This window comes from Homo sapiens, chromosome 4 (assembly GCF_000001405.40).
Source record: "Homo sapiens chromosome 4, GRCh38.p14 Primary Assembly".
Classification (NCBI taxonomy): Eukaryota; Metazoa; Chordata; class Mammalia; order Primates; family Hominidae; genus Homo; species Homo sapiens.
In genome coordinates, this window is record NC_000004.12 from 186,830,733 (window position 1) to 187,119,090 (window position 288,358).

General features: G+C 40.4%; 4 long non-coding RNA genes and 1 pseudogene across 11 annotated transcripts, besides 8 other annotated features; 3 read left to right on the top strand and 2 right to left on the bottom strand.

Moving 5' to 3' along the window:
- Nucleotides 1–7,663: 7,663 nt before the first annotated feature.
- Nucleotides 7,664–10,086, bottom strand: LOC124900877 (uncharacterized). Its single transcript, XR_007058506.1, has 2 exons — nt 10,010–10,086; nt 7,664–8,531 (listed from the first exon to the last, which is right to left on the bottom strand). It is a non-coding gene; the product is annotated as an uncharacterized LOC124900877 (long non-coding RNA).
- LOC102723906 (uncharacterized) lies at nt 9,930–230,484 on the top strand. 8 transcript variants are annotated; one of them, XR_939594.3, is made up of 5 exons: nt 9,930–10,257; nt 189,089–189,153; nt 227,194–228,516; nt 228,600–228,758; nt 229,302–230,484. It is a non-coding gene; the product is annotated as an uncharacterized LOC102723906 (long non-coding RNA). The 8 variants fall into 8 exon arrangements; XR_939593.3 differs by having other exon boundaries at nt 227,194–227,330; nt 228,384–228,758; XR_007058502.1 differs by having other exon boundaries at nt 227,194–229,531; nt 229,845–230,484.
- Nucleotides 58,535–62,251, top strand: LOC105377599 (uncharacterized). The gene is made up of 3 exons (XR_939596.2): nt 58,535–60,636; nt 61,539–61,729; nt 62,048–62,251. It is a non-coding gene; the product is annotated as an uncharacterized LOC105377599 (long non-coding RNA).
- On the top strand, nt 70,007–70,109 carry MRPS36P2 (mitochondrial ribosomal protein S36 pseudogene 2; annotated as a pseudogene).
- Nucleotides 89,458–90,657: an enhancer, noted in NCBI's record as "MED14-independent group 3 enhancer chr4:187841344-187842543 (GRCh37/hg19 assembly coordinates)". NCBI's record gives its function as "activates an origin of replication core promoter dependent on BRD2, BRD4, P300/CBP and CDK7 cofactors, and independent of MED14, by STARR-seq in HCT116 cells {active_cell/tissue: HCT116}" and the evidence as "EXISTENCE:reporter gene assay evidence [ECO:0000049][PMID:35650434]".
- Nucleotides 104,039–105,238: an enhancer, noted in NCBI's record as "BRD4-independent group 4 enhancer chr4:187855925-187857124 (GRCh37/hg19 assembly coordinates)". NCBI's record gives its function as "activates an origin of replication core promoter dependent on BRD2, P300/CBP, MED14 and CDK7 cofactors, and independent of BRD4, by STARR-seq in HCT116 cells {active_cell/tissue: HCT116}" and the evidence as "EXISTENCE:reporter gene assay evidence [ECO:0000049][PMID:35650434]".
- Nucleotides 115,921–116,708: an enhancer, noted in NCBI's record as "H3K4me1 hESC enhancer chr4:187867807-187868594 (GRCh37/hg19 assembly coordinates)". NCBI's record gives its function as "activates a minimal SCP1, AML or CMV promoter by ChIP-STARR-seq in naive H9 embryonic stem cells {active_cell/tissue: H9 hESC(naive)}" and the evidence as "EXISTENCE:reporter gene assay evidence [ECO:0000049][PMID:30033119]".
- Nucleotides 128,301–129,500: an enhancer, noted in NCBI's record as "CDK7 strongly-dependent group 2 enhancer chr4:187880187-187881386 (GRCh37/hg19 assembly coordinates)". NCBI's record gives its function as "activates an origin of replication core promoter dependent on BRD2, BRD4, P300/CBP, MED14 and CDK7 cofactors, with strong dependence on CDK7, by STARR-seq in HCT116 cells {active_cell/tissue: HCT116}" and the evidence as "EXISTENCE:reporter gene assay evidence [ECO:0000049][PMID:35650434]".
- Nucleotides 133,223–134,422: an enhancer, noted in NCBI's record as "MED14-independent group 3 enhancer chr4:187885109-187886308 (GRCh37/hg19 assembly coordinates)". NCBI's record gives its function as "activates an origin of replication core promoter dependent on BRD2, BRD4, P300/CBP and CDK7 cofactors, and independent of MED14, by STARR-seq in HCT116 cells {active_cell/tissue: HCT116}" and the evidence as "EXISTENCE:reporter gene assay evidence [ECO:0000049][PMID:35650434]".
- Nucleotides 148,758–165,706, bottom strand: LOC124900876 (uncharacterized). Its single transcript, XR_007058505.1, has 2 exons — nt 165,524–165,706; nt 148,758–149,000 (listed from the first exon to the last, which is right to left on the bottom strand). It is a non-coding gene; the product is annotated as an uncharacterized LOC124900876 (long non-coding RNA).
- Nucleotides 229,497–230,004: an enhancer, noted in NCBI's record as "H3K4me1 hESC enhancer chr4:187981383-187981890 (GRCh37/hg19 assembly coordinates)". NCBI's record gives its function as "activates a minimal SCP1, AML or CMV promoter by ChIP-STARR-seq in primed H9 embryonic stem cells {active_cell/tissue: H9 hESC(primed)}" and the evidence as "EXISTENCE:reporter gene assay evidence [ECO:0000049][PMID:30033119]".
- Nucleotides 230,005–230,512: an enhancer, noted in NCBI's record as "H3K4me1 hESC enhancer chr4:187981891-187982398 (GRCh37/hg19 assembly coordinates)". NCBI's record gives its function as "activates a minimal SCP1, AML or CMV promoter by ChIP-STARR-seq in primed H9 embryonic stem cells {active_cell/tissue: H9 hESC(primed)}" and the evidence as "EXISTENCE:reporter gene assay evidence [ECO:0000049][PMID:30033119]".
- Nucleotides 232,994–233,494: an enhancer, noted in NCBI's record as "H3K4me1 hESC enhancer chr4:187984880-187985380 (GRCh37/hg19 assembly coordinates)". NCBI's record gives its function as "activates a minimal SCP1, AML or CMV promoter by ChIP-STARR-seq in primed H9 embryonic stem cells {active_cell/tissue: H9 hESC(primed)}" and the evidence as "EXISTENCE:reporter gene assay evidence [ECO:0000049][PMID:30033119]".

A 288,358-nucleotide genomic window follows, 5' to 3' on the forward strand; every position in this document is an offset into this window, starting at 1 on the left:
ACCTCAGTGAATTATAATTCAATCTGTATGCAGGACAAAATGACATTGGAGCCATCTGCATAGGACATCTCTTGCATTTGACTTCCTATCCTTTTAGCCCATCATTTGCTCTAACCACTGTTGCTGCAATGAGCTTTACACAGGTTCTCTGCAGCAATTTGGCCTCACTGCACTGCGTATATCTCACTTTCTTCCTTGGAGCCTTTCTGTCACCAGAGCCTGGGGTATTTGCATTCAAGTATGTCTAACTGGGGAGATGGAGTCAGTGGCTAAAAAGGTCTGCTTTCTGTGCCTCAAGTGCAGGACACACAGCTCCTCTAAGATGTCAGCTGTCAAGGCCCAACTGGCATCAGCTGTAACCAGCTGAAACCTGCATCCCTGTGTTAGCTCTTTCCTTGTTCCTATTTTCCTTTCTGTGCTCTTCCTTACCTGTTTCCTAGGATCGATTCCACAAATAAAGCACATGCATACAGCTTTCTGTTTGGTACCAGAATTGACTTAGAATTCAGATCTTCAGGATGAGGATCAGGAGCTGGATCATTCACAGGCCAGAGAGTGATAAGAGCACCACTGCTGTCGGCAAGTCAGGGAAGCCCTTCCATGCCGGAGCAGCACAGTTACTCTCAGTGAAAGCCACAGGCTCAGGCTGGCCAACTGTCACATCAAGGAATGCTGGGAAAGCAAAAGTCCCCAGGGCAGTGTTTATAGAGACTTTTATATCCAGTGGTGCTAGAAAAATCCATGATGAACCCCTCAAGGGAGGGTTACAGCATAGCCTACTAGAGGTCTGGAACAAGACCATGTATTCTGCAGCAAAGAAAAGGTAACTGTTGGGAGGGTAGCTATTGCAGTGTTGCTGGGCCCTACTAGAGACTGAGCACCTGATCATGGGACATCATGACTGGGGTGATGTCCATGGTGAGCTGGATATTATCAGTCCAGGTGGATGCAGCAGCAATGTCTCTTGTGATGGAAATGGTACATTTCTGATGAGCCTCAAGTAGGCTCAGGAGCCACAGGTGAGACACATTTAGTATGTGACTCAGAATCCTTTGTTCTCTATGTTATAACTCCTTTGTTATAGCTATGGTCTCATGGGGGCTCCCTATGACCAATCGGCAGAGGAAGAACAAAATTAGGCCTGGGTCCCAGGTGGATCAGCTCAGTATCTTGGTGCTAGCCATAAGTAGACTGCAGCCGTACTGCCGCTCACTTAGGGATGGCCTTACAGAACCACGATGAAGGAAGATCCTCCCAGTGGACAAAACTGCAAGCAGCATACCGGAATGCTAGTATTATACGGAGCTTTAGGGTAAATATGGGCTTCAGGGCAGTGTTAAATAGCTTGGCCAGTTGGTCAAGGGCTTAGAAGGAGCAAAATTAGAAAACTGGAAATAAGGAAATCCAAGGAAGAGGGATATCGATCCATAAATGGGAGTGGGCACAAAATGTGTCCGTCTTTGTGTCCTAAGATAATTCCCATCACAGAACATCAACACAGAAGAGCCTTGAATAGCCTGTTGGGCATCATGACTGATCATGCAGGCAAGACAGCCACAGGCCTTGACTACCCCATTCTTGTGCAATGGGACTATGAGTAGTGTGGCCATTGTGGTGGGAAGGGGGACTATGCATGGCCCCAGGCTGACCTAGCTGCTGCCAGTACTCAGTGCCCAACCTGCCAGCAACAGACGCTAATGCTGCGAACCCTGTGAGGAGAGGCCAGCCACTTGGTTGAAGTGTGATCATCGAACCCTCTACTCTGGCAGGGATAAACATTCTTCTTTACCAGAAATGATGGAAACTCTGGGTTTGGGTTTTCCTTGTTTGCCTGCAGTGTCTCTCCCAGAGCCACCATCTTAGGGTGGCATTTCAGAATGCCTGGTTTACCAGTATTGGTTTTTGCAACAGTGCTTCAGATCTAAGGACCCCCATCTGCTTTTGTTTTTTTGCAAAGAAACGCAACAGTGGGTATGTAACCTTGAGGTCCCCTGGATCATGTACAAACACAACCCAGGAGCACCTGGCCTCATAGAAGGAGAAGAAAATGACTTATTAAAGACTTATGTAAGGTACCAGTTTGAGAACACACTCTACAGGATTGGGTTGCTGTCTTCAGGGTGAAGTTGTATTTATTGAAGCAACAATCAATATATGGTACTTTGTCTAACAGAATACACAGGTTCAGGAAACAAGGAATAGAAATAAGATTGGCTCCATCACTCCCAGTGACTCATTTGCAGAATTAGTACTTCTTATTCTTGTCAGCTTATTGCTCTACTGGATTAGAGGTCCTGGTTCCTAGGGTAAGGGTGGAGATGCATTTCTGGATGATATGATAAGAATACCACTGAACTTGAAACCATGACCACTGCCAGGTCATTTTGAATAGTTCATGATAGTGGATCATCAGATAAAGACGGGAGTTTTGTGTTTGTTACCATAGAGAGTCAGAGTTGCTGCTACATAACAAAGGCAGGAAGATACATGTCTGGAAGCCAGGAAATTCAATGAGATGTCTCCATACTTCCATGCCCTCAATAACTATAAATGCCCAACAATGGTAAGGCAACTAAATACTCCGATTCTTAGAGATGAAGGTCTGGGTTACTTCACCAGGTCATCAGCTTAGACCTGCTGAACTGGTAGCCAAGAATGAGGATATTGAGAATGAGTCCTGGAGGACGGATCAGTTGGAGTAGTGGGTCAGAAGTTTCTTCCACTCTTCCTCCCATATTCTTCCTGTATTAAGTCTGTGGAAGAGACTGTGGTCAGCTCATACCCTGAAGGTTCTTGGCAGACAAGTTTTAATGGAAAGCCTGAGTGGGTCTGGGGAGTGCAAGGAGAGGATTGTGTCTGGCCATTCTTGTGCCCTCACATTCTCTTGGCCCATGGTTCATTCCAGTCATTTGTGTAGCAACCAACTTTGGATAGGGAGAAACTGACAGCTCCTTCTCTTGGGCACACTCTATATCCTGGATAGCATCTGATGACAAATAAATAAATAGGTCTATGTGTGTGCAATCGGAGTCCAGGTGGCAGGTGACTGGAGGGAAAGTGGAGAGAAAACTCGTCATCATCACGTTTCCTGATGTGCGTAAAAAATTCAGGGTAATAAACCAGGTCATATAAGCAATTTTAACTTTGAAATAGCCAATAATAAAAAGAAAAATATTTGTCAAAACAGGTTTTGTTCTTTGCCAATTCTAAGATATTAGCAGGAAGAAATAGCCTAAAACATTTTTCTAGAGATAGTATACCCATAGAGTATTCTGTTTGTCTTATTAGGGGTTAAATTTGTTTGTCAGGGAGTTTATATATTTAGAACTATTCTTTTGGCCTTTTGAGCACTACTCTGACAATATTTGCTTCTCAAAGCAAAAAAATCTCAGTGTCTTCTTTTGCCTCTTGCCTAAAAACTCAGCAATTAATTCATTTTAGGATGAATTATTCTTGAAAGAAATGATAATTCCAAAGTTAGCTGGGGACATTTTGCCCCTTAAAATATAGATAAAATTGACATAATTCCTCCTTTCCAGAGAACACTGAAAGGGCAAGGCCATCTCTAAGATTTCTGAAAATTCCTTTGGTTATATATTCTCATATTCCCTCCACTCCTCATTCTGTCTCCACTAAATGACTTCATTCAGGATCGTTTCACTGTTGTGCCCTTTGCTTTTGAGGTTCCTGCTGACCCAAACATGGAGCTCAGCACTTTTCTTTCATCTACGCCCAAACTCTTTTCAATATATGTGTGTGTAGAAGATCTTATTGAAGGCTGAGTATACCGCTACAGCAATTAAAAAGCTAAAGGTTCTATCCTAGGCATTCCTCTGGAAGTCTCCTGTTTGATTTTCTATCCCAGGCTAATGTTACATGGCTTGTGTTCCTGTGGTAATACTGTGTGGCTTTCCTCTCCTCCTGCTCACACCCTTCCATCTCTCTGACTTCCAATTCTTTATTTTAAGGCAAAGCATGTTGATTGTCTAATATGTTAAGCATTTGATGAAAAATTGGCTATTTTACCTAATTTACAAAAAGAGATTACAAAGTAAACATAAGACATGCAAAAGAAAGACGGAAGGTGTGTGTGTGCATGGGGGGCAGGTGTGAGGGGTGGGGAGAGAGAGAGAGAGAGAGAGAGATTATTATGATTGGCAAAGATAAAAACAGTAGAAGACATCCAGTATTAGTATGGAAACCAAATCAAAAACAAATCCAGAAATTTTTTTAAACGTTGAAGGCTGCATATGAGAATAAGAAAAATACTCATTAAAATTTTATTTTTGACTATTTAACTTCAAATATTCAACTCGGTTGATTAAAAAAAATAGAATTACATCATTGAATTGATCTAATCAACCAGTTTTCCCTAGCGTGATGCTCACAAAGTCTTATTACCCAATTCAGTTATCTGTTTCAAAGATGAGGTGGCAAAGAGGATAATCCAGGTAGTAATAGCAAACTTCTTACCAACTAACCTAGTCGGCTTAGGTGAAAGAAGCATTTTCTTCAATTATCCAGAGAATGATCTTTTCCATTTTCTTGCATGGGTATGCAGAGTTTGAAGAATTTTGACTTTTAGATAGATTTTATAAAGTGACTCTTTAAGTAAACTTATATACCGTGTAGTCAAGTGTTAACTCGTGGACAGAACTGAGAGCCAGAACTTGCTTCAAATCTCAGCTCGGACACCTATAAGCTGAGCTGTGAAGCAAGCTGTTTATGTAAACCTGTTTCTTCTTCTGTAACATGAGGATAATAAACATAGCTATACCCCACAGAATTGTGAAAATAAACAGGTAATGCATGAAAACCCCTCAGCAGAGTAGCTGGAACTTATTTTAACTATTTTTTTAAATTGCCCCATTTATGTACGCCACAGCTGAACTCAAGAAAAACAATGATCACTGAATTTGTACTATGAATGTCCCCAGAAATATAACTTAATAAACTACTTAAATACCAGTCTTTGAAATTATGTCAACAGAGACTAAATTCAAATATTTAGGCATTTATTCTATTTTTAAAAGGCATAAATACTCACAGTGTTATAATCATTTCTCCATTTATTTTTCTTTTTATTCAAAATGACTAGCTAGCTTATATGCATATTTTAAAGTATCTGAATAGCTCAGGAAAAACAAAATTTGCATAACAAACCAAATTGTGCACCTTTAAAAGCAACTGTACAAAAAATATTTATCAGAAAAAAGTTTATTTAAATGCACTAAAAGTTCTTTGGCTTCTTTATTGGATATTAAAAATTTTATTTTTGAAAATACAATTAATTTACCATTATGTATAAGAAATGAAGCGTATCTTTTGTTCCAAATTTTATTCATACTTTTAACATATATAAAAAGAATTAGCTGCTTTTAATTCTTAGAGGTACAATGTTTGAATAAATGTTTGTTACACTGGCAACTGAAGACGTTTAGAGATTTTGTATGTATAAAATTTAGAGAAATTATAGATCAAAGTTAAGTGAATGATCAAACTTTTAAAATGAACAAATAAAAGTAGGCCAAGGATGAATGGAACAAAATGTGTTAGAAAAGTATTACCACCAGATCCCTAGATAATATATGAATGTAGGATATATTTGATTGTATAATTCTAAACATAAATTACATTAAATTATCTTAATCATTTATCTTCCTAGAATTTTGCAGGCAATTTAAAAATATCGAATTATTTACACTATGCTCCCTAAAGCAGAGATAAATTAATGGTCAAACTTTGGGAAACTAATTTTGTTCTGAGGCTGATGATCTCATATAAATAATAGTTTATAAGTGTATCAGTTTAGAGAGTTTGCCTTTGTAATCTATTAAAGAACACATTTTAGATAAATGTAAATGGAGATTATGGTTGCATATTATTAAGTTTCCTGACAAACACTAAGAATCTATGATAAAAATCATTTCCAGTGAATTCAAATATTATTTCCTTGAAGAACTGAATCCTTATGATAAAATTAGCACCTCCTCTTTCTCTTCCTCCCTCTCTTTTCTCTTCCTCCCTCTTTTTTCTTTTCTACCTTTCTTTTCCTATTTTATGTCTCCTTCCAAAAAGATTCAAGTCATTTGCTCTATACTAAATGCTCTTGGAAAAAGTGAACTTTTGCTATCCATTGTGTTAGACAGCCATTATTTGCTAAAGCAATTGGAAGGATTTTATATGCAAATAATTGATAAACACTGGTTTACCCCATCAATGGAAAAAAAAATCAAAACTGTTGTTCAAATAAATGAATTTTATTGTAATTATTAGCGTTCTTGTTTGCTAATAATGCTAATTGATGTGAAGTCACTCAATTCCTCACTACAATGAAATACTGAAGAAATAAAATGTCCTGGGAAGATGTGTCTGCATAAATATTATAAAGGAGGGGGAAAGAACAGGTTGGGGCATTAGAGCAAAGCCTAGGTTCTCACCTTGACCGTGGTGTTCTCTCACTGAATGACCTTGAGCAACTCACCTACCTTGCCTGGGCTCCAGGTTCATGATCTGTTAAGTATGGAGGTAGGAATTCATTTTCTTTTATTATTATTATTATTATTATTATTATTATTATACTTTAAGTTTTAGGGTACATGTGCACAACGTGCAGGTTTGTTACATATGTATACATGTGCCATGCTGGTGTGCTGCACCCATTAACTCGTCATTTAGCATTAGGTATATCTCCTAATGCTATACCTCCCCGCTCCCCCAACCCCACAACAGTCCCCAGAGTGTGATGTTCCCCTTCCTGTGTCCATGTGTTCTCATTGTTCAATTCCCACCTATGAGTGAGAACATGCGGTGTTTGGTTTTTTGTCCCTGTGGTAGTTTACTGAGAATGATGATTTCCAATTTCATCCATGTCCCTACAAAGGACATGAACTCATCATTTTTTATGGCTGCATAGTATTCCATGGTGTATATGTGCATTTTCAAGCTGTAAAGATGTCATACAGAGGCAGCCTAACTACTGAAAGGAGGCTTCACTCTGGCATGTGAAACCTCAAGTAACTCACTGGGCTATTTCCTGTAAGAACTGCTAACGAGGAGCCAAAGTGTCTCAACGAGTTCCACCTCAAAACTCTGTTCTTGCAGGCTCTTATCTTTACACATTCATGAAAGGCACTAGGCTAAAGGAAGAGATTCAGGGAAGCAGAAAATGAGAAAATGGCGGCACAAGGAGCATGGTTAACCTGTCAACCGAATAACTTACTGTTGGACAATTGGAAATGTGCTATCCACTGCAGCTAATTGCATTCTAATTGGTTGTAGTTAGAAATTTTTTACTTAAAAAAAAAATTTCCAAGTTGATTTATAAGAACTGTGTATTAGGACCTATGCCTTATGTATTTTTTGTTTTAAAATCCATTGTATGTAAGGATTATTTGGGGATAATTTTTTCTTATTTATTTGTATTACATTAATTCGTTTGCAATACATTAATTCATTAAATCTTCTCAGAGGTAGCATGAGACCTTTTGTGTGTTTGCGAAAATACATTTTTTTTGTGTAATGGCACGTAAGTAAATTAAAAATTAGTAACACAAACCAAATGGAAAAGTACATCAAATGCAGGATTTGTGATTTCAGAGCATACACTTAGGAATCTATGTTTTGTTATTTAACGAGTATTAAAACATAAATTACAAGTACATTGTGGTTTCAGAATAACACTGTATTTGACTTGATGACATAGCGATCTGTTCACATAACAGCATATAGTGCAGTGCTTGACATGTAGTTGGTGAATGAATGAATGATTGAAAAAATGAATGAATGATAGGAAGTCCATTTATATCAGAGTCATCCTAGTAGCTAAATTAATGACTGACTATAAAATGTCAAATTCCCCATTACAGTGCAATGATTACCAACCATTTTACCACCACAGATCCTGAGATTTGAAAAGTTTTGTCTACTAAACATGATATATTTATTTGATAGCAATTTCTTTTTCTCATTTTTAATAAAAGTGACATGGAATAATAGTACTGACAGAATTGATCACACAATAGCTTCATATTTCTCCTATTAAGGTAACAGTACAGTGTGGTTAAGGACATGGATTTGCAGCAAAGAGCATGGGCTCTTAACCGGATTACCTTGGTTAGAACCCCAGTTCATTAGCTGTGTGGACTTACACATAAGTTCTTACAAACTGCTCTGTATCTCAATTTCCTCATTCTAAGAGGAGGATAATACGTGTGCCAAATTCATGATTTTTTTAATGAATCCATGAAAAGCACCTAGAACAGGGCCTAGGACATAGTAAGCACTCAAAAAATGTTGGTGATTCCACGCTATGAGTGCTAACATGGATTATTCCCAAAGCTCACTGGAGCACCATGAAGTCAGGATTGTGCCCAAATTACAGATGAGAAAACAGACCTACTGAGATTAAAATTGCTTAATGTAACAGATTGGCTCAAGTCTAGAGCTAAATCTTGCTCCTTTTCTCTTTCTCTCCCTCTCTTCTTCCTTTTTCCCTTCTCTTCTCTTTTCTCTCTAACAGAAATCTTGATCTGCAAGAGATAAGCGGTGTTGCCACATTACATTAATACAATCCCAGGCAGAATCAATGCTTGACATTTCAATTAGCTTGTGCAACTTTATTGAAAGTGAACTTATGATTTCTGTTTAACTCTTGGAAATACTGAAAATGGCTGAAAGAGCTCCATTTCTTTCAGAATAGGAGCAGTGATATAAGGGAGCCTCCAGTTGGCTCTTTCATAATTCTTAACACTTCAATTTGTGGTAAGTCATTTAAATGTTGCCATAAATAGGATTTAAAGGGGGGGCGGAAAGTATTGTCTATTTTTTAAATGGCAAATTCTTGATTTTATGCTTTTTCACGTATTAAGAAAACAGATATTTTCAGAAGTTAATACAAATGACTTGCAATACAACGATCAGAAATTTTTTGCCAATGATGACTCATTTCATAAAAACCCAGAACATTTATTCTTTCTGTTCCTGTTTCAGAAGAAATAGCGTAAGCACCATGGCCACTGCTAGTCCTAACATTAACACTGAAGTTTATAATCCATGTTTTGCCTTTTCTGGCTGTGGCTGTTAGTATCTGGCTGGAGGGGCTCCAGGGCCACACACAGACGGCGTTCATGTATGACAGTGTCTTTTACGGAGTGGGGTAAAGAGGGCCACACTCTGAAAAACAGAGAGGTGGGAGAGAGGGAGGGAAGCCACAGAACACCCCCATGACCCCAGCCACCCACGGAACTGGGAGAGGGAGAGTCACCGCTTGGCTGAAGGCTGAGGAAAGCAGAGACGGAATAATGGATGACTATGAAATTAAAATAGGGTGACTTGAATAAGACATATACGACTTTTTTTTTTTTTTTTTAAACAGTGGAACCTACTTCTTCATGTCTCTAACTTTCCTGAGTGGGAGTTTATCAACCCTGTCCTTACAACTCACTACTTGTTCCGGGATGTAGGAAAACACCCTTTACCTTGAGGCCCTTCCCAATCTATCCAAGTCCACTGTCGAAATTCCTTACCCACCACCCTCCTGCCAGGAGACACTGTGATGCCCATTTCCCCAGGACCCTTCCTTCTGGACTGCTTTCTCTCCTACTGCTGTCTCTCGACCCCGCTCCATCTCCCTCCCCATCCTCCTCCCTCCCCCTCCTTCTCCTCCTTCAATGAGCTTGTGCAACTTTATTGAAAGTTCTCCCCTCCCACTCTGCCTCCTTCTCCCCTCCCCAGTCCTCTCCACTTTCCATCTCCCACCCCTCGCCTTCCTCCCGCCTCCTTCTCCTCCCCACTCCCTCTCCTTCTCTCCTCCTTCTCCCTCCCCCCTTCCCCTCCTTCTCCTCCCTCTCCCTCCTCTTCTTTCCCCCTTCTTCCCCCTCCCGCTCCTCTCCCTCCCTCTCCTTCTCCCCCTCCTCCTCCCTCCCTCTTCTCCCTTCCTCCCCCGACTCCTTCTCTCCTCCCTTCTTTCTCCCCTCCCCATCACCGCTCTTTTTGGTGTGTTGCTCACTTTCTCCTCAGTTTGTCCAAACACTTTCAGTTTTCACTTTCAGGAAGTGTTGAGGTCCACACCCAACTCAGGCTCTCCATCCCTGAGGGGAAGCACGTGGCTGTCCCCTTTCGGTGGATTTCAAGCATCCCTGGCGCAGGTGCAGCGGCCTTGCCCTGGGCTCACCAGCAGCCTTTGGGGTCCCAGTTGGCAGGCAGCCCTGTTCCCTGGGGGTCCCTGCCGGAGCTGCTGGTCCCTGGAGCTACCCCGTGAGTACTTTTCTGTCTTGGAATAGGATGTTCAAGTGCACAGGTCACGGGTAAGGACGGAGGCATAGATTAATCCGGCCCCTCACTGCCCCGAGGAACCCAGGATCTGGCACGGTCCTCGGCATGCTCATGCTGCAGTGAATGAGCGAGTGAGAGTGAACTGACAGGCGCGGGGAGGAAGAGGCTGAAGCACGCTTCACTTGCCCGCAGTTTTGTGAGGGCGGGGTCTGTAGGCCGGAAAGGAATTCTTCACCCCGGAAGTGAATGCTTGTCGCATGCATTAAATAGCCTGATTTGGCTGTCCCTTTCCCCACCGGTTTTGCTGCAGTCATTCTTTGGCGATAAAAATTTTAGAAATGTGTTTTCTGAAATTTTTCTTTTTTTTATATACTTTAAGTTCTAGGGTACATGTGCACAACGTGCAGGTTTGTTACATATGTATACATGTGCCATGTTGTGTGCTGCACCCATTAACTCGCCATTTACATTAGGTATATCTCCTAATGCTATCCCTCCCCCCTCCCCCCACCCCACAACAGGCCCCGGTGTGTGATGTTCCCCTTCCTGTGTCCATGTGTTCTCATTGTTCAATTCCCACCTATGAGTGAGAACATGCAGTGTTTGGTTCCTTGTTCTTGTGATAGTTTGCTGAGGATGATGGTTTCCAGCTTCATCCATGTCCCTACAAAGGACATAAACTCATCATTTTTTATAGCTGCATAGTATTCCATGGTGTATATGTGCCAAATTTTCTTAATCCAGTCTATCATTGTTGGACATTTGGGTTGGTTCCAAGTCTTTGCTATTGTGAATAGTGCCACAATAAAAATACGTGTGCATGTGTCTTTATAGCAGCATGATTTATAATCCTTTGGGTATATACCCAGTAATGGGATGGCTGGGTCAAATGGTATTTCTAGTTCTAGATCCCTGAGGAATCGCCACACTGACTTCCACAATGGTTGAACTAGTTTACAGTCCCACCAACAGTGTAAAAGTGTTCCTATTTCTCCACATCCTCTCCAGCACCTGTTGTTTCCTGACTTTTTAATGATCGCCATTCTAACTGGTGTGAGATGGTATCTCATTGTGGTTTTGATTTGCATTTCTCTGATGGCCAGTGATGATGAGCATTTTTTCATGTGTTTTTTGGCTGCATAAATGTCTTCTTTTGAGAAGTGTCTGTTCATATCCTTCACCTACTTGTTGATGGGGTTGTTTGTTTTTTTCTTGTAAATTTGTTTGAGTTCATTGTAGATTCTGGATATTAGCCCTTTGTCTGAGTAGATTGCAAAAATTTTCTCCCATTCTGTAGGTTGCTTGTTCACTCTGATGGTAGTTTCTTTTGCTGTGCAGAAGCTCTTTGGTTTAATTAGATCCGATTTGTCAATTTTGGCTTTTGTTGCCATTGCTTTTGGTGTTTTAGACATGAAGTCCTTGCCCATGCCTATGTCCTGAATGGTATTGCCTAGGTTTTTTTCTAGGGTTTTTATGGTTTTAAGTCTAACATGTAAGTCTTTAATCCAACTTGAATTAATTTTTGTATAAGGTTTAAGGAAGGGATCCAGTTTCAGCTTTCTACATATGGCTAGCCAGTTTTCCCAGCACCATTTATTAAATAGGGAATTCTTTCCCCATTGCTTGTTTTTGTCAGGTTTGTCAAAGATCAGATGGTTGTAGATATGTGGCATTATTTCTGAGGGCTCTGTTCTGTTCCATTGGTCTATATCTCTGTTTTGGTACCAGTACCATGCTGTTTTGGTTACTGTAGCCTTGTAGTATAGTTTGAAGTCAGGTAGCATGATGCCTCCAGCTTTGTTCTTTTGGCTTAGGATTGACTTGGCAATGCGGGCTCTTTTTTGGTTCCATATGAACTTTAAAGTAGTATTTTCCAATTCTGTGAAGAAAGTCATTGGTAGCTTGATGGGGATGGCATTGAATCTATAAATTACCTTGGGCAGTATGGCCATTTTCATGATATTGATTCTTCTTACCCATGAGCATGGAATGTTCTTCCATCTGTTTGTATCCTCTTTTATTTTATCGAGCAGTGGTTTGTAGTTCTACTTGAAGAGGTCCTTCACGTCCCTTGTAAGTTGGATTCCTAGGTATTTTATTCTCTTTGAAGCAATTGTGAATGGGAGTTCACTCATGATTTGGCTGTCTGTTTGTCTGTTATTGGTGTATAAGAATGCTTGTGATTTTTGCATGAAATGTGTGTTTTTTACAGAGCCTTAGGGTCTGTGGAGTAAATGTACCACATGAAACTACTAAATAAATCAAAATGGTAACACAGCTTTATGGAGTATTTTTATGGTGATCAGTTCATTTTGTCCAAGTTATATATGAGTTTGGAGGTGGATCTGTAAACTCCCCCCTCCAACTTTTTTCAGAAAAAGAATTTTTTTCCTTATAGAAGTAGTACATGTTCATGGTAAAATCAAACAAAGAAACGAGAATAAATCGAATGAGACAGAGGAAGAGAGATGAAAAGTAAAATTCCTCTTCCAGCCTCATTCCCCAGAGCAGCAGTTCTCAACTGGGGAGGATTTTGCCTCCTAGGGGATGTTTGGCAATGTCTGGAGATATCTGGTCATCTGTGGGGAACCGCCGCTACTGCATCTAGTGAATGGCCCAGGGTTGCTGCAGAATAGCCCACCACGCACAGGACAATCTCCCACAGCAAAGCATTATCCGGACCAGAGTGATCATAGTGCCTCTACTGCAGACCCCTGGCCCAAAGTGACTACGATGGTTTCTGGAAGACCAGAAACTTTAAAATATGTATGTGTAGTTTTTCCACTTTTTTTTTTTTTTGCACACAAATGGACTTTTTATCCTCTGTAATTGGAAATGGGCTTTTTTTTTTCACTTAATGTTTCAATGTCTTGGTTATTTTTTGGTTATTTTTTACATATTGATGCATACAATTTACTTAATTATTATTATTATTTTAGAGACAGGGTCTTGCTTTGTGACCCAGGATGGAGTGCTCCTAGCTCACTGCGGCCTCAAACTCCTGGCCTCAAGTAGTCCTTCCCCTCGTCTCAGCTTCCCAAAGTGTTGAGATTACAGGCGTGAGCCACTGTGCCTGGCCACAGCCTAATCGTTTTTAACTGTTAATTAGTTTTCAGTTGGCTCATATATCATAACATACGTAGCCTTCAAAGATAGCTAATTTTGTTGTCTCTAACTTCTCATTGTGATAACCAAGCCTGCTGGGAAGGGGTTACTGAAAGAGAAACTGCACAAAGGGCTGGATTCTTCCTTGGCACTTTTGTTTTTGTTGCTTTACTTTTGCTCAAAATCTGACTGAGAGGCTAAATTCACAATGGGAGGTCGATTCTGTTTCTTTCTTACAAATCCCAGTTCCCTCTTGATTGTATCACTCAGGAGCCTGGGAATAGGAGGGAGGAGCGCCGGTTTTCTGTGCTGTGCCACTGTGGACTGTATCCTGCAGACATTTCTAATGCCGAGCTCACTAGCCAGGAAGTCATGTCAGCTGTGGAAATGTTCAGCTTAGGAGCTCACCATATCTGAATCGAATCCAAAACTTTTTAAGGACCTGGATTAAGTAAACTATGCTAGGGATTCAGGCTGTCCCTTAGCTTAATAAAGAATGGACCACTTCAAAGCCAACCCTTCATTGTCTAAGTTTTTTTCCTTTTTTCCCCTCTGTGTGAGTTCAGTCTGTTGACATCTTTTGCTGTTTTTCTATGTCGACTTTCATTTTGGGTTGGAAAAGTGAGGCTCATGCATTTTATACGGCAGTTATCAGAAGTACATCTGATTCAAAACCACACAGTGTTGCTATTGATTGTATAGCGATGTTGGCATGGATCATTTAAGGTAAATGTTATTTTCATGACCCCAAAGAGGAGGCTGTCACAGAGAAATATTATGTAATAATTTCCACCTTGCAAGAATGCAATGACCCCAAGAATAACACATTTTAATTCTTAAACTATGTGGAATTATCTATTTCAGCTCACTTCAAGCAGCATGGAATTTAGTTTTATTTCAAATTAGTGTCTGCTACTTGTGTGAAAACCTGTCAAAGTTTATAGCCTGGGAAACTGCTTTAAAGTAAAAATGAATGCTTTAAGTCTCAACATTCCTTTGTTAAAATGTAAAAATGCAATGGGGAAACTGCTTTCTATTGCTCATTCTTTTAAATATTTGGAGCTCTCTCATTATGCCTTGACCTGTTACAGCAGGCAGCACCCTCCACATAAACAACTTCCTCCTTTTTCCACAGAGATAAAAATGAGTCATGCTGGTCACCACTCTTGTAAGGCCTCCCATGTAGACAGGGTTATTTTTAATGCCCCTCGTGGAACCTGTGGAGTCTCGTGGATGGTGGTGATGAGCGGGCCAAGAGTGGCTGCCTCCCTGATGTCCCTGCCATGTGTCCCACACAGGCTGTGGCATGGGAGACAAAAGGCCACGCTGAAGTCCACAGGGCTCTAAGGCAGCCCCTGCCTCCTCCGCCTGTGATTTGCTAGTGACTGTGAGTCATTCACTCATTTCTTCCATCTGATAAAGCTAGTGGACATGAAGGGGAAATGGCAAAGTTTTCTTATCATCTTAGGAGCCAGAAGCCAAGTCTACTTTCAACTGCTTCTCTGTTAAGTCCTCCGTCAGGGAGCACTTATGAGGGCTCAGCGTTTGGAAGAGAAAGTGCCCGATTGTGTAGACACCACAGCAAAGGGGGAAGAAGGGAGTTAACACAAGGAAAACCTGTTAGAGAAGAGAAGGAATGTGTTAGATGTTTTTCTCACCTGTCACGCTCTATTTCCTTACCTTTGAACAATTTCATGTGTTATACCTCATGGCAGACCTTAAAAGGCAGGTTGTTCAGTGATGTCTAAGAAAGAACTATGTTTTTAAAATTCCTTTCCCTGGGGATTAAAAGTTTAGGAAGATTCTCAACTCAAGACACACCAAAAGCTCATTCGACCACATCCCCACCCCCCTACCTCCCCACCATGTCTTTTGTACATTTTTTTTTTCCTTTTAGAGACAGGATGTCACTCTGCTGCCTAGGCTGGAGTATAGTGGTGGGATCATAGCTCACTGCAAGCTCGACCTCCTGGATTCAAGTGAACTTACTGCCTTGACCTCCCAAGTAGCTGGGACTACAGGCGTGCACCACCATGCTCGGCTAATTTTTAAAATGTTTATGGAGATGGGGTCTTGCTCTGTTGCTCAGGCTTGTCTCAAACTCCTGGCCTCAGATGATCCTCCTGCTTTTGGGTCCCAAAGTGCTGGGATTGCAGATGTGGCCCACCACGCCCAGCCTGAACATCGTCTTTCTTAGGTGACTTCCTCCACATAGTTATTTGTGAATTGTAATATTGTGTGGCAATATTATCCAAAAAGTATTTGTTTTTATTGTATTTTGCAATCCCTAGGACATATTAAATAGCTCAAGTGATGGGATGTTCTTCTTAAAATTCGATCTCATAGTCTAAAATGGTGACTTGCACATGAGTTAGCCTCATTAAGTCCTGGACGAATGGCAAATGCTATAATTTCCTGTCTCACTTCTGGATATCACAGTGTCATCTTAAAAAAAAAAAAAAAAAAAGGACAATCTCTTCATTCTCCACTTGAGTGCTAAGGGAACTGAGTTCTTAACAAAACAAACAGAAAATCATTTCTTTGTGCAATTCAGGCCTTTTAAGTTTACATGCCTAGAGAGTTGTGTAAAAATAGTGCAGGGCTGAATCTTCCAGTGAAGTTATTTTTTCTAACGGAACAATTTCTGAAAATTGGGACTGAAATTATAGTTTGCACATTGTAATGCACTGAACTTCCCTTCTACTTTCCTCTAAATAGCATTGTACTGTATCCAATTGCAGGGATGGGATAAAATTACCACGGAAGATTTCAGAGTCTCATTCTTAAACCAAAATGTTGCCCATTACACGTGGAAACTCTGAATGGGGAAGGGTCAGAAACAAAGGTGACATTAGATGAGTGAATGCTCTGTGGGTTGTGACTTTTACTAATGGAAAGGAACAAATTTTCCATTTTGTATATGTGTATACATTGGAAATACGTATACATATGCTATTACATGCATGTATATAAATCTACTTATTGTTTAAGTTGACCTGCATATGTTTTAATTTTGCTGCTAAAAGCTGTGTCATAAGGATATATTCCTACAACCCTTTTAAAATTAAAAGCTATTCAGCCAAAGGGAACTTAAAAAGAAATTACTTTTTTTTTTTGCCAGAAGCAGATCAAAATTTCCATTGTCAGGAACCAGTTATGATTTATAAACATAATTACCAGTGATGTCCTGGGAAGAGAACCTAGGGGAAATGAAATTTGTCTTATTTTTTTAAATGGCCCGCAATTTATTATCCACTCCCTGAAACTATTAGCAACTTGTTTTTCCTTAATGTGCAAATGTCCCCATGCCCCAAATTTCTCCATAACAATTTCTCCCTGATGCTAATTCTAAGATTTCACATATCTTCTTGCCTATTTGCTGAAAGGAGCTGGTGTGAGTATATGCTGTCTCTCTGAATGCCACAGATCTCTCATACTTGGCTCACATTTTGTGTGCTTTCATAACAATCTACCTGTTGGTATTCCTCACCTCTAGATGTACTGATATGGTTATATACACACTTTTCAAAGTTAACATCGCCAATTGTTAATGGGCCAGCCTGCCCTCAGGGGCTTCCTGGTCAGATGCCCATCCTTCAGTGGCATTTCTGCCAGAAGAGCGCATATTCTGAATATAATTAGGAAGGAACTTCAGACAGACCCAATCTGAGGGACATTCTACAAAATACCTGGCCTTTACTCTTAAAAAATAACAGCGGCATTATTCACAATAGCAAAGACTTGGAACCAACCCAAATGTCCAACAATGATAGACTGGATTAAGAAAATGTGGCACATATACACCATGGAATACTATGCAGCCATAAAAAATGATGAGTTCATGTCCTTTTTGGGACATGGATGAAATTGGAAATCATCATTCTCAGTAAGAATAAAAAACCAAACACTGCATATTCTCACTCATAGGTGGGAATTGAACAATGAGATCACATGGACACAGGAAGGGGAATATCACACTCTGGGGACTGTTGTGGGGTGGGGGGAGGGGGGAGGGATAGCATTGGGAGATATACCTAATGCTAGATGATGAGTTAGTGGGTGCAGCGCACCAGCATGGCACATGTATACATATGTAACTAACCTGCACAATGTGCACATGTACCCTAAAACTTAAAGTATAATAAAAAAAATAAAATAACAGCGTGAAGCACCAAGAAAGGCCACCTAACCATTCCGGATGAAAGAAGACTGAAGAGGCATGACCTGACTCGCATGCAATGTGTGAACCTGGCTCGGATCCTGGACTTGGAGGAAAAAGCTATTAAAGGATATTATTGGGACAATTGGAAAAATTCAAATATGTATCATAGATAAGATCAATGTCAATATTAATAAGATAGTGTCCATGTTAAATTTTCTGATATTAATAATTGTACTGTGGTTACAGAAGAGAATGTCCTTGTTCTTAGAAAATATGTCCTGAAGTAATTTAAGGGGAAAGGGGCATGATGCTTGTAACTTCATCTCATATGATTCAGAACATCTATCATCTATCTATCTATCTATCTATCTATCTATCTATCTATCTATCTATCTATATCATCTATCTATCTACCTATCTATCATCTATCTATCAAATGAGAGAGAGAGAGAGAGACAGAGGGGAGTGGGAGAGAGATATTGATTCATGAAGATGGAGCAAATGGTAGCAATAGTAAGCCTGTGTAAAGTGTACAGTAGACTTCATAATAGTTTTGCACCTTTTGGTAAGTTTGAAATTATATCAAAATGAAAACTTACTAAAATAAATAATAAATATGTACTTTACTTAATTATATTCTTTAACTTTCTTGGGGAATGATTTATGGCTTAATGTTGTAGGGAATAATAATCTTTATATATATTTTTTTTCTAATTCTATTCTTGGAGTCCAAATCTCATACCAGAACAGCATCAGCTTTTCCAAAACGTCCTGCTATAATTAATGAGGAATCTGGTGCAGGGTTAATTTTGAATGAAAAATATTTGGGTTGAATGATAGCACCAGATGACGGAAGCACTAATGTGATTCCATGCAGGCAGAACACATCCAGCTGTGGAGGCCTGGGGGAGAAAAATTTGAAAAGAAAAAGTTTTATAAAATTTGTGCAGCCTGGAAAATAAGGGATACTAATCACTGTTAAATAATTTTGGAGGCAAAACTAATTATTAGTAAAATCATTGAAATCAAAATGAGAATACAAGTATAAGAAATGTTAAAATTTATTTAATTCTTTTAGCTGCAGTCTTTTGTGCTATTCTTTAGCCTTTCTGACTTTTACTTTCAGCAATGTAATTCTCATTGTATTTCACTTATGGCAAAGATCTAAGTCTGAACTTTTTGACCCATTAGGGTGTGATGACTAGGAATATATCTGTGTGTGTGAAAGAGAGGTTTAAAAGACATTAGGCCAGCACAGTGGCTGACATCTCTAATCCCAGCATTTTAGGAGGTCGAGGTGGGTGGATCACCTGAGGTCAGGAGTTCGAGACCAGCCTGGCCAACATGGTGAAACTCCATCTCTTCTAAAAATACAAAAATTTAGCCAGGCATGGTGGTGGGCGCCTGTAATCCCAGCTACTTGGGAGGCTGAGGCAGGAGAATTGCTTGAACTCAGGAGGTAGAGGTTGCAGTGAGCTGAGATTGCACCATTGCACTTCAGCCTGGGCAACAAGAGCAAAACTCCATCTCAAAAAAAATACATAAATAAAAATAAAAATCAGGAAATTATGTGTGTGTCTGTGTGTATGTGTGCAATTGATTTTTTTTTTTAATTTAGGAAGTATGTTGAACTATATACAAGGCATTGCACTAGATCCTAATGGAGTCTAAGGATACAAATACTAATAATATAAGATCTGTATTTTGTAGGAATGTAAAGTTTGAAGTTATGAGTGGAGGGAACAGGCAGTTAAATAGGTTATGAGAAGATTAAGATTCTGTGTAGGGCAGTAATGCTGTAATGAGCATGCAATACAAGGGGCACTTGGAAATGAGTGGTTATTAGGGAAAACTTTAAGGAGAGTTTTAGGCATAAAGAATAGCAAAGAGAAGACAAATAAGTGAGAGAGAAGAGGTCAAGCATCTTCTTAACTTCTACTTTCCTGACTCCTCCAAGGAGGTATAATCAAGGGATTTTGGATTACTGTATCTGTAATTTGAGTTCTAAGCTGTTAGCAGTAAAATTTCTGACAGTCACTCTCATCATGTCCTTTCTGAGGTCTGGGCAGACTTATCCCAGAGTTTTTCTGGGTCTGCTATATGGTATAGGTATGACCTCTGAAGCCACTTAACTTAAGCTTTTCTACCTCATGACATCCATACCTGCTGCCCTGCTGGGGTTCCTGGGAGGTCCTCTGAGACCAGTTCAGCCACTGAATTGAGGAACCATCTCTTCTTTATTACAAATAACTTTTAATGAATCTGATCATCATCCTGGTATTCTCCAAAGGAACCAAGCACTAAGATGCTGCAATATACTTTGCCCATGGAGGTCACCATTTAGAAGGTGCTCTGTCATTATCTCTTTAACATTGCCTCTTCAACTACTCTCCTTTTTGGAACTCTGGTTGAAAATATGGTAGACCTTTCTGCTTTATTCTTCAGGTCTCTTAAACTCTTTTTGATATTTTTCTCTTTTATTTCATTAGCTGAATTCAGGATAGTTTCTTTGGATCTATCTTCTAGTTTACCAATTGTCTCTTCAACTGTATCTATTTTATTTAATCTGTTCACTGAGTTTTTTAATTTCTAAAACGTCTATTTGATTTTTTTAAAAATATGCTTTTTTTTAAATACTCTCATGTTACTGGCTCAGTTTTCAAGTTTCTTTTTAATTTCTTTATGGTTAGAAACATAATTATGTTATATTCTGGATCAAAAAATTCCAATATCTGAAGTTTTTGTGGTTCTTTTCTGCTTTCTGTTGTTTTGGTTGACTCTACTGTATGTTTTCATGTGTCCTTGATGTTTTGTGACCTTTTTTAGTGGGGGATGATATTCTTTTTAACTATGAAAATTCATTAGCATCTAGATTGAAGTAATGTTCCTCTGAAGAGAGTTTGCATTTGCTTTTTTCAGTCATCTTATGCACACAAACTCTTCAGCTAGATTGTTTAAAATAAAATTCTCTGCTTTAAGGTTTCTGAATTACATAGGTAGGTGAATTTGAACTTCAATGGTGTCAGCTCTGAAGATCTCTTCTGCATTTCTCTGAGGTTGAAAGAGGCAAATTTTTGTGCTGTCTACTTCTGTGAAGTGGGCATATTTTTCATTTGTCCTAAGGCTGAGAGTATGTAGATCTTTGATGTCCCAGCAGCATGTAGAGTATCCTTCTATTTACTTTCCCACCTTGGGCACATATTTATCTCTTGTCCTTCACACCTGCTGCAGTTGTTATGGTGGAAACTCAATGTCTTCAGGGCTCAGCACAAGTCCTAGAGGGAAAGCCGGCATTGGCACATGCTTAACTTTTGAATTTCTGCTTTCACTTCACTTTTGATCTCTGTGGGTTTTATATATATATTTTTTGCCAGCTCAGCAATGCAATTCTTTTCTTAATTCAAAATTTTAGTCATTTTTGTTGGCAGATTCTTCCAGAATATCTGGTCTATAATAGTGCCAGAAACAAAAGTTGACTCTAAGCTTTCCAGCAGTCAATGAGAAGAGAGATATCTACTCAATTGCATAGTCGCAAGGGCCAGGAGAAAAATGACTCTCAGTTGCTTTGGAGGGATGCAACAAGTTTTGGCACTGAGGTCAGACTGGGATATTTCTCAGCAGCCATTCCAGCATACACTGTAGTCTCTGCTATTGCCTGGATGGCACAATAGAGCCAAGCAGCTGCTTCACCAGGCTTCATAACCAACACCCTTTGAGATTGTCAAAGCAGGGTGGTATTTGAGAATGAAGAAGATCCTGGAAGACAAATTACTCTTTTCACTTTGTGTTTTATACATGTAAGATGGGTCACAAAGCTAGGTAGCTTTTCCAAGACGCTTCCAAATTCTCATGCCTTCAGCTTTCTTAGGCATGCCCAGACAGATTGGAATCTTTTATAACCCAGGCACAGAAGGTAATTCTTCACTTAGGCAGCACAGAGTTGTCCTCTAAATGACATAGGTGGAATGAGTCTACTATAATGTAGTAAAACTGAGTCAGCATCTTTCACACCCTTTTTATGGCACAGTCCAACCACCGTAAAAACATGTCTCTAGATAAGTTGAAATCAAAGATCAAAATGTTTTGCAGTTAGAGGATACCTTCTGTAATGATTAACCATTATACATTTAGTATCATGTTCTAGTTATATTTTAGTTTGATTTGCTAGTAAACGAGCTTGTAGAGTGAAAGAATACTTACTTGGTTACATGGAACTACTAAAATTAAAGAGATTAACACTTATTAAATACATCAAAAAGTCTTAAGAGTTTTCAATGAAACTTGTCTAGAAGACATGTTTTCTATAACAGTGAACGGATTATACGGCACATGGAATCCTAGATTTTTCTTTCAACCTAAATCAAAATGTGTGGAAATATTAATAAAAAACCTATTTGTAAGGCTGTGCTACGTGAATCATATTCCGAGAACAGCACTAAAAACATGGTTATTTAAAGTTTTAAACCTGGGAGAGTTGAGAGGAAGAAAAACTTTTATATTATGAAATAAGAAAAGTTTAGTGAATTGGTAAGACCAATTACCAAGAAAGGATTTCTGGGAGGCTGGGGGAATAAACTTTAGTCAAAAGAGAAATGACTACCTTGCAATTTCAGCTGGATTTTAGTAAAGAAACAAAGGGTTGAAAGCAATTGTGTGAGTTCTCTTATCCTGTATAGTGAAAAGAGAACTAACATTCTTAGAAGGCATTTTCTGTCATTTCTCAGAAATAATAAAAAGTACTATGAGGACTTCCTGAAGTGAATTGGAAAGACAGAAATCGACCATCCCTTATTGGTTGGGACCCATGCTGAAGAAATGCCTTTCAAAACAAATTGGTGATTCTGGCCACATTGTGAGTTTAGCAAAAACTCTTGCCTAATTCTGAAACTTTTGGGTTCAGTGAACTAACTAAGTTAATACTCTCTGTGTTAATTTTTAACCCACCTATTGTTTTCTCTTTCATATAGCATATGTGATAATAGCAACTGTAAAGGCATAGTTGCATCTTTGTTTTTAATGGTTTCTATAGTTGTTTTCTGGTTTCTAACCAGGTTCCCCCCTCCTAGACAAGTTTTCCCCAATGACATAAAGGCTATAGATTCCAATGTGTGCTTTGTAAGCAGGAAATGACTGTTTTTAGGTTCAGAATTTTTTTCCCCTCACAAATAAGAAACCCTGTTTGTCAGCTAGAAGAACTCTGTTCCCAAGCACTAGAATCTAGTGTGAATATTCAAACAAGTGAACACATCTAAATCTGTAATTTTGTTAGCATTTTGAGAAAGAGCTTGAAGCTCTTTTCATTTCCTTTCTCATTTCAGTCAGTTGGAATTGAATTAGTCCCAATAATATTCTCACACTGGTTCCTCACTGGCCTTTTTTACGTGAATGTGGAAAACACATAAAGAAATGTTGGTCTATCCAAAGAAACTTTAGACAATGAAAGGAGAATAATTACTCACTTTTAAGGGTAGGAATGACACTGAGTTTGGAACCTAAGTGTTTACATTTTTTAAAGGGGCAATGGAGGTGACTATTGATACTAAAAAGCCCTGGTCTGTTAGTTTCACTATTAAATGACAAGACAATTTTTAAATTGATGAAGTAAAGTAATGTGAAATCCCTCAGTTTGAATTTTCATGCAAGTTATAAAATTTCATTGGGTGGTAGTTTATTTTCCACATTATAAAATTTAATTTAAATCACTTTTCCCACAAAGCTTTGGGTGTAAATCATCAAGATTTGCCTAATTTATTTTCCATTTCAACATTATATTCTCCAAATTCATGACTTCACATTACACGCATGATTTTAGATTTCTCAGAAAATGTTGAAAGGAACCCATCACATAGACAACACAATATTCAAATGACCACTCATGCATTGGTTCAGGTGTAAATGATCTTTCAGTGCTGACTGATTGGTTTAAAGGTTTTAATAAATGAAAACTTACAAAGAATCCATAAGTTCCATCCCTTTTTTTGGGTTGATCCTCCCCACATTGTGGAAATCTTTTCTTTAGGGCATGTAGTTTCATCAGGAGTAGACAGTCTGCAGTGATTGGGGGAAGCTATGGTTTTTGTTTGTTCAGCATCATTTCCCATCCTGTTCCTTCTACTCCTGCCCCATTCCTAGTGGTCCAGATGGTGATGTCAGTCACAATGACCTGTCCTCACTTCATCGGTGAGTATGTGGCCAAGCCTAGCTGCTGGAGTGCCAAGTGTTGATTCAGGAATGTGCATATGACCCCAGAAAGATAAATTGTTGTCTTCCCTGAGAGATTGTCATAGGGCTTCTAATGGGTGGGGGAAGTCTAATTCCACGGTGGCTGCTAGGCCGGACAAATGTGCACCTGGAGCTGATTGAGGTCATTCTATCTGACACAAACACACAGAAAGAGCTTGCCTATAGTTTAGCAAGCAGAAATAAGCATAGCTGAAAGGTGGAGAAGAAAAGAAGCAGAGCTCTGTGTATATTGTTTACCTCTGGGTCCGTCCATGTTTAAAGATATATTCAGCTCTGGACTTCCCAATTGCATAGTCACTATAGTCCCCCTTTCCTTAAGCCAGTTTGAGTTGAGTTTTTAACATGTCCAAGCAATAAGGATCTCAACTAATGCAGACTCTATTGCAGAACTTCTTGCGAGTCCTGACCATAATTCTGCTAAGTTCTTTCTCTTGCTCTTTCACTTTTTCTTGTTTTTTCTTTAGTATTACCAACGATCGATAGACATTCTGAAGTTTTTATGCTAATATGAACAAATTCCCCAGAAGAGAAAGTGATTTCATACTGCAATTCAAACATAAATTCCCTGCTGAGAACTACTGAGGTGCTCGTAGTTACCCACGGCCTTGTGTAATAACTTTGGGCATAATGCTTTCATTTACAGTTACTGTTGTGTAGAATTGAGAGCACCCTGGGAGTTAACCTGTAGGACAATGTAAAGAGGAGCATATATTCTTTCAAGGGATTTGTAGCTGTCATTTCATTTTTTGAGAGTTATCAATGGAGGTATTGTTGCAAACAGCTGTACTGTGAAGGCATTTAAGCCAGTTATTACTGCCTGTGGTGTCTGCACTCACAATGCTGCAAATACTGAAATTATGATTTACAGAGGTGAAAAATGTAAGTTTTGTAAGATCTAGCTGTATAACTGGCTTTGTCTCTTCATGTGATTGGACAGATTCTTTTGTAATGATGAGTCTCAATCTGCTTGTAATTCTAATGAATTCAAAAGCTTTGGCTAGAATATATCATAACAGATACTAATACATTAATTTAGACAGCAATATGGTAACACAAATGTTATTTTTAATGTTTTTAATTACAGGTGCTCCTTGACTTATGATAAGGTTATATTTTGATAAACCCATTGTAAAATGAAAATATCATAAATTGAGAATGCATTTAATACATTTAACCTATGGAACATTATCGCTTAGCTTACTTAAATGTGCACAGAACACTTACGTTAGCCTATAGTTGGGCAAACTCATCTAACACGAAGCCTGTTTTATAACAAAGTGTTGAATATCTCATGTAGTTTATTGGACACTGTACTGAAAACAGAATGGTTGTATAGTTACTTGAGGTATGCTTTCTCACCATTCGAAAAGTTGAAAAGTTTTAAGTTGAAACTTTGTTGAGGACTATCTGTATGTCCCGATAACATTATGTTAAACCTGTATTACGCAGAATACAATTTGAAGACCCAGAATATAGTGAAATAATTTCTAAATGTGAAATATCTTAGATGTCAATAAATTTGGTTGAATGGAGCTGAAATGATACATGTCAGAATTGGAAAAATAATCTTAAGTTTTCTGGAAGAACTCTTTGATATATTGTCCAATAACTCTTTTCCTAACAATACAATGACCATCTTTAATATGTTAAGGTCTATTTTCACATCCAATTCAGGACTAATCTCTGCTAAAGTTCCTTCTTTTCTCACCTTACCCAAATCAAGTAACCCTTTACCTAGATGAAACTCTCCATTTGGCCAAGATTGATATAGGAATCAGTAATTAGGTTGTCCTTAGTGCTTCATGACTTATGATAGTAGATCATGCACCATTGCAACATCTTTTGATTCTTGTGCCAATTAAAAGCAATTCTCAGAATATTTGCCAAAGAGTAGCCAAAAGAATATTTCTGCATTAGTTTACAAGTTAACAGAAGATATGGTCTCTATCCAATTTGTGTGCACAGCATTTTCCAGATATGATTGTGTCATTTAATCAGTCTATTTAACTTAAAAGAATTTTAAAGATTATAGATCTTCTAGGATGATTTTATAGGTTATCTAAGAAAATACTCTGATTTCACAGGTGTGTCAGTTAGGATGCTTTGGGTTGCATGTGACAGAAAATGGATTCCAAGTTCCTTAAGTAAAAATGGAAATGTGGAGGTTCACGACACTGAATGTTGCAGGTTATGAGTTAGACTTTATCCAGGGTTCAGTCTCTGTGACTGGGCCTAGGTTTATCTCTCTAGTTCTTGCTCCTGCTTCCTCCATGAGGGCTAAATTCTCAAAGTTCCCAGAATGGGGACAAGCAGCTCCTACCCACATGCTTCCCAGCACTTCTACTGGGAAAAGAGTCTGCCTCCTGACACCTCAAGCAAAACCCCAGAAGTGAGTTCTCCTGGCCCTGGTTGGACTGACTTGGGTCATGTGCCACTCTTTCTTTTGAATTAATCTCTGTGATTGATGTGATCAGATTTACCGACTGGCTTAAGGCAGCCACTTCCAAACCTGGAGCTGAGGGCAGGATCAATCCCATGCCAACTGCATTGCAAAAGACATTCAGGTTGCAGTTTATGGTAATGGATGCTGGGGAGGCAACAGCAAATGCTAAGACAATGAAATCTGAGAATCGGAGGGCCTTGGCCCTATCACACAGAAATTAGCAAAGCCTCATCTAGAACCTAATTCAACGTTATTTTCATCTGTCAACAAAGGGCCATGAACTACTATTAATACACAAATTCATGCTGTCAGCACTGTGTGATTGTAGAGGAGTGGAGACGATGGGGCTATCCAGGGCAATCTTGATCAATGTATGGTCTGGTGCTGACTGTAAAAGACATCTGAGATGTCTGATAAAAATGCAGATTCCTGGGCCCCATCCTGGATTTGCTGAAGTAGAATCCATGGGGGTGGGGCCCAGGAATTTGCATTTTAAGCTTGTTTTCTAGACAGATGTCTTCCTGCAGATTAAAATTTGAGAACCATGGTTATGTGACCCATAAATTGTTGTGGTGAACAAACATTTTAAAACCTCTTACCATGGCTGCATCTGGGAGTGTATTTGGAAATATTTTCTATAAAATTTCTTTATATTGACTTTCCAGTTAAGACTGTAACTACTTCTAACCTATAATCTGGTCATCGCCTCTGTAAAGGGGATTATGCAGTCTTGCTGAATTCATTGGGTGAGCAGAAAAATCTGCAGAAGAGACTGATGGGCAAAGTTGAAAACTACCTTTGTTCTGCACTCTGAAGGAATATCACCAAGTGTACAAATGGTGAAGTTAGTACAAGTGGGGAAAACATAAATATATTTACTATGACAAATGGCATCAAATAAAGCATGCTATTACCCATTTATATATATTATTTACCTTTCAGAACTCTTAAATTGTTTTTCAAAGATGATTGATACATTAAGAGTTTGCTCAATCTGCAGTACTTGGACAGTAAAAGCAGGATGTTGACAGCAGCTATTGAAAATCATTTCCATGCTGACTGTGGCTTATAATAAGAAATACAACATTCACTGTGCTGCTTTGTCTGATCCTTGTTTTTGTCTGACAGCACAAATCTTGAGACAAATTTTCCACCTGCCTCCTAGAAACAACCTAAAGGGTACTTGTCTCCCATGTAGCTCTCTGTGAAAGTCCAAGATGGCTTTTGTTGTCTTATTAGCAGAATTTCTTGGAGACTGATGGGGTTGGGGGGTGATTGTCAATTTTGCTTTTAAATAGCAAACTGTTTGTGGAAGAACAGTGAAATTAAGAGTACTACCAGAGTAAATCTGATGTTTTTCCATTGCATTTCTTGCGATGCTATAGGATTTATGAGATGTATTATTGAACCATTGTCTACTTAGGGAGTTGAATTAATTTTTTATGTGCTGCCCGAGGAGAAAATAGTGTAAACAGAGTGGTGAGATAAAATTTTACATACAACAGTGATTTGAAATAAATATCAGTAGAACATAATCCAAAATAATAATAGATAATTACTGAGTTTTCACAAACCCTAAGTATTCAGTATTGCTGAGTGTGTTAAAATATGTTCTAAGCAATTTACAGGTAGTAATTTATGTAATCCCTAGAACTATCTGAGGAGGTAGATTTTGCTATTAAAATCAATTTACATATGAGGAAGCTGAGGCACACAGCAGTTAATACATTTACCTAAGTTCCCACACCTAGTAGGTAAAGGAATTGGAATTTGAAACCAGGCAGACTATATCCAGATCCATACTCTTAACCACCAAACTATAGATTTGGTTATGCATGATTGTAATGTATCATAATAAATCAGGAATTATATAAAAATTTCCCAATATCCTTTTTCAATGAGTTCTGTAGAGCAAAGGAGATAGTGTAAATTACACTACTAAATAGTATATGGCAGTATAAAGATTTTATGACTATGACTTGAAGCCATGCTCAATTGCTGATAAATACGGGATTTGGTTCAGCAGGCTTCTGGCATGCCGTAACAAGGACTAGGTAGATCTGAGCCATATCGGCCACCATTCTCTATAGTGACAATGTTCATCTGCCAGTAGCTCAAGAGGCCCTTTAAGTTGGTTTCACAAACACTAAATACTTGGGACGCTTGGGCATCTAGACTGGTGCCCTTTAAGTTTCACCACTGTTTAAATAAAATCAAGAAAATACATTTTTTATCAAGAGCCCAAGTCTCACTCTAAGGGACCCGGTCCCTCAGAAGCATCCCCTTAGGGTTGTAAAGAGCACATTGTTGGAAGATGAATGCTTCTGATTAAAGGAATCTCAAATCTAAAAAAATAAAAAACAAAAAAACTAGTGCACATGGATGTGTTTAAATCATGCAGAGTTTTCGTCTGATTATCTGAGACCAATGTAGCCAATCTGCATTGCAAGTTGATGGATGAGGCTTAGGAATTCATATATGGTGATTGGTATGGTTTGGCTGTGTCCCCACCCAAATCTCTTGTCATATTGTAATCCTCAGTGTTGAATGTGGGGCCTGGTGGGAGATGATTGGATCATAAGGGTGGTTTCTAATGGTTTAGCACCATCCACTAGTGCTGTCTTGTGACAGAGTTCTCACGAGATCTGGTTCTCTGAAAGTGTGTAGCACCTCCCCCTTCACACACACTCTGTCTCTCCTGCAGGCCTTGTGAAGAATTGCCTGCTTCCCCTTTGCATTCCACCATGATTGTTAAGTTTCCTGGGTCCTCCCTGGAAGCAGAAGCCTGTAGAGCCTGCAGAACCATGAGCTGATTAACCTCTTTTCTTCATAAATTACCCAGTCTCAGGTAGTTCCTTACAGCAGTTTGAGAACAGACTAATATAGTAATGAAATTATACGTGATCACCCTAGAACTACATAAGCCTCTGGCTGGCTTTCCTAGTGCTTTTTCTAACCAAAGGGCAGATGCTTTGTGATGACAGCAATGCAGTGTGGTTATGAGTGCTTGAAGCTGACGTTGCCTCTCAAGTACATTTTTAATAACAGTGATGAAAATGACAAGCTCAAAATTCATCCTTCATGGCAAATAATTATCTGCACTTTTTGTACATTCCCTTTCAGTCTTTGTTCTTTTACAGATGGAATTTTGTATGTTTGTAATCTTGCTGTATATATGATTTTGGATCCTGTTTTTTACTTAACATTTCCCATGCTGCTGTAATTTTTATAATTGTTGTTATCTTAATGGCTACCCAATAAACCATTGAGTTGATTATCACATTTTATGAAAATATTTATAATTGCTAAGCTTTTAGATTTTTCTACTTATTTGCCATAATAAACAACAGTACGTAGCTGGGTTTGGCACATGCACCAAGTCCTGCTCACAACTTATTTTTTTAAAATTAAAAAATTTTTTTTTTTGAGACAGAATTTCTCTCTTGTTGCCCAGGCTGGAGTGAAATGGTGCCATCTTGGCTCACTGCAACCTCCGCCTCCTGGGTTCAAGTGATTCTCCTGTCTCAGCCTCCTGAGTAGCTGGGATTACAGGCATGTGCCACCACACCCAGAAAATTTTGCATTTTTAGTAGAGATGGGGGTTTCTCCATGTTGGTCAGGCTGGTCTTGAACTCCCAACCTCAGGTGATCCGCCTGCCTCAGCCTCCCAAAGTACTGGGATTATAGGCGTGAGCCGCTGCGCCCAGCCCACACCTTATTTTTGTAAATAAAATTTCAATGGAACACATTCACACACACTTGTTTGTGTATGGTCTATGCTGCTTTCACATTACAACAGCAGAGCTGAGTGGGTACAACAGAAACCCTACGGCCTACAAAGCCGAAAATATTTATTATCTGGGCTTTTACAGAAAAAGTTTGCCCATTCCAAATTATTAACTTAGGACCCAAATTGATTTTGGATAATTTTGTTAAGATAAATTCTGATAATAGGGGTTCCTTGGCCCAAGTATGGTCTCAAAGCATATTTCCCAATGTTTTCTAATGCTGTCGTCTTGATTTATGATGCTACCAGCAACATATAGCTGTGCAACTTTCATCCAACTGTACCGTAAGTGGGTTTCATCACTTTAAGTTTTTCTTACTTTAATGACTATTGATAGTATATCATTGGTGTTTTTGTTTTCTTCAGTACAAAAAAGATATTTCTCTGTAGATTGATCAGTTGTTTTCTCTTGTATAAAATGTCTGTTCATGTTTCTTATATGCTAATCTACCAGAGTCTTATTGCTTCACTGGTTAATTTGTCTGAGCTTATGGATGATTTTCTGACTTACATTGAAAGAACCAGCAATAAGATATGTGGTCGATGGCTTACTGCACACAGATATGCATAAATCATGCAAGCATTATGTGATTGATTAAAGCAGATAGAGAAGTCAGGCTTATAATAATTATGAATGCCACCTTTTAAAGCTAGAATATCTGTGTTACTGATGTAAATAATACCAGTAGCTCTTTTATTACTCTCTAAATCTGTAAGCTGAACTCCTGCAAGGAAAATATGTCTTCTTTATGTAATGAAAATATTTGCTTATGTAGTATTAAATTTCTCATTTGTGTGTGACTCATTAAAGTAGACAACTAACTCAGCTCTAGTCCTAAATAAAAGAAACTTGTTACAATAATCCTTTTTTTTGTCAAGATGCAAAATGTTGATAAGCTTGAGTCTCTCCCACTCTGGCTGCAAAAATTAAAAAGGGCTACAACAAAATTATAGACTGGAAATTTGTGACCAAATACAGCACAGGATTCTTAGACTGCAAGGAAGACAGCTTCAGAGAAAGGAACAAGGAGAGTTTACTTATACTTGTTTATACCCCTAAGGAGGGCTTTTTTGTACATATTTGTTGGTAATATTTTGAAGATGTGAAGTCAATGCACTTTAATCCGCTTTGGTATCATGGTCCCTTCCAGCCTTCCACCTCTGAGGCTGAGCCATGAGGCCTCTTGCCCCAGGGGACAGTAGGACAGTTCTGCCTCCAGCAAAGGTGTGATGGATCAGCTTTACTCACAAAGCTGAATTTCTGGAGCACGCAGCAAGATCATGATTTTGAAAGCCAGGCTTTGGGAGAAGGAAATGTGTTTTCTAAGTTTCTTTAGCTTCCATGAATATAAAGTGTTGGCTAATTACTATATACAAATGTAGTTGGAACTCAGAGTTTAGAGATATGGAGAAATTAGAAGTATTTCCCTTTTCCTCTGAGATATGGAACAGCAAAATGAAAGGAAGACAAAGGGCAATGATATTGGGCATTACAGGGTAGGGTGCAACTTGGCCATCTGCAGCATGTTGTAGAGGAAATAGTGCCACAGTGATTGAAGGATGGCGTGGCGCAGGCCGAGCTCTTTGCTCCCATGCCTGCAGGGGTGTGCAGGGCTTCCAGCTGTTCTTTGATGCTTTGGAGAGAGACAAAGAGAGCCTAAGCAGAAGACAAATGGGGACTTTAGTGTCCAAAGCCCATGGTTAGGACCACAAAACCCAGTCTTGTATGCCAGCTTGACGCCAGATGATCAGATAGCACTCATTGCCCCTCTGTGTTCATCAGTCCAGAGAGCTGATCAAACCGTCAGATGGACAGAGGACTAGGAGGATCCCAGAGACTCGCTGCGCTCAGTCCTCTGCACACCCAGACCACCTCTTGGTGTTAGCCAAGTGCTGCGGCTCAGAGCACAGGCTCAGAAATCAGACTGCCCACGTTTGAAAGCTGGTTTCAACATGCTTCAGCTGCCTCATCTTGGTCAATTTACTCATTTTCCTCATTTCTCAAGTCAATGTAGGGTTGTCATGACAGTTTAAGATAATTTTTATAAAATGCTTAAAAGGTGCCTCACACACATTAACCCCCTAATATTCTCATTAATGTTGGTTGTCACTGGGGGCATTGACTTGAAAGAGACTGACTCACCAAAAGAGATTGCTAAAGCTAAAAGAGAGTGATGACATCTGTCACAATGAAGTTGATTTCACCCTGCTCAGTGGAAGATTAGGTTATAGGAAAATAAAGTGATCACATTTTCTTTATTCACCTGAGTACAGTGCTTGTGATGTGTGACTTCTGAACAGAAACAGGGCCAGGGACCCTCCCTACATCTCTTGAGCCCCTCTAGCCACTGTCTCTTCTTGACTCCTTAGTCAAGCTTTTAGAGTCATGCTGTCAAAGTCTCCATTTCCTCTCCTCCTCCCTGGCTCCCCCACTTCTCTACATTGCACCTGCTACCTGCCTTGTTACCCACCTAACCTGTGCTCCCGGGCTCTGCCACTGTCCTCCTCATCAATTTTCTAATCTTTTCTGTCTTCCTGATGTGGCCACTCTTCTTTTCTGCTTAGGCTCTGTGACATGGCTCTGTTTCTGCTCTTCTGTTCTAGGTGCTCCTTTTAGCCTCTTGTAGCCCTTCTCTTCCTTCTTGGTCCTTGAAATGTTGTTGTCTTCACAGTTCTTGGTTCTTGGTTCTCTATATTTTCCTTCTACCCCAACTCATGATATCAGCTGCTACCTGTGAAGGTAAACACATCTGAATCTTAAGTCCAGATGTTGTTTTGGAGTGTAAATGCCATAAATTTGTCTATGAAATGTTTCTTCTTCATGGGCGTCCCATGCATTCCTCAAAGTCAACATATCCCCAGCTGAACTCACCTTCTTCCTCCTCTACTCCCATTTTCAAAGTGCCCCAGCTGTGTGGCAAATGACACCCAAGCCAAACCAAAAAAGCTATCCAGAACACCCACCTCTCCTCCACCACCAGCTACCCCGTCAGCCACCGAGTTCTGTGGACCCTGCCTCTTCAGTACCTTTCCTATCAGCACCCTTCTCTGCAGATCCTCTGCCTCTGACTGCTTTTAAGCACTCATTGGTTCTTGCCTGGATTACTGCAAAACCCTTTGTCATAGGTGTCCTGAGTTGGGCCAACCTCCATTCCCCCATCAAAGAGATCTTAAAGAAAACAAAACAAAATGTAAAACAGAGCTTTTCTGCTTCTTATTTAAATTGTTTAATGGTTCCTTATGCCTTCCAGCTATGGGTTCTAAATCGGAGGTCTGAGTTTGTAGAAAAAGCTCTTGCTGAGGCCAGTGCTTCACCTGTGACTCTTGCCCATCACTACACCAGTCATGTGCCTCAGTGCTAACCTCCTACTCAGATGCTATTTTACACGTCTGGCTCTGTGCACATATTCACCCATGTTCTTAGAATGCTTTCCCCTAGCTAACCCCCATATATCTTTCAAAATTCAGATCAGTATTTCTGTAGGAAGATCTTTTGCATTGCCCTCGGGTCAATACCTGTCCCTGCCCCAAATAACTCCATTAGTTGGCTCTCCAGTGTTCTCCAAGATGAACTGTAATCTCCTTGAGGGCAGAGATTCCTAACTATTTCTTCAGTGCCTGGCAACTGGTAGAGAGCTAGCATTTATTGAATGAATGAAGAATGAATAAATGAATGAACATGGCTCAATGCAGATTAATGAGTCTCTGAAAAATCCAGTTATGTGACCTAGAAGACTGATGAGCCTTCACACTTCATAATGGGTGATTAGCAGTAGCTTAGATAGCAGTATAGCTGAATGCCAATGCTGCTGGCTTACGTAAACCTTTTTTTTATCTTTAGTGATTTTATTTTTACTATATAAACCTTTTCCTAAATAAGCAGAAGCAGAAACCCTCTCTAATGTTCCAGTAAATTTAATCTTCATAGATAAATACTTTTTAGTAATTAGCTGTTTCCTCTGCTATTATTAAGTGAATATGTAATAATCCTACAGGAATTACCGACTATGAAAACTGACTTTACATAAAGTATTGTCCAACCAGTACTAATTACATAAGTTAATCTAAAAATCTCAGATCAGTAGGATGTAGTCTGGGCACATTAAGAAATGTTTTTGTATCCATTGTTTGGGACATTTGGCTGCCTCGTAATTTTATATACCCTTTTCATTTTTCTCAAGCTCCAGGGATACAGCCTGATTTCATTTTTGGAAGTTGACACTTTATTTTTTACCTCCTGAGTTTCTTTTTGTCCTGTTGGCCAGGAGATGGAACATTTTTTTTTCCTCAATAGACTCCTTCCTTGACAGCCCAATAAATAAGTAGAGAAATCTTGCTCTTTTAAAACTTTACAGTCTTTTTTAAATGGTTTTCTAAGTTTTCTTTTTTTTTTTGTCTGGGAAATCATCTGAGACTTGGTGCCCTTAAATCTGTTTTTTAGCCTTCCTTTTGGATAGGGATCTCCGTTTCCCTCTGAGGTTTCAGAAATAAAAGTAAATTTCCTCATTGAGCCTTCCCCCAAATTTCTTCCCAAGACAGGCTGTGAAAAATCACCTCCTTCACCTTTATATATATAAGAAAATCTCTTTCACTTCATGACTTGGAAGTTTAGCCCTCAAATATGGTTCAGTTCTGTCTCTTATTTAATTTTTAAGGAAATGTATTTTCTGGGTAGAATCAAATTGTTTCTCAACCAAGGGAGCTACTGCCTAATTCCTGAGAATACTGTAGAACTGTTGAGGTGTTTTAGTTGTCCAGGAACTAATGGTTGCCTTCAGCATTTAAGAAGTGGACACCAGGATGATAAAACTCCCGCAATGCAGGGCATTGTCTTACACCAAAGAATGGTCCAGCCCAAAATACCAATGGGACCCTTGTTGAAAAACAGTGGAGACATAGCTGGTTCTGCTTTTAGGTGAGCTGATTCTTCATCTACTGCCTTTGCATTAATATCTGGATCTAATTCCACTCAAAGTTGTAAAACATTGGTGTGTGTTTTATGAGTTGGAAGTATTCTCTTCAAAATTTGTGTCGTTTTACCATTCTATTTATGTTATATTTTGATTAACATTCTTAACATTAATTTAGTTGACTTTGTCAATTACTTTTTCTTAACAGTTTCATGTAAGAAAGTCTTTTGTATCCTAATGTAGCAATATTCTCTTCTACTTTCTGCTAAAAGGTTTAGAAATTAGCCTTTTGGATTTAAGTCTTAAATACAATGAGAATTGATTTTTGTGAATGGTCTGAGTAAGAAATCCAAATTTCATTTTTTTCTTATAGAGATAACCAATTATTCAAGCATACTTTATTTTTTCCCCAGTTGTTTACACTATCATCTCTGTCAAATATGAAGTTTCCACACTTCATATTTGATACACTTCTGGGATCTGTTTTTCCTTCCACTGGTCGGTTTTTCTGTCTGTGTGCTAGTGCCACACTGTCTTTATTTTATAGCTTTATACATCTGGTTACCTGGTAAGGCAAGTACCCCTTATGTTATTCTTCTTTATAAATATCTAATCTAATTTTTTTTTTCTTGAGATGGAGTCTTGCCCCATCGCCCAGTCTGGAGTGCAGTGGCATGATCTAGACTCACTGCAACCTCTGCCTCCTGGGTTCAAGTGATTCTCATGCCTCAGCCTCCTGAGTAGCTGGGATTACCTGTGTGCACCACCAAACCTGGCTAATTTTTGTATTTTTCGTAGAGATGGGGTTTCAACATGTTGGCCAGGATGGTCTCAAACTCCTGACCTCAAGTAATCCACCTGCCTCAGCCTCCCAAAGTGCTGGGATTTCAGGCGTGACCATGCCCAGCCTAGAAATGTCTAATCTATTGTTGGCCCTTTGGCTTTCCATATAATATTAGACTGAGCTTGTAAAATTCATAGAAAAATTTGTTTCAGATTTCATTAGTATTGTTTGAAAATAATTAATGTATTTACAATATTGAGGCTTCTTGTTCATGAACATGGTAAATGTCTCCATATTTGATACCTCTTGTACACCATTTCAAATTGCCTCAGCCCTCCCTCTCATTCTAGCCATAGTTGTAGTGACCAATCCCAGGCCGACTTCAACCAGCTTCACACACTTGCAGACTGCCTGCCTGCCTTATCTCAAAATCATGTTATATCTTTTGCTTCTTTGGCTGGATCTTCTCTATTTAAGATGTCTGTGGAAAAACACTTAGAACATATAAGGGCACATCCTGGAGGATAGGATAATCAATACCCTGCTTAGCAACCCTTGATCATTAGAGAATGGGAATTAATAGATACATGCAACTGCTTTTATTCACAATGAAGGGAGGGGTCTGAGACACTCTTCATAAAGTTTCTCACATGAATCCATGGTAAAAAGCATCCAGTTGCCTGTAGCAATGGCCAACTCAGTAATGTGTCCTTGCATTGGCTCTCTCTTCCCTGTTTAACTTCTCTCAGCCCTCATTCCCTCCCATAAGATCAGACTCTCAATAAATGACCTTTACAAAAGGCTTTTCTCAGATTTCACCTTTGAGAGATGGAGAGACCCAGGCTAAGTCAGACTTCTTTTAATTATATTTTCTTTATTGGCTTTAAATATAGAGAAATAATTTTCTGTATATATCACTGAGATATATCTTCTGTCAGACTCATTTTATTGCTATTTCATACAGTTATTTTTTCAAAGTGTTTTCCATTAATTGCTGGTGTAGAGAAATGCATTTAATTACACATCCTGATCTTATAGCCGGCCTCTTGGCTAAACTCTTGTCATTTCTTAAATTTTTTTTTTTTTTTTGAGACAGCTTCTTGCTGTGTCACCCAGGCTAAAATGCAGTGGTGTGATCTTGGCTCACTGCAGCCTCAGTCTCCTGGACTCAAGTGATCTTCCTGCCTCAGCCACCCGAAGAGCTGAGACTACAGGTGCATGCCACCACGTCTGGTTAATTTTTGTATTTTTTGTAGAGACAGGGTTTTACTAAGATAGTAATTTTGTATGTTTTGTTGAGACAGGGTTTTACTGTGTTTCCCAGGCTAGTGTCAAACTCCTGGGCTCAAGTGACTTGCCTGCCTTGGCCTCCCTAAGTGCTGGGATTACAGGCATGAGCCACAGCACCCAGAGAAACTCTCTCATTTCTAATTAAATTTATCTGCAGATCTTCTTGGGAATTTTATCTAAACAGCCACATTTTCTGTAAATAATATTTTTCTTTATGCCATTATAATCATTATGTCTTTTATTTGTCTTATTTATCTGGCTACAATATTGAATAGGAGTGGTAAAAACTGATATCCATATCTTATTCCTGATTCTTGAAGGCTCCTAGCACTTTAGATATTAAAGAATGTTTTCTTTAGGACTTTGATAAATATTCTGTTTTAGATTGATAGGTTCCCTTCTGTTTGCATCTTGAAATTTTTTAAAACTGTGATTTAATATTAATTTATATCTAATACTTTTTCTGTTTCTATTAATATGATCTTAATTTGTTTAATGTGCTAATGATATTTATATATTTTATTCATTTAAATGGCTCTTGTATTTCTGGAATTAATCCAGCCTGGTCGTGGTATATTATTGTATTTATATAATCACTGGGGGTAATTTGCTGTTATTTTGCATAGGATAATTGCATTTATATTCATGAAAGAAACTGGCTTGTAGTTTTCTTTCTCTTTTTCTTACTGTTCTTGTGTCATTTTGGTAGCAATGCAATATTGGCTTCATAAAATAAGTTGGTTAGTAGTTTATAGTTGAAATATACTATATGAAAGGGGAAAGATCTTGAAAATTTGGTAGACTTTGATTGCAAAAGTATTTGGGGTCAATGTTTTCTTTGTTGGAAGACTTTTTAAAACAACTGATTTAATTTCTTTAATTGTTAGAGAAGTTTGGGGGCATCGTACATTTCCTCAAATACATTTTGTTAAAAAAAATTCTCTAGAAATTTATTCATTTTCATCAAAGTTATCCAATTTATTGGTACAAATATTTCTTTATTCTCTTGGAACTTTTGTTATGTCCCCATTTTCATTCTTAATTATTTTTGTGCTTTTTCATTTTTTCTTTATACTTGTGTTAGAACGTTCTTTGTTAGTTTTTGTAAGGACCAACTTTTGGCTTTGTTGATACATTCTGTTTCTTTTTAAAATACTTTTATTGAGTTATTCTTGTCTAATTCTGACCTCTTCCTTATATTTTCTTTGGGTTTCTTATCTTTTTTCCCTTAATTTTACAATTTGGGCATGTAGCTCATTAATCTTTAGCTGTTACACTTTTGTAATGTAATTTGAAGCTATAATTATTTTTCAACATACCATTTCTGCCATGTTCCACAAGGTTTAACATATATTTTTCCATCATTTTTCAATTCCAAGTATTTTTAAATCTCTATTCTGATTTTATCTTTGACATCTTAGTTATTCAGTAGTGTGTTTTACATTTGCCAACATAGCCTACTTTTCTTTGTATTTTGTTAGTTACATCTAATCAATTTGCAGTGACAGAATAAGCTCATAATATAAGCCAATTTTTTGAAAATTTTTGAGACATTATTTATAGTCAGTTATACAGTTAATTTTTTTTCCCATGGGAGATCAGAGTTTTATTATTATTCAAATCAGTCTTATACAATTATTTTTTACATGTGTTCATGTGTATTTGAGAAGAACACTTATTTTCTAACTTTGGCTTGCAGGGTTGGTTAATTGTGTTGTACAGTCTTTTATATGTTAATTATTTTTTGCTTGACCCATTAATAATGGAAATAAGTATATTGAAATGCCCCTCCTTATAGTATTGTCAATTTCATTCTGTAATTCTATTAAATTTTACTTTATGTCTTTTGAGACTATATTATTAGATGCATACATATTTATAATTATGATCCTAAGTGAATTAAAACTTTTTATGATTATATGTAATCATATAGTGACATTCTCTATCCCTAATAATGCTTTTTATCATAATGTCTGTTTTTCCTAATAACTACTTAAGCCTGTGTTAGTTTAGAATTTAAATGATATATCATTTTCTTCTCATATTTACAGATTTTTCAGGGCATTAAGTTTTTGGTATTTTTTTCCATGCAACCAAGCAATCTCTGACTTTTAACTGCCATGTTAAATTTATTTATGTTAAATTTATTTATATTCATTATTTTTATGGACATATTTTGACATTGCTAATTTTCTTTAAGTTTTAAAAATTTCCTGCTTTTAAATTATTTCTTGCTTGTTAAATCATCATTAACTGAGTTTTGTTTGAAAATTAAGCACTTCATTTCATTATTTTAGTAATTACTTCTGAAATATCATGCTTAATAAATTCATCCTTTTTAAAGACAGTACTAGAATCTTAGAAATATGTAACTCATATTATCCCATTGCAACTTAGTGCCATTTTGTCAAAATTTTAAGTTTATCTTTTTTAAAAGCTCATAAATGTGTAACATTATTTTATAGAGACAATATTTATTTATATTTATTCATATGCCAATTTTTTGCTTCCAAGTACTTTTTTAAAATCTCAGATCAGCTGGGCGTGGTGGCTCACGCCTGTAATCCCAGCACTTTGGGAGGCTGAGGGGGGCGGATCATCTGAAGTCAGGAGTTCAAGACCAGCCTGGCCAATGTGATGAAACCCCATCTCTACTAAAATACAAAAATTAGCCAGACATGGTGGCGGGCACCTGTAATCTCAGCTACTCAGGAGGCAGAGGCAGGAGAATTGCTTGAACCCAGGAGGCGGAGGTTACAGTGAGCTGAGATCGTGCCACTGCACTCCAGCCTGGGTGATAGAGCAAGACTCCATTAAAAAAAAAAAAAAATCTCAGATCATCCTTTTGGTGTCATTTTTCTTTTTCTTGTTAAAAATAATGTTTATTGTGTATATCTGAGGTTTACAACATTGTTTTAAAATTTAAAATCTTTTAAAATGGGATATATGTAGATAGTAAAACGATTACCACAGTGAAGCAAATGACCATATCTATTATCTTACATAGTTACTTTTTATGGTTTACAAGGGTAGCTAAAGTCTACTTATTTAACAAAAATCCCTAACAGCATACAATTCTATTAACTAGTCCTCATGTTGAACATTAGATCTCTAGACTCGTTTATCCTATATATCTGCTACTTTGTATCCTTTGATCTACATCTCCTCATTTCCTCCTGTATCCTTCACTCCTGGTAATGGTGGTATCATTCGCTATCTCTATATATTTGACCTTTTCCTTTTGTTTTTAGGTTCCACATATAACTGACATCATGCAGTTTGTATTTTGGTGCCTGGCTTATTTCACGTAGTGTAGTGTCCTCTAGGTGCCTCCGTGTCACGGCAAATGGCAGGATCTTTTTTTTTAAGGCTGAATAATATTCTGTTGTAAATATATCCCCTGGTTTTTTTATCCAGTCATTTGTCCAGGGATGCTAACGTTATTTCCGTATCTTAGCTATTGTGAATAATGCTGCAATGAACATGGATGGGAGTGCAGGCATCTTTTTGACAGGGTGATATCGTCTTCTTTGGGTATAGATTGAGAAGAGGGGTTGCTGGGTCATATGCTAGTACTATTTTAATTTCTTTAGGAACTCCATACTGTTTTCCATAATGGCTGCACCAATCTACATTTTTCACCAACAGTGTACTAGGGTTCCCTTTTCTCCACACCCTCAGCAACACTTACCTCCTGTCTTATTGATAATAGTCATCCTAATGGGTATGAGGTGACATCTCAATGTGGTTTTGATTTGTATTCGTTGATGATTAGTGAGGTTGAGTACCTTTTAGTGTACTTGTTTGGCCATTTTTATGTCTTCTTTAGAGAAATGTCTGCTTAGGTCTCATTTTTCTTTTTTTGAATGATCTCTTTTCATATTTATTTTAGCATAAATCTGTTTGTGGTAAAAATCTGTCCCCTTAAAAAATCTGAAATATTTTCATTTCACTTATTTTACTTAAAAATCCCTTTAATGTACAACTCATACATGGTAACATGTACAAATCTTAAGTATACAGCTAAATGAATTTTACATATAAAAATACATAAATATATATACTTTCACACACACACACACTCACACTCATTTAACCACCATCCAGATTAATATATAAAGCATTTCCAGCACCCTAGTAGGCTTCCTCTTCTGCCTCTCAGATAATATCCTCCAAAAATATTGTTTTGATCTCCATCTCCATATATTAGTTTATCAGCTTCACATTAATGGAATTGTACATGTATACCCTTTCCCTTATAGCCTCTTTAGACAACACTATCTCTTTGCAATTCATTCTTCTTGTTGCATGTAGCAGTAGTTCATCCTTTTTTCATGTTGTGCAATACTGCATCATATGACTATTCCATAATTTATTTATTCATCCTATTGCTGATGGGTTTGGACTATTATGATAAAGCTGGTAAGAACCTCCCTGTATATATCTTTTAGAGCAGGAGTCCTCAACCCCGGGGCCATGGACTGGAAGCAGTCCGTGGCCTGTTAGGATCCGGGCTGCACAGCAGGAGGTGAGTGGCGGGAGAGTGAGTGACGCTTCATCTGTATTTACAGCTGCTCCCCATCGCTTGCATTATGCCTGAGCTCTGCCTCCTGTCAGATTAGCAGTGGCATTAGTTTCTCATAGGAGCATGAACACTACTGTGAACTGTGCATGTGAAGGATCTGGGTTGCATGCGCCTTATGATAATCTAATGCCTGATGATCTGTCACTGTCACTCATCACCCCCAGATGGGACCATCTAGTTGCAGGAAGACAAACTCAGGGCTCCCAATGATTCCACATTATGATGAATTGTATAGTCATTATATATTACAATGTAATCATAATATACATAAAGTGAACAATAAAGTTAATGCGTTTGAATCATCTGATACCACACCCCCCACCCTGGTCTGTGGAAAAATTGTCTTTCATAAAACTGGTCCCTCATGCCAAAAAGGTTGGGGACTTCTGTTTTAGAGGACATCAGCCCTCATTCTATTTGGGTATACATTTGGGAGTGGAATTGCTGGTTCTTCTTATAAACATGTGTGTGTGTCTCTCTCTCTATATATATATGTATAAAGACACACAAACATATATGTGTGTGTGTGTATATATATATATATATATGTTTAGTTTTAGTAGCTAGTACTGCTAAATAGTACTTCAAAGTGGTTATACTAATTTATATTTATAGCAGCAATAAGTAAGAGTTTAAGTTGCCTTCCCATTCTTGCCAACACATGTCATTGTCTGTTTTTCTGATTGGGCATTCTAATAGGGGTATAGGGGAATCCTTGTGTATTTTCAAATTTGCATTCCCCTGATAACTAAGAATTGTTGAACATCTTTTGTTTTTGATTTTTTTTTTTTTTTGAAATGGGGTCTTGCTCTGTCAGCCAGGCTGGAGTGCAGTGGTGCAATCTCAGCTCACTGCAACCTCTGCCTCCCAGGTTCAAGCAATTCTCCTGCCTCAGCCTCCTAAGTAGCTGGAATTACAGGCACCCACATGAGCCACTGCACCTGTCTTTTTGTATTCTTCATGATCATTTTATATTCTTTTTTCTGAATTGCCTGTTCACATTTTTTGCTCATTTTAAATTGGGTTGTTTGTTTTTTATCATAGACTTATAGAATCACGAAGAATTACTTTCTTATTAAAATGTAAATTTTTAGGGTACACAATTCTAGAGTGAATTTTTTTTTTCTCCTTGCATATTCATGATCTTAAACCTTTGCCTTCTGGCTTTCAATTTTTCCTAATGAGAAGTTAGTTGTAAATCTAACTGCCATTCCTATGTGGGTAGTCAGCATTTTCTCTCTTATGCTTTTAAGCTCATCTGTTTAATTCTTAATGCTCCATAGTCTCTAGGTGTTAGCTTCCTTTTTACTCATTTTGATAGGCAAACACTGTGTTTTGTGAATCAGAGAGTTCTCTGCTAATTACTTTAAATATTGATCTCTTTCATTCTTTCTAGTCCTTGATTCAGTTCATTCAATTAGGTATGTATAGACTTTCTCATTCTATTCTTCCTGTATCTTAACATCTTTTTTACATCTTCTACTTTTTTGCATTCTTATTAATTTCTAAGGTTTTTTCACTCTACAGTCTACTGATCTTAATATGTCTATGTCTATCTGTTCTTCTATCTATCAGTTAAGCTTTTGACATCTTGTTTTTTATTTCTAAACTCCTTTTGGGATAATTTTACCAATATCCCTAGTAATTTTGATCTTGCTTATTGTTGTGATTTAAAACAATTTTTGAAAATTATGTCTTTAAAAATTCAATTCCCAAAGAATTTGAAAGTCTAAATTTGCCATGTCTGTTGATTTCAATGTGTTTTATTTTCCCATGTGTGTTTGTTGATCTTTGATTTTAGACTTAACGTTGGTTGATTTTAATCCAGGGAAACCTGGAAGCTTATATCGATATTGCTTTTGGCGGGAGAGAATTGTGCATACCAGAGGGAATTGTGCTGAGATTCAGTGGACATGATACATTCTGACTTTTCTAGAAAATAAATTCTCAAAATGTACAATGTGTATGGCTTCTTTCTTTCTCTTTTTTCTCAGCTAAATATTATTTAGACCCCTGCTGCATTCCACAGTTGCATCAGTCTTGTGTTCAGCTTTCCTACATTTCCTCAAGCCCAAGGCTCAGCCTGCTGGCCACAGATATGGAATGGACATCTGCCCTTGGATTACTGCTGCCCTTTTCTTCACCCACCATGGAATGCTCCACTTTCATTTCACTTTGAGGGGCTTGGGAGGCTCCTGGAGGTTTCTCTTACTTCATGTGAGTCCAGCAACAAATTATCTTTTTTTTTTTTTTTTTTTTTTTTTTTTGAGACGGAGTCTGGCTCTGTCGCCCAGGCTGGAGTGCAGTGGCGGGATCTCGGCTCACTGCAAGCTCCGCCTCCCGGGTTCACGCCATTCTCCTGCCTCAGCCTCCCAAGTAGCTGGGACTACAGGCGCCCGCCACTACGCCCGGCTAATTTTTTGTATTTTTAGTAGAGACGGGGTTTCACCGTTTTAGCCAGGATGGTCTCGATCTCCTGACCTCGTGATCCGCCCGCCTCGGCCTCCCAAAGTGCTGGGATTACAGGCGTGAGCCACCGCGCCCGGCCAACAAATTATCTTTTATGGAGAATCCTCCTTATTGCCAATAGGATAAGTCGTCCTATTTTCCCAGAGAGATTATGGAGAGGACATTCTTATAGTGCTCTATGGTTTAGAACAGTGCTCTATAAGCTCTTTGGGGTAACTTTGGTGGTGGTGGGGATGATATTGATTGTGAAGGAGGTGGATGATCTGGGAACATACGAGTAAGACTTCAGGCTCTTCCGCCCTGCTTCAACTAGCATTTTCCACTGTGGTCTGCTTATAGGATTTTAATGACAGATTGATTCTAAACCTTAAACATTTGTTCAAATCAAATGAATGATTTTATTATTCCCAGTTAAATGTATCCATTCTACACAGCCCTAAAGGTTCTCTGTTATGATTTAATGGCCTTTAATAATGTAGATTATTGGTGTCAAAATAATGTAAACACACAGAAATGAGAGTGGCAAAATCTAGCAATGGAAGAAAGAAGTCACTGCCTCATGGGAGAGACCATACCTAGAGGGGAGTTAAGACAGGGAATTGACCACAAAGAGTTAAAGATTTTTAGGTGAAAGACTTTGCTATTTAAAAGCCAATAGTAATAATAATAATATTAAAAATATCATAAACTGTGGTGATTCCCTCTTTAACTTTGGTTCATAGGAGATTCCTCATGCCATCTGATTCATTTATTCATGATATTACAGATATGTGTTAAAAATTGAAGCTTGTTCAAACACAGTTTTCTTGAAGCAGATCTGGCTACAAGTACATCGTTATGCTTGACTTTCATTCAATCCATTTTTATGAGTGTGTGCTAAGGAAAAACACATGCTGGCAATACAATTACATTAAAGTCAAGATTTGTATCCAAATATCACCATGTCTATAGGAGCTAAGCTTACTGTAATCATAGAAAAAAAGCTCTTGTGTAAGATCTGAAACTTTACTAACATATAAGATTACATTTTTGGTTATGGGTAGGAAAGCAGTGTGTTTACCACAAGTCAAATGCATTGTATAAAATTTCTAATCCAGTTTCATTTAATCCTTACAACAATGGAGTGATTTTTATAAACTTCATTTTTAAAAAGGAGCCTGAAAAAGGTCCAATGACTTGATTAAGGTTTATAAAGCTTGTATGTATGTATAAATGTGTTAATAAATTTATAGATATACATACTTGTCTGTATATACATACTGCTTTTTCTGGAAAATTCATTCTCCAATGTAGAATCTGTATGCTTTTTTCTTGTTCTTTTTTTTTTTTTTTCTTAAACAGTCTATTTATTTATTTGGTCATAACCACCAAGGAATATATGTGTCATTATAGTGGCCATGAATGAAATTTCATAGTAAATAGGCCTCTTTGCATCTGATTTGATAAATACTTATACTATCATTTATATAGTTTTTGTTCACAGAAATCTTATGAGGCCAGTGAGTATTGTCCTCTGAATGAAGAAAGCAGAATAGAATAGTTTGTCTAAAGTCACAGTAGAATCTTGGCTAAAATGACAGCCCCGAGGTCCTAATCAGCTCCTTGGGGAGCTTCAGAATCATCTCTGCTCCATACTGCAAGTATTTTGCACTAAATTGTGAGGTAAAACCAAGTTTTAACTTTATTTATATAAGCTAAACCTATCCTTCTGGATATAATAGTGGGATTTCTAACCCTGTTGGTGCTATTCCTAATAGCTCCAAAAAAGCCTTCTTAAGTCTTGGGCATACTCTAAATACTTTTTGAATACTCAGTCTTCTTCAGGACTGTCAAATACATTTTATTGACTGACTTGAGGAGCATACAGATAACAGAATGGCTGAGGAAGCATGAAAAATTCTTTTGAAAAGTAGGATAAAACCCTGCTATTTTTGCATATCATTTTTCTTTGTCCTGAATTTTACAGTTCTTTGATCTGTATATAAAATTGGAGAAATACATTGTAATTTTGGTGAGACCAACATTCGGATATGTACTGTTTTTGTTTTTTTACCATAGTTCATATTACTAGTTTTAGGTGCTCAGGTAAAGTGACAAAATGACAGAGTTTTCAGTTATGTCATAAAACTAAAATTGTCTTCATTTACAGTGATAATTATATATTAAATATTTAAACGTTAAAATTAAAATAATTACAAATTAAAAAAAACTCCTTAAAGGCCATACAGTTTTTTATAAACAAAAAAGAAGAGAGTAAGATGAGTGGAGAAGTCACTTGACCGGGGACAAGAAAAAACAATGCCTCGATTAAATCACTTAACTCATTTGGCCCTTTTTTATCTTGACAGAACAATGAGGGGAGTATGACGACAATGGCGTCTGAACTTTCCTGCTATTGTTTACAGCAGTGGAACCATGTATATAGATATTATAGGCCAGGAGCCTAGTAACAGAAGAGTTGCTTTCTTGGAAGAGTGTGTGTGTGTGCATGTGTATATGTGTGTATGTTTGTGTATATATATATGTGTGTGTGCGTGTGTACATGTGTATATGTATGTATATGTGTGTGCATGTGTACATGTGTATATATGTGTGTGTGCATGTGTGTGCATATATGTGTGTATAAGTGTGTGTGTATATATGTATGTTTATATGTGTGTATATGTGTGTGTATGTGTATATGTGTGTATGTATATGTGTGTATATGTATATGTGTGTGCTTGTGTACATGTGTATATATGTGTGTGTGTATGTGTATATATGTGTGTATGTGTGTGTATGTTTGTATATGTGTGTGTATGTGTGCATGTGTGTATGTGTATATATGTGTGTATGTGTGTGTATGTTTGTATATGTGTGTGTATGTGTGCATGTGTGTATATATGTGTGTGTGTATATGTGTGTGTGTGGGTGAGGGGGGAGTGGTAGCACGGCGTGAGCCTTGGTCTTGTCCATCCTTTTCTCCCTTGATGTCTCTTGCGATACTTCTGCAAAACTCTGTACTTCTAAGACTATAATCTGAAAATAATTATTTAGAGAATTTCTAAAATTCAGCTCTAAATAACGATATTTTATGATTTCTTCTTGGTTAGTTAAAGAAGACTCTTAGGCACTTGTATAGAGTTAATATAAGCTAGAGTTGCTCAGAGTATCTTGCTTAGAAACTAGCCATTGTGATTTCTTAATTATAACATTAGAGTTTTAAAAAAATATCCAACTATAAATCAAAGAAAACATCGAAGAATCTTGTATTTTTCCAAAAGAATTAACTCTTTAAAATCATAGTAGAAAGGTTGGGACAACATAAATTGACTTCTGAGTATAAATTAGGCTCACAGTAATTATTACAATCAATTAGATGGTTTATGAGACTACGGTAAATGATGGAGAAAGAATACATTCTACTTGGGAAAAAAATGGTAAATACATTTCCCAAGAAGAGAAAAAGAAATAATAATCAGTGCATGGAGAAAGTTATTTGTTATAGAATCAGGACAAATATGCCAAGAGAATGAAACCACAAAGATTATGCTATAAAATAGTGTCAGGCAAGCTGGCCTGGCAGCACACTGTGAAGGGTGCTGTGGAGAACATCTGCTTTCAGCAAAGAAAGCAAGTGTCATGGCACCAACAATTCCAGGCATGCTACCAAGAAGTCTCTTTGCTCAAGTGAATTCATGCTAGATGCACATTTCCAGTTGCTGCTGGAATTCTATGCAGCTTGTTGATTTGGTCAGCAAACGGATGGCATGACAGTTGGGATACAATCAGACTAATTTTTATCCACTGTGCATACTTAGGAAGGTGGATTACTCTACAGGCCTGAAGGGATGCTCCTGGCTGCATTTCAAAACTACACACAGCAGGTAGAGAATGGCTGTAAGACAGAGGCCAAATCCTGCAGGTCTGAACTTTAGTGCTGTCTCAAATGTCTTAAACACTGGTATTGGCTTTCTGGGACAATGGCTGGGAGGACGGAAATATTCATAAATGGAAGACAAATCTGTAATTCTTCCAAAGACTAAAGGAAAGGGTCATGGAGATGAGTAGCAAAAGAGAACTTTGCTGCAGAGAGATCAGGCGTGTCAATTGCTTAGTATGTTATGTGGCCACCTAGTAAGGGTTTATCAGATGTTAGCTACTATGTCGAATATGGTGTCTTTTTACTCAGGGTCTGTCTCACCTTCTTCTAGTGAGTTTTTCCTGTGCGGCAGAGACTTGAAAGAGAAAACCTACATTTTCTAAACTATCCTGCACCTGAGGTTCTGGATGCAAATTAGGTTTATATGAGTTAGCATATGCAAGATGTAGAAGGCAGCAGGAAGAAATCATCTTATTGCTTTTGGCCATTTTCTACTGGCAAATGGGTTTGTGGAGAGATGAGTTCTTTTCTGCAGCAGACTTTTAAAGCCTGTGGTGGGCTGACTGCATTGATGGGTCTAATGAATGTATCCTCATTTACCAATGTGACTTTCTGGCTCTTCACGTGGAGGAATGGAGTCTATTTTTCACCACTGATTCTGGCTGCATGACTTGCTTCAGTTAGTAGAACGCTGTGGAAAGATGGTGTGCCAGTTCCAAGCCTAGGCCTCAAGGAGACTTACACACTTCTGCTTTAGGACCTAGAATGCTGCCTTCACTGGGCACATGAAACAGGGGAGTCAGCAGCCCTCATAGATCAACTCATGCCTGGTCAACCTAGGAACGGACTTCCCGACCAGCCAGGGTGAGCAGAGCCACACTGCTGACTCACAGAGTGAGCCAAATGGAATGACTATTATTGTATGCCATTGATGCTTTGTTGATTTGGGTTATGCAGCATGATTGTGACAATAAAAAATGGATATGATGTCTGTTCTCCAAACCTGTGGGTGTCAAGAGGTACCTACATCAGAGGTGACTCTGAACTCCTCAAGCCAGTGTGCAGCCACCCCTTGTTGCCCTAGCTGTGGTAGTTTCCTGATCCCTGGATTACAGTTTTGGTAGTGTTTTTTGAACCCATAGATTTCAGCTTTGACATCCTGATTCCTCTCTCTTCAGAATTTGATAAAAGTAATACAGTAGTTCCAATACTGTGTCGAGTTTGCAGTATTTTGAGTGCTGTCACTGGAAGCTCAGGTTAGAATCTGCTCCTTCAGTCCTTTTGATGAGTTTTAAGTGCCCAATACCTATTATTAAATGCCTCTCTGCTTAACATACTGATATGGTTTGGCTCTGTGTCTCTACCCAAATCTCATCTCAAACTGTAATCTCCACGTGTCAAGGGAGGGACCTGGTGGGAGGTAGTTAAATCATGGGGGTGGTTTCCCCCATGCTGTTCTGGTGACAATGAGTGAGTTCCCATGAGATCTGATGGTTTAAAAGTGTGGCACTCCGCCCATCTCCTGCTGCCATGTAAGACGTGCCTTACTTCCCCTTCACCTTCCACCCTGATTGTAAGTTTCCTGAGGCCTCCCCAGCCATGTGGAATTGAGTCAATGAAACCTCTTTTCTTTATAAATTCCCCAGTCTCAGGTAGTTCTTTATAGCAGCGTGAAAATGGACTACTACACATTACCTATGATGGTTCTTGATACTTTCCTTGAACCCTGACTGATACAGATGTTATTATTACTATTGTTACTATTATTTTTCCTCTTTCCAAATCCATACTGAGCAGACATATTGCTAAGTTCCTTCTGGATGTAAGGGAAATGAAAAAGAATGCTACATGGTGCAGGGCACAGTTATTTAGTGATTCTTTTCATGTTGAACAGTGTTCTTTCTAAAATTATGTTTACAAAGTCACATAATAAAGTTTGGCCATTCATTCATTAATGTATTCATTTCCTACATAAGTGTTTAGAGCCTATGACATGCTAGGTATTGTTCTGGACACTGTTGTAGAAAAGACAGATACAGTTCTGACTTTTTAGCACATTAAGTCTTAGTGAACAAAGATTTTAAAAAAGTAAAATTTACAAACAAGATACTTTTACAGTGATATATAGTCTATAAAGAAAATAATTAGAGTAATGTGATAGAGAATGACGTGATGAATTATTTCAGAATGACTGGTTGGAAAATAGTCCACTGAAGTAGTGATACTGAGCTGGGACCTGAATGCAACAAGTTAGCCATTTGAAAATATAGAAGGAAGTAATTGTAGGTAAACGGAAGAAGAGTGCAAATATCCTAAGTGGGGAAGGAGCTGGGTGCACCTGAGAAACAGAAAGAAGGCAGAGTGGAGAGGGGAACAGAGTGAGGAAAGGGAAGACTAGTATGGTAAGATGCTTTTTAATGGCTTTCGAGAATTCAATGTAACTACAAAAATTTGAAGTTAACTTGCAGACTTCCTGCTTTCTAATTCTTATAGTTCCTTCTGATGGCCCAAAATGTCAATTAGTCATCAGAGGATGTTCAGGCCCATCCTCCCAAGGGCTCTGACTTTATTGCCTGTGTATTTTCTGAATCAAAATATAGTTTGATTCAATGATTGTAATGGTAAATGTTCTGTGAAATTAGGTTTTCTTGCAAATATGCTCTCCATTCCCTAAAATACCTCCCTTTCTTCTCCCTCAAGCTCATTTCTTCAGAGCGAGATTCCTATCTCTGCTAGGAAGAACAGATCCAAATGAAAGTCTTAAGAATTTGTATGTTTAACATTCTAGGGGAACAAATTGCACATTAAAAGATGACATTAACAAATCAGATGGACTATGCTATGTTTTTGAGGACCTGTATTTTCGAGACTTTCTTGGTGCCCTTGACTCCTTGGGACATAACTTACTTTATCTAACTTGCTTAAGCAAACCGAGGGGAAAGACCTGGCAGCTTCCCATTGCTCCTCAGAAAAACTGTATTTGACACTAGGTATTTAGTGTGTTAGTCTGGTACTCAAATGTGTATGCATTATGACTCACTTTAAGGCTCAATTAATGGTGTGTGGCTGAAATACCAAGTGCTGTAGACATACCCTTGCAGGGTGACTGTTCTTTCCCTGGTAGCTCCATTTGCTGTTTGAACAGCCTGTTACTAGGTTAGTTTTCTCTCTCGTGGTTTACTGGACAATTTTTTTCTTCTCAAAATGTCTTACTATCATGCAGCCTGTTGGTTTATCTGCTGCTATTATTTTGCATTTCACAAACTGTCCTCATCGATGCTGTGTGGGAATGTATTTAATTTCCTACCTGAGTGTCAGCCTACTGCTCCAGAGCTGCTTAGAACATTTTCTTTCATCTGTCTTCTTACCTTCCAGATCCAGCAGAGTTGAACCACAGGAATCCCATCTCAATATTGATGACTCACTCCCATCTGGAATCTCATTATTGGTTAGCTTGTCTGTCTATTTCATCTTCAGAACTGCTTGCTGGTAATATTAGTGGAGTGCTTTTGAATTGTTAGGACCTCACTTGTAGTGGGTTTCACTTCTTTTCAGTTTTAGGTCAAATATTTATAGATTGTTTTGTAGACTCTGTTCCAAGGGTCTCAGGGTCCTGATAGATGAGCTGGGTGTGCTGGGTTACTATTAATAGTGTTATTGCAATTACGTTTTTAGTGGATGATCAGAGAGTTTGTTATTAAGTAGCAGAATTTAGAGACAGGTGTGTTAGTAACAAAACTCTTAAATGTGGTTCTCCTGTTGTGATTTTCATGTCTCAGTCCTGTGTTGACTTTGCAAAATAGCATAATTGCTTTCATCTAGTTTTCTAAATGTGTTGGCATAGTGTCTAAATGTGGCCTGCACTACTCTCTGTATGACCAAGTTGGGAATGTCTGAGAATGCTTTTTATGTGAGAAGAGCTTCTTCTAGGAGTAGAGGAAGTAAAGTCTGCAATCAGCCACCAGCTTTCTAATTGCATCCCTGCATAATGTAGGCTGAATAAGCTGAAACAAACTCAGATAACTTAACTTTTTTTTTTTTTGTATTGAGGAATGAGTAAGACGTGATACCTTGACTCAATGTAACTTTTAGATCTCTTGCTAATCTGTTCCATAGCAGCCAGAATCCAGGTAAACCAAAGATATATTTTTAAAAAGGCAGATGAAAAAGCAACCTGAAGAATTCTTAAATTCATTACTTTCAAGATTTGAAACTTAACTTTAATAGAGACTTTGGACCATATAGAAGAAGTCCCTCTGTTGACTTACACAAATGCTGAAAGCCTGCAATGTACTCTAAGTATTCTCTGATAATCTAATTTTATATGATTTCCACATTTTTCCCACTTTTGTTTTGATCATGCCTTTCAAAAGTTTTGTTTTTGCTTCTGATAATTTTTTAATTTAAAGAACTTAGAATTGATACAGTTAATTGCCATATGTGCCTTTTCTTGATTCTGTTTTTCTCTGTACCATTAAGGAGTTGATGTTTATCACTTCATTATGTAAGCTTTTGTTTCAAATACATGAACTCATAAGCAATATGCATTATTATTTTGCATGTTCTTTAAAATTTTTATGTTTACATACAGTACCATGCTATATGCATAAATTTGCTTTTTAAAAAATAACCTTGTTTTTGAGATTTGTCCATGTTGATACATGTAGTTTTAATTTATTCATTTTAATTATCTTAATTGCCATAGAATATTTTATTATATTAATATACCGTAATTTATTAATTCATTTTTCTTTGACGGGCATTTAAGTATTAAAAAAATTTTTTTTTTGATTATTACAAAAGTTGCTGCACTGACTACTTGTAAACTTTATTCTTCTGCACATCTTGTGCACACCTGTAATACACCTAGAAGCAGATTGCTGAATTGTGGAGTTTTAACGTCTTTCACTAGCATTTCTGTCAATTTGCACTACCACCAGTTCCTTTTGATCAACCAGATCGCCAACACTGGCGTTGCAAATGTTAAGTGTTGCTGATCTGATAGATGTGAAATGGCATCTCATTTCTTGGCATAAATTTTCATTTCCCTGATTACCAATGAAGTTGAGTATCTTTTTACTTGTTTATTCAGTTGAGGTTTTCTCTTTTTTAATTGCCTGTTTATGTCTTGTCTGTTTTCCCTATTGGATTACTTGCCTTTTTCCTGTTAATTTGTAGGAATCTTTTATATATTATGATTATTAATCCTTTGTTAGTTTGTTGTGTTGAAAACATCTTCTCACAGACTGTGGCTTTCTATATATCTTTTGCTATGTAGAGCTTATTAAGGGTAATGTAGTCAAATTTATCCATCTTTTTCTTTATTGTGTGGATTTTATTGTGTGTTTCAAAAATCTTCCCTAAACAGTGTCACAAAGATATTCTTCTGTATTTTTCTGAAAAATTTAAATTTTGCTTTTCCTGGAATTATAAGGATTTAATTTTATATTATTTGCATATATGCCATTTTGCATATGTGTAGACAGTTGTACCAGCATCTTATATTGTATAGTGCATTTTTTTGCCTAACAATTTTCAGTTTCCCTCAGAGTATCTGGCTATCTGTCTATCTGTTTCAGGGCTCTCAATTATTATTATTATTTTTGTTCATCTTTTTACCAATATGATATCTTAATGCTAAAAAATAAATATCAATATCTCATAGGGCAAATCATCTACTTTGTTCTTCAAAATTGTTTCTGATTTTTTTTTGTCTTTCTGCTCTTCCATAAGTATTTTGCTGTTAGCTTATTACCACAAAAATATTTTTGGGATTTAGATTGTAATCTCACTTAATTTACAGAATAAATTAGAAGTAAATTGACATATTTGTGATATTGAATCTTTCCATCCATGAATGTGGTCTATCTTGCTATTTATTTAGGTCTTCTTTTATGTCTGCCAATAATATTTATAATTTTTTAATAAAGGTCTTCTATATCTAAAATCAGACTTATTCCTGATAACTTATACCTTCTTAAAAATATAATTTTGAGTGGAATATTTTTTCTAATACATTTTCTAACTGTTATATAGGAACTGTATTGATTTTTAAAATTCTGATCTTGTATTTAGTAACTTTTCACATTTGTCTTAATAACTTTATTTTGGTTTATATATATATATATATTTGTGTGCAAATAATAAATGCCTGTGTCTCTTCATTTGTGATTATTTTACCTCTTAAAATGTTCTTGTCAAGGACATTACCTAGGATAATGTTAAATATGAACAGAAATAGTAATCATCCTTGTTCTGGTTCTGATTATAATGGAAGTGCTTCTAAATTTTCGTCATTACATGCCTTCAATTTGTCTTTAAATGCAGTAATTGTTTTCAGAGATAAAGGCTACTGAAAGCAAATAAATTATTTGTATAGTAAACCATATTCGTAAAAATATTTTAGGAACTTACAGAATAGGAGAGCCTGTAGAATTGAAAACTGTGCCACTAAGAGTGTTCCAAATCCCACTGCAAGGTAAGTATGAAGAGACCAACAACCTCCCAAACTGGTACAGAAATTACTTCAAAGTGACAACATATGAGCTTCAGAAGATGCAGAAAGAAATCATATCTGAAATTCTCTTATCTGACTAGTGCAGAGCTTTTAGAGGGTCGGCCACCGCAGCTGCTCCCTGCCCCTACCCCTGGTCTCCACTCAGAGTGGCACTCACCGTGGGCTCCAGTCCATTCTAAAAACATTGCATAAACAAGCCTCATCAGAACCCTCCATCCTTTCATGCCCTAACATACCCCGGATTCCTTACTTAAGCTAATGTATGCTCTTTACTCCCAGACGTTCTGGGAGCTGCTCTCTCTACAGGGTACTCCTGCAGGTGCAATGCATGTTTCTCCTGTTAATCTATCATCAGTTAACTTGCAGGCCCCCAGTCGGCGGAACTAAGTTGGTAGTGGAGAAGTTTTTTTCCCAACAGTGAACACTTCACAGCTGCTGCTGCTGGGCACAGACATGGTGGCTTGCACTGCTGATATCCCCACGTAAGACACATTTTAAAAAATTTTTTATTTTTCAAAATTACATATTAAACATGTTTTTATTAATTTTTTTATAGAAGCAGGGAGTACAGGGGCAGGTTTCTCACATGCAGATACTGCATAGCGGTGGAGCCTGGGATTTGGCATCCCTGACATCTGAACAGTGAACATGGTACCCAGTAGTAAATGTTCAGCCCTCACCCCCTTCTATCAGCTCACCGTGTGTAGTCCCCGATGTCTGTTATTCCACACTGTGTCTCTGTGTGTACCCGCTGTTTAACTTCCACTTATAAATGAGAACATGCGGTATTGGACTCCCTGTTTCTGAGTTATTTCTCTTAGTGTAATGGCCTCCAGTTCTATCCATGTTGCTGCCAAAGACATGATTTCATTCTTTCTTATGGCTGAGTAGTATTCTTGGTGTACATACACCACATTTTCTGTATATGAAGACATTCATCTGTGGATGGACACTTAGGTGGGTTCCCTATCTTAGCTATTGTGAGCAGTGCTGTGAAAAACATGAGTGCAGAGATTTTGAATATAATGATTTCTTTTCCTTTAGGTAGATACCCAGTACCTGGTAGATACCCAGCAATGGGATTGCTGATCATAAAGTAGCTGTATTTTTAGTTCTTTGAGAAATCTCCATATTGTTTTCCATAAAAGTTGTACTAATTTACATTCCTGCCGGCAGTCGCAGGCACTTTAAAAACGACTGCCTTTGAAACCAGATGTAGCTGCAGCAATGACGTGCCCCTTGGCTGCACGTGCCCTTGGACACCCCCACCTTGCTCTGTGGATTCCGCATGGCCCTGCTTCTCAGGTCAGCAGCCCAGCAGGTTCAAGGTGCAGGAGTGGGTCTGTTGGGCTGGCAGAACCCGATTGTGTATCTATACTCCCCAGCTGCCAGGGAGTTTGAGGAGACAAGAGCTGGTCATTTTTCAGCTTCCATATTAGTTGGTGGGCTCCATCTCAAAAGGTGGATACTCCTTGAAAGAAAACACTTCAGATGCTGTAGCTGACAAGATGTAAACAGGCGATATAGGCTTTCAAAGCTGCCAGAGAGATGACTGTGGTGGCTCACATCTGTAATCCCGGCACTTTGGGAGGCCGAGGTGAATGGATCACTGAGGCTGAGACAAGCCTGGGCAAAATAACGAGATCCCATCTCTACAAAAAATTAAAAAATCTTAGCCGGGTATGTGGCCAACCTGTAGTCCAGTCCTCAGGAGGCTGAGGCAGGAGAATGGCTTGAGACCCAGGAATTTGAGGCTGCAGTGACCAATGATCTCACCACTGCACTCCAGCCTGGGTGAGAGCAAGGCCCAGTCTCAAAAAGGAAAGCAAAACAAAACAAACAAACACACAACCTGAAAGCTGCCAAACAGTTCTTTACCTGGACTCAGGGGAAGGGCAAATTTTCCTTTTCTTCTGGCTGGAAATTTAGGAATGCTTATTTTCATAGACCAGACACCATTCAGGCATTAAATCTGTGACACAGCATTCAGCTCTACACATAATTAATGTATTAAATGCCTGGCATATTAAGTGCAAACTTTACAAGTCACAACAAGATTGCCCTAACTGCCAAATTAGGGTGCTATGCCCAAACAATTTTTGCCTTAAACATCATTACCCATAATAATCTGTGGGATCTGAGCTCGGCTGGGTATCTGGCTGGTGATGTGTGAGGTCGAGTGGAACGCAGCTGCCTCCTCCTCAGCCCTGTTAGTTAAGCACCGCTAAGCAGTGGAAACCGGCGTTTGTGAGCTTGTCCAGTACAGGTACATGTTAATTTCACTTAGCCATTTATGAGTTAGAAGACACACAAGCTGTCCAATTAAAAACACCCTTTTGTACAGCCTCTTTTCAGACCCAAACCATACTTTCATACAAAGGAATGCATAAATATACATGATAATTGACTCTAATGACAGGAAAAGAATGTGATGAAACATTTCCTGATAAAATCTAGTCTCAGCATGCAAAGAGGATCAGGCCTCCTCTTCAGTCATTGTGATTTACAATATAAAGGGTGAAATTCTAAAGGGTGAAGATATTTTCTTCTAAATGGATAATATATGTATGTAGAAGAGCAGAGACCTTTGTGTTATCTGGACAAGTAAAAATTATAAATGCTCTCTAGCTGGAAAAGAAAAATTCCACTTGACAAGTCAGCCTTCCTTCATGGTCTTTTTCGTTTCTAGGTATCAAGTCAATTTTTCAATTCTTCGTACGATTTTTGTCATGCTCCTGATTATAAAGCAGTTAGGCTTAGGAAGCAGCATGAGAAGGGCATTGTTTCTGCGCTGTCTCCCATTGTTTTTTAGGGCATGCCTCTAGACACACTTCCCTATTCTATTATGAATCTGGCACTCTTCAGAGATATGGAATGCAATTATAATGGTCAAGGATCTCAGTGTGTGAAAATGAATCTTTAAAACTAGACACAATTGTTAGAACACAATTGCAAGGCCTTCGATAAACATTCCACGCATCTTAGAGGTGGAGGAAAGCACAGAGACTTCCTTGCGTATAATGCTACACATTAATAAAGCCCAATGTGACAGTTTTTGGATGGATAGTTTATCGGATTTCTTATCTTAAAGTTATTCAGTGCTGAGCTTCTCACAGAAATAGCTTTAGTCCTCTTAGGAAAAGAATTGAAAAGGTACGCAGGCAAATAGAACTCTGGGGTAATGAACAAATATTCCATCTGATTCAAAACAGGATTTTAGTGATTAGAATAATTGTCAACAAAACAAAGACCTTGATAGTACATTAAACAGCAAGCACCTGACAGATGGAGTGTTTATAATGCACATTATGTTGGAAGAACAGGCAAAGTCTCTTGTTTTACACATGGGTGCCTTTCCACCGTAATAATTAAAGTAGTTTTAGTAACCAATATGAAAATATTTTTAGCCAATTTAAATAATATGTATTTTCAAATAGTACAAATCATTTGCTGAAACAGACTTCCGAAACCAAATTATGGGATTAGTAGTTTATAACTTTGAATGTATAATCTTTTACAAATATCCATTCACGTCAAATATTCATTCTGGTACAAATTTAAGAACCAGATATGATATGTAAAATGGCCATCTATGGCCGCCCCCAGAAATTGTCTTATACTTTAAGCTACTTTTCTCACCTTTTTGCTCTAAACAACGCTGGCAAATGAACTTCCAGCTTTAGATGTGGCGAAGATGGGCTTTTTGGTCAGACACAGCAGACTCCAAGAAAGTGGACTGGGGGCCTGTAACCCCAGCTACTCCGGAGGCTGAGGCAGGAGAATGGTGTGAACCCGGGAGGCGGAGGTTGCAGTGAGCCGAGATCGCACCACCGGACTCCAGCCTGGGCGACAGAGACACCCCATCTCAAAAAAATACAAAAAATAAAGTGGCCCCGGGGCCCACGGTGCTGGGAATTGATGTGGTGGGAGAGTAAGACTCAGGCTGCCTCTCCGCGTTCTGGGGGACGCTGGAAGCGGAGGCTGTCCCTCGCCTTCCTGCCACTCCTCCCGCCTTCCTGCCACTCCTCCCGCCTTCCTGCCACTCCTCCCGCCTTCCTGCCACTCCTCCCGCCTTCCTGCCCTCCGCTGCCTGTGGCTCCTCACTTCCCCGGCCGTGCCGTCAGGGGCGCTCCAGAGCAGCCCCGGTGCCCACGTCTCATCGCAGCCCTCTGGCAGGACAGCGCGCGTCTAAACTAAGCCGAGGCGCACTTCGCTAAGGGGACCTCTCCGTTTGGACAATCCCGACGCCCGGCTCTACGTGAGGCGTTTTTCCCTCGTTCTCATTCATGGGCGGCGCTGGGCATTCTCTGCCATCCTTAGGGGTCCTCCACAGCATGCGGGAGGCCGGCGCCCCAGGGCTCTTTCACCCCCCGCTGCTCTCGTTCCTCCACGTGTTCTCCCGAGCGACCCACCCGCGTTCATGGTCCCAAACCCCCACCTAACCTCCAGCCAGCGCCCTTCTCCCGAGCTCCAGGCCCCTCCAGCTCCAGTGTGGGCATCGTCCCCTGGTTCTCCTCAAGTCCACTTACACTCAGCCTCTTCCAGGCGGAATTCCTCATCTCCCACACAACCCTTTGCCGCTCTGGTATCAGCTGGTGGCTTCTCCGTGGCCATGCAGAGAATAGAGACAGAACTTGAAACTGATGTGCACATGAGTGAGATTCTTCAGCAAGGTGACAGACAGGAGGGTAAAGAGGAAGTAGGATGAGCTCTTTGCTTTGAGTTTCTGTTTTCCAGGTCGGCTTGATTGGAAAGAGGGATGGCCGTGGTGAGAGTTGACAGTGTGCTGGTAGCCCTCGCAGCCCACGCTCGCTCTCGGCGCCTCCTCTGCCTGGGCTCCCACTTTGACGGCACTTGAGGAGCCCTCCAGCCCGCCGCCGCACTGTGGGAGCCCCTTGCTGGGCTGGCCGAGACCGGAGCCAGCTCCCTCAGCTTGCAGGGAGGTGTGGAGGGAGAGGCATGGGCGGGAACCAGGGCTTCGCGGGTGCCTGCGGGCCAGCACGAGTTCCGGGTGGGCGTGGGCTCAGCGGGCCTCACACTGGGAGCCGCAGGCCGGCTCGCAAGTCCCGGGCAGTGAGGAGCTTACTACCCGGGCCAGCAGCTGCGGAGGGTGTGCCGGGTCCCCCAGCAGTGCCGGCCCACCGGCTCTGTGCTGGATTTCTTGCCGTGCCTTAGCTGCCTCCCCTCGGGCAGGGCTGGGGACCTGCAGCCTGCCATGCCTGAGTCTCCCTCCGCACTGCCAGATGCTCCTGCCGGGCCTGAGTCTCCCCGACGAGCGCTGCCCCATGTTCCACGGCGCCCGATCCCATCCACTGCCCAAGGTCTGAGGAGTGCCAGCGCACGGCGACGGAGTGGCAGGCAGCTCCACCTGCGGCCCCGGTGTGAGATCCACTGGATGAAGCCAGCTGGACTCCTGAGTCTGGTGGGGACTTGGAGAATCTTTATGTCTAGCTGGGGGATTGTGAATGCACCAATCAGCACTCTGTATCTAGCTCAAGGTTTGTAAACACACCAATCAGCACCCTGTGTCTAGCTCAGGGTTTGTGAATGCACCAATCGACACTCTGTTTCTAGCTAATTTAGTGGGGCCGTGGAGAACTTTTGTGTCGAACTCAGGGATTGTAAACGCACCAATCAGCACTCTGTCAAAATGGACCAATCAGCTCTCTGTAAAACAGACCAATCGGCTCTCTGTAAAATGGACCAATCAGCAGGATGTGGGTGGGGCCAGATAAGAGAATAAAAGCAGGCTGCTCCGCGCTAGCACTAGCAAGTTGCTAGAGTGGCCTGCCACAGTGTAAGTTTTGTTCTTTAGCTCTTTGCAATAAATCTTGCTACTGCCCACTCTTTGGGTTTACACTGCATTTATGAGCTGTAACACTCATGGTGAAGATTTACAGGTTCAGTCCTGAAGCCAGCGAGACAAAGAACCCACTGGGAAGAACAAACAACTCCAGACGCCCCAACTTAAGAGCTGTTAACACCCGAAGATCTGCAGCTTCACTTTTGAGCCAGCGAGACCACGAACCCACCAGAAGGAAGAAACTCTGAACAGGCTGGAACGTCAGAAGGAACAAACTCAGGACATGCCACCTTTAAGAACTGTAACACTCACTGTGAGGGTCTGCGGCTTCATTCTTGAAGGCTGTGAGACCAAGAACCCACCAATTTCGGACACACTGGGACCACCCTCGCTGACTGGAGGTAATATTGGTTTTTGCTGTTGAAATTAATGACAAAAAGCGTGATTACCTTTGCACCAACCTAAATGTAAGTAGCCGAGGGCCAGTGTGGTGGTGCTGTGATGCCTTCTATGTCACAGGCTGTTTTTGTTTTTAATTTCTCCATCCTTATTAGTGCTTTTCCTTAAGGTCACCTCAGGTCCACAGACAAGGCTGCTGAGCCTCCAGCTATCCTGCCCATGTTCTATTTAAGAAAGAAGGGACAGGAGCAAAGATGTTTTCCAGCAATCTCATCCAATGCATTTGCTGACATTTCACTGGCCACCCCATCAGGAAGGAAAGCCAGACATTTTTTTTCTGCACCTAGAAATTTACAGGTTTTATTAGTTAAGAATATGGTTTAGTAGACTTTGGGTAGGAAACTAGCAGTCGCTGATGTGTGAGGGATTCTAAAAATAAGCTTGGACTTTTAAAAACATGTCTGATATGTTTGTGCCCTGTAGATCCATGTCACTTGGCAAAGTTCCTCCAGAGTTATCTAGAATTTTTCCTTTATTTCAATATCTCATCAATTGCTCCCGATCAGTTGCCAAACCTTGCCAGTTTCAAGTCCCAGAATGTAAACTAAATCTGTTTCCTCCTCTTCATTCCTGATACCACTTCCCTAGTTCAGGCCCTGCTGTTCCTCGCTAGGTCGCTGGCACCACCTCTTGACTGTGTCCTTTGAGTAGGGAGAGTAAAGCATGAACGGTGCCAGCTCTACAGCTGGAGCTTGGCTTTTCTTGGGGGGGGGGGGTAAATAAATTAAACAGAAAATGCTGGTAGTTCCTGTGGTGTATCTGAGCTATCTGTTTAAATAGCTGATTCGTTCATCATTAGGTGTCCAAGGACAGTGACTTGCCTTATTCTGCTCTTATTCTCCAGCACTTGAGGCAATCATTCCCAGATAGTGGAACCTCGAATGGCAGACACTGTGGTTCTCCTGCGGGGCTGAGAACTGTGAGGAGCAGAGCAGACTTCATGGAGCTCCACAAGTCACATACACAGGCGGCTGCTGGCTATTTCCGCTTTCTCATCTGGAATTGGCAGCGGACTAAGTGGGCCCTACTTATTAGGTTGGTGCAAAAGTAATCGCGATTCTTGCCATTAAAAGTAATGGCAAAAGCTGCGATTACTTTTGCACCAATCTTACTATATATATATTATTTTTTCAAATCTCAGTTTTATTCTCATTCCAGCATCCTAATGCTTTCCCTTTGGATTTTTTTTTCTAATCTTGAGAAGTTTGTGTTTTCAGTGTAGTAATAACAATAATAGTGTTCTTAGCACACGCGTTACGCCAAGGGCTTTTAAAAGATACTTTTCATAAACCAACTCACTTAATTCTCACAACAACTTTTGAAGTAGTCCACTTTCTAATCCTCATTTTACAGATAAGGAAACTGAGGCACACAAGGTCAGCTAACCTGCCCGAGGTCTCTAGCTAGTGACTGGAAGAGGTGTTCTCTGGATATTATTTGAATCTCAGTCTCGCTATATTTCTTCGTCATGACTGTAACTTTCCCCCTGTATTTCTAAATATTTTAATCTCTTGATCATATAGCATACGTTGATTTAATAAATCACTTTTACATGCATTATCGTATTTGGTATTCATCACAGCTCTCTGAGGTGGGTAAGGGAGATTTGGTTACTTCTTTCTGACAAATGAGAAAAATGATGCTCATAGACACTGTTAAGTTAGAAGCACAGGGCGTTAATTCTGGAAGTGTTTTAAAGATTACCCAATCCAGCCACTCAACTTTTAGGAAATTGAGCGTCAGAAAAATAAATGCCTTTCTCTAGTTCCCACAGCTGGCTGCAGTACCAATCACCTGCCTCTGAGTTCATTGCCAGCTGGGTGCTGTGGAACTTACCTTGACTTTGGAGTTAATTATCCAACTTCTCTGAGCTATAGTTTACCCTTTATAAAATGAGGGCATGATTATGCTTCATAAGACTGTTGTGAAACATAAATAAAGTTAATATGTGCTGGGCCTAACACAACCCAGATATCCATGAAAAGGGGTCAGGCTTTTTTTGCCCACTCCTCATTTTACCTTTTCTGTAACGCTGTCGTGAGGACATAAAATAAGTTGCTATTCTATAGCATGTATTTTATTCTATACCATGGGGCTAGGAAATAAAAACCCTGCCCATCCCCTGCTCTCTGATGTTTTTTTCTGAACTAGTTTCACGTGCCTCCTTTTACTTGCCATAATCTTTGGCTGCGGAAAACCTCCAGGCCCAATCAATCAGGTTGCTTCTACTCTCTCCAGGCTTTGTTTGCAGCCTGAACTCCAGGGTCCATCACGTCAATCGTACTGTTGCCACTGTTTTTGCACTCCCTTACCCGCTTTGCTCAGCAAAACTCCAGTCCCCCGTCAGTCCAAACACCCGATTTCCCCACCCGTGCACCAGTGCTGCTGCTGCAGGTGACACTGTGAACTTGCTACACGTTCTTGGGCTCACCCCAGCAGGGCCCTCCGTTCTGCAGAGCGATCATTTCCAGTTCTAGTCCTGTTTCCCTCACAGCTCTTTGAGATTTTCGTGTCATTCCTCAAACTCCAGACCTCACCACCTCACCTTATAGCAAGAGTGTTTGGTACCCTGCTGAGAAAAGCAGTCATCCTCATGGAAGATCGCTAACGTCAGCAGGGTGCTTTCTGTGGGGCAGACATTGGGGCAAGTCCACCATTTATGTCATTTCGTCCATCTTCACCAGAGTGCCAGGTAGTAGATATCGTTATGATTGTTCCATTTTAGAGGGGAAGCAGCTTAAGCTCAGAGAGGTTGTGTAACTTCTCCAAGGTGGAACAGCTGGGGGAAGAGAGCCACAAGCAGCTCATGGCTTGCCTCTAGAGCTGACCTATTAAGTATCAAACAACAAATTCCTCTATGTTCTCCCCTGTACACAACAAACTTATCTTCGTTAATTTTTAAAAATTAGGTTTAAAAAATTTTCTGATTTATTCATGCATACAATTTAAAGAGGCAAACAGGTATGAGGAAACAGCAGCCCCTGACCTTCTTATCCTTAACTTCCACTTCCCCAGAAGCAGCCACTTTTAACTGAATTTGTTTGGCACTTACATCCACGCTTGTAAATATCACGCTGATGCTGCCACTCACTGATATGTCCATTTGATCCCCTCTGTGGACTTCCCACGGGGGAGCATGAGGGTTTAGCTCTTCCACACAGCAACACCCCTTTCTCTCAACACAGACAACACATTTTCTGTCTGTCCCATCTTCCTATAAGTTGTACTCATTTATGTAAGATATAAATGCTAATCATGACTACGCACAGGTATGTTATCATTACTTTTCCTCTTCTGAACATTGGTGTGAGGCCTAAAATTAAGGCCCTGTGGTATATGCTGCCCTGACCTTTGGTGAAACCAGGAAGGCATCAAATGGTCTAACCTCAAGTTCCCCTCAAGCCTGCACCTGTGGATAAGGTCCCTTGGCTAAACACCCCTCCTTACTGAGCGGACCAGGCACAGTTCCTGCCTATTCCTGAGTAACAAGTTTCGGTTCCCTACCAGCCTGGAGTTTTATTCAGACAAGCCAATCACACCCTCCCATGGGGACCAGGGGTCACCTCACCCCCGTGGTACTACAAAGCCTGGCTCCCGCCGCCTGGTTGCTCACTCTGCTCCTGAGGGCCTGAGTGGTGGGCATCGCTCTTCTCCCCTGGGCTGTGAGCACTTGCTGTTAATCAACGGCCATCGATCTTACCTGGCCAGTGTCTGGCGTTGTGGGTCCAGCCATTCCTCCCTCAACGAAGAGGTGTATAGAAAGCGAGTAAAACACACGTCACTTTGTGTTTCTAGGGTTGATCCGAATCTGCTCGGTTTTCCAGTGTATACATCCTCTCCCAATCCCTTCAAACTTTAATGTCGAGTTCCTCTTCTTGGTGACTCTGACCTCTGGTCTAGCTTGGTGGGTCACTTACACCCACTCTGTGGCCATCACCTTTTGGAGATTTTGCCTGTCTGAAAATGTTGTTATTCTTACACTTACTTGATAGTTCGGCCAGGTCTGGAGTTACTGGTTGGAAATTATTTTTCTTTAGAATTTAGAAGCCATTTTCATGTCTTTTAGTTTCCAACATTGCTGTTGAGAAGTTCAAAGCCATTCAAATCCTTAATCCTTCATATGTGATCTGTTTTTCCTTTGCTATATGGAAAACATTCCCCTCACCGCCCCCCCCTTTATAAATTTACCAATGAAATGCACTAGTGTGGTTCTATTTTCATTCGTTGAACTTGAATGGGTCTTTCTAATCCAGAAATTCATCCTGGAGCTCTGGGACCATTTTCACGACTGAGTCAGTTGATGGTTTTCTCCACTCCATTTTCTTTTCCTGTTTCTACTTTCTGAAACTCATATGATATAGATATTGGCTTTCTTGAATAGTTCTCTAATTTTATTATCATTTTTCTTTTCTTTCCTTTTTTTTTTTTGTTTGAGATGGTGCCACCCAGGAGTGCAATGGCTGAATCTCGGCTCACTGCAACCTCTGCCTCCCGGGTTCAAGTGATTCTTCTGCCTCAGCCTCCCGAGTAGTTGGAACTACAGGCCCACGCCACCATGCTAATTTTTGGATTTTTAGTAGAGATGGGGTTTCACCATGTTGGCCAGGCTGGTCTTGAAATCCTGACCTCAGGTAATCCGTCCACCTTGGCCTCCCAAAGTGCTGGGATTACAGGCATCAGCCACTGCACCTGGCCTTTTTTTCCTATTTTCTGTTTTTAATCATCAGCTTTCTAGATTTCTTTACCTCATCTTCTAATCTTTCTACTGAATGTTTTATTTCTCCTGTTCTATTTTTAATTTGAAGGTTGGTTTTTGGTGCTCTTTTTGGTAAACTCTAGGCTTGTGGGTGGGGTTTTATTGATGGCGGGCTTCCCTGTGGGATGAGTTGGCTGAGCATTTTCTCGCAGATCCCCTACACTGGTTGGTCTCTTCCTGTAGGTGGGCCAGATGCCCCCAGGAGAGCTTCCAAACTCTTTCCTGAAGGCGGGCGCCACACTGCCAGCTGCCAGCACGCGGGGCTCCAGCAGGAAAGGAGATGTGTACTGATGACTTTGTATCCTTCCACACCGCCAAGTCAGCCACCACTCACTAGCTGGTTTTCAGTTTCTAAAACTGCGTTGCTGATGTTTGCATTCCTTTGGGATTTTTAATACTTTTTATGTATTATATATTGATATAACTATTAATTATGTATTAATATAACTTTACTGTTATTTAAATGGGATTTGGGAGGAATTGAGGCTAATGCAGTTTAGTTTTTGTCTGTTTATTTCTATTTCTACCTATTCTTTCATTTCCTCTCATTTTCGCTAATTTTTTTTCTAGTCTGAGGTTGTTACTTCATGCGATACTCGAACTCAGTGCCTTTGCATCTCCTCCCTGGTCTGTCTTGTGCTTTTGAATCTACACTACCTTTTCCTTTCAGCTATGAACACATTGCGATAATTCCATCTTAGACATTCGTTTGAACCCGCATCTTCCTCATTTTCTCTTTTGTATCTCTACTTCCTTTTGCAGCCGAGCTTTTAGAAAGTATCCCTGTCTCTGCTTCCTCTGAACTTATTCACCACTCTACCCATGGAAGGGGACTTCCTAGAAAGTCCCCAGATACCCCCACAGACACTTTCCTCTCTTGAGTTCACTCTACTGCTTAAGGCCATCTTGACTACATTCAGAATTCTCTTTTTCCCTTGTTTTTGTTATTATTAAAAGGAAGTTTATCTACACTGAAAGTAATGCATATTAATTATGTAAATTTGGAAAACAGAAACAATACAGGAAGGAAAGAGGAAATCCCATTCATACATGTACCAAACAGCGATAACTCCTGTTAAACTCAGGATGCATTTCCTTCCCAAGTTTTTGCTGAGAATATACTATTTGCGTAACTGGATAATTATCTATATGTACATGTGTTTGTATAGAGCGGCATGTTCTGATTTTATGGAAGGCTCCATATCCCCACATCCAATGATCTCAAGGATCACTCCACTTATATGTTCTCAAACTTAATATTTTTAAAGCGATTTTTCAGAAAATTGGTTGCTTTTAAGTTTCCCATCTGAACAATGAATCCTATCACTAGTCAACCAATTGACAAAGCCAGAAACCTGTGTCACATCTTCACCTTTTCCCTCTCCCTCACTTCTGCGATCTAACCAGTTGCAGCTCCTTTGAGTTTTTTATTTTATTCTATTTTTTGTTTTTTTGAGATGGAGTTTCACTCTTGTTGCCCACACTGGAATGTAATGGTGCAATATCGGCTCACCACAACCTCTGCCTTCCAGGTTCAAGCGGTTCTCCTGCCTCAGCCTCCCTAGTAGCTGGGATTATAGGCCCTTGCCACCACGCGCAGCTAATTTTTTTTTTTTTTTTTTTAGTAGAGACGGGGTTTCTCCATGTTGGTCAGGCTGGTCTCGAACTCCTGACCTCAGGTGATCCACCGGCCTTGGCCTCCCAAAGTGCTGGGATTACAGGCGTGAGCCACCGCACCTGGCCGGCTCCTTAGAATTTTAATTCACCTCTTCTAAGAACATCACTTCAGGTTATGGTTTCACACTTTTTGCCTGAAATATCGCATTAACCTCAGCGAAGACTTGGAACCAACCCAAATGTCCAACAATGATAGACTGGATTAAGAAAATGTGGCACATATTCACCATGGAATACTATGCAGCCATAAAAAATGATGAGTTCATGTCCTTTGTAGGGACATGGATGAAATTGGAAAACATCATTCTCAGTAAACTATCGCAAGAACAAAAAACCAAACACCGCATATTCTCACTCATAGGTGGGAATCGAACAATGAGATCACATGGACACAGGAAGGGGAATATCACACTCTGGGGACTGTTGTGGGGTGGGGGGAGGGGGGAGGGATAGCATTGGGAGAATTACCTAATGCTAGATGACGAGTTAGTGGGTGCAGTGCACCAGCATGGCACATGTATACATATGTAACTAACCTGCACAATGTGCACATGTACCCTAAAACTTAAAGTATAAAAAAAAAAAATCCTAGCAGCTAACCCTACCTCCTAGAACTATTCCTCAGAATGCTGGCAGAGCAATTGATGCTGCTCCCCAATGATGTCACTTGCTGAATCATGTCCTTTATTGAAAAATTCTTCAACATCTCCCCATAGCTTGCCGAATAAAGTTACGATTCCTTAGCCTGGGACTCAAGGCTTTCATGCGTCTTTCAGAGATGTCTGGCCTCTGTTCCTAGTTTTACTGGTTTCATCATCCCATACCTCTTTACTATGGGAACAATAGATCACGCCATTTCTTTCCTTCAAAACTTTCTTCATTCTCTTCTCTTTTTCCCTTTCTTATGTAGCTAATTTTTACACATTCTTCAAAATGTAGATGAGTGTCCTTTATTCAAAGAGGCCCTCTTTTATTTCCTAGTCTAATTTAGAAGCTTCTCCTAGCTGCTTCCATATCACCATCAGCTACCGTATCACTGAAATGATGATTTACTTTGATGTTCCTTCACTAATCTATCTATCAATCATCTATTATCTATCTATCCATCCATCCATCTTCAGAGTTGAGGCTGTGAGTTACTTGACATTGTATTTCTAATACCTAATCCAGGGTTTGATACAGGATAGACTCTCAGTGTTTACAGGAGGAATAGCTGCCCATTCTGAGTTTTTATGTGGATGCTCTATTTTCAAGGACAGTTCTTTTTTACTTTACACTTTTGTAATGAGTGTGTGAAGAGAGATTATTGCATAGGTGTGAGGGAGGAGGGAAAGAAATACAGAAGTTTATATAGGTCACCACAAAGGATTATTCCAAATTACCCTTTTGGGTTTCTCATAGCCGTTTTTAGGATAAGACTAGAATTAAACCAAAGTGTAAAAGTAGGAAGGGATGGGAAGTCCGCTCATTTGGAAGTCTAATCTAATGTAGTGCATGTTTCCACAGGGAAACTGTTGCAGAGGACAAGTGTCAGAAAAGTACTTTAATAGGTAATTGTTTGTGTTTGTGGTGCATTATTTTGCCAAATTACACAATATGGCAATAAGACAAAGTATATCATTTAAAATTATCCTGTTAAGGCCAGGTGCGGTGGCTCAGCCTATAATCTCAGCACCTTGGGAGGCCAAGGTGGGCAGATCGCTTGAGGTCAGGAGTTCGAGACCAGCCTGGCCAACATGGGGAAATCCCGTCTGTGCCAAAAAATAAATTTTGAAAATTTGCCAGGTGTGGTGGTGGGTGCCTGTAATTCCAGCTACTTGGAAGGCTGAGGCAGGGGGAACCCTTGAACCTGGGAGGTAGAGGTTTCAGTAAGCCGAGATGGTGCCACTGCATACCAGCCTGGGCAACAGGTGAGACCCTGTCTCAGAAAAAGAAAATTTTTAATGAAATAAAATAAAATTACCTTCTTAAAGCATATTGAATAGTAAAAATCATGTACAATAACACTACAAATAGTTGAGTTGTCATTGATTTTCCACGTAAAAGTTTTTTCTCTGTGTTTAATCATGTTTTTCTTTACAAGGTATCACTTGTTCTTTACCTTCTTGCGGTGTTTCTCTCTCAGTTCTTCAATAATAAAGCATCTCACAATGAGACCTGTGATTTCCTCAATTGAATTCCAAGTCCTCAGATATGGTATTGGAGCTTCTCAGCGATTTGATATATCCTAATCATGGTACCCTAATATTTTTTAGGCGGTGCAATATAATGTTGGAGATAGAAGGCTCCTAGATATCATGTAATGTAGAGACTCTGTAGCAGAAAGAAGTGGGCTTGAAGATGGGATAGTTAGTATCAAAAGCATATCATGGCCAGGCATGGTGGCTTACACCTGTAATCTTACCATTTTGGGAGGCTGAGGCAGGGGATTGCTTGACGTCAGGAGTTTGAGACCAGCCTGGCCAACATGGCAAAACGCTGTCTCTACTAAAAATACAAAAATTAGCTGGGTGTGGTGGTGGGTGCCTGTAATCGCAGATACTTGGGAGGCTAGGTGGGAGGATTGCTTAAGCCTGGGAGGTAGAGGTTGCAGTGAGCTGAGATCATGCCACTGCACTTCAGCCTGGGCGACAGAGCAAGACCCTGTCTCAAAAAAATGCATATTAGAAGGGGTGCCGATGGGAGCAAGAAGGTCTCTGCCAGTGGGGTCATTCAGGTCGTCAGGCCCCATACTCCCATTAATAAGGCTGCCTGAAAGAGAAGACAATCCTCAACCCAGTATGTCAGAGCTTTGAGATCTGTAGCTACTGTCTCACTCTTCTGCAGTTTCACACACTCTAAGGGACGTGAGTCATCAGATTTTCTGAGATATCAGGGTCTGGCAGACAATGCAGAATAATAAAAACATTACCCTAGAAATACAGAAGGAAACTCCTGTCTCAAGAAGAAATTGAACGTACTCAATGTGGAGGCCCAGAATCATCACTGGGACGGCTGTTTATCATCAGAGCCAATAATTTTTTTACAGTAAAGGACTTCCAAAATGACAAATGTGAAATTGTATGTCAAACAACTTTAATAAATGTTCTGTTAAAAAAATGTAGAAAAGATAAAAAGCATATCAGAAACTTTTCCAAAACATTTATCCCTGGCTTCTTGGTTTCCTCCCTCCTGAACTCTGAAATTCTTGTAAGTTTGGTGGCAGGCATGAGTGTTACACATACAGATACACATGCAAACAAAACAACTTTCCGGTGATCATAATATCCTCTACCTTTGCCTTTCTCTTTGAGTTCAGAACTATTGATTCAGTGTAGCTTTTGTTTTCAAGGAAACTATAGCTCAAAAAGTTCAAGTTTCACTGACTTGTCCTGGGTGATGGGGCTAGTTAATGGCAAAGCCAGTCCTGGAACCTCCGCCTCTCCTGCTGTTGGCAAAGCACTTCTGCTACACGCACTGCTTTCCTGGATGACTTTTAGAAACTGCCTCTTCAGCTTTGAAGAATCCAGAGAAATCTTTTTTCTCTTTTTTTTTTTTTTTTTGAGACAGAGTCTTGATCTGTTGCCAGGCTGGAGTGCAGTGGTGTGATCTCGGCTCACTGCAACCTCCACCTCCTGGGTTCAAGTGATTCTCCTGCCTCAGCCTCCCCAGTAGCTGGGACTACAGGCGCACGACCACGCCCAGGTAATTTTTGTATTTTTAGTAGAGATGGGGTTTCATCATGTTGGCCAGGAAGGTCTCAATCTCTTGACCTTGTGATCCGTCTGCCTCAGCCTCCCAAAGTGCTGGGTTTACAGACATGAGCCACCATGCCCGACCCCAGAGAAACCTTTAGCCTGACTCTTCAGATCTAGCAGCTCTAAGGACCATGACATCGTTCTGCTGGGGATGTTGTCCTGGCTTCTCCTCTCTCACTTTACTTCCAAAAGGCTTCCAGGACCAAGCAGCTATTGCAAGTTCCAGAGAATTATTTCTCCAAACCAGGACCTTATCCTATAGGTGTGAGAGCAAGGACTAGACAAGGAACCAGAGTAATGATGATTCTTCATTACACCTTCACATCTAAGCAGGCCTTAAAGGAAGGGACAAAGTTATCCTCAAAGGAATACACAGCTTGCCCAAATGCAGTTGGAGAACCAGGTGAGTGGTCCTCCCTGCCAACAAAGCAAAGTCTAGGCCTGCAAATCACTGCCACCAGGCGATAGAGAATGTAAACAATAATTCCGAGGCCTGACATAGCCAAGCGAGGTTGCTGCATTGCTCTGAAAGGCACAGATACTCTAGGGGGAAGGGGTTGCTTTGCATTTTGAGCACAATTTGGCCATGCAAGAATCTCCTTACCAAAATAAGCATCTTGAGCTTGCATTTTCTTTCTGGCAGGAAAAAGGCCTAGAACTTCCCAAGTGAACAAGCTACACCCACTTTTCAAATATTGTCACAAGTCATTGTAAAAATACTCTCTCATAAACGCTCTGGCTATAAGAGGAAAATAGAACCACACCAAACACCTCACCCCAATATTTCAGAGTCCCACATTGGGAGCAGTAAATAAGATTAGGGATTATAGCCTGCTCTGCGTTCATCTCTGTACAGAAATGTACTGCAGAAACCACACCCTTGTAAAAGGGAAAAGCAGGAGGAAGTGGACCCGTAAAAGCTAAGTAGTCAGAGGACATCCAGCTGGGGATAAAAGGCATTTTAGGACTGGCTCAGTGAAGTGCTGCAAACACAAGTTCACTGTAGAATAAATAGCCTGGGCTGTCTGGGCTGGAAGGTGGCAGCTGCATTTTATGTCCAGACTCGGGAGGCAGAGTTGAAACCTCACGTTCAACACTGGTCCCTGCCCCCAACACATAGGCACCAAGGCACATACATGCAGGATAAAATGTCTTCTCTTTGGATTAAAAAGTTAATAAAGCAATAGGTGATTGCCTAGAAGGGTGCATTCTAGAGTTTGCTCTAGCAAGCTAGGAAAACAACAGATGGTGGAAAGTTTGCTTCTCCTGCTTACAAACCACATGAAATGAGGCAGTGGAGTTGTCATTTAGCTTTTAGGAATTTAGCTTTTAGCTTTAGCATTTAGCTTTTAGTTTTGAGCAACTTGGATTCAATTCAAATGGTGCTTCAAGTTGTGTGATGTGTGTTATATCGGAGAGTATATTACTAGATTTTGTCCCATTTTTTAGCATTAGGATAGGCAACTCACCGGTTCCCGGGAACTGGCATGTGTGAGATGAGGAAGTAGAGGAGACCCTGAGGCCGTTGGTGGGCCTTACCTGCTGCCTTCTCTCCCTGCCAGGGTCAGGCCAGTCCTATTGCCTCTTCTCCTGGGGACTCCCACCCCTCTTCTCCTCCATCGCCATTCCAGAATACCACTGCCCACACTTGCTGCCTGAAAAGAAGAATGATCTGAAGTCCAGCTCTTTTCTCTCTAGTTCAACTTTACATCCATGTCATCCAACTTTCTACAGGAGCAAAGCTTTCCTGTGTGCAAAAGCTCTCCATCACTTTTCTTTATTTGTATAATACAATCCAAATTGGATCCGTCCTGCCTTGCCGGCCCCTTGCCCACTGCCTCATTGCCCAGGGATCTCTCAACCTCATCTCAATACACTCCCTTGCCTGGGCCCTGGCTTCTGCTTCATGAAACCCACTTTCCCCCAACCCATGTTGTTTATGGGAAGTCCTGCCCACTCCTGAAGCCTTTCCTCAGGTTCGTCTTTTCCAGAGGGACTTCCCTTATGCTTCACCATGCGCCGAGCCCTTCCCGCCCTGCTCTCCCTAGCGCTGTGTTGGTAGCTTTGCGACCGCACTGCCCATGGTTGGCTTCATGCCGTGCACATCTCTGAACCTCACTTCATGCCGTGAGCTCCTTGAACAGAGCAGAGAGGGAAGACTAGCATGAAGGGGTGATGGGGAGTCACGGCCTTAGGAGCAGGAGTCGGGAAGGTAACAATCACACAGAGATCTCTCATGTCACTACGCTGGTGTTATAATTCATGTCAGCCATGCACACGTACAATCCAGTATCTATAAGGCTTATACATATTCTTTAAAACCAAGGTTACATCTGCAATCACCATTCCATAGCATCTAGAAAGATGTAACGCCCGGCTATAAATAGGGTATACCCACAAAATATCATAGGACATTATTCAAAATCAGGATATTAAAAATTAAATCTGTTTAAAACACCTAGAAAACCCTTGAAAAACTTCTATGTAATCATTTACTTTTAATATTTGGGGAAAGAGCAGAAGAACATATGTCTGATCAAATTCACTACAACGGATTTTTTCACTTCCAGATTTACAGAATGCCTGTCACTTGCCTAAGTTCCTTGTTTAAAAAGAAAGAGACTTTTCTCCACACCACTTCTCAATATTTATTTATGCAAATGGGACATGAGTCACAAGCATGCAGAGATGAACCCTGATTTATGACAACATCAAGAAAATAGCTAAAAATATGTGTGTCTCAGGATGATTCAAAGTGCAATAGGGGAATTTCCAGTGATTTGGTAACAAATGTAGCAGCCCAACTCCCATTTATTTTTCCAGCAAATATTCCCAAGGAGCATGAAAAAATGACAGCTGCATAATCGCAACAGTTAATTTTTTCATGTTAGTTGATTCAACCTTTTTGTCAAAAAATGAGAGGAAGAATAAAGGAAAAGCAAGAGTGTAAATGGTAGATCAAATTCGCATATTAACAACTTTGGAAGTAAAAACTTCAATACTCTATCTGTAGCCAAATATTAATATTTTAGTCATTAAGCCTAATTGCGGAGAAGTTATACAATAAACAAGATGAGGCTATATTCTTGCTGAGGTATCTATGTGAAGGGTAGCACTCTAGAACTCTGGAGTTAAAAAGAACATGCAATATCCCTGAATTTGGCCTCCTACTTTGTTTGGGCAAGGATTGTCTCCAAAAACTGACCTCCGAGAAGTAGAATTTAGCCTGTTAAATACTTACAGTAATGGGTCACTCACTGCCTCTGTCTTGTTTTCGGGGCTGCTGTAACAAATTGCCACAAATTTAGTGGCATGAAAATCGCGATTTATCATCTCACAGTTCTGAAGGCCAGAAGCTCAAAGGTGTTTGGCCGGGCTGCACCCGCTACAGGGCCTGTAGTGGAGAATCCATTTGTTTCTAGTTTTTCGTGGCGTCTGGCTTCCTTAGCTAGTGCCACATTGCTCCAATCTCTGCTCCGTCTTCACATTATCTTATCCTCTGTGTGTCTCTTAAAAAGAGACTTGTTACTAAATTTAGGGATCACCCAGGTAATACAGAATGAGTTTCTCATCTCAAGATTTTTAACTTAATGACATCTACAAAGACCCCTTTTCTTTCTTTCCTTTCTTTTTTCTTTTCTTTCTTTTTTTCTGTCTTTATTTTTCTTTCTTTCTTTCTCTCTCTTTTCTTTCTCTCCTTCCTTTCTCTCTTTTCTTTCTTTCTCCTTCCTTCCCTCCTTTCTTTCCTTCTTTCCTTCTTTCTTTCTTCCTTCCTTTCTTTCTTCCTTCCTTCCTTCCTTCCTTCCTTCCTTCCTTTCTTTCTTTCTTTCTTTCTTTCTTTCTTTTTTTTTTTCTTTCTTTCTTTTTTGATGGAGTTTCACTCTTGTTGCTGAGCTTGGAGTGCAATGGTGTGATCTCAGCTCATGGCAACCTCTGCCTCCTGGGTTCAAGCGATTCTCCTGCCTCAGCCTCCCAAGTAGCTGGGACTATGGGCATGCGCCACCACGCCTGGCTAATTTTTGTATTTTTTTTTTTTTTTTAGTAGAGATGGGGTTTCTCCATGTTGGTCAGGCTGGTCTCGAATTCTCGACCTCAGGTGATCCACCCACCTCGGCCTCCCAAAGTGCTGGGATTACAGGTGTGAGCCACATCGCCCAGCCAAACACCCCTTTTCAAAATAAGGTCACATTCACAGGTTCTAGGGATCAGGACATGGACATATCTTTCTGGGGGCCACCATCTAGCCATTGCCACCTCCAAAGGCAAGACATACATTTTTGGCCAGATCTCATTAGGTGGCCTTGCATTGTTTTGAACAGTGTTTATGTATCTTTACTATTTTTGGGGTAGTTCCAAAGTAGGGCTCTGCCTCCTACTGGGAGCTGAAATGGACAGGCTCTTTTCCTCCCAGACTGTGGACTCTAGGGCACGAGCAGCACATGGCATAATCAGAGCCATTCATGCCCTCGCTGGGGCTGGGACTCTCAAGGGGTGCAGCAAAGCTCAAAGTGGGAGATTATTGTGGCAGCTGTTGTATATCCCCAGCATGAGCCTCGTCAGTGAGTCCAGTGGCAACGGTGCCCTTGGTAGTATTAGGAGCCAACCATGCCTGGACAGGGCTTTGCCCAGGCCTCGCCTAGTTGCTTGGTTGTCTGGTCTTCCCATAAGTGCTGTGAGCTATCATTTCCAATACTACGTTTTTCCGTGGACACTTCAACAACTTATGTTCTTGACAGCCAAGAACTGCTAAAATCTGTCTCTGTGTGTGCCAGCCTAATATCTCAATCCTTTCCCTAAAGCTGTGCAGAATATACCTACTTTGTTTTGCACATAAGAAAGCCCTCAAAAAGTCACGCAATCTACTGATTGATAGTATCCTAAAGATTGTCTTCTCTGGCCAGGCGTGGTGGCTCATGCCTGTAATCCCAGCACTTTGGGAGGCCGAGGTGGAAAGATCATGAGGTCAGGAGATCAAGACCATCCTGGCTAACATGGTGAAACCCTGTCTCTACTAAAAATACAAAAAATTAGCCAGGTGTGGTGGCACCTGCCTGTAATCCCAGCTACTTGGGAGGCTGAGGCAGGAGAATTGCTTGAACCCAGGAGGCAGAGGTTGCAGTGAGCTGAGATCGCACCACTGCACTCTAGCCTGGGCGACAGAGCGAGACTCCGTCTAAAAAAAAAAAAAAAGAGATTGTCTTCTCTGATATGACATTTTACCGCTGTCTACACTGAAGACCTATTTTACCGCTGTCTACACTGAAGACCTATTTTACCGCTGTCTACACTGAAGACCTATTTTACAGCTGTCTACACTGGAGTGGTCCAATGAGTTCTTGTGACGCAGGTCGGAGCTGGCCCTTGGGATTGCCAGGTCTTGGCACAGTGCCTTCACCGTGCTGCCATCGCCAAATCTTTACGATGCTCTCTTCCCTCCTCAAACTTCATCCCACACCTTTCTTCCAAGCCAAACATCTCTAGATTGGTTGCTCCTGATACAATTTTTAGACCATAGTAGTGCTGTTATATTTCATAATATCACATGATTTCATTATTGTGAGCAATTTTTATAGAAACTATCGGTGCTTTTTTTTTTTTTTTTGAGACGGAGTCTGGCTCTGTCGCCCAGGCTGGAGTGCAGTGGCGCGATCTCGGCTCACTACAAGCTCCACCTCCCAGGTTCCCACCATTCTCCTGCCTCAGCCTCCCGAGTAGCTGGGACTACCGGTGCCCTCCACCACGCCCGGCTAATTTTTTTGTATTTTTTTTAGTAGAGATGGGGTTTCACCTTGTTAGCCAGGATGGTGTCGATCTCCTGACCTCGTGATCCGCCCGCCTCGGCCTCCCAAAGTGCTGGGATTCCAGGCGTGAGCCACCGCGCCCGGCCGAAACTATCAGTGCTTTTAAGTCACAAAGCTACCCTTGGAGACCGGCTGTGAGGAAAAATCCTTCCTAAAAGTATCCTTAGGCTCGTTCCCACAGGCCTGTGCTCTGTGCCCGCCAAGCTCTTCTCCTTGTCTCCATGCATGGCCCCTGGCCTCACATACACCCCAATTTTTCTCACCTCCAGATCTCCAGTAGTTTGAATTTCTTCCCCTAAAACACCCTTCTGCCTTCTTTGGTCCCATAAACTATGTCTTACATACCATGCTAATCACTGTTCCTCTAATGTTGGTATTTCCTTCTAGACAAATACAACCATCCCTTCTTGCATGCCAGCCAATGCGTTTGCTTACAGCTGGCTTAGACCTTTGCAGTAGGCTACGTTTTTCCCGAAATTGACTTATTTGCAAACCCTGCCTTCTCAATAAAATCGTCGACTCCTGGAGGATAGGCAGGTGATCTTATTTTTTTTAGTGTGATGGTCCACAGGTATTTAACAGGCACAGCAGACATTTTAGTTTTTCCTATTTATGGGCAACCTGATAGTACATGACTTGTAAATATTTGTAATTTCAGTGAAGCAGGACTTTTCTAATGATAAAAGTTACATAAGCTCAGGAAAAATAAAAGTTCTCTAACTACCCCATCTTCCAATTCCACTTGTCCTTAATTTTACCACAACAAATGGTTTTATATATACCCTTTGAGGAATTTTGTTTTCAAATACAAGCATACTGTCTCTTTAAAAAAATGTGAACAGTTACATGCATTTAAATGCCTTCTAGGTATTGCCAGATTGCCCCTTGAAAAGGTCATAGGAGTTAAGAATTTGAACTTCCCATCTTCATGAGGCTTGTGATCCTCTGTTCCTTCTCAATTACACGGCATAAAATGTTCATTTATTTAACTCTTTGAGTGAAGGTTCTCAGAAAAGAAGTCAATGATGGGTGCTTTAATAGCAATGAAGAATGAAACAAAGATATCTAAAACAGTACTGGTTTTTGGTCAGAAAATAAAAGTTTTTTTGGTTGTGAGGGAGGTGGATACAATGTGATAATGTGTTTACAGATCGCGAAGACTTCCTGATAGGAATGTTAAAGGTCTTCTGATCATAAGTGAATAGAACTGAATTTAGTGACAAAGAGAAGCATGAACTGAAATGTTGCACCATGAATCATTGAAAAACTATTGATCCTTCCATTGAAATGTATATATCTATAATATTTACATGAAATGTGTTCTTTCTATGACTCAGTTTTGAGGTGAAGGCATAAGAATTTACAAATATACAGTGACACTTTACTTGTTTATAAACGAATGTAAAGTCTTCTAATATCTCACCCCTCTGAGAAAATAAATAGTGAATTTTTGATGTTTCTGGATTTTGTGACATGCTTTTAATGTCATATGAATATTTACCTATGTTGTAATCTAGAACTTCTATGATTTCATTTGTTTACATTTAAAATTCTGATGGATCTGGAAATCATTTGTTTGCTTCAGCATAAGGAAAGAAATGATTTTTCAGTTTGATGTTTTTCCAATGGATAATCAAATATACTATTTGCTAACTAATCCAATTATGTTCCTATTGTTTTATGTTGTCGCCAGTACCATACACTAAATTCCATATATCCTCTGGTATAATTTTTGACTTTATCTTTCTATTCCTGAGCTTGTGGCAAATTTTAAAATTACTATAGATTAATAAGAGCTTTATTATCAAGAAATGCTTGCTGATTTAAAAATACTCAATATAAAAGTGAATAAAGCTGACGTGAAAGCCTTCCATGTAATTCTGCTTCCTAGAGATGAACACTGCTCTCGGTTTGGTGGATATTTTTCTGGAATTCTTTCACACAATATGTATGTGTACACATGTATAATGCAAATGGAATCATATTATATCCTGATCTGTAATGTTTTTCACTCAACAATTTGTCATGTGTGTTTTCCAAGTCAATGCAGAGAGATACACAATATGCTTTTAGCTGAGTATGTCATTGTATAGCTATGCCTAAATTTAATTTACCCAATTTCTTATTGAAATCCCTCAGGATTTTCATAATATTTTACTATTCCCAACAACCTCGAAATCCTTCTTTTATATATTTTTGTGCTCTATATTTCTGCAGAATAAATTCTTAGAAATAAGGTCGTGTGATATTTCCAAATCATACTCCAAAAAGCTGAATTTGTTTGTGGTAGAGCAGTAGCGAGGAGCCCATTTAGCTCTCCAGTGTCCTGGAAATTTTTAGGAGACAGGGATAGAAAGAGGAGGTGAGGAAGAAATAAAGACTAAGAGCAGAGCCAAGGAGGTGGCCAAAAGTTTTTCTCATAGATAGGAAGAAAAAGAACAGATGGTGATAGGAGTGAAGGCAAGTTAGGTAACAAGAAAAAATGACCAACGTAACTACGGATGTCTCACCATAGAATTCGCATTTGGAGTCATTCAGTAATCATAGAACGAATACTTGTAATATTTATTGACGGAAAATATCTCTAAAAAGTAGTCACCTAATCACGGTCTGTTGTGAGGTTTTTTTTATTTTTCTCTATAACTGAGGGATTTGGGGTATCTAAAAAAGAGATTAATAGAAATCAAACGCATAATCATAAATATAGCAAAGGAAAAAATGCCCACTTCTCTGTATGTTAAAGGTAAAATTCTTTTTCCAATGTGTTTAAATAAAAGTAGTGTTCAGCATGAGGAAATGCTAGGATTAATATAATAATCTTTTATTATATAAGTGAGTGGTTACTTTAGAATTTGTATTTCATTTTCTAATGAACCAGTGACCACACAACATTGTGATTATGATAGAAAGTATTTGAATTAAGATTCAGTTATTCAATGTTGTATTAGCAATGACAGAGTTTTTCTACTTCTGTCTTTTTCTTCTTTTTAATAAAGTGTGATATCTCCAAGGAAGCTTAATCCAGATGTTTATGAAGCTAGCATGGCACTTCCTACAAATGCAAGGATTGTGAGTGACTCTGGGGCCTCTATTGCAAATTGTTCTAGGGAGAAATTTGCCTGTCCTGGTATCAAGCCCTGGCTGGAAGCCAGAGAGAGGGTTACAGAAAGAGATTAAGGTGTCAGTGCTGGAGGCAGAAGAGGCTATTGGGCAATTTGTTTGCCTGGTTCTACCGCACACCTGATTTACACCCAGCTTGTGAAAACCTTACCACAGGTAAAATGCCAATAGTTGTTCTACTAGAGTGGTCAACTTTTGACTGATTTATCTCCTACATTTTTCAAACCTTATGTAATGTCTTGTTTTTATAATAAACAGTTTTGGAATGTTTTCCTGTAATAGTTATTATGCAGGCACTAATAAAATGGTCAATATAATTTTATACATATTAAAACACATTAGTATTCTTTGAGATGAAGTACTAATAGCAATACCAGATAATATTGCCATTGATTTTTAAAAATTACTTGAACATTTAAAAAATTATCCAAATCCATAAACACAGAACAATCAATACAATCTAAATAACACCTATAGTGCAATTAGTTTATTGGAATGATAGTTTCAGTGGAAAGAAATAAAGCTTGTTTAGGCTGGTTTTTATTCTCTACACATTATGCATTGGTTATGTAAAAAGGCAGAGTTTTCTAGCTAAGAGCATTAGTTAACTATAAAATCATACTAATACATGGTGAAATGTTTCCCTCAAAGTCGTTTTGATGGATAGCTAATCCTATGGATGTTTCAGCAAAAGAATTAAAGAATTAAAGCTTAAAAGACTTCAGTATCAGATATTTTAATTCCTAAGAAACATCTTTACATCTTTTAAAGATCAAAATTCATTTTTAGAAAGATAATAAATGTTACAAGTAAACCTTGATCAATTAAAGAAAAAATAATTGAGAAAGTCAAGGCATTTTCAGTGTGTGTTTGTAATTTATGAGGGTCTCATGGGACTGATACACATCTATGGTTGCAGGAAGGAAAATCTGAGAATACAGACTTTTACTGCTTTTACTGTTCTAGATTAAAATATAGGTAAGTATTCATATGACATTAAAAGCACGTCACACAATCCAGAAACATAAAAAATTTACTATTTATTTTCTCAGAGGGGTGAGATATTAGAAAACGTTGCATTTGTCGTTGTTGTTGGTTTATGTTTTTTTTTTTTTTTGAGACAGAGTTTCACTGTTGTTGCCCAGGCTGGAGTGCAATAGCACGATCTTGGCTCACCGCAACCTCCGCCTCCTGGGTTCAAGCGATTCTCCTGATTCAGCCTCCCGAGTAGCTGGGATTACACGCATGTGCCAACACGCCTGGCTAATTTTGTATTTTTAGTAGAGATGGGGTTTCTCCGTGTTGATCAGTCTGGTTTCGAACCCCCAACCTCAGGTGATCAGCCCGCCTGGGCCTCTCAAAGTGTTGGGATTACAGGCATGAGCCACTTTGTTTCTAAACAAGTAAAGTGTCACTGTATATTTGTAAATTTGTAGCTAAGTGTTCTCACAGTGGTTCTCCCTCCTGCCTGCCCCCACTTCCCAAACCTCCTCCTCCTTTGTTCCTTCTCTCACTTTCTTCCTTCTTTCCTTCCATCTCTTTTCCTTCCTTTTTTCTCTTCTGCAAAACTTTTTTCCACCCAGCCAATGCCCCCTTCCTTGCCTCACCAGGTGAACTGTTGGTGTTCAGCCATTCAGATGCCATTCGAAACCCTACACTGCTGGAAAGAGTTCCTTGATGTCTCCTGCCTGGATTACTGGGTTGCACTCTTCGTCTGTGCTCCCCTAAGTGAGGCTTGTTACATTAATATCATGCTGTGATTGTCCCTTTTCTTGCCTACTTTTGCATCTTTACGGTCCAGTACACTGTTTACAACTAGTAGGAGTTGAACATTATTTTTAAACCAATATCAGCTAAATAAATAAGCAACCCAACTTTTTTCTTAGCTTAAGAAAGCAACAGAAGACATTTATTTTTTACTCATTACATGTTTACTGAGTGTGGGATTGCTATGTAAATCTTTCTATCAGCAATTGGCTAAGATTCTATAAAATATAATGAAACTACATATGTATTTAGGTTTTTGCTGACTTTTCTCCCCTCATCACAACTTAATTTGCCTTTTTCCTCAAGCCATAACTGTAAAACGCACAGAATATTCTACATCATTCTTTTGTGTTTTTGAAAAAAGATTCTGCTCTCTTTCTTTTATTGTATTATGTAATATTTTTGTTTGACCACGGACCCTGGGTGGCGGGTATTCTAAGGAGCTGAGGCCTGATCTAAGGCGAGTGTATTCTGAGATGGATGATTATAAACGTGTCCAAAACCAAGTGACTCATGTTTACACGGGTGGGAACTTGGGCTAATAGATGTTGGAGGTGGGAGAAAGGAAGGCAATGCTGTAGGTATGTTCTCCTTGACGTGTGAGTACCTCGAACGCTTTTATTGCCAAGATCGTGATGATTAGGGAGTTTAAAGGGAAATGTACAAAATGGTCAAAAACACTGTGTTAGGAACAGTCAGTGGGTTTTTTTTTTTTTTTTTTTTACTGTCTTTACTCAGTTTCATGACAACTGAAGTGCTGTGGTTGGGACAGGATGACATTTTCACTTAGAAAGAGGCTTGTAGACAATAATTACATTCAATACCACAATAGAAATGTTAGAGATTATTTTCTGTAGCTCATAAATAAAACCAGAAGTGTGACTTGGAGTCTCTAGTTTACCTCTGAGATTTCTGCACAGCGTACAGCATAGTTAGTGTGACCAAAGTTAGTTCACAGGATATGCCGACCAAGAGAAAGTCATGTCTAACTCTCCAAACTATCTTAAGGTCTTGTATCGAAAATGGCCTTGTGTCTTAAGCAGTGTCTGACTTTGGGAACAGGTACCTGAGGGGAGGTTAGAGAGAGCAGGCTACGACATGCCTTTAGAGCCCTCATCTGCAAGATGAAGACAATCAAGGACAGATATCAATTCATTTCAAAGAACTATTTCATGCACTGTGCTGCTTAAAGCACTATGTATTTGTCAGCGAGGTTTGACCAAACTACCTACATGAAAATATCACCAAATTATTCATCTGGTGTTTTCCTCTAAAGTTAATACAGTGAAATGATAAAGCAGTTTGGACTTGCCTACAGAAAAAGGATGGCAGAACGAACGTGATTATCTGGGGAATTCAGACCTCAAAACTACTTTTTAACAGAAATATCCACAAGCTACATATTTTTTTCTTTAAGAAATACCCTAGAAAGCACCCTCAGTTGTCAAGTTCCGTCTCCTTGTGGGACTCCTTATACCAAGAACTCCACGTGGAAGGGAACAAACAGGGTGTCTGATGTGAGATGAAATCTCCAGGGCCACACAAGGGGCCTCATATTGCCCCTGGCCTGCTCACTTGTTTTTCTTGTTTGTTGCTTGCATCAGGTGACTTTCTACAAACCACAGGGCTGTGTTTGCACCTGTACTTCCTGAGAAGCCCATGTTCATCTTTTGTAAAAGTGCTGGTGAATTATTTCCTTAAAAGTCTTCTGGGTGGGTGCAGTGGCTCACACCTGTCATCCAGCACTTTGAGGAGGCTGAGGTGGGATGATTGTTTGAGGTCAGGAGTTCGAGACCAGCCTGGGCAATATGATGAAACCTCATCTCTACTAAAAATACAAAAATTAGCCAGTGCGGTGGCACATGCCTGTAATCCCAGCTACTCGGGAGGCTGAGGTGGGAGGATTGCTTGAGCCTGGGGGGTTAAGGCTGCCGTGAGCTGAGATAGCGCCACTGCACTCTAGCCTAGGTGATAGAGTAAGACTCCGTCTCAACAAATAAAATAAATTAAAAATCAGCCAGGTGTGATGGTGTATGTCTGTAGTCCCAGCTACTAGGGAGGCCAAGATGAGAGAATCACTTGATCCCAGGAGTTTGAGGCTACAGTAAGCTGCAATGGCATCACTGCACTCCAGCTTGCGCGAAAGAGCAAGACTCTGTCTCAAGAAAAAAAAAAAAAGTTTTCTGTTAGGTTATCTTTTCCCTAATGTACACCATAAATATGTTTGCATGAACTGGAGGAAAATATGTGGGTACAGAAAAATAGGACAAAAGAGGAAAGAGCTGTTGCACTTCATATATCATGTATGACATGCTGTGAAGTGGAGGAAAGGACTGACCTGAAGAGTTTGAACTTAATGGGCACAAAATACAATTTCTGTTTATATTTTAAGAAGGTGTCTGCTCTATAATGGGTAATATGTATACTATCTAGTTTAGTACTCACTAATAGCTATGATGAAAACCGCCTTGGTTGACTTAACCTCTTTAAGTCTCAGTTTTTTCATCCAGAAACTGGGAATAACAATGACCTCATAGCATCACTGTGAGAAATTAGTGACACGCAGGACACAAACATCCTAATGAAGGAGCTGTTAGTTTATACTTTTAAGATGACACCTATTATAAAAATAAATATTTCTAACTATGTTAAACTCTCTAAATTAACTAAATTGCTTTTCAGCAGATTTCCCTGACATTGCAGGTATTTAGGAGATTGTTTAAAAGCTAGACACCAGTTTTGAGACATCTAGAGGACAGTGTTATATTTTGCAGCCAATTATGTTCATGCCATCAGTGCAAGGCAGATCTGAGGTCTTCCTTGGTAGGTGGGGCATGTTACTAGGATTTTCTTCTGCAAATTCTGATCCTACCTGCCAGAAATCTTTCATCTGCTGGCCTTTATTATGCTAGTAGAAGCTGTTGTTTACTCAAACCCACTGTCCTGCTGAACACTGGAAGTCTTTGCTGTGGCCGTCTTTGCTGCAGGGATACCTCAGTGTGCTTCTCTTCCACGCTCACATCTCTGGTCATCATTGGTAAATGTCCCTTGAACTTCGTTGTTACATGACTTCCTGTTGTAGGTGGCTTTATCTGTCTTGTTCACAGCACACACTCAGAAAAAAGTGGTATTTTCATTGAGTGCATGCACTTACGATGATGACCCTATTGAGAATACCTGACTTTCAAATTAGAGAATGTCTAGGAACTTGACTTAGGCAGGTCTCCAGGATCCAAGAAAGAGTGTTCGATCCTCTAATTCAGTGCTTTTCAAGGAGATTTTCAGCAGTTCCCTAGATGTGTTCTTTGGGATCTGAGAGTTCTCTACCAGCATTTTTCAATGTTTTTGTTTTGATGTTACCCTAAGCAAATTAGCAGAAGCATATTTTGCATGATCTTGATGGCCGCTTTATAACTGAGCCGCATTTCCAACCTGCTTCTGGGTTTGTGTTTAAAACTGACCTGGTGCTAACATGAGAGCATGTAGCTTTTGCTGTGCTGGGAAGCATGCTGGTTGCTTTTGAAGTGGCATGAAATAACAATAGCCATGAGGGTCCACCATTATCCTGATGGGAAATTCTTTTTGTAGTTGACGAGACAAAAGTAAACTCCTCTTTGGGATTAAAATTGGCAGTTAGAAGTACCTTCATTCTTAATGAGCTAGTAAGAAAATAATTCAAGTTGACCTAATTCGTAAAGAATGCCGTCACACCAAATGAAAGCCAGGCAGGTGTCATGGAGCATGAGGTTTCCATAGCAGGCTGAATATTCCAAGTTAAAGACAAAAGTAAGCAATGGCCAGAAATTTTGACTCATGCTCAGATTATCTATGGATTATATGAATGAACGATAACTAGCATTTATTCATTTCCCTCAGTGATTTGATGGTGAAATTGTTGCTGGACTAGACATTCTTTTTAATGTCTGCAAGAATTAAAAACTAATTTCAGATGTTATTTTCAAAATAGATTCCAACAGTAATTGAAATTGGTTTACATTTGCAGATTTCAATAATTCTACAATACTTTTCTTATCTTTTTAAAAGATAACTTAAAAGTTTTTTTAGATTATTTTTCTTTAGAAGTTTCTAGCATACTAAGTTTGAGAACTGCTGCTTGTGCCAAAGATAGGAATAAACCAACTAAAGGGGACCCTCTGTCCCTTACTTAATTTTGTGGTTTAAAATTGTGGAGCCTTCAGAAATATCTCTTTCTCTGTATTTCCTATTTTTTGGCATAGAATAATTCTTTTCTTAAAATAAAGACTTCTACAATAGGGAAAGAATGAGAGGATATCCCATATACTCTGGAGGAAGGATTTAGGGGATTAAACACAGACTTTTGAGAATAAATCGGCTATCAGTCCTCAGAGTAAGACCTATTTCCTAGCAAGTGTGAGCTGGGAAGAAGCCTGTCAGAGACCTTGTCACCTCCTGAAATAGCCCATGATCAGAGACACCCATCTGTGACTTTATATCATCATACAGTAAGTTGCTGATAGCAAAGCTTGAATTAGAGCTGCCTGTAATTTAGTCATAGCTATCAAATTTACTTCTGGTAATAATTTTGTAAATTTTATTGTTATCTTGTATTTTACAGTTATCTCTGAAGTAATTTATGTCTAATAGCATAATTTTAACGTAATTAATTACATGGGAATTTAAAGATTCATAGTAAAACAATTTACAGTAGTTTTAACAATCTGTTCCAATTTTTAGCCCTTATATTTTATCGTGAATAAAATATGAACATGTCTATGAACATGTCCATACTTTTTAATAAGAAAACGACCTTTAACTTTGTATCATGGTGGAATTTGTAAAAGCTATTGATAGTTTTGTTCAGACAGAAATTTAAGAATTATAGTAAATAGTTATGATTTGGTTGGATTAAAAATTCTGTAAGATCTGATCTTAGAATCTTAATCTTGCCAATGATGAAGATTCTAAGTGATGGTGAGGAGTTGTCTGGGAATAGCTGTATGTCATAACAAGCTAAGTTTGTTTATAAAGCATGGTAGAGCTCAAAGGGAAAGCTTTTATGAAATCTGGCTCTAGCACTTTTTGTCAAAATAAATCAATGAACACAGAAGAAATGAAAGGATCCCTCTGTGTGGTATACTTCCTGCATCATTTGCTTTGCTTTTCCTATTTTTCTCTTTTCTTCTTTCAACTTTTCTATGCATTCTGCTGCCCCAAAGTGCCACCTTTGTGTGCTTTTATGAATAATTTGTCCTCTTTCCAAAGCAGGTAGAAGACTCTCATGTATTCAAAATATTTTAATTGAGTATCAAAGTATTTATTGAGTATACTCAATATATTGAGTAACACATAATAGACACTCAATATCTATTGAGTTATGAGCATCCATGTGTTAGAAAGTACAGACATCAACTAAAGAACCCATAGTTCATAGTTCCTGTCTTCAAGGAGCTCAGCGTATCATGAGAGAAAGAGGCACATAAGAGACCCATTGCATGTGGCAGAGAGGTGGCAACTCTGAGCTCTATCTATGGGAGCACCAAGGACAATACTGCTCACTGGGCCTTGGGAAACCAGGCAAGGCTTCACACTGGATACTGCATTGGACCTCACCTTCTTGGATATACAAGAATTTGGCAAACACACAAAACAGGCGGGGGATTTCATCCAAAGAGAGGTTTACAGGATGTACAAAAGCATGGACTTTTGAAAGTTTGTGATGTGTCCTGGGAAGTCAATGTGGCACAGTAATTTTGTCCTTTCTTCATTCCACAAGCAAGAGAGATGAGACCAAGAAGGGAGATAAGAATACGCATCTTATCTTATTTTTCTTTTTTTTTTTTTTTTTTTTGAGACAGAGTCTCGCTGTGTCGCCCAGGCCGGAGTGCAGTGGCACGATCTCGGTTCACTGCAACCTCCGCCTCCTGGGTTCACGCCATTCTCCTGCCTCAGCCTCCTAAGTAGCTGGGACTACAGGTTATCTTATTTTTCTAAAAATCACATTTAGGGAGGTAATGTAAACAGAAAGCGAAAGTAAAGAGAAGGGTGGCCAATGACTGGACACAGCAGAAACAAAGAAACGAAAAGGACTTTTATTATTGAATGGGAGTTGTAACTGAGATTTATTGAATCCTTGCTATGTAGCAAATACTGCCCTAAACATTTTATTTATTATTTTTTAAATCCTCACTCTTTTAATAAGTACCACTCAATTAATAGTTATTATTAATTTATTTAATTTACGGAAGGCCAATGAGGATCCAAGAAATGAGGTCTCTTGCCTCCCTCCTCACATATTTGAGATGATGCTGTAAGTGGCAGAATCAAAATTTATGTAACTCTGTAAATGGAGTAGGGAGGCAAAGCATGCTGGCCACCACAAATGCAAAACAACACCAAGGAAACCAAGAACAACAACATAAACTTTCTCTAGCAGAGCTCAGATGTATTGGTTCAAAGGAGGCCTGGTTGAAGTCGTTGTAAAGTGTTATGATGAGGTCACAGTAGACCAAGTTCTTCCACCCTTAAGGTTTTGGTTAGAGAGGCATAAAAGCATTCGAGTTTTATAGTGATATTTGCCCAATGGAAAACTCTTCCCTAGTGGGGGTGATATTAGTTATGGTCTGTGATAAGGGCCCTTGGAGGAAATAAAAGGAAATGTATGCACAAGGTCACGCACTGTCATCTTTTGGCATTACTAGTCTCTTCTCTTTTTAGAAATTTTATTCTAAAAAAGAATTATTCTTTCAGTCACATTAGATCTCTTTGTTATTCTCCAAGTCACCTTTTCTCTTGTGCTTGTCCTTGGTAAGCAGTATATGTTAATAAGAACACACTCCTTCAGCTGCACCTCTAAGATGTGTAGACTTACGGGATGCGAGGAGGGGCTGGAAGTACGGGAATGAGGATGGCACTTCTGGATGATGGGAGATGGCCAGGGAACCAAGCAGAGGGGAGCAAGTGTCTCATTCTCTACTGGAGCAGGGAACAAACAGGCAGCTAGAGGACCCGAAACGTGGGAGGTTGTCCCTAGTGTTAAGAGGGGTGACTTAATTATGTTTTTTCTTAGTTCAAAGGATGTTTCTTTTAAGTTTAGGCTGAAAGTATAGAGTCTCCTGTATTGGTAGGAAGCCCAATATTGTATCAATTTGAGATCTAGGTTTGCTGGCGTCACATACCGTACACGCCCAGGGCGTGAACCAGGCCTTTGCGGCCAAGTTCTAGGGGGCTTTGGAGACCCGGAACCTCCCGAATGTCAGCGAGAGGCAGGCGCCAGCCGCTCTGCCCAGGCCTGCCCCGCGCTGCACATGATTCAGTGGGTTGGGGTGAGGTAGGGTGTGGAAGCAACACAGGAATGGGTCACGAATAGCAAATAGTCTCTTTCCAAAAGGAGATCATGTACAGACATTGTACTGGGTCTTTGGGAATGCCGCAGGGGATCCTGCGGGAACAGCGAGAAAGAGGGAGAGAGGGGCTCGCAGTTACAAAAGAAGGTTCGGGTGGCGTTAGGAGGCGGCAGGGACGTAGCTATGCAGGCCGTGCAAAGTAATGATGCAGATGTGTGTGCCGCGATGTCTTAAGCGTAATTAAAGGTGGACTTCCGCGTTTTCTCAGATTCTTGGTGGTCCAAACAGAAAGGTTAAACAAAACAATTTACATGACTTTTACTATTTATAAAAGGAAATACACCAGGATGTCAAATGTTAAAATCACTTTTCATCACAGTTCAAACTGAAACAAAGCAGGAAGAGGCAAAAACTGCTCAGAGAGGGAGATCAACTAGCGTAGGTGCTTCAAGATACCCCTGTTTTTCTGGCATTTTAGAAATCTTCTAAAGGGATTTTTCTCAGAGTTTGAAAACAATACTGTGTTTCCAAGAATGCTAGGAAATTTACTTTAAAAAACACTCAGAAATGTTTTAAAAGATTCCTAACAATCACATTCTGTATATATCGTCAAATCTGATTTTACTAGACTCTGACATTTTGGTTACATTAAGGAATCATCCACAATAAAAATATACCATAGATAATGGATTCATAACCACATGGTTTCCATTTGTTAGTGTTAGTGTACGGAACAAGTGCAGAACAGATAAGGAAAATATACATCTGTGAGGGGGGAATTCTTTTCATGATGCCTGTCACATTCTGAAATGGAATGCAGTTAATTTCTCTCCTTCCTCAGCTCGGTAAGTTTATTTTCTTAGAATCTATTCTCTGAGTTAGAACTAGCTCTGATTAAGTGCTATATTGGAAGCAGCTCAGTGTAGAGCCATGGCTAAAATAGTTGGAAATTATATCCATAGAAAATTCAAATCTGAGAATTAAAAGCAACAACAACTGTAAAGTACTATGGATCACTGAGAAAGTGTGTATTCATTTTTGTCTAATGATGAAATGATCCAGCTGCAGGAAGAGTCCACAGAGGACATGCCCGGGCAAAGGCCTTTCATTTTACAATTCACATGGAAAGAAATGTGATGAGACCCTGAAAGACAGCTCTGGTTTCATCTGGACCACAATTTAGTTAATGCTATATTACATTGCACTTTGTAGTGAAATGCAAAAATAAAAGGCACATTTTGTTGGGCTTTAAAAACAATTTTTACACGGACATTCATCGGAAGGTTTCAAAACTTTGATGATTTAAATGCTTTTCTTTTGAGCTATAATAGAAATCTGATAGTACAATTAACCCAGATTTGTGCTGGCTTGCTTCATCCCATCAAACAATCATAGGGATTATTTACATTTCGAGTGGGAACATAAATATCTTAAGAAATAGACAAAACAATATGCCCCTTTTTATTGTGAAGTCTAACTCACCTTCATAAAAGTCAACGTATTGAAATATCAATCAATCCAGCAATTGCTTTTTGTTATGTGCCGCAGTATGGATCCTCAGGGACTCCAGACCGTGTGAGCAACTAACAGGAAACAACACCAGATGTGCTGTATCAGCCATTGATTTTCATCCCTGATGAATTCAGGTAAAATTGCATCACTGAAATCACTCAAACTACTCTGAAGCCATTTTTAAAAGGCAGCTCTGTTCAGGTTTGTTGGTTTTAAGTATCAACTTATGTGCACATGCACAGAGGTCCAAAAGGTTAAGCATCTTACGGCTTCTAGGAACTTCATAACATCATCCAGCTTCTCAAGGAATGGTTTTCCTACACAAGAAGAAATCATAAAATGTAGTCATCTGTAAATATGAGAATTAATCTGTTAAGATTCATAAGTTTATTTTCTTTTGTTATAAAATCAAGGAAAAATGACATGCATCACGAATACTGTCAGCAAGAGATACATTTTAGGGTAGGGAATAAATGACTTTGAAAAAGTTATACTACTTTCCTTGGTTTGTAGTGATCGAGTGCAGGAAATGCTTCCCCAAAATATGGCACCTTGGGATCCTGAGTGTTTTAAGCTGAAGGATAATGAGAAACCCCAGATTCTAGGAAGGTCACTCTCTTACCTTCTCCTGCCTTTCTCCTCTGAGGCCATGAAGAGAGTTCTCTGACCTACGTCCCCTGGAAGAAGGCCGATAAGACCCTCACTCCAGATGGGTCCTGCCCTATCCTCAGAGGCCAAGAGGAATCTGAATAAATAGCCCTTGCTAAACCCCCCAGTTAATGACTGTTTGCTCATACCCACTATTTGTTCCGTCATCCTCCTACAGGCCGTCTATTCTCCATCAAACCTAAGCATAAAAATACAGTTTTCCCTGGGTCTCTGGGTCTTTACTTCTGAAGGTGTCCCTGTAACATACAACTTTGGTTAGATACGTTTTTTACGTGTTTCTGTTGTTGATCTGTGTTTTGTTACAGGGGTCTCAGTCATGAACCTTACAATGGGTAAGGAAAAGATACTACTTTTTCTTCCCTACAGTAAATTTTGAACCTTGGATTTAAACAAAAATTTATAAAATAATATGTTTGATTTGCTTTTGAGATTATATATATATATATATATATATATATATATATTTATAGGCAAATAAGACTGACTATTAGTATGAAATATTTATCTTGTCAGATTTTTATACACTTGCAAACACATTTGTAATTTTTTCTGTTAGTACTTTTAACGGAACAGAAAAACAATAGAATACTCAGGGACTTCCCACTTTTGTTGTGTATTTGTTTATGCTTTAACCTTATAATAATTTCAAATTACATTACTAGTTTCTCTTTATTTTTACAAAATCATCTTCTGGACAATTCTTTAATTTGAAGACCTTAAATTTTATGCTAGACAGCTTCCCCCAAGAAGTTCAGTTTTAATATATATTTCACAGTAGTCTGGACTAGGAAAAGAAGTTGCAGGCTATCATGCAATTTCCAGCTCCTTTTGCTACCTTTCCTTCCTTTTGTTACATTCTACTTTCTTTACACAGCCTCTGTAAGCACAGCAGGTCCTCATGGTCTAACTACCAGCTTCTACAAAGCATGTGACACCAATTTTCCAGCACCGAGGAAGCTATAACTTAGTGAACACTCATTCACCCACTGAGGAGCTTGCAGATGAAATGATATTGCACATGCTATGTCTTAGAGGGAGGCACAGAGCTGGACAGGAAGGACGATGCAGACAATCGCCTCTTCATATTGATTTGAGTCTTCACTAACATCAATCCCCATTCACAGATCCTAACTCAGAGCAGCGGGAAAAAAAATTGGAACTACCCAATGTCTACTCTAAAGTGCTCTCAGGAAAAATTCCTTCCTGATTTCACATTTTGGCAGACCATTAAATATAGGAACGCGATTCACCAGAGTCAAGCATATACTTCCTACTGCTGTGAGACTGGACTTCAGAATAAAGAAATAACTTTTTTTTTTTTTTTTCTGAGATGGAGTCTCACTCTGTCCCCCAGACTAGAGTGCAGTGGCATGATCTCGGCTCACTGCAACCTCTGCCTTTCAGGTTCAAGCAATTCTCCTGTCTCAGCCTCCCAAGTAGCTGGGACTATAGACACCTGCACCACGCCTGACTACTTTTTGTATTTTTAGTAGAGACGGGGTTTCACCATGTTGGCCAGGCAGGTCTCGAACTCCTGACCTCAGGTGATCTGCCTGCCTCGGCCTCCCAAAGTGCTGGGATTACAGGCGTGAGCCACTGCGCCTGGCTGAGAAAGAACTTTTAAGAATCAGTTACTTCATATTTTACCCTATATTGTACTTCTAGACTTGATAATGTCATGTAATAAACTCCAACAATTCTTCATTTAACTTTGTCTTCCAGGTACACCCAAAGGAATAATTCCTTTGGAGGTGAGATTTTCACCTTATGACTGTGGAATTTTAAAGTTCTCTGTAAAAACATCCTATAGGTTGTGCAGTTTTGTATATTTTTTAGGATTAATTATTTCCAATCAAAGTATATGTAGAAAGTGTACAAAAATGTAGCCAACTTACTAATATTCTATCTTGAAGAACACTCTTATGAAGGTTATGTATTTGGTTCGTACTAGGATTAGAGCTTATGTTTGTATGTTGCCAGAGAGAGGGTGCTATGAGTTTTTACACTATGGAGTTGGAAGTATAGTAATTTCATTGTATTTACCAAAGCAAAAGAAGATGATGACAATGATAAAGAGGAAGATGAAGAAGGGTGGAAATAAATCAAATCTGCTAATACCTTTACTTCAGTGTGAGGATGTTTTCAACAAAATTCTACTTTCCAGATAATTATCTGAATTATCCACTTTAAATTGTAAGTAAATTTAATAAGTTGAGTTCAAATTAATGTTTTTTAAATCAGCCACTAGGATAAACCTTTTTACTTTAATATATGATTTATGCCCAGTTTATTCCATGTAAAAATTTAAGTTTCTAGGCCAAAAAATGAAACTTATAACTGCTTCCCATATAATCACTCTCAAAAGTGATTTCTGCTATTTATCAATTGAACGTGTTTCTTTCCAGTTTGTATTTAAATCTTGTGCTTATGACATGCAATGACAAATCCAATTAGCTGATTTTTCTATAGGTGAAGAAAACCCTGGTTACTTCCAACTATGTGGATGATATGTTAGTGCAATTTGTCTCAACAAAAATGGCAAAAAAGAAAACAGCCTTCTGAGTAGAGTAGAATACTTTTATTTGGTAGTTGCTGACCTGCCTTTATAGTTTACATCACCTTTTACTTAGGTTTGTGACTTGACAGATAGTGAACCTGAGAGAGAGAGAGGGAGCAGGCAACAAGGCAGCAGATTCCACCTTTTATCTCAGGCCACAAATGTGTCATTCCGCTTTTTAAAAATGCCTGTTTCATTTTGGTGAAACTTCTGATAAAAGCCAAAGAAGTACAATGCCAGTGTTGGAAACAATTCCAATTTTTATTCAAATTATTGATTGCAAGAGCGTAATTTTTATTGACAGAAAGGAATATAGGTAGTTAGAATAAATTTTAAATTTTGGTATGAAGTTTTCGATGGGATTTAGAATGCAGTTTTTGTCTCTGCAAAAAGACTTTGGGCTGAATTACACATACTATTTTTAGATCCTCGTTTGAACAGAAAAGATTGTTACTTGGCTGACTCATTATTGAAAAAAGTTTGTGCATGTTTGTGTGTGTGCATGTTTGTGTGTGTGTGCATGTTTGTGTGCATGTTTGTGTGCGTTTGTGTGTGCGTGTTTGTGTGTGCATGTTTGTGTATGTGCATGTGTATGTTTGCATGTTTGTGTGTCTGCATGTGTGTGTGCATGTTTGTGCATGTTTGTGTGTGTGCATGTTTGTGTGTATGTGCATGTGTGTGTGCATGTTTGTGTGTGCATGTGTGTGCATGTTTGTGTGTGTGCATGTTTGTGTGTGTGCATGTTTGTGTGTGTGCATGTTTGTGTGTCTGTGCGTGTGTGTGTGTGCATGTTTGTGTGTGTGTGTACTTTTGGACACTGGCACATCTCTCTCTCTTTACAAGCTTCTAGGCCTTAGAACAGGAAAATTCACTTTCTCTATTCTATGATTGATTTGGTACCTACCAGTAGAAAAGTGGAATATGATCCTGATTGTTTATCCAGATGCAGTTGACGATTGAACAACACAGATGTGAACTGTGTGGGTGCACTCATAGGCAGACATTTTCAATAAATATATTGGAAAGTTTTTTGGAGATTTGTGACAATTTGAAAAAAACTTGCAGATGAATCATGTAGCCTAGGAATACTGAAAAAATTAAGAAAAAGTTACATCATTAATGCATAAAATATATGTACATACTAATCTATTTATGTGTTAATCAATTACATTATTGGTAAGGCTTCCAGTCAATAGTAGGTTATTAGTAAGTAACTTTTTTGGGAGTCCAAAGTGATAGGCTGATTTCTGACTGCATGGGGGTTGGGGCGCCAGCGCCTGCTTTGTTCAAGGGTCAACTGGAAATATATATATATTTTGTATCTGTACTACATACATATTATATATGCAAAACATATAATTACATAATATATAATATGTCATATATAATATACAACATATGTATTATATATAAACAATATGTGTAGTGAGAAGAGACTGAATTGTGCTTGAGACGGAAGCAAAACTTTGAAGCAGCAGCAAAGGTTTGATGGAAAACTAAAGGGAGATATGATTCATGAGTTCATGAATATTATATATATTATATAAATTTTATAATATATAATATGTATTATAATAGATAATATATAACATATTGTATTAATATCATTTATCAATTATTTTTATATTAATTTTTCATTAATATACTATACAATTATATAAATATGTCAATATATAATACATATTAATAAATATATGTATACACATATGTATATAAAATACATATATAAATTACATTAATGTAATTAGTATAAATATATGTTATATTATAATGTATATATATTTAATTATATATATTATATTATATATTTATACTTAAATAAAATTATATGTATTATATTATATATTTATATTATGTTTATGTATATTATATACATAATATATACATACATTTTATATACATAATACACACATATATAATATATAATAGCATACACATACATATATGCAATATATGTAATATGTGTATGTATATATAATATATACATACACATATATTACATATATGTATTTACTATATAATATAAATATATATCTTTGTATATATGTATATATATTACATATAAGTTATATATATATTTTTTGAAAGGAAATACTATGTACTGTAGAAGATGGAATTTTTTTTTTTTGAGATGGAGTCTGTCTCTGTTGCCTAGGCTGGAGTGCAATGACGCTATCTCAGCTCACTGCAACCTCCACCTCCTAGGTTCAAGCGATTTTCCTGTCTCAGCCTCCCAAGTAGCTGGGATTACAGGCATCCACCACCATGCCCAGATAATTTTTTGTATTTTAAGTAGAGATGAGGTTTCACCATGTTTGCCAGACTGGTTTCGAACTCCTGACCTCAAGTGATCCGCCTGCCTCAGCCTCCCAAAGTGCTGGGATTACAGGCGTGAACCACTGCACCTGGCCAGAAGATGGAATTTTTAGGTATAAATGAAATCCATTGCTCAAGACCCAAAAGGGAATACAGCCAGCAGAATCCCATGCATTTTTTCAATAACAATGGATTTAACTGTCTTCATTAGTCTAAGTACACACCCACTCATGCATTTGTGAATTATATTTATTTCAGAATGCAAAATAGGTGTCTGTTCTTTCTCAATGCTATGACAAGTCACCGCACTAAGGTTTTAATTTTGGGGGAAGATCACATGTGGCATCATAAAGCCAGTTTTGAAGCTTAATTCTTTCCATATTAAGTAGTTGAACGAAGAGTTTCATTTAATAGTATTTTAGTACCTTAAAGTCAAATGATTTCAGTCATTGAACTCAGCATGTTGAACTGCCCTTTCAATTCTCTACAGGAAGTTATTTACCTATTTATTGAATAACAAGTAGAGTTTAGAGAAGGGTATGAGAAATTAAGTAACATTAACAAAACAGAACAAGCCCCCAAAATTCTTCTGTTAAAACATTATTATTTAGTGATAAAATAAAAATTGAAAATGAACAATAAAATCTAAACACAATATGAAAACTTCCCCCTTTATCATATATGTTAATAAAAGTATTGCAATTTTAATTTTATTCCAAATTTACTTTTCACGTTCTTTTCTTTGCGGATAATCTTGAATGATTATTATTGCTGTTATTATTTTGGGGTGGGAATCAGGTTCTCTCTGGTGGGGCAGGACATCACTTCCCTTTGATTCCACCTGGAGGGCATGCCATAGTCTGGGCCCAGCTGAGGTATGGGCCCTGGGTGCTAATGTGGATAGATGATATCTATACTTAATTGTTTTATAGTCAGTGAGAAGAGGCTGAATCATGCTTGAGAAGGAAACAAAAGTTTGAAGCAGCAGCAAGATTTGATGGAAAACTAAAGGGAGATATGATTCAGGAGGTCAGAGAGGAGGGTGATTTGAAAAGGACTGAAGGAAGAATAGAATCCATCAAAGGGTGGTTCAGAACTCAAGCCAGGGATCTGTGGCAGGCCTCAGTGATGTGGAGGAGAGCCTGGGTGCTGTAAACAGAGGCTCGGGACTCAGCCACCTGCAGGTTTGAAGGAGTTCTGCCCCCAGATAGTTTCCTGCCAGGGTGACCAACTGCCCTAAAATGACAGAATGTAATAGCAATTTAAGATCCCATTGCACATCAAACACAGACCCCAGTTTATTAAACAAGGGAATGCAATTTAAATTTGTGAAGACCAGTCATATTATTATTCCCGTTTTTCAGAGTTAATTATAATTGTGCCATTATTATTAGTGTGATTAATATAAATAAAAATAACATTTTAAATAAACACAATAACATATAAATATATACCAAATGTAAATATAATATTTTTTTTCCTTCCAGTTACAGTATGTTAAATAAATATCCTAAGAGTAACAAAAACATTTTCTGGGCACTACCATGATGGGATACATGGGGTGCGCAGTATTGATGTTGGGTAGAAAGCTTGGAATTTCCTTCTGCAACAAATGGAAGTGGCTTTGAGCCTTTCAAATAGAGAAAAAATAAAGCATAAGAGGGAAGGCCTAGAACATTCTAGCTAGGAATAACTGAGTGAAGGGTTGGAGGTAGGAGCATACTCTTACAAGTCTCTACTCCAAGGGAGGAAGAGGAGGACGAGGAAGGACTAACCAGCAAGGATGCCTGGTTTGGTTGACTCCCATCCAGCTTCTCAACTGCAGTCACTTAGTGTCTCCTCACCCGGACCTCGGATGTTTAGCCCAACCCAGGTCCTGGCACTGTTCTAGTTTCCAGAATTCAGGGAATTTATTAGCATTTGACCAAAATAAATCGGTTGTGAGCCTGCTTTACTGATGGCTCCAATATTAAATATTTCTTACTCTGTGTCAGGGAGTTTCTGTCTTGTGACTACTATGGTGACTGGGTCTGTGTTTTTCCAGGTCTCTGGCCCATTGCTCCCTGTCTGACTGAGCCCTCCTATGCTTTCTGGGGATTTGGGCTGAGCCTCAGTTTCTCTTCTGCATGGGTGTTAGATGATTTTTTTTTTGTTTTTCTTTTTTCTTTTTTTTTTGAGACAGAGTCTCTCCCTGTCACCCAGGCTGGAGTGCAGTGGCGTGATCTCGGCTCACGGCAACCTCCGCCTCCCGGGTTCAAGCAATTCTCCTGCCTCAGCCTCCCGAGTAGCTGGGACTACAGGCGCCTGCCACCACGCCTGGCTAACTTTTGTATTTTTAGTAGAGACGGGGTTTCACCATATTGGTCAGGCTGATCTCGAACTCCTGACCTTGTGATCCGCCCACCTTGGCCTCCCAAAGTGCTGGGATTACAGGTGTGAGCCACTGTGCCTGGCCTAGATGACTATTTTATAGGCGGAGATGATAACCACAGAATGTTGGCTGAATATTGAGGGCACTTTGATCCAGATACAAGAAAGAAGCTTGTGGAACTTACTGAGTCATCTCCTGCTAGAATAGTTCAGAAGTTTCAGCAATCCCATATATTATACAGTGTATAACAAAGACAAGGCTTAAAATAAAGGATTCACGTTAGAATTCTTCTTAACCAAAAACAACTCCACACAATTGCAACAATTATAGCTGGAAAAATAACTCCCAATGTTCACTATCCTAACACATCAAATTTCTTCATTTCTCTATTCTCTTTTTTTAGTTTATACCCATACAAATATATCATTTTCACTTAGCTATAACCAAAGCAGAGATTCAAATTAGTATACCAGATCTACTCTAAAGAGAAAATACAGCCGGGCGCGGTGGCTCACGCCTGTCATCCCAGCACTTTGGGAGGCCGAGGCGGGCGGATCACGAGGTCAGGAGATCGAGACCCTTCTGGCTAACACGGTGAAACCCCGTCTCTACTAAAAATACAAAAAAATTAGCCGGGCGCGGTGGCGGGGCCTGTAGTCCCAGCACTTTGGGAGGCCGAGGCGGGCGGATCACGAGGTCAGGAGATCGAGACCATCCCGGCTAAAATGGTGAAACCCCGTCTCTACTAAAAATACAAAAAATTAGCCGGGCGTGGTGGCGGGGCCTGTAGTCCCAGCTACTCGGGAGGCTGAGGCAGGAGAATGGTGGGAACCCGGGAGGCGGAGCTTGCAGTGAGCTGAGATCGCGCCCCTGCACTCCAGCCTGGGCGACAGAGCGAGACTCCGTCTCAAAACAAAAAAAAATTACAATTTTTTAAAGTGAACTGAACTTCCTCTGTGAGAAAAAGATTATCTCACCACCGCTGGAAGATCCTTGAAGAGGGTGAGACACTTTGCTGTATGAATTGCGAACATATTCTCAATGTTGCCTGCTGCTTTGATCCCAGACGTGACCCAGACCCATGTTAAAACCAACTCCTTACAGGTTTATTCATCACCCCACTTTCCTTCCAGTTACGGCTTTGCGAGTCTAGGAAACAGGCTCTCAGTAAAGGAAACACAGCGGCCATCAACGCAGTCTAGCTGTGCGGAAGGAGCGCTCAGCCCCGGCGAGAGGTGTGGCTGCTGCCGCCCCTTTTCGGGGGACTCCTCCATGACGTTGCGTTATTTGAATTTGATGTTCAGATAACACAAGTTTTAAAGATACATGTAAAAATTGTTCTACAATATGGAAGAAACGTGATTTTGGTGGTAGAAGATGACAGCCTGGGGGATATGCGGTGGGACTAGTTGGAGGCAAAGCTGCACATTTGGCAAAACTTGTCTTAGAATCACCTTGCCCCTTCTTCTCCTTCTCATCCTCACAGACACTCTGTATTCCCCAACTAGACCGAGAGCTCTTGATGAGTTAATTAACGCCGAGGTTTTAGTGGCTCCATTCCCAGCCCTTCGGGAAGGGTATAAATTTCAGAAGGAAAACCTCAGGGTACAATATTTAACCCACGTCAGTGGTTCTCTAAGAGCGGAATTTCAAGTGCCGCATTCCTGGAAGGGGAGGAATTTGCTGGATTAAAGGCTTCCTGGCCTGCAATTGTGTTATATGAGAGCATACCTACTCAATACGTATAAAGACACCTTGAAAAAATATTCAAGATGTACGAAAAGGAAATTGGGGAGATAACTGCAAGACTTAGAGAAGAATGAGGGACAGGAAATTGCATATCAGCTTTATTGAAAGAAAGGGTATTTGTTGTGTCCGCTGTGGGAATGCTCTATGCCTATCGCCTCTTCTCAAGCACGACACAGTAAATTCAGTGATAATCAAGATCCATCAAGGCAAATATTTCCCTCCAGGGATTTAGTAAGCAATTAAGCAAAATCACTGCTTTGAGCACTTATGTAATATTAGCGATTTCTTGGTCCTCTTGACATTATATTCGTCTTTAGCAATTGGTTCAGCAGGTCTCCTAAATCTCTTCTCTCATGGAGCATTCAAAATTCTGTCCTAGTAGCTAACGCTAAAATTAGGTGACATCATTGGCAATACTCCCTGGACCCCCAGACTCTGCTGAGGTATAGAAACATGGCCAGGTTGGTCCTTAGTCTGGGGTCTTTGGGTCATGGGATATGTTTAGGGATAGTGTGATTTTTGACACAGAAAGAAAGAAAAATCTGCAGTTGATTTTTCAATCGCAAGGTAGCTGCTAAAATAGTGCATGTCTACCTGAATAAAATTTAAAGATATACTGAAAGAAAAATAATAAAATAGTAATATTTAGTTAATTTTATATATTCATTTCCCAATCTACTTTCATTGGAATTACATATAAACATAAATAAATTCCTTAAGCCAATATTCGAAGGTTCTATTCATTTTCTTTTCTAAGAAATGTATTGACATAAATAAAACTGTGCTATTTAGAAAAAGTACTTATGGATTCAATTGATTTGGCTCTATTCTTCCCACCAGTTTTTTTTTTAAGAAGGCAGCTCATTTATGTGGTGATGTAGCAGTTCGTGTCACAAGCAAATTAAAATAAAAAATGTCCACTTCTAGAAATTTTTCTTTTATGGTCTGAGTCAGCCATAACCACAGAGGATCCATCTTGTGCAATACTGTTTTAAAAATTCATTCAATTATATTTGGCCAAATACAAAATATTAACTTGAGTTACATTGAGTATTTAATAGTTAGCAAAACTTATATCCATTGATATCGAATGCTCTCTGCCAAACATGTATGGTCTTGTTTTCATTTGCCCTCCAAGGTTAAATGCTTTGTTCTAATAAAGTGTTCAAACACAGAATAAATCAGGTATTAGCTGTCAGTTAAATTAGTGGCAAAATTGACAAGCAGTAATTCTTGACCAGAGTTTGTATTTGTTCATCACTGGTTCAAATGTTTTTTATTTCTTTCTATATTCTGCACTTATATTCTTGCCCAAAGACATTTTCCTCTCTTGGAAAATCATAATTAGTTTATTTATTTTCAAAGGTTAGAAACCCACAGAATCATGATTAATGATGTGGAAATTAAATACATACAGGTACTGTTGCCTTTTGCAAGACACTTCATGGTTAATGAGTGCTGGTTTGTATTCTCTTCATTCAGACAGTAAAGTCAGCTTTAAATGCGTCAGTGTGGCGAGTTGATGACAATTGCTGAGCTGAGTGAGAGGCATGGTTTGGAAATTCTCTTTGTTCTTTGCGGCTCTGTCCTGTGACACTGCCATTATCCTTTCGAGTGGAGGCTGGGATAATGGGCCTTAGAGAGGGTGACCTGGTATAGCTTGACCTGCACAAATGTGTTTGTCTTTATTCACTTGGGCCCTTTGACATGCTCTTCTAGATATTATGATGTTGGTGTTATATTGGAATGGAAGGATTTGATTACTCAGGGATCAATAGCTACTCTGGACATTTTTTGAAACACGTTGAGCATGACAAACTTGCCATTTTTGCCTTCCTCCATTTTTAGACACATGACTCTATTAAGGGAAATTTAATCCGTATGTTTCTGATTCCCTTACACTTAACTCATCAAAATGTTGTTTTGTAAGAACACTTTGAAGTCAGGGAAGCCTTTTAAGTCATTTTTTATGAGACTTTTTCAAGCCTCTTTTCTTAGGAACAGGAAGTGGCATTTAGCCAACAGTTAACAAACTCAAACACCAAAAGGTTGAAGTTGGGTTTGAATCTCTGAACCCATAAGTGTTTGAATGGACTCTTGACATGAGCCATCCTACTGTGTATTAGTGCCAACGGCCATCAGAACCGTCTTGATTGCTGAGATGACTCCAGGACCCCAACCAACCGCCAACTTGTGTTTCCCTAATCAGTCTACTTCATGCTGAATTATGACTCATTTAACTTTAAAGGAACTACTTTATTACCCATTCTGCTGAGCATTTTTGTGACTTCTGTGAGAGCTATTGAATTTGGCACTGTCCCACAGCTAGCTAGATATAACTTTTGAATCCAGTCACCAGTAAAATCACACAAGAGTTCAAGTTCACAGGACAAGTGAGTGTTGATTGACCATGAAGGCTTCTACCCACAAATACACAGAAATTATTTCAGCGACTCAGTTTCCTAGTGGAGAAGATAACATGGACGTTTTAGAAAATAAAATGCATGTTAAAATAACAAATGAGGCATCTGGCTTCAGAAGTTTTCGTTTGATTTATACTCAACAGTTGTTGTAAGTAAAAACTAAGCTCCATTTCCCAGGAAATTTATAGCTTAGACAAGCACCAGCGTTGTCACGGTGGTTCCCACTGCAGAATGCACTGGAAGTGATTTCTTCCTGTAGGTTTTCAGAGGATCCTACTAAGTCCTAATTCTGCACCTTGCAAATTATGCAACAATAAATGCCAAATAGCAACAGCTGATCTAGGTTAAAAGATTTAAAGAAGTTTCAAAGGTAGCCTAGGAGAAACAGTGAGAAATAATTCTAGAAACAAGAGAGTTCCGATAATAAACACTCAAGTGAAGAGAGCTCAGGCAGGCAGAATGCTACTCCTCTCCTTTAGGGCACTGCAAGTCAGCGCTCTGTAGACAGCATTTATTATCTAGGTGAAAAAGCCTGGGGACGTGGTACAGGCCACCCCTCTACAGATATATCAGGATTGCATAGTGGCTGCATGCCCAGGGGCTCTGGAGTCAGACTGCCTGGTGGTTTAGAGCCAGACTGTATCACTGGATCTGTGCTCTTGGATAAACGAGACAAATTATAGGACCTGTTTAATTGGGCTGTTGTGAGGATTAAAGAGGATGCTACATGTGAAAGTCCTGGTAGAGTCTTGATAAATATTAGCGTGATGAGGATGTGGTTGGCTAGGACTAGGGAATAGTATAACAAGGGCGCAATCGCTCCGGTGTAAGTTAAACACTGGGAATTATGAGCATCTCATGTTCTTTCATCTTCCTAGAAATCCGCAGCTATGTCCAAGGCTTTAAGTGACAGTTGTTTCTTGATGACTCTCAAATCAATGTCCTTCCTCTAGATCTCTCTCTGAGCAAGGCCTACAAGGCCACTACCAGCCTAACCTTCAGCTCTTCTCACTGAACTACTGGCCCTTTCTGCAGCTGGAATGTTCGTTTCATGCTCCGTAACTTTGCATGTGCTGTTCCCGCCGTCATTAGTACCCCTACTTCTTGTCCATCTGGCACATTGCTGCTCATCCTTCCGTGCTCAAGCACCATGTCCTCTGCAAAAGCCTCTGACTTCCTTTTGCTGATTTAAGCGTTCCTCTCTTTACGCGTTTATGGCACTCTCTCGCATTTCCTTATAGCTCTCATGAAGTGACACTGGAAATCGTGTGTGTGCCTGTCTCCACACTCCCCTGTGAGCACTGTCAGGGCAGGGGCTGTGTCTTGCATCTTTGGGTGCCAGTCCTAACACAGCATTTTGCATAGGGAGGACACTCAATGCAATTTTGGTGAAGGAATAAAGTGTGTCTAGAGAAACAGCAGGAAGGTTAGGTGGGCTGAAAATGATTTTGGTTTTATCAGCACCACTTTTACTATAGTAGACTCGACGCCGTGTCTCATTTCTTCTTGTGCTCACATCTAGCAAATTTGAGTGTCCTGGAAATAGTTTTCAGGGTGAGTTTTATCTTTCTCTATGAAAGATGTGCAACAATGCTCTATGAAGGAAAGGCGCACATTGAGTTTCTGATATGATCTATAGAGTGTCATCACCCAGATTCCAAGCAGCCCCATCAGGACAGAGCCTCTTCTTGTTAGATCAGTGCCTGCCATGGAGGAGACACACAGTATTTGATGAATGGTTGCATGAAAGCCAAGAATAAACAGTACCTGGATAATGAAAATGAAAGCACCACTGCTCCACCCACATCTTGAGGTATTTGCTTTAGTTCCCTAGAGGGATTTTTCAGTCCTTAGAGTGACTCAATTGTGTTTAACATCAGTCCTATCGAATACCAACATCAAGACTATTTTTTTCTTCTCATTGCTAATGATATTGCTACATTGTCTTCACCATTGTGAAACTTGCTGAGAAACTTGTATATAACCTTCAAAACCCAAGTATGTGTGCCCTGCGAAGACTGCATGTCACTAGCTATGAGTGACTGATGTGCGTGACAAGGGGTGCCGAAAGCCGAGCGATGCCCTGCTGTGAAGAACCGTGGGCTCTGGCTGGTTACAGAGCTGCCGTGTGAACTTCAAACCCATCTGAAGCCATCACAACCTTTATTCTTTTACCCAGAACTGGTGAAACCATTGTAATCTTTATTCTTTTACCTAGCCCTGGAAGGTCTAGAAGTCAGTCACTTGCTGAGAGATGTTGAGATGCTGTTCCTCCATGGATCTTCTGCACCAGAAATACGACTTAAGACCTCTCTGCCACACTCTGCAATCATTCCTCCTTCCTCATGCCTGGCTAAGGTGGTCCTCAGGGGTCATTTTCAAACTGTTGGTCACAACCTCTTCATTGGTCTGAAATTAATCTAGTAGGTTGCAAACAGCACTCAAAAAGGAGATAGACTAGAACAGACCAGTATATTTTACATAGTAAGGCTAAGTGTTATTTCATGAAAGTTTTTTTTTGGTTTTCAAAACACACCTCTCTCTCTGTGGTGTGGTGTGTGTACTGGGTACTGATAGAAAATTTATTTCTTACTCTGGGTTGCAGTAAAAGCAGTTTGAAAGCTCCTACCTTGGAAACTCTGAAGCAGCCTGGGGTTTGGATGTGGATCAGGGAGTCACAACCATGCTGTAAAGCCAAACAGCTAACCTGTGACACTGCTGGGCACAGACTGAGGTATGTCTCGTGGCTGTTACCGATGCCAACTCTCAGGATTCATACAAATGGAAGACAAGAATATCTTAGGTAATCTACAAATCCCCAGGTCTGATTTAACTCACCTTTCTCCCTTACTTTGAGAAACATCTGTTGCATATCTAGCATGCGCCGGGCAGTTCTAGATGCTGGGAAGATAGTGTGAAAGTCAATCCTTGCCCTCCCTCATGGAACAGAAGATGCTTCCTACAAAAAGTCTTACAATTCTGAGTAACTAAGTTAACTGGTTTATTTTATTGCCTCCTTTTCCCCAGCCTGTCAGTCTTTTCTGATAAAAAGGCTAATAAACAGAAACCAGTTAAATAGCAACCAGAGGAAAAGAACAGGAAAAAAAATCGAGTCTGAATAACACATAATTAGCCCCTTGATATTTGAGGCAATAGGGGAAATAATAATGTCATATACATGATTAACTTCTAAAGTTGGCTAAAAAAAATAAAGGAAAAAACAAAAAACCCTCAGTTCTATCTATGAGCCCAGCATGTCCAGAGTATTGTCGGAGTGGCTGTTGTCTTTGGGTATCCTGAATTTTCTTCCTAGAAAGGAAGAAGAAGGCCCCCATTTAGTTTTGTTGCAGGTTTCAAATTCTTCTCTGGGAGAAAAGCTAATGCAGCAAGTTATTTTTTCCCTGGCTATTTATTTTTCCATTTCCAGTCGCTCTATGCTAGATTGTAACATTCAGGGATTGGGGAGTACAATCGCTTCAGAATAATCAGTCATAAACATTCCAGGTTTAGTTAACTATTAAGGAAAGCAGCGTCTTTACTTTTTAAAGAGGAAAAAGAAAGAACGTATGCCACGGCCTGTAAAAGACTTTCCCATGTTTTGTTTACATTGGAATTTCAAAAGCTGACAATATCTTTCCTTCCTTCCTGCTCCTTGATGTAGTGAAAGGTCTTCCCTGTAAGTCTGATCATTTTAGTTGAAAGTGTTTAGACTATCTCGTGTACTCAAGTACTCATCACGATAGAATTCCACCGTGTAAGGGCTTGGTGGCTTCTAAGCTCATATTTTCTTTCTTTCTTTTCTCTCAACAAACTCAACTATCATTGTCATTTAACTTTAGGCTCCATCCCACATTCCTGCAGGAAATCTTCTTTTAAACAGAATTATATACTGCAGGAATGGAGCTGCTCAATTTTCACTGGGTTGCATTTTTTATGGTTGTTCCTTTACTTCCTGGTAGCATATTTCTGATGACACATCCGTAGCAACAGTAGTTTTATTTATAAGCAAAGGGAAGAAGAAACATGGACTTTGGCTAACCTGGGTGTACAAAGAACACCCAGAATGTAATTGTAATTATGTCCACTTGTGGTGATATGGTCCAAGGTTTATCAGGATTTCCAAAGGAATCTGTGGGAGGAAATCTACCAGTGATCACAGCCATAATGAAACAAACTGATGTGGAAATTTCTATTCTTTAAAACCTATTTTAAATTTAGTGTTTACAAATAGGTATAAGTTAGCAAGAGTGCTGAACTCAGGGGACGATCTAAATCCACTCAATAATTAGTTCAACAAACTTAGGCTAGGCACAGTGGCTCACGCCTGTAGTCCCAGCACTTTGGGAGGCCGAGGAGGGTGGATCACCTGAGGTCAGGAGCTCGAGACCAGCCTGACCAACATGGAGAAACCCTGTCTCTACTAAAAATATAAAATTATCCGGGCATGGTGGTGCACACCTGTAGTCCAAGCTACTCAGGAGGCTGAGGCAGGAAAATCACTTGAACTCAGGAGGTGGAGGTTGGGGTGAGCCGAGATCATGCCATTGCACTCCAGCCTGGGCAACAAGAGTGAAACTCCATCTCAGAATAATAATAAAAAATAAATAAATAAATGAATAAATAAATACAGTCATGGGACCCAACATTACAGACTTTAGTCATTGACGTTACAGAATTGAGCCACTCATAGACAGGGACATCACAGAGTTTAGAAGAAACAGAGAAGTGGGAGGGGACAGAGTCAGCAGATGTGCCTCAAGCAGAGGGTTCGGGGGAGTGTCGGATGAGAAAGAAGAGCTGGAAAAAAATGTTAAGAAGGAGTAGCTGGAGATGTTACAAGAAAATAAGGGGTGCTTATCATCATAGAAGCCAATAAGATAATTTGAAAAATATAGCGGTTACAAGAGTCAAATGCTAAACGGTTCCGAATGCGTGAGGGTTGGGATCAGGACTGGCGATTAGCAAGTTTTATGTGGCTTTTAAGCCATTACTTTCTGTAGAAAGAGAAGAGCACAGCCAGAGGATAGAATTGAATGGGAAGTAAAGATGAAGTAAAATGAGCGTAGAGTGTATTTTTTCTCGACAATTATTGGTGTATGGAAGCATGTAGATAAATAGTTCCCTGAAAATATCGTTTACAGGGGTGCTTTTATTTCTTTGGATGAGGAAACTACAGTACATTATAGGACAAGTGAAAGGAGCAAGTAGAGAAACAGGGTAATGATGACTTTAGGGAAAGATAAAGAGGGGTCTCAACAGTTCAGAAGGAGCAAGTCTCGGAAAAGAAGAGGGACAGTTGTGTCTGTTTCACTTATGCATTGTCATATGACAAATATCCTCAGAAACTTGGAGGCATGGCCGGACGCTGTGGTTCATAGTTTATAGGTGCACAGTGACTATAATCCCAGCACTTTGGGAGGCCAAGGCAGGGGGATTGCTTGAGCCCACGAGTTTGAGACCAGTGTGGGTAACATGGCGAAACACTGTCTCTACAAAAAAAAAAAAATTAGTTGGATATGGGAGCACATGCCTGTAGTCCCAGCTGCTTGAGGGGCTGAGGCAGGAGGATTGTTTGAGCCTGGGAGCTCTAGGCTGCAGTGAGCTGTGTTCACGCCAGTGCACTCTAGCCTGGGTGACAAAGTGAGACCTGTCTCAAAACAAAACAGAAGCCCCACAAAACTTAGAGGCTTAAACAACACCATTTTATTATTTTTCACAGTTCTGTGTGTTGGCTGCGCTCCCCTGAGATGTCTTCTCTCTGCTCTACTCGTCTCAGCTGAGCACATCTCGAGTGGCACAGTTTGGAGCAGAGGATCTAAGGTGGTTGGTCTGACTCCTTGACTGTGTTAGCTTGGGTGGCTGAAACGCCGTGGATGCTCTTTCATCCCGTAGTGTGTCTCTTCCCGTGTGGCCTTTCCAGCAGCATGGCCCAGACCTCTCACATGGTGGTTCAAGTGAGAGAAGGCTGCAGAGTCTCTTAAGGCCTAGGCACTGAGACTCACGCATCATTTCTGCCATATTCCAAGATCAAGTGAAGGTACTCTGCAGGTCACAGGGCAGGGCAGATTCAATAAGAAAGAGAACTAGGAAAAGCACAAAGATGTGGCCGCATAACACATTGGGGCCAGTTTGCAAGGATTTGCCACAATGCTTCTAGAACAAAAGAGAAGGAGAAAGGATTAGTGTAGATTTAGAACACTTCTGAATTAAGAGGAAGCAATTGGAGAAAGTTCAGGCTGAAAACCTTCAATTAGCATAGACTGAAAAAAGCTCATCTCTTAAAGGAGAAGTCATAAAAGAGTTTATATGAATCAGAGTGTGATTCCTTTTTTTCTTATACAATATGAAATAAAACCACTCTGTAACTCTTGAATAAATCTGCTGTTAGGGAATGCAGCATGCTATGAGCCTGATTTTAAAAGAAATTTTAATTTTTTTGAATAAAATATTTTAAAAATGCATATGTCACTTGCCTCTTCATATTTAATGCACTTTTAGCAAAACTCATGTTATGAACTGAGAAGGGTCTGATGTTTTACTCAAATTGCAAGCTAACAAATTAGTTTGCTATGATTGCTGGAAGAAGACATGAGACTTCTGTATCAAAGACAAAGGATTTTATTATTCATAGCAATAGTAGTATTCAGAATATAAGCACTCTTGGGCCAGTTCCCCAGCCCTAATCCACCAAGGCAATGAGAAGGTGACCAAGTGACATCTGAACATACAGTGGGTTGTGTTAGAAAAGAGGAAGTTGACCTTGGGAAACCTGAATCTTTTGTAATTGGCACTTGGCATGCTTGCTATTTGCTAGGAAGGAAATGTCATTTTTATTATACTGTACAGCATGCATGTATATGTCTCTTGTTGTGGAGGGAGATACTATCTTTGTCTTTCAAGGCTGTAAGCAATTTTATCCATTGGTCCAGAAGGAGATCCTATCACTGTCTTCCCATGCTATACAAGGCCTCCTTGAAAAGACAGCTGAGAGCAAAGATAGCTAGTGCTTCTGTTTGTAAGACATGCAGAAATGTGAGAGACCCACGAATTGTCTCCCCAAAACTAATTTTAAAATATGACTTCAGTGTGCAAGAAATGGTCAAAATAAAAATCTAAATAAATTTCTACCATAAAGAAATATTTCAAAAAAACAAATATTTCATATGTAAGAGGTAATCTCATATGTAATTTCATATGTAATCTTCAGTACGTAAGTACTTAAAAATATTCTTTATTTTAAAAGTATTGTATGTTTACTTATATATTCAATGTAAGATCAACAAATTTTTCATGTAGGCAGTGAAAGTACAAACAAATAGGAGTAGTAAGCAGTTTGGAACACTGATTTCAGTGTTCAGCTCCTTGATCAAGTATTTGGTGAAATCACAACCACCAGGGTGTGGGTGCGCCTGTTGGGCAGCAGTGACAAATGGCCTTCCCTAGGATGGCCTGTAGATGTGTCCTTGGCTTTGCTATCTGGACTATTGCCCATCCCAGCGGCTTCCCTGTACCTCTTATGAAACAACAGGAGCCTGTTAGGCTTTGGAGTTTATCTAGTTTTACAAATGTTCCAGAAAATTTGCTCCATCCCAGGATAAGCTGTGGACACATAGGTAGGATCATGATGTGGATTTATGTTTCAGATTTACCACAGAGTGGTGTGTTAGACCATTTATGCTGCTGCGACAGAGTACCACAGAATGGATAATTTATAAAGAAAAAAGATTGATTTGCTGTATGGTTCTGGAGGCTGGGAAGTCCATGGTCAAGAGGCTGCATCTGGTGAGGGCCTTCTTGCTGCATCATAACATGGTGGAAAGCATCACATGGCAAGCGAGGGTGCAAGACAGAGATAGGAAATCATTCAAACTCATCCTTTTATCAGGAGCTCACTTCTATGGTAACAGCATTAATCCACTCAGGGGGACAGGAGCCTCATGACGTAATCACCTCTTAAAGGTCCCACCTCTTAATACCATCACAATGGCAATTAAATTTCAACATGAGTTTTGGAGGGGGCATTCAAGCCACAGCAGATAGTATTGGTCTGATGCAGTCCCAAGTGTGATGGAATCTAGAGATCTCTTCAAAGTAGGAGAGGAAGTTTAGAGTGTCCACAGAATGCTTTTGCTTCTTGGTAAAGTTTGAGTACAATACATACTAATCATTGTGTAGCTGTCATATTTTTCTAACAACTTCAAAGACACCAAATCTAATTTACCTGTAAGCAGAGAGACACATCCTATTGTAGATTTAACTTTGCTCAATAGGTCCTTATGAGGGAGGAGTGTCCATTCTGTATCACTGGTGAATAAGTGAGCATATGAAGATGAAACGATCCACAAGGAAGGCAGGGCATGGAATGGAATTTATTTTATTATATTTTTTATTTTTTTGAGATGGAGTCTTGCTCTGTCACCAGGCTGGAGTGCAGTGGCATGATCTGGGCTCATTGCAACCTCTGCATCCTGGGTTCAAGCAATTCTCCTGCCTCAGCCTCCCAAGCAGCTGGGACTACAGGCATGTGCTATCATGCCTGGCTAATTTTTTTGTATTTTTAGTAGAGACAAGGTTTCACCATGTTGGCCAGGCTGGTCTCGAACTCCTGACCTCAAGTAATCCTCCTGCCTCAGTCTCCCAAAGTGCTGAGATTGCAGGTATGAGCCACTGCACCCGGCCAAGAATGGAATTAAGAATGTTCAGTTTCTTATTTCAGCCTTGGAACACTAATATTAATTGAATGTGTTGTTTTCTCCTAAATTTATGTTTGTATTTTTTCATTGGTTTAGTTCAGTTGGAAGTGTAATTTCACATTAACGGGGGAACTAAATCAATTACATGTGTTCTTAATGTTCCAGTAGTGTCTGCAACTTGGTTAAACACTGAAGTGGTTTGGAACACGGCATTAGCCAATATAGCCAGAAAGAAAAAGGGAAGAAATCAGTAGAAAAAAATGCCTATATCAATATTAACTTCTTTTTCAGCATTCAATATGCTTGACTTTTTCTCTTATGACACCTTAACCTCCTCCTAAATGCTAGCTGTCTAGACCTACTTCCTATACTCCTATTTTCATATTACTTTTTGTGTTTAAACATTTACTTCTTCACTATTTATTTCCTTTGCCTTTCTATCCACTATTTTCTTATTCTCCCTTTTTTTCCCTTCATTTAATAGTTTCTGAAAACTCATTTTTATCACTGAGTGTTTTTTTTTTAGCCTTTTCCAGAGGCAGATAATTACCACTAGAATGATCAATGGCTTTGGAGAAATGAATTAAAACATTAGTTCCATGGATAAACTCATACTTAATGTTAGGAGATTTTGATTTCCAGATAGGGGATTTTTTTTTTTAATCATCTAGACTACTCTTGGCTTTCCCTGCTAATTCTTAAGTTTGTGTACAATGTCCAACCTAACCGTGTAGGCTGATTGTTGAAAGGAACACTGGTGAACAGATCCAAATCTGTCACACTCCAGGCAAATAGCAATGGTGACACAAAAATGAGAAATAGGACTGCTGTGGACTATTTGTGTCACCCCAAATTCATATTTCGAAACCCTAATCCCCAAGGTGATGGTATTAGGAGGTGGGGCCTTTGTGAGTTGATTATGTCATGAAGGTGAAGCCCTCATGAATGGAATTAGCGTCCTTATAAGAGACCCCTGGGAGATTTCTAACTCCTGCCACATGAGAACACAGCGAGAGGACAGCTGTCTATGATGCAAGAAGCAGGCCCTCAGCAGGCACTGTGTCTGCTGCACCTTACTCTTAGACTTCCCAACTTCCAGAACTATGAGAAATGAAGGCTCGTTGATTATAAGCCATGCAGTCTATGCTATTATTGTTATAGCAGCCTGAATGGATTGAGACAAAAACCCTCCTCAACAGAACTTTAGGCTCCTTAGCCAGTGTTATGGAGCTCTTTTAAAAAGCATAGAAATCACTGGCAAAGAGCTCCTGGCATTGAGCCACGTGACAGTTAGCAGAGGCTGCTTTCTGCTTGGCCAGCTGTGCAAGGAGACAGAGCAGGGGGTCAGCAGAGGGAGCTGAAACAGTAAGACTATAAGCAGAGGAAGAGTGGCAGGAAAGAACAAAACTCAATTCAAATGTTGCCAGCACACAGTGAATTGCAGGGAACCGGCTATCATGAGAGAGGGTCCCAGGAGTACACACATCAAATGTGGTTTTTGAACCAGAGGACCTCCTGACTGCTGGTGGCAGGATGTCTCTATTCCATGTAGTTATCAATGTGTTACTCTTTTCTTTGGTTGAAAGGATTTTGGGTCAGGCACTGATCTTTCTTTGAATATATGTGCCTGTTGGATGCCTGAACAGTGAGAAATGCAGGAACGTGGTAGTTAGTGATGGTTAGGAGAGCAGGGGAAGGCACAAAACCTGAATGTCACAGGAAATTGTGCAAGTATAATAAAAGTAACAGATAGCATTTATTGCTTGATTGCTATCTGCCAGGCTCAGTGCTAGGATATGGAAATATAGAGTCACGCCAAGTAACTTTGGTCCCTGCCCTCAAGCTTAGTCTGATGCAAATCCACCATGAACCAGGGAATTGACAGGCACTGAAGGTAAAGCCAGTGCTTCAAGACGTCAGACAAGACAAAATGTCAGAAAAACAAACAACAGAGGAATTGCTATGGGAATCTTGAAAGAAAAGCTATTTCTTCTGCAGCCAAGAAGGCTTCTTTCAAGTAGGGGTGCAGATGTCTCTCAGTGGATGTGATATACCGAGGTCTTGCAGAATGAAGCAAGGGAGAGACAAAGGGGTGGGGAAAGTGGCCAACCTGGCGGGAGAGGGGAGGGCAGCTCAAAACCCACCCACCGGCCAGACATTTACTTTAGGTCAACACCTCCAGCCCCGTAGAGGCATACTGTGCATGCAAACAGACAGTGAGGGTTTGATTCTGAAAACACAAAGAACAAGTCTGGCTGTACCACACCTCTCCTTAATCCTCTTCATTTCTCTTCTCATCTCTTATTTCCCGCTCAGATTTGAGGCTCGTCGTGTCTCAAGAGCCATGCTTGGTGCCTAAGCAGTAACCAAGAAATATGGACTTTGCTATTAAAACAGATGTTCTTTAGAGGGTACTAGAGGCTGGGAAGAGGAAGGGAAAAGGGAGATAGGGAGACATTCTTTAAAGGATAAAAAATTACAGCTAGATAGGATGAGTAGTCCTGGTGTTCCGCAGGTCTGTAGGATGACTATAGTTAACAATAATACATGATATGCTTTCAAATAGCTAGAAGGAGGATATTGAATGTTCCCAACACAGAGAAATGACAAATGTTTGAGAAGATAAATACACTAATTACCCTGATCTGATCACTATACATTGTATGTATCATCACTATGTATCCCATGAACATTATGTGCCAATTAAAAAAATAAAAGAAAATATTTTTAAAAGGGGATGCTCTTTGTTAAGAAGAGAGATGGAAATGAAAGATGTCAGTACAGTGCATTTAAGTACTACTGGAAGATGTTTAAAGCATGACGGGATCCTTGAGATGGAACGTCTAATTCTAGGGGGGTGGATTTTAAGGATGTTCAAAGAGAAGGTGACATTTACGCAGAATTTTGAAGGACAACTAGTAGTTTGCCAAGTATATGGTTCCTGGGGTTCAAGGGTAGCTTTGGAGAGAGGAGAAAGCATTCTAAGCAGATAAATAGCACATGTGCATGTAAACAAGAGTGGAAATGCATCGGGAACCCAGGACACTGCGGGACTGTGGTATGGAAAGGGAGAGCTACAGGCAGAAATCAGGCTGAAAGGTTGGGGAGTGAGAGGGTAATAAAGGCTCTGCTTGTTGCAATGTACTCAAATTTAGGGGCGCCTGCCCAAGACATGCCTTTTTACAGGGGCTGCCCATCATTCACAACCTTGCTGGAGATGTGAGCCAAGTTAACATGCCTGTCTCTGGCTGTCCCTGGCTAGAGCTGATTGGACAAGGGTTGGTTCTGTGATCTTGGAGGAATCTAACAATAGACTTGGCTGAAACAAGCGTAAGACTTGTCTTCCAAAATATGAACTAAAGGTCTGATTGGTGTGTGATGGATGTGTGAGCAGAGGTACCGAGAGCAGGGGCTGAAGCAGCTCTTCTCCACCTCCTGAAGTACAGCTGAGCAGGTCTGTAGAGAGAAGCACAGGCACTCAGGGAAAGTGGAGACGAGGCCATGCGAGTCATGAGTGGGGCGTTGGTGGTGCACTTCCTGCTTTGTGTGCCATAGGATAGCTCTGTAGACTTTCATAAATACCCCTTTTAGGGAGACTCCATTTGCGTTCTTTGCAAACAAATGCACTGCTGTAAAATACATGCCATTCTAAAGAGTTTGGATTTTATCCTGTCAGTATGGGGAATCCATGAAAAATATTAAGCAGGGTTAACATAGATTCATTGTGTTGTCTTATAAATTAACTTGACTGCAACTTGAAGAATAGTTCAGAGAGGAGCAAAATCAGGAGAGGAAAACGCTAGGAGGCCATGGGAACAATCTGGACAAAGCCTGACACATCCCTCAGCTGAGGAGAGGCCTGGGGGAAGAGAGAGTCTAGATCTAAGGACATCTAGAGAGCCCCAGCTGAAGGACTTGTGAATGAGTGTTGCCGAGGCTACAGGTTGGGTGGGTATTGGCTCGCTTGTGGGACTGGCATATTGGTAGACGTGGTAAAACTTTAGAAGGAAAGAGATGTGCAAGTGAAAAAAATGAGATTCATTTCAGAGACATTGAGGCACATACAGGATATTCTTATGGAGTTATAGGCTCCAAGGAAAGTTCTGGGCTGCCACATGCAAATGGGCGTTGAAACAATGGGTGTGAAAGTGATTGCCTGTGAGGAGCAAGTGGAATGTGGAACACAAAAGTCTAAAACAGAGCTGGGAAGAAGGCATTCCTCAAGGAGCGGGCAGAAAAGGCTGAGAAGGGGTGAATTGGAGAACAAAGCCAGCAGAGCAGCATCAGAGAAAAAAGTGTGGTTTCAAAAGAAAGAGTCAAATGGTGCAGCACAGTCAATGAATGTAAGAGGTGGATTAAGACGTTTCAAGGCCATGCTGGACTCTGGCACAAGGCGTGCCAGGCTCTAAGGCGCAACAGCCCAGGCTGGCCAGAGGCACTGGGTTTGGGAGCCACTGAGCAGAGGTCACCTGCGGTGGCGGGGCAGGGGGGTGCGGGGGGAGCCACTGTCCACAGCCTTGATGGCCAGGAAAGGCTTTTAGGGATTTGTTAAACACTGTACATATTCTCAAGTCTGGGGACTTTTTAATTTCTTTTTTTCTTTTTCTTTTTTTTTTGCAGTAGGCTTTTTTTTTAACTCTGAATTTTAACAACCTAACTATCTAAGAGATTTAAGAACTGCAGTTTTTCCAGGCTTATGAAATGCAAAATGTTAAACCTCCCACTTTGCTAATGAGAGAATACAATTACTGTCTAACCAAAATAATTTAATGGCTAAGTGAGATAATTTAAAGGATCTGGAAGAGTCATGAATGCAAATAAGTGATTTTCTGCAATGTTTATCTGCCCCTCCCAGCTGAAGTCACTGAGTATACCAGCAGCTGCAGATCCCACTGAGCAGCGCTGACGGGATGGGATGGAGCCCAGGCCACCTGCTGGCCTGAGATGCAAGGTTCCCTCTGGCTGCGGGTGAGCCTTGGGCACAGGGAGTCAGCCTCCTGCAGGTGGGGCCTGGGCCTGTCTGATACCCACAGCCTTTAGTGTCTGTCTTCAGCGCGTTTTGCTCTCTTTTCCTACCTAGACTCCAAGATTCCTTGCCACCTGTGCTCCTGCCGCCGTTCTCCGCCATCTGATAAGCACTCTCTGGGCCCTGACACTGACCTGAACTGGACCAGGGTTAAGCCCAAGTCGCCCCGTCCTTCTGGGAAGGCTCTGTGGAGTCTCCCACATTTCTCTCCAGCTGCCTTCACCTCTCCCTTGCTCCATGGTCTTGAGGGCTCAGCCTTCCGGCCCCCATTCATTAAAGTTCATGATTTTCAATCACAAAGAAATGGCTACTTTACCAGAAAAAGCAGTCAGTTTGCTTAGGTATTTTTCCAGAGACAAAATGGAAGTTAAATGAAAGAAATAAGGTATCGCATTCCACCTAAGCCAGTGGGTAGCTTTACTTGAAAAACTGCCCGAATGTCCCTGTTTTGTCGTTGAGTGAACAGAGGAGCGGATGTGAGCATTTTTCAGCAGAGATGTGCTGCTTTGCAGGGAACAGGCAATATGGATGCATGTAAAATTCTTGCTTGAGGATTAAGAGTCCAAATGTGTTTTAAGAACTGGCTATGCAAAATCTCAGATATAACTGATAAACTGTTGTAATCTGGTTGGCATATAGTCCTGTCTGTACCACACTTTTTCTTTCCCTAAAACACAATTTGGCTTTCTACTTGTTGAACAAACAGATATGGCAAATAAAAGAAGGACAAATGTTATTGATTTTTTTTTTTCCTGAGAAAGAGTCCTGCTGTGTGGCCCAGGCTGGAGTGCAGTGGCGCGATCTCCGCTCACAGCAACCTCTGCCTTCAGCATTCAAGTGATTCTCTTGCCTCAGCCTCCCGAGTAGCTGGGATTACAGGCATGTGCCACCTCACCCAGCCTTATGAAGCGATTTTTACATATGACATTAGAGATATCAAAGGGGAGTGTCTTATGGTAAAAAAGCTCTACACGTTTTTAAAAACATGATTCCACTGGTATACATTTTTCCAATAAAACTCCAAAATTGATCCTATCCTAGGTATAATCTTATCCTTCTTCACACCTCTCCCATCCTTAAAAAAACTCTAAGTTAATTGGCCTTGGGAACATTTTTGGTTTCAATATTTACATTAGGATTTTGATTTTTTAAAATAATTATTGATCATTTCCAGTTTGAAAATGTTAAAAAAAATTTTTGAACAGTAACAAATTTTAAGAGGACTTTTTATCCCCTAAAGAAAGCCAGTTTATATAGAACTACTGTTATGCCAGTATTTTAAGGTGCCAGGTATATTTTCTGCTCTGATGAAATATTTAGGTAATTTCTAGCCAGACGAGATCAATAGAACAGGGCTGTACACTTTGTCGATATTTTGAGATTCTTTTTATTCCCAGACCACAAATGGACAGAGGCAGCTTTGCTCTTAAGAAGCGAGTATTTAACCACTAAAAATAGCTTATAGAATGTGAAGTCACCAAAAAGATATCTTGAGCATGGGAAAAAGAGAGCCCTGCGATCTCCCTTCTGTGATAAGAAAATTTCAAAGCACATTAGGGACTGGAATCTATCAGACTTCCATTCCGTCCCCAGAGGTACTTATTTTGGGAATGCTTACAGATGATAAAAACATGTTTGTACACTAACTACTCAATCTCCAGGCTAAATATACAGTCTACAGACTGTGTTGGTGGCTGCGAAGGCATCGTTTTCCTCGCAGCAAAGCCAGGGCTCGATTGATGGAGAAATCAGATTAGGAACCTCATTAGCCTTTGAAATGCGTGGCTGTGGGGCGAGGCCAGACTGAGGGAGATTCAGGGAGGCCAGTGAGAAAACCAACAGCTGCAGGAAGCAGTGTTCATCAAGTGGAGCACATCTTGTGGGGGTTGGAGTATTTGGAAAGATCTCAGAAGATATGCTTTCCTTTTCCTGTCACCAATGAGATATGCCTGGAATTGCTCGTTTTGTATATCTTAGAATGGGAAATGTCCAGCTTACGAATTATTTTGAGGTTAATTGCTCTTAGGAGATGTTTGGCTGTTGCTGCATTTTTGTAGCCTTCCTCTTCCAAATTGACATCACCCTTTCCTACGTAGTGGGTGAGATCCTATTGTGTCTAGAGATAGAGACAGATCAGGGCTGTCTGTGGCTGGGAGTGATGGCAGTCTCCAAACAGAGAGGGGTTTCTCTCGCTCCCTGTCGTCCCATCTCAGGCCACAGGTGGGCAGCGGAGCCCAGAGTTAAGTGGGAAGCCATGAGTGGGCAGACATTAGCTGTGCCTTCCTCTGCCTCAGGGGTCACCATCAGGATTTTCATCATTGTACTCGCTTCCCTTTCGTACCCTACCACATCCAGACTGGACCTGTGATGGGAGCTGAGGCTCCTTCTGGGTCTCAGTGTGTCTGAAACGGTCCTGTGTTGGGTGCTGGGATGATAGAACCGACACCCAGTGAGTCCTAGCAGTGGAACCACCTGCCCTGCTAATCAGACAACTGGAAACACCATTCCAAGTGGTTTGGAGAGAGCTGTGGCTAAGTATTACTGTCTTTTTAAATTCAAACGTCGTGTTAGTTTGTTTTCAGTCCCCTGTAGTTGTAGCCTTCTGAAAATAAGAGGATAGCTTGTTCAATTATTATGGCTCTAAGGAGAATTGTTGTAGGAGGGGAAGAATTCCCTGCTGAAGCCTCTTGGCTTACATGTATTAATGCTAACTAGTGGCCCTTTAGGGCATACATAATTGTAAATACAGCTATGTACTGCTTAACAAGAATACTCTGAGAAATGTGTCATTAGGTGATTTTGTCATGCAAACATCATAGAGTGCACTTATACAAACTTAGATGGCATAGCCTACTACACACGGAGGCTGTATGGTACAGCCTGTAGATCCTGGGTTACAAACCTCTACGGCACGTTACCGTACTGAATACTGTAACACAATGGTAAGTATTTGTGTATCTAAATATATCTAAACATAGAAAAGGTAGAGTAAAAATACAGTATCATCATCTTATGGGACCACCATCCTATGTCGATCCATTGCTGACCAAAATGTCGTTATGTGGCGCGTGACTGTATAATCCTGTTTCACCTGTAACAGCCGTGTGATTTTGTGGCTCATATCTTTATATAAATAGCAGGTTAGTGCTTACTGGCTGTATGTCCTTGGGCAGTCACTTAATGTTTCTGAGCCACTGTGTCCCCACCTGTGAATATAGGAGTAGCACACCATTCAAGAGTTTTATTAGAAATCAAGCAATGTGCTATTATGTTTACCGTGTAGCAGGTATGCAAGCAGTATACACAATTAATTATTATTAATTAAATCTCAGGTGCTCCTGTAATTTACTCCTGTTAATCATTACTAGGGAGGCTTCCGTTTCCGTAGTTCCCAATCTTTTTAAAAATTGATTGCTAATATTTGTACATATTCACATGGGACGTGTGATATTTGGATACATGCATAGAATGTGTAATGATCAGGGTATTTAAGATAACCATCTCCCTGAGCATTTATCATTTCTTTATGTTGAGGATATTTCATATCTTCTCTTCTAGTTATTTTGAAATGTACAATAAATTATTGTTAACTATAGTCACCCTACTGTGTTACTGGACGCTAGAATGTATTTCTTCTCTCTAACTGTATGTTTGTACCCCTTAACCAGCCTCCCTTCATCTCTCCTGCCACCCCCTTTCCCAGCTTCTTGTGTCATTCCACTCTCCACCTCCATGAGATCATCTTTTTTTGCTCCCATATATAAGTAAGAACATGTGGTATTTGTCTTTCTGTGCCTGGCCTATTTCTCTGAACATAATGACCTCCAGTTCCACCCATGGTGCTGAAAATGACAGGATTTCATTCTTTATTATGGCTGAATAATATTTAATTGTGTATGTATACTCCATTTTCTTTATCCACTTGTTCGTTGATGGATACTTAGGTTGATTCCATGTCTTTGCTATTGTGAATAATGCGGCAATAAGCATGGGGGTGCAGGTATCTCTCTCTTATACTGATTTCCTTTCCTTTGGATAAATTACCCACTAATGAAATTGCTATATTGTATCGTAGTTTTACTTTCAGTTTTTTTTTGAGAAATCTCCATTTTACATAATGACTGTACTAATTTACAATCCCACCAACAGCATCCTTGCCGGTATCTATTTTTTGGCTTCCTGTTAGTAGCCAATCTTACTGGGGCAAGACAATCCTCATTGCGGCTTTGATTTGCATTTTCCTGGTGACTAGTGATTTTGAGCATTTTTTCATATACCTGTTTGTCATTTGTATGTCTTCTTTAAAGAAATGTCTGTTTAGATCCCTTGCCCATTTTTAGTGGGATTATTTGTTGTTGTTTTGTTGTTGAGTAATTTGAGTTTCTTGTATATTTTGGATATCAGACCTTTGTCAGATGAATAGTTTGCATATATTTTCTTCCACTCAAGAGGTTGTGTCTTCACTCTGTTGGTAGTTTCCTTTGTTGTGCAGAAGTTTAGTTTAACATAGTTTCGTTTGTCTATTTTTTGTTTCCTGTACTTTTAAGGTCTTAGCCATAAAATCTTTGCCTAAATCAAGGTCCTTGAGTGTTTCTCCTGTATTTTCTTCTAGTAGTTTCATCCTGTTGGGTCTTATATTTAAGTTTTTAATTCATTTTGAGTTGATTTTTGCATATGGTGAGAGATAGGGGTCTAGTTTCATTCTTCTGCATATGAATGTCCAGTTTTTCCAGCACCATTTGTTGGACAGAATGTCCTTTCCCCAGCATATATTCTTGATGCCTTTTTTCAAAAGTCAGTTGGCTATAAGTACATGGATTTAGTTCTGGGTTCTCTATTCTGTTCCACTGGTCTATGTGTCTTTTTATACCAATACCATGCTGTTTTGTTTGCAGTAGCCTTATAGCATATTTTGAAGCCAGGCAGGGTGATGCTTCCAGCTTTGTTCTTTTTGCTCAGGATTGCTTTGGCTATTTGGGCTCCTTTTTGATTCCAAACAAATTTTAAGACTGTTTTTTCTATTACTGAGAAAAATGTCATTCCAGTCTGTTTATATCCTCTCTCAGGCTACTTCATACATGCCTGGATTTGAATCTCGAAGCTTGTGGTTCTTAAGTTTTTTATGTCGAAGAATCCCCTGGATTGTGTGTTAAAATGCATACCTCCTGGCACTACCTGGAGAGGTTCTAAATGTAGGTTTTTGGTGAGGCCCAGCACTGCATTGTTAAGAAGCACCTCAGGTTTTTTTGATCCAGACAGGCTGATCACAATTTGAAAAATAAGACCCAACATGTGAAATTCCCTGAATACATGAGCCTTTGGTTTCTCATCATTTGCCACTTACCTGTCATTTATTGAGCAGCCAACTATGTGCAACATATTTTTCTAGGGTATTTACATACAGTATTTTTTTGTCTTCATAATAGTCTGATATTATAATGATTAGTGTCCTGGTTTTACATTGAGGAAACTGAAACTGGAATGTCCCAGAAAACTCCTTCACTCACATGTCTGGCCTGGCCTGAGATGGCCGAAAATCTGAGGGCTGACTAGCATTGCTCATTCTTTATTTTCTGTTAATCAGTTTATATACAACCCCTAAGCAAGATAATATTATGTGTTCTGAAGTTCATTTATTTGCACTGCTATATAATATTCATTGATTTAACATAATACCTCTTGAAGAGTAACCAAGGACCAAGAACAGTATATGCCAAGTCAGAGTTTAATTTTTAGAGCAGCAATACCCTGGAGTAAGTTCAGTGAGTCTCTCTGAAAGCTCCTTCCAAATACGGTGAGATTGTAAAAGGCACTTTTGGATTGACTGTGATAAGGAATTGAGAAGTCGCTCTTGGCAAGGATCATCATTGCAGCCTAATGTCTTCTGCGTGGGCATTAAAGCTGGCCCAGTTCTCTACAAGGTGTAGGATGAGTGGTAGAGGCTCAAGCAGGCTCAGAGTTAGGCAACAGTCAAATCTGTTTGCCCATGAACATAGCTGGGCAAAGGTTCTTTTTAACACATGATCAAATTATCCATTCCCTTTGCCAATGGACATTTGTGTTGTTTCCATTTTTTTTTTTTTGCTATTAAAAATAATGCAGCTATAAACACTTTGGACATGTCTCCTTGGAGCACTTGGGGATCTCTCTCAAGAAAATATTCCCAGGAGTGGAATATTTGGGCCACCGTGTACGTGGGTCATCAAGTTTCTTAGATAATGCTAAATTGTTTCTAAAAAGACTTGTGTGAGTCCACACTCCCACCAGCAGTATGTAAGTAAGACCTGTTGCTGTCCAGTCCCACAACAGGGTGCTCTTTCTGGTGGCAGTGAATGAATGGATCCCTTGTGAGTCAATTTGGGATGTGATAGGAGAGTTAAATAAATGCAACATTATAGAATCTGTACAGAATCAGCATCAGGGATCTTCAGGAAGGAACTTGGCTTATACATCATTTTTTGGTACCAAAATACCTCATAGAATGCTGCACCCCGTACATTCATATTTACTGAGTTATGAAATTCTAGCCCATGAAATTGCCTTTCTACCTGGTTTGTGTGTTTTTAAAAATCCTTAAAAGGCTTGCATGCATTCTGTCTTCTCTGAAATACACATAATTCCAGTCTGTCATATAGGATTTTTGTGTGGGTTTATAATAATGGGTTTAATGGCTAAAAAGCATAATGCAATGTTCATATAAATAATGAAGTTGGTATATCAAAATAAAAGTGGAGAGATGCTCAAAGGCTGAGTTAATGAGAGAAGACAAACACAAAAATCTTTGACTGTCTTCAAGTACAGTAAAATTTCAGCTGTGTCATCACTGGGGGTTTTCCTGGATGCGGAACAGCTGTGACTGCTTCGTGTAGCAGGTGCTGGACTTCACCGGTCTCTATAGTGGTAGCAAATTTGGGTCACCGGGAAAGGCAGTTCTTGCTGTTCCTGTCACTTTCTAGCCATCTGAAAAAATGATACAGTGTTGTTAGGATCACAGAAGGATATGGAGAACACCCAAAGTCCAAGGGGCATTGGCCAATAAGAAGACAAATGTGGGATTTGTCCTCTTTGCCACTAAATTACCAGAAAGAATGCTGCTCACGTTGATCATGACTCAGAGTCAGCGCCTCGGTGCCCGGGAGGAGTCTGTGAACTTGTGTGGTGATTCGGCTCTGGCCCTGAGGGACAAATGTCCGCTTTTGAAAACCACCAGCCACTCAGCAGCCCTCACGACGGAACCAATCAGCCACTGCATGTTCAGCAGTGGAGCCGATTGCAGGAAGACCTCTCTGGGAGAATAAGAATAGGACCAGCCAAACTTCCCTTTAGAAATAAAATTCAGCTCAATCCAAAACAGTCATATTGCATTTTTATTATGTCCACCACAGTGAACTGGGGATTGCGGGGGAGACAGAGAAGGAAGGCATGGCTCTGGCTTCAAAGACCTGGTAATCAGATGTGTTCTTCACTGAAAAAGGGAAGAGAGGCAGAAAGAAGGAAGCCACGTTTGCTGTCAAGCCTTCACCCTACCTTGCTTGCAAAATTATAATTTACAAATTTAACATTAGTGACTTTCAGAAAAAGATAGGCAGCAGAAACATAGGAACTGGCACTTTCTTAGATGTATGTTGCCGATGAAAGAGGGAAAAGATGTAGACAAGAAATCCTCTCTTAAAATGGAGAGCTGGGGAAAAGTCGGGTCTCTCCTATCAAAGAGACAACTACAAGTGCTGCTTGCTTCTGTGTGTTTGACACCGCAGTCGGTGAACTGGGCCAATGTCAGCCCACAGAAATTGGAACAGCCTGAGTATATCTGGAAGCAAATACTCCACAGATGGAGAGGGAAGTGGGAGGTTAGCTCAGACCACTTGATTTTACTTAAACAGCTTTCAATTTTGTGAACTTGGAAAAGAAAAGGCCAGCAGAACTAATAAAGTCCACGTGACATCAATTCTGTTTCTTTAACACCTAGATAAATAACAAGTGAAGTCCACTGTCACCAAACATGGGACCTATGTTGCAATTCCCTTTCCTAAGGAGGGTCGTTTTCTGATTGCTGGGCATGAGTATGAGTATTTGAGAGGCATCAGATCATAGAAGGAGGCCTTAATAATTGTGGGCATGTACGTGAAGAAAGGGCAGATGCAGCAGTGATTATTTCCTGTTTAGAGATGTTTGTCAGGACACCTTCGAGGGTGGGAACAAGTTTCCACGGTTAGCAGAACAGATGGACGGAAGGGCAGCTGAGCCCTGCTTCCACAGTGGACTCCAGAGCTCTTGGGTAACATTTAGGATGCAGCCATCCAGAAACATCGTGAGGCCAAATGTAGGAAGATGCCAGGACCCAGGTGTACCCAGCGTTGGGGTGAACTAGTTTGTTGCTTAGAACTAAATCTAACTCAGGTTCTCTTTCTGCAGAAGGCTTTACAAGACCATAAGGGAGAAGGGAGAAGGAGAGGCAGTCTATAATTGCCTCTACCATCTTCACTCCCACCCCTAACCTTACTCATGCCAGCCTTCTCTTCCCACATCCCATACTTTTCTTATTCAGAATTCATTAGCCAGAAAATATAGTAGCAGCCATAACTGACATTTTCATATTGACATGTAATGTCTAGGTCAATTCTCAGCCAAGTGTGATTTTACTTCCCAGAGGACATTTATTGGTAGCTAGAGATAACTGGGGTTGTCACAACTGAGGAGGGGGATGCTACTGGCATGTAGTGGGGAGAGGCCAGCCATGCAGCTAAATATCCTACAAGGCACAAGACAGCCCCAACATTTAAGAATTATTGGGCCCACAATGTCAATAGTGTCATAGTTAAGAAACCCTGGTCTAAGGCCAGACGCAGTGGCTCATGCCTGTAATCCCAGCACTTTGGGAGGCCGAGGCGGGTGGATCACCTGAGGTCAGGAGTTTGAGACCAGCCTGACCAACATGGAGCAAACCCATCTCTACTAAATATACAAAATTAGCCGGGCGTGGTGGCACATGACTGTAATCACAGCTGCTCAGGAGTCTGAGGCAGGAGAATTGCTTGAACCCCAGCGGCGGAGGTTGCGGTGAGCCGAGATCATGCCATTGCACTCCAGCCTGGGCAACAAGAGCGAAACTCCATCTAGAAAAAAGCAAAACAAAACCGGAAACCCTGGTCCAAGATAAGATGTGAATTTTGCTGAGAAAAACTGGAAAGGTTGAATGGAGTCGGATCAAGTTGTGATGGTGGATCTAATTTTATAAAGTTGATTTTAGACTTTATTTCATTGGCCATTAAATATTAGCAGGCAGTTTTAGTGATGTTTTTGTCATCAGTGCTCTTCTAACAGCCCTGATGATGGATTTCCTTTTTATAACATGTTGCAGATCACACTTGTGAATCACATCTTCATTCTGTCAGTTGCTGACTTTGGGGGAAAGGTGAGATTTCCTACCTACCTTCTAATCTACATTCTCTTGTTTTTCCTAAGTGGGTAGGATCTTGTTGTCTAATGATCTTTTTTGCTCTTGAGGACATTTACATACCCAGTGAGAAACAACAACATACTTTGCATGGCCACTGGTTTGATGTTCATTCTCTTTTAATTTATTTGAATTTAATTAAGATAATCTTATTTAGAACTCAACTATTAACATGGCGAATACATTGGTTCAGTCGTGTGAACCAACAAAAGGTTTTTTTATTTTTTAATTTATATATATATATATATATAGTTTTTTTTATTATACTTTAAGTTCTAGGGTACATGTGCACAACGTGCAGGTTTGTTACATATGTATACATGTGCCATGTTGGTGTGCTGCACCCATTAACTCGTCATTTACATTAGGTATTTCTCCTAGTGCTATCCCTCCCCCCTCCCCCCACCCCACAACAGGCCCCGGTGTGTGATGTTCCCCTTCCTGTGTCCAAGTGTTCTCATTGAATGGGCAAAAGCCAACAAAAGTTTTGATGTGAAGCCTGCAGCATGCTCTCCATCTGATTGTGTTTATCTTCCTTTCTGATCTCTCGGGGTAACTAACTACTGCTTCTGGGGCAGATGGCATGATGGCTTCTTCTGCTGGGCTGTGCTGCATGACTTGAGATATGACAGAAATCTGGAGATTTAGTGCAGATGCCCAAATATTAGTTGACCTCGAATATAAAACACTCTTGATGAGAAGTTCCTGAAGTTTTTTTCTTTTTTTGGGCCATCTTGAACATATGAATATTGAGATTTAGATAAAATAATCAATACAGTTAATTAATTTAATATTTAATAAATTTAGTTGTATCCATAATTTAAAATTCCTTTATTATCTAAGATAACATTTGAACAGTATTTTTTTCGACTTCTCACTTTGGTAAAACAATTTAGTTTGGCTCATGATGTGTGGCTCTAAATAGGGGATCTTCATCATCACCAGAACTACTTTCTGAGCTCTCTCCTATGACATTTTTCCCACGTCATAATCCATTGATTTTTTTGAGAAGTAGTTTTTTAAATAATATATGTGATGTCATTGGAAATTGTATCCCATGCTGTAGCTGCCCATTCACACAACATTAAAAATTACTTTTTCATTCATCTTTTTACATGCCTGTTTGCAACATTCACTTACATGTGTGAGGTTAAATATCTGGAGGAATAATGATTATAATGATTATATCTGTTTAGCGAATTCTGAAGGGTGACTTTTATAAGCAACAATCAACTAGCAAAGACTGAGGTCATTTCAGGATTTGTCTTTCATAAGCCATATTTTGTTGTTCATAATAAAGTATCTAAGATGGCATCCTTTAAGGTAAATCATTTTGTAAGATCACAAATGGAAGACAATTACTCTTTTCTGAGGTACATTTTTGTTTCAGATGAAAAACTCCCACCTTAATGTTTGAATATGCAAAATATGTAATTGTATATTTTTCTATTTTGATTCATTAATGTTATTATGAGACTTTCACTTGGCTTTACTCTGATAACTCATTTATTACCTGACTATAACTAGGATACACTAAGAAAAATCGGATATAATAGTTGAAAACTGGGCTAATAAAAGATTTTAATTCTAAGCTCAGTTAAGTTTTGCTAAAATAATTCATTGAAAGCTACTAACTGGATTCGCCCTAGTTCCTGTTCCAATATCTAAACTATAGAAAAGGCTTTTATTTATTTCTTAAATAAAAGATTCCTGAAGAATGCCCACACAAGAGAAACCACAGAGCCCAGATTCTCCCTTTGTATGAACTCATCCTGAAACCACACATTTACTCCCAGAGAGGTAACAATATGTTTCTGCAATGATATGCAGGTTAAAAAAAAGCTTTCAGGACAAAAAAAGAAATGAATAAAAAATCAAGCCAAAACACATGGATTCCAGGTGTGCATCCAAGACAGCTTTTTGACAGATGTAAATATTTCCTGAGCAATTTTGCTGATCTTATGATGTGTATCTCACAGCCATTTCCATAAAAAAATGCAAGTGAGTCAGGATGAAAGAGACTTCCACCTGGACTTCAACGTCTCCAGCATTTACTACCTGGGTGATCTTGAACAAGTCACAGTTTCTTTTCAATTTTCCTTATCTCTGAGGACGCTTCTCAGGCTGACTGCCAACAAATATGTAGGAAAACATACTCAGTACAAAACATCTGCCTGGCACATAAACATTGGTTGAAACTGATTAGTAAAAGTATAAAACTTGCTGATGACTTAGTGATTATTACTGCTGTCTTCAATTGCCAGTAATTTATTTCTACTATCTTGATGGTAAAGGCGTGATTTTTTTTTTTTTTGAGGGGCTGCAATAGTATTCTCTATTTATAATTTGGGAAAAATTACAAATGTTTTTGCTTTCAAAATCTGGAATAACAGAGGCCAGGAATTGATAGGCCATTTTAGATTTTTCCAAGTGGAGTTCTTCCTGGTCCAGTTTTCAGTGGATTTGGGGATAAATAAGTTTCCCTCCAGGTTGTGGAGTGCTTTATTTCCTGGAACTTTTTCACATGAAGTCATCACTTGTTCTTTATTTAGGTGGGCCTACGGCCACATTTGAATCAGATCAGTGTAAACTTTGACTCGTGTACTGAGACTTCTGGAAAAGACAGCACACTAGCTTGGGAGTCTGACCCCCTTCCTTAAACTCAACCTGAAATGCTACATAAGCAACTGGGAGAATGACTGCTAACAGAATCAGTACAGCTCTTGCGGTAGCAGAAGGTGTTAGGTGATTTTCTGGGAGAGAGCAGCCCATACCCGAAGAGAACCAGCTGTCACTAATGAGGGGACACTGTGGGAAGGAGCTTTCTAGTTGTCCTAAGGTTTTCATCCTTCGTTGCCTCAGAGGGAGCATTGTTTTCCCCCATCCCTGCAGGTGGGGAAACACAGCATCCCCAGGACGGCACATGAGGAAGAGGGAGGCGACATGCGAGTGCTGAGGAGGAACCCCGGACGCCACCATTTCACATGGAAAAGGCAGGCACCATGCGAGTGCTGGAGAGGAACCCCGGACGCCACCATTTCACATGGAAGAGGCAGGTGATATGCGAGTGCTGAGGAGGAACCCTGGACGCCACTATTTCACATGGAAGAGGCAGGCGACATGAGAGTGCTGGAGAGGAACCCCGGACGCCACCATTTCACATGAAGAGGCAGGCGACATGCGAGTGCTGGAGAGGAACCATGGACGCCACCATTTCACATGGAAGAGGCAGGCGACATGCGAGTGCTGAGGAGGAACCCTGGACGCCACCATTTCACATGAAGAGGCAGGCGACATGGGAGTGCTGAGGAGGAACCCTGGACGCCACCATTTCACATGAAGAGGCAGGCGACATGCGAGTGCTGAGGAGGAACCCCGGACGCCACCATTTCACATGAAGAGGCAGGCGACATGCGAGTGCTGGAGAGGAACCCCGGACGCCACCATTTCACATGGAAGAGGCAGGCGACATGCGAGTGCTAGAGAGGAACCCCGGACGCCACCATTTCACATGAAGAGGCAGGCGACATGCGAGTGCTGAGGAGGAACCCTGGACGCCACCATTTCACATGGAAGAGGCAGGCGACATGCGAGTGCTGGAGAGGAACCCCGGACGCCACCATTTCACATGGAAGAGGCAGGCGACATGCGAGTGCTGGAGAGGAACCCCGGACGCCACTATTTCACATGAAGAGGCAGGCGACATGCGAGTGCTGAGGAGGAACCCTGGACGCCACCATTTCACATGGAAGAGGCAGGCGACATGCGAGTGTTGTGGAGGAACCCTGGACGCCACCATTTCACATGAAGAGGCAGGCGACATGCGAGTGCTGAGGAGGAGCCCCGGACCGCACCATTTCACATGAAGAGGCAGGCGACATGCGAGTGCTGAAGAGGAACTCCGGACGCCACCATTTCACATGGAAGAGGCAGGCGACATGCGAGTGCTGGAGAGGAACCCCGGACGCCACCATTTCACATGAAGAGGCAGGCGACATGCGAGTGCTGGAGAGGAACCCCGGACGCCACCATTTCACATGGAAGAGGCAGGCGACATGCGAGTGCTGGAGAGGAACCCCGGACGCCACCATTTCACATGAAGAGGCAGGCGACATGCGAGTGCTGGAGAGGAACCCCGGATGCCACCATTTCACATGGAAGAGGCAGTCGACATGCGAGTGCTGGAGAGGAACCCCGGACACCACCATTTCACATGAAGAGGCAGGCGACATGCGAGTGCTGAGGAGGAACCCTGGACGCCACCATTTCACATGGAAGAGGCAGGCGACATGCGAGTGCTGGAGAGGAACCCCGGACGCCACCATTTCACATGGAAGAGGCAGGCGACATGCGAGTGCTGGAGAGGAACCCCGGAAGCCACCATTTCACATGGAAGAGGCAGGCGACATGCGAGTGCTGAGGAGGAACCCTGGACGCCACCATTTCACATGGAAGAGGCAGGCGACATACGAGTGCTGTGGAGGAACCGCGGACGCCACCATTTCACATGAAGAGGCAGGCGACATGCGAGTGCTGAGGAGGAATCCTGGACGCCAAGATTTCACATGGAAGAGGCAGGCGACATGCGAGTGCTGGAGAGGAACCCGGGATGCCACCATTTCACATGAAGAGGCAGGAGACATGCGAGTGCTGAGGAGGAACCCTGGACGCCACCATTTCACATGGAAGAGGCAGGCGACATGCGAGTGCTGAGGAGGAACCCCGGACGCCACCATTTCACATGAAGAGGCAGGCGACATGCGAGTGCCGGAGAGGAACCCCGGACGCCACCATTTCACATGGAAGAGGCAGGCGACATGCGAGTGCTGAGGAGGAACCCTGGACGCCACTATTTCACATGGAAGAGGCAGGCGACATGCGAGTGCTGAGGAGGAACCCCGGACGCCACCATTTCACATGAAGAGGCAGGCGACATGCGAGTGCTGGAGAGGAACCCCGGACGCCACCATTTCACATGGAAGAGGCAGGCGACATGCGAGTGCTGGAGAGGAACCCCGGACGCCACCATTTCACATGAAGAGGCAGGCGACATGGGAGTGCTGGAGAGGAACCCCAGACGCCACCATTTCACATGAAGAGGCAGGCGACATGCGAGTGCCGTGGAGGAACCCCGGACACCACCATTTCACATGAAGAGGCAGGCGACATGCGAGTGCTGAGGAGGAACCCCGGACGCCACCATTTCACATGAAGAGGCAGGCGACATGCGAGTGCTGGAGAGGAACCCCGGACGCCACCATTTCACATGGAAGAGGCAGGCGACATGCGAGTGCTAGAGAGGAACCCCGGACGCCACCATTTCACATGAAGAGGCAGGCGACATGCGAGTGCTGAGGAGGAACCCTGGACGCCACCATTTCACATGGAAGAGGCAGGCGACATGCAAGTGCTGGAGAGGAACCCCGGACGCCACCATTACACATGGAAGAGGCAGGCGACATGCGAGTGCTGGAGAGGAACCCCGGACGCCACTATTTCACATGGAAGAGGCAGGCGACATGCGAGTGCTGAGGAGGAACCCTGGACGCCACCATTTCACATGGAAGAGGCAGGCGACATGCGAGTGCCGGAGAGGAACCCCGGACGCCACCATTTCACATGGAAGAGGCAGGCGACATGCGAGTGCTGGAGAGGAACCCCGGACGCCACCATTTCACATGGAAGAGGCAGGCGACATGCGAGTGCTGAGGAGGAACCCTGGACGCCACTATTTCACATGGAAGAGGCAGGCGACATGCGAGTGCTGAGGAGGAACCCCGGACGCCACCATTTCACATGAAGAGGCAGGCGACATGCGAGTGCTGGAGAGGAACCCCGGACGCCACCATTTCACATGGAAGAGGCAGGCGACATGCGAGTGCTGGAGAGGAACCCCGGATGCCACCATTTCACATGAAGAGGCAGGCGACATGGGAGTGCTGGAGAGGAACCCCAGACGCCACCATTTCACATGAAGAGGCAGGCGACATGCGAGTGCTGAGGAGGAACCCCGGACGCCACCATTTCACATGGAAGAGGCAGGCGACATGCGAGTGCTGGAGAGGAACCCCGGACGCCACCATTTCACATGAAGAGGCAGGCGACATGCGAGTGCTGGAGAGGAACCCCGGACGCCACCATTTCACATGAAGAGGCAGGCGACATGCGAGTGCTGAGGAGGAACCCCGGACGCCACCATTTCACATGAAGAGGCAGGCGACATGCGAGTGCCGGAGAGGAACCCCGGACGCCACCATTTCACATGGAAGAGGCAGGCGACATGCGAGTGCTGGAGAGGAACCCCGGACGCCACCATTTCACATGGAAGAGGCAGGCGACATGCGAGTGCTGAGGAGGAACCCTGGACGCCACTATTTCACATGAAGAGGCAGGCGACATGCGAGTGCTGAGGAGGAACCCTGGACGCCACCATTTCACATGGAAGAGGCAGGCGACATGCGAGTGCTGGAGAGGAACCCCGGACGCCACCATTTCACATGGAAGAGGCAGGCGACATGCGAGTGCTGGAGAGGAACCCCGGACGCCACTATTTCACATGGAAGAGGCAGGCGACATACGAGTGCTGAGGAGGAACCCTTGACGCCACTATTTCACATGGAAGAGGCAGGCGACATGCGAGTGCTGGAGAGGAACCATGGACGCCACCATTTCACATGGAAGAGGCAGGCGACATGCGAGTGCTGGAGAGGAACCCCGGACGCCACCATTTCACATGAAGAGGCAGGCGACATGCGAGTGCTGAGGAGGAACCCTGGACGCCACCATTTCACAAGAAGAGGCAGGCGACATGCGAGTGCTGTGGAGGAACCCCGGACACCACCATTTCACATGAAGAGGCAGGCGACATACGAGTGCTGAGGAGGAACCCCGGACGCCACCATTTCACATGAAGAGGCAGGCGACATGCGAGTGCTGGAGAGGAACCCCGGACGCCACCATTTCACATGGAAGAGGCAGGCGACATGCGAGTGCTAGAGAGGAACCCCGGACGCCACCATTTCACATGAAGAGGCAGGCGACATGCGAGTGCTGAGGAGGAACCCTGGACGCCACCATTTCACATGGAAGAGGCAGGCGACATGCGAGTGCTGGAGAGGAACCCCGGACGCCACCATTTCACATGGAAGAGGCAGGCGACATGCGACTGCTGGAGAGGAACCCCGGACGCCACTATTTCACATGGAAGAGGCAGGCGACATGCGAGTGCTGAGGAGGAACCCTGGACGCCACCATTTCACATGGAAGAGGCAGGCGACATGCGAGTGCTGGAGAGGAACCCTGGACGCAACCATTTCACATGGAAGAGGCAGGCGACATACGAGTGCTGAGGAGGAACCCTGGACGCCACTATTTCACATGGAAGAGGCAGGCGACATGCGAGTGCTGGAGAGGAACCCCGGACGCCACCATTTCACATGAAGAGGCAGGCGACATGCGAGTGCTGAGGAGGAACCCTGGACGCCACCATTTCACATGGAAGAGGCAGGCGACATGAGAGTGCTGAGGAGGAACCCCGGACGCCACCATTTCACATGAAGAGGCAGGCGACATGCGAGCGCTGGAGAGGAACCCCGGACGCCACTATTTCACATGGAAGAGGCAGGCGACATGCGAGTGCTGGAGAGGAACCCCGGACGCCACCATTTCACATGAAGAGGCAGGCGACATGCAAGTGCTGGAGAGGAACCCCAGATGCCACCATTTCACATGAAGAGGCAGGCGACATGCGAGTGCTGAGGAGGAACCCTGGACGCCACCATTTCACATGGAAGAGGCAGGAGACATGGGAGTGCTGAGGAGGAACCCTGGACGCCACCATTTCACATGAAGAGGCAGGCGACATGCGAGTGCTGAGGAGGAACCCTGGATGCCACCATTTCACATGGAAGAGGCAGGCGACATGCGAGTGCTGTGGAGGAACCCCAGACGCCACCATTTCACATGAAGAGGCAGGCGACATGCGAGTGCTGGAGAGGAACCCCGGACGCCACCATTTCACATGGAAGAGGCAGGCGACATGCGAGTGCTGAGGAGGAACCCCGGACACCACCATTTCACATGAAGAGGCAGGCGACGTGCGAGTGCTGAGGAGGAACCCTGGATGCCACCATTTCACATGGAAGAGGCAGGCGACATGCGAGTGCTGTGGAGGAACCCCGGACGCCACCATTTCACATGAAGAGGCAGGCGACATGCGAGTGCTGGAGAGGAACCCCGGACGCCACCATTTCACATGGAAGAGGCAGGCGACATGCGAGTGCCGAGGAGGAACCCCGGACACCACCATTTCACATGAAGAGGCAGGCGACATGCGAGTGCTGGAGAGGAACCCCGGACACCACCATTTCACATGGAAGAGGCAGGCGACATGCGAGTGCTGGAGAGGAACCCCGGACGCCACCATTTCACATGGAAGAGGGAGGTGACATGCGAGTGCTGGAGAGGAACCCCGGACGCCACCATTTCACATGGAAGAGGCAGGCGACATGCGAGTGCTGAGGAGGAACCCTTGACGCCACTATTTCACATGGAAGAGGCAGGCGACATGCGAGTGCTGGAGAGGAACCCCGGACGCCACCATTTCACATGAAGAGGCAGGCGACATGCGAGTGCTGAGGAGGAACCCTGGACGCCACTATTTCACATGGAAGAGTCAGGCGACATGCGAGTGCTGAGGAGGAACCCTGGACGCCACCATTTCACATGGAAGAGGCAGGCGACATGCGAGTGCTGGAGAGGAACCCCGGACGCCACCATTTCACATGAAGAGGCAGGCGACATGCGAGTGCTGGAGAGGAACCCCGGACGCCACCATTTCACATGAAGAGGCAGGCGACATGCGAGTGCTGGAGAGGAACCCCGGACGCCACCATTTCACATGAAGAGGCAGGCGACATGCGAGTGCTGAGGAGGAACCCTGGGCGCCACCATTTCACATGGAAGAGGCAGGCGACATGCGAGTGCTGGAGAGGAACCCCGGACGCCACCATTTCACATGAAGAGGCAGGCGACATGCGAGTGCTGAGGAGGAACCCTGGACGCCACCATTTCACATGGAAGAGGCAGGCGACATGCGAGTGCTGAGGAGGAACCCTGGACGCCACCATTTCACATGAAGAGGCAGGCGACATGCGAGTGCTGAGGAGGAACCCCGGACGCCACCATTTCACATGAAGAGGCAGGCGACATGCGAGTGCCGGAGAGGAACCCCGGACGCCACCATTTCACATGGAAGAGGCAGGCGACATGCGAGTGCTGGAGACGAACCCCGGACGCCACCATTTCACATGAAGAGGGAGGCGACATGCGAGTGCTGGAGAGGAACCCCGGACGCCACCATTTCACATGAAGAGGCAGGCGACATGCGAGTGCTGAGGAGGAACCCCGGACGCCACCATTTCACATGAAGAGGCAGGCGACATGCGAGTGCTGGAGAGGAACCCCAGACGCCACCATTTCACATGAAGAGGCAGGCGACATGCAAGTGCTGAGGAGGAACCCTGGACGCCACCATTTCACATGGAAGAGGCAGGCGACATGCGAGTGCTGAGGAGGAACCCTGGACGCCACCATTTCACATGAAGAGGCAGGCGACATGCGAGTGCTGAGGAGGAACCCTGGACGCCACCATTTCACATGAAGAGGCAGGCGACATGCGAGTGCTGAGGAGGAACCCTGGATGCCACCATTTCACATGAAGAGGCAGGCGACATGCGAGTGCTGGAGAGGAACCCCGGACGCCACCATTTCACATGAAGAGGCAGGCGACATGCGAGTGCTGAGGAGGAACCCCGGACTCCACCATTTCACATGGAAGAGGCAGGCGACATGCGAGTGCTGAGGAGGAACCCCGGACGCCACCATTTCACATGAAGAGGCAGGCGACATGCGAGTGCCGGAGAGGAACCCCGGACGCCACCATTTCACATGGAAGAGGCAGGCGACATGCGAGTGCTGGAGAGGAACCCCGGACGCCACCATTTCACATGGAAGAGGCAGGCGACATGCGAGTGCTGAGGAGGAACCCTGGACGCCACTATTTCACATGGAAGAGGCAGGCGACATGCGAGTGCTGAGGAGGAACCCTGGACCCCACCATTTCACATGGAAGAGGCAGGCGACATGCGAGTGCTGGAGAGGAACCCCGGACGCCACCATTTCACATGGAAGATGCAGGCGACATGCGAGTGCTGAGGAGGAACGCTTGACGCCACTATTTCACATGGAAGAGGCAGGCGACATGCGAGTGCTGGAGAGGAACCCCGGACGCCACCATTTCACATGAAGAGGCAGGCGACATGCGAGTGCTGAGGAGGAACCCCGGACGCCACCATTTCACATGAAGAGGCAGGCGACATGCGAGTGCTGGAGAGGAACCCCAGACGCCACCATTTCACATGAAGAGGCAGGCGACATGCGAGTGCTGAGGAGGAACCCTGGACGCCACCATTTCACATGGAAGAGGCAGGCGACATGGGAGTGCTGGAGAGGAACCCCAGACGCCACCATTTCACATGAAGAGGCAGGCGACATGCGAGTGCTGGAGAGGAACCCCGGACGCCACCATTTCACATGAAGAGGCAGGCGACATGCGAGTGCTGGAGAGGAACCCCGGACGCCACCATTTCACATGAAGAGGCAGGCGACATGCGAGTGCTGAGGAGGAACCCCGGGCGCCACCATTTCACATGGAAGAGGCAGGCGACATGCGAGTGCTGGAGAGGAACCCCGGATGCCACCATTTCACATGGAAGAGGCAGGCGACATGCGAGTGCTGGAGAGGAACCCCGGACACCACCATTTCACATGAAGAGGCAGGCGACATGCGAGTGCTGAGGAGGAACCCCGGACGCCACCATTTCACATGGAAGAGGCAGGCGACATGCAAGTGCTGGAGAGGAACCCCGGACGCCACCATTTCACATGGAAGAGGCAGGCGACATGCGAGTGCTGGAGAGGAACCCCGGACGCCACCATTTCACATGGAAGAGGCAGGCGACATGCGAGTGCTGAGGAGGAACCCTGGACGCCACCATTTCACATGGAAGAGGCAGGCGACATGCGAGTGCTGGAGAGGAACCCTGGACGCCACCATTTCACATGGAAGAGGCAGGAGACATACGAGTGCTGAGGAGGAACCCTGGACGCCACTATTTCACATGGAAGAGGCAGGCGACATGCGAGTGCTGGAGAGGAACCCCGGACGCCACCATTTCACATGAAGAGGCAGGCGACATGCGAGTGCTGAGGAGGAACCCTGGACGCCACCATTTCACATGGAAGAGGCAGGCGACATGAGAGTGCTGAGGAGGAACCCCGGACGCCACCATTTCACATGAAGAGGCAGGCGACATGCGAGTGCTGGAGAGGAACCCCGGACGCCACTATTTCACATGGAAGAGGCAGGCGACATGCGAGTGCTGGAGAGGAACCCCGGACGCCACCATTTCACATGAAGAGGCAGGCGACATGCAAGTGCTGGAGAGGAACCCCAGACGCCACCATTTCACATGAAGAGGCAGGCGACATGCGAGTGCTGAGGAGGAACCCTGGACGCCACCATTTCACATGGAAGAGGCAGGAGACATGGGAGTGCTGAGGAGGAACCCTGGACGCCACCATTTCACATGAAGAGGCAGGCGACATGCGAGTGCTGAGGAGGAACCCTGGATGCCACCATTTCACATGGAAGAGGCAGGCGACATGCGAGTGCTGTGGAGGAACCGCGGACGCCACCATTTCACATGAAGAGGCAGGCGACATGCGAGTGCTGGAGAGGAACCCCGGACGCCACCATTTCACATGGAAGAGGCAGGCGACATGCGAGTGCTGAGGAGGAACCCCGGACACCACCATTTCACATGAAGAGGCAGGCGACATGCGAGTGCTGAGGAGGAACCCCGGATGCCACCATTTCACATGGAAGAGGCAGGCGACATGCGAGTGCTGAGGAGGAACCCCGGACACCACCATTTCACATGAAGAGGCAGGCGACATGCGAGTGCTGGAGAGGAACCCCGGACACCACCATTTCACATGAAGAGGCAGGCGACATGCGAGTGCTGAGGAGGAACCCTGGACGCCACCATTTCACCTGGAAGAGGCAGGCGACATGCGAGTGCTGGAGAGGAACCCCGGACGCCACCATTTCACATCGAAGAGGCAGGCGACATGTGAGTGCTGGAGAGGAACCCCGGACGCCACCATTTCACATGGAAGAGGCAGGCGACATGCGAGTGCTGGAGAGGAACCCCGGACGCCACCATTTCACATGAAGAGGCAGGCGACATGCGAGTGCTGAGGAGGAACCCTGGACGCCACCATTTCACATGGAAGAGGCAGGCGACATGCGAGTGCTGGAGAGGAACCCCGGACGCCACCATTTCACATGAAGAGGCAGGCGACATGCGAGTGCTGAGGAGGAATCCTGGACGCCAACATTTCACATGGAAGAGGCAGGCGACATGCGAGTGCTGGAGAGGAACCCGGGATGCCACCATTTCACATGAAGAGGCAGGCGACATGCGAGTGCTGAGGAGGAACCCTGGACGCCACCATTTCACATGGAAGAGGCAGGCGACATGTGAGTGCTGAGGAGGAACCCCGGACGCCACCATTTCACATGAAGAGGCAGGCGACATGCGAGTGCCGGAGAGGAACCCCGGACGCCACCATTTCACATGGAAGAGGCAGGCGACATGCGAGTGCTGGAGAGGAACCCCGGACGCCACCATTTCACATGGAAGAGGCAGGCGACATGCGAGTGCTGAGGAGGAACCCTGGACGCCACTATTTCACATGGAAGAGGCAGGCGACATGCGAGTGCTGAGGAGGAACCCCGGATGCCACCATTTCACATGAAGAGGCAGGCGACATGCGAGTGCTGGAGAGGAACCCCGGACGCCACCATTTCACATGGAAGAGGCAGGCGACATGCGAGTGCTGGAGAGGAACCCCGGACGCCACCATTTCACATGAAGAGGCAGGCGACATGGGAGTGCTGGAGAGGAACCCCAGACGCCACCATTTCACATGAAGAGGCAGGCGACATGCGAGTGCTGAGGAGGAACCCCGGACGCCACCATTTCACATGGAAGAGGCAGGCGACATGCGAGTGCTGGAGAGGAACCCCGGACGCCACCATTTCACATGAAGAGGCAGGCGACATGCGAGTGCTGAGGAGGAACCCTGGACGCCACCATTTCACATGAAGAGGCAGGCGACATGCGAGTGCTGGAGAGGAACCCCGGACGCCACCATTTCACATGAAGAGGCAGGCGACATGCGAGTGCTGAGGAGGAACCCCGGACGCCACCATTTCACATGAAGAGGCAGGCGACATGCGAGTGCTGGAGAGGAACCCCAGACGCCACCATTTCACATGAAGAGGCAGGCGACATGCGAGTGCTGAGGAGGAACCCTGGACGCCACCATTTCACATGGAAGAGGCAGGCGACATGCGAGTGCTGAGGAGGAACCCTGGACGCCACCATTTCACATGAAGAGGCAGGCGACATGCGAGTGCTGAGGAGGAACCCTGGACGCCACCATTTCACATGAAGAGGCAGGCGACATGCGAGTGCTGAGGAGGAACCCTGGACACCACCATTTCACATGGAAGAGGCAGGCGACATGCGAGTGTTGTGGAGGAACCCCGGACGCCACCATTTCACATGAAGAGGCAGGCGACATGCGAGTGCTGAGGAGGAACCCCGGACGCCACCATTTCACATGAAGAGGCAGGCGACATGCGAGTGCTGGAGAGGAACCCCAGACGCCACCATTTCACATGGAAGAGGGAGGTGACATGCGAGTGCTGGAGAGGAACCCCGGACGCCACCATTTCACATGGAAGAGGCAGGCGACATGCGAGTGCTGAGGAGGAACCCTGGACGCCACCATTTCACATGGAAGAGGCAGGCGACATGCGAGTGCTGGAGAGGAACCCCGGACACCACCATTTCACATGAAGAGGCAGGCGACATGCGAGTGCTGAGGAGGAACCCCGGACGCCACCATTTCACATGGAAGAGGCAGGCAACATGCGAGTGCTGGAGAGGAACCCGGACGCCACCATTTCACATGGAAGAGGCAGGCGACATGCGAGTGCTGGAGAGGAACCCCGGACGCCACCATTTCACATGGAAGAGGCAGGCGACATGCGAGTGCTGAGGAGGAACCCTGGACGCCACCATTTCACATGGAAGAGGCAGGCGACATACGAGTGCTGTGGAGGAACCCCGGACGCCACCATTTCACATGAAGAGGCAGGCGACATGCGAGTGCTGAGGAGGAACCCTGGACGCCACCATTTCACATGGAAGAGGCAGGCGACATGCGAGTGCTGGAGTGGAACCCCGGACGCCACCATTTCACATGGAAGAGGCAGGCGACATGCGAGTGCTGAGGAGGAACCCTTGACGCCACTATTTCACATGGAAGAGGCAGGCGACATGCGAGTGCTGGAGAGGAACCCTGGACGCCACCATTTCACATGAAGAGGCAGGCGACATGCGAGTGCTGAGGAGGAACCCCGGACGCCACCATTTCACATGAAGAGGCAGGCGACATGCGAGTGCTGGAGAGGAACCCCAGACGCCACCATTTCACATGAAGAGGCAGGCGACATGCGAGTGCTGAGGAGGAACCCTGGACGCCACCATTTCACATGGAAGAGGCAGGCGACGTGCGAGTGCTGAGGAGGAACCCTGGACGCCACCATTTCACATGAAGAGGCAGGCGACATGCGAGTGCTGAGGAGGAACCCTGGACGCCACCATTTCACATGGAAGAGGCAGGCGACATGCGAGTGCTGAGGAGGAACCCTGGACGCCACCATTTCACATGGAAGAGGCAGGCGACATGCGAGTGTTGTGGAGGAACCCCGGACGCCACCATTTCACATGAAGAGGCAGGCGACATGCGAGTGGTGAGGAGGAACCCCGGACCGCACCATTTCACATGAAGTGGCAGGCGACATGCGAGTGCTGAAGAGGAACCCCGGACGCCACCATTTCACATGGAAGAGGGAGGCGACATGCGAGTGCTGGAGAGGAACCCCGGACGCCACCATTTCACATGAAGAGGCAGGCGACATGCGAGTGCTGGAGAGGAACCCCGGACGCCACCATTTCACATGGAAGAGGCAGGCGACATGCGAGTGCTGGAGAGGAACCCCGGACGCCACCATTTCACATGGAAGAGGCAGGCGACATGCGAGTGTTGGAGAGGAACCCCGGACGCCACCATTTCACATGAAGAGGCAGGCGACATGCGAGTGCTGAGGAGGAACCCTGGACGCCACCATTTCACATGGAAGAGGCAGGCGACGTGCGAGTGCTGAGGAGGAACCCTGGACGCCACCATTTCACATGAAGAGGCAGGCGACATGCGATTGCTGAGGAGGAACCCTGGATGCCACCATTTCACATGGAAGTGGCAGGTGACATGCGAGTGCTGGAGAGGAACCCTGGACGCCACCATTTCACATGGAAGAGGCAGGCGACATGCGAGTGCTGGAGAGGAACCCTGGACGCCACCATTTCACATGGAAGAGGCAGGCGACATGCAAGTGCTGAGGAGGAACCCTTGACGCCACTATTTCACATGGAAGAGGCAGGCGACATGCGAGTGCTGGAGAGGAACCCCGGACGCCACCATTTCACATGAAGAGGCAGGCGACATGCGAGTGCTGGAGAGGAACCCCGGACGCCACCATTTCACATGAAGAGGCAGGCGACATGCGAGTGCTGAGGAGGAACCCTGGGCGCCACCATTTCACATGGAAGAGGCAGGCGACATGCGAGTGCTGGAGAGGAACCCCGGACGCCACCATTTCACATGAAGAGGCAGGCGACATGCGAGTGCTGAGGAGGAACCCCGGACGCCACCATTTCACATGGAAGAGGCAGGCGACATGGGAGTGCTGGAGAGGAACCCCGGACGCCACCATTTCACATGGAAGAGGCAGGCGACATGCGAGTGCTGGAGAGGAACCCCGGACGCCACCATTTCACATGGAAGAGGCAGGCGACATGCGAGTGCTGAGGAGGAACCCTGGACGCCACCATTTCACATGGAAGAGGCAGGCGACATACGAGTGCTGTGGAGGAACCCTGGACGCCACCATTTCACATGAAGAGGCAGGCAACATGCGAGTGCTGAGGAGGAACCCTGGACGCCACCATTTCTCATGGAAGAGGCAGGCGACATGCGAGTGCTGGAGAGGAACCCCGGACGCCACCATTTCACATGGAAGAGGCAGGCGACATGCGAGTGCTGAGGAGGAACCCTTGACGCCACTATTTCACATGGAAGAGGCAGGCGACATGCGAGTGCTGGAGAGGAACCCCGGACGCCACCATTTCACATGAAGAGGCAGGCGACATGCGAGTGCTGAGGAGGAACCCCGGACGCCACCATTTCACATGGAAGAGGCAGGCGACATGCGAGTGTTGTGGAGGAACCCTGGACGCCACCATTTCACATGAAGAGGCAGGCGACATGCGAGTGCTGAGGAGGAGCCCCGGACCGCACCATTTCACATGAAGAGGCAGGCGACATGCGAGTGCTGAAGAGGAACTCCGGACGCCACCATTTCACATGGAAGAGGCAGGCGACATGCGAGTGCTGGAGAGGAACCCCGGACGCCACCATTTCACATGAAGAGGCAGGCGACATGCGAGTGCTGAGGAGGAACCCTGGACGCCACCATTTCACATGGAAGAGGCAGGCGACGTGCGAGTGCTGAGGAGGAACCCTGGACGCCACCATTTCACATGAAGAGGCAGGCGACATGCGATTGCTGAGGAGGAACCCTGGATGCCACCATTTCACATGGAAGTGGCAGGTGACATGCGAGTGCTGGAGAGGAACCCTGGACGCCACCATTTCACATGGAAGAGGCAGGCGACATGCGAGTGCTGTAGAGGAACCCCGGACGCCACCATTTCACATGAAGAGGCAGGCGACATGCGTGTGCTGAGGAGGAACCCTGGACGCCACCATTTCACATGGAAGAGGCAGGCGACATGCGAGTGCTGTGGAGGAACCCCGGACGCCACCATTTCACATGGGAAGGCCGGCTTCCTCTTTGCTAATGAATGAGATAATTACAACAGAATCAAGCCAACCCCAGAAAGCGCAGCGCCTGAGCAGAAGAAATGGGAAGTTCACTGGGTGGCAGTGTTGGGAACTGAGGTAGAAATAGAGCATTCCAGGTTTGCAATAATACAGGTTATTTCCTTACGTCATTTCCGTATATCCTAAAAAGAGGAGCAGGAGGGCACATACTAGGTCTAAGCTTCCATCTCTACTCCTAAAGGAATACTACTAGCTGAGGTAGTCCATACTCCCAGCAGAATTTGAGCTCATAGGAAGAGAGAAAAAAATATATCTGAGGAGGAGTACTAGCCCTTTAAAAGAAAAATAGATACTGAAGAATCTTATCAGAGAGAGCTGAATTAATGGTCCAGATAAAACAAGAACTGGAAATAAAATAAATATCTTCAGAGAGCAGGAAAGGATATTGCAAATATGAAGCAGGAACAATCAGTGAAGACAAAGAATCAAATGAGGATGGGAATAAAACATATAATAGCAAAATGTATATAGACAAAGAATAAATCAGTAAGATAAAGAATCTGGTTGGAAAATTTTCCCCAAGTTTAAATAAAGGCATAAAAGATGGAAAATATCTAAGAACTAAAATAAAGAGAAACTAAAAGTGGAAAGGTCAATTTTGATTTACTACATAAAACTAAATAGAGTATAGAATTGTTTTCATTGTTGTTGAGATATAATTGAGAATTAAAGAAAGATAGAAAGTCAGATCAAAATGGCTCCATAAAACAACAGACCACATTGATAAGCAAAACCTCAAATCTTGACACATTACACTTAATTTAAAATAACAAAGGCAAAATTCTAAAAGCATCTGAATAAGAAATAATATTTCATTGTAAATTAAGATAATTAGCATCAAATTTTTGAATGGTAACACTAGAATATTAAAGTGACATTTGAAAAATATTGAAGAAAAATAAACTTAGACCTAGAGTTTTATATACAGATAAACTATTATTTAAACACTAGGTTGAATAAAATAAAGGCATTTCAAGAGACACATAGAAGGCGAGGGCACATAAAATCTTACAGAAAACATTCTACAGGGAGTACTTCTACAGAGAAAACAAATAATTCCAAAAAGAAAGTTTAAGGTCAACCAAATAAGCAATGGCAAAAAAGAAATATTGTGTGTGATTATTTGTATATGTGTATAAGAGTGTCGTCCAATGGGCCTTTCTGTTTTGATGGAGATATTCTATTTGTACTGTTCAATATGATAGACCATAGCCATGTGTGGCTGTTGGATGAAAAGTATGGCTAGTGTGGCCAAGGAACTGAGTTTTAAATTTTATTTAACCTTAATAAATTTAAATTTGAATAGCCATGTGTGGTTAGTGGCTACTACATTGTACAGCAGAGCCCTGTACTAACACAGATGAAATGTTCCAGATTATACCAATATATGCTGAGGGTCAGGAACATGCAGAAATCAGAGGATTTGGACAGTATGTTCAGGTTCTTGTCTTTTACACAGGGAAGAAATAATAATGAGCTCTAAAAAATTAAGTCTGAAATTTAAGGTATTAGCAGAAACCAACTGAAAGATAGACGTTAAAATTTGGCTTTCAAAACAGAAGAAAAAAAATTGCTCTCTTCAATAAAATGCAAGAATGGAGAAAAAATAAACAAGAAGAAAGGTTGATACATAGAAAATATGCAATAGGATGACAAGAATAAATCATAGTATGACAGTAATTTAAGTAAATGTAAATAGGTTAAACATGCACATCAAATCACAGAGACTCTCAGGAAATAAGATGCTGTAATACATTGTCTATTAGAGATATTTGAAACAAAAGAAAACAGCTAGTTGAAAATACATGAGACATCCATTTTTATTATCAATTTTAATAACAAAGAAATTATAAGTTGTTAAACTATGTAAGTAAAAGATATGAATACCATATATGTGTATATATACACATACATATGAAGAAAGGAGATGCTGGGCGCAGTGGCTCATGCCTGTAATCCCAACACTTTGGGAGAACAAGATGGGCAGATCACGAGGTCAGGAGATGGAGAACATCCTGGCTAACACAGTGAAACCCCATCTCTACTAAAAAATACAAAAAGTTAGCCAGGCGTGTTAGCGGGCGCCTGTAGTCCCAGCTACTCAGGAGGTTGAGGCAGGAGAATGGCGTGAACCCAGGAGGCGGAGCTTGCAGAGATAGCGCCACTGCACTCCAGCCTGGGCGACAGAGCAAGACTCCGTCTCAAAACAAACAAACAAACAAACGAACAAAAACAAGAAAGAGGAAATAAAAAAGAAAATGAAATGTATACATCCACCTCTATGATGAAGACAGATACATTCTGAGAAAAAGGTGCATAAATCAACAATTGCAGTTGGAGTTTTGGACACACTTTCAAGAAGAAAAACTGATCCAAAAGACAAAAAATAAAAAGAGGAAGGATTTAGACGGTTTGAAAAAAACTCTCTGATTGATAAGCTCAAACCCATAAATGCATATAGATTTTCACACTCCAAAACCTAGAATACACCTGCACATAGTAAATATTTATAAAGCCTCAAATTTTATGAAATCAAAAGCATAAAACATCAGAGATCAATAAACAAAAAGTTACTTTTAAAGGATCTGCAGGTGACCTTGAATAACACAGGGATCAATGTATGATCAAAGTATATCATGAACAACAGAATGGCTAAAAATTGGAGAACTTAGATAAAATTGATGAATTTCTGGAGTTATATATAATACCAAAATTGTTACAGGATTAAGCAAAAACCTTGAATGAGACAATCATCAGGGAAATAATTAAAAGTTAATCAAAGACTTCTCCCCTAAAACAGCTTCAACACCAGATGGTTTTAAATGTGAGTTCTACCTAACTTTAGAGGAACAGATAATCTTGATCTTATACAAGAGAACTCTTCCAAATGCAATTAAATCTAATAATGTGTGAAAATTCGTAATAACGAATATATTTTTTCCAAGGAATATAATGGTATTTTAATAACAGATATTCTATTAAAGTAACAATCATACTCATTGGGAAAGCTGTAATTACTTAGTTTAGTTTAGTTTACTTATGGGCCAAGTAAATAACAACAAAAATCTGGCCACATCTCCATTAAGGCCTTGGAATCATCAATCCACATAATTAAAATGGAAAAGTTGTGTCATGAGTCACGACAGATACTACAAATTCACTCACTTAAAAATGGGAAAAGGAAAGAAAGATGTACCCTATTACTACAAATGCTTAACATAACATTGGAGGTATTTGTTAATGCAAGATAGTAAGAAAAAAATAAGATGCCTAAGGATCAGAAGGGTCGCAAAAACAGTCTTATTTATTTACATGTAATAGGACCCTCTAAATAGAAAACCAAGTAAAATCAAAAGAAAATTTAGTAATGATAAAACTGAGGAAAGTTGTTTAATACAGGACAGACATCTAAAATCAATACCATTGGTTTATTATATTTTCAAAGTTGAAAATATAATTTATGTTTTATATAAATATATAATTGTGAATAATGTCTTAATTTTCAACTTTGAAAATATAATAAAAATAAGACATTATTCTTAGTGACAACATTTCTAAAATTTCTCAGGAATTATTGTAACAAATAATCCAATCATTCCTACAATTTAGAGATTGGAAAAGGGACTAGGGTAAATCTAGTTAGTAGATTTTCAAAGAATTATTTTAGCAAAATTTAACTGAGCTTAGAACTTACAATAATATTTTCCTAAACCAATTTTCAACAATAATTCTAGATTTTTCTCAGTGTATCCAAGTTATAGTCAGTTAACATATGAGTTACTTAGAGTACAGCCCAAGTTTAACTTTCATAATAACACCTAATTAGTGCCAAATCGCACAGATAATGTGGTAGGCAGCCTCTGAAATGGTTTCCCACTGAACCCTCCTCGCTGTATTTACTACTTCCCGAAATCCTCTCCTTTTGACCATGGGCTGGACCTAGTGCCTAATGCATAGAATATGACAAAGGGGATAAGATGTCATTTCCAAGATGAGGTTACAAAGAGTTTGTGCTTTCCATCTTGCTGTCATTCTCTCTTACCCACTTGCTAGCTTCCTTGGTGGCAATTCAATGGCCTTGCTATGAGCTGTGCTGTGGAGAGACCCACATGGCAAGGAAATGAAGGAGGCCAGTAGCCAGTGGGCAACTGAATCCTGCAACCATGTAAGTGAGTTTGAAAACATCTTCCCCAAGTCAAGTCTTCAGAGGAGACTGCAGCCCCTGCTGACACCTTGATTATAGCCTTGGCAGAGGCTTTAGGCAGACACTCAGCTAAGCCACGATCTGGATTCCTGACTCACGGAGATAATGCTTACTCTTTTGAGCTTCTAACTTTTGATGTAATTTGTTATATAGCAATAGATAACTAATATAGGCAAGTATCTGAAATAAAGTAGACAACTAGCTAAAGAGGAATGTTGGTGATTATGTGCCTCAAAATGAGAACTATGATTAACGTAGCTTACTTATGGGCCAAGTAAATAACGACAAATACAAGCCAAAAATCTGGCCACATTTCCATTAAGACCTTGGTATCATCAATCCACATAATCAAAATGGAAAAAGTTGTGTCATGAGGCATGACAGATACTTCAGATTCACTCACTTAAAACTCATTTTAGCTCATTCATCCTTGTTTTCCTGTACATGGTTCTGGAAAGCAAATGCTTGAATTTCCAGTCTGCCTTTCAGCTAACTGTGATCATGGACACAGGTCTGGATTAGAAAATGAAAGCAGAAGTTCCCAAGGAGAGTTTCATTTTCATATTAAAAATGAATTCTCCAGAAAAGGCATTTTACTTTCACCCCCTGCACATTCTTTCTGCTTGCAATGTGAAAGTGATATTTAGAAATGCAGGACATCTTGCAGTCATGAGCACAGAGGGGAAAGCTGTCTGCTAAGAATGGCACCATGGGAAGCTGGGAGCATCCTGCGCTCCTGGTGGCATTGTGCGGTGAAGGACTAGTCTACACTCTTGTTAGTGTTGGGGATTTCTGCTGTTCACAGCTGAGTATTTCCTAACTGAAACCAGTAGAATAATTTTGATTTTTGTATCTAAACTTTGTGGGAGAGCATAAATTCCATCAGATTACCTCAGTTAATAATGAGTAAAATGGGCAGGGCGCGGTGGCTCACGCCTGTAATCCCAGCACTCTGGGAGGCAGAGGCAGGCAGATCACTTGAGATCAGGAGTTCGAGACCAGCCTGACCAACATAGCGAAACCCCATCGCTGCTAAAAATACAAAATTAGCTGGGCGTGGTGGCGCATACCTGCAATCCCAGCTACTAGGATGGCTGAGGCAGGAGAATCGCTTGAACGTGGGAGGCAGAGGTTGCAGTGAGCCGAGATGGCACCATTGCACTCCAGCCTGGGCAACAAGAGCGAAAGTCCGTCTCAAAAAAAAAAAAAAAAAAAAGGTAAAATGAAGAGAATTTCAAGAAGGTCCATTTCAGGCACTATTTTTGTTTTAGCAGAAATTTAATGAAATAAAAAAGTGATGAGAAATTAATCAAGAGTATTCAAGACCTAAGTTTTCCTTTGGTGTTGGTTTACTTGTGGAAGATCCCGTGAATCTGGACTGAATTATACCTGATTCCAGTAAGTTTCAAACTCAACCCAGCTCAATCCAGGCATGTAATATCTCAAAAGGGCTCTCTTTTATTAGTGTTTAAGGTCAAGGATTTTTCCAGGGTTATTAAGTGGAATTTCTGTGACAACTTGAAATCTGGTATTAGAATGGGACTGATCTATGCAGTACGGTGAGTCCAGCTGTATTTTACTTCTTACACTTGGTTTCTGAGAAATTTAAGTACGTTTTAAATTTAGGGCACCATTCAGCATCATCTAGGAAATACCACACTAATGGTGTGAGAGTTTACTAAATTTTCCTCTTTTACTCAGGGTACTTGGTAGCTAGCAATAGAAACCAACTTTGGCTGGTTTAATCATAAATAGATTTTATTGAAAGGATTTTGGGTAATTTACAGAATTGCCAGAAGAGCTGAAGAATCAGACATGGAAAATAGGCAGGCTCTATAGGAGGCAATGCATGGTGACCACAGCCAAACTTCCATCGGGGACAGTCTGGCGGGGTCTTTCTTGTGTCCTGGAATGATGACGGCCAGTGCAGGTCCTGAAGAATGCAGCTGCCGTGGACCCAGTCAGCACCTCTGGTCAACTGCCCTGGAATGAGAAAGCATCCTCACTGCCTCTAGAATGCAATTCTCCTCTAACCCTACTTCTTTGCTGAATTGCTCCACATTCAAAGATGTGGGCATCAGTGTCTGCCTGAATCTAGTAATGAAATTAAAGTTTAAAGCAATGAGAGGTAGACAAAACTGGGTACTTATTACGTTCCAAATACTTTCCAATTTATTCCCATATCTCTGGAATACATGTTTTTTAAAAGGGGTGATGTAAGAATGGGGAAAGCAAAATAATTAAGAAAAAATTATGAAAATAACTGGTTGATGGAATAATTGAACGGAATAAATGGAATAATGAAAGGATGTCAAAGACCTTCGTGCATTACGTGTATATAGCTCTGAAGTGTGTGTATATAACTCTGATGGATGTGTTGAGATTTGGCTCTGAGTGAGGGACTCTTGCAGGAAAAAGAAATAAACATGCACGTTAACTTGCTCTTCTACCCTGTCTTAGGCAATTCATCCAGATGAATTTTTAACTATCCCGTAGTGATGGGGCATCCAGGCCGTATTTTTTAAAATGTGCAATTAGAGTAAACAATTTAGAATCCTGTGCTCACCTTACACTAATAACTTTGCATCAAAATTTATGCAGTTTAGTGTGTTTGGCAAATGACTTGTGCCTTTAGTTTCACTTCCTCGCGGCATTTTCCCTTCCGTTTGGTTAATTATGATTTACTTCTGTTAGTTTCCAAGACCCCATTTCACCGAGTTCACATGGTGTTGTGAGTAATAACTTGACTGTTGTAATTGTCTTCCGGGATTAATCCTGTTTGTGTTGGAGGGTTACAAGCATTCTCACCAGAGGGGATGCTTTGGAAGTTTTGCATTATTCATGTGTAAGGCAAATTCACGAATGTTAAGAGTTGGAAAACAATGAAAACCAAAAATTTGGTCTAAAATCCTTTTTGGAGAACTGAGGAAGACAGATGGTCTGGAAGATTTTTAGTGTCAGATCTGAACTCTAATCAGTCAAGGAGAGAAACTTTCAGAACTGGGTGGTCAAAATGGCATCCTAGGAATTTTGACTTGCAGTCTTAAAGAAGACAGCCTAAAAGAAAAGGAAAAAACGTTCTCACCCTAGAGCATTTTTATGCAAAACGATGAAATTTATAGGAAAATTGGAAACAGTCAATTTCTGAGAATTATATACAGACGGTGAACTAACTGTGGCATAATCATTATTTGTGTTGATACTATTAAACGTTTTGGGGGAATCTGGTTTACTTGATTAAAACCAGGATTCTTTCTTTTCCCCAATGAGCAGATTATTTCCTGCGGATATATGTTCCTGCAGTCTTCGTTCATTGCACTGATAACAAGTGTAATTTCTTTATTGTCTGTTTCTCTAGTTTGTAAGTTTCAGACAGGGGAGTTAGGTCTACCTTCTTCTTCTTGTTCCCCTCTTCCAGCACATATGTACGTGGCACATAGTAAATCTTTCATTATTTGTTGATCAGTTGCCTAACAGGAGCATGGAAGTAAATGAATTATATTTGGAACATTTCATCCTGAAGATACCCACCCAGAGGAGAAGGCAGGGTAAAATTCTAGTCAGCTCAGTCTTAGTTCTTGACTCTTCAAAACTCTTGTTAGTTTTGACTCAGTTCCAAGATTCTGCATCTGGTTTGTGATTGTCCTCTGCAAATCCTTGGAAAGGACCAATCCTCGTGTAGAATAGACTTTCCATAAATATTTATTATGTGGATTTTGCTCATTGTTGACTGATCTGGGGGTCTTGGCTGCAATCTTTTCAAAAGAGTTTGGTGTGAATCTAGTTGACTGGAATCTGGGGTTACCCTGGGCAGACGTTAAGCCTATAATTGGTTTTAACAGAAATATATATAGCATATATATGGCATATATATGTATATATAGCTATATATATATATATAGCATATATATGGCATGTATATAGTATATATATATAGCATATATATGGCATATATGTGTGTGTATATATATATATAGCTATATATACATATATATGTATATATAGCATATATATGTATATATAGCTATATATACATATATGTGTATATATAGCATATATATGTATATATAGCTATATATGTGTATATACAGCATATATATGTATATATACGTATATATACAGCTATATATATATATAGCTGGCATCCCTAGACGTGGCACAGTCTGTCTGAAACTAGAGCAAAGTTCCCTCCTCTGGCTACCCTAGGATGACATAGTCTTTCAAAGTAGGAATATGACAGTATTATATAAATATAACATATTTATTAGCAGTAAGGACTGTAACTTTTCTATATTGCCTACAAAGTTCAATTGAGTGATTATTCCCACGGATCTAGAGATATTTTTAAGGTATTATATAACAATATTGTTATTAGCTCTGACTATGCCATTATTTTTCTAGCTTCTAGGCTTCTGTGTTTACTGTTTTGTCTGAAATATTTTTCTCCTCTTCACCTCAACTCTTCCCCATCCCCACCCCCATAAAAAAACCCTGAGTTACATTCGTCTGCTCTAGGTTCCCATCCTATAAACCACCATTTACTTCCTCGTCATTATGTTTTGCACACACGTATTGCTGCCTGTCTGATTTCCTGCCTCCCTTCCTAGGCCATGCATAAACTGTGTGAGGGCGTGTACTACACCTGTCCTTTGTTCCGAGTACTGGTGCCATTTCTGCCATATAGTTGACAACATCTCTTTATTGGATGAAAAATGAATGAGTGCGTGAACATGTGGCCTAAACAGAGAATGTTTCCGTGTGAAGTTTCTGTACCAGCCAACTATCTTCTTAACAGCTTGGTAGAGTTGGGAAAGGGGCAATAGGAGAAATGCTGTCCCTGTTTCAGCTTCTGGGCCAGACCCTACGACTGACCCCATTTCTGCAATGGCCCCATCACCCGTGCTGTGGGTTTGTGTCATATACACAAGCCTTGTGAAAATACCACAGACCACTGTGAGGCCATTCAACAAAGAACAGATGGATTTCACCTTGAGTGTTGTTTTCCAAAGCACACGTGTTTCGGTGCCACCACGTTTCCCTTGCCCATCATGTGAGCCTCCTCCCTCCATCGTGCTCCTCTTTCTGCTTCCATCACATCAGGGGCCCTGAAGGCGACAGCACTGATTCCGTCCTCTTTGCCTGCCCAGCACCTGGTCACAGATTTGGATGGAGGACAAATAAAGCATAATAGTGTTCTAAGAGCCTTTCCCCTAGCTTGGCAGTCAGCTTCTGACAAGGTCATCAGGTAGGGTGGGGAGGAGGGTGCAGGGGCAAAGGAGAAGCTCACCCCTTGCCTTTGGAGGGTTTGTTGAAAAAAAACATCAACTCGCAGTAAGGCAAATTAAGAAGAGGAAAGGCATACAAATTCATTCACCATGTGCTTGGGGAGAATCACAGAGTGATTCCCTAATTTCCCAATGGGGCCCACACACTTACATAAACTCCTTTCAGAGGAAGGGGAGAGAGAGAATATAGGTAATTCTGTTGAGGGGCATTAAATGACGACCAAGGAAACATGAGTGGGTACTTGAGAGAAGGAACGGCAGAGGGGAAGAGGCAGAGACTGATTTGTAAATGGTTGTCTTTGGAAGTTCAGTGAATCTGAGAGATGGGCATTATCTTGTAAAAAGATTGGGTGAGATCTGGTTACATTCTTCCGCTCCTTTCCTGAAATAGATCATGAGATAACAGGGGAAAAGGAAATATTCTTGAAAGAGAAAATGAGATAACAAGGAAAAAGCAATTCTTCTTCTGGTGGGTCCCTCTGGTCTTCATGAAGCTAGGGAAAAGTGTCTTCCAAGGCCTGTTGTTTTCTAAGGGTTTTAATTAAAAATATTCATTATCCCAGGGAGCCGTATTTTGGGGTGAAAAATCTCTTTCCTGAGGGGGCATACTCTGCAAGAGGGTGGTTGAGTCTCCTGATGGCATCGTTCTCAGAATTTGGGATTGTATGCTCAGAACCTTTGATGCATGTTTTGTAGGTTGTATAAAACCACACATCTGTCCTTTCCAGACCGAAATATCGAGTTCTCCACAATGATCCTCTGTGACACAAGTTACATTTGCAATAGAAACCTATCTTGTATATGAGAAATGCAATCCAGTATTGATTCGACACATCTGGGTTGAATTCCTGACTTGTCCACAGCCAGCGATATGCCCTTGGACAAGCTACTTTATCCCATTGAGACTCTGTTCTCACCTCTACGAGGAGAGTGTCAGAGGCATTTGGACCAGAGCGACTCCATCTTGAATAGGGGCTGGGTAAAATGATGCTGAGACCTAGTGGGCTGCATTCCCAGGAGTTAAGGCGTTCTTAGTCACAAGATGAGACATAGGTCAGCATAAAATACAGGTCATAAAGACCTTGCTGATAAAACAGGTTACAGTAAAGAAGCCAGCCAATACCCACCAAAACCAAGATGGTGAAAGAGTGACATCTGGTCCTCTTCACTGCTCATTATACGCTGATTATAAGGCATTAGCATGCTAAGAGACACTCCTGCCAGTGCCATGGCAGTTTACAAATGCCATGGCAACCAACGTCAGGAAGCTACCCTATGTGGTCTAAAAACCGGTCTAAAAAGGGCAGGAGCCCTCTGTTCTGGGGCAATTGCCCAGCCCTTTCCCGGAAAACTCATGAATAATCCACCCCTCATTTAGCATATCATCAAGAAATCGCCATAAAAATGCGTAGCCAGCAGTCCTCAGGGCTGCCCTGCTTAGGGAGTAGCCATTCTTTTATTCCTTGACCTCCTTAAACTTTCTTTCACTTTATGGACTGGCCCTGAAGTTATAATAAAATCACTGTTTCTTTTCACAACTGGAAGTTGAGATAAACCCGTAAGACCACATTTTAGTTCCCAGGCTAGCATCTTGAGCCCTGTGAGTCTGAGTTCTATTTTTCCCTCCAGTCTTAACTTTTATTGTATTATGGCAATTATGAATTATGAATATTTTGATAACATAATGCATGAATGCACGCTCTTGATACATACTTCAAACGGTAAGGAATTTTGTAAAGTTAAATGGAAGAGTTCTTCACTCAATATCCTTGGCCCAACAGACGTGCCTATGAACTCTGTGGCTTTTCCTCCCTCGTCCTGTTTCACCTCCGCTCCTGCTGTTGCCTCCCTCCTCCTCCCTGGCTCCTAAGTCTTTGAGTAACTCAGCGGCCTTTTGGTGATTGTTCCATTTAGGGGTAGATTCCTCAGAGAGGCCTTGTCCACCCAACGGGAGGAAGTCTGCCTGACCTTACTCCACGGTATTTTAAACCAGAGTATGCTGTTTGCATCCTTACTAAAACTATGCAGGATCATGACTGGCCAGGGCGGCTTGCACCTATAATCCCAGCACTTTGGGAGGCTGAGGCAGGAGGCTCACTTGAGGCCAGGAGTTTGAGACCAGCCTGGGAAACACAGTGAGACCCCATCTCTAAAAAAAGAAAGAAGAAAAAGAACTCTGTTGTAATTCTGTTTGTTTGCTTTGCTTCTTTCCACTGTCTGCCTTACATTCTTGCCTTCTGCATTGTAAGCATAAGAAGGCGGAGTGCAGGATATGCTTGTTCTATATACTGTTGTGGTCCTACTTTTCCTCATATTGCCTGAAGTAAATGTTGGTGGAAAAATTAATACACACACATACACAGATGCATATACAAATACATTTTACTCAGTGCCCCGTGTTATATATATAACTTTGTTTTGAACATAGTAAATCTTAGAGATCTTCCTATATTGGGACATTCAGTGACTGACTAGTATTGCACTGTGTGGAAATACCAATAATTTATTAAATCTTCTCATTGCAAATGGACAAATTAGGTTGTTTCCAATTTTTTATAATCATAAAGAATGAATCATTGACCATCTCAGTCTTGCCCAGACCTTATCTGGCCACCCATGCAGGTATTTTTGTAAGATAAATTCCTATAAGAGGAATGATTGAGTTGAAGGGATGACACAATTTTGATTTTGAGAGATAATCTCGAATTAACTTTAAAAGTTGATGTACCAAATTACATGTGAGCCAGCTGCAATTGTAAGAGTTCTTGTTTTGTAATTCTCAATATCAGCAGATATTATAAATCTTCAAGTTTTGTCAAGTTAAAGGGTAAAAATCCTAGCTATATCTCATTGTTCTAATTTGCATTTATGATTACTAACAAAGTTAAATATTTTAATGTGTTTATAGTCGTGTACTTTTCCTATGAATTGCCTTTCCTTGTACATTACCTTTTTTCATTCATTTTTTCTTAATGATTGCAGAAGCTTTAACCTTTTGATGTTTATTATTTGTCGTTATGTGCATTCCAAAGAATTTCTGCTGATCTGTTGTTTATGATTAACATTTTTGAATGGTATTCTTTCAAATGTAACTAATTTTTTAAGAGCTTTATTGAGATGTAATTGATATATGAAGAACTGCACTGTACTTGAACTCCTGAGCTCAAGTGATCCCCTGCCTTGGCAGCTCGGGTAGCTAGGAATACATGTGCACACTATGTCACCCAGGTCATTTTTAAATTTTTTGTACAGATGGGTTCTTCCTGTGTTGCCAGGCTGGTCTTGAACTCCTGGCCTCAAGCAATACTCCTGTCTCAGACTCCCAACACTATGGGATTACAGGTGTGAGCCAGTGCACCTGGATCAACTATGCATGTTTAATGTATACAATTTGATAAATTTGGGCATATGAAAACACCTGTGATATTATCAGCATAATCAAAGAAATAGACACTGTATTAGTTCATTTTCACACTGCTGATAAAGACATACCCGAGTCTGGGCAATTTACAAAAGAAAGAGGTTTAATGGACTTACAGTTCCACAGGGCTGGGGATGCCTCACAATCATGGTGGAAGGCAAGGAGGAGCAAGTCACATCTTACATAGATGGTGGCAGGCAAAGAGGGAGAGCTTATGTAGGGAAACTCCCCCTTATAAAACCATCAGATCTCCTGAGACTTATTCACTACCACAAGAACAGCATGGGAAAGACATGCCCCCATGATTCAGTTACCTCCCTCTGGGTCCCTCCCAGAACACGTAGGAATCCAAGATGAGATTTGGGTGGGGACATAGCCAAACCATGTAATTCCACCCAAGCTCCTCCCAAATCTCATGTCCTCACATTTCAAAGCCAATCATTCCTTCCCAACAGTTCCCCAAAGTCATAACTCATTTCAGCATTAACTCAAAAGTCCACAGTCCAAAGTCTCATTTGAGACAAGGCAAGTCCCTTCTGTCTATGAGCCTGTAACATCAAAAGCAAGTTAGTTACTTCCTAGATACAATGTGGGTACAGGCATTGGGTAAATACAGCCATTCCAAATGGGAAACATTGGCCAAAACAAAGGAGCTACAGGCCCCATACAAGTCCGAAATCCAGTGGGGCAGTCAAATCCTAAAGATCCAAAATGAGCTCCTTTGACCCATGTCTCACATTCAGGTCACGCTGATGCAAGAGGTGCATTCCCTGGCCTTGGGCAGCTCCACCCCTGTGGTTTTGCTGGATATAGCCCCTCTCCTGACTGCTTTCACAGGCTGGTATTGTCTGTGGCTTTTCCAGGGGCACAGTGCAAGCTGTTGGTGGATCTACCATTCTTGGGTCTGGAGAACAGTGGCCCTTGTTTCTTTTCTTTTCTTTTCTTTTCTTTTCTTTTCTTTTCTTTTCTTTTCTTTTCTTTTCTTTTCTTTTCCTTTCCTTTCCTTTTCTTCTCTCTCTCCTTCTCTCTCTCTCTCTCTCTCTCTCTCTCTCTCTCTCTCTCTCTCTCCCTCTCCCTTCCCTTCCCTTCCTTTCCCTTCCTTTCCTTTCCTTTCATTTTTTTTGACATGGAGTTTCACTCTTGTCATCCAGGCTGGAGTACAGTAGTGTGATTTTGGCTCACTGCAACCTCTGCCTCCTGGGTTCAAGAGATTCTCCTGCCTCAGCTTCCTGAGTAGCTGGGATTACAGGTGCCTGCCACCATGCTTGGCTAATTTTTTGTATTTTTAGTAGATACAGGGTTTTGCCATGTTGGGCAGGTTGGTCTCGAACTTCTGACCACAGGTGATCTGCCTGCCTTGGCCTTCCAAAGTGCTGTGATTACAGGTGTGAGCCACTGCACCTGGCTGAACAGTGGCCCTTTTTTCACAGCTCCATTAGGCAGTACTCCAGTAGGGACTCTGTGGGGGCTTCAACCCCACATTTCCCTTCTTCACTGCCCTAGCAGAGGTTCTCCATGAGGACCCCACCCCTGCAGCAAACTTCTGCCTGGACATTCAGGCATTTCCATACATTTTCTGAAATCTAGACAGAGGTTCCCAAACCTCAATCCTCGACTTCTGTGAACTTGCAGGCTCAACACCACATGGAAGCTGCCAAGGCTTGGGGTTTACATCCTCTGAAGCAACAGCTTGGGCTGTACCTTGGCTCTTTTTAGTCACAGCTGGAGTGGCTGGAATGCAGGGCACCAAGTCCATAGACTGCACACAGCAGAGGGACCCCGGCCCTGGCCCATGAAACCATTTTTTTCCTCCTAAACCTCTGGTCCTGTGATGGGAGGGGCTGCTTCAAAGGTCTCTAACATGCCCGGAAGACATTTTCCCCATGGTCTTGGGAATTAACATTAGGTTCCTAGTTACTTATGTAAATTTCTGCAGCCAGCTTGAATTTCTCCTCAGAAAATGGGATTTTCTTTTCTATTGCATTGTCAGGCTGCAAATTTTCCAAACTTTTATGCCCCTTTCCCCTTTTAAAACTGAATGCTTATAACAGCACACAAGTCACCTCTTAAATGCTTTGCTGCTTGGAAATTTCTTCTACCAGATACCCTAAATCATCTCTCTCAAGTTCAAAGTTCCACAAATCTCTAGGGCAGGGGCAAATTGCTGCCAGTCTCTTTGCTAAAATATAACAAGAGTTACCTTTGCTCCAGTTCCCAACAAGTTCCTCATCTCCATCTGAGACCACCTCAGCCTGGATTTCATTGTCTGTATCATTATCAGCCTTCTAGTCAAAGCCATTCAACAAGTCTCTAGGGAGTTCCAAACTGTCTCACAGTTTCCTGTCTTCTTCTGAGCCCTCCAAGGTGTTCTAACATCTGCCTGTTACCCAGTTGCAAAGTCGCTTCCACATTGTTGTCTATCGTTGCAGTAGCACCCCACTCTACTGGTACCAGTTTACTGCATTAGTCTGTTTTCACGCGGCTGATAAAGACATACCTGAGACTGGTCAATTTACAAAAGACAGAGGTTTAACGGACTTATAGTTACACAGGGCTGGGGAGGCCTCACAATCATAGCAGAAGGCAAGGAAGAGTAAGTCACATCTTATGTGGATGGCGAGAGGCAAAGAAAGAGCTTGTGCAGGGAAACTCCCCCTTATAAAACCATCAGCACTTGTGAGACTTATTCATTACGCTGAGAACAGCTTGGGAAAGACCTGCCCTCATGTTTCAATTACCTTCCACTGGGTCTCTCCCACAACACATAGGAATTTGAGATGAGATTTGGGTGGGGACACAGCCAAACCATATCAGACACCAACACCTTCTAATGTTTTCTTGTGTCCTTTCCCCTCATTGTTGTAGTAAGAACACTTAATGTGAGACCTCTTAACAAATTTTGGAATGCACCACATCATATTGCTAACTATAGGCAATATGTTGTAAGATAGATCTCTAGAATGTATTCAACTAGCATAACTAAAACTTTACACCAATTGAACAACAACTCCACATTTCCCCTACTCCTGAGTTTCTGGGAATGACTATTGTATTCTTTGATTCTATAATTTTGAGTATTTCACATCCCTCATATAAGTAGAATCATGCAATATTTGTCCTTCTGTAACTGGCTTATTTTATTTAACATTATGTCTTTTGGGTACATCCATGTTTTCACACATAGCAAGATTTTGTTGTTTTCGAAGGTTGAGTAATATTCAATTGTATTATACACCACATTTTCTTTATCCATTCATCTGTCAATGGACAATCTTTTATTGAACAATTTATTAGTTTTTAGTGGTCAAAGAACAAGATCATGTCCTTTATATGATTTATATGTTTTGGTTGTTATTTTAGAAGCCCTTCTCCATTTCAGTAGTATAAATATATGTATTTCTGACCTTTTTCTTCTTATACTGTTAGTTTTTCAGTATAACATTGAACTTTTAAAACACCTTGACTTTTTTTCTGAGTATGGTATGAATTAGGGATATTTGTTACTTTTTTCCCATATTAACAGTTATTCACCTAATTATACTTTATTCAGTTGGTCTAGACTTTTTCCTACATATTTGCCATCTTTATTATAATTTAAATCAGCATATACACTTGGATTTATTTTTGGTCTCTCTACATAGGGCTATGTATCTATTGTTTAATTCTTAGAGATTTATGTGGATATGTGGTAGGTATATGTCTTCACTCACTGCGCTTATTTTCAACATTTTTTTCCATTATATTTATTTGTTTTTCTCTTATAGATGAACCTGAGAATAATCTGTCAAGCTGCTGATAAAAATTCTTTATGAAGTTAAAGATTGCACAGAACTTACAAATTAAATTGGGAGAATTGAATTTCCTGTAATATTGAAGTTTCTCAACCAAAATATTGTTACCCATTTCTATTTTTCACTTTTTAAAAAATGTATGAAACAACATTTATAGCCTTTTTAAATAGAACTTCTACTCTTCTCATTAGGATTATTTCTCATTTTGTGTTTTTTTGCTGCTATTTTGAGTTTTTTTTTTCTCTATTTCATTCTAATTGATGGTTAGATGGTTAGTAGATGGTTAGAAAATTATTTATTTTTATATGATGATATTGAATCTAGCCACTTTGAACTCTTGTGCCATTTTATAAAAATTTGTTTTCTTAAGTATCTAGAAAAATAATGAAATAGTGTCTGAAAATAATAAATTTTGCCTCTGTTTTTCAATATTTTTACTTTTCTCCTCATTCTATTCTTATTAGTGATGAAATATATATATATGTATTCATTGTCTCTCATACAAAAAGTAGCCTTGACAATCTGAAAACAAAATAGATTTGCATTAAAATTGGAACCTAAAATGCAAGGATACTGAAAGTTAGGTCACTTTAACACCAATTGGTGCCTTTAAGATAGTATTAAAAATATACACATGGTATTTGCCAAATTTTGAATATAGGAGCATATTGTGCTTTGTACATACTTTAAAATAGCCACAGATGGCTGGGCGAGGTGGCTTTTGCTTGTAATCCCAGCACTTAAGGAGGCCTAGGTGGGCAGATCACCTGAGGTCAGGAGTTTGAGACCAGCCTGACCAACGTGGTGAAACCCCATCTCTACTAAAAATACAAAAATTAGCCGGGTGTGGTGGTGCATGCTTGTAATCCTAGCTACTCAGGAGGCTGAGGCACAAGAATCGTTTGAACCCAGGAGGTGGATGTTGCAGTGAGCCTAGATAGGGCTGTCAGCCTGAGTGACAGAGTGAGACTCTGTCTCAAACAAACAAATAAAAAAAGCCACAAATGCTAATAAAATAATACATTCCTAAAAGATACTGTTTAATAGTTTCTCCTAAAAGATACTGTTTAATAATTACTCCTATTATTCTAAGAACATTGGCATTAGAATTTAGAACATAATTAACAGACTCTTCTTCCAAAAATGTGTAACAATGAGAGGTAATAGTGAATGGCAAATGTACAGTGTGAATGAGAGGCAAGAGTACCAGGACAGACCTTGTTTAAATTATGTAATACATTTTAAAAATCCACAGAGAATAAACATGAGCTTAACTAAATAAAATGACTTCTGTTTGTTTAAATTTTTTGGCAGATAAAAATTAAGTGATACAATAGTCATTCTGGGTGGTGTGAGATGGTGGTATCTTATTGTGGTTTTGATTTGCATTTCTCTAATGATCAAAGATATTGAGCTTTTTTTCATATGCCTGTAGCTGCATGTATTTCTTCTTTTGAAAAGTGTCTGTTCATGTCCTTTGCCCACTCTTTAATGAGATTGTTTGTTTTTATTCTTGTAAATTTATTTAAGTTCCTTATAGATTCTGGATACAAGACCTTTGACAGATGCATAGTTTGCAAATATTTTCTCCCATTCTTTATGTCTGTTTACTCTACTGATAGTTTCTTTTGCTGTGCAGAAGCTCTTTAATTTGATGAGATCCCATTTTTCAATTTTTTGTTTTGTTGCAATTGCTTTTGGAGACTTCAATAACAGACGCTGCCAAGGTTGTGGAGAAAAGGGAACACTTATGCATTGTTAAGGGGAGTGTAAATTAGTTCAACCATTGTGGAAGCAGTGTGACAATTTCTCAAAGAGCTAAAAATAGAACTGCCATTCAACCCAGCAATCCCATTACTGGGTATGCACCCAAACGAATATACATTATTCTGTCACAAAGACACATGCATGCAGATGTCCATTGCAGCACCATTCACAATAACAAAGACATGGAATTGGTGTAAATGCCCATCTATGGTAGATTGGATGAAGAAAATGTGGTACATATACCCCGTGGAATACTATGCAGTCATAAAAAAGAACAAGATCGTGTTCTTTGCAGGAACATGGCTGGAGCTGGAGGCCATTATCCTTAGCAAACTAATGCAGGAACAGAAAACCAAATACTGCATGTTCTCACTTATAAATGGGAGCTAAATAGTAAGAACACCTGTACACCAAGAGGGGTACAACACACACTGGGACTTACCTGAGGGTCAGAATTGGGAGGAGGGAAAGGATCAGAAAAAACAACTATTGGGTACTGGGCTTAGTACCTGGGTGATGAAATAATCTGTACAACAAACCTTCATGATATGAGTTTACCTATATAACAAACCTGAACATATACCCCTGAACCTAAAATAAAAGTTATAAATAAATAAATAAAATAAAATTCAAGTGTATGAAACATTTATTATTATTATTATTACTATTTTTTAAAGAACCTGCTGGGAATGTATTGCAAGTGCGTTGTAACTGTAGTTCACCTACTTACCTTAACAATATTGAGGTTTTCTGACTAGTGAACATGGTATATCTTTCCATTTATCTAGGTTTTCTTTAATTTCTCTCAGCAAGTTTTGTAGTTTTCAGTGTACAGGTATTGTACATATTTTGTTTAACCATATGTAATTTATACTTTGTATGCTATTTCCAATTTTCATTAATAGCATATAAAAATATAATAGATTTTTAAATATTGACCACATATCTTGTGGCCTTGCTAAATTCATGTATTAGTCCATTTTTAAAAATAAATCCTATTCTTTTAATTTTTTTATAATTTCTTATAAATTCTATTTTTCCTGCATAGAAGATCTGTCCTCTGTTATTTCATCCTTTCCAAAAAAAAATTCAGTGATGTGATGTTGTCCATGTTGCTCTGAGGGCATCACTACGATGGAAAGCACATCCTCCCGATTTTCAACGTGGAGAGATGTCCCATGTAACCTATTCCTTGTGAAAGCAACCCAAAAGTCCTATAGACACTTGCTTTTGGATAAACACAGGAATGGAACCTTCTGCTGTTAAAGTTTGAAACTTATGTTTGTTTTATCTGAGTTCCTTCCTCAGGAAACTACCTTCAGGCCTCTCACAAAAAGCATCAAAGAACTGAACCCAGATCACCACACCGGTTGCCGGACCCCTCATTCACCAGGATCGCTTCCTTGCTCCTCCCGAGTTCCTGTTTTCTTATTCATTCTTACATTTCTTGGCTGCTATATAATCCCCTGGTTTTAATCAGTCAGGAAGATGGATTTGAGACTGCAGCATCTCCTCAGCTGCAGCACCCAATTAAAGCCTTCTCCCTTGGCAAGACTCATCGTCTCAGTGACTGGCTTTCTTTGCAGTGAGTGCAGGACTGAGACTGAACCCTTGGTGTTTTGGTAACAATTGTTCAACAATCATTTGTTGTGACCCTCATCTTTCCTTCTCTTTTAATTTTCTTGAGCTCATATTTTAATTTTTATTTATTACATGATATTCCAATTTAATTATATTGAATTAATAAGTTATTCTGTTGATGCCCTCCAGAATATTATCTCATGGTATTTATATCATTTCACTTAATGTCTCTTCATGAATTAGGACTCACAGCTTTGGAACTGCACTGAATGGTTTTGAGCTTGGACCATATATCATTCATTCATTTTTGGGAGTTCACTTTAGTGTGCCTCAGGGTGGGAATAATGCAACTTTAATTCATGATCTTTAAAGGAAGCCCTTTGGATCGTATATTGATGATAGGATGAAAGGATCTCAATAAAGCAGAACTTGTTTGAGATTAGGTCACATTTCATTTCAAAATTATTAGGTTGAAGTTGCTGATTTAGTGGGATATTGTATCGGTTGATGTTAAAATGATCTCGTGTGTTAGATTTTGATAGCATGGAGGAACAGAGATGGGCAATCATATCCTTCTGTATTTCCTTCTTGTGACAAGATATGACCATGGAAGCACTGATGTACTAAGGGAAATAGTGTTTCATCAACTGCACTGAGCTATCCAGAGTCAGGAAATATAATAAAAACCATTAATATTCCTTGCTAAAGGGATTTCTATTTATTTAACTGCTAACTCAGTTATTTTAGTAACATAATGGTTAAATCAGTAGAGGTTCTTTTCTGCAAATTATATTTGCAGGGAGTCAGTAAGATAGATTTTACCTTCTTGGGAAAATGAGTCATTGGGGAAATATCTGTAGGTCTTCTTTGGAAGAATATTCTAGAGACTATTGTGATCAAGCATCTACAAACTTGTGATAGATTTTGTTGAATCAATTTCAGTGTGAGATCTTTAGAGAAGAGTAGAAGAACTATTCTGTTAGGATAAAGATTTAATTTGATAGAGAGATCACAAAGAGCCACAATGTCAAAAGATTCAAGATAGTTTGCACCTAACTTAAAATTGGAACAGTAGTGTAAAATATAAAAACACTGTGCTTAATATGTTTCATATGCTTTCTATGTTAAATATATATATTTAATATGCTGAATATATAGGAGGTTCTATAAATAGTTTTCATTCTCAAATGAAATCTTACATTGTAAGATAGAAAAAAAGACGTAGGCCTCATTTGCATTTGAAAATAGAAATGAAGAAATGAGAAAATGAATAATTCTAGTATCAGACTGTGTTTCTTCTGCAATGGATAATTACTTTAAGAAAAACGAATTTTCATTTGAATTGGTGAAAAATTGATAACTTTTCCTCACTTTTTAAAATGTAAATAGAGTGGTTGGAAACTAAAAAAAAAATCAGTAAGATCAGCTTTCTCTGCACCTGTGTCAGCAAAACATAAGGAATTCTGAGGGGAAAAAGTGAAACGTTACTTAACATCATCTATTAAGGAACTTTTTCTCTTAAGTTCTTTAATAAGTTGCTGTTTAGATTGCAAGAGGATGTTTAATATCCAGAAGCATAACCCTGAAATCTCAAGACTTCGACTTACAATTGCCTACAAAAATATTCTAATTTACTGATTGTAATGTTTTCCATATACAATTAAGAAACAGTTTAGCACATTATTATTTTAATTTTGCATTCTTCAATGTAATTTTACATCACATTTATTGATTATAGACTTGTGTGTCTTTCTCATTATTTGGCTTCACAGTAGTTCCCTAGGATGCTTTGTCTGTAAAGCCACTTTAAAATGTCATCCACATCACAAATGTTACAAATCCTATTACACAGTTCACCCAAGATTCTGCACACGTTTTTCCAGTGTGCAATGTAGCAAAAATAACTGAAATACTGTATAGTGGATGGATTTGGCATGGAAGTCATCCCAAAGATCTGCTGGAGTATAACAGGGCTTCAGACTGGATCAAATAGGAATTCTCAGTATTTCAATAGAATAAAGGTAAATTCCACACAAGGCAGTTTTTCCCCTCCATATATAGTAAAGATTTAATGACAGTCTCTGGAAAGATTGTACTGGCAATGTTTCAAGTATCACATTGTCTTTTAGGGATTAATTGTTCCTAAATGTGATACGAACAAATTTCCTCAGAGCTCCTACGTCTTCTAAAGATAGCTGTAATATGTGCTATGCTTGACTGCAAGGATGCAAAATGACTTTTCCATATTCAACTGTCTCTTCGGCACTACTCAAATTTTAACGAGTAATGGATTTTTGTGACTAAAAAGGTAGTTGTATGTTGACTGGACGACAGTAAATGTTTCCATTCTAATTAGAGAATAGCAGAATGGGAAGTAACCATGGAAGTAATTTGACTGATTGATTGGTTTTTGCTTTATCAAGTATGTGAGATAATACATACAAAGCTTTGCTTAGGAACTCCTAATTTCAACATCTCCATCCCTGCCGCATATCCCATTCCGGATTCTGTTTCTCATCCTCTGTCTTCCCACCCCATTCCTGGATTTAAACTCTTTGAAATCAATTCTCCCTAAACACCTCTGAGATTGAGTGGAAAAGCCTAGAAGGCAGTAGATCCTTGAGATTGTGGCCTTGAGGGTTTGAGGGAGACAACACTTACCAAACTTGAATTTCCCTCAACTCTGGTTGGGTTCCTTGTTGGAGCTGCCCTTGTGCGGAAAGCCAGTGGATTAGAGTGCAGTGGGAATCGCAGGGAAACGCCTCTGAAGGCTTATCCATCACAGTGGTTCTCAAAGTGCGTTCTGATGGTCCTTTGAAGGTTTCTGAGTAGCTTTCAGGGGATCTGCAACTCAAAACAAGGCTTAGGGTGATACCAACATTATTTACCCTTTTCACTCATTTTATAGCAATGGCACAAAAGCAATGATGCATAAAACTGCTGGTGCCTTAGCACAGATCACGGTAGTGGCACCAAGCTGCAGTGCTGGTTACTGTATTCTTTATTGCTATACATGTGCGTTCAAATAAAACAAAACAAAACAAACAGAACAAAGCAATCTGCTAGCTTTGCTGAAGAATATTCTTGATGAAACAATAAGAATCATTAATTGTATTAATTTTGGTCTCGGAGTACACATCTAGAAGAAACGAGAAGTGTAAATAAAGCACTTCTGCTTACTGAATACAGTGGATGACCTAAGGAAAAGTCTCCAACCAACTGTTTGAGGACAAACTATCTTATTCAGACCAACTATGGTTATTCAGACTTGCTTATTTTGTAGACATTTCCTTGAAAATGAAGTGAGCTTTTCACCTGAAGTAAAATCACTAATAATGTGTGTTGCCAGCGAAAATTAGAATTTTGGAAAACTTGTGTCTGCCTCTGTGAAACTGACTGCTTCCTAATACAGATGTTTCTTATAAGATCAGTAGTAATATCAAAACGTGATTTTGTCTGTATTGATGAATGAAATGTGTCCATGTTTGGAAGATCTATATATTTCAGTAAACCAATATTTTCTTATAAGGTCAGTAGTAACATCAAAACGTGATTTTGTCTGTATTGATGAATGAAATCTGTCAATGTTTGGAAGATCTATATACTTCAGTAAACCAATATTTTCCACATGACCATGTATGATATTGCAGAAATCATGCCCCAGTAAAGAAGACCTGAGCCAGCCGTATGCTAGAGCAGCGGATTTTAATAGAACGGAGCACAAAGAATCATGGATATGGCTTCATATCCCACATCGCAGCTGTCTTTTAAAAACTGTGAATTGTCAAGTTTTGGTGTAGTAGTAAAGAACCATATCCACAGTTATCTGAAAAGGCAATTAAAATACTTCTCCTGGCTGGGCGTGGTGGCTCATGCCTTTAATCTCAGCACTTGGGAGGCCAAGGTGGGCAGATCACGAGGTCAGGAGATGGAGACCATCCTGGCCAACAAGGTGAAACCCCATCTCTACTAAAAATACAAAAATTAGCCGGGTGTGGTGGCGGGTGCCTGTAGCCCCAGCTACTCAGGAGGCTGAGGCAGGGGAATTGCTTGAACCCAGGAGGCAGCAGAAGTTTCAGTGAGCCAAGATTGGCCACTGCACTCCAGCCTGGGCGACAGAGCAAGACTCCGTCTCAACAACAACAACAACAACAACTTCTCACTTTTCCTCACACATAACTGTGTGAGAATGCTTTTGTTCATACACATTAAACAAAACTTTTCAAATTTTCCATTAGGCCAGACACTAAGGAGATTTGCGAAATGTAAAATAGTGCCACTCTTCTTATTCATTTCTTTTGAAAATATGGTTATTTTGCATGAGAATATATTATATGTATTAACATGTAATGCGTTACCATACTATTGTTTTTTTAAAATAAATAATAAATATGTATACATTTCTCAATTTTGAATATAATAAATATTGGTAGATATGATCCACATGAACAGAAGCCTTTGCCTTTGCAGTCTTCAGTATTTTTTAAGAACATATAGGGGAGATCCTTAGACTACATAGTTTAAGACCAGCTGCTTTAGAGAAATACTTCTGGAAAAAATTCTACAGCAAGTAAAAAACAAAAAACAATAAAAACCCAAACATCTCAATTTGCTATTCTGCAAAAAATAATTTTGTAGCCTTTTCATTATTTTTTGTAAATAAAATTTTGCAAGTTATTTGCCATAAGAATGAAGATATATATACCTTCTGATTCAGTTCTAAAAGATTCCTGTAATTATAATTGTGCTAGATAATATATAATAATAATTGGATTAATCAAATTGTCATGCCTCACAATTTTTAACTGAATTTTTTGGTGTCTATTAATTCTTTAAAAAATAAATGTATGCTATGTTATGACACCCACCTTGCATTCCACAACACCATTCCATTCTGTATTTCCAACAAGATGCTCAGCACTAAACAGCATAGAGTAGGGTGTCCCTCTAAGCCCTGGCCAGCGAGGAGGCCTGCTGAGAACTCACCTTGTGTGTGGGACGGTTGTTTGTTTTTTGCTTGTTTCTTTTGGAGCTCCAGATCCCTGTCTGTGCGTGAGTTCCCATCCGCCAGCTGCTGTGGGTGCTGACTGCACAGGGGCTGCAGCTGCAGCCTTGGAAGGACAGCCCTTGGTCTAGGGGAGCTGCCTTGTGCTGGAGGCGATGGTGCCGTTCCCAGTGACCCGCAGCCAATGGCTGATGGATGCAGGTATGAAAGGCCCCTGGCCTCCTTGGAGGACCTACTGTCGGTAAGACCTACCCTCTGGTGCCATTTTTATGCTCCACAGCTCTCCAAGCACCCGGCAGGGGCTGGATCACAACTCAAATCACACTCTGCCTGGCTTTTCCCCTTCCCTATTCTCTCCCCCACTTTCCCCCAGCTTCCTCCTGGGTGCAGTTCCTTAATAATAATCCTTCAGAGCCAGAGACAAGAATTTTTGTTCTGAATATCCCACCTTAGATGACTGAACTGAGACATAATTCCGTTTGTTCTTGGGGGTGAGGGATTTGGGCCAGCGGATGGGGCGTTTGAATGGGGACCAATGAGGGTGTGAACATTCCATTATAAACATCATTCTTTCCTTTTATATCCTTAACTAGGACTATACTTTTATAACCTAAACTTTTGTCATCATTGATGTGATAAGTGTAAGGAATTCATTGTAAATGTGAAGGCTTATACCTTTTTGAAAACTTGCACTGAAAGAGTGGTTCTCAACTGGGATGGTTTTATCCCCGCGGGGGGGACATTTGGCAATTTTTGATTGTCACAAATGGGGGAAGGGCTGTAGTGCATAAGGGCCGGGGATGCTGCTACACATCCTACTAAGTACAGACACAGCCCTCTAAAATGAAGAATTATCCAGCCCATAATATCAACAGTGCTAAGCCTAGGAAATCTGATTGAAAGTAAAAAAATTTTCCAATATAGTGTTCATTAATAATGGAGTGTAGCCTTTCCACAAAAACTATTTGTGTAACTCAAATGACAGAAATAAAGACATAATTATTTGTCCTCCTTAAAAGATATGATTGTATCTGTTTTCTTCTTGGTACATCTCATAAGGAGGGAAAAAAAACACTTCATGCTAGAAACTATTCAGCTTCATTGAGTTTCCCCGGAAATTGACAAGTGATGAAAGCAGAGCTGTTTGTGTTCGAGTTCCTGTTTATGTCAAATGAATTTGAATAAAACAACCAGAGCAGAAACTTGAAACAAGTACTCCTCCCATATGCTCATGTTTTCATTTAAGACAAAGTGTAAGAGAAAATGTTGAAAGGCAACAGCCTAATATTCTGGCCATAATATTCCTGGAATGTTATGGGGCCATTCTCACTCAGCACTTGGCATATTTTCACCTTTAGCAAAATCGTCTTTGTGCTTATGAGTAGTTTGTGAAATAACTGCATTAAGGACTTTTCTGTTCTGGTTTAAGTTAAAAAATGATTACTTTGAAGTATCACTATGTACTATATCTTAAAAGAATAAAACATTAATAGAAATCAATTAATTATCCTTTGACTTTGACCTGGAATGGCTACTGCTGAGTGCTGTGTATTGATCACAGAAATCTTGAACTTCTCTTTTAGTGTTGTTAGTGGGGCTACCGGCTATCGGGTGCATGTAGATATTAATTTTCTCTAACTCATTCTTGTCACAGTGATATTTCCATTGCATTCCATCCTGTTCGGCTCAAGGCATTTTCAGACTCTTTGAAAATAAAATCTTCTTTCTCTTCTCTATAAAATCTTATCTACTTCTAATTTTTTGTCTTTACTCCATACTATCCCCAAATCTGAGAGCAAAAATTCCTTTTGGTTTCCTGTTCATGAACATATTTGTGTATGAACTTTCTTTTACAGTAAAATAATTGGCAGTGTGCCTTTTGGCTCAAGTTTGTCTTTTGTTCTCCGGCTTTGTTATCTCTCTTGGCCCAAGTTCAAGCATCTCCTTCAGCATCTTCTGTGGTGTGTCCTGTCTTTGCAGGTAGGAACTCAAGGTGACTGGTTTTAAGCCAAATATTCTCACCAAAAGTAGAATTGACCCATAAATACTTTTGATTCTATTCTTTTTTTTTTTTTTTTTTTGAGACGGAGTCTGGCTCTGTCGCCCAGGCTGGAGTGCAGTGGTGCGATCTCGGCTCACTGCAAGCTCTGCCTCCCAGGTTCCCGCCATTCTCCTGCCTCAGCCTCCCGAGTAGCTGGGACTACAGGCGCCCCCCACCACGCCTGGCTAATTTTTTGTATTTTTAGTTAGACGAGGTTTCACCGTGTTAGCCAGGATGGTCTCGATCTCCTGACCTTGTGATCCGCCCGTCTCGGCCTCCCAGAGTGTTGGGATTACAGGCTTGAGCCACCGAGCCCGGCTGATTCTATTTTTAAAGAAGCTCTTCTTTAACTTCTCTCATTTACAGTGGACTACATATTTTGTAAGGGCTTCAGTAATGGATGAAGCATGAATATGTTCCAGACATTTTAAAGGGAAATATACTGAAAATCGAGTCGTGGTTGCATTTTTCTCCCCCTTCATAAATGGCAATAAATTTCTCAGTCTTGTTTGTCCAGTGAATTTGAAAAATTCGCCCAAAAAGTACAAATGGAATGATGGTCTATTTCATTGTTTTCAAAATTTTTTTTTTAAACAGAGATTTTTAAAATTTAATTTAATTTAAAGTTCCGGGGTACCTGTGCAGGTTTGTTACATAGGTAAACATGTGCCATGGTAGTTTGCTGCACCTACCAACCCATCACCTAGGTATGAAGCATGGCATGTATTAGCTATTTTTCCTGATGCTCTCCACCCGCCCCCCACCTAGTTCCTTCCCTGACAGGCCCCAGTGTGTGTTGTTCCCCTCCCTGTGTCCATGTGTTCTCACTGTTCAGCTCCCACTTATAAGTAAGAACTTGTGGTGTTTGGTTTTCTGTTCCTGAGTTAGTCTGCTGAAGGTAATGGCTTCCAGCTCCATCCATGTGTCTGCAAAGGACATGATCTCATTCCTTATAGCTGCATAGTATTCTATGGTGTATATGTACCACATTTTCTTTATCCAGTCTATCATTGTTGGGCATTTGGGTTGATTCCATGTCTTTGCAACTGTGAATAGTGCTGCAATGAACATGTATGTATGTATGTGTGCAAGTATCTTTATAACACAATGATTTATATTCCTTGAGTATATACCCAGTAATGGGATTTGTGGATCAAATGGTGTTTCTGGTTCTAAATCTTTGAGGAATCACTAAACTGTCTTCCATAATGGTTGAACTAATTTGCATTCCCACCAACGGTGTAAAAGCATTCCTATTTCTCTGTAATCTTGCCAGCATCTGTTGTTTCTTGACTTTTTAAATAATCACCATTCTGACTGGCATAAGATGGTATCTCATTGTGGTTTTGATTTGCATTTCTCTGGTGATCAGTGATTTTGAGCTTTCTTTCATATGTTTGTTAGCTGCATGTATGTCTTCTTTTTAGAAATGTCTGTTCATGTCCTTGGCCCACTTTTTAGTGGGGTTTTTTTTGTTTGTTTGTTTGTTTGTTTTTTGAGATGGAGTCTTGCTCTGTCACCCAGGCTGGAGTGCAGTGGCACAATCTTGGCTCACTGCAACCTCCACCTCCTGGGTTCAAGCAATTCTTCTGCCCCAGCCTCCTGAGTAGCTGGGACTACAGGTGTGCACTACCATGCCTGGCTAATTTTTGTATTTTCAGTAGAGACGGGGTTTCGCAATATTGGCCAGGCTGGTCTCGAACTCCTGACCTCATGATCCGCCCACCTCAGCTTCCCAAAGGGCTGGGATTACAGGTGTGAACCACTGTACTCGGCCACGGTTGTTTGTTTCTTTCTTGTAGATTTGCTTTAATTCCTTGTAGATTCTGGACATTAGACCTTTGTCAGATGGATAGGCTGCAGTAATTTTCTCACATTCTGTAGGTTGTCTGTTCAATCTGATGATAGCTTCTTTTGCTGTGCAGAAGCTCTTTAGTTTAATTAGATTTCATTTGTCAATTTTTGCTTTTGTTGCAATTGCTTTTGGTGATTTCATCATAAAATCCTTGCCTATGCTTATGTCCTGAATGGTATTGCCTAGATTTTCTTCTAGGGTTTTTACAGTTTTGGGTTTTACATTTCAGTCTTTAATCCATCTTGAGTTAATTTTTTGTATAAGGTGTAAGGAAGGAGTCTAGTTTCAATTTTCTGCATATGGCTAGCCAGTTCTCCCAGCACCATTTATTAAATAGGGAATCCTTTCTCCATTGCTTGTTTTTGTTAGACTTGTTGAAGATCAGCTGGTTGTAGATGTGTGGTTTCATTTCTGAGTTCTTTGTCCTGTTCCATTGGTCTATGTGCCTGTTTTTGTACCAGTACAATGCTGTTTTTCTTACTATAGCCAGAGGTACAAGGAGAAGTTGGTACCATTTCTTCTGAAACTATTCCAAACAATTGAAAATGAGGGACTCCTCGCTAACTCATTTTAAGAGGCAAGCATCATACTCATACCAAAACCTGGCAGAGATACAACAACAACAAAAGTTTCAGGCCAATATCTCTGATGAACATCGATGCAAAAATCCTCAATAAAATACTGGCAAACAGAATCCAGCAGCACATCAAAAAGCTTATCCACCACAATCAAGTCGGCTTCATCCCCAGGATGCAAATCTGGTCCAACATACACAAATCAATAAGTGTAATTCATCACATAAACAGAACTAAAGACAAAAAACACATAATTATCTCAATAGATGGAGAAAAGGCCTTCAATAAAATTCAACATCCCTTTATATTAAAAACTCTCAATAAACTAGGTATTAAAGGATCATATCTCAAAATAATAAGAGCCATTTATGAGAAACCCACAGCCAATACTAATATCATACTGAATGGACAAATGCTGGAAGCATTCCCCTGGAAAACTGGCACAAGACAAGGATGCCCTCTCTCACCATTCTTATTCAACATAGTATTGGAAGCTCTGGCCGGGGCAATCAGGCAAGAGAAAGAAATAGAGGGTATGCAAAGAGGAAGAGAGGAAGTCAAACTGTCTTTGTTTGAAGATGACATGATCCTATACCTAGAAAACTCCTATCATCTCAGGCCAAAAGCTTCTTAAGCTGATAAGCAACTTCAGCAAAGGCTCAGGATACAAAATCAATGTGCAGAAATCGCAAGCCTTCCTATACACTGACAACAGACAAGCAGAGAGCCAAATCATGAATGAACTCCCATTCACAATTGCCACAAAGAGAATAAAATACCTAGGAATACAGCTAACAAGGGAAGTGAAGGACCTCTTCAAGGAGAACCACGCTGCTCATGGAAATCAGAGAGGACGCAAGCAGATGGGAAAACATTCCATGCTCATGGATAGGAAGAATCAATATTGTGAAAATGGCCATACTGCCCAAAGTAATTTATAGATTCAATGCTATTCTCATTAAACTACCATTGACATTCTTCACAGGAGTAGAAAAAACTGTTTGGAAATTCTTATGGAACCAAAAAAGAGCTCGCATAACAAGGGCAATCCTAAGCAAAAAGAACGAAGCTGGATATGTCATAGTACCCAGCTTCAAACTAAGACAGATTATGTCATACTACCCAGCTTCAAACTAAGACGGATTATGTCATACTACCCAACTTCAAACTAAGACAGATTTGCAGCTTGAAATGTTTACAACCTAATGCTGCCAATCCTTAATGTCTTAAATACAATGAATTTTTGTAGTGCTTTTCGAGTTCACAATTCGAAATGATATAAAACTGGATTACAGACAATTACATTTCCCATATTATTTAAAATATGCACTGGTGCTACAAAATTTTTCTATAATGATCATTATATATATGTAATATTATATAAGTGTGAAAGTATAATATTATGTATGTCATATATAATATATAACCATAAAAGTAGATTTTACATTTATGATTAGCTAAAAAATTTTGAGACAGAAACTCTGCGTTTTGCATATTATGTATTCTCTTGTCTTTCCTAATCCCTAGTAAAAAATAAACTTTACTATGTAAAAATCTGTTAATTTGAAGTCAAAGCATGGCTGTATTTTCAGTTAGTTTTTTAAAAAAATGTTTTTTTTCTGTAGCAAATTGTTGACTTGGATATTGCTTATTTTGAGGTTCTTCCTCTTTCCCCTCCTGTGCCCTCCAATTCAGTGTAACTGCTACCTCTCTAAGTGTCAAAGACAAATGATGGATGGTTGTTCAGCTTCTTTGAAATGCAGCATGTTTTAGTGCCTTTTTACCCTTGACTTTCATCACTAGTATTGATTGATGGTATGTTATTTACCTGGCATTGAAGGACTACTGGTTTATAACATTCAAGGCAAAACATTTTAAGTAGTATGCAATGCGGAGATTTCTTTCTACTGGGCAAGGTTAATGACCTACCAAAAGAGGAGGGGTCGGTGTATGCTGGGAATAATTGATATCTTCTGAAGCCAAGATTGACTTGTGGGGTAATTTTCATATCCTTGTGATAATTAAGTTAGTAGATTTTCATCTTTTTAATTGCCCTCAATTTCTTCAGAAGGGGGATTTAGGATGATTAGCCTTTTATGGTCAACTTGCTGAAAAATACCTATACAAAGCTTGTATTTAGAAACTAGAGTCCTTTTTTTCTTCTCTTGTTTAGGTGATGTCGTCCCACAATAACACTTACTCGACATTTATGTAGGGGAGGTAATTCTTTTGGTTGTACTGCAGAGACCAAGAATACATTTTGTACTTCATTTACATTCCCCAGAATACTTAATATAATGTTGATGACATGGTAAGAACACAATATCTCAGTATTTTGTGGCTGAGTGAATGACAATGCATAACCTTAATTCTAATTTGGTGTCAATCTCATTTTTTAAACTTTCTGTTTTCAGAAAATGAGAAAGGGCAGCAAAGATTTTGTTGAAATATGATTTTCAGAATCTTGAATTTACAAGTGTTTGTTTGTTTTTGATTATACCATGGTTATACTATAGATGATAGAGGGATGATTTTGAATCAAAAAGAAAAAAAAGAAAATATATGTATGGAGGCTGAAGTCATAGACAATTTTTGATGGGATAAATGTTGCCAATAATTTTTCCATTAGGCTTTAGTTTGTGTGTTCAGCATTTGAATTTTTTTTAGTTCATTTTCAGGTCACATTTTAGTTTTATGTTTCTTAAAATAACAAATTAATGGAGCATTAAAACATCAAACAGTTTTGAATCTTTCAAGTATTGAAAACACATTATGCTGAAATTTTTGAAAGTAAAAACAGTATGAAGGCCAGGATTTCCAGAAGATTGACATAAATGAGTGGGATATCATCTGTTAACTTTTAAATAAACTTCAGATTGATTTGTGTCTGGGAAGAAGACCCTTTTCTATGCAGGCTGGAAGGGGGATTTGCTGGCATTCCCGAGTGGTTACAACTTTGTGGAGTTAATATTTAATGTGCCATTTTATAGCATATACAGATTTAGAAGCTGAAAAGATACTAAGACAATATAATATGAATTTATCATCAATTTCATAGCATGAAACTGAAGAAACTACTTTTTGTACTGTTTTAAGGAAATCCTATCATCATATGGTGACTGTACAACATTAAAGCAACATTCTGGAAAGAAATTGCCAGGTATGTAGTCACAGGTTCAAAGAATGACTGGAAACTGAGGAACTTTCACATAGTGTATAGGAATTTATAACAAGTTCTGACAGCATTGTTAACTGATTAAAAATACCTAATAAGGCTGCTGGATTTGTTAATGAGTACTTTTAAGGCAAAATTGGCAATAAAACAATAGCATTTGTTTAAACAGAAAAAAAAATTCCCCTGCATTCCTTCTTTTGAAAGGAAACAGCCGCGTTATGGGAGTTCTCATAGTTATATGTTGAAACAGGGCAGCTTTTCAAAAACTGTCAAGTTTAGTGTTTCAAAGGCATGTTGAAGAATGAAGACGGGGGTGTGTGTAAATAAATGTGCTGATTGCATAAAGGCTGCTTCTAGTTTTGCTCAAGTGATTTTAGAGCTTCTGAAGGAGCAGTTTTCAACCTTAAATATCTAAGTCAACACTTTTTCTTTAGTAAGAGAGGTGACCTTAGAAATGTCCTTGGTCTAAGTGAAAATACTGGCCAATTCAAGACACAGCAATGTAGATCAATCCTTATTCTTTAACTTTCTGAACAAAAGTTTAAAAACATTCCAAATTTATTTTCATTGATGGAAGAGATTCCTGTTTATATTTTGTTATTTTTAAAATAAATGAAAATGAGGTTATCAGTCAAAGGTGGTTTGAAAAAACTTCTACTCCATTTCCAGCGTGATGTCAGGGAACCCGACAGCAGTCACAGGCACTCTGCTTTCACACTAATAATTTGTGATCTAATCGGTAAAATTAGATCAGTATGCAAAACTATTAGATGAGTTAATAGTCAAATGGTAGAGTTTTAAAGACTCCTAGATCCGGTGGTTCTATTTTGTTACACGTCTTCTAGGAAGCTTAGAAGATTGCTTTGTTTGGTTGATTCACTACCTGCTGCATCTTTAGCCTTGACTTAATAATGAAGTAAAAATAATAAAACAAAAGACAGTAACAAAGTCAACAGAAAATCCTCTCTCCCAAATAAACCCAACAACAACAACAAAAAACAAAGTACTCAGACAAATAGCTGGGGGAGATTTTTAGAAATTGAGAGTTTTTTGAACATGTAATTAAATTTAATTTAGTTTTTAAAAAACCTTTTAAAACACTTCAATGGGCAGGGCCTTTTTTAATTGAGGTGAAATTCACATAACATAAAATTAACTATTTTGATGTGTACAAATGTATTCACAATGTTGTGGAACCATAACCTTTACCCAGTTCCAGAACATTTTCATCAACCCAAAGGGGATCCTTTTCATCAACCACTAATCTGTTTTCTGTCTCTGTGGATTTTCCTACTCCAGACATTTAGAATCATACAATATATGACTTTTTATGTTTGCTTCCTTTCACTTAACATAATGTTTTCAAGGTTCAGCCTTGTTATAGCATGTGTGAGTACTTCATTACTTTTTGCAGGTGAATCATTCCATTGGGTAGATATACCACATTTTGTTTATCCATCCATTCACTGATGTAAATTTATTGATTTTTCACCTTTTGGTTATTTGTTAATAGTGCTAATATGAACATTGGTGTACAGATATGTGTTTGAATACCTGTTTTCAAGTCTTTGGGCTACATAAATAAGAATGGAATTGCTGGGTAATCTAATAGTTCCATGTTAACTTTTCGGGGCAAAGCCAAAGTAGTATTCATGGTGGCTGCATCTTTTATATTGTAGCAATACACAAGGCTTCCAATTTCTCAACATCCTCACCAGCACTTGTTATTTCAGTTTTTTAAAAAATTATAGCCACCTTAGTGGATGTGATATGGTATCTCATTATGGTTTCAATTTGCATTTCCCTAGTGACTAATGATTTTGAACATCTTTTCATGTGCTTGTTGACCATTTGTGTACCTTCTTAGGATAAATGTCTGCTCACTTCCTTTTCCAATCTTTAAATTGCATTGTTTGTCTGTTTGTTGTTGAACTGTGGTGCTTTAAATATATCTATCTATCTATCTATATACATATTATATTTATATATATACATAGAGAGAGAGAATTTTCTACATACAAGATTATGTCTTCTGTAAATACAGATAGTTTTACTTCTTCCTTTTCAATTAAAATACCCTTTATTTCTTTTTCTTGGCTAATTGCCCTTGCTTGAACTTCCTGTATAATGCTGGATAAAAGTGGTGAAAGTAGCATCCTTGTCTTATTACTGATCTTGGAGGGAATGCTTTCAGTCTTTCACCGTTGAGTATATTTTAGCCATGGGTTTTTCATAAATATACTTTATTATGTTGAGGATGTTCCATTTTCTTCCTGGTTTATCATGTGTTTTTACCATGAAAGCATGTTGTATATTTTCAAATGTTGTTTCAGCTTCACTTGAGATGATTTTGTGTTCCCTCCTTCATTCTATTAATGTGGTGTATTATATTCGTTGTATATGTTGAACCACCCTTGCATTCTTGGGATAAATCCCAACTGATCATGATGTATAATTCTTTTAACATGCTACTTCATTTGGTTTGCTAGTCTTTTGTTGCAGATTTTTGCATTTATATTTAGTAGGGATATCTATCTATAGTTTTCTTTTCTTATGTGCTGCCTTTGGCTTTGGTGTCAGGGTAATTCTGGCCTCATAGCTTGATTTAAGAGGTGTTATTTTCTTTTCTAATTTTCTGGAAGAGTTTAAGAAAGATTGGTGTTACTTCTTTTTTAAATGCTTCATAGTATTTAGGGTGAAACCATCTTTAGTACTTTACTTTTTAAAAATGGTAACTATGGACAGTTAAACCTAAAGTATCAGAATTCAAATGGAAATGTTTTAAATTTGGCAATAACAAAAAATTATAAGTTCAAAACATATCTGCCCAAACAATGACTAATACCACTTCCAAAATTATCTACTTAATAGATAGTGAAGGGATATAACATTGTTTTTATATTATTTCAAGATGGGGCAAAAGTTAACTTCTGTTAAGTAAAGTCTACACCTATACAAAATGTTGCTCAATATGTTCTTGTGTTTGATAGCATGGTAGGGTGAATATATTGAACAATATATTGTATTTTTCAAAATAGCTAGAAGAGAAGATTTGAAATGTTACTGACAGAAAGAAATGATAAGTGTTTGAGGTGATGGACATCCTAAATACCCTGACCTGATCATTACACACTCCGTGCATGTATCAAAATATGTACCCCATCAATATGTGTAAGTATTATGTATCAGTAAAGAATAAAATATGTTGAAAAATGGAGACAATTACCCAAATAAATAGGAATATGATTGAGACATGGGTTGGTATTCTAATGTATTCAGACTATTATCTTAATTCTCCATTTTACTTTACCCATATAAAAATAATCTCAGTTACTCTTAGTTGGAAATTTGTTTCAACTAGAAATAGAGGAATATCTCCAAATAATTTTACAACTTTATTTTCTCTCTTAGACTCATTGTTTTTTCCACAACATCAGGTTAATGGTTTAAAAAGCTTTGCACAACTTCTGTTTGGTTAAGATTTTTTATTTTATATACATAGACACACACACATATCTATTAGTCGATCATTCAGATATACAACTAACTAGATTTAAAAATAGTAAGCCATGGTTTATACATCACATATAAATGACCTAGATACCAGTAGTGACATTATCATCATGAATATTAGTTCCAGAAAGTATAGATCAGAGAATATTTGGGAAGAGAGATCCAAAACAATGTCTGACAAGTTTTTGAGGAATGGGGAATGATGATGAACAGTCATGAAAATAACAGAATTAAATTCCAATTTGTTTTTCAGTAGAAATGATGTTAATGTTTAGATGGCTCCTGTCAGCATTAAATACACAGTTAAGTACAGACCTTCAGAGGCAGGGAGTTGGTGATTTTTCTACCTCTTGAAATAAGTATACCATACAAAAAGCGCTATTTTGCCTGCTTGAAATTTCAGAAAGGTAAACACTCTGAATTGGCTTAGTGCTTGGGCTATTGGCAGACCTTTCACAAGAAAAAGTTTTTAGGCAGCGTCTATGTGAATCATACCAGCTTTTCTCAAGATAAGGGATTCATATTAGAAGGCTTGACTCACTCTGACATTTTATATGACTTTCTATTATTGAAACAACTCTAAAGGTCTTTTGAGCATTCTATTCACAGTGTTACCTAATAATAACATATATTAGCTTCTGGAGTTTAAGCAGCTTATAGGCAGAGTTCACATAATCACTTTGAACGCCTGGCATCTACGCAGCAAGTGTGCAATAAATATTTATTGAATAACTAATCTTACAATGAAGAAGCAGCATGAACTGGGAATTACTTTCCATTCCAGTTCTGAAGTTTAGACTCATTCTAAGAACTATGAATGCTTACATCTGTGACCTTAATGTACCTAGATTTCAGTTTTCTTGAATTGAGTTTGACGAGTGTATTTCTGAAGCCCCTTCTAGCTTCTAAATGTCATGACATGCGTTCAAGATGAGACTTGTGAGTATCTTTTCAACTAAACTCAGTTCTCCAGGTCTTTCACCACCTGTTGTAAAAGGTAAAGTTGAATGGACTTCTATCACTTGGATCTTATTTAACTTGAATTGCTAAAAATACACGTACAGCCACTGCTGAAATTAAACAGCATCTACAAATGCAGGCATTACTCTCAGACATTTTCTAAGTAGAATACATGGCCTCTACTCCCAGGGGGTTTATAATCTAGTGTAGAAAAAAGGAAATATATACAAAATGATGCAACTGACATGAGGGAATTTAGGGTGAGTTGGACAGTATTTTTAAATTTCTTTGCTGTGAGTCTAGATTTAGTTGAGACTTGAAATAAGTATACGTAGCAATGAAGAAGAAAATTATAAAAGCTTTAGAAAATAAGAAGCCCATGTAGAGAAGATTGAATAATTATTTGTTTTTAGGAGCATATTCAATATTTTCTGAATCCATGCTAAACCTTTCCTCTTCTTCTCTAAGCTTTCTCCAGATAAAATGTGGCACAGCCTCCGGGACAGTCTCCTCCAGACTCTGGTCATATTAATGGCCATAGAGAGTCAGAGCCACGATTTTTGTCTTACACCTCTTTTCTCTATGTACCCAATGTTTCCTTTTAATTGATTCACTGCTTAGATTTAAACAAATGTTTGTTAGAAGAAATTTAAATAGAAAACCCAATTCATTATATATAGACTGTAATTATAAAGATAAGTTCAATGAAAATAAAACAATCTTAAATTCTTCCTGTGTACTGTTGACTTACTGAAGCTTCTGTACCTGAAGCCTTCTCTCTCTCTTTTTTTTTTCAATTGAACCTTAGCACATGTCAGAGAGTTTATTAAAAATGGTAGTATTCCCAAGTGGAGACATCTTCCTTGAAGAATTCAGAAGAACTGAGAAGAGTTGAATGAGAATGGAAAGGGAATCACTCTATGGGGATAGTTCTATAAACCAGGTGGCTTTGTTTATGCATACTCCTTCTGAAAACACCATACTTCTCTACGGGGAGGCTGGAGGAAGCACTGTTAGTATTGTTTCCATGGTTTTGTTAGATGTCAAACTCAGAGACATTTTTTGAGTTAAGTGACTCACAGACTGAAGAAAAGTATGAGGACTTCAAGCCATCAAATTTTCTAAGTTATTGAGTATAATTGCAGTGGATTCCCTACCTGAAGCTGAGTCAACCAGGAAAATTGTACTGTCTAAATTCTTTTTCCTTTTCTCTTGTCACCCATGGTGAATTTTTCCAATGATATAATCAATTGATTTTTACCTTATGACAGTGGGAGAGGACAGGTAATAAATGTAGGAAAACCAGGAACCAAATATGATTTAACATACTTGGAGTTCACAGATAGCAGTGATAGAAAGTTGAACTTTAAAAGCAAAACTTAAAGAAATCCCTTTATTTTGTTAAAGAAAGAAAATATATACACTGGAGGATCATAAGTAAAATATTCCAAGTACAGTTACCAGCCCCAATGAGTGAGATCCATGCTTAGAGACAGTCGTGATTCTTATTTAACATTAATAACCACAAACTGTGCACCAGATGCTATGAACTCAAGTCCAAGGTAGATGATATAATCAATATCATCATCACTACAGAATATATTAAAATATTATTTTACTTTAGAAGTTGCCTTTCAAGTTAACTAGTATTTGAGCACTTTGTATACCAAAAAAATAAGGTAAAACAATAGTGAAGAATCCAAGATTATGGGACAAAACCCATCTTCAAGGAACTTATGATGTACGACAGTAATATCCTTTAGTGAAAAAGCATAGCCTCGTAAGAGATGCTTGCAGGGATTTAATAGAAGAAAGGAGCACACTGGAAAAGGAGGTGGCTTCATGAAGGAGCATTTTCTATGGAGCGTGAAGAAAGGGCAGGCTCTTGACAGGGAATTATATAGGGTGTAGGACACTTGGCTGGACATCTACGACAGCGAGACAGGTGGAAACAGCAGTGAGAAAGCGTGTTGGGTAGTTAGTGCAAAGCCCAGCTTTGTTGGAATAGAGGAGAACAGGAAGACCTGAGGCTGGGAAGAGACGCCAGGATGAAGAAAGATAAGCAAAGATTTGTGACTAGCACAGAAGAACTCGCCATTTGCAGAATTAAGTGTCACTCTAATGTCAAGGACAGGCGCAAACCATGGCTCTAACATTAGGCAAGATGCATAGTCTTTTAAGCATCATCACTGGCAGAGCTCCTAGATAGATACTCGTAATGATAATAGGTACCATGTGTTGAATGCATATCAAGTGCTGGGCATAGCACTGGGTGGCTTAGATACACTATACTTCTGTGACAGAGGCATCATCTTTATTTTCCCAGACCACAAAAAAAAAAGTAGAGCCTCTTAAGGAGCTGGAAGTCAAGGATAAATAATTTGTATCACTCTGGTACAAGTAGTCATTTTAGTTTATTACCTAGGTATCATCAAGGAAGAACGGGCTCATAAATGTTTTGCAGTTAACATGCAAAGTCCTAGAACATCTCCCACGTGAGATTCCTAAACAGTTCTTCCAATCTATAATATCTGGTAATGAAATGCAAATGACAATAAAAGGGCCCAGTTCCATTCGCAAGCCATAGTTCATAACAAATCACAAGGGTTTTCTATGGCAAGCAGCTTCTTGAGAATTGCAGTCACACTTGACATGGTCATCAGCCATTTTTCAAGATGCCACGTCTCAAGCGGGGCTATTAATCCCATTTCTTGCGTATTTCAATCTCATTTTACAATGTGAAATTGCTAGGAGACACACATTTATCAATATGTTCCATAATGTTGTTTGGCATGACTTCTTTCAGTACATCGTATTTTTTGTTACATGATCAATATGAGAGTCTTCTCTCCAGAAAAGGCAACTAATCTTGCTACCTAGTTTGAAGTGGATGGCTTAAACTATTTACAAAAATCCCCCTGGTTATTTTTCTTTCCCGAGTCTCTTTCCTTATCCTTAGGCCCCTTTATAAATAAGCTTGTTTCTTTGCAGTCTGTGGCTCCAAAACATGAATGATTATTGGAATATCAGATTTAGTTGGCAGCTGTTTATATTAATGTAACAAGGTGACATTGGTTTGGTCTAGAACTAGAAGTTATTGTTAGGAGAAACTGAAAAACTGTTCATTAAAAATTATAAGAAATGCTTTTGGTTTCTAAGAGAAGTCTGTTAATCAGGGTTCTCCAGAGAAACGGAACCAATAGAGAGAGAGAGAGAAAGAGAAAGAGAGAGAGAGAGAGAGAGAGAGAGAGAGAGTGTGTGTGTGTGTGTGTGTGTGTGTGTATCTTTGAGGGATATATTCCTCTTGTCCTGAAAAATCATTCCATAGTTATATGTAGAGAGATTCTGGTCTAGAATGGAGAAGTCTGAAGTTATGGCCCCAGAGGACTACACCGTCCTGCTCTACTATTGTTAAAGGCTGTCCCTGCAGGTTTTGTTTCCTTTGGAGAACTGCTTGTTTTCAAAATCTAAATTTATACTGCCATGAGTATTTTAATTATTGCTTGTCCTTGGAAGGTTTATATGTGGGTTGTCTGTGTAGGAAGTGTTTTGAGCCTTTGCTCATTGGAATTTGGGAGCCAAGGAAGGGACGTACACCATGGAGTGGCTTGGAGGTAGTTGAGGAGCTATGCAGACAGGGGAAGGAGAGTGGTGGTGCTGGGACTGTGCAGTCATTTTAAGTTATTCTGTGTGTTATGTTCCCCCATTATTATGGAAACTGTAGCAGATCCCCTTAGAAATAACAGCCCCATCTCTGATAGTCCATGGGAAAGCCATTCCCTCGACAAAATCACAGTGAGTACATGTTATGGACTGAATGCCTATGTACCCCCAAAATTCATATGTTGAAATCCTAACCCTAAAATTAATGGTATTAGGAGATGGGGTCTTAGTAGGTTTAGGTCATGAGAGTGGAGACCTCATGAATGGAATTCGTGCCCGTATAAGAAGAGACATGAGAACTTGCTTCCTCTGTTCTCTTTCCCATGAGAACACAGTGAGAAGACAGCCAGTCACCTGTAAACCAGAAAGCAGGCTCTTATCAGACGTGGGATCTGCCAGCACCTTGATCTTGGACTTCCCAGCCTCAAGGACTGTGAAAAATAAATGTTGTTTAACCTCCCAAGTCTATGGTAATTTGTTATAGCAGCTGGAACTAAGATGGTGTTGCCATGGTGATTACAAGTGGGGCAAATGAATTCATGCATTTAACAAATGTTTACTGAGCCTCTACTCTGTGCTAGATGCAGCAGAGAGGGAGCTTGGAATAAAATAGAGCAGGAAGTGCTAGCCAGAGCAGTTTGGCAAGAGAAAGAAATAAGAGGCCTCCAAATAAGAAGAGAAGAAATCAAACTATCTCCCTTTATTCATGACATGATTGTCTTCTTAGAAAACCCTACAGGCTCTGCCAAATGCTACTAGAACTGATAAATGATTTTAGCAAGGTTTTGGGATACAAAATCAATATATAAAAATCAGTAGCATTTCTATACACCGATAACAGCCAGGCTGAGCGTCAAATCAAGAATCCAATCCTATTTACAATAGCCACAAAGAAAATGAAATATCTAGGAATATAGCTAACCAAGGAGGTGAAACATCTCTGCAGGGAGAACTACAAAACACTGCTGAAAGAAATCAGAGATGATGCAAATAAATGGAAAAACATTTCATGCTCATGAACTGGAAGAATCAATGTTGTTAAATGACCGTACTACTCAAAGCAATTTACAGATTCAACACTATTCCTATCAAATGATCAATGTTGTTCTCCACAGAATTAGAAAAAACCATTCTAAAATTCATATGCAGCCAAAAGAGTTGAATAGTCAGAGAAATCCTAAGTAAAAAGAACAAAGCCAGAGACATTATACTACCTGACTTAAAACTATACTATAAGGCTACAGTAACCAAAACAGCATGATACTGGTACAAAAACAGACACATAGACTAAGGGAACAGGATAAAAAACTCAGAAATAAAGCCACACACCTACAGCCATCTGATCTTCAACAAGGCCAACAAAAATAAGCAATGGGGAAAGGGCTTTATATTCAATAAATGGTGATGAGACAACTGGCTAGCCATATGCAAAAGAATGAAACTAGTCCCTTGCCTTTTACCAATACAAAAAGATGGAGTGAAGATTTAAATGTAAGACCTCACACTATAAAAATCCTAGGAGAAAACCTGGGAAATACCTTTCTTGACATTGGCCTTGGCAAGGTATTTTTGGCTTAGTCCCCAAAAGCAATTGCAACAAAAACAAAAATTGACAAGTGGGAGCTAATTAAACGAAAGAGCTTCTGCACAGCCAAAGAAACTATCAACAGAGTAAACAGACATCCTACAAACTATGCAGCTAACAAAGGTCTAGTATCTGGAATCTATAAGGAACTTCAACAAATCAACAAGCAAAAAACAACCCAATTAAGCAAAGGAAATGAAAAGGCATTTCTCAAAAGAAGACATACAAGTGGCCAAGAAACATATAAAAAAATCCTCACTATCACTGATGATCAGAGAAATGCAAATTAAAACCACAATGAGATACCATCTCGTATCAGTCAGAATGGCTATTATTAAAAGGTCAAAAAATAACAGATGCTGGCGAGGCTACAGAGAAAAGGGAATGCTTATGTACTGTTGGCAGGAATGTAAATTAGTTCAACTACTGTCAAAGAAATCCATTTGGAGATTTCTCAAAGAACTTAAAACAGAACTACCATACGACCCAGCCATCCCATTACTGGGTATATCCCCATTGGAAAATAGATAAATATACCAAAGAGACACATACACTTGTATATTTATTGCCACACTATTTGCAATAGCAAAGACATAAAATCAACCTAGGTTCTCATCCCTGGTGAACAGGATAAAGAAAATATGGTACATATCCACCGTAGAAAACTACGCAGCCATAAAAAAAGAATGAAGTCATGTCCTTTGTAGCAACACGGTGCAGCTGCAGGCCACAACCCTAAGTAAATTAACATAGGAACAGACAACCAAATACCACATGTTCTCACTTATAAGTGGGAGCTAAACACTGAGCACACATGGACATAAACATAAGAAAAATAGACACCAGAGACTATTAGAGGGGAGAGGGAAGGAGCAAGTCATGGCTTGAAAAACCACCTATTGGGCACTATGCTCACTACCTGGGTGCAATATACCCATGTAACAAACCTGCATGTGTACCCCCTATAACTAGAATAAAAGTTGAAATTAAAAAATTAGAACAAAACAAAACAAGTACTTATCTTCATGAAGTTCTAATGAGGAGATATCAATGACAAATAAAGAAAAAATATGTAAAATAAATAACAAGTGCTGAAAAAGAAAAACAGAGTACAGGGGCTAGAGTTCTAGAGAGGTTCTATTATAGATGGAGTGATTTGGGTTGACTGGGATTAATCATCCCAGGATTACATTCCAAGTTCAGAGCTGTTTCTCTTATGCTACCATTCATCTCATTTGTAGTTGGGGAATTTAGTCAGATGGACAAATAATTGCATATCTTTTTTTAGGGAGAGCTCAACAATGTGACGCTGTTTATGTTGATGCTGTTGAAATAGTGTGTCAGCAAATCCCTGTCTTTTTCCCTGTTCAGTGTCCTTAACGGGGGAGGGGATGTTGAAACCTGATCCCTTCCAAGAGTCTAAGGTATAGCCATATAAGCCGGAGTCATATGAATTGGTAGTTGAATCTAATGCTTGTAGCAATATTCCTGTCATGAACAGAATACACTAAATTTGTCATTTATAGTTTTAACAATTCTTGAGTTATACTATTATATATGTAATAGGTCCTAGTTTGGTTTTATTTTACTTAAACTTACCTATGTACACACTTTTAAGAAGTAAATAATTCTATAAGGCTTGTTACAAAAAGCATCAGCTCCTGACTGCCCTACCTGCTTTCCTTTTGCTGGGAACAACCCCCTTTTAACTCTTAGCTAATTTTTTTTCTAGTTATTTATTACCATGCCTCTAATTAACAGGTTTATTTTGCTACTTCTTAATTTTTAACAGTTTTTTCAGTACTTCTTGACTTTTTTGGTTTTATGTGTTAACTACTGACTTCCCAAAATGAGAGCTGAGAATTTGACTCTCTTTGTAACCGCTTTCCCCTCCATCCCTCTTAATTCCTCATCCCAACATAAAGTAAGAGTAAGTGATTTTGGTTGGCCCACCCTTGGCCCACCCTGGGTATTTGAATATACTGTATTAGGACGGCGTAAACATTGTTAACACCTGAGCCAGGTCATATGTATGATTTTCTCATCCTTTTCTACACTCTTTAAAAAACCCACTTGAACTAGTAACTGTTTGCTTCTGTTCTTGGTTTAGATTTGTATGTTCTTATCGCTAATCTACTCTCAAATTCTCCTACCGTTCCATTTGATAGCATCTTGCTTTTTTTGCAGGGTGCAATATCTTTCCTGCCCAGGTAAGCAGAGGACTGCAGGATGCTGCGACTAGGTTCCTTCTTTGAAGATCCCCAACTTCATTAGTCTTAGATTTTATTCTCCTTTCTAAGATTCCCCAGAAGACTCTCCTCCAATTCTGGCCTGGAGTATATAAACTGCCCATATCAGATGTGTTATTTTATTTAAAAATAATTTTTGAGTTCTTTTATTATTGCAAAAGTTCTGTTGGTAAAATAAAACTTTAGAAATGCAAAAAAAAGAAAACAGATATACATTTTTAATTCCACTATGAAAACAGAACAACAATTTAATTGCTTAATTTCTTCTGTTTAACAAAGAAAGTTGGAGTTGGCAATACAGTAGGCACTGAACACTTCTGATAAAGCATTAATGCAAAAATCAATGTCACATCAAATACATAAAGTGGTCAATATTTTTGTGTTAAAAGTAAAAAGCACATCTTAAACATTAACTTTGAAATAGATTGATGTGCAAATCTAAATTTGTTTTGCAAAGCCACTGTTTCAATGGAAAGCAATGCGTAGGAAGAGAAATCATGTGACAATGTATTCCACCCTAGTAATATGAAATGGATCAAGGAAGCAGAAGGTATATCTATTTAAGTTTGATTGATGGTTCAAGAGGATTTTGTAAGTGCTATTGTGGATGTAAAAGTTTTTCTAAGAAGTTGGGGAGATTATTTCAGGTAACCCTGACAGTTGTTCCCATCCTTCAAAGTCTAGAGTACTGCAATACCTTGCCGGTAGAGAAGACACTTTGCAGACGGCATTGGAGAAAAACTGTGCCCTTTACTCTCCCAGCGACTGAACAGATCTCAGTATTGCTATTAGAAAGAAATTAGTCATGAGCTATTGGCAAGTAATTGAGTAAGATGTCTGAGTATTTTTTTAAAAGTTTAGGTGGGTTGAAAACTCTCTGCAATAATCTTCCAGAGCACAATGCAGGGAAGGGACTGGCTGATATAAAGCTGCCTGTTATTAAATTATCCTGGGATGGGAAGCAAGCAATTATGGGGTTACCTGGGATGGTAGGGAGCAGAAAAGCAACAAATGCTGAGAAATTAGATGAAACAACAATTTAAAAAAAATGAATCTAAATCCAAGCCAAGTTATCTTGTAGACTGCTACTGACCAAGGATTTAGAAGAGAGCTTTTATTTATTTATTTATTTTTTGGGACAGAATCTTCCTCTGTCACCCAGGCTGAAGTGCAGTGGCACGATCTCGGCTCACTGCAATCTCTGCCTCCCGGGTTCAAGCAATTCTCGTGCCTCACCCTCCCAAGTAGCTAGGACTACAGGCACGTGCCACCACGCCTGGCTAATTTTTGTATTTTCAGTAGAGATGGGGTTTCACCATGTTGGCCAGGCTGGTCTCTAACTCCTGACCTCAGGTGATCCGCCTGCCTTGGCCTCCCAAAGTGCTGGGATTACAGGCGTGAGCCACCACGCCTGGCCTAGAAGAGAGCTTTTTGGAAAAATGCAAATAACAATGCTAATTGTCTCTGATTCTTTTAAATTGTTGGTAGGTGAATGTATCTATGCAAATGTGCATCGTATATAACTTTCAGTAAGCTGTTCATTGGATAACGGTGATTCAGCCTGAGTTATCTCAATTTGTTTTCTCTAATGTTACAACATTTCAGGTGGTACGGTTCATCTGGACCAGCCTCTGATGTGGGGAAGACCAAGCGAGAGCACACTGCGGAGAGTGAGTCCTGGTCGGTTTGGGTATGGCTCTCAGCAGACTGACCCACGAGGGCCAGCAGCTGCTGGATTTAATTCGCTGATTTTGTATGAACTGTAGATTTCCCTGGGAAATCTGCTATGCACACACAAGTGAGAAGGCAACCATGAGAAGGAGGCCAGGGCTGAGGCTCTGCAAGTGCACACGGCTCGTTGCAGAAAAGCACGCGCCTCCCAGCAGGACTGTTAGCCCAGAGAGGAAGCCTGCTGGGGTTTGAGCTCATTTGTGTTGTCAGTATCTCTTATCACAGCATCAGATTCAGTGTTTTCTTAAGGAACAAAACACAGGAAACGGCTTGCTGTCATTTTCTATTTCTCTAGTGAATCTCCTGTAACTGAAAGTCACAAACTTCTTTCTTTAAGACCTATGGCTTACCTTTCCAATAAGAAGTGAAAGGTCTAGGCTGTCAATATTTGAAATTGAGGGGCAAAAGGCAGCCTCTTTTCTATCATGAAGGAAAACATACAATGTGGAAAAGAGTTCGCTTTGGAGTGGATTTATCGTCATCTAAATTGAATGCATTGGTGAAGATTACGGAATTGATGTTTCCAAAATTCGTTGACATGTGCAGATGAAAATACAAAGGATTATTTTTAATATTATTATGTTATATTAAATAAACTTGCTGAGATTTTTTAAGTTTCAATGCCTTCGGCCTCCAGTAGAACAGTTGTGATTAAAACAACACATATGCTTCCCATTTGGCTGGTTATGGGAATATTTTGAAACAAGGAATATTTTAAAGTTAATTATACATGCATTTAATGCCCAGTTAAATTTTGAAAGTATTTAACAATTTGCAGTGGGAGGTAAAGTAAATGTCTAATTCTGCCGCTTTCTCTGTGGTTCAGTGAAGCATCTTCTTGGTCATTGCCCTAACTGAATCTGAGCTAGGATGTTCCATCACATTGACCTTGTTATAATTTTGAAACAGGAATTCCAGTAGGATAGAATTGTTCCATTCTGTTGCCCCTCTAACCACTCCAAGGTTTCTTGATGTATCTAGCTCATGACAGAAAAGACAAAAAAACAAAAATTACTCTGAAGACGAAAAGTCAGCTTGGGAAAGTTATGTATGTTTCCTTTTTAAAAGCCTTTTAACCTTTGGACTTGAGAAATGCTTTTTCTTGTCTTTTAAAATGTGTTAAGTAGTCACATCTTGAAAAGGACCAGATAAAATCATGTTTTTCAGGCCAGACATGGTAGCTCATCCCAGCAGTTTGAGAGGCCGAGGTGGGTGGATCACTTGAGGTCAGGAGTTCTAGACCAGCCTGGCCAACATGGTGAAACCCCATCTCTACTAAAAATACAAAAATTAGCCGGGCATGGTGGCAGGCACCTGTAATCCCAGCTACTTGGAAGGCTGAGACAGGAGAATTGCTTGAACCAGGGAGGCGGAGGTTGCAGTGAGCCTAGATCGTGCCACTGCACTCTAGCCTGGTCAATAGAGTGAGACTCTGTCTCAAAAAAAAAAAAATTGATTTTTCATGTGCCTAAGATTAAATTTAGGGCTCATCTAAACCCCAAGGGACTTTTTATGTATTTCACTTGGATTTTGGACAATAGAAATGAATAAGTTGGAATAGATCGGATGTTACATGGTGGACTCTACCTATAGAATGCCACCAACCATCTCCTTTATGTGTTGTGAATGACCCAAGCCAGATCATGCAAGTCTCCATAGGCATGCCTCTTCTTGTCAGATACTTCTAATTGAGTGTGATGATTTTCCTGCTGAGCCTTGGTGTAGCTTTACAACCCTACTCAACACAGCTCTGTGGGCAGCAAAGCCAGTGGGCAGGAATTATTAAGTGAGCTGAAACTGCTTCTCTAACCTAGGCTAGACCAAACAATAGGAAGTCAAGGTGATATCTAGGAGTTGTACATATTTTCAAATATAAAAATATTTCATTCATTTGGAGGAAGGTAGGATGAACAAGGTAGACAGTACTAATATGTCAGCTGGTAAGTAATTATTCAGTGCCATTTTTGCTGGGAATTTACCTGGATACAGATGGGCCTCCTGGAAGAATGTGGCATTTCACCTCCTCTGTACAGGGACTTATGACTTCACTGCAAGAAAATAGTTAATATATAACATAATCAGTAAGCGTTAAAACACTCCATAATATGACAAACTTTATAAATATTATTCCAACCCTCTCACTCGAAATGAAAGAAGATTTCATAGACAAGAAAGGCTTCTTAGAGACGATAGTATGGTTCATGTCACAAATGTTAAATGGATGCAGAAGCATTTGGAATGTAGCGTGCGGGATGCTATGAGTTGGTGTGTCTAAAAATGTTCAACAAAATCAATTGTAGACTTTACCTCACAAGAAAGTCTTGACTTTTGCAATGGAGAAAAGTGGTGTTTTATAGAAATACTTTAAAAACAATTTTTTTAAAAATTACAGGTATTTCAGAAAATGAGAGATAACTACAGCCAAATAATTCACATTAAATTGTTGATTGAATTGACAAAGTAATTTAATGTGTTTCTATTAGATGCAAGGCAGTGTGCTGGATCATTGAAGTATATAAAAATGTATCTGCTTGTAAAAGCAGATAATCTAGAGATGAATGTGGTAGCTAATGAAATTACAAATTAGTTTATGATATGTGCAAATGTGGGAAATAAAATCACAAAAACAATAAGTAATTCTAATCAAGATACCTGTCAAGTTCAAAAAAGCTTCTAAGAACTATGGTACCTTGGAATCTGATTTAATTCTGAAAATCCACCACATTAATTATGTCTTTCAAATTTAAAAACTAAGTTTCTAAATGCATCAATGGCCCTTAGAATAAAAACTCAGAACATTTAGAAACCCCTGGTAATGACAGGATCATGTCTAAGTTTAAAATAATACGGTTTATTCTCACTAGCCTGCAGAATTGTTTATAATCTCAAGTCGTACTTCAGAACATAGACAAAAGGCCATCCCTTTTTGGGGTTTAGATAGAAATAGCTGATTTCACCTGAACTCAGCAACCTTGTAAATAGCCGTTTCTATGAAATATATCTGCTCACTTGGATAAGAGCCAAGTTTCACAAATTACTAATGCTGGATCTAAGTTGACTAGTGAAACTTATTCCCAAAACAGGCAATGTGATAATTCAATATTTTGCTGTTGATGTGTTTCGAGAGCCAGCACACAGTGTGCATTTCCCGGTTGCTCCCAGCTTATTTTGCCACAGACCTACAGAGACCAGACTTCAAGATGTTCCTGTGGACAGGAATTTACACAAAAAACCAGGTGAAATTTACTTTTTTGGTGGAAAAATATATATGTATGACTGGCTTAAAGTCGTTAAGTGAGGTGATCTTAATGATAGGACCAAATCCATTAGAAAACTACTTTGCAAATGAAGTTTAAAAAATTTTATTTTCAACTAGTTTTTAAAAGACTTCAATTCAGTAAGGAGCACATTAGAAAGATCTCAGTTTATCTCAAGTATAGGCTATATCTAAAGAAACTTGATTATTTATTAAGTTTTCTTTCTTATTAAGATGTCTTGGCTATACAGCAAGAAGCATAAGTAACTCTCCATTGCATATTGGATCCCACGTTTTGTGGATATGAAAGAGTTAGTTTTAGAAGAAATGTCATAACCAAAAATAGAACCAAATACATAGCTATGACTGAAGTAAAGTTCTTGCTGTATGGTAATGCTTCTTGCATTTGGTCAATCTGAAGATGCGTGACATCAAGCCTGACACAGTCAGTTTAGCATAGTCTCCTTAAGGTTTGACTATGGAATGTATGAATTCGTAAATCTGCTTTCTCTTTATTGAATATATTCAAACGTATCACAGCTATTGATGGATTCCATGCTTTGTTTACAAGAGGAGCACATGGAAGTACACAACCCAGGAGCCATATTTTCCTCTTACTGCCAAAATCACTCTTCAGATATGATTTAGGTGCTTGGATATTTGCATCTAGTTCACTTTACTTACTTTTTACTGCTTTGCTGGGGCAATGCTTTCCAACAATAAGAAAGAATGAATGAATTCTAGAAAAGGATGAGCACATGACCAGATCCAAGCTTGGAAAATTTGAGTTCATGATCCATTCATTGTTGGAATGTTCAGGGTCAGGAGGTGAAACTTCAAGTCCTAAATTCTAGGTCTATGGCTAGGCAGGACATCTTCCTTTTGCCTTCCAGATACCCACTCCACCCTTCTCCACTCTGCTGTGTGCTCTGGAGGTTGACCTATAGGCTCCACATCAATGCACCTCCCTTGCTTTCAGACTTTGAGTTAGGTCCAACCAACAGGGAGCACCACCTGGAGACTGAAGGAGGCAGTAAGCAGGCGGTACCTGCCTGCATCTCTCTCCCTTTCCCTGATGTTCTGGCAACTGCTTCCTCCTGTTACTCCCACAGGCCGAGGAGTACTAATTGCACCTCACTGTCCCCATCTCCAAAATGCTGCTCTGACCCCTCCGCACTTTCCTATAATCCCTCACCTTATAAACAGTCCCTGTATCACGCTTTTGGCAAATTTATCGGCTGCCCACTGACTATCTGATGCAATCTGCAATCACGGAACTCATACTATTTGGCTAAAGAGTTGATGACATTTGTTGTGTTGTCATGGAGTTTGAGGTGCTGGTGCACTACTTTGCCAGATAATCAGACAACGTATCCCCATTGTGGGATAGGGGAAGCAAAACAAATGTTTAACTGTTCAAGGGTATTAATTCAGTCATGGTTTTAAAGACAGAATTAAAAATTTCAATAAAAAACATAGTCATGGCTGGGTGTGGTGGCTTATGCCTGTAATCCCAGCACTTTGGGAGGCTGAGGTGGGTGGATCGCGAGGTGAGGAGATCGAGACCATCCTGGTCAACATGGTGAAACCCCATCTCTACTAAAAATACAAAAAAAAAAAAAATTAGCTGGGTATGGCGGCTTATGCCTGTAATCCCAGCACTTTGGGAGGCTCAGGTGGGTGGATCACGAGGTCAGGAGATCGAGACCATCCTGGTCAACATGGTGAAACCCTATCTCTACTAAAAATACAAAAAAAAAAAAAAATTACCTGGGTGTGGTGGCTTACGCCTGTAATCCCAGCTACTCTGGAGGCTGAGGCAGGACAATTGCTTGAACCTGGGAGGCAGAGGTTGCAGTGAGCAGAGATTGCACCACTGCACTCCAGCCTGGTGACAGAGCTAGACTATGTCTCAAAACAACAACAACAACAAACATGATCATATGGTTTCACATACTATTTATTTACAATTCCAAAACATCATAAATACATCCTATATTTCATGGTTCAGTGGAGTTCAGGAAAAGCAAGTATTTGAGAAAGCAACTTGAATCAAAGAAGCTGGGATAGTTCTGAAGAAAGGGAAATTAACATCTCCCCCAAATGCAGATGCTTTCCATGCACCTGTACTATAGAATTGTGGTATGGAGATATGGAACACGCAAAGTCATTCTACACAACATGATGATGGAGCCATTCTTCATTTTTTCACTGGTCTGGAAAAGACTTTGAGAAATAGGGCTACACTTAAGCATCTTAGACATATTTCTAGAATTTTGGAGTTTGCTGAGAACCTTGAAAATATTAGGCACTGGACTGGTTTGACCTGCCGTGACGTACAAGGCACTTAGGTTTGTTATGTTTGATACAAGAAAGCCTTTATGAGACTGTTCAACAGAAAATCTTGAATTTTTTACTGATACCCATTAAATTGCATAAGACAAATACAGACTGACAAACACATAGCACATATATGATATTTCTTTTTTTGAATATAATGGAGGAAAACACTGTTTTTAGTCTAGTTATCATTAGACTTTTGTTACAGAAAATAAACAAATTCACCCAGCTCTTTGTGCATTTATGGCACTGTTGCTTCTCAGACACCAAATGAAAATTTAACATCCTGTGCCCTCCTTTTTAGATTAAATTCTCCTGTGTTTTCTTTTGGAAATGGGATGGAAGTGAAAACAAAATGTTGTTCTACCATATATCAAGATGAGGGCTGATATTCTGTCCAGAGCTTAAGTAAGTAGAATTGATTTGCTGAAATGCTGAAATGCTTGCAACTTTACACATTTTTGAAATTTTCTTTCTGTGGGATGGAGGCAGAGATCTTGACGATGCTCGCTCTCTGGGGCTTCTGTGTATCACCGGGTGAAAATGGTCTTTCCTTATCTGGAATTCCCCTTCCCTTCCCACCATTATGTAACCAGCTCCAGCATCTCCACATGGCAAACCCTTCTCAATGCCCCTGCACACAGAATTTGTCCTTTACTCCTTGGTCTCTGCATGTGCCCCGTGCTTCTGCTGTGGCATGTGCCACACTGTGCTTTTTAACATGTCCGTCTTGATGATATGCTCTAGATTCATCTGTGGGACTGAACCTTGTCTTTGATCACTAGCGCACCTTGTGGAAACTAATTTGCAGGCAACAGTGTTGAACTATTCATCTCTATTCTAATTCTCATTTATTTGTGGAGAGAATAGAACGGGATAACTTATTCTGTGGTTGTGAAAACCTGAGAATTCAACTGGAATCGAGTTCTCTTGTAAAATGTGAGTTTGAGGGAAGAAACGGTGTGCAACTTGTATGTGATGATATCCCCAGACAACGGTGCATCCATTATGTATCAGGTGCTAGTCTGTTTTGCATTGCTGTAAAGGAGTACCTGAGCCTGGGCAATTTACAAAGGAAAGAGGTTTATTTGGCTCAAGGTCTTGCAGGTTATACAGGAAGCATGGTGCCAGCATCTGCTCAGCTTCTGGTGAGGCCTCAGGAAGCTTTAACTCATGGTGGAAGGTGAAGGGGAGCAAGAGAGAGAACCAGAGAGATGAGGAGGTGCCAGACTCTTTTAAACAACCAGATCTTGTCAGAACTGATGGAGGGAGAATTCACTCATTACCGTGGGGAGGGCACCATGCCTTTCATAGGGGATCTGCCCCCGTGACCCAAACACCTCCCACCAGGCCCCACCTCCAACACGGGGGATCACAGTTCAACCTGAGATTTGGAGGGGACAAACATCCAAACTATATCACATCAGTAAATATTTATTAACTAATTTAAGAAAAAAAACAAAAAATTGATGTCTTTATCATATATCTTGCTTCTTCCTGTAAAAGCCATCAAACTTTCCATTTAAAAAACCCACAATTTTTAGCCATTTTCTGATCTGTACTTTCTTTTAAGCTTGTGAACATGTCCCCAAGAATGAGTTCACCTTTCTTTCAATGTCTTTCCCTTTTTATATTGGAAAGAAAAGGAAAGCAAAATGTATGCATGTGCATGTATATGTGTGTGTGTGTGTGTGTGTGTGTGTGTGTGTAGTTTATCAGAAAGGAAAAGCTCACCTTCCTTGATCACCCTGAGTTTGCTGCAAGCTGCTGACGGCAGCTAATCTGACATTTGTCTCATTGAAGTGGAAGAGCAGATGTGTTGCACTGGAGTCCTCTTGCAGGTCTTCCGTTCTGAAGGCTGCACTCTGCGTCACAGTGTCCTAGACTTGCTGCAGCCCTTCCAGCTGGTGAGCTGCTTTTTTTCTTCCAGTTTAAATACTTCCTTGGTGCAGCCTGAGGGTTGGAAGGCTGGGAGTGGGAGAGAGTTTGTTCTCAAATTTATGAGCTGTGAGTGCAGGGAACTTAAGTGCGGCAGCTCTCCAGTCGACATTACAGATATGGGTAAAATAGTAATCTTTCCTATCAACCCACAGCCCATAAAACGAATACCTTTTAATGGTGTGGGCATAATTATCAGATGTATTAAGTTAATTGGACAGACACTGATGCAAGGTCTTAGTAGTAGCCGACTGTGGCTCGGTGCATTTCCTTAACATTCATAGATCATATTTCAAATGACTGTTGCTGAGAGAACTCCCAAATATATTCTTGGTCAATGTGATTTCTTTCTTTCTTTCTTTTTTAAAAGCTCATCATCTCCACTGAGCCTTAACAATTTACATTAAAAATGCCATTTGGAGCCTCCCCGTCATTTTCCCTTTAGCCTTACTGAAAAATGCTTGCTTTTTCACAAGGTTGCGACACTTAGAATCAGGACCAAGGGTTATGGCTACTAAATTCCAAGTTGTCTTTTATGTACTTGCTTCAAAGCAGGCTTATATTTTCTTAGTATCTTTTCCTAGCATATCGGCCACCAATAAAATGAAAGAGAATAATCCTGACTAAATTCATAGCCATTTTTACAGCATATCTGATCATGCCTTTTATTGACAGAGAGTAATATGCATTAAAGTAATCTCTTGAAAGCCTTTTTTCAAAAAAAATTTGTTTTGGTCTTTATCTTTCCTTTCTAAGTGTCTGGACCGTGTATAATAGGAAGCATAAATTCCCTTTCCAGTGACTGCTATGTTCATGCTTCTCATTTTATTTTATTCATTCTGTTTTATGGACTTTGCAAAGCTGACTTTTGGTTAACCTTATGCCCTCTGAGGCTAAACTTTTGATTTAAAATTATTTGAAGCTCTCGGCTCCCTGGGTTGTGGAGTGCATATAGATCCATCTATGGCGTTAGGTGACTCAGAGCTAGGAAGAACGGTTACAGAGTCCATGCCAGCAACCAGCTGTTGGCCTCACAGGTGCAAAGGAGGCAGCACTAGGTGACTGGGGGTTACAGTCGCCCCTGGAGCTCAGCGATGGTGCCAGAGGATTCCTCCTCCAAGGTCAACGATGATACAGATGTGGATGCAATAGCATGGAGCCCATTTCAACCACCTTAGCATTTGGCTAAGCCATTCATCAAAGGCCTCACATCAAGCCAAGCCTTTCTCTGTCCTCCCCACACTGGTCTGGGCAGCAGCTTCATGCACTAGGGCAGTACACCCCTGTAAGCTCTTCATTCTCTCACCTTTCTAGGTGCTTGTTCCTTTCATTTCCCTCTATCCATGGGGCTTCTTTGTGCTTCCCTTCCAGACTTTGCAACCTTAGTTTGACATTTATTGCAACTGTCACCAACATTGTAGACTTCCTTATCTCAACCTTTGACTGTGATTGTCATGCCACTTTAGGAAAAATACCCCACTTCACTTCCCCATCCATATTCTCTGCTATTGCACCAAGCTTAAGAGACTTGAAAAAGTTCTAGACCTAGGATGCCTTGGACCTGTCTCTTCTCTCTACCTCAGTAATACACAATCCTGCTTCATTGCAAAGACTGACATTAGCTCTGAAAACTCAGTTCTCCCAACTTGCCCTGAAATGTGTATCTCTAGGCCTTAGCTTTGCTCTGATCGCTATCCCCTTTACTAAATAAATTGATGCTCTTTTTATCAATGTGTACCTTCATGTCCACCCTCCCTTTTAATACAGTCTGTATAGGTAGGAGGAGCCCACTGTTTGATGTCAGAACGTTTGAGTTTGGGACCTGGCTCAATTTCCTGCCAATTGTGTGACATAAATTGTTGAAAGGCAAATAAGAGTATCAGTATTACATGTGTTCTCGTAATATTTTTGTAAGTTTTTTTCTACCTTTTTATTCTCCCTACCAGTGCTCTAGGTCAAGTTTATTCATGGAAATACCAGCCATGTCTTCTTAAAATCCTGCTTTGATAAACCGCTCTCCCCAAATTAAACTCCTAAGTGTAATGTTTCAAGTAATAACAAACTACTTAGGGAATTTATACTTCCTATTATACACGATCCAGACACTTAGAAAGGAAAGATACGAACAGCTTAAAGGAAAGATACAGTTTAACTACAAACAGCTTACTGTTACTTATTCAAATATGTATTTTCAGATCTTCACTTTTCCTCTAAATTCTCTGCTCTCTTCAGATCAAATATCTTCTGAAGCCACCAAAAAACTGTCATAACTTCCCACTCCCACCACCAACCACCTTCTCCTTGCCTCTTTTATTCCAATATATTATTCACAGCCCATGATTACTAACTAACTAGGTAATATTGACCACCAATTTCATTTAACATCTACTTGACACAATCATACTATCTAGTGTATTGCCTCATTCATGGTCTAGAAGTCTGAGTTGTCTTATTATTATGTTGATGACTTTGTAACCCCCTGGTTACTGCTTAAAAATGCATGCCTAAGGAAGCCTTCATTCTCTTTGCCTTGGTTTGCTAACACATAAAATGAAGAACGGTGTATTTTTCTACTCATAGGTCTTCATGGGATTTTACAAGTTAATTGAAGCATTCTGAAAGCTTCTTGAATAAAGATTAATAAAGACACATATTTAAATATTTGATGGCCAGTTTCATTTTTCTCATTGTTACTCTTATTCATATTAAGCTATTATTATCTTTTTCTCAGCTTTGTAAAACAATTCTGGCCAGGCGCGGTGGCTCACGCCTGTAATCCAAGCTCTTTGGGAAGCCGAGGTGGGCGGATCACGAGTTCAGGAGATCGAGACCATCCTGGCTAACACGGTGAAACGCCATCTCTACTAAAAATACAAAAAATTAGCCGGGCGCGGTGGCGGGCGCCTGTAGTCCCAGCTACTCGGGAGGTTGAGGCAGGAGAATGGCGTGAACCCGGGAGGCGGAGCTTGCAGTGAGCCGAGATCGCGCCACTGCACTCCAGCCTGGGCGACAGAGCGAGACTCCGTCTCAAAAAAAAAATTAAAAAAAAAACCAATTCTTAAATGAAAGGTCGAATTGTGACAAGTGGTCATTGTAGTACAGATGGAGCAAAAGAAACCCATGCATGATACGTGATTCTTTCCTCCACGAGTGTTTATGTGCGTTTCTTCAATATAGGACGGAAGCAAGGAAAAAGAAAAGGAGAAAAGGAAGCAAAGGAAAGAAATTCTACAAAGCAAATGTTTAAGAATCTGCTAACACATTTTAATGAAGCTCATTAACTCAAACGTTGACTCAACGTAGACTATTTCACAATAGAACCATATATGCCCCCAGAAATAATTTTTTTTTAATTTAGAGATCTAATTGTACCTTTAATACTGGAAGTGAGTGGAAATAGTGTTGCTGTCGTTTCTAAGTGGCCCCGAGAGGAGAAGTAACTTGCAGGCAAGTTACAACATCCAGTTTTTAAAATTTATTTTAAATTTTTTTCATATAAGGTGAAGATCTTTTTTTTATTATTATACTTTAAGTTCTAGGGTACATGTGCACAACGTGCAGGTTTGTTACATATGTATACACGTGCCATGTTGGTGTGCTGCACCCATTAACTCGTCATTTACATTAGGTATATCTCCTAATGCTATCCCTCCCCCCTCCCTCCCATCCCACAACAGGCCCCGGTGTGTGATGTTCCCCACCCTGTGTCCAAGTGTTCTCATTGTTCAATTCCCACCTATGAGTGAGAACATGCGGTGTTTGGTTTTTTGTCCTTGCAATACTTTGCTGAGAATGATGGTTTCCAGTTTCATCCATGTCCCTACAAAGGACATGAACTCGTCATTTTTTATGGCTGCATAGTATTCCATGGTGTATATGTGCCACATTTTCTTAATCCAGTCTATCATTGCTGGACATTTGGGTTGGTTTCAAGTCTTTGCTATTGTGAATAGTGCCACAATAAACATATGTGTGCATGTGTCTTTATAGCAGCATGATTTATAATCCTTTGGGTATATACCCAGTAATGGGATGGCTGGGTCAAATGGTATTTTTAGTTCTAGATCCTTGAGGAATCACCACACTGTCTTCCACAATGGTTGAACTAGTTTACAGTCCCACCAACAGTGTAAAAGTGTTCCCATTTCTCCACATCCTCTCCAGCACCTGTTGTTTCCTGACTTTTTAATGATCACCATTCTAACTGATGTGAGATGGTATCTCATTGTGGTTTTGATTTGCATTTCTCTGATGGCCAGTGATGATGAACATTTTTTCATGTGTCTGTTGGCTGCATAAATGTCTTCTTTTGAGAAGTGTCTGTTCATATCCTTGGGCCACTTGTTGATGGGGTTGTTTCATTTCTTCTTGTAAATTAGTTTAAGTTCTTTATAGATTCTGGATATTAGCCCTTTGTCAGATGGGTAGATTGCAAAAATTTTCTCCCATTCTGTAGGTTGTCTGTTCACTCTGATGATAGTTGCAGAAGCTCTTTAATTTAATTAGATCCTATTTGTCTATTTTGGCTTTTGTTGCCATTGCTTTTGGTGTTTTAGTCATGGAGTCCTGAATGGTAAAGCCTAGGTCTTGAATGGTATTGCCTAGTTTTCTTCTGGGGCTTTTATGGTTTTAGGTCTAACATTTAAGTCTTTAATCCATCTTGAATTAATTTTTGTATAAGATGTAAGGAAGTGATCCAGTTTCAGCTTTGTACATATGGCTAGCCAGTTTTCCCAGCACCATTTATTAAATAGGGAATCCTTTCCCCATTTCTGTTTTTGTCAGGTTTGTCAGAGATCAGATGGTTGTAGATGTGTGGTATTATTTCTGAGGGCTCTGTTCTGTTCCATTGGTCTATATCTCTGTTTTGGTACCAGTACCATGGTGTTTTGGTTACTGTAGTCTTGTAGTCTAGTTTGAAGTGAGGTAGCATAATGCCTCCAGCTTTGTTCTTTTGGCTTAGGATTGATTTGGCAATGCGGGCTCTTTTTTGGTTCCATATGAACTTTAAAGTAGTTTTTTCCAATTCTGTGAAGACAGTCATTGGTAGCTTGATGGGGATGGCATTGAATCTATCAGTTAACAAGGTGAAGATCTTTTCTGTGTCTGCCAATAAGTTTTCTTCATCTAGTGACTGTAAAGGAGTTTGACAATTCTCATAAATTGAAAAGTTATTGGGAGATACAAAGTTACATATAAATTTCAAATTGAAGGCCCATCAATAGGATTATGTTTGTTTAAATACAAACAGCTTCAGCTTTCCAAGACTTTCTACTCTGGCTCTTGTGTTAATTGTACTAATGGCTGGTACTGTGTGACTTCTTCATCTCTTTGGTTCTCTGGTTCCTTCTGGAGGTAAAGTTCTATGATTCTATTCATAGCAGTTCCTAGTCTGATTAGGTTACCAACATGGATAAGAATCTGATAAAAGTTATAAACTGTATTTTCAGTGAAAAGCACAATTTCCTAAAACATATGTGTGTGTGTGATATGGTTTGGCTGTGTCCCCACCCAAATCTCCTCTTGAATTGCAACTCCCACAATTTCTATGTGTCCCTGGGAGGAATCTGGTAGGAAGTAATAGAATCATGGGGGTGGATCTTTTCTTGGCTGTTCTTGTGATAGTGAATAAATCTCATGAGATCTGATGGTTTTAAAAATGAGAGTTTGCCTGCACAAGCTCTCTCTTTGCCTGCCACCATTCACGTAAGATGTGACTTGGTCCTCCTTGCTTTCCACCATGATTGTGAGGCATCCCCAGCCATGTGGAACTGTTAAGTCCAATAAACCTCTTTCATTTGTAAATTTCCCAGTCTTGGCTATGTCTTTATTAGCAGTGTGAAAACAGACTAATATAGTAAATTGGTACCAGTAGAGTGGGTGCTGCTGAAAAGATACCTGAAAATGTGGAGGCAACTTTGGAATTGGGTAACAGGCAGAGGCTGAAACAGTTTGGAGGGCTCAGAAGAAGACAGGAAAATGTGGAAGAGTTTGGAACTCCCTAGAGACTTGTTGAATGGCTTTGAACATGATGCTGATAATAATATGGACAATGAAATCTAGGCTGAGGTGGTCTCAGATGGAGATGAGGAACTTTTTGGGAACTGGAGCAAAGGTGACACTTGTTATATTTTAGCAAAGAGACTGGCAGCATTTTGCCCTTGCCCTAGAGATTTGTAGAACTTTGAACTTGAGAGTATCTGGCAGAAGGAATTTCTAAGCAGCAAAGCATGTAAGAGATGACTTGGGTGCTGTTGAAAGCATTCAGTTTTATAAGGGAAGCAGAGCATAAAAGTTTGGAAATTTTGCAGCTTGACAATGCAATAGAAAAGAAAATCCCATTTTCTGAGGAGAAATTCAAGCCATCTGCAGAAATTTGGGTAAGTAACCAGGAGCCAAATGTTAATCACCAAGACAATGGGGAAAATGTCTCCAGGGTATGTCAGAGGTCTTCATGGCAGCCCCTTCCATCACACCCTTGAAGACCTAGGAGGAAAAAGTGGTTTCCTGGGCCAGGCCCAGGGTCTCCATGCTGTGTGCAGCCTAGGGACTTGGTGCCCTGCATCCCAGGCACTCCAGCCATGGCTGAGAGGGGCCAACGTAGAGCTTGTGCTGTGACTTCAGAGGGTGGGAGCCCCAAGCCTTGGCAGTTTCCACATGGTGTTGAGCCTGCAAGTGCACGGAAATTAAGAATTGGGGTTTGGAAACCTCCATCTAGATTTCAGAAGATGTATGGAAATGCCTGGATGTCCAGGCAGAAGTTTGCTGCAGGGGCAGGGCCCTCATGGAGAACCTCTGCTAGGACAATGCAGAAGGGAAATGTGGGGTTGGAGCCCCACACAGAGTCCCTACTGGGGCACCACCTAGTGGAGCTGTGAGAAGAGGGCCATCATCCTCTGGACCCCAGAATGGTAGATCCACTGACAGCTTGCACTGTGCATCTGGAAAAGCTGCAGACTTCCAATGCCAGCCCATGAAAGCAGCCAGGAGGTAGGCTATGCCCTGCAAAGCCACAGGGGTGGAGCTTCCCAAGACTAGGTGAACCCACCTTTTGCCTCAGCATGACCTGGGTGTGAGACATGGAGTCAAAGGGGGTCATTTTGGAGCTTTCTGATTTCACATCCCTGCTGGATTTCAGACTTGCGTGGGGCCAATGGCTCCTTTGTTTTGGCCAATTTCTCCCATTTGGAATGGCTGTTATTTACCCAATGACTGTACCCCCATTGTATCTAGGAAGTAACTAACTTGCTTTTGATTTTACAGGCTCACAGGTGAAAGGGACTTGCCTTCTCTCAGATGAGACTTTGGACTGTGGACTTTTGAGTTAATGCTGAAATGAGTTAAGACTTTGGGGGACTGTTGGGAAGGCATGATGGGTTTTGAAATGTGAGGACATGAGATTTGGGAGGGGTCGGGGCCTAATGATATGATTTGTCTGTGTCCCCACCCAAATCTCATCTTGAATTGTAACTCCCACAATTCACATGTGTCATTGGAGGAACCTGGTGGGAGGTAATTGAATCATGGGGGCTGGTCTTTCCTGTGCTGTTCTCATGATAGTGAATAAGTCTCACGAGATCTGATGACTTTAAAAATGGGAGTTTGACTGCACAAGCTCTCTCTTTGCCTGCCACCATCCATGTATGATGTGGTTTGCCTTCTGCCATGATTGTGAGGCATCCCCAGCCATGTGGAACTGTGAGTCCAATAAACCTCTCTTGTTTGTAAATTACCCAGTTGTGGGTATTCTTTATCAGCAGCATGAAAACAGACTAATACAACTAATAATATATAATATATTATATATAATTATATTTACATTATTACATTAATTATATAAAATTATATTTTCCATAATTTTATTACATTATATACATTACATATATATTTACATTGTATATCTATTTTCTTTTAAGCTGCTCAGTGTCAAACTCATTGCATGAGTTTTAGGGACAATCAATCCTCAGCACCAGCATGGAACCCAGAATCGGCAGAGGCCAATTTGCAGTCTGTGACCTGCACAGATAGAATGCTGGCACGTGGCTTCATCCTGCTTAGTCCCAGGTCTTGAAACCAGAGTTAGTGTTGCAAAGAAGTCGGCACAGCTTAGCATTTATTCTCCAGGCATGAGCTGGAGCAGCATTCAAGGTTCTAGGCCAGCAACAGCTGTTTCCAGTGGTGAAATGCCGTGTCCGATAGCAGAGGAGTCTTAACCAGTCTTGCCTGTGGTATCGTTTTCATTATTGTTTTGAATCGCTGGCCTCCCTTGGTTTTATAACTGATTTCTGGGATACGTAATATATTTCCAGTAAATTCAGTGAACTATCCAATGTATTGTTAAATTCCTTTCTCACATGAATTCACCAGAATTAGTTTTTGCTGTTTGCAAAGAAGAACTCTAACACACATAAAGGTAAGGAAAACATTCCGCCTATAGCTTCAGTGTTTCAGTGTTTTGATGAGCCCCTTCAGCCCATCACAGATTCTGCTTGCCTCTCTCAAGCTGATGGGGTTGGTGGTTTTCTGGGCTGTGAGGGTGAGAGAGTATCTGCAAGGCCTGTGTAAGGACACCTGCTCTAAAAAGGCGTGAACTGGTTGGGCGCGGTGGCTCACACCTGTAATCCCAGCAATTTGGGAGGCCAAGGCGGGCAGATCACTTGAGGTCAGGAGTTCGAGACCAGCCTGGCCAACATGGTGAAACCCTGTCTCTACTAAAAATATAAAAATTAGCCGAGTGCGGTGGTGGGCACCTGTAATCCCAACTACTTGGGAGGCTGAGGCAGGAGAATCGCTTGAACCCAGGAGGTGGATCTTGCAGTGAGCCAAGATCGCGCCACTGCACTCCAGCCTGGGTGACAGAGAGAGAGAGAGACTCTGTTTCAAAAAAAAAAAAAAAGGTGTGAATCTAATTAGTTGTTTAAAAAACTAGGTGGTGCAAAGCCTCGATTTTCTGATCGTGCTAATACAAGGTAAAAGTCATGAGCTGGTGCATATCAATTCTAGAAAGTGAAATTTAATTAAAAGGATAAAATTTTAATCTCAATTATTTACTTTATTTTTTCAAATTTATTTGCTTCTGTTTTTTTTTTTAATTATTATTTTTAAGATGAGGTCTCACTCTCTATCACCCAGCTGGAGTGCAGAGGCATTATCTCAGCTTACTGCAGCCTCGACCTCCTGGGCTCAAGCCATTCTTCCACCCTAGCCTCCCAGGTAGCTGGGACTACAGGTGCACACCACCATAGCTGGTTAATTTTTGTATTTTTAATAGAGCTGAGGTTTCACCATGTTGCCTAGGCTAGTCTCAAACTTCTGAGCTCAAGCCATCTTCCTGCCTCAGCCTCCCAAAATGCTGGGATGACAAGCATGGGCCACTGTACTCAGCCCAATTAGTTACTTTAAAACTTGCTCTTTTCCTCTTATTTTTCAACTAATGAACAGGGCAAATCTCTGTCTCCACTACAAAGTCAATCCAGCAGCGTGCCTGAGAAACTCCTCTTCTATTGTCTGCGAGGGCTTGCATATGAGCTTTCAATTCATCTGAAATAGCAATTCCCCTACTGTGAGTGTTTTCATAAAGACTTTCAGAGCAGAAATACAGAGTGCTTTACTATGTTAGTGTTTCCACCTAGTATCTGCCACAAAGACAAGTTATAAAAATCAGCTTCAGAATGTTTAGGAAGTAACAGAGAGCCTCCAGTTGAGTGTCTACATTAACAAATAACGCACCTCCTACATACATGCATGGCCAGTTACACGCAAACATTGAATAGATTTTGTTAAAATATCAATGACTGACACTTAGGCTAAGACGATGAATGGCCAACCAGTGAAATAGTGTGTGTGTATATGTGCCTGTGTGTGTGTGTGTGTGTGTGTGTGTGTGTGTGTGTGTGTGTGTGTTAAGAGAGAAAACTCTTTTCCTCCAAGGTCATTAAGGTCTTTTTTCAAGGTCACGAAGTTCTAGTAGAACTTATAACACACTTCAGAGGCAATCATTATTACTAAAATTTTAAACAGAAAGAAACTACAAGCAATGGGAAGAAGAAGAAGAAGTGAGTAGGGCAGGTTATATGCTTTCAGAAAATACAGATAAAGGGAAGACAAATCCCAGTTTTCTTGAAGCTCGTTTTTATTTTTTTTATTTTTTTGAGATAGGGTCTTTCCCTGTTGCCCAGGCTGGATTGAGATGGCGTCTCTCCCTGTTGCCCAGGCTGGAGAGCAGTGGCACAATCTTGGCTCACTGCAACATCTGCCTCCCAGGCTCAGGTGATCCTCCGACCTCAGCCTCTCAAGTAGCTGGGATTACAGGCATGCACCACCACACCTGGCTAATTTTTGTATTTTTCTGTAGAAGCAGAGTCTTCCTGTGTTGCCCAAGCTGTTGAACTCCTTTTATGCTTTCTCTTGTTTTGATTATATAATCTCTTTCTAGACAGTTCAAATAAAGTTTGAAAGTAGGTTTTTCTTTTCTTCTTTAGAAGCCAATTTCCTTTGAAACATGGAGACAAAACGCTATGTCGTTTATTTATTAAGATCTGTTGTTTTCCCTCATCTTTTGTAGTAGCTAACCACAGTATCACCTCTCCCGTATTTACTATACTCTTTGCCTGTAGCCAGCAAAGTAACATCCACAGAGGCAGTGAGAGAATGCTTCTTATGTGAGTCTTAGAATTATTTATTCTGGATAGAATTTGTTTTTAATGTTTATGGAAGTGTCCAAAGTAGAATCTATTCCCCAGGTAGGCATTAGGTACAGCAGAAAAGACACTTCCACTCAGGCAGGTGCTGAAAGATAATCTCCGTGACAAAGTGATTCTCCATGAGAATTGAGTCTTTAGTTTCTCTGCTGTCAGGGGAGTTGTTGATGGCCATTTACACTTTTTGTATAATGAGGACACCTGTTTGCTAATAATTGAACTGAGGATATCACAACACAGGGCGTTTAAAAATAACATGGGAATACAATTGCAGATTACATACACACATGAATAGATGTTTGCTGTTGGTAGCTTAATGGGCCATGGCTACGTATTTCCTAAGTAGCTAAATCGAGTTACAGATTTTGTAGTATTTATTGCATTTCATTTTAATAAGCAGTTATTATAGTTGAATAATTACTTCATCACAGGTGTAACAGATACCACAGGGGTGACATCAGTGAAAGTGCTTTATCACTGCTTTTCCTGTGCCATGGGGTAATAATCAAAGACAGAGCTTAAAAGAAATAAAAAGTTCCCTTAGTGAAGCAGATTGAGATTTCATTTTCAGTGCGACCCAGTATGCTTGATTGCTACATGAATAAACTGGTGTAGGCTAGAAACCATACCTCTATGGAAGTGAATTGTGTTGAATGAGGGACTAAAGGGAAGAAGATCACCTGAATCTGGGGACCCTGTTGCTCCTGGAGTAGTGCAGCATTGGGATATGTTTTTCCTCTAGCTGGTTGGCATATACCATATAGAGAGGTTGGCATATACCGTATAGAGAGGTTGGCATACTGTATAGAGAGGTTGGCCTACCTTATAGAGAGGTTGGCATATACCATATAGAGAGGTTGGCATATACCATATAGAGAGGTTGGGATACCGTATAGAGAGGTTGGCATACCGTATAGAGAGGTTGGCATATACTGTATAGAGAGGTTGGCATACCGTATAGAGAGGTTGGCATACCATATAGAGAAGGCAAATGCTTTGTTCCACCTGAATTTGTGACTGTGGTGCAGAGGATTTCATGGCTAAAAATAGAAAACTTCTCACGTTACTATAGGTCTAAATGGAGGTAATATTTTAAAGACTAAAATCGATGTTGATAATTACAGTAGTTTATGTTATATCAAAACATCAAAAATAAAAGTAACCGAATAATCAAAGGACCTAACACCCAAATTACCAACTGCCTTTGATCTATATATACTATATATAATATATGATCTATATATATTATATATAATATATATTATTTTTTTCTTAGAAGCAATTGGCAGAATCATGGAATATTACAAACATTAAAACTTATAGAGGGCTTTAAGAATCACTTTATTTATCCTCCTATTTTTGTAATTAAAAAATAAGGCCAGAGTGTTGTATTGACTTGGCCAGTTTCCATAGTTAATACTGAGGGATAACACTTCCTTAAAGTATAATAGTGATATTTGCACACAACAATCTTTCTACTTCTCTACTTTAAAACTTCCTATTTAACTTCAGTTCACTCTGAAAAAAATGAATTTTGGCTTGCTCTCAATTTTACCTCTTTATTTACCAAAATAGAGGGTATCTGTATCACTATGTCAGGTAAAAATCTAAATTTTTGGAATTCATCTACCATTAGTGTATATATTCTAACCTTCATTACTTGCAGGTAAAAATGTGATCATGCTAACAGCGACACCCAAATCTACTTATCTCCAAATCTCCAGGCGGCAACTCAGGCCAGATCCTTTCCCAGGTAATCTCAGGAATCCCCGAAGTGGCAATGACTTCCTCAGGAATACGGCTTTTAATTTTCTTTCTTTCCCTCAAATTCTTCTTGGAGGTCTATTGCCCCTAAGCCCTAAGCTGCTGCTTTAAGCTGCTGCTGTCGTATTAGATGGTGAAGTAGAGAGGCTACCTGTGGCTTCTCCCTGTGGTTACTTGGGTCCCAGCACAGTGCTTCTTAAGCTCAGAGTCTCAAAGCATTTTCATGAGCTTTTACTGAATCCTTGAGATGCAGTATTCAGATACCATCTAATACCTCCCATTTTTCTACTCTTGCCTTTTACTCCTTCCTAGTCCCCAAAAGCCTCTTCGTTTTTCAAAAAATAATAAAAGGCAGTCACAGAGGATAGTCGCAGAGGAGGGCTGTTGTTCATTTGCCACCTTGGAAAAAGCATTCATGTTCCATCTTTGCCCAGCCAAGATAACCTTTTAGGAATATTTTGACATGCATTTTACTTTCTGGGAACTGGCACCAAAGATTGGTCATCATTACTCTAATTAATCGCTTCTATTTGTAAGGGTGATGAGGTTTTGTACGGATTGGCCAAAATAGTCACCATTAAGAAATGCTTTCTCTGTTCAGCTAAAACCCTATGTCTGAAGCCACACAGGAACGGATAGCTTTAGTCTGTGGTTCTAATGCCTCATTTTCTATAAATTCCAAATGGACCTGCCTTTTTCTGGGCCAGTGACACGGAAAATGATAGTTGGCAGTCGATGGTCATTAAAAAACCTTCTTGGAATGCTGTTACAGCAGTGGGCAGCCGTTACTGTCATGTTGAGAGTGATAAAGGTAGAATCATGGGATTTCAAAAATCAAAGGGAACTTAGAAATAATTTTGTTCAACTCCCTTGTCTTATAGATAAAAGTAGTCATGTAACTATCTGTCATTTTATACCCAATTTAAAAGCTTGTGACATCCTTCTACAAAATGAAAACATACAATCAAACCAGGCACTCTTGCTTGCCAAGGTCCTACATTTGGGCCTCACATGCTCATTCCATTTAACCATTGCACTGGCGAATGCAGCAGTAATTCCCAGCCATGACGGACAAAAATCCCAGGTGCATTTTTGACTCTAGTCATGAAGTCATTGACACAACCTCAAAAATAATTAACATTTTCATAGACAATTCCACAAAATACTTTCACCACAGGGAATATTTTTCAGCAAAAGATGATGGTTAGGTAGATATAGCAGCTTCCCAAATAGTGGGATTCTTAGAGCACGGATAAAATCAGTTGAAAGCTGAAAAAATATCTTGAATGGGCAAGGAAGAAGGAATCCAATGTAGGAAAGCTTACTTTATATTTCCATGGATAAATGCAATAACACTTACGTTTCTGAAAATTCTATCAGCATGCCAACTTCATTTCCAGTCCAACGGATTGCCTTATTGCCCTGAATCATGTTAAGCCAGTCTTGGAACTTCGTGGCTCCCAGTGGATCTCCAGCTCCTTACTGTTCCTGAGAGCCATCTGTTGTGTGTAGGTTTCCACTGGACCCGGCATAAATATTTACATGTGAGTTCATCTTGAGGTGGGATTATGCCTAATAAACCCCTGGAATTCTGTACCACCCCACGCATGGTTACTAATTTTATCTTTCTCTGGTATGTTTAGCTGAAGCTGGCACATTGTTCTTTTTTTTTTCTAATCAATTAAAATTTTAAAAATGGTGATCAAAGCACTGGTGGTCAGTGAGAGCCTAGACAGTAAGAGCTCTTTCCTCAGGGGTTGAAAAATCTCTATCTAAACAAATAAAGTGGTCATATGGTTTGAAAATATTTATAGAGGGGCCGGCCATGGTGGCTCACGCCTGTAATCCCAGAACTTCGGGAGGCCAAGGCTGGCAGATTGCTTGAGGCCAGGAGTTTGAGACCAGCCTGGCCAAAATGGTGAACCCCCATCTTTACTAAAAATACAAAAATTAGCCAAGTGTGGTGGCGCATGCTTGTAGTCTCAGCTACTCTGGAGGCTGAGGCACTAGTATAGCTTGAACTCGGGAGATGGCGGTTGCAGTGAGCCGCGGTCACCCCCGCACTCCAGCCTGGGCGACAGAGCAAGACTCTGTCTCAAAAAAATGTATATATCTATATATACTGCCGGGCATGGTGACTCATGTCTGTAATGCCAGCACTTTGGGAGGCCAAGGTGGGTGGTTCACTTGAGGTCAGGAGCTCGAGACCAGCCTGACCAATATGGCGAAACCCCATCTCCACTAAAAAATACAAAATTAGCTGGGCGTGGTGGTGCAAGCCTGTAATCCCAGCAACTCTGGAGGCTGAGGCAGGAGAATTGCTTGAACTCGGGAGGTGGTGAACTGAGTGAACTGAGATTACGCCACTGCACTCCAGCCTGGGCAACAAGAGCAAAACTCTGTCTCAAAAAAAAAAAAAGAAATTATGTAATACTTTTTCCATGAGTCAAATTCAAATGATGGCGATCCACTGGCGTGATTGTAATGACACAGTTTAATCAAAGGCCGTCAAGGTACGTACAATTGACTAGAACCAACTTGATCATAGTTAACTGAAGAATGTTGTGGTGGCTGTGTTCTTTGTCTTCCGAAGTTGACTTATGAAATCAAAACAGTATTCTCCTGGACATATTTAATAATGCATTCAAGCAGGCATTTTGCCAAATCCCTTTGAGACCATATTAAATGGAAAGATATTTTAAGCATTCATTTTGATGAATGGAGCATAGGTAAAGACCTTGTTCAATCCACAGGGTCTAGTATACAATGAAAGCATTGACCAACAGATAATTTATTACAGTGCGGTGGAATTAATTTTTGGTACATTGAATATTTATTTTCCTCAGTGTGTTTTAAATTTCAGTTTTAGAAAATTTTTGTGTGATTATGAAATTAATACATGTTCAGTGTAGAAAATTAGGAGAATATAGAAGAAAAGATAAGGGAAAAATCAAAAGAAAATCCAATTCTCAAAAATACCCACTATTTTTATTTTGGTATAAATATGCATACAATTAATATTTTATCACTCTTGTCAATCATTTCAAAGATGTTATTCAAAGATATTTCTACAATGTTATTTGCAGTTGAATAATCTAAATGACCATCAACAGGACTTTGATGTACTGGCATGAAAAGAGGTTGACAAGAACCTGTCAAGGGAAAAAAGCAAGAACTAGAAAACTTTTATAATAAAGCCTCATTTTTTTGTATCAAAAATTTTAGAAGTCATGTAGAAAAGTGTTTCTATATTAACAGTGTTTACCTCTGAGGAAGCTGATAAACAGAGCAGGTTTTTTTTTATAACCAGTATTCATTTTGTAATAAATAAATAAACAACTCTAGCTTATGCTTGCTTTGTTAGAACACAGCAATCCATGGCATATGCAGATTGGGTCCTGGTCCTGTGACTATTAAGAATTATTTACAGATTTAATTTTCCCATTTGAAGATAATTGTGAATCAATGCAAAGATTCCAAGAGAAAAAAAGGTGCAGCTAAATTATTAACAGGTAAAACACTGTATCTGAGTGGAAAGGTAAAGGAGTGTAGATTACTTGTTGAAAGTAGGATATTTGGGAACAATCTAACAACAAATATGTATTGACTGGCTACTCTGTATAATGCCCCACTTGGATGGTACTGAACAGAAATCCTAGATCCACAGAAAATTGTAAAAGGTGCCTATAATTAGGTGTCAGGATTTGCCGCTGATCTGGAAGGCCGACCTCTGAATACATACAGAGAAGAGTAACTGGTCTATATGTGAGCTGAGGTGATATTTAAAACATGGAACGCCCTGGACAGCACAGGTGTGGACCAATCAGAAGGGATACTGGCTGTGGTCCTGGGGTAGAGTCCTGGAGGGTCTATTCATACCAGGCTTAAATTAACTTTTCGGTTGCTACACAGGGGTGAGCAGGGGGTCACAGGGCAAAGGCCTGGGTTGGGGGCAGCTCAGTGAGCTATACTCTAAATCCTGATAAGAATTCTAGGAGGTAGGTGCAACTCTTCAGGATGAGTGTTTGTAGTACTTGTTGCTACTATTATTTGCCTCTTCTAGAACACGGGTCCGCAACCCCCAGGCCATGAACCAGTGTGGGAACCAGGCAGCATGCAGGAAGTGATTGGCAGATGAGCAAGCAAAGCTTCATCTGTATAACAGCTGCTCCCCATCCTTCGCACTGCGCCTGGGCTCTGCCTCTGGTCAGAGCAGAAGCAGCATCAGATTCTCAGAGGAGCACAAAACCTATTGTGAACTGCAGATGTGAGGGATCTAAGTTGCATGCTCCTTATGAGAATCTAATGCCTGATGATCTGTCACTGTCTCCCCACAACACCCGTCCATGGAAACATTGTCTTCCATGAAACTGATTCCTGGTGCCAAAAAGGTTGTGGATTGCTGTTCTAGAAAATATCATGAGAGTTTACTTACGAAACGTGTTAAATTAAAAGACTATATATTAAATGAAAACATTTGTAGATTTCAGTCATTTAAATTGCTGTTTTCTCCTTAGGCTGTTTGCCCCTCTCTATCTCCCGGTCATGTCAGTACCTTTGTACCTGTTCTTTCACATCAAATGGAATGGCTGAGTTAGATGTCTTTCATTTCAGCCCTCTTGACACCATAACCATGTCCTTTTTTCTGAAGCTACTATTATTTCCAGAAGTTAGTATTTCCTTAGATGATAAAATAGCAATAGTAACTTCAACAATATGGTAAATTTAGAGTTGTCCTCTGGGGCTAGAGATGAATTTTGTTATTGTAACTTTTAACTTTAAGAATACCTGAACATTTTTAGTTAATTTAAACCACCAAAAATTCAATTAACAATGGATATGTTTATAAGTAAGCTATAGACCATGGTGGGCCCTTCCTAGTAACATCTTACTTTACATGTAACAATTCTCTTGAGATGCAGTATTTCATCTACTTATTGTGACAATCTTTCAAAGAAGGCAATATCGTTCAAATTTTGTAAACAAGGAAACAGAGGGTTAGAGAAATCAAACTGCTTGTCTTAAAGTACACAGCTATAAGCAGCATCATCAGAGCCAAAATTCTGTGATTTTTTTTTTTTTTGGCTATAAATCTAATGTTTTTTCTACTACTTTCCACTGCCCTGTTTTTGTTTTCTTATGTTTTAGTGTTGACTACAAATAACAGTTATAGCTAGTTTGGTTTTAAGGGACACAATGTTTGAAAGGCCTTTATCAATTTTTAAAATACTTTGTCTTTCAGAATGTAATAAAAAACTCCCAATTACATAAATGTTGATTCGCTAGGTTCTATAACATTGAATCATAGTCTCGAATGGCAAAAATGAATTAACACAGTTTAATTCCCCCATTTTACATCTCATTTTCATCGAGAAACTTGAAATGTGTAATGTGGTTCAAATTCCTTGATGCATTTAACAGCCCATTGGGTTTTGTGTGTCCAATAACTGCCACCACCCCTCAACCTACAGAAGCAGATACCTTGTGAATTATAAATTTGTGCATAATGGAAGCCAATTGCCACATGTTCATTTGGATTTTAATAATTCAGGGATAATCTGCTACAGGTAGAGTGGGACAGATCCCCCTTACGTGGCAAAATTGGAAAAAAGGTAGACAAACAATTAATAATGAAGGGTTGAAATTAGCATCTACCAATGTCATTAATGCTTTGTCATTCTTACCTGGATTTCCTTTAGGTAAAGGCAAGGATTTATCTATTTTCTTTCTACTAACAGTAAGACATAGTCTCTTTTGCAGTATCTTGTATATCTAAAGAATCTAAAATGTCAGTTAGAACATAAAATGCTTTGGACTGTAGATGTCCTTACTTGGTGTTTGTGCTGGGCTAAATAATACACCTCCAAGGATGTCCACGTTCTAATCCCAGGAACTTGTGAACCTTACCTTATGTGTCAAAAGGGACCTTGCTGATATCTCACTATGGGAAGATGACCTGATTGTCCTGGTGGGCTCTAAGCATCATCGCGAGACCCTTGTGAGAGGGAGGCGGAGGCAGAAGTGACCTCAGAAGAGGGTGACGTGGTGGCAGAGAGACAGGCTATGCTGCCGGCTTTGAAGACGGAAAAGGAGACACCTGCCAAGGAGTGCAGCAGCTTCTACGGGTGGGAAAAGGCAGGAAAACAGTTCTCCAGAGCCTCGGAAGGAACCCGTCCTGCTGACACTTTGCCTTCAGCCTTGTGAGACTGATTTTGGATTTCTGACCTCCAGAACATTAAGACAGTAAATTAGCACTGTTTTAAGCAATGGAATTTGTGGCAATTTACTACAGCAGCAATAGGAAACTAACACAAGCAGTGGTAAAGCCCATTCTGGACTTAGCTCTCCTCTCCCCTGATAAGACCTCTATGCTGTGTGCCTCTTAGAGATTTCCCCATGGTGTCTTTGTTTCTGGACATTGCAACCCCATAATTCAGAGAGGTAATCATAGAAAGGCATGTGGATAAGAACCAGGCATTGGTTCTGGGTCTTGATGAAAATCTTTCTCTGTTAAAACAACATCGAGACACTACCATACACCTATCAGAATGATGAAAATCCAGAGCACTGACGCCACCAATTGCTGGCAAAGGTGTGAAGCAACAGGAACTGTCATCCGTTGCTGGTGGGAATGCAGAATGGCACAGCCACTTTGGAAGACAGTTTGGCAGCCTCTTCTGAAGCAAAACATGCTTTTACGATAGGAGCCTGAAATTGCTTTCCTTGGTATTCACCCAAATGAGCTGAAAATACATGTCCACACAAAAATCTGCAAGTACATGCTTATAGCAGCTTTACTGATAATTGCCCAAACTTGGAAGCAACAAAGATGTCCAGTAGGTGAATGCGTCAATAAATTGTGGTACATCCAGACAATGGAATATTTTTAAAGTGCTAAAAAAAAAATGAGCCATCAAACCATGAGAAGACACAGAAGAACCTTAAATGCATATTACTAAGTAAATAAAAGAATCCAATCTGAAAAGGGTACATACTGTACAACTGAACTCTATGACACTCTGGAAAAGACACAGCTTGGGGACAATGAAAAGATAATGGTTGCCAGGGTTTTTGGGGAGGGAGGGAGGAATAAGCAGAAAACAGGATTTTTAGGACGGTGGAACTATTTCGTAGGATGGTACAGTGGTGCACACGTTGTTATATATTTGTCAAAACCCGTAGAATGTGCAACACTGAGAGCAAACCCTAATGGAACGTGGACTCTGGGTGATGGTGATATGACATTGCAGGTGCATCAGTTGTAACAAATGTCCCACTCGAATAATGGATGTTGAGAGTGGGGTGGCTGTGTGTGCGGGGGTGGGTGGGGGCTTGTGGGAAATCTCTGTATGTTCTGATCAATTTTGCTGTAAGCTTAAAACTTCTCTTTAAAGAAGAGTGTATTTACCAGTAAACATTTACATATATATATATATGAGATATACATATATCTATATATATTTAACTTAGAGCCTCTGGCAGGGGACAGCAACCAAGGATCCATGTGTCTGGTTGGCTCTAGGGAAGCCTGACCTTCACAGTTAGACTTGGGGGTTCCCCTGGGAATACACAGTGGGCAGCCACCTTTCCAAAGGATGGGATGACCAGGCCGGATTTTGGTACCTCTTCTCTCCCCGTCACCCTGCTTCACAGGATGAGGGAATGGACAGATGAACAGATAAACCAAGAAGAGACACCACATTCTCTGGCAGAGGAGCTCTACAAAGTGCAGTAAATTCCTGGGATCATATGAGTGATGAAGCCCAGAAATTGCCCAGGGAAGGAAGTTAGCAAACTTAAGAGTAAGTCCTTTGGCCCAATTTTAACGGACAAGGTAAAAAGAATAGTTGGTGTAACATCTGAAGTTTGGAAACACATGCTTTGTTTACCCCCCGCCGCATCCTCAGGCCTTTCAAAATGAGAGGATGCCCACTGTGAGCCAGCCGCTCTCTTGGCAAGCCGGCTGGCCACAAAGAGGCTCAGTCATAATCGGGTGGAAACATACACTCTCCCCTTTTTATTGGCGGCTTGAGGCTTGGTGATTGGCCTATAAATCTAAACTGCAAGCGCAGAGCCTGTGTTTGGGGTCGTGATCCGTTTGCCACAGGCACACTGGTCCTGGCTCGATTTACCGGCCGTTCTGCCTCCGCCCTTTGAACTGTAACCCATTTGAAGGGCTCTGGGGGTGACTTTGCTGTGCCTCAATGATTTATAGAAATTTCAGGATTCAAGGTTTTCACCTTTGATGCACAATTCTCCTTTTCCTTGGAAAGGGGACCGGGAACAAACTAAACTGACACAGTATCCAAGCACCATCCATTTTTGAACCTTTCAAACTGTGCCCAGTCAGTTCGTAATGCTTTAGGATGCGTTCTTTCTTAACAGGCTCCTTGGCTGTTTGTTCAAATCAACCTCGGAGAGGCTTTCTCCTCAGTTCCGTGCATCTTCCTTCACTGAAACAAAGTGTTTACATCCTACTTGGTTGAATTTTTTTCCAGGACGACTCTCAGCCCGATGGCTATAGACTTCTCTTGGGCTCTGACATCGGCTTACCAGGTTTGACTAGAAATACACACGTTCCAACCATAGGCACAGAGAGGACACAGTTTATGATCAAGTTAGAGTTTTATTGCATATATAGGAAAGACAAATGCACAAAAAGGACTGGAAGCAGCAGCTCCTGCCATGAGTGCTGAATTTGATGTATGATTAAGGCAGCTCACGGGCATGGGGTGCTGTGGGATCCTGAGAAGAAGGGCTCTGAAGCGCAAGGGGGACACTTCTATGTAATCTGCACTCACGCTGTTTTTTCACTCAGTGCCCTGCTTCTTGGCACTGGCTGAATCTCCATCTCCTATCACACATCTCCTGCCCCTTGGTGGAGAGAGGGGGTGAGCAGGTGAGAGAAGGCACAGGAGAAGGGGAATGAAGGTGGAAGGACATCTCAGGAAAGTCCCTTTTATAATATAAAGTGCAGGCAATTCAGGTTGTACCCACACTAGAGATGCCAGGGATACCCTCTCTGTGGTTCTTTGGGTCCTGGGGGTTTGGAATTATTGCCAGTGATTATCAGTCAATATGTGCCATGAACTTTGTCATCATTTATAGACTGAATAAATGATATATGTCATTTATTTGTGCTACTGCTTTTAAAATATAACAAAATAGAAATTTATTTTTAAATGCTAATAAGTTCATATGAATGTATTATTTTTTTGTTTTTCATCTGTCCTTAATATACCATAATAAAAGTAATAATAGTACCATGATGTGAACATCTGGAAGAAAAGAAGATTTTTTGTTTCTCAAATTTTGTAAAAATAGGAGTAGATAAATTCTGACATCTTAGAAGGACCAAATGTTTTGTTGGATAAGTGGTACTATAACTTCCCCAAATACAATAGATATTTTATCCACACAATATACACTTTCATTGGATGGATTTGGTTTATTCACAAACATGTGCAACTAGGAATTAGCCTATTTTATTTCTTTGAAAGTTAGTTGTTAATCATCCATAGGTATGTTTTTAAAAATTAAAACATAAACATGCCTTTCCTTTTAGAAAAACAGTATATATATAGTATACAAGTAAATACAGTATACAAGTAAATTATCTACATATACATAAATGTATATGTATATGCAAAAGAGAGAGATAAATTTCACAATTCTACCACTCAAGATAATTGCTATCAATATCTAGGTGTATATCCTTCTAGAACTTTTAAAATAGACACGTTTATATACATTATTTACAAAACACAATATCTCATTTTAGGCTATGTTTAAAACCTGTTGTCTTTTCCATTTACCAATTTAGGATTATTGTCTTTCCATGAGAAGACGTGTTGTTGAAGCTTGGAATTCCCTACTAACTCATTTTCAAAGGAATCTGTGATTGAGGTAAATCCAGTTTTCTAGAGAGAAAGAGGAAATGTCTTTTGAAGCCATGCCTGGGAAGTATGATCAGCGAATGTTACTGCACAGATTTTTTTCCATCACAGCTTCCTCCCATCTAAATAATTATGATTTCTTCCCTTATGCCACTTGTTATTCCACGCTTTTTATTCATTGTCTGTGATTAAAGCCTCTTTAATTAGGAGCTAGAGAATTCACTCTCTAATTGAGGACTCATTTAAAATTCATGGGCCTGGACTTAGGATTCTGGTCTTTCACTGCTTCGGTCCATGTACTAGGGTGCCTATAGCAACACACAGCTTCCTATTTCTAAGGTTCTTTCAATTCTATTTAAAAAGACCCTAAGGAGTACAGACATCAAATAGAACTCTAGTATTTGGAAGAATTTAGTTTAAATGAGATAGAACCATGCAAACTAAATTTTTGTCAATAAAAACATAAGCTTGCGCCTAGGGGTTTGAGCACTGGGGCACCAGTGAAGTGGGCCATCCCCCTGTCACATGTCCTGCGAGGAGGATAAGGGAATTCTCTGGTTTTAACTTAATCTGTAAAAGACCTTGCTAAGAGGATGAAAAAGAAGCCACAGCAATGGATAAAACATTTGTAAACTACATATCCAACAAAGGAATATTATGACTGTTTCAAGATTTGCAGAACTGAATAGGAACAGCTCCGGTCTACAGCTCCCAGCGTGAGCGACACAGAAGACAGGTGAGTTCTGCATTTCCATCTGACGTACCGGGTTCATCTCACTAGGGAGTGCCAGACAGTGGGCGCAGGTCAGTGGGTGCGCGCACCGTGTGCGAGCCGAAGCAGGGCGAGGCATTGCTTCACTCGGGAAGCGCAAGGGGTCAGGGAGTTCCCTTTCCTAGTTAAAGAAAGGGGTGACAGACGGCACCTGGAAAATCGGGTCACTCCCACCCGAATACTGCGCTTTTCCGACGGGCTTAAAAAATGTCGCACCAGGAGATTATATCCCGCACCTGGCTCGGAGGGTCCTACGCCCATGGAGTCTCACTGATTGCTAGCACAGCAGTCTGAGATCAAACTGCAAGGTGGCAGCGAGGCTGGGGGAGGGGTGCCCGCCATTGCCCAGGCTTGCTTAGGTAAACAAAGCAGCCGGGAAGCTCGAACTGGGTGGAGCCCACCACAGCTCAAGGAGGCCTGCCTGCCTCTGTAGGCTCCACCTTTGCAGGCAGGCCACAGACAAACAAAAAGACAGCAGTAACCTCTGCAGACTTAAATGTCCCTGTCTGACAGCTTTGAGGAGAGCAGTGGTTCTCCCAGCATGCAGCTGGAGATCTGAGAACGGGCAGACTGCCTCCTCAAGTGGGTCCCTGAGCCCTGACCCCTGAGCAGCCTAACTGGGAGGCACCCCCCAGTAGGGGCAGACTGACACTTCACACGGCTGGGTACTCCTCTGAGACAAAACTTCCAGAGGAACGATCAGACAGCAGCATTCACAGTTCACGAAAAACCGCTGTTCTGCAAACACCGCTGCTGATACCCAGGCAAACGGTCTGGAGTGGACCTCTAGCAAACTCCAAAAGTCCTCCAGCTGAGGGTCCTGTCTGTTAGAAGGAAAACTAACAAACAGAAAGGACATCTACACCAAAAACCCATCTGTACATCACCATCATCAAAGACCAAAAGTAGAGAAAACCACAAAGATGGCGAAAAAACAGAGCAGAAAAACTGGAAACTCTAAAAAACAGAGCACCTCTCCTCCTCCAAAGGAACGCAGTTCCTCACCAGCAATGGAACAAAGCTGGACGGAGAATGACTTTGACGAGTTGAGAGAAGAAGGCTTCAGACGATCAAACTACGAGCTACAGGAGGAAATTCAAACCAAAGGCAAAGAAGTTAAAAACTTTGAAAAAAATTTAGACGAATGTATAACTAGAATAACCAATACAGAGAAGTGCTTAAAGGAGCTGATGGAGCTGAAAGCCAAGGCTCGAGAACTACGTGAAGAATGCAGGAGCCTCAGGAGCCGATGCAATCAACTGGAAGAAAGGGTATCAGCGATGGAAGATGAAATGAATGAAATGAAGCGAGAAGGGAAGTTTAGAGAAAAAAGAAAAAGAAATGAACAAAGCCTCCAAGAAATATGGGACTATGTGAAAAGACCAAATCTACGTCTGATTGGTGTACCTGAAAGTGACAGGGAGAATGGAACCAAGTTGGAAAACACTCTGCAGGATATTATCCAGGAGAACTTCCCCAATCTAGCAAGGCAGGCCAACATTCAGATTCAGGAAATACAGAGAACACCACAAAGATACTCCTCGAGAAGAGCATCTCCAAGACACATAATTGTCAGATTCACCAAAGTTGAAATGAAGGAAAAAATGTTAAGGGCAGCCAGAGAGAAAGGTCGGGTTACCCACAAAGGGAAGCCCATCAGACTAACAGTGGATCTCTTGGCAGAAACTCTACAAGCCAGAAGAGAGTGGGGGCCAATATTCAACATTCTTAAAGAAAAGAATTTTCAACCCAGAATTTCATATCCAGCCAAACTAAGCTTCATAAGTGAAGGAGAAATAAAATACTTTACAGACAAGCAAATGCTGAGATATTTTGTCACCATCAGGCCTGCCCTAAAAGAGCTCCTGAAGAAAGCACTAAACATGGAAAGGAACAACCGGTACCAGCCGCTGCAAAATCATGCCAAAATGTAAAGACCATCGAGACTAGGAAGAAACTGCATCAACTAATGAGCAAAATCACCAGCTAACATCATAATGAGAGGATCAAATTCACACATAACAATATTAACTTTAAATGTAAGTGGACTAAATGCTCCCATTAAAAGACACAGACTGGCAAATTGGATAAAGAGTCAAGACCCAACAGTGTGCTGTATTCAGGAAACCCATCTCACATGCAGAGGCACACATAGGCTCAAAATAAAAGGATGGAGGAAGATCTACCAAGCAAATGGAAAACAAAAAAAGGCAAGGGTTGCAATCCTAGTCTATGATAAAACAGACTTTAAACCAACAAAGATCAAAAGAGACAAAGAAGGCCATTACATAATGGTAAAGGGATCAATTCAATAAGAAGAGCTAACTATCCTAAATATATATGCACCCAATGCAGGAGCACCAAGATTCATAAAGCAAGTCCTGAGTGACCTACAAAGAGACTTAGACTCCCACACATTAATAATGGGAGACTTTAACACCCCACTGTCAACATTAGACAGATCAACGAGACAGAAAGTTAACAAGGATACCCAGGAATTGAACTCAGCTCTGCACCAAGTGGACCTAATAGACATCTACAGAACTCTCCACCCCAAATCAACAGAATATACATTTTTTTCAGCACCACACCACACCTATTCCAAAATTGACCACATAGTTGGAAGTAAAGCTCTCCTCAGCAAATGTAAAAGAACAGAAATTATAACAAACTATCTCTCAGACCACAGTGCAATCAAACTAGAACTCAGGATTAAGAAACTCACTCAAAACCGCTCAACTACATGGAAACTGAACAACCTGCTCCTGAATGACTACCGGGTACATAACGAAATGAAGGCAGAAATAAAGATGTTCTTTGAAACCAATGAGAACAAAGACACAACATACCAGAATCTCTGGGACACATTCAAAGCAGTGTGTAGAGGGAAATTTATAGCACTAAATGCCCACAAGAGAAAGCAGGAAAGATCCAAAATTGACACCCTAACATCACAATTAAAAGAACTAGAGAAGCAAGAGCAAACACATTCAAAAGCTAGCAGAAGGCAAGAAATAACTAAAATCAGAGCAGAACTGAAGGAAGTAGAGACACAAAAAACCCTTCAAAAAATTAATAAATCCAGGAGCTGGTTTTTTGAAAGGATCAACAAAATTGATAGACCACTAGCAAGACTAATAAAGAAAAAAAGAGAGAAGAATCAAATAGACGCAATAAAAATTGATAAAGGGGATATCACCACCAATCCCACAGAAATACAAACTACCGTAAGAGATTACTACAAACACCTCTATGGAAATAAACTAGAAAATCTAGAAGAAATGGATAAATTCCTCGACACATACACTCTCCCAAGACTAAACCAGGAAGAAGTTGAATCTCTGAATAGACCAATAACAGGAGCTGAAATTGTGGCAATAATCAATAGCTTACCAACCAAAAAGAGTCCAAGACCAGATGGATTCACAGCCGAATTCTACCAGAGGTACAAGGAGGAACTGGTACCATTCCTTCTGAAACTATTCCAATCAATAGAAAAAGAGGGAATCCTCTCTAACTCATTTTTTGAGGCCAGCATCATCCTGATACCAAAACCGGGCAGAGACACAACCAAAAAAGAGAATTTTAGACCAATATCCTTGATGAACATTGATGCAAAAATCCTCAATAAAATACTGGCAAACCAAATCCAGCAGCACATCAAAAAGCTTATCCACCATGATCAAGTGGGCTTCATCCCTGGGATGCAAGGCTGGTTCAATATACGCAAATCAATAAATGTAATCCAGCATATAAACAGAACCAAAGACAAAAACCACATGATTATCTCAATAGATGCAGAAAAGGCCTGTGACAAAATTCAACAACCCTTCATGCTAAAAACTCTCAATAAATTAGGTATTGATGGGATGTATCTCAAAATAATAAGAGCTATCTATGACAAACCCACAGCCAATATCATACTGAATGGGCAAAAACTGGAAGCATTCCCTTTGAAAACTGGCAGAAGACAGGGATGCCCTCTCTCACCACTCCTATTCAACATAGTGTTGGAAGTTCTGGCCAGGGCAATTAGGCAGAAGAAGGAAATAAAGGGTATTCAATTAGGAAAAGAGGAAGTCAAATTGTCCCTTTTTGCAGACGACATGATTGTATATCTAGAAAACCCCACTGTCTCAGCCCAAAATCTCCTTAAGCTGATAAGCAACTTCAGCGAAGTCTCAGGACACAAAATCAATGTACAAAAATCACAAGCATTCTTATACACCAACAACAGACAAACAGAGAGCCAAATCATGAGTGAACTCCCATTCACAACTGCTTCAAAGAGAATAAAATACCTAGGAATCCACCTTACAAGGGACATGAAGGACCTCTTCAAGGAGAACTACAAACCACTGCTCAATGAAATAAAAGAGGATACAAACAAATGGAAGAACATTCCATGCTCATGGGTAGGAAGAATCAATATCGTGAAAATGGCCATACTGCCCAAGGTAATTTATAGATTCAATGCCATCCCCATCAAGCTACCAATGACTTTCTTCACAGAATTGGAAAAAACTACTTTAAAGTTCATATGGAACCAAAAAAGAGCCCGCATCACCAAGTCAATCCTAAGCCAAAAGAACAAAGCTGGAGGCATCACACTACCTGACTTCAAACTATACTACAAGGCTACAGTAACCAAAACAGCATGATACTGGTACCAAAACAGAGATATAGATTAATGGAACAGAACAGAGCCCTCAGAAATAACGCCATATATCTACAACTATCTGATCTTTGACAAACCTGAGAAAAACAAGCAATGGGGAAAGGATTCCCTATTTAATAAATGGTGCTGGGAAAACTGGCTAGCCATATGTAGAAAGCTGAAACTGGATCCTTTCCTTACACCTTATACAAAAATCAATTCAAGATGGATTAAAGACTTAAACGTTAGACCTAAAACCATAAAAACCCTAGAAGAAAACCTAGGCATTACCATTCAGGACATAGGCACAGGCAAGGACTTCATGTCTAAAAACCAAAAGCAATGGCAACAAAAGCCAAAATTGACAAATGGGATCTAATTAAACTAAAGAGCTTCTGCACAGCAAAAGAAACTAACATCAGAGTGAACAGGCAACCCACAAAATGGGAGAAAATTTTCACAACCTACTCATCTGACAAAGGGCTAATATCCAGAATCTACAATGAACTCAAACAAATTTACAGGAAAAAAAACAAACAACCCCATCAAAAAGTTGGCGAAGGATATGAACAGACACTTCTCAGAAGAAGACATTTATGCAGCCAAAAAACACATGAAAAAATGCTCACCATCACTGGCCATCAGAGAAATGCAAATCAAAACAACAATGAGATGTCATCTCACACCAGTTAGAATGGCAATCATTAAAAAGTCAGGAAACAACAGGTGCTAGAGAGGATGTGGAGAAATAGGAACACTTTTACACTGTTGGTGGGACTGTAAACTAGTTCAACCATTGTGGAAGTCAGTGTGGCGATTCCTCAGGGATCTAGAACTAGAAATACCATTTGACCCAGCCATCCCATTACTGGGTATATACCCAAAGGACTATAAATCATGCTGCTATAAAGACACATGCACACGTATGTTTATTGTGGCACTATTCACAATAGCAAAGTCTTGGAACCAAGCCAAATGTCCATCAATGATAGACTGGATTAAGAAAATGTGGCACATATACACCATGGAATCCTATGCAGCCATAAAAAATGATGAGTTCATGTCCTTTGTAGCGACATGGATGAAATTGGAAATCATCATTCTCAGTAAACTATTGCAAGAACAAAAAACTAAACACCGCATATTCTCACTCATAGGTGAAAATTGAACAATGAGAACACATGGACACAGGAAGGGGAACATCACACTCTGGGGACTGTTGTGGGGTGGGGGGAGGGGGGAGGGATAGCATTGGGAGATATACCTAATGCTAGATGACGAGTTAGTGGGTGCAGCGCACCAGCATGGCACATGTATACATATGTAACTAACCTGCACATTGTGCACATGTACCCTAAAACTTAAAGTATAATAATAATAATTTAAAAAAAAAGATTTGCAGAACTGTCTATTTAACCCATAGACTCATGAGCAATAATAAATTATTATTGCTTTAACCAGTGGAAAACAAAACAAAACAAAACATAAGCTTGCAAATTTTATATTCTGTAATATTTCCATGGGCTATATAACCGCAGGAAGGGCAAACTATATCTTTATAGAATAAATTGTAGACTGGAAGAGTAATGAAAAAAACTGAGAGGAGTGTAACAAAATAATTAAAGGCTTAGAAAACAATATCCATGGAGCAACTAACAGAATCGTATTCATCGCCTTTGGTGAAATGGCTGTTAGTGATTACAAACCGTGATTACAAAGGAAGACATGTTCTATATTGGGGAGTGACAAGCTGTTAACTGATGCAGAAAAATCACAAAACAAGACCTGAAAGCTTTAAAAGAAATACTTATCTAATATCCCTAAATGAGGGTTTCCTTTTTTTCTTTTGAGATGGAGTCTTGCTCTGTCACCCAGGCTGGAGTGCAGTGGCGCGATCACGGCTCACTGCAAGCTCCGCCTCCCAGGTTCATGCCATTCTCCTGCCTCAGCCCCCCAAGTGTCTGGGATTACAGGTGCACAGCACCACACCTGGCTAATTTTTTTGTATTTTTAGTAGAGACAGGGTTTCACCGTGTTAGCCAGGATGGTCTCGATCTCCTGACCTCGTGATCCACCCGCCTCGGCCTCCCAAAGTGCTGGGATTACAGGCGTGAGCCACCGCACCCGGCCTAAATGGGGATTTTCAAAAAGCCAAAGTCATTTATAAGAAAGGCAGTGAATTTGAATGAAAAATACATTGAACCAGTTGGAAGTCAGAAGGTCTGAGTTCTCTGTGGACACTGCCGCTGCCTCACTTGTGATCCTTCATGCATCCTGTTGCCTCCGCAGATGAGCGTTTACTCATCTTCATAGTGAAATAGCGGACTAAGAGATCACCACTACTCCATCAGCATGACGTGCATCGTCATGGTGAGATCCTTCCTACCCAGTATGGCAGGGCCTCTGCCAGTTGCTTTCTCCAGCATATTTCTTTCCATTCCTTCTTAGAAACAAATCCTGATACCTTCAGCTGGGCATTTTTCCTGGAATAAAAGACGACACTTCTGAGTTTTCTTGTGGCATAGTGTGGTCATGTAGCTATGGTCTGGTAAGTGAGATGGAAGCAGACAAGTTGCATAGGACTCTTCGGAAGGTGACTTAAAGGGAGCTTACTCAGCTTCAGGGGTGCCTTTTTGTCTTACTTTTTCTCCGTTAGGCCCAAAAGTCAGATGTCCTGGCTTAAGCTGCTGAAGCCACCTTGGACCATGAGTGATCTTGAGAATGGAAGCCACTGTCTAGATGTTGGAACAAAGACAATGGCCTGGGCCTCCCTGATGACACCGCAGAGTCACCGTATGTGTCCTGGAGTACTTGCTCTCTGCTTCTTTTTCATGAGAGATAAGTACATTTTTATCTTCTTTAGGCCACTGCTATATTTTTCCCGTTAAACACAGCTATATCCAATCCTAACTGGTTCAACCTATAAAATGTGATTATTTCTTGTTTTAAGATAACTATAGCTACCAATTATTTTGCACTTAGTAGCTGCCAGACACTGTACTAAGTGTTTTATGGGTGTCACCTTATCTAATTTGCACAACAAGAATACTTACAAGGTAGGTATTATTATCTATAATTTACAAATGAGAAAATGGAGGCTTAGAAAGCTTACATAGTATCTACAGGGTCATATTGAAAAAAGCAGAGTTCTAAACCAGGTTGGGATGACCCCAAAACTTGTTCTAATCTTAATCACTGTTATCAGTGTAATGCAGTTATTATCCTCTGTGGGTAAAAGATGCTATTCCTGATTCACTCACGGCAATACGAAATATACAAGGAGCACAGTGTTGGCTAATATTTCTAGAGACTCTTACGGAATTGTCAAGATGTAGACAACTTTATGTCCAATCTGCTCCCTGAACAAGATTGACAACAAAGACCCGGCTTGCCTTCTGTATCACAGATGACAACTATCCCCAAACCTTACCTAGGTTGTCAAACATTCACCTTTATAAGAGATTTGCAAACAGAAATAACACTGACTGCAAAACTGATGGCGGGGATTAAATAAGAGGATATATGTAAAATGCATAGAAGAAAATCAGGTACACAGTAAATGCTTGATGAATGGTACCTGACGGCACCATTATTTAAGGGATCCACAGTGAGACTGTGAAAATTTTCAGGAGTCAGAAATATTAGGTTCAACCACAACCTCTGCAACTTGCTAGTTATGTGAACATTGTTCAGTCATTTAACTTTTTGGCTTCTAATTTTCTGAGGAATACATTATTTATATAACAGAACTGTAATTGGGGATAAAGCCTTTCCAGTCCCCATCCCAGTGCCTGACGCATTTTAGAATCCCAGCCAATGAAATTCTTCTCACTATTATTCTCACAGAATTCTAATGAACATACTACCAACAGTGATTTTCTCCTTGGCCCATTAACCACACGGAAGGGAGTATTCGCTGTGGAGTGCCTCTGTAGCTGAGGGCCCCTGGCGCGTGGTTTCATCAGAGGCAGACAGCTGCGTGAGTCACTGTGGTGGGCAGTGTGCTGGGCCACCCTGCGGGTCCTGCCAGAGTGCTGTGGAATTCAAGTTTGTCTTCTCCAGTTTTAGTCTCTGCACGTGCGTTGGTCTCCTTTCTGCCCCTACAGTGTGGCCAAGGCCATTCCAGCCTCAGGAGGGCAAGAGGAGGCCTGTTGGATGCATCCTGAAAACACAGGCCATCACTGTGGGTGAGATCTACCAGGACAGATGCCATTCTGCAAAGTGGGTACTTTCCATGAGAATCCATCCATGTTTTTCTCTTATTCCTTCTCTTGGCAGATTTTCACTCTTTTCACAACCTTGTTTCATAGACATCAAACAATAACACAGCACAGAAGGAAAACAAGGGTCTTCTTATACAAATACCATGTATTTAATTCTGGCACTCATGATTTATTTATATCAGAAAGTCATCTTAAATTTTTAGGAGCTCACAACATTCAAAACCTCACACAAATTTCTAAACTAGTAGAGATGTCTCTGCATCTCCCACTACTTTCTTCTGCATGTCAAGTTTCACTTTAGGTTAGAATAGTCATATATACCCGTTGATGGGTGCAGCAAACCACCATGGCACATGTATAGCTACGTAACAAACCTGCACATTCCGCACATGTATCCCAGAACTTAAAGTAAAATAAAAATAAAAAAATCACAACATTGGAAAGCCAAAAAAAATAGCCATATATAAACTTTTTCATCTTAAAATCCATTTTACTCCTAACTGTCAAGGAAAAACAGATGGTTCTAAACTCCTCCTTCTAGGCTCCTAGTGGTAAAGCAATTTGCAGGACAACCATGGAAGAAAGGTGCCCGCCTTCTCTAAGCTGACATGGCCCCGCTCCCTCCCTCAGTCTGTAGCCTCAGGAGGGGACTGCTTTGCCTGTGAGTGGGAGGGAGCTACCGTGTGAGTAGTTCCCAACAGACCATCTGAAGTCATTTTCCCAGGTGGCAGGAGAAACACAGAGCCAGACGTTACACTGCTTTTCAAAGAGGTAAGCTCTTTTTTTTTAACTGCTATTTAAAACTCCAAACAAAAATGAAGCTGTGGATGCATGCAAGAATGAAGCCTAAGCAAAAATAACTCTTCAAAAAGGAAGCAGGTTTTTTGGAGAGGGTGTGTGTGTGAGGGCGGGGCGGGGGCGAGTCCTTCAATGTGGTTTTGAAATTAAGGTCCATGTTCTGTGATAATAAGCTATGTATCAATGAGAAAGGCTGAGATTATGACAAGAGGAAAAGGAGTAAAGGATTTGGCGGTTTAATCACGTTTCTATTCTTTTTTATATCTGCATCTTCTTTGAATGCAAGTATCAAGTTCTGTTTGGCTTTTGTGGAAAGCCATTTCCGAAGACCTGCCTTACTTGACTGTTTCTCCCTCTCTGGCTCTCCTGTTACCAACGTCCTAGAGTTGCCTCTGCTGCCCCAGCGAGGATGGCGACACAAACAGCGGTGGTGTCAGCGGACAGCGGTGGTGTCAGCGGTGACCGAGGCAGGGCCGAGACTCCAGGGCCCTTCGGGTTCAAGCTGTGCCCCCTCGCGCAGTTCAGCACCTGCCAGCACTTCCAAGTGTGTGATTGTCACGCTTGCCTGATTACTCCTTCCTTTGGGCTCCCATAGCAATTTGTACATTACTGTGGAATTGATCAAATTGCTTTATAACTAGCTGTTTATGTGTCTTTAATCTGTGTCATTTTGGATGGCAGGAAATGCTCTTTCGGTAATTTTTTTGTCCACACTGACTGGAATACTGGTTGGCACATAGTAGGTATTCAACAGTTTTTTATCGAGGGAATGAAAGCTCTCTAAACCACAGCAATCATTTGTAGACAAAGACTCTTAGGGTGTAATGTGATTTAACATCTGATTTTTGGAAAATAGTTACTGAGATCATTCCGACAATAATAGAGTGCAATACCCTACCTTGAATAAAGGATATTTTACTCCTTTAGTGTGACATATAGGTGTTTGTTAAGCCCAGAGATTAACTTCCTTTACGACATGGCTGAGCTGGCCCAGCGGTCCATGTCAGGATGTGGTGCCCTGGTTTACTCCAGGTTCATAGCAAATCATTTTTCCTCTATGAAACCTCTTTCAGATGATCTTTGGAGCCTGTATCATATGTGCAGGGTCAAAAAACGGGCTGGATACAGTGTTCCACTTCCAGGGAGCATCTCTAGTTTGAGCCCAGACCACCAACCCCCAGCAAGGCCCTAATCCATACAGTTAAATCCTTGGTAGTGACTTTGTCAGTTTCCACCTCTGGATCTTTAAGGAAGCAGCACTTCCTGAATGTGGCATTGCTTTGTGGAGACAGTGACTGAGTAAGTTAGGGGTGATCCTTGCTACTGCTGGTGAGCCAGGCACCCAGAGAGAGTCTACCACTTGCTGCGTGAGCCTGGCCTGTGCTTTGTCCACCAAGCTGGTCTAAGCGGACTCACAGAAGGCAGAGGTATTGTGGAAGCTCTGATGACTGCCCCATCTCTCCTTTAGGACAGAAGCACTTACTCCACCAGCTTCTTGGAATGTTGGCAGCTGAAGGGGTGGCAAGCCTTTGCTGTAGCTACACCACAATTCAACTCCTTTGTCTACCCAATCCCACTTCCTTCAGTTCTCCATGGGTATTGATCTGGAGAGAAACTCTCAAACTTTCTTCTTGCAAATTTAACCTCAGCTCCGTTTCTTGGAGAACCTCACCTAAGACAGGTGGCAACTCTAACCCTCCTGCATACCTAAACTTACTGATAGATTTAGGGAATAAGAGAGGGAGACAGAGAATGAAGCTGATATCATCTAGACTCATGACAACTAGTTCTGCAGACTCATGTTCATCTGGGGCACTGACTCTCCCAGTTAGCAGGAGGACTCTAACACCAGCTTTTGCCTAAACCCTAGCCTCTTATAAGCTACAATCATTTAGTCACGACCATAGGGAACTTCCCGGACTGAGGTCTATAAAGCATTCATAAAAATTCAGATCTTCAGGAATCATAGCAGGATAGTAAAAAGGCAAAACTTTTACCTTTAAGGAAACTCAGATTCAAATTCTTGCTCCTGCAATTATGAGATAATAACACCAGGTTGCTTATGTTGTCATCCCAATGTTCAGTGTCATCTGTGAATGATAACAAAAGCCACCTCAAATAACTCTTGTGAGGTTTAAGAGAAAATTATGCGAGACTTAAAATACAATCCGTGATATATAAGAACACACTGGATTTTTTAAATTGAGAGATTCTAAGGTGGGGTGCTGCGGCTCACGCCTGTAATTCCAGCACTTTGGGAGGCCAAGGCGGGTGGATCACCTGAGGTGAGGAGTTTAAGACCAGCCTGGCCAACATGGAGAAACCCCATCTCTACTAAAAACACACAAATTAGCCAGGCACAGTGGCGTGTGCCTGTAATCCCAGCTACACGGGAGGCTGAGGCAGGAGAATAGCTTGAATCTGGGAGACAGAGGTTGCAGTGAGCTGAGATCACACCACTGCACTCCAGCCTGGGTGACAGAGCCAGACTCTGTCTCAGAAAAAAAAAAAAGAGATTCGAACTCCTGGTTTAGTACTTAGCCCTTGTTTAAAGACTGTGCAACAGGCTTAATAACCCCCATTTCAAATTATTTAATTTTCAGAATTTTTTATGATAGAAAACCATTCTAGCTTACCAAACGTCTTCTGTAATAGCTTCTGCTCCTTTCTGCTTCATGGCTATCCATGCTTTCTATGATGTTCTACTAACTCACTGAATATTTTTTTAAATTTAGAGTTATGAAGACTTATTCCAATCCTTAGTGAATTAACCAAACTCTGAAGAGAATATTTTCATCTCTGTTCAGTGGGTTCTGTCTGATCCAGGAAAAAAAAAAAAAAGTTTTCTGATGGAACTCATCAAGAGCAGCCTTTATCCCTGCCTTCCCTGGCTCCGAATGTTGTGTTGCTTTTAAAGCAGTCAAACACATGAAAACCAGACTTTTCTTAGAGCTCTAGAACTTCCTTCGTGGTACTCAAGGCTTCCTGGGAATTCCTTCGTCGTTCTCAAGGCTGTCCTGGAGCTTCCTTCATGGTACCCAGGGCTTCCTGGAGCTTCCTTCGTGGTACCCAGGGCCGTCCCGGGGCTTCCTTCATGGTTCTCAGGGCCGTCCCGGGGCTTCCTTCGTGGGGAGCTTCCTTCGTGGTACCCAGGGCCGTCCCGGGGCTTCCTTCGTGGTTCTCAGGGCCGTCCCGGGGCTTCCTTCGTGGTTCTCAGGGCCGTACTGGGGCTTCCTTCATGGGGAGCTTCCTTCGTGGTACCCAGGGCCGTCCCGAGGCTTCCTTCGTGGTACCCAGGGCCGTCCCGGGACTTCTTCGTGGTACTCAAGACTGTCCTGGGCACACGGTTTCTGTGCTCGGACACCCAATGCCTGAACTCAGCATCTGACACAGTTCCTGGGTTTCCAAGTGAGCAAACGCTTTCTCTTTGCTCTTGGGCATGAGGTCACAGCCTTCTCCTTTCCCGTCAGGACCGCATTCCCAGGTTTTCTCCATTTCTCTTTAAAGGAAAGTCGTCCGCGTTGCTTCCTGACCTGGAGTGTTTAGCCGCGGAAGACACTGGCCTCCTCTGGAGTCGCTGTGCAGAGCTGCGTCTTCTTCCCCCTGCACAGCGACAGCGCAGACTTGCTTCCCCCCATTCCCAACAGGCACCTTTTCTCTTTCAAAGGTCCCACATATACGACTTACAAGGCAGTAAAAGGGTAATATGTGTGCCAGTACCTTTCAGGTGAAGTGGCAAATAGGAGGGCGATAAGGGTTAAATACTTACCTGCGGCGGAACGCTGCAGTTTTTATTCGTTTACATAAACGAATACAATGTATATATTAGCTCCTGCATACGCGGGGAAAAGTGAGGGAAGAGGAGCGGGAGAGGTGGCGGCTGTGGGAGCGGAGCGAGCAGGTTCCCGGGAGGCTGCAGCACAGAGGCCCCACGCAGGCGGGCTCCCCGCGCTCGGCTCCCGCCTCCTCCCGGCCGTTCTCTGTTCTTGCACTTGGCCGCGCACGGACGCGCATCTCTCCTCGCTGCCGGTGGCCATGCAGAAAGCTGGCTTAGTCTCCATCCTAGGTCCGCATCTCAGTTTTTTTGTTTGTTTTTGTCTTTTTTTTTTTTTTGTCACAAACCGAAGTGGGGAAAACATTTGTTGGAGTTCGTTTTTTTTCACAAGGTCAGTGTGTGCCCATTACCCACTGGGAGGAGGACAATTTGAGCACACGATCACATTGAATGAGAAGACGAAAGACGTGGCCGGGCGCGATGGGTCACGCCTGTAATCCCAGCACTATGGGAGTCTGAGGCAGGAGGATCACGAGGTCAAGAGAAGGAGACCATCCTGGCCAACATGATGAAACCCTGTCTCTACTAAAAGCACAAAAATTATCTGGGTATGGTGGTGCGAGCCTGTAGTCCCAGCTGCTTGGGAGGCTGAGGTGGGAGAATCACTTGAACCTGGAGGGCGGAGGTTGCAGTGAGCCGAGATAGCTCCACTGCACTCCAGCCTGGGCTACAGAGCCGGACTCCATTTCTAAAAAAAAAAAAAAAAAAAAAAAAAAAACAGAAAAGAAAAAGAAAACGAAAACGAAAGACATAATGTCGTAATGATGATGGACAATTCCAGTAATTAAAATTATTTTAGAAAAGCATTGATTTCTTTTAAATTAAAATATGCCCAGAAGCTTATATTTTATATGTATATTCAAATAACTTTTTGGTTATTCAGTCTTCTTTGTTTTAAAACACTTGTGAGCTGACTTTTCTATTTATACAGGAGGATGTTCTATATCTCAGAACAATAATTGCGAATGCCATATAAATACTTTAAATTTACAAGAGTATCTCTCACTAGCTAACCTACAATTCCTTTAGTGCAATAGCTGGGGAAAAGAGTAGGATTCTAGGGAAAACAGTTCTTGGTTTTAACTTCATTATGTTCTGCAGCTTTATTATCATTGAAATTCTCCAAATTAAAATGCAAAAGCTCAGCTTCTTGGCTGGGCTGCTTACTTAACCTTAATAAAATATAAGGGTCTGTTTCATTAATCAGAAATGCACCAGACACAGTGCATAAATTTTATCTTCCACTTTGTCCTTTGTATTTCAGAATGATAATAATAATAATAAAATCTTGGGTTTGGCAGGACAATCATGTTCTCTTTGTTTCTATCATGTTTCTATGTAAAATAGATTTCTCAGACAGACTAAATGCCTTAAGGGGTAAAAATTCCTATGATCCTGTTCTCTGGAAATCTTTAAAAATAGAATAAACTTTCCTTTGTCTGGGTGTGGTTTAAGCACAGGCCATGTTTGGCAGAAGGATTGTTTAACTGACCTGCTGATGTTGCTTTAAGCTGCATGATCACTTGGATGAATTTTCCCTTAATCCTTGCCAGATTTAATTTATCACAACAATACTTGTTTTATAGATGTTGTAAAACAAAAGTCGGGTGCAATCTTCTTTTTCATTGTAAAGTAATACAACAGTTTATTTCTCAAATTGGAGAAAGTAAAATTAAATCAGGAACATGTATGATGTGTTTTCCTTCCTCAGATGTCTCCTGAAGGAAAGTGAAATGTGCTAAATAGCATGCCATTTAAGACAATATCTTTTCAGACAACTGGACCAAATCAGCAAAACAGAACCATGTGTTCCATCAGGGCCGCCTTCACGTTGTGCCGTGCATCTGAGGCTGGGCATCTGGACGGAGGGAGGAGACTGACCACGCGGAAGTGTGCTGGTGGGCGCTGGGGGGACAGCCAGTGGGACGGGGTGGAGAAGTGGTTTCACAGGTGTGCTTACCCCGTGTCAGTACAGCCCCCGTTGTGCATGCGTCATTCTATCCTCTTCCCAGACGTGCCGTCCAGTCCCCCTGCCTGGAGTGATGTGTTATGAAAGTCTTCACTTTCCTAAGAAGCCCCAAAGAAAAGCATAAGGTTATCATTCAGCACATCAATCACTAGCACACACGCGCCCATGCACACACAGAGAGAAGGCGTAACAATGGGTCAGGTTTTTAAAACCAGATTTCATGTATAGTTAAATTCAAAGTCATATTTTCAAGCATTGACCAATTCTTTTTTCTCTTAAGAGAGACTCCAAAGTTTCTTTTTAACAGTTAAGCTTTATTGGGGTATTGTTCATTTACCTGAAAATACACTCGTTATAGGCATCTAAATCAATGCTTTTTAGTGACTTTATAGAATTATATAACCATCACTACCATCCCATTGTATAATGTTTCCATCACTCCAGGAAGTTCCCTGGGCCCATTTGCGGTCAATTTCCTCTCCTCTCCTCAGTTCCAGGCGAGCACTAACTGCTTTCTGCTCTATACTTTTTCTAAACATTTTACATAAAAATCACACCATGCAATATAAGGTCTTTGCGAATACGTTGTTTCCTTACTCTATACTTTTTCTAAACATTTTACATAAAAATCACACCATGCAATATAAGGTCTTTGCGAATACGTTGTTTCCTTACTCTATACTTTTTCTAAACATTTTACATAAAAATCACACCATGCAATATAAGGTCTTTGCGAATACATTGTTTCCTTACTCTATACTTTTTCTAAACATTTTACATAAAAATCACACCATGCAATATAAGGTCTTTGCGAATGCGTTGTTTCCTTACTCTATACTTTTTCTAAACATTTTACATAAAAATCACACCATGCAATATAAGGTCTTTGCGAATGCGTTGTTTCCTTACTCTATACTTTTTCTAAACATTTTACATAAAAATCACACCATGCAATATAAGGTCTTTGCGAATGCGTTGTTTCCTTACTCTATACTTTTTCTAAACATTTTACATAAAAATCACACCATGCAATATAAGGTCTTTGCGAATACGTTGTTTCCTTGCTCTATACTTTTTCTAAACATTTTACATAAAAATCACACCATGCAATATAAGGTCTTTGCGAATACGTTGTTTCCTTACTCTATACTTTTTCTAAACATTTTACATAAAAATCACACCATGCAATATAAGGTCTTTGCGAATACGTTGTTTCCTTAGCATAATGGTTTGAGGTTCATCTGTGTTGAAGCCTGTGTCTGTGGTTGGTGCCTTTTTATTGCCTAGTAGTGTTTCAAAATATGAGTATATACTTTTTTTCCCAAAATAATTTTCTGGTTGATAGACATTTGGCTTGTTTCTACTTTTGGCTATTATGTACATGCTGTTTGTGAATATACACATACAGGTCTTTGAGTAAACATAGGTTCTCATTTCTTTTGGGTAGGCAGGTACTCAAGAATGGAATTCCTGTGTCATATGCTAAGTTTGTGTGTAACTTCTTTTTAAGAAACAGATATTGTTTTCCAAAACAACTGTATCACTTGACATCTCATCAGCAACATATGAGAGTTTCAGTTTCTCCACATCCTTGCTAACACTTGTTATTGTCTGAAATTTTTTTTCTTTTTTTCTTTTTTTTTTTTGAGACACAGTTTCACTCCATTGCCCAGGCCAGAGTGCAGTGGCTCGGTCTTGGCTCACTGCAACCTCTGCCTCCCGGGTTCAAGCGATTCTACTGCCTCAGCCTCCTGAGTAGCTGGGATTACAGGCACGTGCCACCACACCTGGCTAATTTTTGTATTTTTAGTACAGATGGGGTTTCACCATGTTGGTCAGACTGGTCTCAAACTCCTGAGCTCAAGTGATCTGCCCGCCTCGGGCTCTCAAAGTGCTGAGGTTACAGGTGTGAGCCATGGCGCCTGGCCCATTGTCTGAATTTTTATTATCATCATCCTAGAGGGAATGAAGTGGATGTAATTGGATTTACAATCACGCAATGATTTTTCATGTTGAGCATCTTTTCTTTCTTTCTTTCTTTCTTTCTTTTTTTTTTTTGAGATGGAGTCTCGCTCTGTCACTCAGGCTGAAGTACAGTGGCTGGATCTTGGCTCACTGCGACCTCTGCCTCCTGGGTTGAAGCAATTCTCCTGCCTCAGTCTCCTAAGTAGCTGGGACTACAGGCATGCACCACCATGCCAGGCTAATTTTTATGTTTTTAGTAGAGATGGGGTTTCTCCATGTTGGCCAAGATGGTCTTGAACTCCTGACCTCAAGTGATCTACCCATCTCGGCCTCCCAAAGTACTGGGGTTACAGGCATGAGCCACCCGCCTGGACATTGAGCATCTTTTCATGTACTAATAGTGCATTTGGGTATCATCTTTGGATAAATGTCTATTCAAATTATTTGCCTATTTTAATTTTTATTCTTTTTTATTTTAAAATTGATACATAATAGATGTACATATTTTGGGGGATACATATAATATTTTGGTACATCTAAATAAACCATAGAAAGATCAAGCCATATAATATATAAAGATCAAGTCAGGGTTCTTTACCTATTTTTAATTTTTTAAAACATTATTGAGTTGTAGAAGTTCTTAATATATCCTGGATACAAATTTTTTATGAGATACATATTTTAAAATATTTTCCATTAGTCCGTGGCTTGTCTTTTAATTTTAATGATGTCTCTTGAAAAGCAAAAGTTTTAACATTTTCATGAAGCCCAATTTATCAATTTATCAGTTTTTCCTTTATAGATTATGATTTTAGGGCCACATCTAAGAAATCTTTCCTGACCCAATGTCACAGATATTTTCTCTTATCTTGCCACAAGAATTTGTATAGTTTCAGCTCTCATATTTAGGACAAGGATCCATTTTGAGTTGATTTCTAGTGTGAGATGGTATAAGATAAGGATGTAAAATTGTTGCTATTTTTGCCTATGAATATCCAATTGTTCTAGAACAATGTATTGAAAAAATTATCATTTGTCCACTGAATTATTTTGTCTCTGTGTCAAAAATCAATTGAACATAACTATAAGGGTTTGATTCTGGACTTTCTATTCAGCTCCACTGATCTATGTGTCTATCTTTGGGTCAGTCATTTTTGCCTTGATTACTGTAGCTTTATAGCAAGTTTTGAGACTGAGAAGTGAAGGTTCTCCTACTTTGCTGTTCTTTTGTGAGTGAAGCCAAATCATTATATTAGTACTACTCCTCTCACTATAAGCAATGGTTTAATTTCCACGCCTGAAAAAAAAATGACGAGAAAGGGGATCATCTGCAAAAGTGTTTGGGTCTTTTTATTGCTGCCTGTATAAGTTAGCTGTTGCTATGTAAAAAACCACCTCAAAACTAGTGGCTTAAAAGAACAACCATTGATTTAGATCCCAACTCCCCGGGTCAGCAATTTGGGATGTGCTTAGCCAAGCAATTCTCCCCGCCTCAGTCACGTGGCTGAGGTCCGTGCCCAGTCACCCTGGCAGCCCTGCTCCTGGGGTTGACTGGATGTCAGCCGGGCCATGGGGTCGCTGGGCCATGTGTTTCACATTGCCGTCAGACGAGCCTGAGCTTGTTTCCGTGGCAGCAGGGTGCCAAGAACAGCAAGAGGGAAGACTTTCCCGTCTCTGTGTCTCTTCTGCTAAGGTCCTTTTGGTGAAAGCAAGTGATGAGGCCAAGACCAGGGTCAACTTGGGAGGGCCTTCCAAAGGCGAATACAGGGACACATGAACTCACTGAAGGCATTGCTGGGATCCATGGACCACTGCTTTTACCAACTTGCAGGAGCTGCTTTGAGAGAACCAGGTTTCTGGGCATGAGCCAAATCAAAGTTTAAACCAAAGTTTAACAAACCCACTACTTCAAAGTGGTACTCAGTTTTGGTGGTTGGTACTTAGTTTGGCGCAGATTGCCCATAGACAGATCCCTGCATCTCTACTGATGGCTAGCCCTAGTCATCAAGGACATGGGAAAATAAAATGGTTTCTTACCATTTTCCTGAGGATCACAAAACTTTGAGGAAACCAGAAGACCCAAAAGTATATCCTCAATAAAACCAATCTGGGACCCCCAACTCCATTCTATCCTCAATAAAACCAATCTGGGACCCCCAACTCCATCCCTTCCTAACTAACATGATTCACCTTTAGAATGAGACGATCTTAGGGATTTTAGGAGTTCATGGAGGCTCAATATGGCTGCTGTACCTTAGAGCTACATGGAAGGGGTGGTGCCCTCACCACGACTATGACTAGGCAGCAGGGCATTCCTGGCATTAAGAAGTACTGCTCATCTGTAAATAACTCAACCACACAAACTTGTTTTTTCCTGGAAAAAAAAAATACAAGCAGGTGCTAGGTTTTTAATGAGAGACAAAGCTTTATTTCCAAATTCACAGTCTTCATACTTCATTATTGCCTTTTCGCCATGTGATGTGGGTCACACACAATGAACAACTGGCAATTGTTCACACTTTTTTATATTCTGGCAATGAGTGCCAAAAATATTCCTTTCTCTTAGTAGATCTTTTTAATCAAAAATCTATAGTAAGTAATGCTTTATTTTGAACTAAATCATTTCAATAGGCAAGGTGACAGAACTGTGGCTGAAATCTGCACCATCAAATTGACAATCAAATGTCTATTTTTTTGTGGTGAGCTTTGTCTCACATCATTGTATGATGTGCTGCCACTGCTGTAATGAAAATACCTGGACTATTTAAGCAGATGAGTGGGTGTGGAAGTAGAAGAGAGGAAGGAAGCAGAGTTGTCTGGGCACTGCCCTGTAAGTACAGTTGACCTGGTCTGGAGGGCAGCGCTTTGGTGAGCAGTCCTAGTTCCTTAGCCCAGAACTTAGGGGTTAAAAAGACTCTGGGCCAGCCAGGAACACCAACCTCCATTTACATATAAATTGGGAAAAATCACTGAGCAAATAGTTTTACAAATACAATTCATTTGTAAATTGGGGTTAATCTGACATGTTTATTTCAGGATATATAGATAAGAGCTGGATTTATATGAAAACTGACAGACTTTTTAGCTAAACTAAGCAATTAATTCAATTCCATGCAGAGAGTACAATAGGCTTCTTGTTTTTCTCTTTGATCTGACAAGTGTGTTAGTTGAGATGATTATTTTGCAGCATTATGTTGGGATCATGGATAAGGAATTGGACCAGAAGAATTGAAGTTATTGCAAGTCCAAATTACTTCAGGCATCAAGCGAGAGACTAGTTTCTCTTCCTTTCTTTCTTTCCTTCTTTCTTTCTTTCTTTCTCCCTTCCTTCCTTCCCTCCCTCCCTCCCTTCCTCCTTCCTTCCTTCCTCTCCTCTCCTCCTCTCTTTTTCTTTTCTTTCTTTCTTTCTTCTCTTTCTCTTTCTTCCTTTCTTTCTTCCTCCCTTCCTTCCTTCCTTCCTCTCCTCCTCTCTTTCTTTCCTTCCTTTCTTCCTTCCTTCCTTCCTTCCTTCCTCTTATATAAATTTAAGGTATACAAGTGCAATTTTGTTCCATGGATATATTACACAGTGGTAAAGTCTTGGCTTTTAATGTAACCACCACCTGAATAGTAGACATTGTACCCATTAAGTGATTTCTCATCTTTTTGGGGGCGGGGGACAAGGTCTCCCTCTGTCTCCCAGGCTGGAGTACAGTGGTATTATCGTAGCTCACTGCAGCCTTGAACTCCTGAGCTCAAGCGACACTCCCACCTCAGGCTCCCGAATAGCTAGGACTATAGGTGTGTGCCACTGCACCCGGCTAATTTTTATTTTTTATTTATTTTTTTTGATAGAGGCTGGGTCTCTCTATATTGCCCCAGGCTGATCTTGAACTCCTGGGATCTGGTGATCCTCCCACATCAGCCTTCCAAAGTGTTGAGATTACAGGCGTGAGCCACTGCGCCTGGTCCTTGCAGCTGCCAGTATATAAAGGAGCTTCTGAGAAATGTCCTTGGTCAGAGACAGGCGCAGCAGCTGCCTTCTGGAATGGTGTTTTAAGTGAGGCACATGCAGGCTTCGGGTTCTGTTTCATTTGTGGATGAAGCAAGAAAGCTGCTGCCTGACAAGGATGAGTGGCTTCGTTAATTAAATTAGCAGTGGAAATTTTACTGGCTTTAATTAGTGTAAAATAAGCCACAGAAATAAAGATAGTGATTAAAGCATGCTAATCTGATTAGAATCACAGTGTGCGTGGTTATAGGCAACTTGATATTAGAGAATCACAGACTAAGGCCAGGAAGAGGCAGAGTCCTGTTTTAAAGAAGAGGATGGTTGCAGATGGCACAAAAACTTGGAGCTGCTGCGGGATTGCCAAATTGCTTGGGGAGGATTATGTGTGATAAACGCCATGAAAATCACGGGGCATCGTTGAAAGAGCCATGTTCCTAGGAGGAAGGGCTTTCCGACCATTCACAGTGAAAGGAGCTGAATCCAACTTCATTGCTTTCCTCAGCAGAGGAAGACTTTACCAGCTGAGTTTCAGCCTCTCAAAATTTCAAACATATGGAAAATCGACAGATTAGAAAGATTCTAAGATGTTTGTACTTTCTCTTTCCTGACCCATACAATGAAAGCAGTGTTCATTTAAGACAGTGAGACACAGGATATTCAAGTGTCTGCTGTATGAGAGAAATGCTGTCTTATTAAATTCAATGCAATACAAATCACATCTTTAAATTATTGCATAAATCCTTTCCAATGCTCAGTTCCTTGGTCTAAGTTATCATAGAACTGATTTTAGCTTGAGTGTGGTTACGTGGAAACTGTCTATTTTACTCCCACCAGTTCCCAGCCTTCTCTCATTTCCCGGTTTGTAAAATTTCCATTTGCCCCAAAGTCTGAATGTTAAAACAGGTAGTCTGTCTTTGTCATTTTCTGTGTGTATATACAGTGCATTGTTTATAAGACTGTTATAATACTTAGATATTCATAAACCAATAGAAACATAACAAAATTTGCTATTAAAACAGAAACCAAAGTTTTCGGAAGACACAAATTCTGAATTAAATAAAAACAGTAGCTTATATTGACTTAGGTTTCTAGCATTTGGCATTGACTATTTTACATTTTTATTTCTTCAGTATGGGTTTATTGTAAGAATAGATTTTCCTTCAGTTTTGCAAATGATGAGATGTAATGAGACATTCACTTTGGGGCCAGTATTATGACAGAAGGTTATGGCTGTTTCAAATCAAATTAGTCAGAAAATAGACATTTTATTGTCAATTTGATGGTATAGATTTCAGCCACAATTCTGTCACCTTGCCTATTGAAATGATTTAGTTCAAAATAAGGCATTACTATAGATTTTTTATTATAAAGATCTACTAAGAGAAAAGAACTTTTTGGCACTCATTGCTAGAATATAAAAAAGTGTGAACGATTGCCAAAATACAGCTGGATAGAATTTATTCATTCAGTTGTTTATATGGATCTAATACATTAATTATAAATCACAATACAGTTTATGCCCCTCACAAAATACTATGTGAAGTTCAATTTCAGTGGAAGTGCCACGTAAGTGGCAACAGAAATAGACTTTTTTCAGCCAACGAGTAGTTGTTGAGTAGCCCAGAAGATGCATTATTTGTTCTGTGTATTAGTTTTTTATAGGAATATATATGATCCTGTAAATAGATAGACTATTTGTCTGTCTTAGATTTTTAAGAGACATATTAATAATGCTACTTGAAGATTTAGACACTAACTAGGTAGAACATGAAGTCTCTCTGTAAGTTCAGACTCTTTCTCTTCCTCCCTCGTCCTCAACCTGAAAACCACTGAAAGCCACTAGGTGGGCTGAGCCAGGCATCTGCGAGGTGGGACCAGTGGCACAGTGCAGGTGCAGCTGCCTGAACAGACCCAGATGGCCTCTGTGCAGGCTGCGGGGCTGTTGAAGCCCTGGGGGCAAGCAGGGTTTTTGCACAGAGAGAGGCTGGCGGGATGCCTATGGATGTTCCATGGATGGGTGTTGAGTCGGAGCAGGTGAAGGGCCCTCCTTGCAGGAGGCAGGGGTCGGGGTACAGTGATGGGCGTGGAAGGCTGACTGGAAGAGGGGAAGTCCATAGGTTGGGGAGGGATGACTGTGACCTGGCCTGGAAAGGGGTACTGGAACCTAAGAGAGAGAACAAGGTTGTTTGAGTAAGGGTGTTGGTGGAGTGACCCTCCACGGGGTATGAACCTGAGAATGGGGTGAGGAGGGCATCTTGGGTGGAACAAAGATGATGGCATGGCAGCCCTGCATGGACATTGGAGTGCAAGCAATGGGAGGAGGCACTGGCCCTGGGAGCACAGTGGAGAGGCCAGAAAGGGTGAAGAGAGCATCCCAGTGAAGACTGGGGGTGGGGACGCATTACGCACTGGGGCAGTGAAGATAAAGAGAGCCGGGTTTCTCACTGTTGGAAATAGGAAAAGGGAAAAAACTGGAGTGAGCCCTGTGGTATTAGATGGGAATTGCAGGTGTTGGTTTAAACTCATGGTTTTCAGTGTAGAACTATAGACAGGTACCTATGGAAATAACTATTGCTGAAGATGCATGTGTGGGTACATATATATGTGGAGTGTGTGCATGCATTTACATGCAGAGATTCACCAGCTCTGTCCGATGAGAGGGTCTGAGAGCGGTGACACAGGCACTCACACTTAGTCTATTTAGCATCCACATATTGGTATCCAAAATCCAGGCATCAGTCTAAGAACCAAGACCCCTAGGAGAAATCGTTATTCTAGGGATGGATCAGGGACCTTACAAAAGAAACACGAGGTATCTTATTGTGCTAAAAATAAGGAGGTACTCAAAGAATGATGAGGACATTTCAAAAGGATATGGAAACCAGGTAGCCAAACTGGGGACAATTTTAGCATCAATACAAATGAGAAGAAACCTTTTCCTTACTGTAGAAGACTAGCTGACTAATGTATAAGGAAGGAGAAAATCATTTGTCAGCCATCACAATAATAATCAGGCAAGAAACATCAATGAATGCTAAAACTAGTGGCAGGAAGTTTGGTGAGGAATGGGATACTGTCTGAAAGTATCTCTACAAAGGGATAAAGAGTAACTTTACATCTAAGAAACCGACAGACATTAACTTAATCAAATGATCAAGGTGAAAATTACCAAATAGGACAAATCAAAACTATCTAACACCTGTTTGGGTACCATGAAAACACAACATCATATTTGTAATATTTCTGCCCCAAATGCATAACCTGAATGCAATCATGAGAAAACATCAGACAAGCCAGAGTGAAGGAAATTCTTTAAAGTAACTGGCCTGTAATTCTCCAAAGTGTCAATGTCATGGAAGCCAAGGAAACCAGCAATGCCAAGGAAACCAGCAATCAAGGAGTCATTGCTGGAAATGGAAGATTAAAGAGACAGAGTCACCTAGTAGAGTCCTGGATTACACCCTTTGCTGAAATGCATAATCTTGACCCATTGGTGAAACGCGAGTGGTGTAAGTGAATCAGAGGGTAGTAATACATTAATACTAAGTTGTCTAGTTTGATTATTGTACTGGGGCTTTAGAGGAATTTTTTTTGTAGGAGATGCATTCTAAAATATTTATGGGTAATGATGCAATGGAACAGCAAAACTGTTAGTGAAAGTTTGAAACCATTTCAAGAGAGAAAAGAAAAAACATCAGGAATCCAAAACATCTGTTTTCTAGAGCTGGCTCTGCTGTGAGCTGGTTATTTGAAGGACGACAAATCACTCCATCTCTTTATGTCTCCATTTCTTCATCTCTTAATGTTCCATGGAGGTTAGTTAATTAATTAATACTGCATGTGTCATCGGGCATTTATAATCTAGCCTAATCCTGGGAGACTAAGATAAAATACCAAAGCAAGGTTAACATAAGTGCCATAATACAACTCAATGTAATGCAAGATCCTAGATTTGATGATGAATCAGAGAAAATTTTGCTATAAAGAACATGATTGGGGCTGGGCACGGTGGCTCATGCCTGTAATCCAGCACTTTGGGAGGCTGAGGCAGGTGGATCACCTGAGGCCAAAAGTTCAAGACCTACCTGAACAACATGGCGAAACCCCGTCTCTACTAAAAACACAAAATTGGCCGGGCTTGGTGGCGCATGCCTGTAATCCCAGCTACTCGGGAGGCTGAGGAAGGAGAATCCCTTGAACCTGAGAGGTGGAGTTTGCAGTGAGCCGAGATCTCACTATTGCATTCCAGCCTGGGCAACAAGAGCAAAACACCGTCTCAGAAATTAAAAAAAAAAAAAAAAAAAAAAAAAAAAAAAAAAAAAAAAAAGAACATGGTTGGAAAAACTGTACTGTCTTCATGCCAAATTTACCAAATATGATCATTGTATTGTGCTTATTTAGGGCAATATTCTTCTCTTAGAAAAATATGCTAAAATATTTGGGGTCATTACTCTCAAATGACTCAGCCTATACATACATACATATATATATATATATATATATATATATATATATATATAGCAAATGTAAAAAAAGTTAACAATTAATGGAAGTAGAATATGGGTATTCTTTTATGATTTTTACAGTTTTTCTGAAGGTTTGAAACTTTTCAAATTAAAATAGTTAGAAAACATAGTAAGTGGGATAGTAGTGTATATACAGTGCTACAAGAATGCAAGGTAATTATATTCAAGATAATGTATCTAATTTTATATGTCTGAGGCCCCACATATAAGCTGTATTGGTGCCAAGCGCCCACAGATTCTGAAGAACGGCACTGGCCACACACCTCCACAGGAGACATAAGAGGTGGCCCAGACCAGATTCAGTTCATTAGCCCCTTGCAACCCACGGGAGAAAGAGGGAAGATTATTCTGAGGCACAGAGTGGTTAGGTAACTTGTCCAGAGTCACACAGCGAGTAGCAGAGCCAAGGAGTGGAAAATCACACTTTTCCCAGTGCACTTTCTCTGTTTAACTGCTCCTCTACGCGTCCTGAATAATGATGTGTTGAACTCAGTTTGAATGTTTCATGTTAGATTGTTTTGATTTTTTTCTATTTTTAAAGTTTCATTTGGAATAAAAATGTCCAAAGAAACCCAAATATATTTGGATAATTAGTAGTGAAATAGCCAAATTGAAACTTTGCTGATCTGATTACTTCTGCTGCCATAATTATTGTGATTTGTACTCCGTAATGATTATAAACGCTTTGTCTGGTCAATGATTTTGAAGACTCTCAGAGCAATCAGATCTATTATGCTGCAACTTGGATGGTTAAACAAATTTTAAGTTTTAGAACACATAAAACATACATCTTAAAAGAAACAAAACCCATTCATGCATAATTAGTAGGTCTGAGATTAAAAAATGAAAAAAATGGTGTTGAGCACACTTTCTCCAAGTCCTCCTCCAAGTGGCTTTTCTCACGGGAACAACATCACAAGAAAGACAGCAGATCCACCTGAGGCATGACGAGACAGTTCCTTTTGAGATTAGGGCAATATATGTGTTTTAGAAGATATTCAAAAATAAAATCATAAATATTATCTTTCTAAGAAAGATAAGGGACAGTCACTGAGTTAGACAAAAATATTTTGGGAAGAAAATGGTGAAAACTGAAGTACCTTTATAAAAATACTGTAAAATGTGAGTGTTTTGTTATTAGAAGAAAGAGGAAACTGCATAGGTGGAGAGAAGCTGGGCTCTCCACGTGAAGTAATGGTGCTCTTCTGGATTCTGCCATTTCGGGTAAACCAGTCTTGCGTTTTTCCTCTGATATTTACCTCTTCTCACTGTGAAGATTCAGCCTTCAAAGCAGAACCTGACAGGTTGTGCTCTGTTAATCCGGCCTTCTGGGGGGCTGTCAATAGCAGTTGAATAATAGCAACGACTCTGTGAGCTCAGGCTGCCCTCTGCTCTCATTCGTCTCAGGCAAGTGGCAGCAGAGAATGCGCATGAGCCATTCAGAACATTTCACAAATAACTTACACTCGGAGTCTTGAATAATGCTACTTTTTTTTTAAGTTTTATTATGTTCATCATGAAGCTTTAAAAAGTCTTTTGCATTTGAGAGGAAAAATTATCATGTGAAAAATGTCCAGTTCTGCATCTCGATTATTTAAATGGTAATCCAAAGAAGCTCCTTCTCAGAAGCAATATTATTTTACACGTGCCCTGCCAGAGGCCACTGTGCATTGTCCCAATCAAAAATCTTGAAGGGATTAGTGTAGCGAAGAGTGTGCAATTAACTATTTCTATTTGATATGTTCATTTTGATATTTATAATGTTTGCTTCACTTTCTAATTGTGTGTGTGTGTGTGTGTGTGTTTTGAGACGGAGTTTTTGTTCTTGTTGCCCAGGCTGGAGTGCAGTGGCGCGGTCTCAGCTCACTGCAGCCTCTGTCTCCCGGGTTCAAGTGATTTTCCTGCCTCAGCCTCCCAAGTAGCTGGGATTACAGGTACCTGCCACCATGCCTGGCTAATTTTTTTGTATTTTTAGTACAGACGGGGTTTCACCATGTTGCCCAGGCTGGTCTTGAACTCCTGACCTCAGGTGTCTACATGCCTCGGCCTCCCAAAGTGCTGGAATTACAGGCATGAGCTACTGCGCCCGGCCTCACTTTCTAATCGTTACTTCTCAGTTGTGAGGCGTGTTAGGGCCTCCACAGACAGGTAAAGGAAAAACGGGTACAGATGGAATCGGGGCTAATGGGATTCTCCTTGAGGAGTGCCGTCTGTACCTGGGAAAGGCTGATGTTTTGTACAACAGTGTCCGGGAGCAGTGGAAACCCTGGATACAACCGTGGTAGTGTTGCTGTCCCAGAGGTTAACCTGTTGAGTAGGACACGGAAGCAGAAAGTCACTAGACAGGCGTAAAGATGTGGTTAGAGAATGTTATCTTCTTAATTGCGGGGAGATCTGCCATGAAGTGAGGCCCCAGCTGGCCGCGGGAGGGTGGAGGGAATATTTCCAGCCCTTGAGGCTGGAGGTTTGTAAATGCTTACTGGATTTGGGGTCAAGATAAACAGGCTACATTTCAGGGTAAAATCCCAGTCCCAGTGGCAGAAATAGGTTCTCTTGGGAATACAAGGAAAAGGCCAGTCCTCAGGACAAAAAGGGTATGACCGGGCTTTGCTTTACGCATAAGCGGACACTGGATTGTAGATACTGGGTTCAGGACAGGAAATAAATCCCCTTGTCCTCCGCGGTAGTCCTGGGATGCACTGTCAGCTGGGACTGGATCAGGGCTTTGGTTAGACTAGATTTTCAGGTTGAGGACGCTGGGTACCAGGCACAGCAGCAGCAGGCAGGAGCTGATACACGGTAAGATTTCAAGGGTCAGTGAATTACCTATTTCTGTCTCAGCCCCCAGAGCCTCACACAGCATTAGCACAAAGTGGATGCTCCAAATGGGTACTGAGTTGACATCAGTGCATCGGACAGCACGTTTCCCTAAGTATACCTAAGTAAATAGTGCAAATCCATGTCTAGAATGCCCATATTGCCTGTTTAGGATGGTTATAGGATCTACTCAAACTCAATACCTTATTTCTTCTCCTAGTTTTGAGAATGGTCTTTGAAAATATTTTCTTTTAGTGTTCCACTGAATGCACTCAAATAATAACATTAATTTACTTTAAAATTGAATTAAACCCCATACACATTTCTCTACACCTGTAGATTGGTTATCAAGAATAAAATTGTGGTGAAGTTTGCCACACTGAAATATTAGCATTATGGAAACAATATCCAACACATTCAGAGTTAGACCCTGCTCTTATTATTGAAATGAGATATTTTTGATGTATACAAATGATGCTACTGAAAACGATTGGAAGACATGCTCCTTGAACATTAATAGGAAGATTTGTCCCACGTAACTCATGTTCCCTCAACTCCTCTGCCTTGTGAATGCTGCCTGTGCTTACAGATAGTGATGAATTGTGTCATTAAGGGATACTATGTTTCTTTCCACTTGCCCACATACAACAATTCACAATTCATTATAACCAAGAATATGTATCTTCCATGGCATTCCATGTTTCTTCTTGCATAAGGGTTCTGTTAACTAGGATTTCATTTGCAAAATTTGCACTTTCTAAAAATTTCTTAGTAATTGTGAAGTTTAACCCACTCTTATCGCATATTTGAAAACCAAAATTCAGAGAACTGGAGTAACTTTGCCTGAGGTCAAACAGTTGCTATTGTGTGGGTCTTGAGATTCTATTTTTCAGACTAGCTTTTTTCACCTTTTGTATCATCTACCTCGGATTTGCAAACCATGGATAAAATATTTTTTGACAACATATAACTTACTCTTTATAAGTATAATTTAAGATAAATATAATAACTTAATAAGTATAATATAATTTATATTATATTGTAAATATTAGAAATATATTATAAATATATAAAATAAATATTACTCTACAGGTGTAGAATAATTTATAAACCCTAAGGCAATATAATTTATGAAACCTTAAGGCAATATAATTCCTTGAGGCATTATTAATGATATAAACTTGAATTCAATTCACATGACAATGATGACCATTTTAAAATACCTTTCGAAGAGATGCCTGAACAGGGCCAATTGCCGGCTGTGTTGTCACACAAAATATGGCTTAAATAAAGCTAACCTGAGTTTTCAGAATATTTGAGTATGCTAACATAATGTCTCCAAAGGAAAACTATATATATTTGACAAAATACATATATTTTTCCTATAAAATGTATTATAGATAATATGTATATCTGAAACAAATAGATTTGCATGATCCCTACTGTGTACTTTTCCCCCTTTTTGACCGTTTAGTTATCTAAGTCCACTGTCAATTTATATAACAGCAACCTAACTATCTGAAATACTCTGCAACAAGATAAGTCCCAATGAAATTAAATACTGAAAGGAAATATTTTTTAAAAGTAGCCAAATAGCAGATGTCTTCTTAATTTCCACATTTGTGGCATTCTGTGGAGAAATTCTCCAGATAAATGTTTACAATGTTTAATCCTCACATGAAGGTAACTTTGACGTAGACACTTCCCATATTCGTCCATATAAGAAACTGAAAGATTAATGCCACCACTCCAGAAATACTGATTTAATCAACATTTTTATTAAATAAAATTGATTAAAACTGGTCTTCTTTCTCATGACCTCATCTCTTACAATGTAACTACATTAACATGTATAGGGGCATAGTGTTCTCAATGCTATCTTCAGATCTATATCGTCAATTACTTACTGACCATTAAGCTCACTATTAATTTAATACCAACAAATAGAAGAGATATAATTATCAAGCATTATCAATTAATATGTACCTAGGGCCACAGAATCATCAATTTATAGATCTCTGTTTATCTGTCATTTTCCTTTGGAGACATTATATTAACATACTCAAATATTCTGAAAACTCAGGTTAGCTTTATTTAAAACCATATTTTGTGTGACAACACAGCCGGCAATTGGCCCTGTTCAGGCATCTCTTTGAAAGTATGTTAAAATGGTCATAATTGTCATGTGAATTGAATTCAAGTTTATGTCCTTAATAATGCCTCAAGGAATTATATTGCCTTAGGGTTTTATAAATTACTCTTATAAAGATAAGAAGAAATTAGCTGAAAATAACTGAGCCTATACTATGGCATACTAAACAATATCTAGCTTATCAGATAGTTAATTTGTGCATATAAAATGAATGTAGAATTATGTATGAGGTTAATTCAACTATCTGTGTCTGTAGCCATTCATCTACATATTCTAGCTCTTGTTCACATATCCAATACATATTTATTGAGCACCTACTTGACTCCAGGCACATTGCTGGGACAGGGAATATGACATGAATGAAACAGACAAGGCGTCTGCCCTCAAAGGTCCTGTTCAGTGAGAGGGGTGTTGCTGACTCCAGTTCCTGCTCCCTTGGGAGGCATCATTCATCAGTGGAGATATCCTTGCCCCAGAGCTTGGGTCTCCTCAAATGTTGTGCTCTTTGACAGGTCCAAGAATGAACAAAACTGGCCTGGGAATTAAAATAATTTGCCTTCCCTGGGTGTATATTTACATGTATACGTAGTGGCTAATAAATTAGGTGTTTCAACCTAGACACCCAGGCACAATTGATAACAATAATCAAAGTAAAGTTTGACACAGACCACAAAAAGAAGATTATTACAAATCTGAACTTTTAACTTCAAAACTGGTTGCATGACTTTTGGGTCTCTTTGCAGGATTCCTTCACCAAAGATCAAAATGCAAAAGGTGGAGGAAGACTGGAAAGGAAGTTGTGAGGAATGCAGAGAGGATGTGGAGAGGAATGAAGGGTGATGTTCCGCTTAGGGAGTCATAGCACCTCCACCCGAGGCCACTGAGGGGGGCTTTCAAGGATGCCTTGGCAAATTTGCAGGTAAAGGGCCACAGGGCACTGATGCCACAATCATGCCTGAGAAAGCCGCAGGGGCTTATGCGGAAGAGAGCTCTGTACCCATGCAAGTTAATAGGAGTGTGACTACTCAGCTCAGAGATAATCATACTGGTTCCACTTAAAAATGAATTGTGGCCAGGTGCAGTGGCCCATGCCTCTAATCCCAACACTTTGGGAGGCACAAGTGGGATGAGTGCTTGAGGCCAGGAGTTTAAGACCAGCCTGGGCAACATAGCAAGACTCCATTTCTTGAAAAAATATAAAAACAAGCCCAGGATGGTGGCGTGCACCTGTAGTCTCAGCTACTTGGGAGGCTGAGGCAGGAGGATCACTGGAGCCCAGGAGAGCAAGGCTACGGAGAGCCAGGATCATGCCTCTGAACTCCAACCTGAATGACAGAGTGAGAGTGTATCTCTAAAAACTAACTAAATCAAACTAGTAAAAATGAATCTTGCCTAAGGGGTTTTGCTTCCAGGGTAAGGGAACCCCTGTGATCACAGGCTGGCAGGATCATCATGAACAGAAGCTGGAATAGGATTGGAAGCTTCAGGCTCAAGGAAAGGCACTGCCCGTGGCACAGGAGTTGCAATTGTGAGGCTTAGTAGAGGCGCCTTTAAATAACTCACAAAGCGTCTGTGCAAGAAAGTCAGCTCGCAAACCTCTGCCAGGTCTGGAAAGCAGGGCATCTACTTGTGACCGTCACGATCATGTAAGAAGCACAAACAGTCATCTGGCCACTTTGATATCCAACCTTCCCCAACCTCAGCTGATGGAAGCAGGAAGGACACTTCCCCCTAGCCCTCCTAAGTATAGGCTGAGGGCAGGGACTAAGATTTAACTTCAAATCAAGTTAGCGCTTTCTAACATCATCTGGAAAAGGAAATTTTACATTACTGGAGATCGTATTTGCTACTTGAAGGTTTCATGGGCCTTTCTATTATCTAAGAGTGATCCAAAAAGTAGTGGCAATTGTCTGCATTGGCACTTAAGGGCAGGGACTGGACCGCAAGTATTGAATGGGTTTCATGGGACAGTGGGAAGCAAAAATAGAAGTGCTTATATCATTCATTCATTCATATTAGCGTGCACTTATTGAAGACTCACTGTGTGCCAGGCACTGTTCTAGGTACTGGATGTTTGCCTATGGGAAAAAATATGTAGAAACATCCCCAGATTCACAGCATGTTATAGCAGGGAGTGTGTGTTCAACGTCCTGAAGATCATGTTCACACACAGATGGATAGACGGTAGACGACGGAGTGAGTAACTCACACAATCTATTCATTTCTCTATCACCTCTCTCAAGTTTTCATGGAAGCTAGGCTGGTGGAACTACAGGAAATGTGATTCTGGTTCTCTCTGTAGATTATAGTGAGGTTGTCTATGTCCTATGCTGGTCTTCACTTAAATCGTCAGATTCTTGTATCATGATTTCTAAGTAAATTGCAGAACTTTTACAAAGTTCCACTTTAAAAATACTGCTCTTCCAGCACAATTTGCCATTGCAAAAATATGGAACCAACCTAAATGTCCACCAACCAACAAGTGGATAAAGAAAATGTGGCATTTATACATCACGGAATACTACTCAGCCATAAAAAGAAATGAAATAATGGCATTCGCAGTAACTTGGATGGAGCTGGAGGCCATTATTCTAAGTGAAGTAACTCAGGAATAGAAAACCAAATATAGTGTGTTCTCACTTATAAGTGGGAGCTAAGCTATGAGGATGCAAAGGCATAAGAATGATGTAATGGGCTTCAGGGACTTGGAGGGAAGGGTGGGAGTGGGCTAGAAATAAGAGACTAAACATTGTGCAAGGTGTACACTGCTTGGGTGATGGGTACACCAAAATCTCAGAAATCACCACTAAAGAACTTTTCCATGTAACCAACACCACCTCTCCTCCAAATGCTATTGAAATAAAAATTCTAAAAGCAGGAAAACATCCTAAAAATGTTTCAAAATCCTTTCTCTTTACTATGCACTAATTGGCATAGTAATTGGCACTCCCTATCCAAACACTAGGTCAAACTCTGAAAGTTATTTTGTCAATTTTCTATATATACATACTTCTTAAATAAAAATGTAATTTACAAAATAAAATAAAATACTGCTTTTCTTCAATTATGTGTATAACCAAACTGTAGTTTTCCTAATTTACTTTTGAATATGTTTTGCTACAAGTTTCTGCTTAAAATTGTTTCTGCAGGGTTTATTACATAAACATGTGCCATTTTCTTGCTCTTTCATAGGCAAGACCATTGAGAAGATATTTGGACCCTGGTGGCAGTTTTTTATGGGTTCCTCAGCAGGGATGAATTAGCGCAATTTGTGTTACATGCAATACAAGCAGGTTCTGGGTGGGTGATTTCCTTTGATCACTTTCCTTCCCCCACCTCTCCTGCTCCCCGCAAATACTCATACACAGCCTGCCTTGCAGGTCCTATTAGCACAGAAATGGAAGGAAGAGCTCTGACTTGTGGGAAAATGTTCATGTGGAATGCTCTACGACCACATGAAAGCTCTGAACTCTAGTGTATAGCCGTCTGTCTGAAAAATTTGCCAGAAAATTACTTTATCTTCATTTATGTGTGGCAGAACAAATGTAAAACTAATGGAATCCAAATTTTAAAGTAGGAAAATGTGATCATTTAGTAGAAGGAAAGTGAAAGCATTTTTTATTTAAACATTAAAATATGATTGATTGACAGTTAAAATGATACATTTATAAAATATAGAAAACTTACAATTCTGCTGCTACGTATTTGCTTATTAAAAACTTGAAAAGGATCATGTCTGTTTTGTACTCATAACATTGTTGCTGTCACTCAGTTTCAATTCCAGAAGCTTCATTCTATTGATGTTCTTTACACTGATATTTGAAATGCGTGTTTTAGTTCTTACGTGTAAGATAAATGTTTTAGTTTATGCAATTTCAATGTTTTAGTTTATGCAATTTAGCCATTATTAAAAAACAATTTGGTTGAACAGTGTTTATTACATATTCAACCACTTTTACTTCAGAATATTGATAGCTAACCTCTATCAATTTAAGCCAGTTCAGCAAAAATACTATTGCTTTCTTACGACAGACCAGATACAGTACTAGTTTTTGTGTTAGCTAAAAAATAGTACTGCCTCTGAGGAGCTTGTCATCCAACATGTTGTAAGGAAAGAGAGATGTAAATTTTTAATTTACACTTTTATAATGCATAGTGTATACATTTATAACTTCAGTAAAATGTGTAAGGTCTGTGGCAAACATGGACAGATTGTTACTTATCTCTTCCTAGTTTCTAATCTATATCCAATTTCTATTAATAACAGAGAGAGCACTTGGACATGAGACAAGAGGCTATGATAAGAGGTATGCATAAAAATGATGGTGGGGTGTTAGAAGGATTGTAAATGCTGATGGTACACATGTGGACTGTGAAGTGAAGATGTGAAGCTTCAGGAAAGATGCGTTAATAAACAACATGTATTAAAATACTGATTAAAATCATCTGATTAATCCAACAGTAAATGCTCTAGAGGCATTAAGTTGAAACTCTCAGAATTATTATCTACTTGAATCTTGTTAATTTCTCAAATACTTCTAATATATTATTTACTACTTGTTAGTTTTTAAAATCACAAGAGTAATGTTATTTGCACATTTATATATATATACAGCTAAAGCCAAACTAACGAAATAATAAATCTTTTCTTCTTCCAACAATCTGTCCTCTCTTCCTGACCTTACTTGATTGTTAATGATGATGCAGAAGTAATTCTCAGGAGAGACTGCAATAGTACAGTGCCTGGTTTTGAAGTGCATATTCAGACAAAATTCCCTTTGCTCACCACTCGGAGCTAGGATTCTGAGAATCACACACATCAAACACATATTTCAGGAAAAGAGACTATGTCAGCCAGCCACGATAGAAGACACGTATGTAGTGAAGGGAGTCCACACTCTCAAAGCCGAAGCACTCAGGAAAATAGAAACTTATCTGTTATGGGGCCAGGAAATTTAAGAACATAAAATATCCACAGAACTTGGCTTCATGTAAGCATCAACATTATATAAAAGACAATAATACATGTCATCAGTTTCAGGAGTAAAATTAAGAGAGTTTTGATTGGATGAGCCCACAGCGATTGAAATCAACCGACCCATAGGCTTTTGAAGGCCAGAATGATTTCCTATCCAGAGAGCATAAGTAAATCAGAAATTTGCAGTTGTGTGTGTGAGCCAGCATTTCAATATAAATAACATTAAATTAGGCATGGCTACTCTACTACATATTGCCATATCTTCGTCTCACCTTCCGTTTTCTATTTCTTTCTTCCCTCCAGGTAAACAAGATAGAATCAGGGAATCTTAAGACACGTGTGTGTCTGCGTGGAGGTGAGGTCACAGGCAGAGAAGGCAGTGGAGTGTCCGACTGGGTGTAAGAGTCCCGGTGAGAGTCCGAGGAACCCATAGAGACGATGGGAAGGTGGAATTACACTCCTTTTACACATCACATTTCACACTCGTTTTCGAGTTCTAATTTTTAGGAGCTCCATGGCATTTTTTGAATATGACTATAATTTGCTTCTCAGAAGCATTAAGGCAAATATTTTGAGGGATGTTCTATGTGTAGCTTTTTTTGTGACTTTTCATTCTTGGGCAGAGGTTTCTACAATCGCCAGCTGGTTGGCTATCTATGCATCTCTCAGTCATTGTTGTCACTTTCCCAATGACAGGAAAGTATGATGCTATGTGACAGCCCATTGTTCTGATCTTCCTTCAACCTTTCTTTACAAGATATTTCCTCATATAATTTATTAATCTAAAGTTGAATACACTCTATGGAACAGTTCCTAATACTTTTAGACAAAGTGTATCATATCAATTTCATACCTCTACTTATCTGAACCTAAAATATTTTCTTTAAGCCTCTTGTCAGCAGTTCCTTATTCTAGGTAATATTTGGGTAAAAAGCTATAAGAATGAAATGTGGAAATCATTGTAGAGGTAAAGGCTTTTACTGTAGGTCATAGTGGGTTGGGAGTTTGGGTATTCCAGGATAATTCTACAGGTAGAATTCTGTTAGATGGCATCAAATATGTTGCAAATAGAACACTACCCTTAGAGATATGCCAGCTTTATATAGAAAAGTGGCTAATTTATGTAGAGATCCAGTTCTGTCTCTAATTTCAGTAAATTTAGACAGAGAATCTGTAGCGTATATACACAAATAAGCTTGCTATTGGAACACTGTTCTAATAGTGAGACCATCTGGAAATATCTTTGGAACGTATAAACATTAATTCCTTCTAGAGAAAAATGTTCATTTTCCATGTCTATTTAATTCCTTTTTTTAAAAAAAAAATTTTAGGCCTTCTGAATATGTGAGATGTTAGCTAAAAATGTAAATTATGTTCTAGGATATTTGGAATTTACTTGCCTTTAAAACACCATAACCACTTCAAAAGAGGTACTTCTTGTCTCGTTTGTAATTCTGTGATGTAAATTCTGAAGTTTCACACATTGACAATGATGGTTATTACAGTATTAACATCGCCATACATCTCTTTGGTTAGTTTACCAGCTCAATTAATCATGCTTCATTTTCTTTTGGGCTCTCATATCAGCTTCTCTTATTTTTGAATGAAATGACTTCTGAAAGAGAACATCCTCTGAGGACACACTAATTCTCCCACCTTTACGGAAATTCCTTCTCAGAAGGGGCAGATTTGCTCAGCACTGAAGCCACGTCCCAGAAGCCTGGGGCTCCGTGTGGAGGGTGAATGCTGATGGGAGCCTGGGGACCTCAGCTTCTAAAGCCTGTTTCTGCCGCTCACCGCGGGGCCTGCAGGGCTGAGCTTCATCTTTCTGTGCTTCATTTCACTGTCAGTGGAAAGAGCATAATATTTTTATCCCCAGTTTCTTGTAAGTCGTTTATTTTTCAATTTCTATAACGAACTCTTTGTTCATATTGAAGCAAACCTGTATTATTAATAAATGATCCCGTCACAATGAAACATTCCCCTGGCTCTGCAGAGAGCCGAGGGACAGTTCTGTCCCCGGTCACCAGCGCTCCCCTTTCTTAACTGGATGAGCCTTACTTACACTGTCCCCTAAAAGTCAGTACGCAGAGGATTTGCTGACTCAGTCTGAAAGGACAAAGTCCCAGAGTTTCAATCTACCCATTTGAAACAGTCATTCTCTAGTCCTTAGTAGAAATAACACCTGGGAGCCTTTAGGGAAGAATAAAATCTTAATTTTGCTGAGAGCCAGAAGTTTTATCCATAATACCTGTCTTATTATTCAATAAGCCATCCAGAGCCACAGGAGATTGGAAGTAAGTCACTGGCTCCCAGATGTTCTCACAGCCATAGTCTTCACTGCCTGCGAACAACTCAAGAAATGAGTCTTTCTTCTGTTGCTGTTTGTTCATACAGAACAAGATGAGACGCAAGCCTCCTGCTTAATTGGAGTATTGAATTTTTGAAAATGTCTGGTCATTTTGTTCTTTCTCTTGTTTCCATCTAGTGTTGCCACTCTAATTAGGGAATGGCAGTGCTAAAAATACAGATGTTAACACCAAATCAGTCCATCCTAATTATCACTCAAAAATCAAACATTTTTTAGGGAGGCAAAAACTGTCATGAGAACTACAATTTGATTTGGAGACTATTTCACTTATACAGTTTCTTCACATGATGACCAGCCTTCTTTCTTTAGTAATGGTTATTACTATGGCCATTGCTGTTAATTCTGTGACTTATCACTTCCCATATAGACCCAAGCACTGAGCTAAGTGTTTCACAGGCATTATCGCATGGAGGGCACTCAACAACGCTATCAGCTGGCCATTGTTATCATCCTCATTTTATAGGTGAGGGGTTAAAGAACACTTCCAAGATCTCATCGCTGGTCATTGGTAGCAACAGGGTTTAAAACCAGATTTGTCCAACTTCAGAACTGTGATCTCTCTCATTTGCAACCCTGTCTGCTAAGTAACATGATACAGAATTGGTTAAATACTTTCCATATGAATGTCTGCAGGTTTAGGATTTAAATCATTCTCTAAAACGGATTTTTGATATAATAAAAATGACCAATGTATTCTGTAAATTGTATTGCCTAAGTGTGGGAAGAAGGGCTGGAAGCAACGCAGTCATTGATTCTGTGGGAAAGGATGGACGTGAGAGACGCAGCCGGTCAATATAGTCTGTTATTAATTTCGAATACCCAAATATTAGTCAGATATTGTTTGTGTTTCTCAAAAGTGTCATCTAATTTTTATTATTTTTTTAAATAATTTTTTTATTTTCACTTAAGTAATGCATACATATAGTAAATACTTCAACAATAAAAAACAAAGGACGTAAAATGGGAAATGCCTACCTTCCCTGTGTTCTGCCTCCCCCTACTCTCTGGTTTTCTGTCCAAAGTCAAACACATTCAATTCCTTTAGCTCATTCCACTGGTAGTAAGCCTCCATATTGCTAAATAATATGCTCATTAGTCTATTGTCTGACTTTTTAATTGCTGACATTATTTTTATCTTTATTTTAAAGTATAATATGAATATAATTATCTCACAGTTTTGACAATGTCAACATAGTACAATATAGTTCATAGTATTCTAGAAAGGCACACACTCTTGTATTTTTTAAATATGTAAATTTCTTCCCTCTTCTGTCTCTGCAAGGCCTATCTCTAATTTCTCTAGTGGTGGGGTTTGTTCTCACTCAGTGTGGAGATCTGGGTCTCTTTTTTTTTTTTTTTTTTGAGATGGAGTCTCACTCTGTCGCCCAGGCTGGAGTGCAATGGTGCGATCTCGGCTCACTACAACCTCCGCTCGTGGGTTCAAGTGATTCTCCTGCCTCAGCCTCCCGAGTAGCTGGGATTACAGGTGCCCACCACAACACCCAGCTAATTTTTATATTTTTAGTAGGACGGGGTTTCGCCATGTTGGCCAGGCTGGTCTTGAACTCCTGATCTCAAGTGGTCCGCCCACCTCAGACTCCAAAAGTTCTGGGATTACAGGCGTGAGCCACTGAGCCCAGGCGAGACCTGTGTCTCTTATTGTATGCTTATTGTGTTCTGTTTCGCTTTTGCGTCTCTTTCTGCATTCCAGATTTTCTTTCAATGATTCACTCTTTCACTATAAACTTCCTTTCAAGAACAAGGCATGAGATACCGTGGAGGAGCTCGAGTTGTTACGAGCACCCTTGTTATTTGGTGGAGTTGCGACAGCACAGTTGGGTTTAATTTAGCTTTTCCCCTGGGCACCTCCAAATGTCAGTGTCTGGAGGTCTCAACAAGAGAAAGTTGAGGATCTCACAGTTCTGTTTCCGTATTTCACTGAATCCCCCATTTTCTACCTATTGCTCACCCCAGCTCTCCACTATGTACTGTGTCCCCAAGTCTACAGCATCTGTTCATCCACAAAACAGCTTCCAGCATCCTGAGGTGGTGAGGGGTGTGGTTGAGAAGGTCATCGGTTTTGCTGGTGAGGGGCAGGAGTTGACCACTCTAATCACAGGCATTCAAGCGAGTCCTGTGGATAAAGTCCGGCACCTGAAGCCTGCCTCCTGCCAGACCCAGCACCTCCAGCTCTGGAGCATCTTGGGGTTCTAGGGGCACCTCCAGCTCCGGAGCATCTTGGGGTTCTAGGGGCACCTCCAGCTCCGGAGCATCTTGGGGTTCTAGGGGCACCTCCAGCTCCGGAGCATCTTGGGGTTCTAGGGGCACCTCCAGCTCCGGAGCATCTTGGGGTTCCAGGGACACCTCCAGCTCCGGAGCATCTTGGGGTTCTCGGGGCACCCAGCTCCTGCTTCACTGGATTTGCCGACTCAGGTCATGGGGTGTAAATGACCCTGCTCTGCTTCAGCTGCTCTTTGTCCTCCAAATATTTGGGTTTTCTATCTGCACTTTTCTCTTTTCTCGTTGTCTTTGCTCTAGGTGTTAACAACTTTTACATTTTATTATTTTCATTTAAAAACATTTGAAGATAGAAGAGATTTGTGTGAGAGAGTAGAGTTTGTTTTTTAACAAGAAGCAAATTTATCCATTATTTATTTGGTTAGGAGACTTTAATACACATTTTAACTCATTACAGATCATCACTTAGGATGTGAAAAGTTTTGTGGGACTTATAGGGAATTTTTATGCTCCCTTAACGGAACAATTCAAATACATAACATCGAGCCCTATAAATCGCATGGCTTTTCAAGTAACCATAAGATATTTATATAATGTTTCCATACTCAGGAACACAGACAAAACTTCAATGTTTTCTGAAACAGAAATAGCATACACTACTCCTCTAAACATGATGAAAACAATCTATAACCAAAAGAAAAACATTACCTGAATTCTTATTATTTGTATGAATGACAATGAAAAAAATAGTAAGAAACATAGAGAAAATAAAATAATTATTGGAGTAGCTTTGGGTGAACTAACGCAAACGTAAAAGTTGATAAAATGGATGATTTTCATGAAAAACATCAATTAGAATAATAAAATAAATATATTCAATTTTGACCAAATTCAAACACTACAAATAAAAGCTCTTTTCCACTAAAATCAAGTCCAGTTTCCCTCTTTTTAATAATAAAATATTACTAATTTAATGGTTTCTTCAATGATTTATAGACTATATGTAACATTTAATTCCTAATATTTTTATAATAAACTGTGGTCCATGTTTCTTTAGTGGGATGGCTGCCGGTTGTAGAGCCCTGGTGAGCAGGCTCAGCATCATATGGGAAGTTGTTAGAAATAAATTCTTGGGCTCTACCCATGACCTACTACTGAATCAGAAACTCTGGGACAGGGGGTCAGAAATCTGATGCACTTTTGGCCAGGCATGGTGGATCACGCCTGTAATCCCAGCACATTGGATGCTGAGGAGGGCGGGTCACTTGAGGTCAGGAATTCGAGACCAGCCTGGTCAGCATGGTGAAACCCCATCTCTACTAAAGAGGCGGGGCTATTTCTTAAGCTGTGTGCCACTGGGAAAATAACTGGTGCTCTCTGCTCCTCAATTTTCTTATCAGTAAAACAGGGATTAGAGTGTGTGATCAGCTGGCCTCCTAGGCTTCTGAACATTAGTGATGAAATGCAGAAACAAGCTTAAAGTACAGTGATGCCTCCAGAAATTGGTTCTACCAAGTGTTAGAAATGCCAGAGCCTGCAACATTCTCCCTCCTGTCTTCCTTTGGATGACCTCAAGGCAACAAAGACTGGCCCTGTCTTTTCCTCCCTGTTCTACCGTCTCTGGTCAGTCACTGCTCTTGGGCTGCATTTCATCAGACCTTGCCAAGAAAATGGAGACCAGGGAAGCCGTCCTACTGGGTGGAGCTTCTCTTTTGGAGGAGTGACCCGATCCTAGGATGGCTGTGTTGTGGTGCCCTATTAGGAAGAAGGGATGTGTCTGGAAGCACTAGTCCGGACAAAACAATAGTCTCTCTCTTCCAGCCAATTCTCAGCATCCTCTGCAGGGCAAGCTTGTCACCCAGCTGTGTCATGATGGCTAAAAGTATGGGGGGGCAGACAACACAGCCTCAAGCACAACCACCTGGCACTAATTTGAAAACCCCAGGGCTGTCTGGGGGAAATGCTGTGATATTTCCCATTAGGCGAAAGGCAGCTTAACATTCATAATTTGATTGAGAAAAATGGAGCTATTTTATAGGCCAGTAGGCTCCAAATTGTTATTCTACTCAGATCTTTATTGCTTGGCCTTTCTTAATTTAATAAGCAACCTGTATCTCTCGTACTGAAGACAAATAGATTCTATAAGTGAAGATCTAAAATCTGAAGTGTTAATAACAGAACTAAAAATATAGTTTTGTTTATTTTTCTCCATGTCAGATTCTGTTTTCTGTACAAGCAAACCAATATGTTCTTGCTCTGAGGGACATACTTGAAATGACAGAATCATGGGGTCTCCATTCATGGCACTGCCATAGTAACAGATTGGGACCACGATGATTTAACATTACCAGGAGTTACTGTTGGAACAGGTCAACACAACGTGAAACCTCTGCTACACATCCCACACACACTTGGCCCCAAGACGTTGCTTCTACTTTGGAAAAATCACTTTTCCAAAATGACATTTAATTTAAAAAATCTGTCCCAGTAAACAACTTTACACTGAACAATATCTGCATTAATAAGAGTTAAGGCCCTGAAGAACAACTCTTTGGCATTCTTTTCTTTGACAAGGTCTCTGGGAACCATGCCAGGAAAATATAATAAAATTTACTAGCCCAAAAGTTGTGTCCTTTCTTCCCTTCTCTGTGTATCCATTGTCTATGCGATGCTTCTTTTTCGTCTTTACTTTCTTACTAGAAATTTGAGAGCCTTGCTTTAGTTTATTTGAAACCAGCCTTATATTTGCAGTGTTCTGCTTCTGTTTCAATGATAGGAGACCATAATCTCTTTGTACAAGCATCATCTTCTCTTTCAAGTTGATTCCACACATTTTCATTGATCTGGATTTCCCAGGTACTGATGCAAACCCTTCATCAATACACTTCACAGCGCTCTTGTCCATACTCTGGTTTGCATGGTCTCTTCCTCTCCCTGAATCATAAGTTACGAGGAGGCAGGGCCATTTCCAAAATCAATTCCTGGCAGAAGAGAAAGTGCCTCCATGCATCAGGAAACCATTTCAAACGTTAACAGTTGATCCAAGGGCATTAATTAAACTTCTTTCATAAATAAAGGCTCACTGCTGCCAAACGGTGGAGTGCATGAAGAGACAATTCCAAGGCTATAACTTCCCTCACAAAAAAGAAATGAAGCTCTTTGCAGACAAAGCCTATTAAGCATATTCACTTTCAGATTGTTAGACAGAACAAATGAGAGGGAGCGGCAGAGGCAGTGGAGAAGCCCTTCATTCAAGGAACAAAGAATGCCTCCTGTACTCTTTGCCATTGTGATCTTGTCTCAGGAAAATTCAAAGAGGCTGAAGATGGGGATAATTAAGCAAATGATTGATACCAAATCAAAGATGACTTTTGAGGTTCATTTGATATCAGTTTCCTCTAGGGAGAGTATCTGTTTATTCCTTTTAGTGCGGCTCCCCACGTGAAAGATTAAAAATGACAGAACCTTTGTTAAACAGTTTAAAAGAATTAGAGAGTTTTCTTTCCTAGGCTTTGACTGAAGAGATTCTTTGCCAATTAATAAAAGAGGAAAAGTGGAAAAATTATAGAATGAGCTCTCACAGTCACTTTAGTTATGGAATTTTCCTATTTGGGTTGGCTATCAGGTCTTAACAAAATATTCTCAAGGGAAAGAAAACCAACAGCCTGACTTTTGTTGTCACACGGGTACTAAGCCATATTGAGAGGAAGTGCAGGCTGTAGAAAACCATAAGGGAATGTCAGGCTAACAGAGACACAGAGCCGTTTACCCACTTCCGAGACTGTGGAGTTTCACATATTTCTAAGATGTTAAGTGAGAACCATGTCACAGATGACGTAGAATGTGCATGATGCAGAAAAATACAGAAGCTTAAAATATATTTAATACAAATGGAAAAGATGTTTCATTTAAGCAATATATATTTTTGTCTTGAAATTATTCAATCTAATTTTAGGTGCAGATCTGAGAGCTGTTAAATTTTCCAAAGGATAATTGACAGTCAGGATAAAGTGCAGTCAATCCCCAAGCTTCAGACTTTCCGTCTTCATTTGGAACTCTTTCCAGGCATCCATTTTCAATGTCTATCCGTTTTCCACATTCTCCCTGGACCTGTCTTCTCCCTCTCTCAGTGGCTCATACCCCTTGAAGAGACAACTGGTTTGGAGAGCAAAACAGAAGCAGCAAACATGATGGTTAGTTTCAAGGCGGATGGTGCCAGGGCCACCAGGCCTGAATGTGAGCCAAGGGAGGACAGGGAAGGCGCTGAACCCTGGTCAGGTCGGTGATGGCATCTCACAGAATTTGGGCTCAGAGGCAGAGCTAGGGGCTGAGGTGCAGAGGAGTCAGGAAGAGACAGGACACTGCATCTGGGACTCAGCAACTTGCTTTTCTTTCCACCCTGAGTATGTTTTCTAATTGAGATGAGATTGGTTTAAAGGGTCAGAACTAGGGTGGACTGAACATTTTGCTATGTTTAGTCACACACCATCCAATTCTTCTCCTCAGTACAAGAGGACATTAGGAGTATATGTAGGGCATGACACTACAGTAGTGGGAAGCAGCGGTTTGGAGACTAATAAGGGAAATCAAAAATCAGGGAGAAGGTGAGGCTGCAGGGTGCACAGGTTGCCAGGGTTCCCAAGCCAGAGAGAGGCTGGAACTCACCAAACAAAAGGAACATGTTGTAGATACTCAGGGGTCAGATGAGGGGTCTGAGGATCCAGCGCTGGAATCCATAAAAATAAAAGTCTCAGAAAACAAATGAATCCTGACGATTGTGATCAAGAGAAGAAGGAAGACACGAATACATAATATTGTGAATGAAAAGGGGCCCACACTAAACACAGAAGTAAAAAAGATGATGAAAACTATACCAAGAACTATGTTATTGAAATAAACAAATTGTAGGGAAAATATTGCTTGTAGAAATGATTTAAAGAGAAATAAAAAGCTCAAATTGTTCTATAACTATTAAAGAAATTAAATTAGTGCTTCAAATCTTCCTTCAAATAAAACAGCAGAACCAGATGGCTATATAGATGAGTTCTCTCAAGTGTTCAAAATAAAGAGTACTCTTTTTTTGCTTTTTACAAACTCTTTTAATGGTTAGAGCAGAGAGAGTGTCTGGCCTGTTCTACAAGAGAAGCAGAAACCCCAATATAAAAATCCAAAGAAGACACATAAAAGAAATAAAAATTGCAGGTCAATTTCACTCATGCAAAAATCATTGAAGAAAATCAAATGCAATGTGTGTTAAAATAAGAGAATACACCAAGACAAAGTTGGATTTATCTTAGGTATGCAAAGATGATTTGATATTAAAAAATAAATGTAGTTCATACTAATAAATATTTAGACAGTGAATAAAATTCACATTGAAAATAGCATAGTAGAAGCTCAGAGAAAACTTGCAATACAAAACCTATTGAAATCTGCTCATCTTGGATTTTTCCAAGACTTACTTGCATACTGAACTCATTAAAACTTATCCTAAGAATAACTTAAAAACATATTTGCTCTTAAGTATTTGAAAGGGGCAACAAACAATGTATGAGTCTCTCAAGATTGATTCTACATATTTAATTTCTCTTTTAGAATAGTGTGCTGCGGTATACTGGAAGTCACCCTGAGACAGGGTCCATGAGCTACGATTTGTAGCCTTCATGCTGCCACTAATAAGCTAAGTGACCTTTCTACTTATCTGTATTCTAGCTTTCTAAAATTCAAAATGAAGAAGTGTGGTCATACAATCTGTATAATTGCTTTTCCCTCCTCAGAGTTTTGAGTTTTTCTAGGTTAGAGAAATATAATTTTTTATACTTATATGCATGGTTTTGTGTTTTTGTACTATAATAAATCTGCCAAACGAGAGATCTTCTACCATTTTGATAAATTTGTGTGGCATCAGTTGTCTAACAAAATATAGTTTCAACACTTTTAAGCCTCTACCAGCCATGATCCGGAGTCCAAGAGGACCTGGAAGGCAGTCCATTCTGAGCAGGCAACACTCTGGCAAGGTCATTCTGCTGTGTCTACCTTCACATGCAGGTTTTGACACTAGGGTCATTAGGACAGTGCTTTTTCAATGCAGTACACATTTTGAAATGCACACTAATTTCGTGATAAAACATAACACACCATCAGCCCTTTCATTCATAAGTATCACCGATTTCTGTATGTAACATACAGCCTCCTTCGAACCTGCATCCTGAGCTCTAAACTCTTCTGAGCCATGCTCTATCCCCTCAGGATCAAAATGCCTTACAGCTAGAAAAGTTCCTAACAAATAGTGGACACTGAATAAGTGATTCTTAAAGGATTGAGGGGATGATCGTTAGAATTTTACATTCTATACTGACTTCCCACACTCACTTTTGAGGAAAGAACTCTTTTTATGATTTTTTCAACTGTGGTGCCCCTAGGGCTCAAAACAGATCTACATCCATAGTGAATGAATTAATAAAGTATTAATGCAGTCAATAAGTGAATAACAAAGGCTGTTCAATCTAACACAAAGGACATTTAATAAACACATACCATGTGTTACCATATGATGTGTATATGCATTTTAGATAAAATCATGAATATAGGGATAATGCAAACGATAAAAATAATTGAGGACATAGGAAAATAGGAAGTGTTTATAAGGAAATAAAACAGACAGCTTCTAAAGTGGCTTCAATGATCTTACCTCTTGGTATTCATGCCATTGTGAAATTTCCTCCCCTTGTACGTAAGCTGAACCAATGGACTTTCTTCTAAAGAATAGAATAAGTAAATCAATAAATGGGATTCACCACATAAACAGAATTAAAAACAAAAGCCATATGATCATCTCAATAGATGTAGAAAAAAGAATTTGATAAAATGCAACACCCTTTCATGATAAAAAGCCTTAAACTAAGCATTAAAGAAACATAACTCAAAATAATAAGGACCATCTATGACGAACCCACAGCGAACATCATACTGAATGGACAAAAGCTGGAAGCATTCCTCTGGAGAACCAGAACAAGACTAGGATGCGCCCTCTCACCACTCCTATTCAACATGGTACTGGAAGAGCTGGCCAGAGCAATCAGGCAGGAGAAAGAAATAAAAGGCATCCAAAGAGGTAAAAACAAAGTCAAATTGTCTCTTTCTGCTGATGATATGATTCTATATTTAGAAAACCCTAAAGATTATACCCAAAGACGCCTTGACCTGATAAATGACTTCAGTAAAGTTTCAGGACACAAAATCAATGTACAAAAATAGTAGCATTTCTTTTTTTATGTCTTTTTTTTTGTCTTCAACTTTTATTTTAAGTTCCAGGGCACATATGCAGGATGTTCAGGTTTGTTACATAGCTAAATGTGTGCCACAGTGTTTTGCTAGACAGATCAATCCATCATCTAGGTATTAAGCCAAGTATCCATTAGCTGTTCTTCCTGATGCTCTCCCTTCTCACATGCACCAACAGGCCCCAGAATGTGGACACGTGTTCCCCCCATATGTCCATGAGTTCTCATTGTTCAGCTCCCACTTGTAAGAGAGAACATGTGGCATTTGTTTTTCTGTTCCCGCAATAGTTTACTGAGGATAATGGCTCCTATCTCCATCCATGTCTCTGTAAAGGACATGATCTCATTCCTTTTTATGACTGCATAGTATTCCATGGTGTATATGTACCACATTTTCTTTATGTAGTATATCATTGAAGGGCATCTGGGTTGATTCCATGTCTTTGCTGTTGTGAATAGTGCTGCAATGAACATGCATGTGCATGTATCTTTATAATAGAATGATTTATATTCCTTTGGGTATATATATATAAATTGGATAAATAAATGCAGTACATATACACCATGGAATACTACAGAGCAATAAAGAAGAACAAAATTGTGGCTTTTGCAACAATATGGATGCAACTGGAGGCCTTATCCTGTGTTAATTAATGCAGAAACAGAAAACCCAATACCACATGTTCTCTTTTCTAAGTGGGAGCTAAATGAACACTTGGTACACACGGACACAAGACGAGAACGATAAATACTGGGGGTTCCACGAAGCGGCAGAGAGACAGAGGGGCAAGGCTGGAAAAACTACCCCTTGGGTCCTGTGTTCACTGTTTGGGCGACAGCCTCAGCTGAAGCCCGAACCTCAGTATCAAGCACTATATGCACATGAAAAACCGACACATGTACCCCCTGAATCCGAATAAAAGGAAGACTCCTTTTTAGCGATGGGATGGGATGTTGGAATGTCACGCTGAGATCAGGCTGCACAAAGGCAGGGATTTGCACCCAGCCCACTCTGCAGTGCTTTTCACTTGCCTGTTCGGTCTGCCATGTTGAGAGCTGCCCCAGGGAAAGGCCCATTAGGCAAGGACCTGAGGGAGACCCTTGTCCAAAAATCAGAAACTCGAGATCCCAGCCTAATAGCTTGAGAAACACTGAATCCTGCCAATGACCCCATGAATGAGCTTGGAAATGAATCCTCCCTTTGTCAAGGCTTCAGTTGAGAACACGGACCTGACCGAAATTTGACTGTGATCTTGTGACATACCTTGGGCAGAGGCCCCGGGCTAAGCTGCCCCCACAGAAACTGTGAGATAATAAATGGTGGTTACTTTGAAGCCCTCATGTTTTGAGTAATTTGTTATGCTGCAATAGACAACGAATACTGTCAGGAATAAAATTAGCACATCAAACTTATATTGGTATTGTGTGGTGGGTACACAATTGCTAGAAGCAAGTCCAAATCTCACCTCTAGGTCTGGCTTTCTCTAAAGAGCTAAGCAAAGAGAGACACTGCCATGCCCAAGAAACAGTGTCCATAAGATAGATGCAACTGAACTGTTGAGGAGAATCAGGGCTTTTCTCCATTTTGGAGCTGGAAGAGATGTTTCCCATTAGTTTTCTTAAAGTGATCCCAGGTGATGGATTAGGTGATGTCTAACACCACCACAAGAATGAATAAATGCATATCCAGGGCTCACTCTCAATGGATAACATCTCTCAGTATTAGTCATTGCCAGAATAAAGCTTGAGTGTTTTTACAATAGGCTACAAAAACTATAAACACACATCATTCTAATGGTCAAGCTTGACTTTAAGGTAAAATTTAGAATATGCAGAGAGGCATATGGATGAATGGATGAATTCTAACCCTATTCTTAATAAGAATTGGTGAGTATAAACTTCAAGGCTGTAACCAAAGGCAAAACTCAGAAGTAAAGATATTTTGTGTTGCAATTTGAAAAGAGCTCCATAAATTTTAAAATCAAAATCATTTTATTAAATTAGGTACAATATTAGATGCTCAGCTCGCACACCGATCTAGACAAGATGCCACATCAGGAAGTAATTTTAGAAAGTGGGGAAGAGGTGAGCATCCCCATTCTCCAGCCCAGGGCTCCAGCCAATGTCAACAACTAGTGATGTCCTGTCTGTCATTGAACTACAGGCAGGCCCACAGACCTCTAGTGAAGGTGTGGAGTCTGTGGTTTCAGTTGTAGTGAGTTCTCTCCTTGCAACTGCTCATTGTATCCCAAACTGGAAAATGACTATAAGATGTTCAGAAATGAATAGTATTAGGTTATTTTTTTTTTTACCTACCTGAAGCACATGTGCCCTCAGGACAATTTTTACTTCTTCCAACCCAAATGACCTTGAAACAGGAACGTTTATTTCACGTGCTGCTAATGACAAGGTAATAACTGTTCAATTAAAAAGTGTTATGAAATCTCTCTTTTCCTTTTAAATCCCTTAAATTTTCTGCAAATGTGATTTTTTTCTGTCATACCTGTCTCATTGACATAGCTGATCTCCTGGAGTAGTTCAGAAACAAACTTTCTGTTTACACAGCCTATCAGGAGCACAAAACCTCGTTTTCTGCCCTGACTTTTCCCTGATATGACCAAAGGGAGCACGAAATTGTGGGGATTTGTGGAGAGCGATTTGTCAGCCTTTTCTTATTTACTTGGACTGTGAGATATAAATTGAATTTGGGGCTCTCTCTTCAAGAATAAGTTATTTGTTATCAAATAGGATAACATTAGTGGATCGGACGTGGATAAGTTGTTTCTCTTATAACCTCGTTAGGTGTGTGAGGGTGCTCTGAGTTCTAGAATAATGGTTTGCTTTTCTGTGTACACTTGGCTTTCATTTATGACTATCTCATTTGAACACCCTTGGTCTGCTGGATAGTGAATGTCTTTCCACATAAAATGGAACAGACTGAAGACAGCAGAACTACTTATTACAGCCATTTTAACAGACATGGCAGGTTTTCACATGGTTTCCTCAGCTATTGGGATTATTACTGATTGAACATACAGTCTATGAGAACTGATTAACAATGTCACGGCTACTAGATTGCTTGGTGAACTCACTTGACCTTAGTGGTAACTGTGGCACGATGGTGCTTGAGAAATCATCAAAACTTAAAAGAAAAATGAGAAGATAATGGTTAAAATATGAATTGGTAAATGCTAATATAAATCAGCTGCTATTCAAATTCCTTAGTTGACTTGTTCCCTATTTAGGTAGTGACTCCGTCAGATATGGAAATGTTGAGGCATCTGACATTACCTCCAATGTGGAAAAGCATCCACACATATGGAACAAAGAATTGCCCCAAATAACAAAAATGCAGCTGCAATTACAGAACAAACACGTTGCCTCCTATATCTCAGCACAGTTGTTTCTGTTTTATGGTACTTATTTATGTAGTGACTAATCTGGGATATTCAGTAATTTGCAGTGGGGCCTTTCATCATTAGTGCGAGTTAACAAAATGGTTCTGTTGTCCTTAGTAATTAATTTGGTAGGAAATGAGGAAGATACAACACATTCTGAGGGCTGCTCAATACCTTTATCTTCCTTTACTGTCTGTTAGCTAAATATGGAATTTTAATTTCCTCCCTAATTATCAAAGAGTCTTTTGCTAAATGGGCATGTCCCTGAGGCCCAATTGCTTACTTTTACTCTCTAGATTTTCACCTCACTTTTTGGAAATGCATTCTTATGAACTTGCAAGTCGTTCACAAACATTTCTATGGTAAAAAGTTAAACACTAACCAACATTAAACAGCTCCAGAGTGTGTTGAGCCTTCTGCCAGCCCCTTCACTGATGTCATTTCATTTGTTCCTCCGGGTAACCCTTCAAGGGTGGCAATGAAGGGATGTGGTTTGCAAGAAGAAAACTGGCTTGTTGAAGCTTCTTCCTCAACATCCTGTTATCTAGGTGGAGAAACTGAGATTCAAACTTAGTTTTGTTTTGAAGCCCACAGTGTGGTTGGTCTGGCTCTAGAGCCCACATTCGCTGTGAAAAGGTAACATTACTGTACTTATCCTGAGTTGGTTTAGCTTTGGCATCTCATCAGTGCTGCTGCTCAGTTACTGCTTGTCATATGATGCCTAACAGTTTTCTGAGTTTTACCTTGGCATGGAAGATTGGAGATATGCAAACTTGCATGCCTTTATTTCCTCTAGACTTTGCCGATTCTATGGAAACCAAAACGATTTTTTATATCAAAGTCGATTAGCATTTTTCAGAACAAGTAGAACACCTGAAATTTAAGTTAAAACTGTAGCTACCATTTGTGTCTGCATTCACATCATTCTAACAATCTAGATGATGCCTTGCCATAGTTAAATATCTACATTGCCAACATGATAATGATGATGACAGTAACAACAGCAGCTACTCTTTACTCATTGTGAAATACATTCTAGGCTGGGTAGTTAACGATTATCGAAGTTTTTCAAATGAGAAAAATATGGTATAGCACAGTTAAGAAATTTACTCAGGGTCTTACAGCTAGTAAGTGGCAGTGTTAAACCAATATTTTAAAATTTGCTCATAATTGGTTAACATTTTTCTGTTTTCTTGGTATTAGTTATATGTACAGAGTGAGTATCCTTTGAAATGTTTGGAATCAGAAGTGTTTTGGATTTTTTTATTTTGGAACATTTTGCATATACATAATAAGATATCTAGGGGATTGGATCCAAGTCCAAACATGATATTGATTTAAGTCTTAAATACACCTTGAAAACACAGACTGAAAGTGATCTTACACAATATTTTAAATAATGTGCATGAAACAAAGTTGGTGTACATTGAGCCATCAGAAAACAAAAATGCCACGACCTGAGCCACCCATGTGGATAATCTGTGGTTGTTTGGCATCACCGTCTTTCATGACTGAATTTATGTGCTACCTATAAGCAATTTTGTGTATGCTGATTCACACATCAGTACTTCACAGTCACAAATATGACATACTGTTAATATAGTGTAAAAACAATGTGTGCAGGCTAGCTAAGCAGCACAGAAGCATCACCAGATACCTGTATCAGCTGCTAACCAACAGCAACAACAAACAATGGCAGGTGTCTGTTCTTCAGCTACAATGCTGTGCTTGATTAAGCACACCGTACAGTAACTCCCTTGGGAACTGTGAATAAACGGTGTGTTGTGCACCTGTGTTTTGACTGCTACCCATCACATGAGGTCAGCTGTGAAATTCCCGCTTGTGGTGTGATGTTGGCATGAATTTTGGAGCATTCTGAATTTTAGATTTTCTGATTAGGAATGCGTAATCTGTAGTATTCTGTTCTAATGTTGGTCTTTGGTGTTGCAATTATTGTGTTAAGATTTTGTTTGGTCTATCAAAAGTCATAATGATGACTACTGAAATGATTTTGAAATCAGTAGTTATTCTTTGTAAAAGGAGGATTTTGAAGATCCAATGTCTTTTATCAAACATCTCACCAGTAAATTAAGAAGATCTAAATCTTGCCACACACACACAAACACACACACACACACACACACCCTTATGCTTTAAAATCTATCTTTCCAATGTGGTTCCCACTGCACATCTTGAGGGGATCTTCTCTGGATTTCCACATAAGCATTGTTCAGAAAATGCTTTTCAGGCAGAGCTTTGTCCTCCAGAAATTCCATAGACTAGCAGGTTGTAGGTACCATTCACGTGGATAACCAGCTCTGAGGGCAATGATATGAATTTAGATTAAAACAAATGAAAATACCATCTGTTTTGTGGTTAGGCTATTCATCTCACTATAATGGTAGACCATCTATAGTCATCTATGCTTGGCTTTGGAAGGATAACCCTGATCAACACAAGTATTAAATAATGACAAGCCCCTAAATAGTTAAAGCTTAATCCAAATTGCCAATTACCTTTCCAAAATTTTGAAAAGAGAACTTTATAGAAAAGCTTATTAAATATGGCTAAAAAGAATGTTTTTGGTACAGAAGGTGCTTTTATCCAGTAGTTTTCAAGAACTTCAAGTACACGTTTCAATTCATACATTTCATTCATGCATTACACAAATACAGAAAGTAAAAATTATAAAGTTAAATCTATTCTTCCAGCATTCCTAATGAATTCTTCTGTGATACCTCCTTGCTGGATTTTCACATTCCAACACAGAGACCGTTGGTTAATCCAAACTTTTGCCTTCACAAATTAGCCCACATGGCTTAAATTTAAGAACATAATTTGTTTTTTTGTTTGTTTGTTTGTTTTAGTTCTAATCTTAGCATGTTAGGGAAACTGTGGGGTTTCTCTAGAAAAGTTACAAATAAAAGATAAGCCTCTTATTTTACAAATTCCTCAAGGTGTGATACAAACTTGATCGGAGCAAACACTTCCCTATCAATGCAATGGATTCCCCATATAACTCCCATGGACTGTGTGTGAGGCTCTTGTCAGAGAGATGATCCAGTCAGAAGTCAGAAAAAAGAAAGGCATTTGAATGGTATTTCTTTGCCAATTCATATTCACCGCCTCTAAACCCTATACTCTTATTTTCTGCTGGAAGTATGAAAAGGGAGGGAATAAATGTAGGAAGAAAGGAAACTGCGAAAATAGGGAGGAAAAGAACAGAGAAGAGGAGAGAGTGGAATGGAAACAGGAACAGGACATTTCTGAAGGGTATTATCCACTCTTGGCTAAGGTGAAGTAGCAGCTAATTAGGCTATGGGGAGACCCAGAGCACCCTCTTTTCTTTTAGCAAACCCCCACGAGCTTATGGCTTTTCCCCCAGCTGGGCAGGTTTCCTATTGAAATCTGTCTCCTGGAGGACTCTGGAGCACGTCTCTATCTGAAAAGCCTCGTAACTGTGACCTTGACAAACATCCCTTGCAGGACCTTGAGAGATGGTAGAAAATTTAGAGTTTTGTGATTTACATGCTGCAGAATAGATACCTATTGATCTTTTTTTTCCTTCTAAGAAAATGTTCCTTTGATACATTCTGGCTGAAGAATTGGAAAATATGGGTTTTATTTTGTTTCGATTTGATTTGGTTTTTCCAAAGGAGAGATAATCGGTGAATTCCACTGGGGATGGGTGGTTGTTTAGCCAAGTGTAATGTTCCATAAATTATCTGGGCCTTGAACTATTGCCATGTATGATACATGAGTGATACACACAACCCAAAAAGGATTTATTCTTTATTTTCCCACCCAGTTTCAGAGGGAGAAAATAACCAGGAGCCAGGAAATAGTGATAATAAACTTCACTATACCTTAAAAACCAATGTTATTCTCATTTTCATTAAAGGACAATGAAGCTCATGAAAATAATCCACATACTGATACTATTCATCATCTTCCTCATCACAAATTAAAAATGATGCTAATTAAAAAGGTATTCATATATGTAAAGCTGTTGTTTTTAGTCTTTTTAAAAAAGCTCATACCATATATATGTATATACGTTTTTTCAGCTTTACTGAGGCATAATTGCCATTTTATGTATTTAATGTATACAACATGATATTTTGATGTATGTATAGATTGTGAAATAATTACACAATCAAGCCAACTAACATATTCATCACCTCACACAGTTGCCTTTTTCTGGTGTAGTGAGAACACTTGAGATCTACTTTCTTAGCAATGTAAGTGTACAATACATTATTACTAACTATAGTGACCATGCTATACAGTAGATCTCCAGAACTTACTCATGTGATAACTCAAAGTATGTATCTTTGTCTTAGCCTTTTTTTTTTAGTGGTTGAAAAGAAATAATCAAAAGTTAGTTTTTTTCTGCCTTTTAAAATTTACTGTTTTTAAAGCAGCACAAATATAATATTTGATAAATGTTACTTTTATATATGTGATTTCTGGCATATGAAAATAATCTCTTGTTAGCTGTTTTTAAATGTCTTTTTTCTTGATGCTAGTTGAGATTTAAAGGAGAATTTAAATGTAAAAAATCTAGAACAGTTATCTCAAGAAAAGTGCCTCCAGCCTCTTAAGCCATTATTTACATGAGGAATTGCCAGGAGCAGCAGCCATTGAATGCGAAGCAAGAGGCTGCTCTATGTGTATGTTTTATAGTTCCCCTTTGAACCTGTCTAATTCCAGTGTGAAAATAATGTTTGGCTCTTTATTAGCTAATTTGAATCTACTTTGTGGTTTATATAAAATACATTCTCCTAGGAGTTTATAATCCAGGAAATGTTCTTGATACTTTGAAACTCTTTTGGGGAGACATGTGGTTACTTCATTGAGGACTGCACTTCTTCGAAGGAGAATGTGACCAAGTTCGCTGCTCTACAAGTGCTAGGGAGAGCGTGGAGGCGCACTCAGTGAAATGACAGGAAACATACAATACCCGTGGCATTTTACTTTAATCCCAGATTTTCCTAAAACAGTCGTTATAACCACCTTGAAAATAAATCGTTTAACATTCTTTCCCCTATTCATGAAGTAGGGTACAATATTATTTAATTTATAGCACAAGAATTTTGTGAGACCTGGAAATATTGATAATACAAATTAGGAAGAAAATAAAAACTCTGGCTTATGTCTTAGACCTTCAAAAGTTAGAATTTGTGGAAAATTAAGTAGCAAATTAATTTGTAGCTTGTTTTATTTCTCTGTTTTTATTACATGGGGATTTGTGGTTATAAAATAATTATAAACTTTTAGAACTGGAAAGATCTTAGAAATAATCTATTTTACGAATGAGGAAATTAAAATCAATATACGTACAATGATGTGCCCACATCTGCACAGCTCTGGAAAGTTCTCTTCCTGTTGAATGTATCCTTTTTTAGCTTTCAGGGAAGATCGAAAATCATAATTATGCACCCTGCCTCCTCTGTTCAAATCCCACTCCAACCTTACTTATGACTTGGAGTTTGGCAAAAACTTCCATGTTCCAACAGGACCTTGCCTCCCTGGCAGTAGTAGATTAACTAGGGATACTGATGGCGCAGTAATTCCAGGGATGATCAAGAGAGCCAACAATGTTGAGTGCTTCCCATAAGCCATAGTCTTTGAAATCCTTAATATGTGTGAGTTTGTTTAACCCTCACGACGATATGCTTTGGGATAGATACCACTATCATCTCTATTTTCCAAATGAAGAGCCTGAAATGGAAGTAAGTACTTTACTGAAGCCCACACATATGGTAGGGGCAGGGCTGTAATTCAGTGTGGCTCCAGCATCTGTGCACTACATAGCAGGCATACAGTTAGGACAATCTGAGGACAATTATTGGCCCAAAGTTGGGCACGGGACATAAGCCAGGCCAACAGGAGCTATTTCCTGGAATTTTTCAAACAGAATCTAGAGAATGAAGTATGTTTCTGATGGGCAGGGTGAGAGATGTCCACCACAATTCTGTCAGGCCATATTTCCTGCTAGGCTGAGGAAGCTCGTCAGAGAGAAGGAAGCTAACACATGTGAGGAGTAGAGATTGGAGAAGGCGAGAGTGTCGTGGGATGGGCACCTGGCTGCATACCTGCTGTTCCCTGCAAAGCTTTTAGTCGATTAAATGTTTCTCCCTTTTCTTTTTTATATGTAAATCAGAGGAGATTGCCTAATTAAAGTAATTATTGATAAGAGCGAATCCCTGCTTAGCTCTTACTATGAGTTAGGCATGGTTATAAGTGCTTTTTATCTCATTTATATCACTTAATCCTTAAGATAATCTAACGCAATAAGTTCTACTTTCAATTCCCATTTTATAAAGGAGAAAACAGGGGCACAGAGAAGTCACTTGCCCAAAGGTATATGGTTAATACCGTGACTACCTGCTGTAGTCAAACTGAACATGGGACTGTTTGACTCTGAACTTGGTTCTTAGCTCCATGCCCCGTATTCCCCACATGACCTAGAACCCACTGCATGGAGATCTCCATTAACAGTGAAAACCAAAAATCTTTCCCAAGTGATTCAAAAATACTACCAGAGACAGTTTTTATATCTCCTCTATGGGGCTGACAAGATTTAGGAGTGACAGTTTGCTGATGATATTACCACAGTAAATACTTGTAATATCAATAGTGATCACATATATTTTAAACATTAGCCATTTATTAATAATAATGATGGTGACTATTTTTTCTAAAGTGCAATGCACCTTAAAAAATTTAAGAAAATAAATGATTCTGATTTATTTTCCTCAAATTGTGTAAGAACATTTTTATGGATAAGAAAATGATAACTTAGAAACAATTAAAACTTGAAATAATTATTAAATAAATTGGACATGGGTTTCACTGAAATAACAGTTCTGGAAGTTCAACCTAGGCTTTTCACTCTCAGTCACATGTGCTTTCTCACAAGGCACTGGAAAAGCGTCATGCAAATACAAATTAGTCTCATCCTAAAAGGCAAAGTAAACAGCAAAACATGTACCCAGTGAATGTAATGAGCAGTCACACTGAAGCTCAGGCTTAAGCTACGGGAAAACTCTTTTTATCCTTTAGCAATAAATCCTGTTTTGACTGAATTATAGTATTTGGATAATTGATCCAATTCTCTTCACATGCGCATTTATTATTAGTGTTCTATGTGGTCTAGCTAAACCCCAGTGATTCATGAAGAGCAATCATAACCACAGAAATAAGGCTCCAAGATGTACTTCCAAAGCACAGGCCAAGCATTTGAATAAGCTGCAGCCTGCCTGTACCATTAATCTTGCATGCTGCTTTGCAAGTGTGTTCTATTGGATTATATTCAAGGCCATTTCGCCATGTGTTCAACTAGACTGCAAATTCTTTAAAGGATGGACCTCAAAGGGGTATCATGAAGGAAAACATGCAATATTACAAAGTGCTTAGCTCTTTATAACTCTTCTCTTGCTTTTATTCATTCAACAACTATCCACTGACCACCTCCTTGGTGCCAGGCCTGAGGTTCTGGAGATATAAGCAGTGAGCAAGAAGTGGACGTGGGCCCCATCCCAACAGAGCTTACATTCTCAGGGAGGGAAGCAGCCCATAAGCACACTAGCAAGCAAGCAAGCAAGTAAGTATGCAACAGTAATTAGTGCTCGGAGGGAAAGTGTGGCATGCAGTGCCTGAGATCCATCCTTGGAGAGGAGATGTGGAGGCTGAAGCTTAAATGCTGAGACAAGCTGGCCTTATGAGGATCTGGGCAGGAATGTTCTGGGTCCCAGGAGCAGTTGGGGCAAAAGCATTGTGGTTGAAAAGCACTTGCTTCATTTAAGAAGCAGAAAGGATGTCCATGTGGCTGTGGAACCGTGAGTGAGCTTGAAGAAGAGTGGGAAAAATGGGAATGGAAAGGTAGAAGAGTTTTAGAAAGGGGCCACATGGTTTATGTCCTAAATCAGAGGTAGACACACTTTCTCTCTAAAGAGCCAGAAAGCAGATGTTTTGGACTTGGTGGACTGTGTGGTCGCCATGGTGACTACTCAGTTCTGCAGCTGTGATGCAAAAGCAGCCACAGGCGACGTGGAAATGAATGGGCATGGTGTCTGCGAACACAGCCTAATTTATTGGAACAATAAACTGGGAATTTTATTTTTAAATTTTAATATTAAATCTCTTTAAAAGATAACCCGGCCTTTATGGAAATATGATGATGATATGATAACCGTGAAGAGTGCACATTCCCTGTGCAGTTCAGGCAGAGCTCTCAGTGCGGGGTCAAGTTCAAAGAAACGCCAACCTCACACCACAACGTCCTTGTAAAGTTGTTGTAAATCTGTATGGAGGTACCTCAAAAAAATGCCAACAAAGGCTCCCATTCATAATAAACAAGCCTTCCTGAAATACTTGTTTATTACGTTTTTCACTTATTTCACATACAGACAGAGCTGTCGCCTAGCTCTTTTCTTCAGTTTTAACTTATTTGTTATTGATATGTGATATTGATTGATATCAATGTATTAATATATTAATATACAATATATTGTATTAAAATATCACATGTACTCCAAAAATATGTATAATCATACACAATACAATGTATAATGATCGAATCAGGGTAATTAGGATCTCCATCACCTCAAACATTGATCTTTCCCTTGTGTTGGTAACATTCAAAATCCTTCCTTTTAGCTATTTAAAAATATACAAAAAATTACCATAATTTCCCTCCTGTACTATTGAATATTAGAACTGATTTCCTCTATCTCTTTGTATTTTTGTGCCCATTAATCATATCTCTTTATCTGCTCCACTCCACACCCTTTCCAGTCTCTGGTAGCCATCCGTCTACTCTCTAGCTCCGTGAGATTATTATTTTTTTAGCTCCTCCACGAGTAAGAGCATGTGATATTTATTTTTCTGCACTTGGCTTATTTCACTTAATATAATGACCTCTAGTTCCATCCATGCTGCTGTACATTATAAGACTTCATTCTTTTTTATGGCTGAATAGTACTCCATTGTGTATATGTATCACATTTTCTTTGTCCATTCATCTGTTGATGGCTACTGAGGTAGATTCCATTTCTTGGCTATTGTGAATAGTGTTGCATGTCGCCTAGATCTTGCTTCCTCTCTCCAAACTTCCCCACACTCACCAAATCCAGCCCAGGTGGACTTTAATTATTGTACCCATTAAGTCTTTGGAATCTATTGTTTCCCTTTATACCAGGAGTTTTCAGTGTTCACTGAGTCCACTGCTTTTTGAATGATGCCCAGTCCTCAACATGTCCCCTTTTTCTCCTTCCCTATTTTAGTTTACATGAACCATACATACAGTTAATTGTTTTCAAACACCCAAACCTCCCTTGCCACTTTCTCAATGTCATTTTCGCCAGCAAAATACGTAACTTGGTCAAACCCAACTGTCTGTGTATTAATCGTGGCTGGAGAACAACGCACGCCCTGGCTGGCTGCATTCTGTCTAAAACCATCCATAAGTCTCCAGTGGCAGTTTCCATGACCCTACAATCCAGACATCTTTGCCTGTACAGTTTAACTTGCTCACTTTTTGATACAATTTTCTGCCCTTTTTTTTTCAGATATTTCCAATGGTTTAAAATTTCAGCGAATTATCTTGTCACATATGTAATTGAGAGAATGGAAGTTCTCAGAATGAAACTTTCTCTTTGTTCACCATCAAATCTGTCTAAATACTTCTACTTCTACCCACACACTTTGTCTTCTCTTCTGTGATGGTGGATGAGGATCCCCGGCTCCCATCAAAGGCAGTTCCTGGCTGGTGCTCCGTATGTTGCCCTTCTCCACTTCTAGGGACTTTGACTCAGCAAATAATGCTCCCTTTTCTGCATCTCAGTTTCCCATCCTCTTCTGAATTATTATTTTCAGCTTGTTCTGTAGATTCCTGGCTTAAGAAAACTCTCCCTTGAGCACACTGACCCATGTCTTCCTATAGCTACTGGCCCATTTCTCCAATTCTTTGCTTCACATTTTCTTTACAACCCACAGTGTCTGAGCTTCCATTACACCACTCCACTGAAACTGCTCTTGTCCAGGTCACCAGTGGTACCAAAGATGCCAAAGGCACCTGTGGTGTTGGCCAATCCAAGGATCACTTCTCTCTCCTGGTCATACTTTGCCTCTCAGACGCATTTGACATCAATTCAATTCCAAAGATTCTTTTCCACCACATTGCAATTCTATGCTTTCCTTTTCTGTACTTCACTGATCACTGCATTCTTCTAAGTCAAATTGTTGTCACCTCTTTTTGTGCTGAGCACCTAAATATTTGGGTCTCAGAGTTTAGTTCTAGGTCCTGTAGTCTTCAGTATCCAAACTCTCTCACTAGGATAGCTCATCCAATATGGAGCTCTTAATACTATGTATATGCTAATAATGTTAATATTTATACCCTCAGCCTAACCCATTCAAACTCATGTGGCTGCCTGCCTATTTGACACTGTTGCTTAGATGTCTAATAGACAGCTCAGTTAACTTGCGCAAAAGGAAACTCTTGTCGATTTTTTAAAATCCCTAAATTGATTACTCCTCCTGTCTTTCTATCCACCCAGTTATTAAAGACTAAAATCTAGAAACCATCCTTGATCTCTTTTACCCTCAGATTCCACATCTAACCCAACGTTGAGTCTTGCTAATTCTATCACCAAGATGTATCTGGTATTGGTCTACTTTTCATCTCTATGGCAACCTCCATACTCCATGTCATCATCATCACCACATGGAATGCAAAAGCTTCCTAATCAGTGCCTTGTTTCCACTCTCGCTCCCATTAATCTGCTTTATCTTCTATTTTGTTTTTGCAAGCTAGCATAATGCTTTTAAATAGCCTGAAGCAGATCACATTATGTTATTTCTCTGCTCAAAATCTTTCAACGGCTTCTAGTGCCTTTTGATTCAAATGAATCAAACTGAAATCCTTCATCAGAGCATACAGGACCTTGTTTTCTCTCCATCTTTGTCTCTACTATTGTCAGTCTTGGTCACTGCAATCTAACTAGTAGGTACTAGTTGACTTGGATCATTTCCGTATCACCTCCCTGCCAAGGCATCCACAGACCACTCAATTTAAAGTAATTCAATCCTAGTCAAGTTTTAATATTATTATTCTGAATTATTTTAATATTATTAATAAGACTATTCTGTATTATCTTAATATTATTTTTCTGTATTATAGACTTCTAGTCTTTAGTCATAACTGAAATTATTTTATTTACACAAGTACACAAGAGTGGAGACCTCATCTGTTTAGGTCCTCTGTGGTATTCCAGCACCTAGAACTATGTCTAGAACAGGATAGAGAGTCAGTAAATGTTAGATCAATGTATGATCCCTTTTACTTTCCTAGATTCTCCAACTCTGCATCTCTTACCTTTACATTTAACCTGCACATTAAAGGCCCAAGGATTGGTTGAGCAGAGACAGACGTCTCCTCTGCACACAGAAGGTAAAACATGGCCATGACTGTATTAATATTTTACTCTAGTAATTAATAAAGCCATAATTTATGGAGTTTTTTCATGTGCTTTTATCCACTCTCTAATTTACCCTGTCAACCACCTTGGAATGTGTATTACTGGAAATCTAGTTTTTGCTGTATGTTTTCCCCTTCGTAAGGGGACTGCCCTTTCCTGATTCTGTGCAGCTCTCTGGCACCTCCAGGTCTGGTGGAATTGATCTTGCTTCCCTGGACCAAATGCTGGACCCACCAGCTGGACAGTCAGGGTTCGCCTTCTGCCTGGAAACCATTAATTGGTTCAGGGATGGTCACATGATCCAAATATGACTAATTGTTCCTCTTTGGAAAGCTTGTTGGAAAGAGCAGGGAAATTGCAATGTTTTTTTCTGACAGGTTCATGTTTAAATAGGACCTCACATATTACGGCCTCTGCCTGGAAATGAAGCTCATCCCGGGAAAAGAGGCGTGAGTGATGGAGAGCGGGCGTGAGCGTTGGAGAGCGGGCGTGAGTGATGGAGAGCACCCTCGTCTGAGCTCACGGACACCGCCTGAGTGAACCGGTGCTATCTTTGGCACTTTTCACGAAGCTGTGGTAATAAGCCTTTTTGTACCTAAACTAATTTGAATTGCATTCCACAAACCCTTGACTAATTCGATTACTATTCTTATTTTATAATTGGGGAAAATGAAAAGTGTCTTAAAGTTAAGACACTTGCCAGGGAGGAAATATTTGAGCAAGCCTTTCTTTGGTAAATAGCATAGGTCTAATATGGACTAGCGTTTTAATTATTTTGATGATATTTAAATTTTTTCCACTTTAAAAACATTTTATTAGATTTTTTTTTCTCTTAGTGTATATACAAAATTCACGCAGGAAAAAACCATATTACTTTAAGATAATGCTTTGGATTATGTATTTTTTTTCTCAAAGCTCATTATTTAGTCAATGGAATGAAGTTCAGTAAATTAAGAATTGACAGAAATTGGAAATTATGTAAAATTATACGGGTGTCAAGAGAAGGATTAATGAAATTTAGTAGTTGATACTCACAATTAAAGTAAATGTGCAAAATTGGGTACTTTACCACGAGAGAGCACTAGCTTTCAGGAAAGTAAAACAAAAAATGTATCTCCTCTATATTGGCTGCATTCTAAATTACAAAGATTGAACATGAAAGACAAACGGACTTATGGGTTAATAAAAAAGAAAAATACGCCCATTCTCACTTTACACTATTGGTAAATATTCGAGTGTACAAATAAGCAAAAGGAACATTAGTTAATTCAGAAATGAGAGCGAACTAACTGAAATGTTCTGTGATTGATGGGAGAGGCTGATAGAATTCACAGGTTATTGGAATACTAATTGCACCACATTGGCGGCCTCGTCAAATACCATTTTGCTTTTTATAGATGGTTATACTGTTCACTCACTTAATCAAATCAGAAAACTTGGTCATCTTAGATTCCCCACTCCTTTTGTTCACCTTCCCTGTCTTTACCATTTCAAATTGGCTCTCTTGTCTTAGAGCTTATGTCTCTAAAACAACCATGGCTGAACGCTGCCCTGGCACAGTGTGTCTTCCTTGTCCAATCTCAGGGTCTCATCTTCGTGCATCAGGCTCTGTCTATTATAGTCCAGCCTACATAGAGCTGCAAAGGGTTATTTAAAAGAACACACTGAATTGCACCACGTTTATGCTTAATACTCTTGAAATATCTGTTACCTGAAGAATAAAGTTCAAAAATAGGGTCCTTAGAGAAGTATTTATTTGTTAGGCATTATAGATATTTGTTAGGTACTATAGGGTACAAGGAAAGATGAAATATGGGCCTTCCTGTAAGGAATTTGCATAAGGTTGTGTGATTGGGAGGGTGGGGTGATATCCAAAGGCAGCCATCTTCACGGAAAGCTTATTACAGATAAGGACCAGTACAACGAAGCTCAAAGGGATAGAACTTAGCATTGCCTCTGTTTTCAGAAAGGCTTCCTGGAGGAAAGATGCCAAGTTGAGGCTCAAAAAGTCACCTAGGCTCAGAAGAAAAAGAAGTGTAGATTATTATCCAGGCAGTTATAAAAGCAGGAAAAAAGGTACATAAAGTTTCTCAATAACGGCAAACAGTTCAGTATTATGAAAACATAAACAATGACGTAGGAAGCTGAAGCTCAGAGGGATGGAGAAGGAAGTAGGATTGAAGGGTTCATGAAGCCCTTTAACCTCTACTGATTGAGTACTCTGCTGAGGATACAGAATAAACCAGAAAAGAAGCTCACCCAGCTTCTCTGGAGTTAGCAATCTATAGTTTAAGGGCCAAATACATAAAAGCAGTGCAAGTTCTGATAATGCTATGAAGGAAAATGTAAGTTATTGATATAAAAAGTGAGAGGATAGATCTATTTTAAATGTGATGGCCAGGGATGGGCTCTCTGGGTGGGTCTCATTTGAAAACGAGAAGAAACTAGCACATGCAAAAATTGGAGAAGGTTCTATTGCAAGGGCCCTGTGCTAAGAAAGAGCTTGACTTCTTGAAGAAGCAAAGGAAGACCACTGTGCCTATCAAAGCAAGTGGGGGTGGGGGAAGCAGCTAGAAATGAGATTGATGAGCTGATGAGGGACCATCCTTGCAAGGCCCTGGAGATCATGGTAAATTATATGGATTTCATTTCAAGTTCAGTGAGAAACCTTTCAATGATCTTAAACAAGCTAAACAAGCAAGCATACACCATGGTATGGAGTTTGTATATCTTGAGTAATGGGGAATCAATAACAGGTTTTAATCAGGGAAGTTCATAATCACATCTAATTTGATTCACTGTAGAGGTTGGATGAAGAGTGTTATAAATGTGAAATAAGAGTGGGGTAAAATGTATTGATCGGGAGGACATTGTAGTTATGCAGGCAACAGATGTTGAGCTGGTATTTGTACAGAGAAAAGGATACAATTAAAAAACATTTTAGGCTGGGTGCAGTGGCTCATGCCTGTAATCCCAGCACTTTGGGAGGCTGAGGCGGGCAGATCACCTGAGGTCGAGAGTTTGAGACCAGCCTGACCAACATGCAGAAACCTGTTTCTACTAAAAAAATACAAAATTGGCCGGGCATGGTTGCACATGCCTGTAATTCCAGCTACTCAGGAGGCTGAAGCAGGAGAATCACTTGAACCTGGGAGGTGGAGGTTGCAGTGAGCCGAGATTGCACCATTGCACTCCAGCCTGGGCAGCAAGGGTGAAACTCCATCTCAAAAAAAACAAAACAAAACAAAAAAAATGTTAGAGATAAAATCACCAAATGTTGTGATTAATTATCTGAAAGAGTGAATCTAATAAAAGAGAGAAAGTAGTTTAGAAGAAGAGTTGTTTTTTATGACATGGTGAATAATAATACCATGAGCTGGTATTAGATAACACAAGAAAAGGGAAGATTTGGAGGAGATCATTACACTATCCCTTGAATTCTGAGAGTTTGAGATATTGTGGAATAGGCAAGTGGTTATGGGTAGATGGAAGTTGGATGTAGAAATCTAAAATTCAGAGAAGAGCAAGCTAGAGAGACAAATGTGAAAGACATCATCATATATATATTTGGCAGTTCAAATCATGAGTGAATATAAAATTACTCATGAAAAGAATATAGAAAGAGAAGAAAAGTAGAACAAGAGCTGAATTTTGAAAGACATCAACATTAAATGGCAGGTAGAGGAGGGTCTGTGTTCCGAGACAGAGAATGAGTGGTAAATGAGGGAAGTGAACGCATGGGAAGCCAGGGAAGTGGAAAGGACCCAGAAGGAGAACACGCATGACACGCAAATGCAACAGGAGATCCACTGAGATAAGGATGCAAAAGGGTCCCAGGGAACTGGCAATAACAGGGTCAGTGATGTTTGTCAGAGCAGGGAGAATATAATGGTGGGACAGAATCGGGACTGCAGTGGGATTAGGCAGGAGGAAGGGAGATGAAGTAATTCTAGGAACATGGATCAGTCTTCATGAAGGGAAGGGTAGAAAAGAAAGCATGGTGGCTGGTGAGGGGCACCCATGTGTTTAGTTCTTTTAATTATGTAAGACATTTCAAGCTTTTTTTAGACTAAAGGGAAAACATGAGAAAAAAGGAGAGATTGATGATAAAGGAGATAATTCATCAAGTATGATCCCAGAGAACAAGCAAAGAGCTTGGAATCAGGGTCCCTGAGGAGAGTAGCAGAGAACACCGATCTGGAAGTAGGGTCAATCACAGAGGAACTTTGAGGGACTGACAGGTCAGCTCTTCAGCACAGAGCCAGGAGTACTCACACTCTGCCCCAGTCTATCTTAAAGCCTCTTCCCACCACTCTCTTCTCCACGGATTCTCAGTCCTTTCCACACCTACACGTTCTGCTTTAACTACCAGAGAGCCAAGTCTCCAAGGAACACCACACACTTTCATCCTTGTGTTATGCCATGGTATCCATCTTCTTCCCTTTTAACTCCCCTCCCCAAATCTACTCTCTTGCCCTAATTCTTAGTCCCTTTGGGCTGCATAACAAGATATCTGAGACTGGGTAATTAATGAAGAAAATAGATTTATTGTCTATAGCTCTGGTGGCTGGGAAACCCAAGATCAAAGCACCAGCAGATACAGTGTCTGATGTGGGCCTGTTCCTCAGAAATGGCATCATCTTGCAGTGTCCTTCCAGGGTGGAAGAGGTAAGGATGCCCCCCCTCCCACCAGAAGGGAACTAATCTCATTTGTGAGGTTGGGACCTTCACGACTTAATCTCTTCCAAATGGCTCACCTCTTAATACCATTGTATCAAGTATTAGGTTACAACATACAGACTTTGGGGGCCACCAGCATTTGGACCATACCATCTAACTTTGGCCTAACATACATCCCTCCAGCCAAAGTTAACATGGGGAAATATTTTCATTATACTTCAGATCTTATAAAAATGTTTTCTCCTCCTAGTCATCTAGATGCACACATAAAAACAATACTTCCTTTCCCACGTTCCCATGGATTTGTTTGAAACCTAGCTAGAATGGGACCTCTGTGAGGCCAGGAGTTGTGCTCTATTTATCTCTCATCTTTGGTGTCTGGCACAATGCCAGGCGTATGCCTGACATTGTATTGAAGGACAGGACGCATATCTACAGACTTCATGTTAAAGATGGAAGCCGTGATGTCTCCCCTTAAAATTATTCCTCTAATAACTTACATACCTTCTGTAGCTTAGAAACTTAAAAAACATGCTTAGTAATATGCAGAACCCCTTGTAACTCTACTTGATGGATTCTCTCCTCTTTTGCATCTTCCTATTACCTCATAACATGAAGCTGAATAACAGCCGTCTATGTGTAATTAATAAAATATGCAAATATTTTGTATCATTATCTTCAGCTTACAAATCAGAATGAAAAATTGTTGTATTTAATGTGTTTGGTTGTGCAGCTTTCTTCAAATGCCTCTCCTCTCCATGACCCTTACTGTGAAAATTAATTGGGTATCTCCTCTGACTGCTCCATTCATTCATCAAACATTTATTGCCAGGCACACAGATAACAGTAAGAATAGATCTTCCTTCCAAGGAATGCACAGTCTAATTGACAGCAGTAGGAAATAATGACAAAATTGTTTTCTTTTAGTAGAATTTTTATCTACAGAGCAAAGAATCACAACTCTAGATCATTGCCCTGGAATTTCTCTGTTGGAGATCATCCCCAGATGGTTAGGACTCTGTCTGAAGGTTTCCTGATTCTGCCTTTGGTTGTTGTGTGCAAGGCATGTGAGATGGTCTTAGGTGAACTATCCTGGATGGGAGCTGATGCC